General features: G+C 43.5%; 7 protein-coding genes across 11 annotated transcripts; 2 read left to right on the top strand and 5 right to left on the bottom strand.

Moving 5' to 3' along the window:
- Nucleotides 1-23,120: 23,120 nt before the first annotated feature.
- DTD1 (D-aminoacyl-tRNA deacylase 1) lies at nucleotides 23,121-120,004 on the bottom strand. Of its 2 annotated transcripts, XR_013345786.1 has the most exons (7): nucleotides 119,856-120,004; nucleotides 114,707-114,797; nucleotides 111,993-112,228; nucleotides 101,355-101,452; nucleotides 32,996-33,171; nucleotides 27,122-27,162; nucleotides 23,121-23,718 (listed from the first exon to the last, which is right to left on the bottom strand). XR_013345786.1 is itself a non-coding variant. In XM_077814144.1 (6 exons), the coding sequence occupies exons 1-5, from the start codon at nucleotides 119,896-119,898 to the stop codon at nucleotides 33,016-33,018; spliced, it is 624 nt and encodes a 207-aa protein (XP_077670270.1). In that variant the 5' UTR covers nucleotides 119,899-120,004; the 3' UTR covers nucleotides 23,121-23,718; nucleotides 32,996-33,015. The 2 variants fall into 2 exon arrangements, 1 of the variants encoding a protein (XP_077670270.1); XM_077814144.1 differs by lacking the exon at nucleotides 27,122-27,162.
- A 4,444-nt stretch (nucleotides 120,005-124,448) lies between these two features.
- SMIM26 (small integral membrane protein 26) lies at nucleotides 124,449-125,853 on the bottom strand. The gene is made up of 2 exons (XM_077814143.1): nucleotides 125,694-125,853; nucleotides 124,449-124,927 (listed from the first exon to the last, which is right to left on the bottom strand). The coding sequence occupies exons 1-2, from the start codon at nucleotides 125,818-125,820 to the stop codon at nucleotides 124,773-124,775; spliced, it is 282 nt and encodes a 93-aa protein (XP_077670269.1). The 5' UTR covers nucleotides 125,821-125,853; the 3' UTR covers nucleotides 124,449-124,772.
- Nucleotides 125,854-128,045: 2,192 nt separating this feature from the next.
- Nucleotides 128,046-150,461, bottom strand: SEC23B (SEC23 homolog B, COPII component). 2 transcript variants are annotated; one of them, XM_077814141.1, is made up of 20 exons: nucleotides 150,310-150,461; nucleotides 146,540-146,775; nucleotides 144,314-144,371; nucleotides 143,503-143,589; nucleotides 142,330-142,566; nucleotides 141,820-141,905; nucleotides 140,927-141,071; nucleotides 139,855-140,013; nucleotides 138,869-138,984; nucleotides 136,533-136,656; nucleotides 135,412-135,492; nucleotides 134,908-134,997; nucleotides 134,208-134,314; nucleotides 133,867-134,020; nucleotides 132,279-132,356; nucleotides 131,805-131,966; nucleotides 131,221-131,307; nucleotides 130,404-130,559; nucleotides 129,498-129,563; nucleotides 128,046-128,295 (listed from the first exon to the last, which is right to left on the bottom strand). In XM_077814141.1, the coding sequence occupies exons 2-20, from the start codon at nucleotides 146,758-146,760 to the stop codon at nucleotides 128,206-128,208; spliced, it is 2,304 nt and encodes a 767-aa protein (XP_077670267.1). In that variant the 5' UTR covers nucleotides 146,761-146,775; nucleotides 150,310-150,461; the 3' UTR covers nucleotides 128,046-128,205. The 2 variants fall into 2 exon arrangements, with proteins under 2 accessions (XP_077670267.1, XP_077670268.1); XM_077814142.1 differs by having other exon boundaries at nucleotides 150,314-150,398.
- A 4,711-nt stretch (nucleotides 150,462-155,172) lies between these two features.
- Nucleotides 155,173-159,120, top strand: RBBP9 (RB binding protein 9, serine hydrolase). 2 transcript variants are annotated; one of them, XM_077812069.1, is made up of 6 exons: nucleotides 155,183-155,309; nucleotides 155,404-156,365; nucleotides 156,813-156,855; nucleotides 157,680-157,785; nucleotides 158,420-158,505; nucleotides 158,816-159,120. In XM_077812069.1, the coding sequence occupies exons 2-6, from the start codon at nucleotides 156,309-156,311 to the stop codon at nucleotides 159,040-159,042; spliced, it is 519 nt and encodes a 172-aa protein (XP_077668195.1). In that variant the 5' UTR covers nucleotides 155,183-155,309; nucleotides 155,404-156,308; the 3' UTR covers nucleotides 159,043-159,120. The 2 variants fall into 2 exon arrangements, with proteins under 2 accessions (XP_077668194.1, XP_077668195.1); XM_077812068.1 differs by lacking the exon at nucleotides 155,404-156,365 and having other exon boundaries at nucleotides 155,173-155,340.
- Nucleotides 159,121-169,578: 10,458 nt separating this feature from the next.
- Nucleotides 169,579-181,949, bottom strand: POLR3F (RNA polymerase III subunit F). 2 transcript variants are annotated; one of them, XM_077814139.1, is made up of 9 exons: nucleotides 181,793-181,949; nucleotides 181,403-181,520; nucleotides 179,627-179,694; nucleotides 178,533-178,600; nucleotides 177,499-177,611; nucleotides 175,344-175,487; nucleotides 173,466-173,573; nucleotides 171,414-171,605; nucleotides 169,579-170,225 (listed from the first exon to the last, which is right to left on the bottom strand). In XM_077814139.1, exons 1-9 carry the CDS (start codon nucleotides 181,846-181,848, stop codon nucleotides 170,148-170,150), a joined length of 945 nt encoding a protein of 314 aa, XP_077670265.1. In that variant the 5' UTR covers nucleotides 181,849-181,949; the 3' UTR covers nucleotides 169,579-170,147. The 2 variants fall into 2 exon arrangements, with proteins under 2 accessions (XP_077670265.1, XP_077670266.1); XM_077814140.1 differs by lacking the exon at nucleotides 173,466-173,573.
- An 878-nt stretch (nucleotides 181,950-182,827) lies between these two features.
- DZANK1 (double zinc ribbon and ankyrin repeat domains 1) lies at nucleotides 182,828-216,615 on the top strand. Its single transcript, XM_077814137.1, has 21 exons — nucleotides 182,828-182,926; nucleotides 183,782-183,906; nucleotides 184,690-184,843; nucleotides 185,799-185,916; nucleotides 187,140-187,236; nucleotides 188,077-188,201; nucleotides 189,683-189,765; nucleotides 190,213-190,330; nucleotides 195,577-195,690; nucleotides 196,944-197,036; nucleotides 198,499-198,621; nucleotides 199,922-200,086; nucleotides 200,789-201,017; nucleotides 205,964-206,067; nucleotides 208,526-208,600; nucleotides 209,515-209,611; nucleotides 211,981-212,075; nucleotides 213,611-213,691; nucleotides 215,015-215,142; nucleotides 215,668-215,742; nucleotides 216,013-216,615. Exons 1-21 carry the CDS (start codon nucleotides 182,910-182,912, stop codon nucleotides 216,176-216,178), a joined length of 2,382 nt encoding a protein of 793 aa, XP_077670263.1. The 5' UTR covers nucleotides 182,828-182,909; the 3' UTR covers nucleotides 216,179-216,615.
- Nucleotides 216,604-219,572, bottom strand: LOC144263267 (baculoviral IAP repeat-containing protein 5-like). Its single transcript, XM_077814138.1, has 4 exons — nucleotides 219,389-219,572; nucleotides 218,976-219,085; nucleotides 217,193-217,310; nucleotides 216,604-216,970 (listed from the first exon to the last, which is right to left on the bottom strand). Exons 1-4 carry the CDS (start codon nucleotides 219,509-219,511, stop codon nucleotides 216,887-216,889), a joined length of 435 nt encoding a protein of 144 aa, XP_077670264.1. The 5' UTR covers nucleotides 219,512-219,572; the 3' UTR covers nucleotides 216,604-216,886.
- Nucleotides 219,573-234,610: the final 15,038 nt, after the last annotated feature.

Below are 234,610 nucleotides of genomic sequence, written 5' to 3'. Positions count from 1 at the left end.
AAATAAATCTCTAAACTAAATTAGGAAAACACAGACATGCATCCTGTACCCATAAGTCCATATAAATCCTCCAATTAGTTTTGTAAGGATTTATAAAGTCTAGAAGGAAGGGAAGGGGTCAGTCAGGGGAGGGTGAAATAAAAAAAGTCTGGCCAGCATATTCAGTTCTGATCGCTTGAACTCATCCACATCCTGAAAGGTTTCCATGAGACCTAGTTCAGTATTCCAAGTAACAGGGGGCTGCATCTTTCCAAAGCACATGTGGGAAGTTTGCGGATGCTTAGCACTAGCCTAACTCTGCCCCCAGTGAATGGTGAAACTCCCCTAGACCTCAATGGGAGTGGAGTAAGACCAATCCCACCCTACAATAATTCAGACATGGAAGGATTTCACTGCTTTCCATCACAGTTGGAGGGCGAATCTGGAAATGACAACCTCTGTTCTCAAAGGGTAACTTTCACTTGCATCCTCTAAAACGTTCCCTTTCTAAGCGATGAGTCAATTGAAATACACACCTCTGCCCATGCTGGACGGGACCTGGACTTGCAGAGTGATGCAAAAGCCAAAGTTTTCAAACACAGCGACGTAAAGCTAGGCTCCCAAATCCTTATTTAGGTGCCAGAATAAGTCGCTGGAGTTTTCAAAAGTGCTGAGCAGCCAGCTCCCATGGAAGTAAAATCTGGCTGTCAGACACTGACAGCACAAGAGAGAGCGTGGTAATGATCCCCTAGAGTTAATCCCATTACTTCCGACCTTTCTGTTGAGGAGGCTGACAAGGTGAAAAGAATTGGAGACAGTTGAAACTGTATTGGAGGATTCAGCACTGGAAGGAAGGAAGATGTTTCTCTCCTAGAGGTCCATGTCTCTGTAGTCAGGCCCTCCCATTTCCAGCAACAGCCCTTTAATTCTACAGCTCTGATCTGTCGTGCCTTATAAAGTCAACCTAGCCCAGGTAATATGGTTGCCCCTTTTTGACCTGAGCAGCGAGTCAAATTTCAGGGCCGTGGGGATGTTCCAGCTTGAAACAGAAATTGAGGGAGTCTGGTATTTTCTTTAATGCAGTCTTGTTTATTTAAAAGGAATGTATGAAATCCTGCTTCTCCGAACACAGGCGGAACCAAGAACGAAAGGGAACAGTTTCTTAACTCACAGCCCCAAACCTCTTTAGCCAACCCTAACGCTCGCTCCAGATTTTTCCAGGGTCAGGCTGTGCTCACAGGTTGCTACTCAGCTTGCTTCCTCTTCGGGGTTTCTCTTCTGTTCCTCTCAGGTTCTCAGCATTCAACTGGACTTTTTCCATTAAGTTTTGCATTATTGCCAATTTCCCTTCTTTTAACAACCAGGTTAGAATCTCCTCTCTCCTCATACACATTCAACATGGAGCTGGGCTTACAGGGCTCATGGCAATCAACTTCCGTCTTCCTCACTAGTGGTTGTTGCCTCTTCCAGAAAACTGCTGAAAGGAAAGATTCAAGTTCCCTGGCTATTTCCCCAGCCTCTCAGAGTGCTTTTAGGCTCCTTTCTCTGATCTTGATCTGCAAGTCCACATCCAGATAAGCATCTATAAACTGGTCCATCACCAGTTTATCTTGGAAGGCCTCGTTGGTATCTGGGTACACCAGGAATGCAAGCCCCCAGAGGTCCTCTGTCTGTTCAGTTGGGGTTTCTGTTTCCCCTCTATTCTAGGTCTTTGCTGTGCCCTGGCCCACTCAGATTGAGGTCTAGCTCCAAACCACATCAGGGACTTGCACCAGGCCTAGATAACTGAGGCTGTTTTTTGGGGGTAAGTCTACAGCACCGTCAGAGCTGGGCCACTCAACCTGGCTACTAGTAACCCCCTTTCTGTCCATCTTCCCAGCCATTCATTTGAGCTATAATGTTGAATTGAGTCAAATAAGCCTCCTAGGGAGTTTTACCCTGAAAGGTTTTGCATAATTTGGACTGGGACAGCCTGATCTCTCCCTTCTGGGCCTCTGTGGGTCACAAGCAGGGTAGAAAACGGGTATCAATGTCCGGTCTTACCCAAGCCTTCTGGCTGGCTCAATTCCTCATCCAAGAGGCTGCCTTCAGCTGTCTTTCTGTGACCCTTTCATTTCCTTCTGGAGCTGGGTTTCCAGCTCCTTAAGTCCTTGCCGGAACTCATCTTGGTGAGCAAGTTCCAGACTGGCCAAAGCCTGTTTGGTCTCCACTGTTTCATGGAAAATCTCCATGCTGCGGCAGTCAGATTGCTGGTCCTGTCATCAATCTATTTTACCATTCCAGCCTGGGTGTGTTGCAGCTGGATTTCTCAATCTGTCCGGTCACTGTGTCCTTGCTGCTCTAACAGGGATCTCATCTCGATCTGCAGTCCTGTCTAACCCCTTTCTGAAAAACCTCCAGCTCCTATTTTAGATCTTGTTTTAAATCCTGCTGGCCAGTCTTGATTTCTGCAAGCACCTCCAATATTTGCTCTGTCTCGGTTTGACGGGTATACCAGCTCACAATTTCTCTCCTTGGAAACTAGGTCCCACCACTAACACTAGGATTGCTGCTTTTTGACCCGAGTGGCCTAGTCAAACTTTGGGGCCCAGCTGGAAGTAGAAATGGATGGATTCTGGTATTTTCTTAGATGCAATCTTGTTTATTTACACAGTGGTTCTCAAACTCGTGTAGTGGTGACCCCTTTCACACAGCAAGCCCCTGAGTGTGACCCCCCCTTATAAATTATAAACATTTTTTAATATATTTAACACCATTATAAATGCTGGAGGCATAGCGGGGTTTGGGGTGGAGACTGACAGTTCACAACCCTCCATTTAATAACCTCACAATCCCCTGGGGGGTCCCGACCCCCAGTTTGAGAACCCCTGATTTACGAGGAACGTACAAAGTCCTGCTTCTCTGAATGCAGGAGAACCCAAGAACCAGGAGCTGCCCTAGCCATTTTAATGGCGGAGAGAGGGGAAACCATTTTCAGTGCCCCTCTCCAGCCTCACTGCACAGCAGTCCAGCACCCACTGGAAGTTGGGACGCAGGGCAACTGCCCAACTTGCCTGTCCTGCCAAAAACCAAGGGAGCAGTTTCTTAGCTTACAGTCCCAGGCCTCTTTACCCAACACCAGACCTAAAAGCTCTCTCTCTAGCTTTTTCCAGGGGCATACCATGCGTACAGGCTGTTGCTTGGCTTTCTTCCTCCTTTGAGTCTCTCTTCTTTTCCTCTCAGTTTCTGTGTTCCCTCATACACACAGACCTGGTCACAACACCCAGCTGAACCCCCCTGCCCACAGGGTGCTAGTCTCTGAGCGGATTCTATTACGCCTTGTTTTAGGTATGGCCCCTTAAGTGTTACTTACGGCTATCTTATGTGAAGAGGTTTGTGATCCAAGCAGTCCCCAGTACCTCGCACTGTAACAGTTCCTTTCAGTAGGAATTTACATGATGGATCTTTATTCCAAGTTTAAACTGTTACACCTTCTTGGCCTGGAGCAATAGCTTGGAAATAAAGTCGGTCAGAGATCTCATAAAAGCACTCAGTGCTCAGCCAGTGCCCTGTGACAAAGTCTGTCTGGTCAGGATGATCCTATAGTCAGGTGATACTTCATAATCTAATAAACCCAGTAGAGGAACCTAGCAGGGGGTTAATCGTCTTTTAGAAGAACAATTGAAATGAGGCCCCTGTAAAAAACACAGAGACTTATTAGCTACTGCCCTTGTGCCATTGTTAATCTGGAAGCACTTTGTACTCACAACACACACATGTAATTGATTGAGCAAGGTGCCAGGCAGTGGAGAAACTGGCTCGCAGTGAGAGAGTGCCTGTGTTAAGCTGTATGAAATACTGTATCAAATACTGAAGGTCACATCCTCAGGGGGGGTGAATCGGCAGAGCCTCAGTGAAGTCGACTGAATTACAGCAGCTGAGGAGTTGACCCAAGTATTTCCTCCAAAGTGGCGTCTAGCTGGGAATGCAACTGAGACAGTGGTAACATTTTCAAAAACACCTAAGTGACTTAGGAAACCGGCTGGTCAAAATGTTCCATCAAAACTTGTTTTAATGGAAAATTGGGGTTTTCAGGCCCGGATTAACCAATGTGCACTAGATGGACTCGCACAGGGACCCCCATCTCTGTGGGCACCCCAACCACCAGAAAAAAACAAAACCTGAGTAGCTCTGAAATATAGTGTGCCAGGTCACAAGGCGACTCACTCAAATTTGACCCAGCCCCTCTCCCCACTGCTCTGTCATGATGGAGGGGCAGCTGGGCCAAACCTGAGTGAGTGGCATTTCAACATGGTACTTGGTGGACACCCCCCACACAAGCTTCTACCAGAACCATTGAACCATGAGAAAGCTCACTGTACCTCCTGTCCCCCTGGCAGTCTTGCTTCCCACCCTGGTGAGCACCTCTATTCTCAGGGGTAGGATGGGGTGGCATACTGAGGCCTTGCCCAGGGTGGGGGTTGTTTTGTATATCACATGCACTGTCTAGGTTCCATCATGCACAGGGTCCCCCAATTTCCACAGTGTGCAAGGACCCCCATATTCTTTAATCTGGGCTTGGAGGGGTTGAGTAAACAAAAATGTTTGGAGGAAATGTCTGGTTAAAAAACAGTTGAAAATTGGAGGAAAAAACATGTTGGTTTTGGGCGGAAAACAGGGAAACGTTGGGGTTTTCAACAAAAAATCCAACTGTTCTCCTGCGATTTTCAACAGCACCGAGATTTGTCTGGCTTCTGCCAACGTTGCCAGCGAGGGTATCCTATTTCCCAACCAGCTCTACGCGGCCTCCTGAGTCTCACTGGCATTCAGCTGCCTTGTGACTTTCAATGGCCAGGGTACCTCTTCTCTGTGTTTGAGATGGCCACATTGCTGGCTATTGATGAGGCCTTGAGCTCTGGATGCACATAACCCTTTACATTGCGCCCCACTAACAGGTATTTTGTATGGACGTGGGTGCCTCTTCAGGACTAGAGAAGGGCTGAAACTCACCGCAGGTTTACAATCTGCAGCCATTTTGCACCTGCCTAGCACTTCAGGGGAGCACTGCTGCTCTCAAGAGAAGGAATCTCCCATTGGCAGAAGCTGGAAAAAAACTTTCCCTGGGGGCAGGTTATCTCATCGCCACGTTTCGTGGAGTTCTCACACCTTCCCCTGAAACATCTGGTGATGGCCACTGTCAGAGGCAGAATACTGGGCTAGATGGACTGCAAGTCTGATCTGGATTGGGAATGCCTCAGGATGATTAGTAAAAAGGAGAATCCACAGATATAAAAATGAGATCAAAGATGGACAAATAAGGGGGCAGCTTTGTTGGTCCTAACACTGGTGTCCCACCTAATATTGCTGCAGCAGTTATGGGCCACCAGAGCTTAGTGATGAGCTGTCAGACAGGGCAGTACATAGCTGCCTAGACTACCATGTAGTAAAGCAATGTCTGGTTGGCCTTTTTGAATTTCTCTTGTAAGCGTGAGCTATAAAAGGTGATCTGTTCTGAAGCAAATTTCCAGGGGGAATTCATACTCTCTGTAAGTATTACATTGTGCATTCAAATAGCATTTATTCCCCTTTCTTAAAATCCTAGGGGGAAACTGTGCCACAATTTTTTGCGGACGTATATAAACTGTGAGTCTAACGGAGGGCAAGCTACTACTGGAAACCGGAGCTATTCTAATCACAGGTATATTTCTTCTTTCCACAGTTGCTGGGCTGGAAGTTACCTGCTTTATAGTTTCATTCCTATAATAGCTTCAGAGTGAAGAAGTGTATTTCAAGGGGTTTTTCAGTGCCTCTGGTGTGATCTTCATCAGGAAAGGACAGAGGCATTAACCTCTGATTTAAGATGACTCCGAAGGTCCTTTAGTTGGGTTTGAGATTCTGGAGTGAGATCCGCACCACGCACCAGTCCCTTTCTGTCTTGTTAAAGAGCAGGAGAGATGACAAGGGGCCCTAAAAGGCTTGGTTCTGGCTGGGTGGGAGAGGATTCCCCAGGACAAGACGACCCATACAGCTGTCCTCTCAGGACCTCTCATAAGCCCTGGGTTGGAGGATGTCAGGCTTGCAGCATGCAGCGCAGTGGAGATTCTGGGCAGTGCTGCAGCCCATAGGGCAAATCAACGAGCTTAGACACGTCCCCAGGGCTGTCTAGGGGTATGGCGACATTGCAGCGAGCTTTGATCTAGCTAATTCAGGTACCAGAGCAGGGAAGCTGCAGCAGCAAGGGCTGTACAAACCCACCTGGAACTGTGGAATTACTCCCGGGGTAGCCCGTGCTGCCGCAGTTTCATTATGGTAGCCACGCTAGCTAGATTAAAGCTAACTTTGGTTCGGCTACACATGCTGCAAGTGGAACACCGACAGACACCGGTCGGCGGCGGGCAGGATCGAACCTGGGACCTCTGGAGCTTCATGCATGAGCCTCTGCCACATGAGGCTGTAGAGAAGACTCATTTAACCCACACTCACACTCTCTCTCTCTGGCCTCAATGTCACTAGATGGGACAGAACACCACACCCAGGAGGTGTGTGGGTTACACAAGCACACCTCATGCTTGCGTGTAGACATAGCCTAAGGCCTTGTCTACCCTTGTGGTGCCATGTAGGGTACGTGGCGCTGCACACCACTGTGAACAGCAGGCTGCCTCCACACTGCGGTGTGTAGCTACATGCGGGAGTGAAAGGCTCTGGCAGGGGAGCGGGACACCACACTGTTAAAAACAGCCGTCTAGACGTGGGAGGCGCTGCTTGGGTGTGCAGAGAGCCGTGCCAGGTATATAACCTAAAGTTCTGGCCTAACAGGGCAGGGCAGAACTGTTGTATGTAGAGGTGAGGACTAGGCTCTGCACGTGCTAGGAAACTAGCGAAGCAGTTGGATGGGTTTGCAACAGGGCTCAGAAAGCGCCATTCCAGCAGGGGGAGCCGCATTCTGACAGTGAGCAGCCTACCAAATACACAGGGATTAGCTATGAAAGCTCTTTGGAAAATCTGTCAAGGAATAAGAGCTGCAGGAATTAGAGAATAAACACATGGAACGTTCCTTGGCATTTGCATCCCTCCAAACAGCCGTCGGTTCCGGACGCACACACCCTCCTTTAGTTTGGCTTCTGAACTAGCACTTTCTCCCCTGATTCAGCAATTCATCCTTACTGAGCAAAGCCCTTAAGCATGTCCTTAACTTCAGGCATATGCTTAAGATAGGATGTAAGCTTGTGCTTAAAGTTATGCATGTGCTTAAATGCTTTGCTGAATCAGGGCCTTCCACTGGTACTTAGAAGAGGCTTATGTTAGGGAAAGAGTGGAAACTACAATCAATTGCTCTTCCTCTCCAGTTATGATCAACCCTTGGGAAATCGCTCTAACTGAGCATTTCCTGTTCAGGGTCAGGTACGCAAAGGGATGCTGGCAAATGAATAAGCAGTTCTTTAATGAATCAGCCAATCACTGGCTCCACCCCCATCTTCGCTGAAGCTAGCGTTGACATCATGAGGAAGATTAAAGCCTCCTGTCCAATTGACACCACTTGCTTTTCTTTTGTTTGGATGTCCTGGGTAGTTCCCTGTTGTTCAGTCTCCCCTTGGGGGAGATTTTTCATTTGGGGTTGTTAATAGTCTGGTCAGCATCTTTTCCTAATGCACTTTGTTGTTGCTTTGATTCATGCATCGGGCTTGAAGGGATGTGCTTTCTCATAGACTCATAGATATTAAGGTCAGAAGGGACAATTATGATCAGCTAGTCTGATTTCCTGCACAACGCAGGCCACAGAATCTCACCCGCCCACTCCTGCAATAAACCTCTCACCTATGTCTGAGCTATTGAAGTCCTCAAATCATGGTTTAAAGACCAAGGTGCAGAAAATCCTCCAGCAAGTGACCCGTGCCCCATGCTACAGAGGAAGGTGAAAACCCCCCAGAGCCTCTTCCAATCTGCCCTGGAGGAAAATTCCTTTCCAACCCCAAATATGGCAATCAGCTGAACCTTGAGCATGTGGGCAAGATTCACCAGCCCGATACCCAGGAAAGAATTCTCTGTAGTAACTCAGATCCCACCCCATCTGACATCCCATCACAGGCCATTGGGCCTATTTACCACGATCAGTTAATTTCTTCTGCTGTTCCCCCTCCTTTGTCCCCATTACGCTCCTCAGAAATGAGAGACAGAGACAGAAGAGTGGAGATATAAATCAGAGTTTACCTATGGATTCATTCATGCTGCCACAGGGAAACAAAAGCTGTTAAATCTGTGACTCAACCATCTTCTCTCAAACCATTCAATCCCGCTAGTATTTCACTGATGCTAACTTCGCTGCCATATGGAATTTACATTCCAAATTTGATCCTTTGGAGTCTAAATCAGACCCGCTCGCTTTTAAAATGTCATTCTGAGCCATGCATTCTAATGGGAGAGGCGAAAATGAAAGCTCCTGGAGAAGAGAGAGCGGCTGTCAGGTGCAAAATGATGGCACCAAACTCTGTGACTGAGCAACTTGAAAAGGGAAATGTGAATGTAAATGGCATATATCAGAAACTAATGATAACTGAAATGTCATTAAAGCAAATTGTGTGTGCTTGGTGATAGAGGTGAGGAACTCTTTAACTATTTTTTAATTCTGAGGCAGAATTTCATCTTCCATCCACTCCTTTTATAGTATTTTAAAAACCTTTTTAAAGGCAACTCATTTGAAATCTCCCTCTTCCCTGTCTAAATTTATTAGACCCTTTATAGTTTCCTTAGTCTCAAAGTTTGATAGCAAGCAGATTATGAATATGATGGTGCATGGATGACAGTGTGTGACTTCTTAATAAGACATGTCATATTGCCCCAGATGATTATAATTAGTTTTCAGTGAGATTCTTTGATTATTGTGATGATTCTGCTATTTTTATGGGGGAAAAAAAAGTGAGAGGGGAAAAGTTTCCCCTCTTCCCGTGTATTGTGATCTATTGGGGGGAGAAAGAGGGTTAATTTATTTTCTTGAAACAAATCAAACAATGCAGTGACTATGGGGAAGTCAATAAGCACAAATGAACCCTCAGGAATTAACAGCATCAGGAGGGGATAATTCATACCAGCTCTAGGCAGGAAAACAAGTCTGCAGAAGTACAACCCCCTGGGAGGAGACACATAGACTGGCTTTAACTGGGTTCAAGAGGCCCAGCAAACAGAACGCTATCAAGTGGGCAGCCTGATACACAGGAAGTATCTCTCCCACTGGATCCAAGAACTGACATGAGACTGTGACCCAGAGGGACAGGCCCCGCAGCCACGGTCTGAAGGGATAGAAGATAGAGGATGCTTGGTCATACACGCATGTGTCCAAACTGTTGGTTGTTTTTAGGATATTCTTCCTCTACTTTGCTTCATGAAGGCTGACTGGTCGCTGGTAAACCTGCCATTTTGTTTGGGAGAGAGCAGGATGGCAATTGCTGGACTATGCCAGGCTCATTAGAGTGATCACAGTGAATGGCAGGCAGAACTGCCTCCAAACCCTTGTTCTGGAGGAAGAAGATTGTGGGGTCCTGCCCTGAGAAGGCCAATGGCTGAAGGTCCGAGTGGGATGCTCTCCAGGTCACGGAGAGGTCAGAAGTGCCGTTACGCTGGACCTATGCCAAACTGATCACGCAGCAATTCTCTCTCTAAAAATGCATTCATTATGTGTCACGATGCTGGTAGGATATTACAAGATTCTCAGCCTTGGCCTGACTCTGCTCCCATTGGAGTCAGTGGGACTTTTACCGTTGACTTCAAAAGGAGCCGAGTAAGGCCAAGGCCAATGATGGCTTTTGAAAAACCCAGTCCCTGTACTTTGCACTTCTCCCCACCCGTGCTTCTATGCTAAGGGATTTTGCTCATTTTTAGTGTGCCTGGAAATTCGTCTCACCGAGATGTCGTTCAGTCTTTGTATTAGCCCGGGGAATTATTTTGTAATCAGAGGGGCAAATCTATGGAAAATATTAGTGATATTGTGAACAAGGAGAAGAGAAGTTACTAGAAATATCTACAGCATAAGGAAAGATTTGCACTAGTATCCACAACATCCCCACTGGTCCTAGCTAATCAAACACACAAACAGGTTCTGCATAAACTCACCTCTCCAATGGTGAAGGGGGGAAAAATATCTGACCAACTCACAAATCCTCTCTAGGTGGGAGCATACCCAAGCCAAAGAAATGAGATGCGTTAGTCAGCTCCACAGTGCTGACGATCCCCTCTGGTAGTGAAAAAGCAGATCAAAGGGCTGTTAAGAAGGATTGAGAATTGGGACCAATAATGTTCGGATCAGTTGCTTCCAGCCATTCCAGGGTCTGTTGGAAAACAGTGTTAGTCAGAACTATATATTAAATAATGTTAGAGAAATGAATCTTTTATATATATATAAATATATATTTTCCATATGGAAAAAGAAAAGATAAAGGAATTTTTGCTTTTGTCTCCGCTGATGCAGCATTTCAGAACACTGTTGAAACAGCGTCTGGGTGGTGTGAAACCTGGTTTGTCTGTCTTACTTTGTAAAACCTTGCTCTGTGTAAATAGTAAGGTGAAACAGATCGTTGTGAGCGAATTGTTAATTTCAGGTCCCTCGCTCCCTCCCGCCCCCGCCCCCGAGCTAACAAGCAAAAACCCAAGGCCCCAAAACAGACCAGCAAGCTAAAACAACTGGGTGGAGCCAGTGGGATTAACAGCAGAGAACATGTGGTAGAAATAGACAAATATAAGCTTAAGCAGGGTAAGCCAAAATGTGTTAGCCATTGCGATTTATGCCGAACAAGTTTTAGTCAAGGGGTTTAGAATGGGTGGGTTCATAGATGAGGTAACGGAGTAACAGAGTCTGCGTAAAGTTACGGAACAGGGTATAAAAGATCATGATTGACAACAAGAGAGTGGAGAAGACACAAGGCAGAACATAGCAGGACCAGAGATCTGAAAAAAAAAAGTCACCCTGTCCGCAGGAGAGGTAACTTGATCAGTTACTCTTCTTCCGTGATCTGTTTTTGGAACGTATAAGTAATTCATAGGTAATAATTGCACGGTCTTAAAACATACAAAGTAAAGGCTACAAAAAACTGTTTAAACCTAAATTGGAGTGGATCCCATCTGTCACCCAACAGGTCAGATCTTTTCTTTAAAAAAACTCTTAATTTAGAAGACAAGAAAGGCATGTAGTTAAATTGGACTGGGGAACGGGGTCATGGAGTTGTGACTCCCTTGCTGTTCCCACATTGCTAAGTGGGAGAGAGATTTGTGGGGGAGGAGAGAGTCCAAGTATGGAAAAGGTTAACTGGTGTAACCCACACCCCTAATAGGGAAATATCTCTTTAAGCTGTCTAAAGAGAAGCAGGGAGAGGAATTCGTTTTGTCTGGGACCTTGGTGCAGATGCACAATTAGCATTCCGCACCTAGAAGTTTCTAGGAATCGCCCTGTCTGAAGCTCACCCCCAGGAGCAGAAAGCAAGCAGGTTTCTCCTAACTCTGAAGCATTTTGAAGCAGGTTAGGTGACCCAGTTAACGTTCCAACAGGGAAGTACCGGCAGCGTTAGTTATAGAAAGGGGAAATGGGGAGGGAAAACTATTGAGAGCAAACAGTCAGGGCAGCTGCAAAAGGACATGTGACCTGCGCTTTAAGGCCTCTTTAAAGAAGTGGTGGAAAGGGGTCTAAACATCTGTTGAAAAGAAACTATTCTCCCCGCAGTCAAGGAGAGCCGGCTGTTCAGTGCATAGGAACAACTAGAGAAACACACTTTCTTTATGCTATAAAGTTGTCTTGCTTAGCAAGAAAAGATCTGCATATGTTCATGTTCCACCCAAGCTGGACATCACGCAAAGGGGAGCTCCCTTCAGTTCTTAACCACAAACCCTTGAGACAAAATAAACAGTGTTGACTTCTAAAGCCTGGTAGAGCCTTATTTTTTGCCATCCTTTGCCAAATACTGTATGCAAAACACAGTTGATGAGGCAGATGGAGAGAAAGCAACTGACTCAGGAGACCAGTGCCAGGCATATAAAGCAGTTCATTTAGAGGCTCGGCAGTACAGTAAGAATACTGTGAGGAACAAATTGAATTAATGCGCAGCTGAATGAAGAGCTGGGGTCTGAACATCACCCCCTGCAGTGCCATTCAGGTGCAGTTACAAGACCGAGGTCGTTACAGACACACATCTTCTTGAGGCCAAACTGCAGTCATCCTGAATCTTAAATAAGCCCTTATATTAGCTCTGGTAGAGCCGGTGGGGAATTATCCCTTTCCCCTACCCCCTCCAAAGAAACATTTTTGAAGAAAATGAACATTTTTGTGGTTTTTGTCCAAAATTGAACATTTTTCAGATGACACATTCTCGGTTGCCAGAAACTAACCAAAAATGGGTATTTTTGTTTTTTTACTGAAACCTCCAGAAAAGACTGAAAGCAGACACTTCCAATGGGAATTGCCATTTTTGACAAAAAGCCCTTTTCCACTGGAAAAAAAAAAAACATGTTGACAACGTTTTCAGCCAGTTCTATGTCTCAGTGCAGGATGAGTCAGGTTTTCAAAGCACTCAGCATGCCCTAACCCCAAGTGGGAATTTTATCATGAACTTGGAATGGGACCAGCACTAAGGCCCAGATCTTCAACGACATTTAGGTTCCTGACTTCCCTTGAAATCAACCGGAGTTGGATGCCTAAATACCTTTTGAGGATCTGGGTTTGAGTGCTTTTGAAAATTCCACCCAGTGCCTCTCCAAAGAGCATCGCTTCACGTAAGAACAGAGATTTGCATGTGCTAGCTGATCCGCAACATTTCTGTCTCCTGAACAGTATCTTGGGGAGTGAGAGCAGCCAGGACAATCGGCTAACAAGTGAATGTTACATTCAACGTGGGGGAAAAAATGCATTTCTCCTGAGAGGGGACAGACTAGCAGCCCTGCAGAATGAAGCCTTCTGTTCATCCACATAGATATAGCCAGTGGCCAGAGGTTTAACTTCCTCCAACATGGCATTTTCCACCATACTGTGACATTCCCTGTGTGTCATACCCTCCCACTCCTCCCTTCAAATCTACTAGCGCCATCCTAGCCTAAAAATAACCCATCAATGCCACACCCTGGCAGCCAGAAAAATTCAACCTGGAAATAAGAGACACAGAGGGCTGTTAACCATCGGAGCAGCCTTTCCATAGGACATGGCAGATTCTCAATCACTTGCAGTCTTTAAATCAACTCTTTCTAAAAGACGCACTCTAGCTCAACCACAAGTCACTGGGCTTGATGCAGGGATCAAAGTGAGCTTCTCTGGTTTGCATTACCCAGGAGGTCAGATTACATGATAACAGAGGTCACAGCTGGTCTTGAAATTTGATGTTTAACAAAAGCCAAATTTTCCTCCCTTTTTAACCAGCTATAGCGACAACCTCTGTTTCTGAATTAACCTGTTTGTAAAATGTGTCTAACACCAGCTACATACACCATAAACAGGCGTGGAAGGATTAGATTTTTATTGGTAAACGTCAATCTCACTGTACACACAAACCGATGCAAAAATATTTCCATCAAAATTTACAGGTGAGCCCAATAAGAAAAATGCTGTTAGAGAACTCATGAGTTTGATGTAAGGCTATTCGCTTTGCATGTTTTGCATGTGATGTTGACAACGGTTTTAACGGTTATACGGCTTTAAATTCTTGAATCTCTCCATCTGCTGTCATGAAATAATCGTCTTTCCCACGCTGTTGTCTGATTGCCACCCTCTACTTTCCCGCAACTGGGAAAATATAAATCAATAAAAATTGTGTGTGGGGGGGGGTGGAATGCTTAAAGCTAAACATCGATATTTTCTGTCAAAAATATAACAAAATCAAAATCAAATTCTGCCAAACCGAATTATAAGGGATGGTGCAAGCCTTGACAGTGTTTTCAAAGAGTTTCGAGATCGGCAATTAAAGGACAACAGAGAAGTGCCCCGCATTATCAGTAATAATTTGCCCTGTATCTTTAATGACTTCTTTTTGTTCTTGTTGGTCCTAATTTTCAGCATCCTCACCACAGATTAGCAATGAGACCAATCTTGTTTCGTCGTTTCCTTGTATTCCCTTGACAGTCTGTATCCACCTGTTGTCTCTTGTTTTATACTTAGATTGGCATCTCCTGGGGGCAGAGACTGTCTTTTCATTCTGTGTTTGTATAGGGCCTAGCGCACGGGGGTCCTGCTCCATGGTGCTTAGGTGCTATGTCAAAACAACTAAGTCAGTCACAGTTCTGAGGTTGTCAAGCATCTGTAATGCCTTACGAACCCCAGGACACGAACCAGGACCCGGCGTGTCTGGCTTGGGCTAATGATTCAACAGTGAAATATATTTAATATGTTTCTTTGGAAGCCTTCTAAGGAGATTGTCACAATGTACTCGCAGACAAATAGCTACTGGAGCCTGAATTTCCATAATAATACACAGTTCCTTTTCTCTGCTGCCAGGAAACCACATTCTGGCACCCTCTTTAATCCCCCTCCAACCCATGAAGGCCGCTCCTCGCTCCCCTTCCCTTTTTTAGTATAACCCACATTTGCAGGAGGAAACGCTGGTTGCTGATATTTGTGCACGGCTGTCAGTGTCTCTCATTGCCATTCTGGAGGTCAGCCTCCTCAGGGCGAACTGTGAGACACAGTGGGCCACTAAAAACCTAAAAGGAAGAACTTGGCCCCTCTGTGCTGTGCTTTGCCAACCTGCCCGCATCAGAGACAAGCAGCCACTGCTCAGGCATTCCCATGCATTCCCGATTCCTGGGATGTACACGTGCCCCGCTAATACCTACCTGGCAGCGTACACTGGGAGGCGCCCCATGGGCTCTGATCATCTAAAATGAGAATATGCGACGTCAAACTAGCCTTCCCTCTCCCCCAGCTAGAGTGACCAGATGTCCTGATTTATAGGGACAGTCCTGATTTGGGGGGCTTTTTCTTATATAGGCACCTATTACCCCCCCACCCCCGTCCTGATTTTTCACACTTGCTGTCTGTTCACCCTACCCCCAGCACATGCATACAGACCCTGCTAGCAAGGGACCAGTGGACGCAGAGCTTAAAGCAGCGCTGTCCCGCCGGTCCATGGCCTCGTTGGTAGAAATGTCACTGCAGCCACAAGCAGAGCACAAAGAGCTTGCCCCTGTGTCCATGCATGGTCACCTACAATTTATCACATAATGCACTGTGAAATGAAACCTCCCTCAAAATCCCAGTCGCTTCTGATCGGACAGGGCTATAGATCCTTACACTTATTGGCGTCTTTCATGATAAGAGATTCCACTCCAGTTACTTGTATTAGGTGAATTGAAAAATACCCTTTCTTTTGATTTTACAGTGCGAATATTTGTCATCAAAAATAATAATATAAATGAGCACTGTGCACTTTGTATTCTGTGTTGTAACTGAAATCAATATGCTTGAAAATGTGGAACATCCAAAAATACTTCATAAATGTCAATTGGTATTCTAGTGTTTAACAGTGCAATTAACACTGCAATTAATTGTTTTAATGGCGATTATTTTTTAGTTAATTGTGCGAGTTAACTGTGATCGACAGCCCTAGAATAAATCTAATTTACCGAAGCTGGCAGGGCCTGATGAAATTCATCCTAAGGTACTTGTTGGAGCAATTCTCTTCAAGAACTAATGGAGAACAGGTGAGGTCCTAGAAGAATGGAGAAGGACAAACATAGGAGAGCCCAGGGAAATATCGACCAGTCCGGTATCACTTCAATACCAGGAAAGATACTGGAACAAATTATTAAACAATCCATTTGTAAGTACCGTACCTAGAGAATAACAGGGTTATAAGCAACAGCCAACATGGGTTTGTCAAAAACAAATCATGCCAAACCAACCTAATTTCCTTCTTTGACAGGGTTGCTGGTTTTGGGGGAGCAGTAGTTTTCAGTAAGGCTTTTGATACAGTCCCACATGACATTCTCATAAGCACATTAGAGAAATATGATCCAGATGAAATTACTATAAGGCAGGTGGCACAAGTGGTTGAAAAACCCTACTCAAAGAGTCATTATTGATGGTTCTCTGTCAAACTGGAAGGGCGTACTTCGTGAAATTCCATAGGGGTCTGTCCTGGGTCAGGTACTCTCAATATTTTCATTAATGACTTGGATAATGACGTGGAGATTATGCTTACAAAATTGGTGAACACCACTGCACTTGGAGGGGTTGCAAACACTTTGGAGGACAGGATTAGAATTCTAATAAATGACCTTGACAAACTGGAGAACTGGTCAGAAGTCAACAAGATGAAATTCAATAAAGACAAGTGCAAAGTACTACACATAGGAAGGAAAAATCAAATGAACCACTACAAAGTGGCGAATAACTGGCTAGGTAGTAGTACTGCTGAAAAATGGTCTGGGGATTAGAGTGGATCACGAACTGAGTATGAGCCAACAATGTGATGCCATTGAGAAAAAGCCTAATGTTCTCGGGTGTATTAACAGCAGGGTTATATGTAAGATTCAGGCGGTAACTGTCCTGCTCTATTCAGCGCTGGTGAGGCCACAGCTGGAGTACTGGGTCCAGCTCTGGGCACCACACTTTAGGAAAGATGTGGACATATGGAGAGAGCCCAGAGAAGAGCAACAAAAATGATCAAAGGTTTAGAAAACCTGACCTATGAGGAAAGGTTAAAAAACTGGGCATGTTTAGCCTTGAGAAAAGAAGACTGAAGGGGGAACCTGATAACAGTCTTCAAATATATTAAGGGCTGTTGGAAAATGGAGAAAATTCAACACTGTCCATGTCCACTGAAGACAGGGCAAGAAGTAACAAGCTTAATCTGCAGCAGGGGAGATTTAGGTTAGATATTAGGAAAACTTAGCCATAAGGACAGTTAAGATCTGGGGTAGACTGAAGATTTTTAAGAACAGGTTAGACAAACACCTGTCAAGGAAGGTCTAGGTTGACTTGCTGGTGCCTCAGAGCAGGGGACTGGACTAGATGACCTCTCGCGGTCCCTTCCAGCCCTACATTTCTAGATTCTGTGATTTTCAAACTTGGGCTCAGTGAAAGTTGCGTGCACTCAGGCCCTCTGCAGATCAGACCACTTGTATTTAGGTGCCTGCCTTTAGGCACTGAAATTTGAAATTTTTTGCTCTGTGTGTTCAGCCTTAATTTCAGCCATTACTGATTTTTGGACTATGTACATTTGTAACCCTAGAGTTCTATCTGTGTTCAATTTGTGCATGTCTCTCTCTAAATATACTATATATCAAATACAAAGCCAAATTAAACTAGCCAGTAATTTGCTCAGCAGCCATTGACTTAATAAAGTAAGATCAAATGTTACCGGTATTATCCAGCATACCTCAGCAGTATAGATTCCACAACATGACATAACAATACTGCCCTAGGCTACTCTTTTTGCCAGTCCAGATCATAGATTTAATATTTGTCTCAAACACGTGCATGATGCCCAATAAACTTTTTTATTGTTATAATTACAGCCTTACCTGAATATAATCCGCAGTGACAGATTTACTATAAATTGAAAGGACTCATAGCATAATTTCTAGTTATCAAGAAGATATCCTTCCCCACCCCCACCCCTGGTTGAGCAACCAAGAGTAGGATTGGAAGGTGGGGCAATAAAAACACATGGTAAATTGCCTCAGTGGTGGGGTAAATCCCAACAGGATGATTTGCAAATATTCTATTTAGACAAAGAGATGAAGGACATTTGTATTCAGCTTGAAGTTGTGTTCACTCCTCATGGGCATTTCAAGCTGAAAAACAAAAAGAACAAAACGCAGAATTTCTTGCAGTCTGATTTGTTGCATACAAACTTCACAGGACTTTCTTGGGACTCCTGAGGAGAAACATTTCCTAGGACTTTACAGACAGCAGCCACTTTTTCATTGCAATGAGCCCATTTTTAGCGGTGTTTACAGGGCTTGTGGTTTTACAGCAGTAAAAAGCTTATGAGGTGCTTAACTGAACAAGACCACGAACCTCGCCCCATACGGCCCACAATTCAGCGTCAGCAGCCATGTGAGGGTGGGGACCAATCACTCAATGAGCAGGGAATGAAGCAAGGCAGGAAGAGGGTTACAGAGAAATGGACACAGGGTTACTCAACTGAGGTCCCATTTCCATTGTTAAAATGTAATGATTATTTAATCCATGTTTCTGCAATTCAGCATCATGAGGAATGAAGGTCCCAGTATCCCAAAAACATCCTCCTCCGATTCTGACTCCAGAAATGCCAGCGTGAAGGTAGACAACCTCAGGCTGGAGCTTACAGACACCAGGCTTTCTGAGTAAGAAGCAGCTTCATACACAAGCTGATGTTAATTGGCCACTCCCTCCTTTCACACACATCTTCTTCTCACTCCTTTGCACAGCTTCCTCCTCTCCTATGAGCGAGCACAAGTAGATGTCCAGGAGTAGATTGTTCAGGAGTCCAAATCTGCGTAAAGGAAACTAAATGACCACCACCTTATTCATCACTTGTGAATCTGAATATTTGTAAACAGATTAAAAAGGGAAAACTGCCTTTTAGCCAAACAAAGTAATGTTAAATCCCTCCTCCCCGGAACACGCATACATACACGTACATGTCCTTCCATGTCAAAATGTCACACATGCCCCAAAGAGGGAGAGACAGGAGATAAAAGCTGACTGGGTGGGTTGACTCAGATCAAGATTCATTGGATGAAGGAAAGTATTAAACTTTTGTGCACATAGACTCAGACTTTAAGGCCAGAAGGGACCATTCATGATCATCTAGTCTGACCTCCTGCACATTGCAAACCACAGAACCTTGCCCACCCACTCCTGTAATAGGCTGAGTTAATGAAGTCTCACATCATGATTTAAAGACTTCCAGTGACAGAGAATCCACCATTTACACTAATTTAAACATGCAAGTGACCCGTGACCCATGTTGCAGAGGAAGGCAAAAAAAAACCCAGGGTCTCTGCCAATCTGACTTGGGAGGAAATTTCTTCCTGACCCTAAATACGGCTATCAGTTGGATTCTCAGCATGTGGGCAAGACCCAGCAGCCAGACCCCCGGGAAAGAATTCATTGTAGTAACTCAGAGCCCTCCCCATCTAGTGTCCCATCACCGGCCATTGGAGATATTTGCTAATGGCAGTCGCAGATCAGCTAGATGCCACTGTAGCCAAACTCCTCATACTATCCCCTCCGTAAACTTATGAAGCTCAGTCTTGAAACAAGTTAGGGAGCAGTGAGGGCAAAAAAACCTTTGGAAGGCTTGTACCTTGTACCAGAACAACCACACAACAAACAGGTACAAGCTTGGCATTTCTGAAATATTCAATGACATCTGTCACTCTATCTTTTCCAATTGTGTCGGGAAGTACCCTATCAAAGGCAGTGACTCCTGGTTCTTGCACATTAACATTGGATCAGTAAGTCCTTTCTTCCTCCCACTATGTAGCATGCTACCTCCATCCAGAGAACAAAACAATTTAGTAGCTAATGAGAGCTAGATTTCAACAAGAAGTTGTCATCGTTGCTACACAACAAAAACGGGCCAAAGGATCAAGCACAACAGTTACAGTTTAATGCCATAAAAGGCTGTCATGTGGAAACTTGTTTCGGTGTAACACTGCCAGTATCTTGGGCCTCATCAAAATTGAGTAAACAAAACTCTTGACCTCAGCTGCAAACATGACAGCATTAGTCATCTGTAGGCCGACTGTGGCATCATATTTATTGGAGTGGGTTAAGGACAAAAGGCTTGGGTGGGATTAACATCGATGATGTATTTGAAACCATCAGACTTTTTAGCCTTGATGGACACAGTCCATCATATCCAGACAGCATCACGCATCACACAGCAGTCTTGCCTTTCGTTCAGAACTGATGGTTGTTTCAAATCCATTAGCACTTGGAATTATACCTACCCTTAGGTCAACATGATGTTGCTCTTGTAAATGAAAGCTTGTAGGACATTAAAGTTAAGATATTCACAGCTCACAAGAGAAGCCTTAGCTGTGTTAGGGGGATGCAAACATTGTTAACTTCGCCGTATGTGGTCCATTCTCCACGGTCCCACTTGAGGAGCAGAAGTGCATGCTTAACGCTTGGCACATAATTCACTGCTGTCCTGAACAGGACTGCTGTCTTGAAATCAGGGTGCATACTTAAAAAAAATCCTAACTCAAACAGCAACCGTATATTGTATGTGGGGGCTGAACATTGAAAGCCTACTTTCGCTAGGCCTGGCATAGCAGGAAAGCCCCATTGTAAGTCTTCTAATCATGAGGTTTTCTAACTTCTGCCCGGTTAGGGTGGTGCCAAGGTTGCCGATATCCTCACAGCCCAAGACTGTGTTTTGCCATCATGACCGGAATAATTAAAACTAGGAGACATTCTAAAGCTCCATTCAGATTCCTGAGGCATTGTTGCAACATGAAAACAGATTATTTGGTTAGAAACACTCCCATCTCCCCAAACTTTGAGTCTATTGTAAGACCCATAAGATTTCTAGTGTAGAAATGCAGCAGGATTCTATACTGGGATGGAAAGGAGCTAAGAAAACCCATCCAGTGTAAATGGATAGCAAGTAGCTGTGAAGTGAAGACTGTGGGATGTGCATTTGCTGTGGAATCAGGACTCTGGCTCCTGATAATGCCCTTGTGACAGCGAATCCACCGTGTAAGATCTAAATCAATCTTTTTTACACAGTCACATACACAGTGGCATCGGTGCCTGACTACTCCAGAAATCGTGATGTGGTGCAGGGGCGCAGTGGAGGCTAGCTCCCCCGCAATGTAAATACCAGGGAGTGGATCTCGGTTTCCGCCCTCCGGGTGGTTTCCATCCCCATGACTCTTGCAGAGGCGAGAGCAGGCACCAGCTATGTTTCCCCCCACGCACCCGGGGAGGGGGCAGAGACAAGAGCAGAGCGGCAGCAGGGGCTGGAATTGCCACCATGATGCAGGAGATTGGGCCAGCCACTAGGGAGCAGGAGGGACTACCAGCAGAGACATCCACAGTGTGGGAGGGGGCCAGAGCACATGGACCAGCACCCAGGCTGGGGTACCAGCTCCTAGGTGGGTGACAGGGGACGTCACCGAGAGGGAGGGGAAAGCACTGGGCACCAGCTGCCCAGGAATGGCAGTAGAAACTGCCGGGATGCCCCTTCCCTGCCTGAAGCCGGCATTCCCCCCAGTCTCAATAGCTCCCCTCACTCCCTGTCGTAGCTCTCTGTCCCCCAATGTGTTGTACGGGAACTGAGACACAGAGGCTAAGTGATATGCCCAAGGACACACAGGAAGTCTGTGACAAAGCAGGTTATTGACTGAGGGGCTCCTAAATTGCAGGCTAGCCCCCATACCACCAGATCCTCCTTCCTCTCATTTTAATGACAGATCAGGAGAGAAACAACACACTCATCCCCCTAGAATTCCGCTCAAAGTTTGTTTAGTTTCTCTTTCCTTTCTCTTTGGATTTTAAAAGCTGTTCTTTGATTTAATGTCTCCCAATTTACCTTCCCGAATGCAAAAGGGGTGACTTTGTCCATGCCATACTTTCAAGCTACAGGACGGAATGCAAGAATTCAGAAGTGGGCTGTGGCAAGTGTGTGACAGAAGGGCTTAGGTAGGTACAACAGAGGGATCCCAAAGTAAGTGGAGCTGTTGCTTCAAATATAGCATCAGTGTTTCGGATGTCTGGGACTCTGCTACGAAGCTGGTCGGATTCATTCCTCACAACTGATTAAACACCGATCTGATCCAGATTGTCAGGACACTGTTTATATACCAAAAGACTCCAAAGTGACAAGACACGTTAGGAGAGAAATGATCCCCTTCCTCCCAAATTAAAAACAACCACTTATACATGGAGACGCAAGATGCCTTTCGCACCAGGAAATGACTTGATATGGTTTATGGTCTGCGTGGTGGCAAGATTAGGGTCTACAATCAAGTGAACCATTAAAAGCAAGATTAATTGAAACCTTTCAACCAATGTTAGCTACTTACTGCTCTGTTTAGAGTGCCAGGGTTGTGGCCAGCCAAATCTTTGTAAGAATAGCCATACATGGTGAGTTTCTGAATTCTTCCTGTCCTCTGTCAAATGTTTTATTAGACAATAAACTGTGAATTATAAACACAAGCAGAGAGCAGCATTTGGAAATGCTACATGAGCAAAAGACCATGGATGGCTTTATAGTCTTGCAATACAGTAACAATTGGATTCAGAATGACAGGTCATCAGTGAGGTAGCTCAACAATAAGGGATATAACAGTTTTCACATCATAAGGTACAGAGACAGAGTTCAGAGGAAATCTAAGGCTTCAGAAAGTAAATGGTTCATCTTCCAAAAGAATAATCTAGTGACAAAAGCAATTTAGAATCCATCCAGGCATACAAGTAAATTTTTAAAATAAATGCTGAAACACTGAAACCAATGTACGACAAACTTTTGTTGTTGTTGTTAATGAATCACTGCTATTCAGCTATTTAGCAGGAATTATGTTCTTGCCTGGGGTTACCCTGGTAACAATAAGAAAAGGAGTACTTCATCGGATGCTGTAGCTCACGAAAGCTTATGCTCAAATAAATTGGTTAGTCTCCAAGGTGCCACAAGTCCTCCTTTTCTTTTTGCGAATACAGACTAACACGGCTGTTACTCTGAAACCTGGTAACAATAACTCCTTCCTTGACAAATACACTTTATAAAAGTACTACTACATCTAACAAAGAAGCAAACATCACAGCCTTTAATTTCCCCCCTCAGAGGAGTTAAAGGGACAGGACTAAAATTTCCTGGGCTTTCACACAACAGCAGTTTCCGTAGCCTGCTATTTCTCTGCTCTCACTGCACTCTGCCAGTTTTCAAAGGTTATTCTGCCTCTGCATCTGATAGAAATATCACCAAATGCAAGATACTGTAGATGGAGCGGCTGCCTCTAAATTTTGGTGGCCAGTAGAAAGTGTCTAGAAGATCTAGATTGACTATGCCTAAAAGAGTTAAATGTACCAAGGTAGAAACTTTTGTCAATAGAATTTTTTTTAAGGACGAGAGGAATACGATACTCTTCAATTACAAACTTTTCGGACAGATACTTGTGCTCTGCATTAGTTCTATTGTTAAAGTTCATTGCGTCCCCAAGATTACAGCAATCCATATCAAACACCAGCAGGCGATAAGGTAGCGTAATTTGTTTAATAAAGTGTTTTCTTTTTTAAAAAAAAAATTTATAAGACACACGTATTTCACGATAAATGATCAATGATACATGAAAAAAGACTGCACTCCCAAACCTGGTGTTAGACATAGATTGTACAATATATGGTAATGTACACAGATATACACATTGCTATGGAAACGGCCAGCACATGACACCACACAACGAAAATGAAAATTCAAGCTTGCTTTGGGATATCTCCAGAATTAAAGTCAGAATTTGAGGAAAATTGAATTTATTTTTGGAAACTGATCATGTGCTCTGTTATCATATGTTCTGTTACAATCGGCATGAAAACAGTCACCCTTCATTCACTAACCATGTGAAAACAAAAGCAGATACACAGAAAAAAGCTGTGAATCATTTTCACTACTACAAATACATTTTACCTGAAACTCATAACATTCCTTTGGTTGTTTTTAGTACAGAATGATGGAGAGTCACAATTTCTTAGTTCTGTTTTCCTGCTTTTCTTTCTTTTCCAAAGTCTTTTAAGATCGACGCTGAGGATAACGTAAACTGTGAATTCTTAAGGATCCAACATAGCCTTTGTATGACAAACTGTTAAATGCAAAAAGAAATATGAATATCACTAGATACATACAGGAAACTTACAGGCTTCTTTCAAACCACATGAAGAAAAATACCTTTGCTTGCAGTCATGTGAAGTCTCCTCCATGAACGTTTTTCCCTTTGCTACGCACACCCCACTTATCTACACCACTCTAGATCAGAGCTCCATTTAAAAACCAGGATAAAAATACATGGCTGAGTAGCTAAAATAAATAACTAATGGCACCCCACAAAAAGGAACAGCCCCCATCCAGTGGAAGATCTGCAGATTTGTATCTACGCAGTGTAATGGTGAGGCCAAAATTGTTGGGCTATTAACAAGATGTAGCAAAAATTTACTAAGTGCTTCCCCTTCCTCCAATATTAAAACAAGATGTTGCAAACACGACCAGCCTCTGTTGCTCTGAAGTATAGACCATATAATAGTAAGCTCTTAAAGTAACCCTCTCTACCTTCTGGCTTGATTTCAGCAGTTATATGTCACAGAAACCTCATTTGTTTTGATTGCAGTGAAGAGAGACAAATAATTCTCATATGCATAACAAAACTTCTTCGGTAAACAGCACTTAATTAGATCTCATTAGAAATCCTGCATTCTCATCTGGCAAACCCCCTGGCAAACCCCCGCATACATACTGCCATGGGTCAGAGCTCCTTTTGTTTACTAAAGTACATCGTAAATAGTGTCCGCAAAAATACAGTAATGGCAACTGGCCAGTGGAAATATTAGATTTACTGAATGTGTAATATGCCACTCCAGTACTAAAAATGAAGGGATCATCTAGTTTATCAGGAGACGTTTTGAAGAGTGAACTGTAGGCTAGCTGGTGTTAGTAAGCCAGCAGGATGTTAACAGGTAGAGAACATTAACAGAGCTGAGGACTGGAGCATGGGACTGCATACTCTATGATTCCAAGACAAAGAAATGTTTCCACTTAAAGGTTTCTCAAGATCTTCCCTGAACAGACTAAAGCCTTTATAGAGAACCTCCTCGTGCAACTTCATTCATTCATTCGCTTGGATCCAATAGGTATGGGACCTACCATACTGTGGAATTCATCCCTGTAGCCCTATGCACCAAGCGGCATCACAGATCAAAGCAGTTTCTAACCAATACCTGATAAATCATAGTCCAGCCTGAGCTCTATAGCTACAGCATTTGAGAGGAGGGAACAGGTCTAACTTAGTCACTGTGGTAATAAATGAAAACGATTAACCAACTGAGATCTCAAATAGCCATTCAAGGGAAGCACTGCCTTCTTATTAGTAAAGGAGAAAATTTTCAAAGGTGCCCAAGTGATTAAGCAACTATGTCCTATTGATTTTCAGTGGGAAGCAGGCCCATCCCTTGGGCACCTTTGAAAATTCTACCCAGACTAGAAGAAGTGTTCAAAGAAAGGGTGGGAAGCCCTGTCTTAGAGACCTCAACCATGTCCGAGATTACAAGATACTCAGGGACGTGGCAATTAAAGAGGACTACATGTCGGACCAAAACGTCTCGATAGCAGCTGCCAGGATGAATGGAAAGGGCCATTTGTCCAAGTCATCCTCAAAAATATTTAGAAATATTAGGAAGTTAGGGAGTCATAACTGGATGACTCATTTCTGGTCTCTTTTCCACTTTTAGATTGATTCCATAGCAACTCTTGGAGACAATGTTTTCTGGAGATAAATTATGGTGGCCACTGCTTTCACAGAGATGCCTCACTATTAGGGAAAGCTAGGAGGGCAAAATATCTCAGTGCCTCTTAACGCTGAAGAGGACAAAGAATAGGATTTCCAGACAGGCCACCAGAGAGTTTGAGAATAAGAATTTACTAGACTCCAGCTAGAATCAGGTCCAGATTCAGCTAAATCTCTATACACTAGATCTGGATTATGGCAGACATGAGTGGCTGTCAGGAGTTAAGAAGTCTCTCCCAAAGGCATTTATTACCACGCTCAGAACTGTGGGGAATGGATTCTAATAATCCTATCAACTGTCAGGATGTGGGGTATTCTCTCAGCCCCAAAGAGTCACAGCTGTTTTTGTTTTTACAAATAATATTTTTATGACTGTTACCACTGAGTGCATTATTTTCACTTAAGTATATTATAGGCCAAGACAAAGTTCAGGTCTCTTGGGTCAAACTAACAACAAACCCAGCGGGGCTTGCTTCTCATTTACACCAAGGCTATTTTACGCTTCTCTGGCAGAGTAAAGGGGCCTTCAAATGGAAGGAAATTACATTTGTACCCACTCTAATGCCCCCTCTGTGCTGCCATTGTGGTGTAAAACGGCTTGGGTGTAAATGAGAATCAAGCCCAGATGTTTTTAAAGACAAGGGATTTTGAGGAATAAAGCAGCGAACAACATACCAGGAAAGCCTGAGGTGTTGTGTCTGGAAAAGAAGGATGAAAAAGTATAATTGATGATGCAGTTAGTGTACACAATGGATATAAATATGAGAAAGGGCTTTAGCTGGGAGAGAGAGAGAGAGAGAGAGAGAGAGAGAGAGAGAGAGAGAGAGAAAAAACAAATTATTATTACAATTGGTCTGGTAGGTCTTGATTGATGGAACCTGGAGTGTGACAACCCAACAGCTGATTTGTGAATCCACAGTGACAGAATAAGATAAGGTGGGAGCGAGATTAATCTGCTCAGGGCAGGATATTTCTTTCTAGTCACACCAAGGTCAGATCAGAACAAGAGCTGCTGAAAAAAGTATCTTATTCTGCTTAAAGAGTCAGAATATGGAGCTTGACTGTGTCAGAATCTTTTAAAGGAGACACATTACAAACCCTTCTTCACTAGCTGGGACGGGGCTATGGATATAACTGGTATGCTTATCTCTGCTAATGGAAAAGCCCTGCAGGACTTCTGGCTGGCGTGCCTTAAAGCAAGAGGATAAGAAAAACAGAAGCAGCTTTTAGCAGTTTTATGTCATTTGATAAAATAACCAAGTCACATTTCTTCCTGATGAATGCAGAACCGTTGATCGCCTGGGAACTTGAACCGAACTGGAAAGTATCTTTGTATCTTCAAAGGAAATTTTGCACAAGATTGTACAGTCATTCATTTTATTCACTTTCTTAGATCTTTCTTGATATATGTGATGTTAAGGCCTCCAAGGATTTTTCAGCTCTTCAGTGTCAGCTTCCAGTGCAAAGCTATGAGAAATCTGCAGCTCACTTTAGCAGGCTCTGTTGGCTTCCTGAAACAGGAACAGCGTACAGGCAACTGCAGCACCAGCTACAAAACGCTCTACCATCAAGGAGTCCCCTCTTTGTTTTAAATTTTGCTTCACGCACCCGCCACTGGATTTAGTCATTTGAGTGCAGCTGAACTAATGCATGGCAGGCTGGCAAGTCATCAAACTCCACAAAAAGAAATAAAGAACAAGATGCAAACCTGGACAATGGATTCAGGTACACACGGTTCTGATTCTTCAGCTGAAATACAGAGCAGTTTTTTTTAAAAGTACCATCATTTCACCAGGAGCAGGTCTCATAAAAATAAGAGAAATTAAAAATGAAAGAAACATATATGGTAACATAGTTCACTCCTCAGCCTATGACCATCCCCTGCCGTATAACCTTAAGTGCTTTGTCCAATCGAGTTTTGAGTCAGGCACTCACGGGGGTTTTCACCACTACTTTATAAAGCTTGTGTAACACACCTCACTGTCAGGAAACTGTTTTCCAAAAACCCATTTTAGACGAAAGGTACGCCTGACCAGAGATGTGCTGCCAAAATGTTAACAGGGGGCTTCCCTAAAAATGTTAGCCTTAGAGGTTCATGTAATGTCCCCTGAGCAAAAAACCACCCCCAAACCAACAGCCTGCTCACCGACCCAAATCCACCTATTTATTCCCTGCTCTTCCCTAACCCCTTAACAAACCAGAGGCTGGGAGTGGGCAACAGGGCATGGAGCATTTGGGTGATTGCCTGTTCTGTTTATTCCCTCTGGGGCACTTGGCATTGGCCGCTGTGGGAAGACAGGATACTGGGCTAGATGGACCTTGGGTCTGACCCAATCTGGCTGTTCTTAACCATCAATTCCATACTCGTATTTCCCCACAATCCATTAATTACATTCTCCCCCGCAACCATGAATCTTTCAACACCTCCCCTATCCTTGTGCCCTACAGCCCACCATGCTCCTCCTTCCAAGCACATGTCCAATTTCTTCCACATACAAGATTTTTTTTTTTAAGATAGAGTTGACTTTGTCAGAATCTTTTAAAAAGGAGACACCATAAACCAGGCTTCGCTAGCTGGAACAAGGCTGGGGATGGTATGATTTTTGCTGCTAATGGAAAAGTCCTATAAAACCTTCTGGCTCATGTGCATTAAAGCAACAGGATAAGAAAAAGAAAGTAGCTTTTAGCAGTTTTGTGTCCATTTGACAAAATAAGCAAGTCACATTTCTTTCTGATATATATATGCAGAACTTTTGATCGCCTGGGAACACTAACTGAACCTGAAGATATTTTCTTATCTTCAAAGGAAATTTTGCACAAGATTGTACATTTTTTCCATCTCCCAAACCATCAATCCTTCAATCCCACCCCTATTCTTCTACCCTTTAACCCACCATAATACCCCTTCCACATGTCCAATATCTTCCACACAAGCCATCTGAAAATTCTGGCTAAATGAGAGTAAGGAACATCCTACTCCGGAAATCAAGAGAGACATGAAAGCTTCTGTAAATGAAAATGCCACCAATTAAGATGTTTCCACACCACTGACTATTTCATGTATCTCCACAAATACAAGAAAATGATCAACAACTGAGGAAAATACCCACAGAACAAAATTAGTTGAGAATTAAAACATTCCAGACAAAAAGAAAAAAAGCCCACAAGAGCACTGACCCCTCTTGACACCTACATGAGGGTCTGAAAAGCAAAAGTATGGAGCTATGCAGCGACGACAATGAACTACTGTCTAACTGGTCGCTGAAAATTGCAGACAGGTCTTTGGTGACATTGTATAAGCAAAAGTTTGTATCTGATAATTATCATGAACTGAAGAAAGTTCATCTGTGTTGTGAATGAAAAAGACTTTCCTTTTTTTCCTCCAGAAAAGAAGCCTCGCTATTCTTGTTTGTTCAGTTTACACGGAACATGTCCATTTTCTCCACATGCCACTGCTTCTCATTCAGGAAAATGGCAGATGCCAGTCACCTGGTTTCAAGTTTTCAAATACCAAAAGCATGGTCCTGTCAGAATGTTGCATTGCAGATCTGTGACGTCTCCTTTCGTTCAGATGATTTTATTAAATTAAGTGGCATTTTGCATTTCCACCAATGTGGAACATAAGAGCTTTAAAACCTACAAAAAGCTTAAGAATGACATTTACAACACATTAACAAAAGAAGACTTAAACCCAAAAGAGTAAGGTACATTTATTCCACTAATCCCAGGCACAAAAGAATTTACTACTTACATTCCCTTTCCAAAGATCTAGTTTCAAAGATGTATGACAACTCCTATATTATTCCACCTATTTTTAAATCAAGATTGGATGTTTTCCTAAAAAATATGCTCTCGTTCAAAACAGGAACTAATTCAGGAAAGTCCTAAGGCCTGTGCTGTAAAGGAGGTCAGACAAGATGATCACAATGGTTTTATAACCTATGAATCTACTCTTCTTATAGGAAAAGAAGCATTGACATACGGCACCAAACTAGTGGTCCATCTGTTCCAGTATCCCATCGCTGCAAGTGGTCAATTCCAGGTACTAGTTAATGGCCAGTTTCTTCTTCTTTTGTTTGTAATTAAAAAACAAAAAAGATGCCCTAAAACATGAGGGTTTATATCCCTATTTTAAATACCATCCAATGCCAAATGGATGTCCTCATAAACGATATCTATGTCTAATTCTTTTAGACATTTACATAAGTCATACGAATGGGTCATCTGACTCCTACGAAGATCTAGGATTCAATGTTATATTGTGGCAATGCCTATCGCAGGTTAATTATGAGCTGTATGAAAATATTGCCTTTAATACGTTTTAAATGGGTTGTCTTTCTGTTCTTTGAATGCTACTTGTTCTTCTACTATAAGAAAGGATAAATCAGGAGCATCTGATTTACTTTCTGTATACCATTCATTATTATGCATACCTCTACCATATCCTCCTATTCTTCTCCTCTAAATTAACAGTCCCAGTCTTGACAGTCTCTCTTTTTACAGAAGCCTGTCTGTGAACTCCTATTTCTGCCATATCTTTAATGAATGCTGTGTAGTTGTAGTCATGTCGGACTCAGGATATTAGAGAGACAAGGTGGGTGAGGTTATATCTTTTGTTGAACCAACTTCTGTGGGTGAGAAAAACAAGCTTTCAAGCCACACAGTGCTCTTCTTCAGGGATGGGAAAGGAACTTCCAGCATCATCACAAAATACAAGGTGGAACAGATTGTTTAGCATAAGTAGTTAGCACATATTGTAAGGGACCATTCAAGCACCCCTGCAGTCATAGGACAAAAAGATGGGGTTAGTGGGTCACAGGTTGTTGGAATAAGTCATAAATCCAGCGTCTCTGTTCAGTCCATGATTGTTAGTGTCTAGCAGAGTAATAAATTTAAGCTCCCAGGCTCATCTTTGAAAGTGTTGTGCAGATTTCCTTTGAGGACGAGGGCTGATAGGTCAGATCTAGAGTGATCGCTTTGTGAAAAGCGTTCACCCGCAGGTGATAGGGTGTTTTTGTTTTTTATCGTTTTCCTGTGCGAGTTCATTTGAGAGCGTAGTGATATGCTCCGAGGAGGAAGTCCGGGATACACACCTTAACACACACAAAACCACATTCACCGAATATGGGCACTCCACCAGAGAAGTCGTTCACATTGTGGAACAGGACACTCAAATACCCTGAGAGAACCTGCTTCAACACAGAAATAAAACCCTCTCTGAGCATACCCCTAGTTGTCACGTACCACCTCACACTGGAACCCATATGGGATAGCATCAAAGAACTACAGCCCAGACTCTATGGGGACACCATCCTGGAAGAAATCTTTCCTAAACCCCCTCTTCTGGCCTTCAAACACCCCCCACAACCTCTCTAAGCTCCTCATCAGAAGCAAGCTCCCCACAGACCAGGACCCGAAAACAACTCAAAGCATCATCAGACCCTGCCAGAACAACAGATGCCAAACCTGCAGACTTATCTCCACTGCTACAATGATCAACACACATCAAGATCCATGGGTCCTACACATGCCTATCACAAGATGTGGTGTACTTCATCCAGTACACTGAACGCCCCAACAACTATGTGGGTGAAACCGGACAATCTCTACACTCCAACAAACTCTCACAGGAAAATGATAAAAGACAAAAACACCCTATCACCTGCAGGTGAACATGGTTCACAAAATGATCACTCTATATACATATTTGTAGTTTGAAATGCAAAACATACAACTTTAGAGTTCATTTTAATGTTTGAAGTGTCTGGGTTTAAAGAAGCAGGGTATATTGTTTGGAAATAAATGCTTAAGAACTTTGCTACTTGCGTTCATAAAACCCAAAGATATCTTGAAATGCTACGTGTATGTATATAAATATGTGCAGACCCATATTCAACCTTGGGCTGAATTTTTGGGGGAAAGTTTCACCTAAACAAGTTTAGCTGTTTCAGAGAATGAGATTAAGAAAAAAGATGTTTTGTCCATTTAAAAAAAATTGTAACTGTTTTGTTGAGATATTCTAGCTTCTCCCTAGCTTTGCAGCAGGGACTTGAAATTTGGTAAGGGATTCCCCGCCGTATCTGGGGGTGTGCCTTTTGCTGTCCCCAGGAAATCAACCCACATTTGGCCAAGTTATAACTCTCTGAAAATCTCAGTTTTCACGTGAGCAGTAGAAATTTGTTCGAATTTGGCAGCTAAATTCTTTGGAGATCCTGTCTACACTGAGCACGTTACATGCCAGGGCTGCGGTGGCTGAGCCAGATTTTGCCTGCAATTGCTCCGTCTGGCAGCCAGAAATCACTGTAGTGTCAGGCACCATAACTAAGAGTAAGGATTCAGAGTAACAGCCGTGTTAGTCTGTATTCGCAAAAAGAAAAGGAGTCCTTGTGGCACCTTAGAGACTAACCAATTTATTTGAGCATAAGCTTTCGTGAGCTCACGAAAGCTTATGCTCAAATAAATTGGTTAGTCTCTAAGGTGCCACAAGTACTCCTTTTCTTTTTAAGAGTAAGGAGACACTCTCTCCAGTGCTCCCAATGCACCCCATGCTGGTGGTACAAGCAGCAAGCAGGAGGAATCATCCTGAATGGAAGGCAGAGGGTGAGCAGCTGGGAGGGTCCTAGTTTCAGCCCCAAGAGGATTCCGTAACCTAGGCTAATATAAGGGTAGCTTTAGAAAAGATTGTACCTTTTCCTACATAGCCAAGGATTTTTCAGAAGTGTACCTGCCAATAGTCACAACTGCGAGCCAAATTCACACTTGGGCCTTGTCTACAGACAACTCCTACTGGTGCTGCCAACATTTCTGCTGGTAGTCCTGGCGGAAGCCTTAGTATGTGCAAAGTTTTGAGTGATTTCCAGCATTTTAACTGCTAGGGGTGAGATTTCGTGCTGCACCTCTGTGAGGCACAGCGCAGAACTTGCCACCAGCTGGAGAGGAGTTGGGTGAAGGCTATGGTGGCGGTGGCTTTAACCAATTTTGCTCTCTCCTAATCCTGGTCTGCTCTGGGGGCTGGAGAGGCAGCTGGCTTCCCTATGGACTGCGTGTTGCGACTCTGCCTTCAACACACCCCTCCTACCACCAACCCCTGGCACTCCCCCTACACCAGGGCTTGTAGTGGGGTCCTGAGAAGGCAGCCAGAGTTCTTTATTATGGGAGTCCTCTCCTGGCTGGAACCAGGGCTTTCAGACCTTCTTTGCGCTTGGACCCTTTCGCCCAGCATAAACGTGGGGCAGAACGGGGCTGAGGATCTCACTTGGTCATGTACACCACAGTCTGGGTTCCGGGTTAGTAGAGGTGTTAGAATTGCAGCCAATAATAAACGAGAAAAAAGTGACTGTTCAAGAAGCTGAACTGAAGAGGAGATATACTTTTGAATTCTCTAAATCAAAGATGCTGTCATCTCCAAGTTAGCTGTCTCCTTTAGGGCAGGCTGAGGATACCCTTGTTCACAATGAATAAGTACCTCGCCCAACAAATAGCCCCTTAGGCTAGTCACTGCGAACAAGGGTATCACTATTAGGCCTTTAGGCATTTGCAAGGTGACTGTCAGAGTATCTGGGCAAGTGTCAAGGACTCGTACCTGAGGCCTGCTTTTGAGGATCAAGGTTCCCTTTCAGAAGACACATCTCCCTCTGCCCCACTGCTTGCACTGGGGTCCTCCTTATTACGAGGGGCATTTCTTTCTCTACTTGATTCAGAGGGTGCCTTGGTTCTGGTCTTCTCTTTCCTTTGCTGCTGTTTTTCAAGCTTTGCCAGCTATTAACAAAGAGAAAGGAAAAGAAACACTTTAAAAAATACAAACAGAATATTAGACAATAGCACCAAAAACTTCCTGAATTTGAACCTCTCTTCTGCAACTACAATAAAAAGATTTTCAATGGTTCCTAACGTCACAAGAAAAGTGAATAATTTATAAGATGTGATCTCAGTGGATTGGAGGTGAATAGAAGAGCGCTCATCCTCACGCTCTTCTTTTGGGAGTGCAGTACCTGGTCATTTGACAATATGGAAAACTGATTAAAGACCTGGATCAAACAAGGAGGGAGAATTTAATTACAAAGCCCCAGATCCACAAAGGGACTTAGGCCTCACAATGCTGAGCACTTCGGCACCTAACTTTTAGGCATCTAGAAAAATCACAGGAACACCACTGCAGTCCACAAAGCCTAAGTTGGGAGATGGGTGCCTTAGACTGCTATCTGCAAAATCCAGTACACTGGGCAGGGAACCAACGAGGACAGGGCGGGTGTGCTAAAAAACCTCACCCTTTCTCAGAGACAGGCTCTTAAGTCCAGGCTACATGGAGGCACCTATCTCTGCTTAGTGAACCATGAATGGGAACCCACCTGGAGTCAGTCACACTCACTCTCTCTGGCCCAGTGACTATATAAGTATTTATTCACAGTGAAACAGTCATTGGACCAGAGAGACAATGAGAATGACTCTGTAGTCCAGAGGTTAGGGCGGCCACCTGGGAGACCCAGGGTCCAATCAGCCTGCTCCAATCACTCTTTCATTATCTATCCACAGTGGAACAGCTTCAATGGGAGAGAGTGAGGGGGCCACACACCAGGATATCCCATAGCTCAGTGGTCAGAGCACTCTCCTGAGAGGTGGGAGACCCCTGGGGAAATCCTCTCCCGCCTTCTGGCAGAGGGGGGGTGGAACTGAACCTATGTCTTCTACATCCCAGGGGGGTGCTCTAACCACTGGGTTAGAAGTTAAAAAGTGGGCACTACCACCACCTCCTCCTCCTAGATTTGAATAGGATACGATCCGGTAGACGGCCTCTGAGCATGCTTACCAGATCAGACCCCATACTTGGGTTAGGCGGCCAACAAATGTCTTCCCTGGCCTGTGAATCACGCCGGGGCTTCGGCAGGAGAAAGGTGCCTGGACACCTAGAGGGAGGGAGCAGCGCGCATGTCCAGAGGCAGAAACTTAGGCACTAAGGGAAATTTTACCCTGAAAACTTAAGCACCAAGTGAGTTTAGATGCCTACAGAATTTGGCAGGAGTTCTGTGAATTGCGGGGGAGCCAAACCCCAGACATAGGTGCCTACCCCCAAACTTAGTTGTTTAAGTCTGGGGTTTAGATGCCTAAGTCCCTTTTGTGGATCTGGGCCAAAGCTCTTGTAGAATTCCAGTGGAAACTCACCAGCTGTACAGCCTCGTGTTTTAGAGGGGCTTCATAATTTCAGCCATTTCTTATTCTGTAATGTTATGACTAAGGCAGAGCCAGGAACCAAATAAAGACATCCCATGTTCTGAGACCCAGCCTACACGACCATGCTAGAGGGGAATGTTATCTTTACAGAGAAAAACATTTGTATGGTCCAAAGCGAGGAGAACAGAACACCCAATTTCAGCCACATCAGAGAGAAATCTCTGCTAACATTGTAGAGCTAATATTCAAAAGGAAAATAATGAAGAAATCATTTCTCAATGTAGAAGCCTTCAACCCAATGTGAAAAACCAAATTAAGTTGAATGTCGGTGTCACTTTGGCATTTATCTCCCATTTTTCAGAGAAGCAGCCTGCAACACGTTTCAGATATGTTGCTTATCAATAGCTATCCTACTGACTAGAGACACTTCATGATTTTAGTTTATCAGTTGATTTGATTTTCTGTAATCTACTGTAATTTATCAAACTGCTTTTTCCAATTTCTTCTGGGTTAATAATGTGTTAGACGCAAATCATCATTTCAAGGCCATCAGGACTTTTTGGGAATGAAATCAACAGAGAACAAACTGAGCTGGTTTACGTGTTACTATTCAGCAAGCTGAGAAACAGCTTCTTTTTCCTGTCTGAGATGGTATAGTGTAATAGTTTAATTCATGCCATACAGTATATTGATAAGTCATGAGGACAAGTATGTAATATTTCGCCCAATGTATATGTATCACCTATATGTACAACAGTCTAAATCCCATTATATATTATTATAAATTATATAACATGCGCATTATTTTCCCAGCAACACTACAGATAATACAGCAAGTGAATGTTTTAGGTGATAATGGAAAATTGGTACATTTGCATCCCAGGAAATCTACGGTACATTTGCACTGCAAAAACCAACCAAACAAAAAACCACGGCAGCGAGTCTCAGAGCCCATATCAACTGACTTGGGCTTGTGGGGTTCAGAATAGCAGCGAAGATGTTTTCAATTGGGCTGAAGCCCAGGCTTTGAGACCCTGCCCTCTCACTGGGTCTCAGAGCCCAGTCAGTTGACTCAGGCTCGCTGCCGTGGGATTTCTTCTACGGAGTATTTGTACCCCTAAAGTAGAATTGTTATTTTAAGAACCTTTGTAATTTTTGGCTGTTCAGCCTCTCACAAAGCACTGACAGGTGGTACATGCAGTTCATGCTGGTGGTTATTTATGTTGTGGTAATGGTAAACTCCAAAGGCCCAAATCAGAAGCAGAGCCTCATTGAGCTCAGCCCAGTGTAAACACGACTGTCCCTACTGCAAGGAGTTAGCAATCTAATTTAAGAAGCAACACAACAAGTGTGACAAATTGCACAAGGGAAGGAAAAACTGAGGGTGAGGGAACAGAATGGGAACATGCTAACATGAAGAACTCAAACATTCCCAACCAGTTTTAAAAAATGTTATATGTATTTTGATATGTGCAAATAATAAATAAATAAAAACTAACTAAATAAATACCAGCAATCTTCAATCGGTTAGCCCTCAATCTAGCGGTTATCAGTTACATTTATAAATCCGATATTAACCTCCAGCTACACCAATGCAAAGGTGCCATGAGGAGATGGTAGACAAGGCCCACTACGACAAACCTCTGAGAAGTTACTCGTGTTATCAATGTGTTTCCTCGTAGAATTACAATCATTCCCATTACTGAAACACACTTAATCGCAACAATGACCCACCTACCTTAAATAACGGTGGTGGAAACAATCTCTGCTCCAGCCGTGTAACCGTACCTTCCATAACTTTTATTTAATAGTTTGTGATAATGATGTGATGATCTGAACCAGATGAAACCCATTATTTTGCAACCGATGTTCTCCTGCTCCTCATATTATTCAATTGTTTAAAAAACAACATATGGCACCATGAATCAAACAGTCAAATTTTCTCTGAGAACACTGTGAACCAACCTAAGAAATCTAAGTCTGTACTTTCTGAACTTGGAAAGCAGCAGTGTATGCAAATTGTGGAATTTGCATTATGAAGCAGAAAAGCCACAATGTTTATTCTATATTTTTATATTATATATTTGATATGCAAATGGACCAGATATGCTCTTAGGATAACAGTCTTCAAGTTACTGGATAGATGCATGTGAAAACAAAAATACAACTTCGAAAGAAATAGTAAAGACTCATGTATATTTAATGAAATATTTGCAAACGTCATTTTTATCGTTTGAAACAGTTCATATTTCTAAAAATCAAATAGACTAAACCAAGCAGAATAAGGCACTACAGACAGAAAATTAACTAGAGATCTAAAGGCAACTCCAGATCCATCTCAAAGCAGGTCAGGAATCCAGGTGTCAGTATTTGAATAAACCCCTTTCTTAGAGGATGTGGCACCTTTAATAGACAAAAAATGGGAACTGAGATAACCAGGTAATTCAGTCCTGTCCCTGGGTTGCAGTGGTCGAAATGGCAGTATTCTCCCCCCAAAATGGAAAAGATGTAACAAATGGCTTGAAGAAAAAAAGGTACCCACCTTTTTAGTTGCTAAATTAGCCTACAACTTGTGTCAGACATGGGATGTAGTATCTATTACATAATACTTTATTAAAAGATTAAAAAGCAGATTGTTACCCTCAGCAAAAATACAAAGAACTCGTGAATGACATGTATGAGACAACAATCTAACTATGTACTTATATGCTACCATCACCGTACCATTAATCTGTGGGTCAGAGTTCAGATACTTGGGATGTGATCAAATAAGTATTCCTAGTACAAGACTGATTTTGACCTTCGCTTTTCACTTCCTTGCTTTTAAGTGCTTGGGTTTGTTAAAATGATGTGATAAGCAAGTACAATGTTGTCACTATGTTTAAAAAGAGTTAAGTTAGTTCCATTTTTTGGCTTTGGATAGAATATAATCTGAATTGTAAACACTCTGGTCCAACAAATCATGTCTTGCAAGCTTTCAATGTATTACTGAACTTTTTATAAAGATCACAATGTCCTTTGAGATGGTTTTAAAAACAAGCATAAGACATTTTATTGTTACCATCACACTGTGTTTGTTGATTTGTTATTGTTGAGAGACTTCATGTGTGCAAATGCTGTAGTCAATGAAGAGCATTTCCATATTTTCCAAGACATCCTGAGAGGATCACAGACTACATACCTTGTTAAATGAGTATGGGCTGCAAGGGGAGCAATTAAGCCTTCAAACTAATTAGGAAACCATAATTTTCAAATGTAGACCCTGGAAACTCTGACCATCCAATCTACTGATGCAGTGTCCTGGAGCTCATTTGTGTTATCTTTCTGGTCCTCAGCCAGAGAGGGCCAGGGGGAAGGGAGAACACACCATACCAAACCAATCAGTTACACAGAAATAATCCTCCAATTCCACCCATGTGTTCTGAATCAAGAACCCATGGTTATTTCTTTAAATATCAGCTTCAGTTTTGGTTCAACTGCTGACTTCCTGGAGCATGGCAAGAGTCAAATGTGTCTTGAAATATCTCAGGTGTTGTAAGGCTATTTTTCTCCTCATCCCATATAAAAATGCAAAAGCCCTCACTACACAGAAGACAACTTCTTCCATTTAATATTTATATTTTTTTCGTTGTGACTGAGCTGATAATCAAATCATCTGGAACTATGTAAATACACATTTTTTCCACCACTAAAAAAAAAAAGCCCTTAAATAATCAACATGCAGATTAACTGATGTATGCGATAACAATTTTGAAAAAGGTCAACATTTACATCTGGGTTGACAACTTCTGTGCCAAATTCTAGCATTAGGCAATTTAACAGTACATGACAGATCTGAAATCCTAAAACTGGAATTCTTATAATGGAAAGCTTGACAGAACGTTAAGACAGGAGGTTTCATCAACACTGAAATGTCTGCCATTATGTCAGTTGTAGAGTCATATCATGTCACTTTTAAAAATCAGTTTTGCCTTTAATAAAAACACTCTGAAACAAGCTGGCATATCAAGTGAAAGAAAGCGCAGAGTCAAATAAAGTAAAAATCTTAAATGAACCAAACTGTACCATGGAATCTCTTTGGATAGTAATTCCATGCTCTAATAATAAGAATATAGCAGTAGGGATATACTATCGATCACATGACCAGGATGGTGATAGTGACTGTGAAATGCAGAGAGATTAGAGAGGCTATAAAAAACTCAATAATAATGGGGGATTTTAGCTATCCCCATATTGACTGGGTACATGCCACCTGAGGACGGGATGCAGAGACAAAGTTTCTTGATACCTTAAAAAACTGCTTCTTGGAGCAGCTCGTTCTGGAACCCAAGAGGAGAGGCAATTCTTGATTTAGTCCTATGTGCAGCACAGGATCTGGTCCAAGAGGTGAATATAGCAGAACCGCTTGATAATAGTGACCATAAGAATGAAATTTAACATCCCTGGGAGCGGGGAGACACAAAAGCAGCACACTACAGTAGCATTTAATTTCAGAGAGGGGAACTACACAAAAGTAATGCACATTGGAAAACATAATCCCAACTATACATATAAAATGATGGGGTCTAAATTAGCTGTTACCACTCAAGAAAGAAATCTTGGAGTCCTTGTGGGTAGTTCTCTGAAAACATCCACCCAACGTGCAGCTGCAATCAAAAAAGCAAACAGAATGTTGGGAATCATTAAAAAAGGGATAGACAAGAAGACAAAAATATATTGCCTCTATATAACTCCATGGTACGCCCAACATCTTGAATACTGTGTGCAGATCTGGTCGTCCCATTTCAAAAAAGACATATTGGGATTGGAAAAGGTTCAGAAAAGGGCAACAAAAATTATTCAGGGTACGGAACGGCTTCCGTATGAGGAAAGATTAATAAGACTAACCAATTTATTTGAGCATAAGCTTTCGTGAGCTACAGCTCATTTCATCAGATGCATACTGTGGAAAAAAAAGAAGATGTTCTTATACATACAAACCATGAAAAAATGGGTGTTTACCACTACAAAAGGTTTTCTCTCCCCTCACCCCACTCTCCTGCTGGTAATAGCTTATCTAAAGTGATCACTCTCCTTACAATGTGTATGATAATCAAGGTGGGCCATTTCCAGCACAAATCCAGGGTTTAACAAGAACGTCTGGGGGGGGAGGGGTAGGAAAAAACAAGGGGAAATAGGTTACCTTGCATAATGACTTAGCCACTCCCAGTCCCTATTCAAGCCTAAGTTAATTGTATCCAATTTGCAAATGAATTCCAATTCAACAGTCTCTCGCTGGAGTCTGGTTTTGAAGTTTTTCTGTTGTAATATCGCAACTTTCATGTCTGTGATCGCGTGACCAGAGAGATTGAAGTGTTCTCTGACTGGTTTATGAATGTTATAATTCTTGACATCTGATTTGTGTCCATTTATTCTTTTACGTAGAGACTGTCCAGTTTGACCAATGTACATCGCATTGCTGGCACATGATGGCATATATCACATTGGTGGATGTGCAGGTGAACGAGCCTCTGATAGTGTGGCTGATGTTATTAGGCCCTGTGATGGTGTCCCCTGAATAGATATGTGGGCACAGTTGGCAACGGGCTTTGTTGCAAGGATAGGTTCCTGGGTTAGTGGTTCTGTTGTGTGGTATGTGGTTGCTGGTGAGTATTCGCTTCAGGTTGGGGGGCTGTCTGTAGGCAAGGACTGGTCTGTCTCCCAAGATTTGTGAGAGTGTTGGGTCATCCTTCAGGATAGGTTGTAGATCCTTAATAATGCGTTGGAGGGGGTTTAGTTGGGGGCTGAAGGTGATGGCTAGTGGGTTTGTGTGTGTGGAAAGGCGGGGGGGGGAACCTGGATTTGTGCTGGAAATGGCCCACTTTGATAATCATACACATTGTAAGGAGAGTGATCACTTTAGATAAGCTATTACCAACAGGAGAGTGGGTTTGGGGGGGGGGGTTGAAAACCTGGATTTGTGCTGGAAATGGCCCACCTTGATTATCATACACATTGTAAGGAGAGTGATCACTTTAGATAAGCTATTACCAGCAGGAGAGTGGGGTGGGGGGAGAGAAAACCTTTTGTAGTGGTAAACACCCATTTTTTCATGGTTTGTATGTATAAGAACATCTGTATTTTCCACAGTATGCATCCGATGAAGTGAGCTGTAGCTCACGAAAGCTTATGCTCAAATAAATTGGTTAGCCTCTAAGGTGCCACAAGTACTCCTTTTCTTTTTGCGAATATAGACTAACACGGCTGTTACTTTGAAACCTGTCATTAATAAGACTGGGATTTTTCATCTTGGAAAAGAGATGACTAAGGAGGAGATATGGCAGAGGTCTTTAAAATCATGACTAGTGTGGAGAAAGTAAATAAGGAAGTGTTATTTACTCCTTCTCATAACACAAGAACTAGGGGTCACCAAATGAAATTAATAGGCAGCAGATTTAAAATAAACAAAAGTATTTCTTCACACAATGCACAGTCAACCTGTGGAACGCTTTACCAGAGGATATTTTGAAGGCCAAGACTATAACAAGTCTTTTTTGTTGAAGAATTTTTTGTTGAAGAATTGTCACTTTTAAGTCTCTAATCGAGTGACCAGAAAGATTGAAGTGTTCTCTGACTGGTTTTTGAATGTTATAATTTTTGACATCTGATTTGTGTCCATTTATTCTTTCACGTAGAGACTGTCCAGTTTGTCCAATGTACATGGCAGAGGGGCATTGCTGGCACATGATAGCATATATCACATTGGTGGATGTACAGGTGAACGAGCCTCTGATAGTGTGGCTGATGTGATTAGGCCCTATAATGGTGTTCCCTAAATAGGTATGTGGACACAGTTGGCAACAGGCTTTGTTGCAAGGATAGGTTCCTGGGTTAGTGGTTCTGTTGCGTGGTGTGTGGTTGCTGGTGAGTATTTGTTTCAGGTTGGGGGGCTGTCTGTAAGCAAGGACTGGCCTGTCCCCCAAGATCTGTGAGAGTGATGGGTCGTCCTTCAGGATAGGTTGTAGAGTCTTGATGATGCGTTGGAAAGGTTTTAGTTGGGGGCTGAAGGTGATGGCTAGTGGCGTTCTGTTATTTTCTTTGTTGGGCCTGTCCTGTAGTAGGTGACTTCTGGGTACTCTTCTGGCTCTATCAATCTGTTTCTTCACTTCAGCAGGTGGGTATTGTAGTTGTAAGAATGCTTGATAGAGATCTTGTAGGTGTTTGTCTCTGTCTGAGGGGTTGGAGCAAATGCAGTTGTATCGCAGAGCTTGGCTGTAGAGAATGGATCGTGTGGTGTGATCTGGGTGAAAGCTGGAGGCATGTAGGTAGGAATAGCAGTCAGTAGGTTTCCGGTATAGGGTGGTGTTTATGTGACCATTGCTTATTAGCACCATAGTGTGCAGGAAGTGGACCTCTTGTGTGGACTGGTCCAGGCTGAGGTTGATGGGTGGGAAGGAAACTGTTGAAATTGTGGTGGAATTCCTCAAGGGCTTCTTTGTCATGGGTCCAGATGATGAAGATGTCATCAGTGTAGCGCAAGTAGAGTAGGGGCATTAGGGGACGAGAGCTGAGGAAGCGTTGTTCTAAGTCAGCCATAAAAATGTTGGCATACTGTGAGGCCATGTGCGTACCCATAGCAGTGCTGCTGATTTGAAGGTATACATTGTCCCCAAATGTGAAATAGTTATGGGTGAGGACAAAGTCACAAAGTTCAGCCACCAGGTTTGCCGTGACATTATCGGGGATACTGTTCCTGATGGCCTGTAGTCCATCTTTGTGTGGAATGTTGGTGTAGAGGGCTTCTACATCCATAGTGGCCAGGATGGTGTTTTCAGGAATATCACCGATGGATTGTAGTTTCCTCAGGAAGTCAGTGGTGTCTCGAAGATAACTGGGAGTGCTGGTAGCGTAGGGCCTGAGGAGGGAGTCTACATAGCCAGACAATCCTGCTGTCAGGGTGCCAATGCCTGAGATGATGGGGCATCCAGGATTTCCAGGTTTATGGATCTTGGGTAGCAGATAGAATACCCCAGGTCGGGGTTCCAACAAGAACCAGTCCAACAGACTCCAACAAGAGACTGCTGAATTGGAATTAATTTGCAAACTGGATACAATTAACTTAGGCTTGAATAGAGACTGGGAGTGGATGGGTCATTACACAAAGTAAAACTATTTCCCCATGTTTATTTCCCCCCACCCCCCACCCCACTGTTCCTCAGATGTTCTTGTCAACTGCTGGAAATGGCCCACCTTGATTATCACTACAAAAGGTTTTTTCCCCCCCTTCCCCCCCACTCTCCTGCTGGTATTAGCTCATCTTAAGTGATCACTCTCCTTACAGTGTGTATGGTAACACCCATTGTTTCATGTTCTCTGTGTATATAAATCTCCCCACTGTATTTTCCACTGAATGCATCCGATGAAGTGAGCTGTAGCTCATGAAAGCTTATGCTTAAATAAATTGGTTAGTCTCTAAGATGCCACAAGTCCTCCTTTTCCTTTTGCAAATACAGACTAACACGGCTGCTGCTCTGAAACCTAACATTTAGGGTGGTTCTTATTTGCCTTTTGGCATTGGAGCCTTTCACATTCACGTTTTTAAGCTTTCCACTGCAGCCACGAGGGAGATATTTTTTATTTATTTATTAGTATTTTTTAATGAAAGCTGAGAGTCTCATGGAACGGTATGACTGGAACAGATCCTTCAGAGAAATACCAGATATCCTGAGACTCGTGATTCAAATCGTATGAGTTAGCAAGCACTGGCGCTGGAGAAAACAGCAACTGTTAGTGCCAGGGCAGAGGGCTGTGGCTGTTTTTCACATGTGCAATACGCTGTGCGATGGGCTTTATATACCGAGACTGGGGAAGCAGCACAATTAGCTGATCCTGAGAAAAAGCAACGGTTAGGGGATCCTGCCCATACAGCAGAAGAATGGCATCTGCTTTTTGCCTCCGGCAACGTAAATATCCAAATATACACAGATTACATTTGGGATGCCAAAACGTTATTATGCAAAATTAAAAATAAGCCAGCTTTCCCCTGCATTGCTGTAAACCAAGAGCACACAATTTTTATGAAGGGATTTAGATAAGGCACATTTCTAATGAAAAGGGGAAAAAATTATAATTGGATAATGTGGTATTATGGTATCATTCTTAACAGTTATGCAAAGCTGCACAAAGATAAAACAGCTGTCAGATAAACTTCATGATTAGTGCTGAAAAGCCCTTGCATTTTGCTTTAAATTCTACTGCTATTACAAGATGCAAAACAAACTGATGCCACAAACCAAAACCCCACAAAACTTTGTGAATAAAAGAAAGATAGTCTGTCTTTCTCAAATCCTTTATCAGAGAAGCAAAGCAACATGAATTCCACTTCTATTTAACCTTCAGCTCCGATAGATTTTCACAAATAAAATTTGTAAAACAAATGGATTTTAACAAAAAATGGCCAGTCAAAGTGTTTCTCTTGAATCCTGACCAGATTAGGAAGGATTAAGTGGGCAACAGCTTGAACTTTCAACTCTGCAAACCTGTGCAAATCCAACTTCTGGTATTAACCGAAATGAGTTTAGTAGCAAAGGCTGCCTTTGCTCAATTCCTAGTGAACATATTCCACTACTTCTAATTCCTCAATATTAATCACTGTAAGATGAAAAGTATGCAACTGGTATGAATCTTCCACAGGAAGTGCATTACTTCTTGCTAGTACAAGGAGTGGTCCCACCAGGACAGGTTATGGATTACTGCCCAATCCTGACAAAAAGTTAATGATTGACGTCAAAGAGACTACTCATGTGAATGAAGTTATCCACAAACTTCTGTCTTTGCAGGACCAGTCACTATATGAGGTGTTGAGTTAAGAATACTTCCTACACATTGTAAGCTTTCCAACGATGTTTCAGAGATGTTTGTAGATAAAGTTTATTGAACACGGGAAAAAAGTCCCCAAAACAAAATAAAACAAAAATGCTTCAAAGTTTTGTTAATAGCACCTTCTGATAGTTAGGGGTATGTATTCTTAAGAATAAGTTGAGGGCTTTTGCGTGTCCAGACCATTGCAAGTCTTAACAGATTTCTTCTAGTTACTTGTATTAGAGGAAACTCTACAAAACACATTGTCTTCATAAACAATCTAGAAGAAAAAAAACTAGACAACTCATCTAAAAGTAAGAAACCTTGCAAATTAAACAAACCTCATTATTCGTTATTTGTGTTTCGTTAACACCTAGGAGCTCCAATCATAGACCCAGACCCCAACACCGTGTTAGGTGCTGTATCAACACAGAATAAAAAGAGAATCCATTAGATCATTGTTTGTTATGCTTTAAAATAATGTACAGAAGGACAAGATGGCTGAGGGGATTAGCAACAGGATATACAGCTTTTCACTTAGTGATGAGAATCCGGACCACGTCAGCAGTAACCAAAAATAATTACCTGATGTCTGTCTAGAAATCTGTTATATAAGATCAGTGTACAGGGCTATCAGTACAGTTACCAGTGTCCACACCATGAAAAAGCACCACCAAAATTAGCATTAACTGACAATGCTCAGAGCAGTCTTGCCAGACAAGTGAGAATGGGCACTGGCACTGAAATGCACTCCAACCCCGCAAGACAATCCCATCAGGTGCCTTGAACTACACTCCAACCCTGAAAGACGGGCTCGCCAGGTCATATTTCAGCCACATTGGCAGAGCAGTGTGAGGAAGCTTGCATCGCTACTGGTCATGTTGTTCTTGTTCTGTAGAGAGTAAACTTAAGTCTTCAAGTTTGTCAATCCAGCACCTTTGACAGGGACTAAATTCCCACACAAAAGCAGAAGTGTGTTTTGTTGCATTTCTTTAAAGAAAGGGAGCTACTTTACACAATTCAACTTGGTTTTTTTCATTGAGCAAGTTATACATCTACGCACAAATGAACGACGACAAGCACTGGATAGCAACAGGCAAAGCAAAGTCTCATCTAAATGGGCTAACCTCATCCCTGCTGTCAACAGAGTTACACCCAAATTTGGCCCAAAATTCAGACAGGAGCTTGCTTAAAGTCTTGTTCATTGAAGTATATTTTTCATTAGAACAGATCAGTTTTATGTGGCAAGCAAAAATATTACATAAAAGTGAAAGACATCAATTTTATGGTTAATAATGGATCAAGACTTTTTCTATATGATGCATATTGCCTGCTCCTTTTCTTGGGACAATAGCATGCTCCTGAAGCAAGGTCTTGGCTAGCTAATTATCTTCATTTCTGAGACAAACCTGTTAATCAGAGAAGGATAATTTTTTAGTCATTTCCAAACAAAACCATATTAACTGGTCTCAGCAACAAGCATGCAATGACAAGGAGATACAGTCCAGGGCTGACTGGACTTACATTTGAAGTTCAGCTACAAGAAAGTTCCTTATCTACACGACGAAAATTAAACCCTGTAATTCATCATGGTTACAGCTCCACCACATGACATACCATATATAGGGCTCAGATATTTTTACCACATCCTTTGACCCTGCTCAGAGCAGGTCTAGCTGACACAGAAGTAAACATGTCAATGTAATTGTACCGGTGGTAGCAACAGCAGGAAATTTTAAGAAAAAGTGTCTAGGGTAGAAAAGGTCCAAAGAGACAAGCGTCATTTCTTTTTCAAACGTTATCTTGCTCTCATGCAGAGGAACTTGCAAGTCAAATGCCTCAGCCTCAAATATTAAAATATTTAAATTAATGTTTTAAGGCTGGAAATCTCTCTTTCATATAGTCTCTAAGTGAATAGGTCTATGCTTTGTTAAGATATGCTTTTTTATCTTGCTTAATTCATGTATTTCTTTCTAATGTAAATTTCAATTCCTTTGGGTTTCCACGTGAAGAACTGAATACTTGCTTTACAAAACACGGAAGTCAAATAGGAGGGCTAGATTTTCTATGATTATTAGAAGATTTTTTTAACGTTTCTTCCAAAATTTATTTACGTAGCTCTACTTTTGATCAATTCATTTTTCTTTTCTTCTCTTTTTGTCTTTTTAAGTTAATGATAATAAAATGAAGTTAGCATTTTTGTCTTTGAGGGATGAATGTTCGCCCTTCTGTCTTTCACAAGTGTAACTTTATGAAGCAGTTCTTCGGGATTTTCCTGCAGTTCTTCTAGGTTTGAGGAATAAACTGCATATGTATGCAAGGTATTGATCAATCAATCAACTATATTTGTACACAGTCAGTTTTATAACATGTCAAACAGTTGGTTCAACTTTCAGAGTTTCATCTTCCTCTGATTAAATATGGACTAAAACATTTGCAAGACATCGCCATCTACTGGCTATGAAGGGAATGCAATCCAGAAATCTACCAGCCATACATGTCACTAGGTACTTCTCAGACCAACAGGAATGAAGGGTGTTCTCCCATGCCTCTGACAGGCCTCCACAAACCTGAGTAAACCCCTATCAAAGATGCTCTACAACTGAACCCAGCCAGGTTGTTGTAGTTTCACTTCTCCTACAGCCTGTGGTATTCACTGTACATTATCCTCCCGCCCAAAATGGTCCAGCCATTCAATCAGGAAACAGAAACAATTCCACTTGACTATGGTGACCAATCATACCACAGGTAACAAACAACAAATACACTGAAGAGTGTGCAAGTATCCACCCAAACTATCCAACAAATAGTTATAGACAACAAATACATTCTCAGAAATCAGCACTGGTTTGAAAATGTTTTGCAAACAGAAAAAAATATTATGAGCCCAGTGAATAATACTGGCAACAAATAATTCAGCTAACTTTAGTACTAATATACAAATTAACACAACATTATGCACAGGATATGAAATATTAATCCATGGAAAAGGATGAGGTCCAACAAGAACCCTACATAACATTCACTTATTATTGAAATGAATGAAAAAAATTGTTGCAATACAGTGTTGCACTGTTAAATAACTCATCTATCAAGCATTTGATTTTATAGAATGCTAAAAAGCTGAAGAGCAGGGCCACATTTCCAGTTTGAGCCTATGTACTCTTTAAAGGAAAGTTTCTTTTTTCTATGACTCTCTGAAATGTCCCATTACCTAACATTTCAGGAGCTGTTCTTGTGTCTAGTGAAGAGGCTCAAATGTGAATGGGAGGGATTATTCTATTGATTAAGGGTGTCATCATACTGTTAAGAAAAATACGATCCTTTTTAAATATTTCAGTTGTTTTAAATACCATCCTTGTTGAGTGGCCAAGAACAATCAAAATCCCAGCCCAAAGAAATTAAGTTTAAATGACTTACCTCTCACACAAACTTCTGATCAAACAAGGTCCTAATCCCAGTTGCACCGACTGACCAAAATGTCTGACTTTAAACTGAGTATGAAAACAGGGGCAAAAAATTTTTTTTTAAAATGAACCCTTAAGTAAGGCTCCTGAATAAAAGTTTGCCTGATTTTTCATAACTGCTGAGCACCTTCAGCTTCTGCTGATTTCAGGGGGAGCTGAGAGTGGCTCACCATTTTTGGAAAAAAAATCAGGCCAAACTTCTTGAGGATCTCATCTTTAGGCACCCACTTTCAAAACTCATGGCCTGGACTTCCATTTCAGTTTGTCACTGACATGCAAAAGAAATTAATGTTCTCACCTGCCCAGCTTCTTTGTTTCTCTGGCTCTATTCTGCCAGCAATGTACCTATGCTGCAACGGGGAAAGAATGTATCTATGGCTTAAAAATCAATAAATAAATTCTGAATTATTTTCTTGTCAGCCAATAATCTGGAAGCTATATCTTTTGACATGGTGTTTTAGTTTTTTCTTAATGTATTGTGGTAATTTTTTTTCATGGGGATGGGCCATCTTGTCCATTTCACATGTTATTGGATTCAAAGTAAAAGGTTCCAGAAATGAACATTTACCACAATAATCAACTACAGCAGCTGGGTTTATCATTCCCGAATGCATTTTAACAAAGATGCCAAGTCAAGAACTGGCTATTGCTGTGATATTTTTCATTATTTTTAAAATATATGTTCCATTTCTCACTCATAATCACAAGTTTGGAAGCTTGATACTGAAAACTATTTCCCCTACAGCATGTTTCCCCTTCACTACATCTGTGGTACTGTCTGGTCGTAAGAAGAGTTGTAACTACTGGATTGAACTAACTGAATAGTTCACACACACACACACACAAAGCATGGGGTTCGTGTTTTAAAAGAAAAGGTCACGAAACTAAAACCTTGCTCCTGCAAAACCTTCTGCATACCATTAACTTTATCCATGTGAGTAGTGCCAGTGATCACACGAGTGAAGTGAGGCAAAGCCCGTGCAAAAGCATTTTTAGGAACCAGGTCTACGGTAGGTTCCTTAGACAGGAACAAACAATAGGCCAGCGCAGTTTATTTTAGCATGGAAAGCTTCACTTAAGATCATCTAGTCCGAGTTCCTGCCTAACACAGGCCACAGAACTACACCCAGCGATGCTTGGATCAAGCCCATAACTTCTGCCCCTTTCAGAGAGACATCCCATCCTGATTTAGAGACTTCAGATATCATAGAATCCACCACATCCCTTGGTAAGCTCTTCTAGCAGTCAATGGCCCTCACATAAAATTTTGGTCTAGCTTCAGCTTCCAGCCATTATATCTTTTTGTGCCTTTGACTGCTAGGTATAAGAGCCCTCTAGTATCAGAAATCGTCTCCCCATGAAGGTACTTATAGACTGTGCAGGGTTATATTCTGGGAGATTGACAACATTAACCTCTGGGCCCAGCTCCTCCCTCCACCTTTGGGGAGTCTTGAATCCTCCATGGTGCTAGGAGGGAGCAGTTTGCATCCGATGAAGTGAGCTGTAGCTCACGAAAGCTTATGCTCAAATAAATTGGTTAGTCTCTAAGGTGCCACAAGTACTCCTTTTCTTTTTGCAAATACAGACTAAGACGGCTGTTACTCTGAAACATAACAGGACTGGAATTGTACCACCTGCAGGGGCTGGCGCAATAGAGAGGAAGGCTTCTTGGGACCTCCTTCCTTGCACACCTACAGAAGGTCAAACCAGCCTGGCACTTGGCAAGTTTTTCCAACATTTAGACTAATAGTGTAATGTGCTAGATTGTGAATTAGTTGCCCGAAGGCAAGACATTTGAAAACAGACTGGACAAAGTACTAACAAATACTGTAAGTAGCAATACTGCATTGGCAGCAAATGGACTAAATAACCCAAAGGATTTAACTTTTACGATTGTACAAACCAAACCCGCTGAAAGAGTTCCCATCCTTTGAGTTACCCCTCTCTCCTCCCTCTGCTACTCCTCTCCCTTACCACACTGTCTATTGGACATGGAAAATTCTCTCTTCTCACACACACAGGTTGAACTGCACTCAACTGAGGCTGATTTTTGAAGCCCAATTCCATTCAAAATGACTCTCTCACACACACATAATATTACACACATGAAAATGTGAATGAGAAATTTTTTTAGATGTAGTTGCCTCTAGATTTCCCTGGGAAAGGTTATTATTACCATGGAAATTTAGAGGCACCTACAACTAAAAAAAATATGTAAAAGGGACGTGGTGTTTGTTGACTGTGAGAGGATCAAGAGATCTTCCCCTACAGACAAAAATGAAGTTAAAGCACTAAGAATTTTAAGAGCCCTCAGTGCCTAGCTGCTGTGCAAAACACAAAGTCACCCCAAGGAACGAAAAAAAAAAAAAGCTTTATGTAGTATGGCTTACTTAAATTAAGCATAAACCTGAGACAACTAAAGGGGAATGCTGTAAATAGGGCAGAATACAACTCACGGAATATACAGAATGGTTTTAATACTGTTCACAAAACCATATGCAAACATGAAAATGGAGGGTAAGCTTTCCATAAGTTATATAAGCTCTCTGAACAATATAATTATAAGCAGAGCTGGTGGTGATGCCTATCTAAGGTTGGCTAACACTTTCCATGATAAACCCCACTTTCAATCATTTATAACCTGCCAAACCTTAACTCTTCAGACTGGAGTCTTCCTTTCTCACTGTCTCAAGGTGATTTTCTTTTCTTTTTTTACATTTCAACAAATGGCTCAGACATTTTCCTAATGCAGATAGGGGAAAAATAAGTATTTTTGCCAGTGTTAAAAAATGTTTCCAATTATTTCTTTGAAGGGCTCTAGCACTTCCATATCTTTAAAAAGGAACTCAAAATTTGGGTGATACTCCTGAGGTCAGCACCACACCTTTTGCTGTTTAAAGAATGTTAATATTGCTAAATCAACAATTCCTAAATTCGGAAGTGTCAGAATTAGGGGTGCCTATCCAATCTTAATTCAGCCTGCCTGTGCGTATGAATTGATATTGCCTTTAATCACATGACCATGCACTATTTGTTCCAATTTGTTCTACAGGATCCCAGCCTCAGTGTATGGGATGGACAGCAAATGAGTCCAAAGGCAATGAGGAGACGAAAAATGTTCTCTTGTTGTTATGGCACTGGCCTGGGACCCAGGATAGCTGAACTCTACCTCTGGCTTTGCCACAGACTCTATGTGATGTTAGGGGAGGCTATTATAACGCACACAAACAAGAGGGCCCAATTAAGGTTGCATAAAGAAAAACTTTAGCATGGCCATTCCTAGCATTAGAGTGCTTGATTCTGCAATCTTTGGGAGGGTTAATGGAGTTTTCTTGTATATAAAATAAAATAGACCACAAGCGGAGAGAAACCTGATTTTAAAAAACAGATCATACTTTAAATTTCCAAAATTGTTTGAACGGAGGAGAAAAGCACTTTTGACACCTCATTCTTGAAAATCCAAGTTCCATTTTGAAAACAGTTCACACAGAATGTGGCTAGAGTATGTTGTGCTTTTATACCTCCCTTGAACAATGAACTGTGAAAAGCAGTTAGTACAAATATGCTGAAATTGCGCATCATTTTAAAACACTAACCTAGAAATCTGAATGAACACAATTCCAGCAATACCTTCCAGTGCTTTCCTGCTAAACAGGCCTGCTATAAATAAGCCTGTTTCATCACTAATAAATTATGAATGTACTCAACAGGGTTTGTAAAATAGATGTCGATTCTGAACCATTCAATAAAAATGAACCTTCCATAAACAGCAGATTTACTCAACAAGCTAAAAAGCCATAAATTGCTGGTTGATCAATCAATCATGCATTCACAGTGAAGGCTGCCATAAATAGTGTTGCAGCCTGGAAATACTTTTTTAGTATTATTATTTCTGTCATCTTTGTATTACTGGTTTTATTTTATCAGTTTCTGTGCTTTGCAGAAAAAATCATGCTTCATCACCTCTACTAAAAAACCACCCATAGGAAAATTAAATCTCTGTTTTGACATGGCTGATCTAAGCAGTTGCATAATGTGAGTATATATAGAAATTACATCCCAATGTTTAGATCAGAGCACAGAAGTAACAGATATTTAAAAAAAAGAGAGATATCCCATGAAACTGTGGGTGGTTTTATATATGATATCTAGAAGGAAGTAAATCAGCTTACTGTATGTACATGGTTAACATTACTCTTATGCTATTTACATAACAAGCAAAAAAGATTTAAAAATGAGACTGGAAAATGGGAGTAAATGGTGATTTGTCCATTTGTGATACTTTGCCAGTCAACTAACTAAGAGCTGAAATCTGTGCAATCACTTGGCACCCGTCCAATGGAAATCAGAGGGTGCCCCCTCCAATGAACCCTGAAACTAGTGTATATAAAATGGAGGTTACCATGCGCTCAGGGGAGTTGACTGAACCCAACACAAGAAGCTGCAGAATCCTAAATGTAAATAATGCCATGACCAACCATGTGGAAAGGAGTCTCTCCCGTCCCTGGGTTAAGAGGATAAGAAGTGGTGGTGAGATTTCATCTCAAAGGTTGTATTTCCTCTTCTGTTCTTTGATATAAATAACTATAGGTTATCTTGCGGAGTCTACACTCTCTGGTGAGACCTCAAGTAACCATATTTTAGATTTTTACTCCTTTATAAATCCAAGCAAATTGGTCTGAGAGAGACTGAAAAGAATGGTTTTAAGCAATTTCTTTTAACATTCTCAACTTGTCCCTCTTGGATTAATCTAGTCAAAGAGAAATAACCACACTCTTCACAGTGCTTTAAAGACAAGTGCACCATTGGAAGTCTGATAAATGTGGGTTTTTTTTAGAATTGTTGATCATAAATAAATGTAATAAGAAATCCTGGTAATTTGCATTGTTGTTTGATAGAACTACTGACCCTCAACTCTAGTCTGTGATAATTGCTTGCAGGACTGTATTCTGTGCATAATAATAGACAACACTGATTACGTGTATATTTGAGCGCGGAAACGTTGATTATATATTAATGTGGTTCTGGCAGAATAAATAAATTGTGGTTGGTTAAGTATAAGCAAGTGTCCTGATTTGAGACATACTGTTCAAGTTAAAAGCTGAACGTAAGAACAGCCATACTGAGTCATACCAATGGTCCATCCAGACCAGTATCCTGTCTTCTGACAGTGGCCGGTGCCAGATACTTCAGAGGGAATGAACAAAACAGAGCGCTTTATCAAGTGATCCATTCTCTTTCATCCAAGTAGGCTGTACTGCCACCTGGCCGAGAGGAAAACAGAAGGCTGGTGACAGTTTAAAGCTGTCGGTCGAGCTGCCCACTGGATGACCTCTGTGGGCTGGAGCACGTGAGAAAGGGACTAGGAGTTGGTAACAATGTTGTTGTGATGGAAGGCTACACTGGATAATGGTTGGTGAGAGACCTTGTCAAAGGCTTTCTGAAAATCTAAATACACTATATCTACTCTTCATATTATTTTTTGGCCTGCTTAATTACACTTTTACACTTGACTGGCTAGAGTTTATGCTCCTTTCTATTTTCCTCAGTAGGATTTGACTTGACCAGAAAAAACCCAGCATTAAACTAGTACACTAATGCTCCCTGGACTCAATAAAAGAGGTTATCCTATTGGAATCTAATGTTTTGGCAAATTTAGTTTGTTAGATTTCAGCTTTAAAATCTAACTGGCGCCATAGCAAATTCATAAACTGACCACCTTTCAAGCTTAAAGGGGTGAAGCACTCTGCACCAGCCAGCAGACCTAGGCCAGTATGCATGTGTGGGGAAATGCACTCTGCACCCTCTAAAAGGGAAGGAGAAGCAGCCACTGTTCTGGGTGCTTCCCATAGGACCCCCTGTGATTGACTCGGGGCACAATGCCTCTACGGGCTGCAGCTGGTGTTTTGCAACTTTGAACCCTCCCCTACCAGAGCACTGTATTTTAAAAATATAATCCAGCCATAACTGTTTTATGCTACTTTCCTTAATTTTAACTAGGGCTGTCAATTAATCGCAGTTAACTCACGTGATTAACTCCAAAAAATTAATGGGGACTAAAAAAATTAATGGCGATGAATTGCAGTTTTAATCGCACTGTTAAACAATAGACTATCAATTGAAAATTATTAAATATTTTGGATGCTTTTTTACATTTTCATATATATTGTATTCTGCGTTGTAATTCAAATCAAAGTGTATATTATTTTTTTTACAAATATTTGCACTGTAAAAATGATAAACAAAGAAACAGTATTTTTCAATTCACCTCATACAAGTACTATAGTCCAATCTCTTTGTAATGAAAGTTCAACTTACAAATGTAGATTTATTTTTACATAACTGCACTCAAAAACAAAACAATGTAAAACTTCAGAGCCTACAAGTCCACTCAGTCCTTCTTCTTGTTCCGCCAATGGCTAAACAAACGAGTTTGTTTACATTCACAGGAGATAATCCTACCCTCTTCTTATTTACAACATCACCAGAAAGTGAGAACAGGCATTTGCATGGCACTTTTGTAGCTGACATTGCAAGGTATTTACGTCCCACGTTTATTAAACATTCGTATGCCCCTTCAGGCTTCCGCCACCATTCCAGAGGACATGCTTCAATGCTGATGATGCTCATTAAAAAAATAATATGTTAATTAAATTTGTGACTGAACTCCTTGGGGGAGAATTGTATGTCCCCTGCTCTGTTTTACCCGCATTCTGCCATATATTTCATGTTATAGCAGTCTCGGATGATGACCCAGCATGTGTTGTTCATTTTAAGAACACTTTCACTGCAGATATGACAAAATGCAAAGAAGGTACCAATGTGAGATTTCTAAAGATAGCTACAGAACTCGACCCAAGGTTTAAGAATCTGAAGTGCCATCCAAAATCTGAGAGGGACGAGGCATGGAGCTTGCTTTCAGAAGTCTTAAAAGAGCAACACTCCAATATGGAAACTACAGAACCCGAACTACCAAAAAAGAAAATCAACCTTCTGCTGGTGGCATCTGACTCAGATAATGAAAATGAACATGGGTCAGTCCGCAATGCTTTGGATTGTTGTCGAGCAGAACCCATCATCAGCATGGATGCATGTCCCCTGAAATGGTGGTTGAATCATGAATGGACATATGACTCTTTGGTGCAGCTAGCATGTAAATATCTTGCAACGCCAGCTACAACAGTGCCATGAGAATGCCTGTTTTCCCTTTCAGGTGACATTGTAAACAAGAAGCGGGCAGCATTATCTCCTGCAAATGTAAACAAACTTGTTTGTCTGAGTGACTGGATGAACAAGAAGTAGGACTGAGTGGACTTGCAGGCTCTAAAATTTTACATTGTTTTATTTTTGAATGCAGGTTTTTTTGTACATAATTCTACATTTGTAAGTTCAACTTTCATGATAAAGAGATTGCACTACACTACTTGTATTAGGTGAATTGAAAAATACTATTTATTTTATTTTTTTACAGTGCAAACACTTGTAATCAAAAATAAATATAAAGTGAGCACTGTACACTTTGTATTCTGTGTTGTAATTGAAATCAATATATTTGAAAATGTAGAAAACATCCAACAATATTTAAATAAATGGTATTCTATTATTGTTTAACAGTGCGATTAATCACGGTTAATATTTTTAATCACTTGAAAGCCCTAATTTTAACTCTTTGTTACTGTAAAATGGACGTTCCGGGTCATGCTCATACCTTAACTAGTATTGCTCATTTTTTAAAAGTGAATGGAAAATAATTTGAAGATGTATAATAGGTAGATAATTATACATTTCTGCCACAAGCTGACATTTTTCTCTGTAATGTAGAATTGTAATTACATATTGTTTTTTTAAATCTGCAGGCAATTAATCTGTTGCTGATTAGAAAAGTGATACCAGCACTCTTACTCTAGAGCCTGAAAAATAATAAAATGTTCACCAAGGTAATAAAAAGCAGATGATATATAACCACAAGGCATAATGGTTATAACTTGTGTTTAATTATACTGTAACTTACCCTGAGGTATTTAATATGAATCATCCCAACACTATTTACTTTCTTTGCTCCTCCTTCAATTCTAAAATTCTAAGCCTGCTAGATTACAAAGTAAAAAGATTTTGTTCATGAGCATCATTACCAAATCCGAACAGATAAGTTTTGTCTAATAAGCAGACTTGCAGAACAGTAGGTCATGCACTCACTACTCGTTTGCCTGTTGCGCCTTTATAAAAAAAAAAACAACCCACTGTCTATTAGCCTACTAGTTCTCCCCATCCTACACAAATTAATGACACGCACCAAAAACACCCCACAGAACACCAGTCTCCATTGTGTCTCGGAGACAAAATACAAGATTACTTTGCAACCGTGCCATCCCTTTCACAAAGTATGACTCCTGAAAGTTGCAATAAACAGTCCTCTACCCCATAAAAAAGCCAATGACACAACCATGGCTCAGTATACTACAAGTGCCTGATCCCGTGCCATTGAATTCAGTGGAGCTGACTTCAACAGGTACAGAATCATGCCCGAAGAACCACCAGGAACAAGCATTAAGTTATTTCAGTCACCAAGGAGTCAACTTATGAGAACTAAAGACAAAAAGTCACATTTTCACCTATCCGAACAACAGAGAGAGACTGCCAAACAGATTAGTCTCAATACTGAACACTGCAGTATTGCCGACCTCAAGTTCAACATCATGAGACTGGCTTAACAATCATGAGATTTTTTTTTAAATTGACTCTTTACTTGCCTTCTAGTTCCTGAGCCTCTGGAGTGCCCCCCTTTTATGTTTTCAAGCTTGTTGCCACAAAAACTAGAAACTTACTAGAAATTTACTCTGTTTTAATGAAAGCTGAGACTCTCATGAATTCTCCTGATTCTAACAGTTGGGTTTGAAGAATAACACCAATATCATGGGACTGTTTTCAGAACTGAATCTTCTAGAAGTAGCTTCATGTATGGATAAACCTAATCTTAACCTCAAATTGCTGGTTAAGGCAGATATACTACATAAATTAGCTGTTTCTCTGGTTCACAATATGCCAGATAAGGGATGCAATATCTGCACGTAGTAGCTTCTGTCCGTGATATATTCCTTTTGACATGCCAGCATTCAGCATGGAATGCAACAAAATGCAGCAGTCAGCATAGATGGAACTAGATTAAAGTGTAATGAGAAAAAATAAGCAGTCCTCAGCTTTTTATTTATTATTATTTACTGCTTTCTTTATGGTTTAGTTTGAGGCAAGATTTTAAATACACACTAGGGGCTTGCCTTCACTGCACCGGTTTGCTCGAGTTGCTCCGCTTGAGGGCTAGCCTCGCTCCGCAAGAGCAGAGTAAGGGGACAGCTACACAGCAAAAGCTGGACATGGTGTAGCTACCAGTGCTACCTTCAGTTCCAGCCTTGCTAACAACAGCAGGGAGGAGAGTGTAGCCCAGGCTTCAGTGCAGGCTAGCAGGGTCTGGGCCAGGCTTGTACGGAAGCCCACATTGCCCTGTCTTCCCTGCTCTGGTTACCCCCGCTAGCTGGATTCAGGCTACAGCTTTTGCAGCGTAGACGTACCCTGAGAATCACCACACGTCCAAACACTCGAGCTGCACAGAGGGATTGGATTAGCAGCTGATGGGTGATTGCAACTTGAGCTGCTGCATCCGCACTGCATTACTACCTTGAGCTTCAGTAGCACACTAGCTCCAACCCACGCAGGCCCCCACGGGCCAGGTAGCTCAAGCTTAAAGCACCGCTTCACAATGGCATTACGGAAGCTTTGGTGTCCAGGCTATACGGAAAAAACAAACAGGTGGCACGTACTGTAAAGAACAATCACCCATGACGCCAGACATTTTCACTCCTTTCTCTACTAGCTTTATTTGCGTTCATCTGTTTAGCCAGTTATTATCCGCTAATGGTGTACAGATTCCAGCTGGCATACATCTGCTGAGTTATGATAGAAACTCAAAATGCACCCTCTTCTGAGAAAATGTGAGCAAAGACAATATTTTTGTGAACAAGTTAAACGGTTAAGAATTAAAGTGCCAATATAGTTTTCATTTATGCAAGGGAGAAACTAAGGGTTGGTCTACACTGAAAAGTTATATCATCGTAGCTATGTCTCTGAGGGCTGTGAAAAATCCACACCCCGGAGAGACGTAGTTAGGCTGACCCAACTCCTGAAGTAGACAGCGTTAGGCCGACAGCAGAAATCTTCTGTTGACCTAGCTGCTGCTTCCCGGGGAGGTGGATGTCCTATAGTGATGGGAGAACCAGTCCTGTTGCTGTAATAAGCTTTTACACTGAAGCGCTACAGTGATGCACTCTGGCATGTTAAGCGTAGACACAGCCTTATGCATGGGAATAACGTTACACAACTAAGAGCAGGTCTACACTTAAAATGCTGCATCGGCGCTTAAGTGAAGACACTCCTAAGCTGACAAGAGAAAGCTCTCCCGTCGGTGTACAGTAGAACCTCACAGGTACAAACACCAAAGTTACAAGCTGATCGCTCAACCACACACCTCATTTAGAACCGGAGGTACGCAATCAGGCAGCAGCAGAGACACAAAAAAGAAAAGCAAAGAAAGTACTGTACTGTGTTAAATGTAAACTACTAAAAAATAAAGGGAAAGTTTAAAAAAAAAAGATTGGACAAGGGAAGGAAACTGTGTCTGTGCTTATTTCATTTAAATTAAGATGGTTAAAAACAGCATTTTTCTTCTGCATAGTAAAGTTTCAAAGCTGTATTAAGTCAGTGTTCAGTTGTAAAGTTTTGAAAAAACACCCACAATGTTCTGTTCAGAGTTATGAACAACCTCCATTCCCAAGGTGTTTAAAACTCTGAGGTTCTACCGTAGTTAATCCACCTCCCCTAGAGGCGATAGCTATGTTGGTGGGAGAAAATCTCCCACCAACATAGAGCTGCCTACACAGGGGATTAGGTCAGTAGAACTACATTGCTCAGGAGTGTGGATTTTTCACACCCCTGAGCGACACAGTTATACCGATATAGGTCTATAGTGTAGACCAGACCAAAGCAGTTGAATAATGACAACTAACGTTATGTACTTGGGTAAGTGCTTGAGAAACAGGGCAGAAGGTTGTATTAAACATTGCAGAAAAAATTATAGTCTTTTGACTACATATTATTTTACGCTGTGTTTTTCTTCTGAAGCAGCATATACCACCTAATAGTCCTTACAGAACGTAAGTCAAAGGTCAATTCATATGTTTTTCTTAGACCAGATTAGTTATTGATTTCTTCTGAGGCAGTTTATTTTACATTGCTGAAACCTCAGAATTATTATTTTTAAATAGGAAACTCCAACATCAAAAACAATAGAGAGACACACTTTCCGTACAAAGAAAAGGAGGACTTGTGGCACCTTAGAGACTAACCAATTTATCTGAGCATAAGCTTTCGAGAGCTACAGCTCACTTCATCAGATGCATGCAGTGGAAAATACAGTGGGGAGATTTTATATACACAGAGGACATGAAACAGTGGGTGTTACCATACACACTGTAACGAGAGTGATCAGGTAACGTGAGCTATTACCAGCAGGCGAGAAAAAAAACCTTTTATAGTGATTATCAAGGTGGGCCATTTCCAGCAGTTGACAAGAATGTGTGAGGAACAGTGGGGAGGGAAATAAACATGTGGAAATCATTTTACTTTGTGTAATGACACATTTTCAATCACATGAATTTATTATCACTAACCCTCTGGCTCAGATTTCATAGAGCATACTGAGGCACTATACCAAAAACAGACACCAACCAATCTTAGCCTACGTAAAGGATTCTCAATGACATTTCCAAAACAATTGGATGCATTCTGGGTATACCACTTTCTGCTGACACCATTCAGTCATCTGTTTCATAAGGATGATAATGATTTATTGGAGTACGTATTTAAAAACAAAATGAAGTTAAAGAAAAGGGTACTATTGCTTCATTCTCCTCGTGTTCAAACATCAGAATCTCATTAACTAACTGTCATCTATGAAAAAACTAGAAGAACGGAGTATTATCTGAATATTGTTTTTCCTCCATAAAGGAAGAGGAAAATGAGTCTTTTCCAGCAATTAATACATGTCTCACGTATTTCAAATTCTAATTATTAGCCAGAGGTGTAATACTAATAAAGGCATTTAATTCAAACACTCCAGGCTGCCTTTACTGCTCCTGTTTGGCAGCTGTAAAATTATTTTGGGGGTGAGAGAGATAGGCTATTGGCATCTTCTACATCTTGCAAGTTAATCTCTTTAAATATAATGAGTTTAAAGTAGGCAAAAAACCCTCCCGCAAAAATGTATGAAGCTACTGAAGGTCAAAAGAATTAATAACTGGAAAGGATATAAGAAGTTTCACTTTTAACGAACATTAATGAGAGTAAAGACCGGAAAGCAAGAAAGAAAGCAAGAAAGTGCTATACTACAGGGAAGGGAGGGAAGGGTGGAGTCAATAATAGGACCCAAAATCTTGCACTTAATATTTTCATTAGCAATCATGAAAGGTAGCAATTAAGCCATGAGCGAATTTCCCCACCACACTAAAAAGAGAGTGGCAGTAAATACACAGGAAAACAGAAGTAAACTGCAAATAATGTGGCAGACCAGTAGACTGTACACCAAAAGGTAAGATTTGTTATTAACAAATGTACAGGCATATGGCTAAGGAGAGGAAATAAACAGCACAACAGTAAAAAGAAGGCATCTACCTGAAGAGGTGAAAGTCTGGAAAAGACCTGATAGGATCATGGGGTCATTTTAGCAACAACGTAAATAAGTCTGTCTTGTTTTCCACTTTTACACCTAACTACATATTGCCCGGTGACACCATTAGCAAGATTTTGGATAAATCCCAGTACTCATGAGTGTTACTGAATATATTTAAGCAGCAGGGCAAGTTTTATCATTGACTTCAATAGGATCTGACTTACGCCAACGACGAGTGCTTTTGACAATCCCACTCAACGTGTTTTAATCCAACGGCTTTCAACAATTCAGTAACACTCAAGTTACTGTTATGTGCAAAATTTCTTTCAGACTCAGCGATCAAGTGCCAGTGTACAAAGAATGCAGTAACATAAACTACTAGGCCAGAAAAATCTAGCCCTCGTACGCCCCAATTCTCATTCACACTAAGGGTATGTCTACACTACTCGCCGGATCGGCAGGCAGTGATCAATCCAGCAAGAATCGATTTATCGTGTCCAGTCTAGCTGCGATAAATTGACCCCCGAGCGCTCTCCGGTCGACTCCTGTACTCCACAGCCGTGAGAGGTGCAGGCAGAGTCAACTTCATGTAACTGAAGTTGCGTAACTTAGATTGATCCCACCCCCTAATGTAGACCAGGGCTCAGATCCTTATGCCCCTCTGGAAGCATAAAAGAGTCTTAGAGTGAGTGTGAACGTAATTTAGGACACTTTACAGCCCCTTTACACCGTCAAAGAACTGTAAGGAGCCTTAGCCCACTATAAACTTACACTGGTATATCTACGTCGGTCAGGGGTGTGAAAAATCCACCCCTAAACGATGCAGTTATACCGACCTCCCCCTCACCCCCCGCCCCGGTGATGTGGACAGCGCTGTGTCAAAGGAATGCATCTCCCACTGACACAGCTACAGCCTCTCATGGAGGTGGATTAACTCCTGCAACGGGAGACGCTCTCTTTCGGTGTAGTGGTATCTTCCCTGAAGCATTACAGCGGCGCAGCTGCACCGGTGAATCTGTGCCACTGCAGAGTTTGAAGTGTAGACCTGCCTTTAGCTTTTCTTTTCAATAATCAGACCAATAGGGCTGGAGTTGCTTGATTTGGCCTAGCATGAAATCATAGTCTCCAAGGAAACAGAATTAGATTGCCTTGAGGTGGGAATGGATTCCCTATACCATGATCTGTTTGATACCTATAGAGTGATAATCATCTATATACAGTACTTAGGGCTGGTCTGAACAAAGTTATTCCATTGCAAACTGGGGTGTAAATCTACAGCGTTCCAGTACACATGCACTAACTATCCATGTGGACCCTGATGCTGCACACTACAAGTTCCCCAGTATGTTTTGTGTACTGTTGTTTCTGGAAACTGAGCCCCTTTTTGAATGGGAATTATCAACTAGCCGCTGGTGTGGGGTCTGGATCATAGGACTACCTCCACATATTAAACGAACAGAACCATCAGAGCTACACCTCTTTTCATAGAGGACTTTCTGTTAGATAGAGGATCTGATGTTGTGTTTTATTTTCTCCCTCTTGGGTGGGACGGAGAACAGTTTTCTTAGAGGTATATTGAATCACATTTCCAAATACTCATCATCTGAATCGGAATTTAAGGGGAAATGGCTGGGTCTTGTTTGCCACGTGATCCAATTCTCAAATGCCTTGCTTCTTGTGTATTCCCATCTGCTGAATTTGAGTGTAAAGCGGGTGTCCAACTACCATTTCTGATCTGATAACATTTTACAAAGTTCAAAGCAGTGACGAATCAAGCCCCTGAACTCTGAAAAAGTCCAAGTAGTGACTGAACCGCTGACATCATTGCTTGTTTCAAAGCTGCATGGATTAACACCAATCATCTAGACCACAGCTGCCTATCAAGGCTGCTACCATGACTTGCATTGTATTCTGCAGCCTCCAGGAGCTGCTGATAGTCTGTGGCACTGCTTCGTATTGGAGATGACAGTACGCCAGGTAGTGCTGACTATGGGAATCTGAAGTAAGCACCAGATGCTAGTAATTTATGTGGACCTATGGCAACGAATGCAGACTTCACCAGCTTCAACCTGGGGTGCCTTTGTACCTGACATCTAGTATAGCTTTTAGGAAATATAAAATAGAGTAAACATCTCAGCGGCTCTATTTGCAGAACTCGAATATTGTCCCTACAGAAAGGAGGTGAAACTATAAACAAACAAACATGCCAGTTCTCTTTTTTGATTGTTGCTAGACCAAGGGAGGCAAGGAAACTTCCTGTCTTGAAACAGACAGAACTGGGAGAAGTCTATCTAGTGCCATGCTGAAGCTATAGCCAGGCCTCCTTTGCCTGAGGTAATCTGCGTCCCAGAAGAGTAGAAGGCTCTCTACTGGAGGAGCTGGTAAGGCAATCTGCTGACAGTCAGAAGGACAAAGCAGAAGTATGTTACGCCTCCCAGAGCCACGGACAGAGCTGTTGAAAGGAAGAGTCCCCGTTTTTGGAGGTTTATACAGTTCTGCCACATTTACAGCCTAGGAACATTTTTAGTTCCAGCAGACTACACTGGAAACCTATTTACTTCAGTGTCTCCTTTCAGAACGGTTTCTAAACTGAGCACTCCTCTCTCTGAATCCCAAGACAGGTCTTCAGCTCTCTGATAATAGCTCAGGGGTGCATGCAATAAACAGGGAATTAATCTTCCTCAACTGCCTTTAAAAACCAGGGCACTTTTTGATGGGCCACTGAGGGAAGGGCATGAGCTGGGTCCTTTAAAAAAAGTAAGAGAGGAATACTACAGCAAGATCAGACAGGAGGAGAGAGACAAATTATTCAGCAAGCCCAGAGGCAGGAAGGCTTGCATCATATGGAGAATAGTCTAAATTCCTGTTGGCAGCATAGCAGGAAGTTTTTAGGCTCGCTAGTTTTGGAAGCCATACTTCTAGCCTGATAACTGCACAACAAAACCTAGTTTATTTTCTCACCTGTAGGCCCATGAACAGGTGAGAAAGCTTTAGATTTGTCTATCTGTCTCATTCTCCTTTTGGGTCCGTGGTTGTCTCCCCACACACTGTGCAGAATTCGGCCCTTGATCTGTTTTTCTTTTCAGTTGTTTGATTTTTCCTTATTTTCTTATCGGGGCTGCTTGCTGTGACTATCTGTGCGAAAGCCACAACAACAAGCAGAAAGGTCACAGAGGGAGAGGCGCCAATAGGGAGCATCAGAAAGACAGGTTGTCGGTAGCTGTTGCTGCCAGAGGCAATATGAAGAACTCATTCCATCATAACCGGTGAACAGAAGGAGCAGAGTTACGTTTATTTTAATGGCATGCATCCTTGGCCCTAACCTTTAAAGCAATTAATGGGTCACGTCCCAGAGATCACATCTCCATCTACCAACTGCCAGCACAGTTGCATGCCTCTGGGAGAACGCAGATCACAAAGCCCAGAATGAAGCTTGGGAGTGTTGGGAGCAGAGCATTCTAAGTTAGGGGCATCCAGCTACAGCATCAATTTCTAGAGAAGATTAGGTGAATCCAGTGCCTGATCACCTTTCGAAAATGCCACAAAACCTTCCAAGGTGATAAAGCTTTTCCAATATAACCAGAACATTCACAACATCAACCACCTTTCTTTTACCCTTTGCCCCCTCCCCGGCACAAAAACCAGACAAATAAACCTCTGTCTCAGGCAGAACTTTCTGGAACCCCACACGCCTCTCCCGCCAATCTATTTTAGGTGGAAGCCTTGAGATACTACATTAATGTGAAACCCTAAGAAGAGTTCATACTTAGTTTGACCACTGTTGGGTTTTAGTTCAATTTTCCTACTTGGCATTGATCTTTGAGACCGGAACATAAAACCTCCCAGTCTGGACTACTGTTGCAGATTGTGTAATTTTTGGTCTAATACCTGTTTAAAGAAACCATTGAGGACCTGAACCTCATCTCATTTATGCCGATCTAATTGCATGGACTTCAGTAAAGTTACTCCTAATTTACACCAGTGTGCAGGTGGGTCAGAATCATATCCTTAAGGTTTAACAGATTGCTAAGAAATGGCTCAAATATCTTATTGTGCCAGGCTAGGCTTGTTATCTAGCAGCAGATTACGCATTCCAGTGGCAAAGCCAATGTTGGGTTCCAAGCTGTCAGAGACTGTGAACACTGCAGAAGCAACTTTCCCAGTCTGTGGTGGGAGGAGGCATCTCATATCCTTCAAACAATCGCCTATGCTCAGCATTGGGAGCACACTTAATGGACGCCTCTTTCAGTGGAGTCAAGAGGGCCACCATGACGTAATGGTGAGAAAGAAAAATGAAGGGGAGAGTGAACCCAGCAAAGCCCCTCCTTGAAATTTAAAAAAAAAAAAAAAAAAAGAAAGGAAGAAAATGGGATGGGAAGTCCTACAGATACAGGCCTGAAAGTTTTCAGTATATCACCTTGATATGCTGTGATCAATCTCGTGTCAAATTTGTAGGCAGGCAATTTCTTTTTCCCCTTCTCTTCCTTTATTAATAGAACTTCAGCCGCGATTAATGTGCTCCTTACATCCAAGATATCATGTACATGAGCCACCAGAAGGCAAGTAATCAAGATAATTCTGTTTTTAGGTTCGTTTGATGTTATACCATTTTATACCAACTGCCCAACAATAAGCTATTACTCAAATGATTCAGTGTTAACCGCCAACCCTACATAAAATACAATCACCCACCTCTTCTGCTTGTACCCTTGCGGAATCTGAGTGCCTTGAACAAAACCATATTAAAGGACTCTAAACTAAAAATGACAGGAAAATGACAGCATGGAAAGGGCAACACATTTATAATACCAGGTTTCATTTTTCATAGATTTCATAGATTCCAAGGCCAGAAGGGTAATTCCTAGAGCTTATCTTTTAGAAAAACATCAAATCGTGATTTAAAAAATGTCAGTGGTGCACTCAGCAAAGAAATCACTCGCCGGTGCAGAGTTATGGTATTTTTAACAATATAAACAACAGAAAATTTATCTGGAATTTACTTACTGGATTTTCTAGAATCAAGATCATTCTGCCATTAAAAGTGTAACTTAATTAAATCTCACTCTTAAGCAATTCCACCCCCATTCAAAATCCTCTCCACTCAATTCACAGAGGCACTAAATTATTATGATTTATTACTTATAGAGCAGCATAGATGGGTGCAGTGCTTCACAGAACAGATAGCGCCAGATGCAATGACAAAGCCTGTTGCAATGCTCTTGTTCCCCGCTTCTCTCCCACGATAGTGTCCAGTTCCAAAATATGGGTCTAAAATAGAATGTAATTTATTTCCTTCTGGACAGTAATGGAATAAATGGGGAACTTGGAGAGCAATTCAGTCTTCCATTACAGTACATGCATTAAACATTAAAACTGCTATACTCTTTCCTAGTAGAAGTATTAAAAATGCACTGTACATTTCCAATTTAAACTTCCATAATTATGCCTAATGCTTTCAAAGGTTTTTCTTTTTTGATCTGTCACTATGCCGCTGCCGCCCCCACTACCACCATGCCATCCCTTCACCCTAAAACCTCCTAAGACCTCAGCTCTGGCTGGCATCTCCTGCTAGACACATGCTCCTTCAAAAGAATCTTGAAGATTCTTTCTCCCAAGCCTTCCCCAAAACATGACAAACGTGACATAAGTGTTCTATCTGGCTATAATTGTCCTAATCAGTCTTTTGGGGATTACTATGTAAACTAATTTATATATGTCAGCACTGAATAAAGTTTACTGAAACAGCTTTACCTGGTGGCAGTCTCTATATGGATGTGGGTAATACACAACGGTCAACATACAACATTATGTGAGTGCTAACTATGAGACTTGTCTCTATTCTTTAACTGATGGAAGGTATTACAAAAACTTAACATTCTGAGAAGGGTGTTTGAAACACCACTCAGGTCTTTGTTTCTGTAACATATGGCTGGCTTCCATAGGTGAGATAGTACCTATAGGATGAGGCCAGCTCTAGGTATTCTGCTGCTTACAGGGCTGCAGTCTCCAATGCAAGCAATTACTGAATATTGTGTTGCTCCTAGTATTTTACTACTCGAGGTGACCATCTCTTCAGTCCATATCTCAGAGATGGCTCTTTGAACATCCCACAGGTAGTCGCATATTCCAAAGCTACAATAAATAAGTGGTAATATAATAGCAAAAGCAACAATATGATGTTACTACTCAAGATTTTGTTTTAAAGTTTATTTTTTACTGTACATAGGAAGTAACAAATAGAAGACAAGAAAATATTCTCTCTGCCCCTCTGCCCTCCCATCCTATGCAATCTTTTCCCTTTTCTTCCTTCTAGTTCTTTCCTACCCTTTTATCTTCTTCTGCTAATTCCAATCTCCTACAGTGACATTCTTTCCATCTTATCCATTAGGACCAAACCAGTGGTGCATCTAGCACAGTACCCTGTTTCCAACAGTGGCCAGTTCCAGATGTTTCAGACAAAGTTACAAGAAATCTTACCGGAGACAGTTTTGGATTAACTATCCACAAGTAAAGTTTCTATCTAAGCCCCATAAGTCAGTCACTTGCTTATGCCTGGAGGGATCAGTGTTGATTCTAATTGTGACTTTTTTTGTACATGGACACACGTCCAACTTATTTTATTTTTTTTTAATTCTGCTATGCTCTTGGCCTCAAAGATGGCTTGGAGCAGTACGTTCCACAGGCAAATGAAAGAACTTTTCACACAAAGCATTATCAGCTTTAAATTTGTAACTTTCAATTTTGTTGCACATCCTTTTGATTTTGTATCATGAGCAAGCATGAACAGAAAACCCTGATCTACCCTTTCTAGAACATTTATTAATTTGAATGCCTTTGTAAACATGTCTTAAGTGAAACACTGGAACTGTTTTAAAAACCCTTTCCAGGGAAGTTTTTCTATGCGTCAAATCATTTTTGTTGTCTGGATACCCCAACCACCACCACCTACCATTTTGCTACATCCTTTTTCAAGATAGGTTGACCAGGACTGAACACAGTATTCCAGACAATGTGCAAATGATTTATACAGTGGCATTGTAATAATTTATAGTATTATTTTTTCTGTGGTTGTGCACACTATGCACTAAGCACTTTCCAAATTCCCTAAGAATCCTAAAATTTTGTTTGCTTTTTTGATTGGCAATTCATATTGAGCAGCGATCTCCATTGATCTCTCTGCAATGATCCTTGGGTCTCTCTCTCCACCACACACCAAAGTGGTTACAGTTAATTTATATCCTAGTAAGGTGTGCAAGTAGTTCAAATGGTTCCTTCTAATGTGCTTTACCTTGCACTTGTCAACATGTACCTGACATGGTTAAGTCCCTCTGAACTACCTCATCCTCTTCTCTGGTTTTGAGAAAACTGAAATAATTGTCAAATTTTTCCAAATTCTTAAACATATTAAACACCGCTCCTAGTATTGTTTCATCATCCCTCTGTTAACCTCTTGCTCTTATGAAAAAGGGCCTTTTACTCCTATTCTGTTTTCTGTCTCTGAGCCAGTTTCTGATCCATGACAGTACTTCGCCTCTCATCCCATGACTACCTAGTTTTCTCAATAGCCTCTCCTGAGGGACATTTTCAAAAGGTTTTTTTGAAGGTGCAAATAAACTGTCAGTCGGCTCTCCTTTATTTCCTACTCTACTGACATGTCCATAGAATTCTAGTACATCAGTGAGTCATGACTTTTTCTCTGATGATAAAAGCCAGCGGTTAGGCCTTTTCTCTCATGAGCACGTAGGTATTTTCTAATTTTATTTTTTACTTATTGTTTCAACCACGTACTAAATATACCATCCTTCTAACAATATCAGAAAAAGAGACCGGCATTTTACAACTAATAAAGTTATTCTGACGACTGCTTTTTACTAGTGTTTCACCTACAACTGGGCCACTTCCAGCTTCTAATTTTTATTATACAACCTCTCAGGAGACACTTATTGCCCTTAGTTTAATTTTTAACTGATTTATTTATAACAGTGTAGTCCAGAGAAATATGAAGTATACTTAAATAGCCAGAATTAGATTAAATCAGTATTACAGAAGAATTATAACGGTTAGAATTACCATTTATAATCTGAAATAGCCACTCCCTTTTAAAAATTAAGTGACAGTGAAATATACATAAAGACATGAATGAATTACTTCTCAGCAATTGTTTTAATCTCCTTTTGCCCATCTTACAATCACACATTATCGAGCAATTTGTCTCCACTTGTTGAACAGGAAGCAAGAAGCACTAGCCTTTCACTTGCAGTTACAACATTTCCCATGCTACAAACATGCCACCAGACTACATTATAGCAGAGAAGAACACAGTGTTAGGATGTTGAGGGAAGACAAGGGTGACAAACATAAATTACCGGTAATTCTTCCTTATCTAACATCTCTTCACCTCCCCTACAACCAATCCTAAATGACAGCAGATACATCAAACAGTATTATGATGAAGAGAGCCTAAGTGACAGAGGTGACAGTGTCTCTGACAACGTGCGTTGAAATCTCAGTACAAGCAACAGAGGAATTCCCTTTAAACTATATCTGATGGTGAATACCAAGGCTGAACAATGCAAAAATATAGCAAACGCATGCGGATGCTGGGGGGGAAATGGTCACACAAAAGGCACAGAATAAAAACGCTGAGGGTACTGGATACAAACAAACATTATGCCAGCAGAAGTATCCGCTACATACTATTTAAGCTTGTTAGTTTATTTATATAGTTTTAATTCTCATGCATTCTCTTTCCACTGGCTTTAGATGTACATTCTGTTTTAGAGAGATTACTCTGTCCGCTGATAAGCTCTCAGACCTTTTTTAAATTTAAAGTTTACATGTAACAGTTCATTCTTGGAGCAATTTGAAGGAAATTCTGGTACCCTGGAGTAACGTTTGCCTTAACTTTTTACCCCTGGTGAACTATTGATTTTAGAACAAATGTTATCCAAGATTATATGCAAAGAGATTTTATTCAACAAATTCTCTAAATCTGCTAAGGGCTTTAACATGCAATAATGAAAAAGAATAAACTTGGTAAGCATGCCCATTCCTTCTTGGCCTGTCAGCCAAGACTGGCACTCACTGGCACAACTGTGGTAAGTGTCTGCTAACAAGTGTGCGACTTCCTGCCAATTGTGGTAGGTTTTCCACTGTGAACATCTATGCACTAGGACCTGGACGAAGGCCATCAATTCATTTTCAGAGAGGCCATTAAAGAGGTTTCAGATAGTAAATAGTTTTGCTCAGTAGGTGCCCCCAACCTGACCTCAGTTTGAACTAAAAGGAACAGGTTTGGGGCCAAACTGCATCTCGCCATATACAGGTGTGCAAGGGCAATGGGTAGAAGAGGGTGCAAAAAAGCTTTCACCTCTCTCTTGCTACCATTTGATTTTTACAGGCTTTTCTCTGGTGCTCATCATTGCAGTATCTGAGCAACCCAACATGAATTAAGCCTCCCAACACCCCTGTGAGGCAGGGAGGTGGCATTAATTCAATTTTACAGATGGAGAAACTGAGGGACAGAGAAAGGAATGGCCTGATTTTCATAGGTGCTGACCGCTTACAACTCCCACAGACGGTGATGAGAACTGTGGTTGTGCAACACCTCTAAAAAAACCAGGCCATATGCAACTTTCCTGCAGTCACACAGGAAGTCTGTTTTCGGGCTAGGGAGCATATTCAGACTTGTCAATACACAGTCCAATGCCTTAGCCACAAGGCTACCGTTCCACTCACTCATCCATGGGAAGGAACTTGACACAATCTCTGTCCTTGGATTCAGGGAGCACAAGAAGCTTATACAGAGCTGGTCCCGTGTGTGGAGCATGTACTTAACTTTCCAAAGGCTATGGCAGCAACTAATCTTCCTGAGACTGTACATTCATCGGGTACAAGGCCTCTGGGAGGTCACACTGGACTGTTGACTCTTTGCTCACATTCTTGCCACTGGACTGAGGCTTAAAGCTGAAAGCCTTTGTGGTTTCCATTAGTACAGTTCTCAAACGTCTAGAACCTAGGGAAGATTATTCTAAAATATACTCAAGTCTATGCTTTGTTTTGTTTTTCATTTCAACAGTACTGGATAATGGAGAATTTAACCAAACACAACACAGCCGCCTACAGAACTGTTTACCTTATTTCAAAGGCAGGTATTTCATTGACCGACTGTATCTCTAGAAGTGGAGTGAAAGTATAATAAGCTATAAATCCCTCATAAAAAGCAGCTATTATAAAAGCCATAAAAAGCAATTTTGAGAGCAATAATGTGCAGAATTATGAGCCAGGAAATACAAAACAAGATCTTTTTTAAAAACCAAACAAGCAGAGAATTTAGATCATGAAGTTCAGTAATTTACAGCTACTAATGTAACAGTACAGCATGTTTCCCATAGCAACTGTTACCAAGATAGTTGGTCTTTCAAGCCAAAGCCACAGAAAATGTAAATCACAATAGGCTTCAGTGGGTAAAAAATGCTCAATACTCATTCATTCCGGAATCATCCCTGTTTCAAAATAAGTACAGGAGTGGGACTCAGCCCACCTGGGTTCCGTCCCAGTCTCGTCCACTCCATCTCTGGGCCCATTTCCCTGTCAATAAATTGGGGCTGAGCTCTCCCTTGCTCACAAAGGTGTTGACACACTTCACTTCTTAATGTCTGTCAAGCTCTTTGAGAGCATCAGACACGGTATTCATACTGCAGCTGGAGCCATGATACCACTGAGGCTGCAGGGGACAGACTGTCCCCCCACAGATAACCCTGTGCCCCACACAGATCTCATTTAAAGAGGGGGCAAACCCCAGCCAGGCCTGGACACTTTGAGGCAACAGTTCCAGAAACATTCCATGAGGAAAAACTCGGCAAGCTTCCAGACTGTGACACAGGCTACTCCCACATAAAGCATAATCTGGCCCGAGTGCTCAGATGGTCCATATCCACGTATTGTCAGCAAACTTCTAGTCTATGGACCTTGAATTATTAGGTTTACCAGAAAGAAGAAAGTACTTATTCTTAAATGCCTTTATTTGTATTCTTTTATAAATACTATTTTCTGAAATTGCAAAATATCTTGTTACGTAACAGTCCACCTATTAGAGTCATGAAATGTTCCAGTATATATGCAACAAAGACTTTGCAATTAATCATATCTAATCATTGCACTGTTTTTCTTTACAAAACCTAAAAAATTCTAAAACTACTAATCCATCAGACTATAGCTGGGGAACCAACATGTTGAATATTTGCTGTTAAGGTTTTTATTGGTCTTGAAAATGCGTCACTTATTCAGGCTTCCTTCACTAGAAAAAAAATGCAGATGTGACTTATTTCTGGACTACTCCACCTATAAAGCGCTTTTCACACAAGAATCTCAGGGTGGTGAGGAGGCTTGGTAAATACCATTAATGAATACATAAATATTCACTGGCTTCCCCAAGGTCATACAGTCAATCAGCAACACTCAGAAGAAACCCCGAGATGTTCTTACTTCTAGCTCCCTGTACTAATCATTAGCCAACATTCCCCCCCCCCATTCCCCCCACTACCTAGGTCATGTCTACATGAAAAACCCTGCATTGCGTAGTTAATCCACCTCTCTGAAAGGCTGTAGTTAGGTTGGCGGGAGAAGCTCTACCACTGACATAGTGCTGTCTAGACGGGCAGTTAGGTCAGCATAACTACTTTGCTCAGGGGTGTAGATTTTTCACATCCCTGAGCAATGTAGTTATACCAATATAGGTCTGTAGTGTAGACCAGACCTGAGATCCCTACCTAGGCTAAAGACGATCTGTTGACAGTTTTATAAAGGCACTTTAGTACCATCTGTGATGATGAGGGATATCACATTAGCACCTTTCTAGAGAAACACGTTTTAACAAGGCTTTCTAAAATGGTGCTAACGCTTACACATCTCAGAGCTGTTCTACACTGAAAACTTACATCGGTATAGCTTAGGGTGCGGACCTACAGACCCCCCCCCTCCCCCCAGCCTAGGCAGTGCTAGGTCGATGGAAGAATTCTTCCATCAACTTAGCTACCAGCTCTTCGGGAGGTGGACTAGCTGTAGCAATCGGAAAACCCCTTCTGCCTCTGCAGTGTAGTGAGTGTCTACACTGAAGTGCTACAGCGGAGCAGCCACTGTGCTGCTGTAGCATTTTAAGGGTAAACATACCCTCAGTGTAGGCAGGACCTAACTTAACATTAAACAAAAGGGAATTCAATGGAGTATTTTTCCCGACCTTCTTCTCTACTGGAAGCTCATTCCAACGGGCTTGTTTCTTTTCTACGTAATCCAGTAATAAATTTGACCAAATCAGGCATGGGCAGGTATGGTTCTCAATTTTATTTCAGTTCTGAAGAATTGCAAGACAGACAGGCAAAGACATAAAACAGACAAAAGTCAAAAATATTTTAACACCTCTTCCAGCAAACAAGTTAAAGTGTGATGATAAAGCCTACTAAAAGTCAGACAGAAGACAGCTTCAGTACTTTACACTATGTAATAAACAGTACTAGGATACCTTATTGCTCTTATTCTTGGCTATAGGAATTAAGTTAGGAAGAGTGATGCTTTAAAAATTGCATAGCATGGAGTCTACTCAGCCAGAAAAGCAAGCTGAATTTGTGTTGCTCAATATAGCGTAACAGAGTCAAGAAATTATTAAAACAGTTCTTTACTAATCAATTACGTTTATTATGGGAAGGTGTTATATACTCTGTGACATTTCATATTATGTTTTATTAGTCAGATTTCTTTTGTTTTTTAATAAAAGACTTTGGACTGGAGAAGGCAGATTCTAGCATGAACAGGCTACAAAGGAAAGAGAATTCAAATGTGATTAAAATTTAGATTCCAGGGCAAGAACTGCCAAGCTGCAGAAAAATTAATCACAGCAGAAGCATCATAAAGACTTCTATTACAGAAAAATTTATAAATGAACTGGCAGCTTTCCTTTCCTTCTCACTTTCTCTCTCTCTTTTTTTTTTAAAGTGATGGTAAAGACAATACAATTTGTAAATACAAGTGAACCCAAAGAGCAAAAGTTACTGTAAAACTAGGTCTCCTGGATCATTGGCACAGCCTCCACCACCTTGTGGATGAGATTCCCCAGTTGATTTTGGCGGTAACGCAGGAGGTGAACTTGGAACAGCCCATGTCAGACAAGGATTCTGAAATCTACTCAGAGGTTAGATACAACTTTTCAGTACTGATAGGGAGACTAAATGGGAATTCTATATCACCCAACAGAGCAAATAAGTGATTGTCAATTAATGGTGGAGACTTGGGGTTTGGGTAAAGAGAGGATATTGAAGACACCCTCTGTTGACCCAGCTGAGTTGACATGTTGAGATATCGTCAATCCAAGGGATTTGGCCTTGGTGCTCTGCTGAGAGGTTGATCTTGGGCCTTCATCTTAAGGAAGATGTGAATTTTTGAGGGCCATATCAGGATGGCCAGGAGGATTGAATCAGAGTTTGGAAGATTGATCAATCTGGAGCATCAGTGTCCTCAGATTTTTGTAGTAACAAACCAGGAGAAATTAGGAATTATAAATTTAACAGCCAAGCACAAATCAGTTACTAATCTGTCCATATTCCACATGCACTAGTCATGACTCAAGTAAGAGACTGACACCTTCCCCTCTGGACAGTGCTATGCAATGCAGGTCTGGGTTCAATTGTGGGTAAGACTGCCAACTTTGCTTGCATGGGTACTCAGTTTAGCATGCACCTAGAATGGGCAACGGAGAGGAAGTGACTGTGGATTTCCATTTGAGATGTAAGATGCGTGCTGTCCCAAAATTGGCATTTGTTCAAATGTGACATGTCTACTTTGGCTAACCCTCTACATGATATTAACATAGCTGTGGTGGCGTACAGGTCATTCACCCTCTCCCCTGCTACCATTTGGGATCTTGTTGACTCTAGCACTGAGGTAATCAAAATGTACTGTACTTGGTGACTTCCACATTTACATCAATTACCACTAACAACAATGTGGACATTGGTTACAATAGATAAAAGACCAAAAGATACAATAATAGGAGTGTCAGAAAATCCTAGATAAAAAGACCAGTCAACATTTAATGGATAAAGCCTGTTTTGGCCTGTCACAACTCATATATCGTGTACATTGAGAGACAGTCATATAAACTTGTCCAATAAGCAAAAGGGGAAACCACAGATCTGCATTTGCGCCCTCAGATCAAAAAAATTACGTAACTGAGTTTTGGCGCTGCTTGATTAAAGTGCAGTAAATAAATACAATTTGGATTTTCCTCTTACAAATATCAATTCCTAGATACAAATGTGGTGTTTGAAAGGCAGACTAAGCTACTAATCTTGGTGGTATTTACAGCTCTAATTATAATTATATCACAAAAAACTCCCAGTAGGTTCAACAGCCTATTTGCTTAGCAACACCGATTTCCATGAATGTCACCTTGTGTTCTATTCTCTGAAAAGGCTCCTCAATGCATAAAGTTCAGGTCAAGGTCTCTGTTCTGATGTTCCGAACTCTTTATGCCTCCTTCATTCTGGCCCCAAATACCAGAGAAATCATCTCTTTCTCCAGACTAATCTACACTAGAAAGGTAGGCTGATCCAGCTATGCTGCTCAAGGGGTGTGAATTTTTCACACCCCTGAAAGATGTAATCAAGCTAACCTAATAGACAGCACTGCGTTTATGGAAGAACCTTTTCTGCTGCTGTAGTTAATGTCTACACCAGTGGTTCTCAAACTTTAGCAACCTGAGGACCCCCATTTTGATTTAAATTTTTCTCGGATCCTCAATCCAACTTCTAATTTTCTCTGAGGGTGCTCAACCCCCACTCTACCCCTTGCCCCCAAGACCCCACCCCGCCCCACCTCTTCCCACCTCCGCCCCACCTCTTCCCTGCCTCTTTCTGCCCCGTCCCCTGAGCACGCCCCATCTCTGCTCTTCCCCCTACCTCCCAGTGCCTCCTGCAAGCCGCTGAACAGCTGTTCCATGGTGTGCAGGAGGCATGGGAGGGAGGGGAAGGAGTTGATCAGTGGGGCCAGCGGTCCTGGGCATGATCCCCTAGAGCTGGACATGACTTGTAGACTCCATGGAGTACCTTCGTGGACCGCAGTTTGAGAACCCCTGGTCTACACTACAGCAGTGCAGCTGTACTGCTATAGTGTTTCTAGTATAGACAAAGCCTCCATGGCCATGAACTCCTGCAATAATTGCATTTTACCAGAACAATGGAAAAACCATCCACCACCTACAAGGGGGCTTGCAAACAGAGGAGACAGACCTTTTAGAGGAGCTGAAGTGAGGCTATGGAACTCACAACCTCAAGAGATAAGAACCACCATGGACCTTGACACTTCCACAGTTAAATTCAAAACTCATTTCTTTGCCCCAGCTTTCCTTAGTAAATTTCTTCAAAACAGAGATGCTCAGCACACTCACAAACAACAAAGCAAGCACGCAAGCAAAATAACCATATAAAACTCATCAAGCAGAAATTATTGGGTGACATTCTTTGGCCTGCACTATGCAGGAGGTCAGACTAGATTGGGAGGGAAGGAAGGAAAGGAGAAATTATTATTTCTATTTTTAAATATCTGGGAGGAGCTCAGATACCACAGTGATGCAGATGACTGAGTATGCTGGTTCATCAACCATCTATATCATCTATCTATATACATATATATCAAATCATCTATAATAATCAAGATCTGAAGACATAATGTGCCACAATTTATGCTACAACTAGCCTGAACATGGTGTTCCCTTCTACAGCAATACCCTTTGTGCTTTTTAGTTTCAAAACATGCTTCACAGGGGGAAGAAAAAAGTACTCATACTCTAAATAGATGTCATTTATCTTCTGACAGAAACTGTCAAACAAATTGCTTGATTCTGAGCTTATATTTCCTTAGCAATTCTCTGGATTTCAGCAATTGCTACGCAATGTGTTCCTATAACTCAGCAAACTACCATGATGTTAACCAACCTGTTATTTGTCTCACATCCGAATGCCTAGACCAACTGCCTGTTTAAAGTGCTGCTTACCAGACTGTATGTCAAGATGAAAGGATCAGTGCCAAGATATTTCTTCGTGGTAACTTTGGCAAAGCCAAAAAGCTGCCTTAGAAGAAAGCAGAGTAGTTTACTTAAGAATACTAAGTTAACTAGGTGTACAAAAAGTCTACTGTTAAAAGGGAGGTCTTTCCAAAACAAATACTGTTGTTCAAACCGAAGTTATGGGTTTGATACATAAGTCCCTGGGTGAGGATCTTTGGCCTGCACTATGCAGGAGGTCAGATTAGATGATCATAATGGGCACTTCTGGACTTAAATCTATGAAAGTGTGGTTACAGGCAGATAATTGACTATGATACAGAGGGGAGTGAATCTATGGAAAAAGCCCTCGTTTAAAAGATGACCATGGGATGATCTTTCCCTTCCCTATTGCAGCCATACTACCCTCCATGAAAGATCCACACAGTAGAAAGACTCTGCGTGTCTGGGGTCAGGAAGAATAACTGAATTCAAGCTCCCTGCTATCAAGAGCTTCATGCCTTCGACAGTAAAATATAAAGGCTGCTAATGCGGCTTTGAGCCCACTCAGAAGGTGTACTGCTCAGCAGGTTTAAGTGAGATGGTGGCAAAAATACTGGAAGTCGTAAAATCTTTGTCCATCCTAGGGCTCCTATTATTACGTATATTGCAGTAGCGCCCAGTATCCCCAGTGATGCACCAGGCCCCATTGTGCTAGGTGCTGTACACAGAACAAAAAGACTTCCCCTGCACCCAAGAGCTTACAATCAGTGTATCTTAACAGGTGGTAACCCCAATGGGAATTCCCTAGCATAGACCCAGACACAATGAAACGCAAGCCATCAAGCCAACGGCAGCATGGCTGTTGGCCTGGCCACACTGCCGTGACTGAGGGACCTTCCATGCAGCTGTCCAGGATCCTTAGGATTCCACAGTACCCTGGTGTGGTCCTGCCACTGTGAATCCCTTAGACTAGTCGGGGCAGAAGAGACCATGTGCTGATTCTACAGCTATTCAAAAGCCAGACTTTTTGTGTTAGCTTTCTTCCTCCTCCGCGTGTATTTGTTCAGGAGATAAATACCTGGCCCTATTTTAAAATATCACCTTCATAATAAAGGGCTTTGCTCCCTATGAATATTCAGAGTTATAATACAGTCTTACTTTACTGACAAAAATAAACTTAAAAAAAAATACTGAGAATGCTAATGCACCACCACAGCTACAAAAGAGGGAGAGAGCATGCTGGATTCTATTATGGTTTGAACTTTGGCAACAGAACTTTTAACCAGTCCAACTTTCAAATCTCCTAATTCAACCCACAGGGCTAAAGTTAAAAATATAATTTTCTACTTGTTAACAAAAGGATTTAATATGAAAAAATTACCAAGAAAACATACATGGAACCCTATGGTGTTTTTACAAAGTTACTTTTCAAAATATATTTTCCATCAGAGATTTTAGCATTAACTATTGCACTGGAAAAAATAAATGCCAATTTTATTTTCCAGCATGTAATTGCAGTTATTGAACTGAAAGCTTTTCACTTATATTATGAATAAAAAAAAATTACAAGCACTAAAAAGCATCTGAACACTAAGGCATCTTTACTCCCCTTGATGCACATGTAAGCCCTGGTCTACACTAGGAGTTTTGGTTGAATTTAGCAGCGTTAAATCGATGTAAACCTGCACCCGTCCACATGATGAAACCCTTTTTTTCGACTTATTAAAGGGCTCTTAAAATCGATTTCCTTCCTCCACCCCTGACAAGTGGATTAGCGCTTAAATCAGCCTTGTCGGGTCGAATTTGGGGTACTGTGAACGCAATTAGACGGTATTGGCCTCCGGGAGCTACCCCAGAGTGCTCTATTGTGACCGCTCTGGACAGCACTCTCAACTCAGATGCACTGGCCAGGTAGACAGGAAAAGGCCCGCAAACTTTTGAATTTCAATTTCCTGTTTGCATGGTCACCTGCAGCTTGCCATGCTGGCCAGAACTCATCAGCAGAGGTGACCAGCAGAAGTGACCATGATGGAGTCCCAGAATCGCAAAAGAGCTCCAGCATGGACCGAACGGGAGGTACGGGATCTGATCGCTGTATGGGGAGAGGAATCCGTGCTATCAGAACTCCGTTACAGTTTTCAAAATGCCAAAACATTTGTTAAAATCTCCCAGGGCATGAAGGACAGAGGCCATAACAGGGGCCCGAAGCAATGCCGCATAAAACTTAAGGAGCTGAGGCAAGCCTACCAGAAAACCAGAGAGGCAAACGGCCGCTCCGGGTCAGAGCCCCAAACATGCCGCTTCTATGACGAGCTGCATGCCATTTTAGGGAGTTCAGCCACCACACCCCAGCCATGTTGTTTGACTCCTTCAATGGAGATGGAGGCAACACGGAAGCAGGGTTGGGGACGAGGAAGATGATGATGATGAAGTTGTAGATAGCTCACAGCAAACAAGCGGAGAAACCGGTTTTCCTGACAGCCAGGAACTGTTTCTCACTCTGGACCTGGAGCCAGTACCCCCCGAACCCACTCAAGGCTGCCTCCCGGACCTGCCAGGCAGAGAAGGGACCTCTGGTGAGCGTACCTTTTAAAATACTATACATGGTTTAAAAACAAGCATGTTTAATGATTAATTTGCCCTGGCATTTGCAGCTCTCCTGGATGTACTCCCAAAATCTTTGCAAAAGTTTTCTGGGGAGGGCAGCCTTATTCCATCCACCATGGTAGGACACTTTACCACACCAGGCCAGTAGCACGTACTCGGGAATCATTGTAGAACAAAGCATTGCAGTGTATGTTTGCTGGCATTCAAACAACATCCGTTCTTTATCTCTCTGTGTTATCCTCAGGAGAGTGATATCATTCATGGTCACCTGGTTGAAATGGGGTGCTTTTCTTCAGGGGACATTCAGAGGTGCCCGTTCCTGCTGGGCTGTTTGCCTGTGGCTGAACAGAAATGTTCCCCGCTGTTAGCCATGGGGAGGGGGGAGGGCCTAGCCACGTGGTTGCGGGAGGCAAAATGCAACCTTGGAACGACAGCACATGTGCTGTGTATGTAATGTTAACAGCAAGGTTTACCGTGAAAGAGTGTAGCCATTGTTCTCGAAAATGTGTCTTTTTAAATACCACTGTCTCTTTTTTTTTTCTCCACCAGCTGCATGTGTTTCAAGGATCACAGGATCTTCTCCTTCCCAGAAGCTAGTGAAGATTAGAAGGCAAAAAAAACGCACTCGTGATGAAATGTTCTCTGAGCTCATGGTGTCCTCCCACACTGACAGAGCACAGATGAATGCGTGGAGGCAGACAATGTCAGAATGCAGGAAAAGCACAAAATGACCAGGAGGAGAGCTGGCGGGCTGAAGAGAGGGCTGAAGCTGAAAGGTGGCGGCAGCGTGATGAGAGGCGGCAGGATTCAATGCTGAGGCTGCTGGAGGATCAAACCAATGTGCTCCAGCATATGGTTGAGCTGCAGGAAAGGCAGCAGGAGCACAGACCGCTGCTACAGCCCGTGTAACCAACCACCCTCCTCCCCAAGTTCCATAGCCTCCTCACCCAGACGCCCAAGAACACGGTGGGGGGGCCTCCGGCCACCTGGCCACTCCACCCCAGAGGATTGCCCAAGCAACAGAAGGCTGGCATTCAATAAGTTTTAAAGTTTTAAACTTTTAAAGTGCTGTGTGGCCTTGTCCTTCCCTCCTCCACCACCCCTCCTGGTGCTTCTCTCCTCCACCACCCCTCCTGGGCTACGTTGGTAGTTATCCCCCTATTTGTGTGATGAATGAATAAAGAATGCATGAATGTGAAGCAACAATGACTTTATTGCCTCTGCAAGCGGTGATTGAAGGGAGGAGGGGAGGGTGGTTAGCTTACAGGGAAGTAGAGTGAACCAAGGGGCGGGGGGTTTCATCAAGAAGAAACAAACAGAACTTTCACACCGTAGCCTGTCCAGTCATGAAACTGGTTTTCAAAGCTTCTCTGATGCACACCACGCCCTCCTGTGCTCTTCTAACCACCCTGGTGTCTGGCTGTGCGAAACCAGCAGCCAGGCAATTTGCCTCAACCTCCCACCCCGCCATAAACGTCTCCCCCTTAGTCTCACAGATATTGTGGAGCGCACAGCTAGCAGTAATAACAGTGGGAATATTGGTTTAGCTGAGGTCTAACCGAGTCAGTAAACTGCACCAGCGCGCTTTTAAATGTCCAAATGCACATTCTACCACCATTCTGCACTTGCTCAGCCTGTAGTTGAACAGCTCCTGACTACTGTCCAGGCTGCCTGTGTACGGCTTCATGAGCCATGGCATTAAGGGGTAGGCTGGGTCCCCAAGGATACATATAGGCATTTCAACATCCCCAACGGTTATTTTCTGCTCTGAGAATAAAGTCCCTTCTTGCAGCTTTTGAAACAGACCAGAGTTCCTGAAGATGCAAGCATCATGTACCTTTCCCGGCCATCCCATGTTGATGTTGGTGAAACGTCCCTTGTGATCCACCAGTGCTTGCAGCACTATTGAAAAGTACCCCTTGCGGTTTATGTACTTGCCGGCTTGGTGCTCCGGTGCCAAGATAGGGATATGGGTTCCGTCTATGGCTCCACCACAGTTAGGGAATCCCATTGCAGCAAAGCCATCCACTATGACCTGCACATTTCCCAGGGTTGCTACCCTTGATATCAGCAGATCTTTGATTGCGTTGGCTACTTGCATCACAGCAGCCCCCACAGTAGATTTGCCCACTCCAAATTGATTCCCGACTGACCAGTAGCTGTCTGGCGTTGCAAGCTTCCACAGGGCTCTTGCCACTCGCTTCTCAACTGTGAGGGCTGCTCTCATCTTGGTAGTCTTGCGCCTCAGGGCAGGAGAAAGCAAGTCACAAAGTTCCATGAAAGTGCCCTTACGCATGCGAAAGTTTTGCAACCACTGGGAATCGTCCCAGACCTGCAACACTACGCGGTCCCACCAGTCTGTGCTTGTTTCCCAAGCCCAGAATCGGCGTACCACCGCATGAACATGCCCCATTAGCATCATGATGCCCCCATTGCCAGGGCCCGTGCTTTGAGAGAAGTCTGTGTCCATGTTCTCATCACTCACGTCACCGTGCTGACGTCGCCTACTCGCCCGGTATCGCTTTGCTAGGTTCTGGTGCTGCATATACTGCTGGATAATGCGCGTGGTGTTTAATGTGCTCCTAATTGCCAAAGTGATCTGAGCGGGCTCCATGCTTGCCGTGGTATGGCGTCTTCACAGAAAAAAGGCGCGGAACGATTGTCTGCCGTTGCCCTGGCGGAGGGAGGGGCGACTGACGACATGGCTTACAGGGAATTAAAATCAACAAAGGGGGTGGCTTTGGGAGAAACTGAATGGCCCCCTCAAGGATAGAACTCAAAACTGGGTTTAACAGGCCATTGATTTCACAGAGGGAGAGAGGAGAAAATGAATACAAAACAAATCTGGTCTATTTCTTGTTTTGAGCCACTTCATCTATCTTTATACATCTTGCTGGCAGCAGACTGTGCAGTACAACTGCTAGCCGTTATCATCTCCTGGGTGCTCGGCAGAAGACGCTGCAGTATGACGACTAGCCATCATCTTCTGCTAGCTGGAGGTTAAAAGACAGTGCACTGCCGGTAGGACTGAATTGCCACGAGACGAAACAAGGGAAATGACCTGGCTGAGTCACTCCCATGTTTGCCCAGGCACCCAGGACTACGTCGATGACGGCTACCAGTCATACTGCACTGTCTGCTGCCAAAAGGCAATAAACTGTTGCTGTGTAGCAATGCAGTACCGCGTCTGCCAGCACCCAGGAGACATACGGTGACGGATACCTGAGCGGGCTCCATGCTTGCCGTGGTATGGCGTCTGCACAGGTAACTCAAGAAAAAAGGCGCGAAACGATTGTCTGCTGCTGCTTTCACGGAGGGAGGGAGGGAATGGGGGGCCTGACGATATGTACCCAGAACCACCCGTGACAATGTTTTAGCCCCATCAGGCACTGGGATTTCTACCCAGAATTCAAATGGGCAGCGGAGACTGCGGGAACTGTGGGATAGCCACCCACAGTGCAACGCTCCGGAAGTCGATGGTTGCCTCGGTACTGTGGACACACTCTGCCGACTACATGCACTTAGAGCATTTGTGTGGGGACACACACAATCAACTGTATAAAAACGCTTTCTACAAAACCGACTTCTATAAATTCGACCTAATTTTGTTGTGTAGACATACCCTAAATTAAGTCACTGATGTAAATTACAGTCTGAGCTAGTCAGAGAATAGGGATCCCCCTCCACCCCTGTAATTACGAATTTACAATCTTTTTGTAACTAGAGTATGCAAATCCTTGAATTCTGATTTGCTAATGCCCTCACAACTGAATATCCGTATGTCCACAGATATAAACTTGGCTAACTTTTTATCATAGCTTTTCTTTCAGTTCAAAAACATACTTCAACCCAAATTATGTTGCAAAACATATAAGCATAATAATAAAATAATAAAATTTGAGTATCTTTTCTGATAACTTGGTAATAACCTAGTCTAGAGTTAATACCCAGTACACAACTGCAGGGTTGCTTTTTTTTTTTTAAGCTAATAACTAATTTATGTGAATTGGAATTCTGGATGCATTGACAAAGGAACAGATCTCTTTCTCCATTCCTACCCCTCTTTTTGTTCTGTTTTTTTAGGAGTATTAATCCTCCTCTTAAGGGCTCCCATATCACCAAGCTATATCTTAACAAGTTTACAAAAATGTAAACTAAAGTCAGAAAATAACTGTCATCAAAGAGAACAGATGTTTTTAAATGATATGAAATTCACTGGAAAGTATTCACTCCACAAGGGTGTTAGAACACTTTGGAATAACGATATACCTCATGAGCTCCCTGCCATATGCCTTAATATGTATTATTTCTAGCACTACTCTTCTTGTAAATGAAATTTCAAAAGGGTTTCACTAGTATTACAATTGCAGCATGGTTATTAGACTCTCAAACGTCTTTACAAATGAAAGTGTTCAGTACTCCACAAGTCTTGTTTGGGATCTAACAGCCTGTGTTTAATGAGGCCAATTGCATCTCTGCCTCTGGAAAGGTTAGCCTCTGTGCTTGTGGAGGGTCATTGGTTTCTCCCCTAGGATGAAGTGAGGAATCTTGGAAGTTTCGATTCCCTGTTGTTTCAAAGAACACCAGCTGCTGATGAGAAGCAGGCATTGATTTGATGGGCACCAGCTGTTAAAGCCAAATACAAAAGGTAATTGCTGCATTAGAATTGCTTCTTTAATAGAAAGCAACTTCATCTGGATAGGATAGGCCCACGTCAAGGGAACAACAACAGGCCTGCTTTTCTCCTAAAGCTGAAGTATATCATATCATCTCCCTCTCCACCCATCACCTCTACCGGGAGCTCACTCCAATTCTGCATCTTCTTATTTGGTATTCCTTCACACCTGCAGGAAAAGTGAAGGAGCTTAAGCAAACAGGAGCTAGTCAGTATTGCCAAGTTCTGCCTGAAATGGCTCTCTCTTGTCTCAGCAGCCAAGGCCTGTTGAAAAAAATATATATACTATCTTCTGCTCTTCCTGACCCTCTACTCCCTAACACACACTCAAAATTACATTTATTCAGCAATCTGTGATTCCTGGGGAACTCCTCCTTTGCCTACTTTTTTACTATGACAGCCCATTAAACCAGAGGTTTTAGACAGATAATGTCTTAATTTCATCCTCTCCCAGTCTTTATTGAACACCACAGAGGGGTTATTTGTGGGTTCCCACATCACCCAGAATTCAGCCTCCATATCCTTGTTTGCCCAGCCTCAAGCACTAACCACTTGACCTGGAGAATCAGTCACTGTCAGTCTCCTGCCTCTCGTTTAGTGGGTTCTGCCCTCACCCCCAGTAGTCCCCCACCCCCACCCCCCAGTAGTCACAAAGAGTTTAACAGCCCGCCTTGCCAGTCCTTGTCAGGCAAGAGTCCATGTGCCGGATAGCACTATCTGGACAACATGGTTAACAGCTTTGCTGCAGAAGTCAAGAGAGTGCATGTTTAGGAAAAACATCATGTTTTAGGAAAAACAGTCAGTGCATGTTTAGGAAAATAACTAAAAGTACAAATGCTAAAGAAGGTTGATTCTCATTGGTTGGTAACTATTAAAACATGTTGATTTGCAACTAGACTTAGTTGCACATTTAGTTACCACTAAATTTGGTGCTTCTTTTTTGCTAATCAGGAAGATACTCTAGCTATGCATTTATTTAATCCAGGGGTTCCCAAACTTTTTGCCTGCATGACCCCACTTGGAGACTGTTTCTGGTGACCCCATACAGCAACGAAGCAACACAGCGACTAACAAATTTACACATTAAGTATGTTATTTAATGCCTCTAATGTGACACATGGGCTTGCATGTTGCAACACAGCTTCTCGAAGTCCAGCTGTGTGGGAGAAATTACACATCTAATCTCTGATGTGACATCAACGGTAGATCGATACTGAGACTTGATGGACAGAAGGGCGCTGAATCCAGCTTCACACAAATATGTGCTCGCGAATGGTAGCATCAGTTTCAAGGCACGTGTTGAGAGTGCAGGATATTCATTCTTGACATTGAACCAGAACTCCGGGAGAGAAAGTTGAGCACATGTTCCCTGAAAGAATCGATCACATTGACTACAACAGGGTTCAAACAAGAACTAGGTAAGTTCATGGAGAGTAGGTCCATCAATGGCTATTAGCCAAAATGGGCAGGGATGGTGTCCCTAGCCTCTATTTGCCAGAAGCTGGGAATGGGTGACAGGGGATGGATCACTTGAGGATTCCCTGTTCTGTTCATTCCCTCTGGGGCACCTGGCACTGGCCACTGTCAGGAGACAGGACACTGGGCTGGATGGACCTTTGGTTTGACCCAATATGGCCGTTCTTATGTTCTTATGAAATTTCAATGAGCTGTTCAATTTCAGCTGCTGGCAAAACCATGGCCTCAGGCTTGCACTTAAAGGGGCTTTGCACCCAGTTATACTTTGTCATGTCCAAGTCTGGGAAAAAGGATGCAAACTCTTCCTCCATCCAGCTGAGATGCTCAGCCACCACCTGTGTGGGAAGCTAAATAATTTCACTGTCAGCCAGGAACTTGCAAAGCTGTGGGAAGGATTCACAGTTTGCCCTCAATAGATTATTCTTCCAGAAATCAATTTGCTTCATGAATCCTGTGAGTTGATCACTCGCTGAAGGATGTGGATGTTCTTTCCTTGCAGACCTGTATTCAATTCCTTCAGTTTCCCAAACGTGTCCGTGGCACAGACAAGAAGTCACATCTTCCTTTGATCACATAGAAAATCAACAAATTCACTTTTTGCACTCCACTGCATAGGCACACAGCTCATCTCACAGTTCAAAAAGTCATCCCAGTGCTGTTCCTCTTGAAAGCCAACTACATCACTGTGGAACAACACCACATCATTATCGGATCCCATGTCTTCACACAGTTTTGCAAACGAACACTTGCGAAGAGGCTGAGTCTTGTTGAGGTTCGTAATAGATGAGATCTCCTGCAATACTTCACCTAGGTCTGGACTCAGAGTTTCAGTTGCCAGTTGTTCTCTGTGAATCATGCAGTGAGTCCACACAACAGATGGAGCAACTTTCTCTACCAAGGCAGCCTGACCTGCTTTGTGGCCTGCTGTAGACGGAGTTCCATCTGTGCAAAAGCCCACCATGCAATCACATGGGATACTTTTGTCTTGCATGTAGCACACTGAACATTCCTTGGGCAGTCTTGTGCCCAGGAAGAGGGAGTCAGAACAGAATATCTCTGAGAACTGCACCCTCCCATGTGTATTTCAACCAAGAAATGTGCATCATGCCCTCAGTGCTCACATCAACTTGAAGAGCAAAAGTATCCATGTTTTTCAGACCGCTCCACCAGTGTGTTTTCCTAATCTGCCACTATCAACTCAATCCATTGCTTCACTGTGTTGTTGGAGAGTGGTATAGCTTTAAGTTTGTTTGCCTTGGTTTCCCCACACATTACCTTCTGCATATCAATTGAAGCTGGCAAAAACAAAGGGTCTCGAAATGTGGGAGGGCTCTTGGCCTATGCAATGCAGTAACTTACCTCAAATGATGCCTTTTGAGCGTGATCAGAGTCGGACATAGCTCTCTTGAATTGCACTCGTTGTCGCAAACATTCTTTCCGGCGCTGGAAAAATTACCTTGGTTTTCCAATGTGTTCCTTCTGAAGGGGTTCCAAATGTTGTTTAAGTTTATTAGGCATCATGCTTTTACTAGATAAGTCAGTGTGACAGTAGGCATTTTGGCTTTTCTTCGTTCTTGACAAAAACACACTGGTGACGTCATACTCAAAGAAAGCCTCATCATATCTGTGAGCACATTTCTTGCACTCTCGTTTTTGTTCATAACTGCATCATTAGACTCACTGCAGGAGGCTGAAGCACACTCTCTCTATAAAATGAGTCCACTGTGCCTGTTATCACAAATCAGAAAGAGGAATTCAGAGTTAAGCAAATGAAGCCAGGACTTAGGAAGGCCCTTTGTGGTGACATTAAGGCATCACAGGTACAGTGACTTACAATGATTCTTTGTCAAGTGCCAACAGGGTACTCATGGTGGCATAAAACAAGATATGCGCCCTGCCTTAAGGAGCTTCCAAGCCCCTGCAGATTCCTATCGCAGAAAAGGCTAGCACAGGCTCCTACCAGCCCCAACAGAGAGGATGCTCTGTTGATAAGACTGTTGCCCACAGATAAGGATTTTCTGGATTCAAGTCTCTCAACTGGATGCTTGCACCACCGGATGGTGCAAATGACAGAACGGCATCTGCACACCCACCTCCGCTCAGCCAACATGTCCGGATCTGCTCCACAAACACCACTCCAGGAGGCCACCATTTTACAAAATAGCAGCCTCCCCACAACTTGGCCTCACACACCCTGTACATGTGAGGTCACACCACAAAGAGGCTGCCATTTTGATCTACAAAAATGGCATCCCCTGCACACTGTGACCTCGCATGCCCTGCGCATTTTGTAGATTAGATGACATCATCTCTGGGCTGAATCTGGCCTGCTGGACCCACGATCCCATCTGCTGATGGCCTAACCCCATTTGGGGTCAGAAACCAGAGTCTGGGAACTGTTGATTTAAGCAATGATACCGTTTAATTTACACTTATTCACTTTCTTAATTTTTATATTTTTATTATGTTAATTGCATCACTCATCATTTTCTGTTATTTACTAGATTTTTATAGGTGATTTGTGTCAAGCTCTATTTGGATAAAAGGAATACTAGTGGCACCTTAGAGACTAGCCAATTTATTTGAGCATAAGCTTTCGTGAGCTACAGCTCACTTCATCGGATGCATGAGCTGTAGCTCATGAAAGCTTATGCTCAAATAAATTGGTTAGTCTCTAAGGTGCCACTAGTACACCTTTTCTTTTTGCGAATACAGACTAACACGGCTGCTACTCTGAAATCTATTTGGATAAAAATTCAAATTAAATTAACAAGCCACAAAAACAGCATTATTTTTTTGAACAATTTATTAGCTGAATTACTCCTGGGGGAATTCTGCGCCACTGCGCAATGCAGAATTTTGCAGAAATTAATGTTAGAGAATTTTCTTTTTTCCCCCCAACAGAAATGGGCTGAAAAGATGTTGTCCGCCACTAGGGCCTGCTGGACACAGCAGAGCCCAGCTCACATATAGAAGACAAGGCCGGGGGGAGGGGGAGGGAACTGGAGGGTACCTGGCAGCTGCAGTTCCCAGCATGCCCTGAAGGAAGGAGACTGCGGCAGGCAGGAAACTCTGTGCAAGCCCAGGACCCAGCATCAGGCTGTTTCTCACTCTGGATCCCTGGACTTTAGAGGGTAGGGTGTGTGAGTCTCTGGGCGGGGGGAAGCCCTGCAGCTGGCCTCTGAGGGGGGAGGGGGTGTGAGTGTCTGGGATGGAGAGGGCCCCATGGCTGGACTCTGGGGTGCGTGTCTGGGATGGGGGGGGGGCCATGGCTGGGCTCTGGGAGGGAGGGTATATGAATGTCTGGGCCAGGCCCATGGCTGGGCTCTTGGGGGAGAAGAGTTGTGGGTGTCTGGCCTCCTGACTGGGCTCTGGGGAGGAGGCAGAAAGGGGACAGAGAAACAGGAACTGGGTTGCCGTAGGGGTTTCTGTAACTCTCTATTCCTGGGAGAATTTTTGTGTGTGTCTGTATTGTTACAGACATACTTGCTGACAGGTATTTTGAAATAAATTAGCAAAATAACTGAAACTGGCGTGATTATGTAGTGTTATTTTGACAAATAAAATTTGCAGAATTTTAAAATATTGTGCCAGAATTTTTAATTTTTTGGCATGGAATTTTTAATTTTTTGGTGCAGAATTCCCCCAGGAGTGCTGAATAGAACTACCTAAAATGTGCTGGATACATAAGGGAAAAAAGTTCAAAAAATGTATTACAGTATATTTTCCATTTAAAACAAACGTATTAATTCAACGAAGGGAGTTAATTTCAGCCCATTACACTTAGTTGTACCCTAGGGCTCACAGAGAGCATGGGGGAAAGGAAAAGGAACAGCAATCACAAAGAGAAGGGAGAAGGTAAGAAGCAGAGTCGAAATTGCCAGACAGAGGAAGCGGAACTTGAGTAGAAGTCTAGCATTTTTCTAAAGGACAATGATGGAGCAGCGGAGATTTTTAAAGTTGCAAGTGTCTCAATGTGGAGCTGCAATGTATTAGCCCTCTGAAAGGGAACATGTCTGGGTCCTACACACCTAAGTGCTTTTGACAGTGCTTTTAACTTTCAAAGAGTTAAACAATTAGATTAAAACCTCAAAACTAGGGATTTTATTTTTTGACAACTATATAATTTGTATAAAGTAGCTGATTTATGTTTTGTTTTATAAAGTGAAGTCAATGTGCTGGTCTTCGGCTCTGAACTGCTTTCACGAGCTAAGTCAAACAAGCCAGGCGCTGTCAGAGTAAATTCTTCTTTTATATTACTGTGAAAGTGTCTGGTGCCCTTTAAAAAAATAAAAGGCAATTTGACTCAAGATCAAACTCTTCACAAAGGTCTAAAAGGTTAATAGTGTCCCTAGTAATTCTTAAGACATAAGCACAGGTATTAAAAAAAAAAAAATTAAAAGTCACTTGAAAATTGTTTCCCTTTATTTAAAAGCCATAGATTTCCTTTTTACCATTTAAATAGAACACAGCATTGTTTCAATATTTTTAAAAAACAAAGACAAATTTAATAAATGATGTAGTTAAAAAAAGAATGAGCTCCCATGATGCATTTATGAAAAGCAAGGTTCAGGTAAAGATATTAACATCGATTATTTACTGTGGCTCAGATTTAAGCATTCTGAGTACTTCTTTCTGGCTAGCAACATGAAACTTCCAGTCAAAAAGTTTTCTAAGACTGTCCCAGTTTATCTGCTGTGAGGATTTACTCCAGCAAATTAAAAATTGATGTTAAATCTCATTGGGCTTGCCAAAAAGTGAACACAAAATGCATTAAAAAGTTAAACTGCAAAAGGATAAAAACAAAACCTTAACATTTATCAAAAAAGCTGTGAGAATTACACACGCACACCACCATAAAACAAAGTTCTCAAAGATCTGTTGTAATTCACTTCTGCTGACGTGAGAGTATCAGAGTCCCAAGGCACATCAAGTAAGGACAAGGGGAAAACAGGACACTCAGTACAACAACACAGACCTGGGACAGTCAGTAGAATGCAATTCTGCAATTCAAAGGAAAAACATTCTGTTGACTGACAATCTTACTGTTATTAGTCTGTTATAATTTTAAAAGTTTGCACTGTTCAAAAGTATGCACAGGTAAAAAGTAAGACAGTGCTGAAAAGGTTAGTTGCCAGTTAGGGGAAACTGTCTGTCAGCTACATCAGAAATCGACAGAAATTTACAAACACCAAATAGATGGAAAATGCAAAGAGGCTCCTCATCTCCCGCCACATAATGAGTTCAGTGGAAAACTCTGTTGTCTCACAGCACTAGTGATCATTTAAAACTTTTCTAGTGAAATAAGGGATGACGGTATACTGGAATGGAAGCTGCTTGGAGTCTCTGGAGTCCACTTTATACATCATTTGCCAATACAGTGTCCTACTTCAGTCAAATCACACACTTTAAATAGCACCCTGGGATATTTGGTTCTAGCTATGTCTCATTTTGTGGAAGGAATACATTTATACATGAGGGGGAGTCACCCCAGTCTGGGTCAATGCTCAGGAACTATACAGAAGACAGAGGTATGCCTAAAAGACATTGCTGACAATGTGATTCTTCATCATTGGAAGGCAGATGACATTACAGCCTTTGTAGAAACCAGCGTATATGCTCTGGCTTTATTTAATACACGTTCTTTAGAACAAATTGCAAAACTCTGAGAAATCTGTTCATACTATAGCACTGGCTTGGTAGCAAAAAACCCATCATTGAAATTCCAGTGCTAAGTACAGGCAAGTCTTGAGTACTGTGTTCAATTTTGATCACTCCATTTCAAAAAGGATACAGCAGAAATCAACAAAGCCCAGAAAAGTCATGGAGAGACTTCCATATGGAGGAGAGTGTATTTAATTTGGGTAGGTAACAAATAGGTAGCAGCATGCTGGAGCTGAATAAAATAATCAGTCTTTGGAAGATCAGTCAGATACTCCCATTTACCTTGCTGCACAATCCTAGAGCATGGTTTAATGTCATAAAAATGTGGAACTCATTGCCACAAGATATTGAGGCAAAGTACTGAGAATGATTATAAAAAGATGGAAAACATTTATCTGCATACTAACTAAATCGTCTACAGCTACACTAGCTAGGACTAGAATGTGTAAGAGGCACCAGCCCTCATGCTTCAGAACAAAAGCAAACCAATCAGCATATTACTGCATAGCTTCCTTTGAAATATCGCAAGTAGAAAACCTACTGCGTAACGGTAGAGTCAGGATACGTGAGCTAGGTGTGCCATCAATCTGATCCAATATGGAAATTCCACAACTCATAAGGAGAAAGATCAGCATCACCAACTTATTTCATAAGAATGGCCATACTGGGTCAGACCCATGGTCCATCTAGTCCAGCATCCTGTCTTCCGACAGTAGCCAATGCCAGGTACTTCAGAGGGAATGAACAGAACAGGTCATCATCAAGTGACCCATCCCCTGTCGCCCAGACTCAGCTTCTGGCACACAGGTTTTGCATCCCTGCCCATCCTGATTAGTAGCCATTGATGGAGCTATCCTCCATGAACTTATCTAGTTCTTTTTTGAGCCCTGTTATAGTCTTGGCCTTCACAACATCAGCTGACAAAGAGTTCCATAGGTTGATTGTGCGTTGTGTGCAGAAATACTTCCTTTTGTTTGTGTTAAACCTGCTGCCTATTAATTTCATTTGGTGACCTCTAGTTCTTGTGTTATGAGAAGGAGTAAATAACACTTCCTTATTTACTTTCTCCACACCAGCCACGATTTTATAGACCTCTATCATACCCTCACCTTAGTCATCTCTTTTCCAAGCTGAAAAGTCCCAGTCTTATTAATCTCTCCTCCTATGGCAGCCGTTCCATACCCCTTATCATTTTTGTTGCCCTTTTCTGTACCTTTTCCAATTCCAATATATCTTTTTTGAGATGGGGCAAACAGATGTGCATGCAGTATTCAAATGTCCTTATTCCATTTCTGGACATTACTGAGCACTGGCCCAGGACAGGTTACATAGCATTCCCCTATCAACCCACAAACAGCATGATATGGCCCATACGGTTTGGCCCAGAGCATGGCATTAGAATCTGATTCACCTGAAAGTCTGTTTTCAGTGCAGATCTGCCAGTATGCAGCTCACTGAAGCACAAACTAGTTTGGTTCTACAGTACAGTACAACTGTAATACAGATATTTAGACATTGGAATATTCTACCCAAACTATTGGTAGCTTACTTTTTTTTTTAATTTACATTTTAGATAAATAGTGATTACAAAACAATGCTTACTCCTTGTGCAAGTCTATTCTCCAGAGATGTTTGTTTTCAGATATAAAATGGCCCTTTATGTTTTGATATAAAGAATTTAATTTCACTGAAGAGCTAATGCATGTACCATCAACTAGTGTTCAGAAAAACTGAAAAGTCTGCATCACCACCAAAATCAGCTTCTCTCTATTGCAACCATAATGCTGAATGTCTCTTATTAATCTAATTCCACAGAACATTTTATTAAACAGATATTACCATTGTTTCCACTCGTCAAAAAGCTGCTTGGAACTAATAAAATATGACCGACTGTGGAGACTATAAATTGAGATTTCCATGGCTTTGGCTGATAAAAGTGCAAACAGAACTGCAAGGACTTGAGGTTCATAAGTATGGCACAAAGCAGTATTGACACAATATCAATAGCGTGTCATCTGGAAAGATTTTAAAATAAAATATTGGGAATGAAAAACAACAGAAGCATTATATCCTCAGTAGACTGAATCACCAAAGAATCTTTCCAATTGCTCAGTCACAAATATAAGCATGAATCCAGGTACAACTTTCTGCAGCCAATAAACAGGTCTAATTTTTTTAATCAATATTTTGAATGTTTTGGGGGGTTTTAAACAGCCACATGGACAAAACCAGAAAATGCTTATTAAAAGAAAAATGAACATACTGCAATTTCATATAATTTCACGTCTTCTCCCATCAATAGTTATGATTATTTCTTTTTAAGTGGCAACTTAGGAGTAACAGGAGCTTAAGTCTCCAAAATATAGGGCATCTGAGGCTGAAAAATCCAATCATCCACAGTAAATAGGAGCTTTCCCTTTTTAAGTGCCATCAACTTCTGCAGAATCTAGGCTTTCACTTAAAAAAAAAAAAAAAAAGAGATTTCATCCCGTATGGTTCCAGTAATCTTGCCGATAAAACCTTAGCGTCTTCTTACGTCTGTACACACCTCCGGTGCTTCTGCTGCAGCAGAGGAAAAACAGAACGGTCGGGTCCGTTTTTAGTGCTGCTGTTCGAACCTCATGAGCAGCAGTGAAACCAACCAGATTCGAGACAGCTGCATCCTTCTGCAACTTGGGAAAGTTCTGAGCAACCGGTGAGGTAGGAACTTGGGCTATATGGGGATGGGGGGAGGGGGACCCACAATGGAGGCTGGGAGAAGGATGAATTAGTAGAGATCCTCCCTTGTAGAAGCCAGGAGCCTGCACAATGTGAGAGGGGAGGAGAGAGCATGTGAACATTCAATATCCCGTCCAGCAACCAGAGACAGATGATGTAGATGTTTGAAGCTTGTAGTCTGAGGCTACAAAAGAGGGAGCCACTGAAAAGGGTCCAAGGACAGCATCCTTGCAGGAATCCCAACAGCTACCCTTTCCTTGCAGGTGAGTGGGGGAAGGGCTTGATTTCTGAATTGGGCATTGCCTCTGGAGTGTGGCTCATCTTAGTGCCTACTGGGTGTTTGGCAAAGTTTTCAAGTCTCACATTTGAGCAGCAGAAAGAGAAAGAAAATAAAGAAGTCAGAGAAGGGGTGAAGCAGGTTGGTCCATCCTGGCCTGCCCAGAATGCAGGGTGGAGAGGAGGGGCAGGGTCACCCCCATGAAAGATTGACAGTGGCTGTTGGCAAATGGCATCCCTCTGTTAAGGAAGCTGCTATTGCTTAGTGCCCAGCACTTCTTCCAGGAGCTGGGATTAGCTAGTCAACAAGGAAGCCACAGGCGGAGTGTTCCTCGTTTTGATCCAGTCTCCACAGCTGCAAAAGGGTCTGTGGTCTTTGCCAAGCCTGGGAATACTGCAGGCTCATTAGGAGGCCCAGTTAGAGCACAGAAAATGGGGAACTGAGGCCTGCCCCTCCTCATCCCCTTCACCGCTGCCAGGACAGGTTGTTTTTAGAAGAGCTCCTGTATTACGGTTCAACAAAGCTGCAGCCAAAAAATACTATTTGTCTGTCCTCACTGCCTCCCTGCCATTCGCAAGCAACATTTTACATGTTTTATTAAAAGGGAAAGTTGTTCTGACAGTACGGTACTAATTAACACAGCACATGACTCTTTCATTCCATCCGAGTGCTGGGGGCAAGGCTGCACAGGTATTTCTCATCGTGTCTGGTATTAATGGCCAACGAAGATTAATTATCTCATACCCAATTTTTAACGACAGGCTAGACACTATCTGAGGTACAGTCAGAAAGATTTGATTTCCCCAACCTATGGTCCCCAGGGAGTGGCTATTTTCCTCAGCTGGTCTCGCTCAAGTGTATGGTTGCCAGATGCTATTTCCTACTCATTAAACTGGAATCAACACCACACCAAGGTCTGCCAGGATGCTGGCAGACAGATCTGTGACACTTCAGAAGTCAAGTGCTCTGAAAAGTTCAAAGAAAATATAACACTACACCACACATCTGGAAATCTAAGGCTCACTACATCAAGCACACCTCAAAAGTTGAGATGCCAAGATTAATAATGAAACTACAGCGTAATAGGCTGACCTGTGTTCTCATTTACATCAGTTGAACCCCAGCAAAACCACTCTAACCAAGGGTAGAAGTTAGCTGAATACCTTTAGATTTTAAGTTCTTCGGGACAGAAGTTTTGCTTTATGGTATTTATATTTTTGGTTGGGTTTTTTTTTTTTTTTTTTTTTTAAAAACCCACTGTGTACATCTATCAGCCTGTGTAAGTAACTTATTTCCCCTTTTCCCAGCTCCAAACTAGCCATTCTGGTCCATGCATTTGTAAGCTCCAGGTCCCACAATCTTAATGTACTGTACCTAGGAATGCGGACACCAGCCCTGAAAAGAGATTCCATTTAGTTCAGAATGCAGCCCCCCTCCTTAACGATACAGGTTAGTCAACCTCTCTCCTTGGGAGCTCACTTGCTTCACTAACTCCCCAGGGAAGGGGAGGAAGAGTCACATTTAAGATTTCAGTCCTGATGTTCAAGGCCCTCCATGGAGATGGGCACCTCTCTCCGCTGCAGTCATGACCTCCCACAACAGCAACATACCTCAGAAGCAATGAAACAGCCTACCTTGCAATGGCAGGTGAAATAACTTGGTAACCAACTGCGGAACTTGCTTCTGCAAGAGATCAGAATGGCCACAGACCTTGCCACATTCAAAACAAACATCTCATGGCTTCAGTGTCATTTCCCCACAACAAAGCAAACCAAAAGGATGGAGTAGAGAGGGGGAGAGGGAGAAAAACAGAAATGTATTCAATCTAACTTTTAGAAGTTGTAATGCACTCAGGTACTATGGTGATAGGCACAGTTTAAATGCCTAGAATAAGAGAGAATAGAATAATGGTCCATGTGCAACCCCAACTTGGATACTTTTTAATTAGTGCACGGAAGGCAGACAAAGATGTGATTTTAGATGTTATCCATTGTACACTGGTAGTTCCCTATCCTTCCGTGCTTGTCTTGATAGACACTGGCACTGGCCACACAAAATGAACAAAGTCAACCAGATATTGCATTAGGCAAGGACTGTTCTGTTTAGATGTGCAGACGAGCTCTCAAATTAGCTACTGTAACTTGAACAAGCCATCAGGAGAAAGGTTTCCTCTGGAATTCCTCATGGAATTACTGACAGATTTCTTTAATGTAAGATTTGGTCCCCAGATCTAGTAAACAACAGCTTCAGTTCTCTAAACCTCAGTGTCCTATTACAGCAGCAAACCCCAAATTATTTCCTTCCCAAATATCACAAATATCTGGAAAAGTCAGGACATTTATTTCCATGCATTTGAAATAAGAACTTTGTCATTCTGTCCTCCGAACTGGAACAGCTACTTATTTGAATTTATGGGACTGATTTTGGATCTCTTACGGTTCTAATGCTCAGGGCTCATATGTTGTGTCATCAGGTATTGTTTCAACTATTGAAGAAAGATTTCACACATGTGCTTTACAGCATTAGAGAATCTCCTTAGGACGGAAAAAACTAAAGCTGCGCTTCTATGATTAAAATGGAAGAAAAACAACACACTTTCATGCTAAATACTCAAAAGAGTTCTGGCAAATGCCTCAATATGTTGTATTAATAACAATAAAAACAAGAAGGGTGTGTAACAAGTTAGGGATGAAAGGGCTACTAAAAAGCTTTGACCTTATGCAATTTCCATAAGGGCACTCCAATTTTAGCTCTGTGCACCGAGAAATCCCCGCTTGGCCTCAAGAGTGAGCATCTTATAATCTCATATTCACATTTCATAAATTATACATCAACTTCAAGCCATGAAAACCTCTTCCCAAATAAGAAGAATCTATTTTTTCTTTATTATTCTCTGACTTTTATAAATTGATATGCATCATCTGGGACACAGATTTTTTCAGCTTTCCTAACAATATATTTATAAACAAAACAAATGTGAAATGTGTTTACTGATCACATTTTTGTTTTAGTACTTTAATTTATTTTTATGTTCATTAAAAAACCCAGATACTCTAGGAAGTGGACTTTGCACCATGTAGACTGCAGTACTCAATCCACAGACCTGGGTTAGTCTGGAAATGGTGGTAGTGTGACCTTCCTCACACTGTCTGGCTATCGTACCTGAATCTGATCTAACAGGGGCTAACTAGAAGGATTAGGGGGAAGTTCAGCCTCTAAGCTTTTTCCATCCTTGACCACTCTGCTGTAAGTACCAAATCAGAAAATGTAAGTGTCAACTGTGGTATTGACTTTATTTACATGCCATACCGCAATCTCAAACAAACACCAAGGCCAGGTCTACATGACAAAGTTCAACATAGCTGTGCCAACAGAAGCGTAGTAGTAACTACCGTAATAATATAGCATTAGTATGGTGTTATTATACTGACAGAAAAACCCCTTCGATCAGCATAAGATGTGTCTACATTAGAGGCCTCTGCTGGGATTGGTATACAGGCAAAGCAATTTTATGTAGACAAGGCCTGGCTAAAGATATAATCTACTATGGCTAAATCAGAGGAGAATGACAAGCAAGTCCCAATACAGCATGGTTCTCCATGGGGACTACTCACATGTTTAAGTATCTTTCTGCATCGGGGCTACAGAGCTGGGGGTCATCAGCACGCTGACGACACAACAACCCACATATCCTCACTAACCCCTCCCGGCGGCCTTATATGCATGTGAAAGAAAAGGGGAGACAAGATGGAACTGTGAAGAACCACGTGAGAGCCAGCACTCCATTTTGAAACGGCTTAGCAAAAACAGCCACCTTGTGTTAATGGTACCAAAGGCAGCTAATAACTGTTCAACTTAACTCTATAGGTAGGCTTAGTCAAATTCAATTTTATTTATTTATTTTTATCATTTCAACAGACACTGATAGTTACATTTAAGCATTTTTTTTGGCTATTTTTATCCATTTAAATTTTCACAGTTGTGGAAAGATATGGGAGGCTCAGACTATGAGCGCATTGGACAATAATTATTTAATGACAGTAGATGCTGAGATTCAAAAAGTTAAAGCTTTGTGAGCATTCAAACACAAATTGCCAACATATATGTCAAAATATACACAGCAAATAGCCTTAAATCAAATTCTAATAAGTTCTCTCAAGCAGCATTTTTCTTACCTGGCCTATCATGAATTTCGATTATTATTGATGGAAATATTTTTTCTTTGTGCGTGTTCGGTGAAATCGATGTTCATTGACATTTATCAATAAAAATCTCATTCTTCCAAGCCTATCTATAGGTTTTATATTACACACTTTTCAATGTTATGTAAAAGTCCATCCCTTTTCCCTTCCTAGACATGGCCATATTCTTGACATGTCAAGAATTATGTTTGCATTGTACAAATAAATTGAAAGATAAAAGTTTCTACCTAGAAAAAAAAATCTTATAAGTAAAGACAATTGCTAATAAGTATTAAAATACATTTAAATATAAACATGCTACTGCAGTACCAAATTATTTTGAACTGGGAAGAAGAGAGTTGGAAAAATATGCTCCAAACAACAATACAATATTTGAATCTATAAATCTAAAAGTGCTATTGAATGAAATACTGAAAGTCATATTACTGGAAACATTTTACCCAGCTCATCATGAACTAAAAGCCTGCCGCTTGCCTTTTGCAGGTCAAGTCTGTAATGCTGGAAAATCAGCCTGTGTGTTAAAAAACAGACTAAACATGCACTGTCTCATTAATGCTCTGAAGTGTAGAACAGTTTTAGTACAACAGATGTTTTGTTCAGCATTACAATCCAGGTTGGAGATTAGAAATGTTTTATGGTTCAACACAAAGATTAAAATGAGTCTCTGAGAGAGATGCAGATTAGGAATAAGCCTAAAAGGCTGGAGGTAAGGAGGGGGCACACTCACCACATTTAATTTATGAGTAGTTCCAAGAACATGGAACAAAATCTTTCAGTTTTGCAATTTCAGTAACACAGGCTGTACAGTTAGAGAGGTAAAGTGGGGGACGATAAATCAGGACTTCATGCTGTGCACCAGGCTCAAATTAACTCTTGCACTTCCTGGAAATGGTTCTTTTACCTTGGTAATGCAATTATCAGATAGCAATCACAAGGGAGGCAAATTACAATACCTGTGTTTAAAACAGCGACCCCTATTGCTCCTCTTTGGTGGGGGAGAACTACCCACTCTTCAGTTAACCACTGGCCCTGCAGGCTTTTCACACTTTCCGAAAAGGAGAATAGCTGATGATGCTTAGATATAATGGGCAGTTGAATTAACATTCAATTACAACATGGCCCAATGTCATTCCATAGATACAAAAAGGAGGAGTGTCAGGTTTGGCAGTGAACTCGGAAGTATCTTTTCCCTACAGGTGTCCCAAAGTGGCGACTCCTTTGGTCTACAGGTATTAGTGCAGCAACACACCCATAAAAGTTCTGAGCAACCCTAATTGAAGAGAAATGGGAACCTGTATGCAAGAGAGACTAAAGTGATTCAGAAATAAATACCAAATACTCTACATGTTAATCTATCACTAGAGTAGCTTGTATTTATTTTTATCTGATGTTCCTCATTAAACTTCTACCTTCACCTTCCTAATCAAAGCAGTCATCACATTTGCCTACAGCAAAGTCAGCTCTCAAGATAAATTATTTCTCAAGACAAGGTCACTTTATTCAGTTTATGATAGGAATTTGTATTGATTAAACCTTTAATATAGTTGAGTTACCATCTCCAAACTCCAGCACAGCTTATCCTGTACATATAAAAATATAGTAATTTAGGAAGGTAGACAGGCTTGCCATTACATACCCCTGTGTAGCCACAAAGACTCACCCAATGCAGGGGCAAATGAAGGAAGCTTATTAATCACCAGAATTATTCAGTTATCATCTCTCTGCTTCCTTTGGGGCTCTTGTGTCCAATTTAGACACCTTCTTTTTTTCTGATTAGCATTGTTTAAAGTGCTATTGTGCAATTTTAAAGGAATTATATGCAAGAGATTCTACTGCGGATAAGACTCCTCATAGGGTTTTACCATTCTCCCTTTTCTTTAAGGCCCCCAATAACATTTGAAGACTATCCAAGGATATCTAGAATTTCTGATTTACCTACTCTGATATTTGTTTAAAAAACTGTATATAAACACAATCTCTGAAGTAATGTAACTCTACTGACACCTAGTGTTACGTGTGCTCTTCCAGGAATAAAGAATGTGCTTTTTAAAAAGAAAACGTATTGAAGAAAGACTGAGCAATCCTCAGTCTCCAATTCCAGAAGCAGTCTCCATTATTGCAAAAAGACTGCCCATAAAAAGGAGATACAGGCAAGATCAACACCTGGAAAATGTACAACTTGCCTTGGGTAAAACCCTGTATGAACTCAAGTCCATCACGGTTTGTCTTATGCTATTATGCATTGAGATATGTTTTTGGTTATCATGCTAAAACAGTGCTGCTTTATCATGCCAATTTTTACGAACAGTCAAAGAGTCATCATGGTGATAAGGGAGAGAATTATATAAGTATACAGTAGTAAAAAAGCATCAGGGATTACAGCCACCATTTGTATTCCAGAGACGTTAGACCGTGTCAGTTCCATGATACAAGAGGACCGATATGAATATGCAACAGCAATTGTCGTTCTAGAATGAAACGGAAAACCCCAACATAACTCCACGAATAATTACCTTTACCCTAGAGGGTAGGGAATCCTCGTCACCTGAGAGGAACTAAGTTCTCAGAGTTCTCTAGTCGGATCCAGTGCATCACAGCAGTGCTGTTCCTACTTCTCATTAGCCTCCCACGCTGCTCAGGGTTTAATCTGGCAGCACTCTAGTTCCTCAGAAAAACCAGTTTGCCTGTTGATCACCCCATGCACCCACCCATGTACAAGAGCCCCAAAATGTCAAAAGTCTTGATTGTAAAATAAAAAGCAAATACATTAAAAAAAAAAAAGATCTATGACTCATAATTAAAAGGCAGCCTTAATGAAGAATGTACTATAAATGCAGCTCCACATGACACACATACGTGACCTTTAGCAAGACAGTAGGCAGCTTCCAAGGAGCCAGGGGACTGAAGAAAAATTATTTAACTTTGCAGGGGCAATTCAGAAAGCATTAAGACCTTATGACAAAAGTCAGCTGTACCGTGTGATACAGAACAAAGTAAAGCCCCAAGCCACCCAACTGTCAGCAGGCCACATCCACCCTGAGAACTGTACAAGTGTCTCCCCTCGCTCTGAATTAGAGCCTTCTAATGGCTTACCTGCTTCGGGTCCGTCGTGGCAGCAGGGGATTCCAGTTCTATAGTCACAGGACCATCATTCTGGATGTTTACTTGCATGTAGGCTCCAAACTTGCCATCTGAAAATGAAAAGAAAAAAAAATGTCAGAGAACTCTTGAAAGAAGGCTGCGCCCTGAGGGATCACACTATGGAAAAAGTGGGATCGACATTTTTTTTAAATGGCTTTTTATGTTAGGCCTTTATTCCTATATGTAGGTGCCTAGATAAATGGCCTGACTTTCAAGAGTGTTGAGCACCCAGCAACTTCCTAGAATGAAATGCTTATAAATAAATTAAGCAGAAATAAACACTCATGCTTTCATCTAATAAAAATGTAATGCAATGTAATTTGGGGAAGGGACCATTTTTTTGTTCTGTGTTTGAATGGAGTTCTTGTCCATTACTAGGGGTCCAAGGCACTATGATAATACAATAAATAATAGCTTCATAGCCTGTTTTGGTAAATGGGGGCTCTCTGAAGCCTGTCGCCTCTGATATACACATTGCATGAAGTGGGAAAAGGTAGGGATGTGGTTTACGATCGAGGGGGTCTGCTAGTCACACAGCTGAGTGAATGCTGAAAGTATAACAGAGCTCTAAGGTGCCACAAGTACTCCTTTTCTTTCTGCGAATACAGACTAACACGGCTGTTACTCTGAAACCAGAGCTTCCAATACAGAAAGAGAAACTCGATGGGTAGACTGAGCTCTTAGTTCATGCTAGAATGGCACACAAGAGACAGTGCTCTTTCGGTCAGAGAATAAAGATGCAGCATGTGTTTGTGTTTTTGAAACCATGCCAGGAAGTCAGGGTGGTAGAGGGCCATGTTTCTGGTCTGTATTTGGAGGATAAGAGGCAAGAACACAGTATTTAACGATAATAAGCAGATAAAATGGAGGGTGGCACACAGGCTTTATGGGGTGGCTGGATAAAGGTTCATCGCTCATATTGGAAAGATATAGGAGGCAGTGGGGGGGGAGAGGGAGGGACGGTTGGGGGTAGACTTCATGAAGTGAGCTGTAGCTCACAAAAGCTTATGCTCAAATAAATTTGTTAGTCTCTAAGGTGCCACAAGTCCTCCTTTTCTTTTATCTATTTACAGTATTTTTTCCTAGGGTGCCCTACACCATGGATTAGTGCCTGGGCACTCCACTTCCCACCAAACTTGGTCTCAAAAAGAATCATAGAATATCAGGGTTGGAAGGGACCTCAGGAGGTCATCTAGTTTAACCCCCTGCTCAAAGCAGGACCAATCCCCAATTAAATCATCCCAGCCAGGGCTTTGTCAAGCCTGACCTTAAAAACTTCTAAGGAAGGAGATTCTACCACGTCCCTAGGTAACGCATTCCAGTGTTTCACCACCCTCCTAGTGAAAAAGTTTTTCCTAATATCCAACCTAAACCTCCCCCACTGCAACTTGAGACCATTACTCCTTGTCCTGTCCTCTTCTACCACTGAGAATAGTCTAGAACCATCCTCTCTGGAACCACCTCTCAGGTAGTTGAAAGCAGCTATCAAATCCCCCCTCATTCTTCTCTTCTGCAGACTAAACAATCCCAGTTCCCTCAACCTCTCCTCATAAGTCATGTGTTCCAGACCCCTAATCATTTTTGTTGCCCTTCGCTGGACTCTCTCCAATTTATCCACATCCTTCTTGTAGTGTGGGGCCCAAAACTGGACACAGTACTCCAGATGAGGCCTCACCAATGTCGAATAGAGGGGGACGATCATGTCCCTCGAGCTGCTCGCTATGCCCCTACTTATACTGCCCAAAATGCCATTGGTCTTCTTGGCAACAAGGGCACACTGTTGACTCATATCCAGCTTCTCGTCCACTGTCACCCCTAGGTCCTTTTCCGCAGAACTGCTGCCTAGCCATTCGGTCCCTAGTTGGTAGCGGTGCATTGGGTTCTTCCGTCCTAAGTGCAGGACCCTGCACTTATCCTTATTGAACCTCATCAGATTTCTTTTGGCCCAGTCCTCCAATTTGTCTAGGTCCCTCTGTATCCTATCCCTGCCCTCCAGCGTATCTACCACTCCTCCTAGTTTAGTATCATCTGCAAATTTGCTGAGAGTGCAATCCACACCATCCTCCAGATCATTTTTGAAGATATTGAACAAAACCGGCTCCAGGACCGACCCCTGGGGCACTCCACTTGACACCGGCTGCCAAATAGACATGGAGCCATTGATCACTACCCGTTGAGCCCGACAATCTAGCCAACTTTCTACCCACCTTATAGTGCATTCATCCAGCCCATACTTCGCTGCAGTCTCGGGTTTTTCTCTGTACAAGTTTTCTCCTGTCCTTTTCTGCCTGTTCCTTTTCCTTCTCGTCCCTCCTTTATTTCTCCTGCAGCTCTTTACATTTCTTCAGCTTCCTCCATCCCAAGTTTGTCCCCCTGCCCTCCGTGCTCTCCTTGTCTCCCTTTCTTCCTATGCAGTTCAGACTGCTCCTATGCTAGACCCAACACATTCCCTCTCCCGACGCATGAGCTTCAGTCTCCTTTTTAGGCCTGCCGTAGAGACAGGAGGTGGCAACACAGAGAGAAAAACTGTGTGTAATGCCTCATGGGAGAGGGAAGAGGATACCAGACAGATAGAGAGGAACAGTTACCCAGAGGCTCCTTTACCACTGAACACGGGTAGCTGGAAACCCCTTAAGTAGCCTGGAGCACCCCTAGGCTGGGACAGATCACTGACGCGCTGCCTTATGGCAATGCTACCAGAGCTTAATTGTTTTGGTGAAGAACATCTGCAAAAACGTTGTGCTATTTTGGATAATGCTTGAAAAGGATTTTCAGCAGATAGGAAATAGCCACATGTCAAAATTTGCTACTCCAAGTTTTTGTGGATGCTGAGCCAGTCTCTGATGGAACTTCTGATTCCGAGCAAGCGCCTCCTCAAAATTACGGACTAAAATGAGTTAAAGCTCCCCAAGCACAAGGGCTTCTTCCATTCTTCAAAGCAAAGTGGTGAAAAACCCCGGGGGAAAATATTTCCCCTGACCTTGGATTAGTGTTCCCAGCACAGATGTGCATTAAGCCACGTCTAATAGATCAGACGTTAGCGGACAGTAGAGGTGATGTGGGAAAGCCCCATTTCTGACTGTATAACATACCTGAAGAAATGTTCTGAGACCCATTTTCTGTTTGCCAGATACAAGCTGAGTTTTGCTACGAATATGAATCCCAACAGGCCCATTGCAGGTGCATACGTTCGGAATCTCAGCAGAAATACCATGTTTCTGTTGCTCAGCAGGCCACCCCGCAAACAGTCCATCCAGGGGTACCGCGCGGCCCTGTGTCATGTAGATCCCAGCTCCAAGGCAGCTCTCCGGGAAAGTGCAAGGGGCTGCGCGTGAGGCAGAGGAGTGGCATGGTTTGGCCACAGCAGGTCCCACCCTGCGTGCGCATGGGAAGAGAGGGTCTTCAGAACACAACTGCCTATACTGTACATTCTGTGGCAGTGGCTGAAGCCAGCCTGCACAGCGCTTCACACCCTCCCTTCAGGCCGAGAGGCTGAAGATTACTCTCGCCCTCCCAAACTCCCATGTTGTTCCCCAGTCCTTTGCTTGGGCTCTGAACTGCAGGTGGGGGGTTGACCAAATCTTTCCACACAGATGGGAGCAACTTGCTTTGAACAACGGTAACCAGATCAGTACCAAAGCTGCTAGTTTCTTTCTGATAATCAAAGATGTAACAACGCACTGCTGCTCTTTGGGGGCTAGAAGTCACAACGTTCCAAAACACAAAGCAAAATGAGATTTCTTGCAATGGAAACTCACTAATGACTTCCCTAAGGACTGACAATGATGAAGAATTACTGCTTTAAAAAAAGCTATGACAAACCTGATTTTCCATTCAAAAAAAGATACCATGAAATATTCACTATCCTGAGGAAATGCCATTCTATTCTCAATTGCTAACTAGCTACGCAGCAAAAATACCAAGTAATAATGGAAAATAAAACAAATTTATGAGACTGAATTGCTACCAAGCAAGCAAAAAACAGACCTGATCTCCCTTGTACTGCCTCTTTCTCAATTTGCAAACTTGCAGGAGACTGGAACATGAAAGGGGACCCCCACAGGGAGATGACGTCAGAGCAATCAAAAAGCCACAGTCATTATAATTCTTTTGCACATTTCTTAAACTCTTTGCCACCCACAACAGATTAAAACCCACAGAGAAACCCCAGATCGTTTTTCTATATTTGTGGCCCAGAGGTTTGCTGGTGAATCACATGGGCAAATGTTTTCTGGGACTATTATAAATGATTCCCAGCTGAAAAATAAGTTTCAGAACTCTGAATTTAACAATGGTTAACCAATAGCCATGTTCACAGACCTAAAGTCTAAATACCTATTCAAATGTTTAGGGAAAATCTCTTTGCATTTATATCGATTATGGCACAGTACATCTTACAGGTTTGGTTCCCACTCGGAGGGAGAGGTTCCTGTTTCTGATAAACACATTAAATCTGGAACTCTAGCATTAAACATAGGCTAGCAGGGATGGTCCACACCAATACCCAAAAAAGTATGCAAAGTGGTTACATGTTTACAATAGCTTCTCCAGGAAGGGACTATAAACCCTGGATGAACTTGTACCAAAAAGGTGATTATTATTTGTATGTTACATATGCCCATATTACGCAGATGGCACCAGGTTTATAGCCCCATAGTTAAAATTGGATGAATTGTTTTGATTCAAACAACATTCACCTCAGGCAGACGCCAAACTTCTCAAATTTCAGTCCAAAAGATAAACAGAATTAGAAAAGATAAGAGCTACTGAAAACATCATCTTAAAATGGAAACACTTGCTGCTAATGCTCTGGCTCCTTATACTTAAGGCTTGGTCTACACTAGAGCTTACTTCGGTATGACTCACACCGTGTGAATAATCCACACCCCTGAGTGACGTAAGTGACACTGACCTAAGCGCGGGTGTGGACAGTGCTACATCGGTGGGAGAGCTTCTCCCATTGGCATGGTGTGTCTTCACCAGACGTGCTGCACTGCTGTAACGCTGCTGATGTAGACGCGCCCTGTCTATATCTCCCTGCCCTGGAGCCTTTGTTTCTACAAAGGTCAAAGCAGAGTGGTACTTCAAAATGGCATAATAATGAAAGGAAAGCCAGCTTTCGTTCTATGCAGCTTCACTCTCTCATGGGATCTCACAGACAAAGTGAGGAGGAAGACCACCTTAGCTAGAAAGTCTCCAGAGAGTCTGTCATCCCTCCCGGGGGCAGTTGCTAGCAGTTATTTGGCTTGCGAGTCAGCTTTCCAAGTACTCGGTCACAGACCATGCTCTGGCGGCTGCACTGGATAGCATGGTGCTTCAGACGGGATGGGATTTCTATCACTTCTTTGCACCTCATCAATACTGTTCTGGAAGAGCAAGTGAAAGATGATGGAACTACAAGTTCTCTACAGCCTTCATAGACAGGCTCGTTTTGGTCTCTCTACCTGTTTCTAAGGCATGTATTCTCCTTCAGCAGGAGTCACCATTTTCTTCATACATGTGGCAACTGCTGCCTCTATTTTGGGTACCTGTACCAGAAGTTGCTCCTTTTAGCAAAAGCTGAGAGACTTCCTTACCTGTCAGTTCAGACATCCTCTCTTAGCGGGCGCTTCTCATTCAGATGTAATGATTCCTGAAGGCATGAGTTGAGAGGCAAGCCTGGCCCCACCTAACTGCAGGAGGGAAAAATACTTGCCTGACAGCAGTACCTCTCTCCATCTTGCCTAGCTGTTGGCATAACATGGTACCAACACACCTGGACACAGTGCCAAGCTAGACAACGGAGAACAGACTGTTCTCTGACCCTGCATATGACTTCTTGAGTTCTGATCATTCCTTTCTTCCTTTGACAAGGGAAGGAAGCATAAGATTCTGTGGAAGAGTCCAAATCCCTGCGATGCTTCCTGGATTTCTTTTATATTTTTGGTGGACTTCCTGTATTGTCCATAGAAGACATGGAGACAAGACCATCTAGGTGCTATTTCTTGGACAAGGCCTTTCTAGGGGGAGGCAGTTCCCTCGGTCTTCTGAAGTGTTGTGAAGCACCAAGGGATTGCTGGGTAATAATCCTGACCAGGGCTTGGGAAAGGATAGCTGTGGAGTGGCCACAGCTAGAGGTAGAAAACTAGCTTGTCTGCTCAGAGTCAGCATAACCCACCTTAGCACTTTGGGGCTGCACCAGGAATGAAGGAAGCGGGAGTTGTGAAGGCAGTGCCTAGCTTCCCTTGTGCTCTCAGGTCTGCCTGTTGAGATAGCTGACGAGGTAACAAGATTTTTAGTCCAGACGGAACCATGATGACCATCTAATCTGACCTCCTACGTAACACAGGCCACATCCAGTGATTCCTGCATCAAACACGAAAACTTGTAGCTGAGCTCGTGAATGTTTTAGGGCAGTGTTTCCCAAACTAGGGACGCCGCTTGTGCAGGGAAAGTCCCTGGCAGGCCCGGGCGGTTTGTTTACCTGCCGCGTCCGCAGGTTCAGTCGATCACGGCTCCCACCGGCCGCGGTTCGCTGTGCCCAGCCAACGGGGGCTGTGGAAAGCGGCGGCCAGTACGTCTCTCGGCTCGCGCCGCTTCCCACAGCTCCCATTGGCCTGCAGCGGCGAACCACGGCCGGGGGGAGCCATGATCGGCCGAACCTGCGGACGCGGCAGGTAAACAAACCGGCCTGGCCCACCAGGGGCTTTCCCTGAACAAGCGGCATCCCTAGTTTGGGAAACACTGTTTTAGAAAAACAGCCAGTCTTGATTTACAGACTCCAAGTCATGTAGAGTGTACTGCATCCCTTGGCAAGCTACTCCAATGGTTAATTTCCTTTCCTGTAACAAATACACATCTATTTCTTTTTGAATATTTTTACGTCAACTTCCAGCCATTGGATCTTGGTATGCCTATATCTATTAGATTTAGGAGCCCTCTCATCAAATACCTTCTCCCTGCCTATGCTCTTATCAATTGACCAAAATACCTTTCAACTTTCTCTTTGATACAATACGCTTATAGGCATTACTCTATGTGTAAAAATTTAATTAAAATCACAAGTTCATTTTTGCTTACATCATCACCCTCTTAATTTTTTAAAATCCTTTTCCTTTAGAGGTTTCTGTGTGTGGTACCTCCAGGGCCACAGAATTTTTTTTTCTTTTCTGTATTTAAGGTGAAACAAACAAGACATTTCTGAGATATGAGACTTTAAAAATAGAAGTAATTTGCTTTTAGAATATTCTTTGGACACATCTCTCAGACAGCATGGCCTAGAAACTTCATATTTGTTTTATTCATAAATCTATCTAAGGATATGTCTGCACTGCGCAATTAAACCCAAGCTCTCATCCAGGTTTTGGCCTTAACTCCCCTACTGTCCACACAAAGACCTCTGACCTGGGTTTGGAGGTGTTTTAAGCCCAGGTTTGCTGGCTCAGCTGGGGATGTGGGCTAGAGCCTGGGTTCCAGTTTGACTTTGGCTGTAACCTTCAGGCTAAATCATTCAAGTGCTAATAGTCCTCCAATACCCTTCCCACAATTCTCTCCCTCCCAAAGGACAGACATGTTCTCTTGGAATTGACACAAACAGCTGAAAAAGAATCTTAGAGCTTCTCAAAGAACCATAGGCTATGCCCCCAGACGGGAGAAGTGCAGAAATAGTGAGGCCACAGTAACTCAAGCATTGCTTTGCAGTGGGCACACTCATATCTGGGCTAGGCTAACCTGGATTCCAATCACATGGGTTAATTGGGTAGTGTAGACATAGTCTTAGATAATTATCTCCTCCCCTGGCCCTCATTTCCATAATATATTCGAGGAACTGAACCTGGGTCCCCAACTAGTTCTCTGGCCAGTAGACCATTCCTCCCATTATCCCTCATAAAATCTAATGCACAGAATAATTTCTGGCAATGTAGGCTGTTGACTTTTGGAAGTTTTCAGTACAGATGTCAGGATATTTGAATGGTCCATCACGTCCTAGACTGGTTATTACAACTTTGCCAAAGGTCTGGTGAGCTCCACAAGCCCCACTGGTGTATCTCTTCACTGAATATGAAAGCTCCATTAGCTACAGTGCTCCAGCTCAGCAAGATTATTACAGTTTGCGACTGCCATCAGCCAAACTACCGGGTGTACCAGGAAGAGAGCCTGAGAATAAGCCCTTGCATCAGAGGTCTGGTATGAGACAGGACCTGCTCACAGAATCTAGCAAAAACAGGGCTAATATTGCAGAAATACACATTCCTAAGAAGTGCTAAGGACAGAGCACTCACGCAAACATACCCCTATATCAAGTGGTACCAAAACATCCCAATATCGAGGATGGTACAAAAACATTCCCCAAGGATAACAGGAACACACTGACCTCCTAAAAGATAAGGTCAGGATGACAGTACGTAATAGAAATGTTTCGATCGAACCAACATGTACAAGGTGGTGGGTGATAACTAGCCATGTCTGGAGGCAATAACTATGTCAGAGGCAGCACATAATTTGTTTGTATCAGGGTATAAAGATGTATCTCAGAGGGAGTATCTTTGTCCAGCCAAGGGGGGAATGGAAAGTCCCACCATTCACTGAGCTACGTCCGTTGTTACAAGCATACATGTCTTAGTATCCTCGTAGAGTCTGCCAGGTGCTATTACCGTGCTTTGTTGACAATAAACCTGGCCTGGTGCCTTCGTACCTTAACGGATCTTTTGGTCATTGGGTGGTTCACTCAATGTCTGTGATGCCGGCTGTCTGCACAGAGCTGGGGCAGCACACAGACTGTTTACAAACTTCAGAAAGTTTACAAATATTCTGGCAAAGGCATAGCACTCTGTAAGCCACAAATTGCTGGAGGAGATTTTAATATCCATCAGCAGAATTAGACTCAATAGGACACAGACTGGAACAGCTTCCAGAAAGTATAAATTAGTAGATGGTTCTTTTAACTGAGCTAGTTTGAAATGTGTATTACCTGGCACAGTAGTGAGGACAGCAATTCCCGACCCATCACACAACACTATTACAGACAGTGTGCATTTTTAAACATACAATTGCAGCAAGACAGAGCAGAAATCAAAGCTATTTTTAAAGTAAAAGCAGACATTCAAGAGGCAGTGGTGATTACTATTTTATTTCAAGTGCACAACTATTATGTTACTTGGGGACAGGGGGGAGAGAAAGAGAGAGCATTTAAAAGATTGCTGTCAAAATATAAGAAGCCTCAAAGTGAAGCGCTGTGGTATGAGAGTTCAGAAACAATGAAACAGAATATTCCACAAAGCCAGAAGACAAAGCTAGATATGCCAAACCTTCTATATTTCATTCTTTGGGGGAAAACACACCTATGGTTTTCAGTTTAATTTCACTGAGAGATGAGGATTCAACCAAGCAAAGTCAATACTGGACCAGATTCTGGTCTCGTTGACTTCAAGGGAAGTTTTGTTACTGCCTTCAGTGAGCACAAAAACAGGCCCCTTACTTAGTAATAACTTGACATACACATAAAAAGAAATATGTGATTTAGGCTTTAACGATGGTGGATAAGAAGCAGTCTGAAAGCTAGAGTTTAAAATTTCAAGACGCAAGAACGCTGTGATTTCATCAGATTTAGGTTTCCTATATTATGTGTCAAAACTGAAGCGTCTATCAGAACAACATTACTTAGATCATTATCAGCATATTAACTGCAAAAAATATTATACTAAGACACTGGAAAGCTGACACGAGACTGACATTTTAGGAATGGATTTCATCACTAGCAGACACGATCTCTTTTGAAAGTCCATATGATACACAGGTATCTGGGATAATTATGGTTCATATACTGTCAATCAGGAGATTAACCCTTAAACCTTTCCCTATCTACCATTCTTCTCCTTACTTTTCTGCTTTCCTCTTAAGCAGGATGAAGCAGACCTGTACAATACGAGTTATATTTTTATACTTCAATCTACCCTATTAGCGATAGCAAAATTAACACCAATGTTCTTGCTGTATACACTTGTTTGCTATACAGTTATACTAAAAATTCAATACAAATTAGGAGAGGACCATAGGAAGCAGAGAGAAAAGATGAACAGAGGCCTGAGAGCAAGGAAGAATGGCATCCACCATGTTTCCTTTAGCCAAGAGAAGACTGCTGTTTAGTAACTATGAATGGAGCAGAGAACAGAATGACTAGATAATATCCTAGTATCAGCAACATATAGCATATCCTATTACCATCATCAACATGTGACATGGTGGGAAATGAAGGAGTAAAAAGTGAAAGTCATAATGTTCACTACCCCATTCACTTTTAAGTGCAACTAGCAGAAAAACATTAAGGAGAGAAGATTCTGGTTTGGTCTAGCTGTCTGGGGTAGTAGCATGGCCACACCTGGAAGAAAGACTGAGGCATCGTCTATGGAGCAAAGCATCAATGTTACGAAGTGGCAAAGAGAAGATGGCAACTCTTAGGGAGCTGTCTATGTAAGCAGCTTTTGCTGGGGACATTAAAGACTGGAGCTTAAACCCCAGAAAGGACTCAGTTCTACCCTAAATGGGAAAGACAAAAGTCACCCACAACATTTTTAAAGTACCCCTTTTTCAAACATATCGGGTCTACCTTACCTTTAATAAGCTCTGGTTTGTAGGCTTTTTTAAGTTGTTCTAGGAAGTTGTTGTAGAAAGACTCTGCTTGCTCTGCAGGCATAGCCATGTGATAGTCTGGTTTGTTTCCTTTCAGGATGCACTGCAGAGTAAACTGGCTGACACAAAGCACCTCATACTGTTTATCCATCACGCTTTTAGACCAGTGTTTCCCGCTTTCGTCTTCAAACACACGCAAGTTTAAAATCTTGCGAACCCTGTGAGGAGAAACAGAACAAAGAAGGCTACTTGCATGACCTCGGCTCGTTCCTAATCATCATGTGTAAGGTTAACAGATGTGAATGGCGCACAGGTATCAAGATATATATTATAATATATCTGTACAGGTATTTGATCACAAATGGCAAAGTTACAAGCCATTCATTCATCCCTTCCCCTAAAAAAGGGGGATCTTATCAATATCACACATACAGAGCCATAGGCATGAAAGCCCTTACAAACTCATCACACTATTTGTATAAAAGCCTTCTCTTAAACATCCTGCTAGAGAATGTGGGATTGGGATGGGAATAAAACAACAACAGGCCAGAGAGTACCACGAGAAAACCCCAAATTCTGAAAGCTTGCCTTTCACTGGCTAAATCAAGACAGGACTGTCTGGTTTAAGATGTAAACAGGCATTGAGGACTATGATCCTCTCACTGCGTGGAGAAATTAGACTTATTACAAGAAAATTTAGATTAGAAAAGGAAGATCTCAAAAGTCAGGAAATGGCCACACACAACGTGAGCTCTGTCCCCTTGCACAGGCGCAGTGAGTCCCTGGGAGGACAACAAGTCATCTGGGGTCAGGGCTTCGCTAACATAGCAAGGAGGAAGGAAGGGAGCAGGGAGTACTGTGCTTTGCACAGGAAGGGAGCAGGGAGAGAGGAGCGGGTAAGCTGGAAGGCTCAGAGTCCATGAAAGCAGCAGAAACAGGGGCAGTGGAGTTAGGGGAGGGCAAAATTATTTGGGGAGTCAAATTGGCAATTTGGGGCTAAATAATTTGAATGAGAATTAATTGACTGGGGAGGACAATTATTTATTTGAGGGGTTAAAACTGATTTAGAAAACAGAACCAACTGCCTAGACTGGGCACACAAATGGGCCACAGGGCAACTATAAACTGGGCCCAACAATAGTCGTACGCAGAGATGCAATTGCTCCCTCTATATATATGCATTGTTGATTCACTTCTAGTGTTCAATCAATAATAATAGTCCATTCCCATCCATCTTGATTCTTTTAAGTTCTTCCTTTAACTTTTCCTCTGTTTCATCACTTGCAGCACCTAGTAATGAGTCCTGCGAGTTTAAGTTTGTCTGGAGGAGTACATCCAGGGAAAAACACTACAGTCATCACTTTAAATTGATCATTTTGTTCCACATTGAAGAGGATGTTATTAGCCTAAACTTGGAATGCACTTATCATCAAGCGTAAGTCTTTGCCTTTCAGCTGTTTTTATGGCACAGTCATATATTGATGTTCAAGAATCTCTGGGTGTCAAAGAAACAGAAACTGCTCCTGAATCGAGCTGCTGATTAAAGGCTGCAGGCCTGCGGCAGGGACTTAAATCATCATCATCACTGCTGCACTTTGCAGATGATGACAGCATTGAAATTGTCTCGTTTGCAGGAGCAACAGAGAAAGTTTCATTCAATGGCACTTGAAGAAACTGGTTAAACCAGTGTGTCATTTTTTCTCCTTAGCAATTCTGGACCATGTTTATATTTTATTTAAGAATAATTCTCTCTCTTCAATAGCTCAGTCCATTCAATTGTTTATTTCCTGACTCTTTATTCAACTTCATATATGTTGAGTCAGATAAATTAATCCCTTGGAGTTTGGGTATCTCTACATTCTAATCACCTATGTGCAGTATTGATCACCAGCTTTCACAGGTACTAAAGCAAGTATGAGATACAGTGACTCAGTGAATTGAACACACTGTGAAGATCGGAAAAGTGAGATAAGATAGCCCAGCTTTACACAGAAGCACATTTTCAAATTTCTTGCCCATCTTCTAAGAAGTTTGGATTCTAACAAGTCAAGCCCCGGTACAGTTCACACTCCACGCACCGTCTCTCTTCAGCATCTAATTACAATTGATTCACCCATTCTCCACTCTTCTCTCTAATCACCAATCAATAATCACTCCAGCTATTTCATTCCCCTTCCCTCTCTAGACATGTCTTTAGTTTTCTTACTCTGTCTTGTCGACTTAACAAAAACCTTGATGGTCCCCTCACGTCCCTTTTAACTTTTCAGAAGCGCTAAAGTTTTCATGTGCAGATTGAAAAGAGATCCTAAGATTTCTAGTATCACAAAACCTTTCAAATATGTTCTATGTTAATGTAAACAGTTTATAGTGACACAGATAGAAATTTTTAAAACACCCAGAAAAAACGCCCAGAAAAAAAAAACAATGGGAGGTTATTTTCTGGGAAAAACATGTAGCGGTTGGTTTATTTATTTTGGGGAGACTTTTCCACAGTGCTGCATAAAATGAAGCTAAACTATAACTAGGAGGCCCACACACAAAGTGTAACATAAAAAAAAGAACATAGAGAAGCTCACATTTTCCTACAGCAAGAGGCCCCGCTTTCTGAAGATAGCTCTGATATTACTGATATGGAGTGAGTAGCATATGAATGAACAGGAATTACAAGGAAACATTCAATGCATGTCATGACTTACATGTGTTCCAGCTCTTTGTGCGTATCTTCCAAAGAAATACCCAGCAACACACAGATGCCTCGTCCAATGGAACTTATTTGTTCCCCACCCACTGCAGGACAACAACAAAAAGAGAGCGAAATTAAACACCCTATCTGGTTTTATGCCACATCCAAGCATCAATTCCAACAGGCAATGGTACAATAAACACTTTCTGGAAACGTCACTTGAACTTAAAGAATTAACTAGCTGTCCACAGCATGTTGGCTCAGGTACACCAATTCAATTTTACAGAGAGGACTGAAAGTCATTTCTGTGAAAGGAGAATTACCTTACAAGTAATTTTAGCATCTTGCAATGCTGTAAGAAAAATCAGAACATGTACACATGCCATACCAGCATTCCAAATGTTTACTCCCTATGTTTACATTTCTAGCATCCCTTGAAAGGCAATATATAGTGGCACCCTTGGGGGTTTTTTGTGAGTTACAAAATATCAGCCCCTTGCCTCTCGTGAAATTGATTTGCTAAATGAAGAGGCGATCTGGCAGCTCAATATGCTTGCTCCAGCATTTCAAAACATTGCATGAAGAGTTTTAGTACTGCAATTCTCATTAGAGTCAATACGAATTACTTGGTGAAGAACGTGAAATAATTCTTTGAAAATTTACCCAACTGTATGAAATCAATAAACTCATTTGATTTCTGCATTGCAGAAGTCCCTAAAAAAATTAACATTTTTTAAAGATTGATTTTTTTTTGGTACTTTCCACCCTGCAAAAAATAAGTTGCATTCAATATTTTGTTTTTTCAAGATTTGCAAAGAGACACACATTATGATGCAGTGGCTAAGGCCCTAAGCTGAGACCAAGTAGACCTACGTTCTCTACAGCTCTCAGGTTGGCTAAGCAGGCTACGGGGAGACTGCAGTTTCCCCTGGAGGCATGGGTTCATATCCCAGTCATGTTAACATGTCGAGCTTTTTGAGTGTTTTTCTAAACGTAATGCTCTAACACAAGCACAGCTATTGAACTCGAAGCAGGAACGAACACAGGGACACCCTGTGACCTTGTTATGTAGCAAGTCAGATGAGATGACCACAACGGTCCCTTCTGGCCTTCGAATCTGTCTACGAAAACGGATCTTGGTATAAATGGGCCAATTCTATCCAACCACATGAAAACAAATATCAGTTTCATGAAATCTAAAATAAAATACGTCCCTCTAGGCCCACTGTAATATGCTGAAAGAGATAAAAAGTGATTTTAATGAGAACCCATGGCCATGGCTAGGATTATTTTATTTAGATTTATACAACATCTAAAAAAATCCCACTGAGATAAGCACATTTTAATATTTGTTAAAAAACACAACCATACATGTACGAACAAGAAAAAAAGCCAGCGGCCACCCACAAAACAGAATATAAACTGCCATGAAAGATGAGAGTCAAAGCCGTGAACAGAACCTTACCCACCCTCCAGCATGCCCTCGCTCAAAACCCTACAACAAGTGATTGGCTGCGTAGCACACCTGAGGGGTCAAAAGATTTGGACAATTTCCAATGAGGGTTTGGAAGGAGCAAATTATAGAGCTGAAGGGTCTTCATGGAGACTATCTTGTCCCCAGCCATCTCTGATTGATACTGAGAGGTCACCAGTAAAGCACCTCTGCTTATCTCAACTATATTTCCCTCAGACAGGCATGTCCCAAGCCACTTAGGGCTTTATGGGTCAAAGCCAACACCTTAAATCCCATCCACAAATCAGCACGTCATCAGCGTGGATTGCAGAGCACTGGTGCCATGCTCAACGTAAGATACTCCGATTAATAAGTGGGCTGCTGTATTGACGGTCTGCTTCAGTTTCCAGGTGGATTTAAGGGGAGCCCCAAATTGAATGTATTGCACTATTATTGTTATCTGTCCTGAGGGAGCACCTAGGATCCCTAGTCATGTACCACTGCCCTGCTGTCATAGGTGCTGTACAAACACAGAACAAAAAGTGATAAAGGCATGGATCACAGTAGTGAGGTCTGCATCCAGAAGAGATAGCTGCAACCTCTTGGCCAGGTGCAGATCAGCAAAGCCCTACTACCATCAATAACAGTCAGCAGTTAATCCAACATGCAATTACAGTCATGTTATTATAATTGATTTATGCAGCAATATTCCCTTGTATCAGTGAATAACAGTAAAGACACAAAAGACAGAAGTGTGTTGAACAACTAAGACTGAAAGTAAACAGAAAATAATTAATTTGCAGAGGGAGTTCCACCAAATAGAAGACAGACAGACAGACAACCTGCCCTCTGGACTATGCAAACCGAAAGAGATAGGTTATGAGCAGGTCAAGTCAAATCAAACGTAGCAGGCATGCTGGAAGTACACATCAATCAGTTCCTTCTCTGAAAGGGGCCTTTTAACCATCTACACCAATGACAAAATTTGAACTTAATTGGGAGGCTCCCAAACAGCAAGCGTAGCCGAACGTAGCAATGGGAGAATAATGATAATATATATAACGCTTTTCATCAGTAGATCTCAAAGCACTATACACAGGAGTTACAAATCATTATCTCCGTTTTACAGACGGAGAAACTGAGGCATGTAGAAGTGAAATAACTTGCCCAGGGTCACCCAGCAACCCAGGGGCAGAGCTAGGAATAGAACCCAGGACTCACAAGTCCCTGTCCAGTGCTCTCTCCACTACTCATCCTTGTCTTCAAGTCCTTCTCCCCAGTGAATAGCTATAGTGCCTGCTCCCACAGCTGCTCTGCGATTACCCAACTGCAACACAATGGTTTGCACTTTAGTGCTGTGAGCTCCGTGGCTGTCCAAAGGTCCTAAACATCAGCAGAGAGAACCAAGGGGGCCCTGGTCTGTTCTCTTTGTGGCACAACTGAGCAAAGCACTGAGCAGCAGCAGAGGCGCTGGGGCTGGCTGCAGGCTCAGGAAGGCAGCACTAACATTTAGAAGGGCTTTTGTTTTGTTTTTAATCTTGAAGGAGATTTTGAATGAAAGCTTTGACTCAGCACAAGGTGATGGGGCTCTTCTGGGAAAGCTTCATAGTGGTTTACTCAAGGTTTAGTAAAGAGAATGGGTGGGGAGAACAGTTGGGTGGCATGGATTGTAGATGCATAATGGAGTGGGAGGGTGGGCTGTGGGTACGTGGGCGGAGGGGACCAGTAGGTGGGATGAATGGTGGGTACAGGGAATGTGGGAATGGGTATGTGGGTGAGAAGGACAGTGGGAGAGGGTAGGACGGTGGGTGAAGGGGCAGGAGGAACACTGGGTGCATGGATAGGTGGGTACTGGGGAGTGTGGGTGGGTCAGGGATGGAACAGTGTGTGGGAATGCAGGGGCAGCATTTGCAGGTATGTGGATGGGAAGGTCAGTGGATGCATAGAAAGGTGGGGGCCAAAGGCAGCATGTGGGTGGAAAAGCGGATGCAGGGGGTGGGAAGGACACAAGGTGCCAGGAGTGAGGGTGCTGTGGCGGGTGGGAAGGACACCTGGGGAGGGCAGGGTGCAAGGGGAGAGATAAGGACAGGACATGCAGGGGGAGAAGGAAGGCCAGGGGTGCAGGTGTCGGGGGTGCAAGGGGAGTGGGGAGGACAGGGGGTGCAAGGGGAGGGGGAAGGGCTGGGGGTGCAGGGGAAGGAGGGGGAACGGCGGGGGTGCAAAGGGAGGGGGATGCAGGGGAATGATGGGGTACAAGGGGAAGGACGGGGGAGAAGGGTCTGGGGGAGGAAGGACAGGGGGGCAGGGGGAGGACGGGGGGAAGGGGTGCAAGGGAAGGACGGGGGGAGAGCGTCCGGGGGGGGGAGGAAGGACAGGGGGAGGGGGGTGCAAGGGAAGGTCGGGGGGAAGGAAGGACGGGGGGGTCCGGGGTGCAGGGGGAGGGGGATCCGGGGGGAGGAAGGAAAGGGGGGTCCGGGGTGCAGGGGAAGGACGGGGGGGTCCGGGGGGGGAAGGAAGGACGGGGGAGGCGGGGTCCGGGGGGGTAGGAAGGACGGGGAGGTCCGGGGTGCAGGGGGAGGGGGGTCCGGGGGGAGGAAGGACGGAGGAAGGGGGGTCCGGGGGGGTAGGAAGGACGGGGAGGTCCGGGGTGCAGGGGGAGGGGGGTCCGGGGGGAGGAAGGACGGAGGAGGGGGGGTCCGGGGGGGGAAGGAAGGACGGGGGGGTCCGGGGTGCAGGGGAGGGGGATCCGGGGGGGGAGGAAGGGGTGGTCCGGGGTGCAGGGGAAGGACGGGGGGGGTCTGGGGGGGAGGAAGGACGGGGGAGGGGGGGCCGGGGGGTAGGAAGGACGGGGGGGTCCGGGGTGCAGGGGAGGGGGATCCGGGGGGGAGGAAGGGGGGGTCTGGGGTACAGGGCGAGGACGGGGGGGATCCAGGGGGGCAGAAAGGACGGGGGAGGGGGGGTCTGGGGGGGAGGAAGGACGGGGGGGTCCGGGGTGCAGGGGAGGGGGATCCGGGGGGGGAGGAAGGGGGTTCTGGGGTACAGGGCGAGGACGGGGGCGGATCCGGGGGGGCAGAAAGGACGGGGGAAGGGGGTCCGGGGGGGGAAGGAAGGGGGGGTCCGGGGTGCAGGGGAAGGACGGGGGGGTCCCGGGGGGGGGAAGGAAGGACAGGGGAGGGGGGGTCCGGGGGGGTAGGAAGGACGGGGAGGTCCGGGGTGCAGGGGAAGGACGGGGGGAGTCCGGGGGGGAGGAAGGAAGGGGGAGGGGGAGCCCAGGGGGGTAGGAAGGACGGGGGGGTCCGGGGTGCAGGGGGAGGGGGATCGGGGGGGAGGAAGGGGGGGGTCTGGGGTACAGGGCGAGGACGGGGGGGGATCCAGGGGGGCAGAAAGGACGGGGGAGGGGGGGCCCGGGGGGGTAGGAAGGACGGGGGGTCCGGGGTGCAGGGGAGGGGGATCCGGGGGAGGAGGAAGGGGTGGTCCGGGGTGCAGGGGAAGGACGGGGGGGGTCCGGGGGGGAGGAAGGACGGGGGGGTCCGGGGTGCAGGGGAGGGGGATCCGGGGGGGGAGGAAGGGGGTTCTGGGGTACAGGGCGAGGACGGGGGGGGATCCGGGGGGGCAGAAAGGACGGGGGAAGGGGGTCCGGGGGAGGTCCCCGAGGGCCGGGGGCCAGAGGGGTGATGCCCGTGGGCCGGAGGCCGGGCCCGGCGCTGACCTGTCACGCTGGCCTGGGTGACCCGCTGGATTATCGCCTTCATGGTGCCGCGGTGGCGGAGCCAGGCCCGGCCGGGGATCGGCGGCGGCGGCGCGGACAGCGCCGGGATCCGGGAATCAGCGGCCGCGGCCGCCCCCTCCAGGCCCCGGCGGGCACTGCAGCCTCCCGGCCGGGAGCCGTCGCGGGGGGCGCCCGCAGGGGGTCGGGCTGAGCTCTGCCCCTGGTGCAGGGAGGGGAACGGGACCGCCCCTCTGGAGAGAACGGGGGGCATTCCCCTAGGGGAGGGACAGTCCCGGGTGGGGTGCAGCAGCCCCTATAGACAGAGGGATAGAAGGGGACAGGCCAGATAGGGGAGGAATCAGAGCAGACCCCATGGAGAGAATGGGGGACTCTCCCCAAAGGAGTGGGAAATGGGGGACACTCCCTGTGGGAGTGGGAAATACTACTGTCTTCCTTGAAAATGAAAATCAGGATGTTTGCTCAGGTACAAGGGTGGGCAGAGGATCTTCTTCAGGGCTACCAAGCCGGTCTTGGACCCAAGCGAGCAGGTGCTGATGCTCTGACAGTCAGCAGAAAGGCTGCTACACATCCTGGCTGTTTCTAATGGCAGGGAAATCTATGCAGGCGAGAGGTCCTGGTTTTAGCTTTGTGATTGGTTTTCCTCACATTTATGTTACCACCACTCAAGTGACCACGTTAAACAGCGCTCCGTGCAAGCCGCTATTCTGTTGCCACAGAAATGGCCACTTTCAGCACAAAATTCCTAAGAGTCATTTTGTCGCCACTTCCCTGTGGCCTTTAGCTTACCCACTTGACAGTATACGCTAAGGGTGGTTTTAAAGACAGAGGAGAAGGCATTGAGGTGGTGAGCCTTTTCAAGTTCAGCACAGCAGTGAACTTTTAAGGGTGATACGAAGCGTGCCACCTAGCCCCACAGTGGACCTGCCCTCTGAGAAATTGGGATGGTCTTCTCTGACTTTGGCCAGATTCTGGAATACAAAATGTTAGCCAAAAAAGAATGCGACTACCCTATCATAAGCCATCGTAGTTCAAGCCCACCGTTAACTGAGCCATCCTTGGGCCCTGTAAAGCTGAATCTCAGCTTTGTTAAACAAAAGAGACATGATTTTTCCCACGAGAAGTCAGCCTTGAAAACATGAACCCACTATGTTAAGGAAAGGAAGTAAGGTTTAAAGGACCTAAAGTACCCACCCACCCAATTAGTCATGATTGGAGAGTATCCTAAAGAATAATTTTACTACCCACCCCAGATCAGCAGACCTGCCATGTGTAAAGTAGTGGGATAATCACAGAATCTGGGTAAATTTGGGAAAGGAAAAGCAATAAAAAAATTATTCACGATCTACCCAAACGGCCAAGGCCAGCTCTGCTTGTTAGTGGTCAACCCTCTCTAGAAAGCAGTCACAACTGCCCGAGGAAGTCCCTTCTTGCATTCCTCACCAGTGCCACTAGGTGTGTATTAGGGAGACACGAGATAGTTCTTGTAAGCCCCACACCTCACCCCACTCTAATAGCACCATATGGAGACAGAATCAAGATGCTGCTACAGTAAGTAGGAATCCTCTCACTACTGCCTCCTGGCTTCCTCCCTGCTGTACCTGCCCAGCTCCATACTAACGCCATTCCCACCACCCGGGAGGAAACCTGCTCTCCCATCTTCCTGGAGAGACCTCCCCACCTTAAAAACCAAGAAAACTCATTCTCCAGCTGACCACCTAGTCCACCACCAGAAGGACCCATCTTCTACCCAACCAAAGACTGCATAACATTGGTGCTGGTACCACCACTAAAGCAAGGAACAACTGACAGGCAAGGGAGTCACTCTGAAGAGTCCCAAGTGTTGAGAAGGGAGGAAGTATGAGGTGCTAGAAATATTAACTAATTAATTCTTGGTGGTGGATTGAGTAGGTAGGGGCAGGGCCTGGGAAATAGCATTGAACTAATGAAGTGTGTGTGATCAAAAGATGGGGAATAATTTCTTCAAGGGAAAGTCATATCTAACCTTCACTGAGCCTGCTGCAAATTGGTTTGGCAAGCTCCACATCCGGTAAGACGACAATGACAACTGAGGTAGAAAATTGGAAGGAAAGCTGTGGTAAAGCTTTGCCATCACACTTCTATCTGAAAAATGTCTTGTGCTTTTGATAGCACTTTGTCTACTGGGAATGGGAAACAGGAGATGGATCACTTGATGATTACCTGTTCTGTTCATTTCCTCTGGGGAACCTGGCATTGGCCACTGTTGGAAGACAGGATACTGGGCTAGATGGACCTTTGGTCTGACCCAGTATGACTGTCCTTACGTTCAGTTTCCCTTGTTCACATGGTTTTTCAGGCAGCTAACGGAGAGGGAGAAACCATGTACAAATAGGAAAAAAATATATCACCCTGCAAAAACTGACAGCTGAATTCAGGGTCAGGTGGTGTACCTGAAACTACCTCTAATTCTTTTTTAAATGACTAGATTTCAAGTTGATTGTGTTCATTTTAAAGAAAAAAAAAAAGTGAAGAGAGACTTGACCTGATTTATAATTTAAAGAAAGAAGATCCATTTGATTAGCAGGCTAAATAGAAAGACCCATTTCCCCTCCACAATTACTCCCTGACTAGGCCTACATACTTTTTAAAATACAGACTTCAATTTAAAATGTGTTTATGGAAATCTGCCTTTGGTTGCAAAATAAGATTCTTTAACTCAGTAAACTACACCTCCACCCTCTTACTAAAAGCTTTCTTTGGCTGTTCATTCACCATTTCACAGAGAAGCAGACACTCCTTTCAAAGTAAATGCAAATATCTCCACTGATGGACTTATCCCTTACCTACACTACATACTAGCAGCTGTCGATGGTCACATATAAAGCTTCTGTTTTATGGAGTTTGACTATCCTGAAGGTAGTACACACTTAGCTGTTTTTTGTTTTAAAGTCCTTGGAAATACCTCAAGCAGGAGTTTCTTTTCCTAAACAAAGTTGATTTTTGTGTCTTGTTTTTCAAATACTGCTCAATTCACGGCTTTTCTTGTAGTTTTTTTAAATCTACTTCACTTTAAACAATGCCTAACTGTAATAAAAATGCATTACTTGTGGATTAGCATCACTACTGTCAACATGGATTTGGGAATACTGATTAGTTACTTAATACTATAAATCCAGCAGAGAAAGCACCAAACATCTCTTAAGCGCCTGCCTTTTAAAATTTTCTAGTTTTGTGATTAATCCAGATGATGTTCTCTCCCCTCCACCCATTATAATTTTAAGATTTTTTAAGTCCTGCAAAACAATCAAGATTTAAGAGATTAAAGATTTTACTGTGTTCCCAATCTGAAGTTATTCTAAAGATAGCATTTCATATTTACTGCTCCATGATTTCCACATCATGTGTGTTCAGTTAATAAATTAAAAAAAAAAATTGCTTCCATAGCTGCTACTACTATAAAATCCTGCTGAGCTCTGAAAATCAAACTATGTTATTTCCAGTTTACTGATCTTCCCTAACCCTAACCCAGATGAGATGTAATATAGTGGTAGTGAAGGTGTATAATTATGGCAAACACCTCATTGGTAAAGATTCTGTAAATGGTACTTTGTAAAAAGACATGATCAACTTTAAGTCTAACCTAAGTAACTTCAGGTACACCTGCCCCATGTTTGCAGATAGTGTGCATCTCTCCTCCACTGCTGTATGAAAGAGCAACATAAGGAAAACTGTCAAAGCACTAGATGAGCAAACTGAAAACAGAGGTATTTCTATACTCTTTTCAGTTAGCGATCTCAGATGTTACTTGTAATACAAGAAGGCTAGTCAATGTTTGCACAGTACTTTGAATATGGCGAGTGCCAGGCAAGTGTTACATATCAGTAATAAATAAATGTTCAGGCATAACTTTGATTTTTATAGTAGTGCTTCTTAACAATTCTCTTGCTGAAGTTCCAGCCAGAAAACAGACCAACTCAGACTCCCATATCTGTTGTCTCTGCAATGCTAAGATAAAATACATTTACCAGTACAGTAACTCTGTATACACACAGAGATGACTCTGAATACACATAGTGAACTGATCTGTGGAGTAAAGTAGTGCCATTTTCACCGAGGTGTTCTTCAGATGGGAGCCACACTTTTAAGTTGTTGCTAATGCAACTTTACACATAAAAATTGCTTCAGGAAAGTGACCTGGTAGAACAGTTGAGTCATGAAAATGGACACAGCTGTTGGTGAGAGTGCAGTTAATACTGGGCACTATTTACACCTTTAACTTCACTCCTTTAGGAAAAGAGATGAAACAGATGAGTTACTCCTAGTGAGTGGTGTACACTTGAGTCACTTAATTTTGTTTTTGGGAATGGAAGTAAATAACATGAGGACTCTCTCAAAATCCAACAAAGTAAAATATAATTCACTTTACTGGAAGAGCAGTTGGTGTCCAAGACTGGCTCACATTCACAATCCCTAAACTGACTCTGTGCAATTTCTTATTACCTGATCAAAGCTAAAGCTCTAGTGGAGGCAATTATGTTAATTTAGTAGACACTACATGGTGTGCAATATCATTAAAATAAACTTCAAACTACATAGATTTAATTATAGGAAGTTTAATCATTTGTAATTTATTTAATATTTCAGCCCTCCAAGAGTTTCTGGGAAAACCCTGCCTTTAACAGAGTTGAAAAGGTTTATTAGGCTTTGCAAATTATTCTGCGGTTTGTTTGTTTGTTTTTGGGGGGGGGGGGGAGGAGAGAGTGTGTGTGTTTGCATGGGGGTGAGGGGGGGTGGTTTTTTTTAAATTGAAATAGAATGAAACCTGCACTTCAACTAAAGACTTTTCATGTCCAAGCAAGCCATCGTGATGAAAGTCATTTCTCTTCTATATGTATCAAATTCCTAATTTCCAGGATGTTACTCTTCTGGACCAGGGCCATCACTGGTTGCAAAGATGGATTTCACAAAATCATGCAGTCCACCTGTAGGATGTACAGCATTCTGTTTATATGTTATTGTTGATGTGAAAAAGACATCTGCTGGTGTCTCCCTTGGAGGAGTTTTCTCTTCACCTAATTAAAAAAAAATGGGGGGGTCATTCTTCAGCACTCTTTTGTTTCCCTGCTTATGGCTGCCAACACAGTTGTATCCAGATACTGCAAGAACTATATTTTTTAGTCAGTTTTTGTAGCAAACAGGAAACGTTTTTGAAACAAAACTGTCAAGACTTCTTAACATATCATCCAGCAGCAAATATGGGTGCAAGCTTCCCTCCATCTTATGCCCTTTGTAGATCACCTTCAAGTTACAAGTCAAGGGCAACTCACCAATTGAACTAGGGCCTAAATATTGACTGAGCCTTCACTGGACCCCTCTCATGTTGCAGGCACCGTTACACACAAGCACAATTAAATGTGGGTGCAAAACTGGAGGCCCACCACCCATGTGAGCACGGGCTCTGCACGTTTCTGAACGCCAGCACTTCCAGCCTCCCCTGATCTCTCCGACGTTCAATTGGGGACACACAAACCAGGCACCCGAAACAGGGAGCGCCCTGAGGCCTTCGCGCCCGCCGGGGGGACGCCCTGGGTCAGTCGCCCGGCACCGAGCCTCACGCACAGCGCGGGGCAACGCCAGGGCAGGAGAAGCCCTTGCCCAGGAGGCGGCAGGGACGGGCCAGGGGAAGGTCGCCAAGCTGCGTCCAAGGCCCCCAGGATCAACCCCCGCACACCCAGGGGGCGGGCCTAGCCCCGCACACCCAGAGACACCTCCGGCCCCGGCAGGCGCGGCGGGGGCGGGGCCCGGCTGTGCGAGGCCTCAGGCGGGCCCTGCCCGTACCGGGCGGCAGCTGCTCCGGGCTGTCGCGCCAGTAGTAGTAGAAGACGCAGCCCAGGAGGCTCCACGTGCCCACGGCGTACAGGGCGGCAAAGCGGGCCTTCCAGCGCAACGCCTGCTGCGAGAACATCGTCCGGCCCCCGCGCGCCGCCAGCCAGCAACGCCCGCTCCTATTGGCTGCGCGCCGCGCGGCCGACCAGCAACGCCCGCTCCTATTGGCTGCGCGCCGCGCCGGCGGCCAGCAACGCCCGCTCCTATTGGCTGCGTGCAGCGAACCCAGCGGGTGCGGCCCCTGCGCTGGGCGCGGCCTCACCCCAAGGCTGTGAGAGTGCGTGATGGGGAGGCTGGGTCTTTCCGGGAGCAAACGCGGACTCGCGCAGGCGCACTGCCCTGGCGGCTGGGGCGGGGCGGCGGTAGCCCCGCCCCGCGGCCGGTCCTTTTCAGAGACCCCGCTCCCGTGCGCGGTGGGGGCCCCGGCTCAAGGGGGGGGCCCTGCAAAACTAAACCCCCGGGGCGGGGGGCAGGTGGCTCCACGGGCCGGTTCGAGCGAGGGGGGCGCAGGGAGACCTGCTGCCCCCTCCCCGCAGGGACAGGCCCGCGGCGGGTCGCCTCCGGGCGCAGCGTGGGGCCACGGCAGGCAGCCTGAGCCCCGCTGCGCCGCCCGGCCGGAGCTTCCGCCCCGCACCCCTGCCCCGGCACAGAGCCCCCTCCTGCCCCCAAACTCCCTCCCAGACCCTGCCCCCCATGCCCCTGCCCCGGCTCAGAGCCCCCTCCTGCCCCCAAACTCCCTCCCAGACCCTGCCCCCCATGCCCCTGCCCCGGCTCAGAGCCCCCTCCTGCCCCAGCTCAGAGCCTCCTACTGCCCCCAAACTCCCTCCCAGACCCTGCCCCGGCTCAGAGCCCCCTCCTGCCCCCAAACTCCCTCCCAGACCCTGCCCCCCACGCTCCTGCCCCGGCTCAGAGCCCCCTCCTGCCCCCAAACTCCCTCCCAGACCCTGCCCCCCATGCCCCTGCCCTGGCTCAGAGCCCCCTCCTGCCCCCAAACTCCCTCCCAGACCCTGCCCCCCACGCTCCTGCCCCGGCTCAGAGCCCCCTCCTGCCCCCAAACTCCCTCCCAGACCCTGCCCCAGCTCAGAGCCTCCCCCTGCCCCTGCCCCAGCTCAGAGCCTCCTACTGCCCCCAAACTCCCTCCCAGACCCAGCCCCCCTGCCCCAGCTCAGAGCCCCCTTCTGCCCCCAAACCCTGCACCCCTCTGAATCCCTGGGTTCTGGGGCAAAAAGGATGTGGGTATCTCAGCAAAACCGGGGGCACACATAGGTTCAGGGGGGAGAGAGTGTGGGTATCTGGGCCAGGAGGGCCCTGTGGCTCGGCTCTGGGAGGGAAGGGGGTACGGGTGTATTGGCTGGGGGGCATCAGGGCTGGGCTCTGTGGGGGAGGGATTGTAGGGGTCTGCAGACTGCATTTCAAAGGTGTGGCATGTGTTAAAATTAGATTTTACACACACAGCTATATAAAGCATCTTACCATTAGCGACACACTTGATGTGAAATCTAGCTCTAGACATTCTTCATTCTTGGCTCATATCAGTGGTTTTGAAGAGGGTAAATGAAATGCAGAAAATCTTGTATTAACAAGTCTGGAAAAAAACCCTCAAATTCTGTGACAATTATGGGCAAGAAATGTTATTTTTGGTCTATATAAAATAAGTGTTACATTCAACAAAGCCAATATTAAAATTCTTGTAATTACAAGTCAATGCAAGTCAATTTAGTGAAATCAATGCAAATCAACAGAGCTGGAAATTAATAAAGGTAATTTAGATCGAGTCCTTATGTTTTTCATCAACATAACCCTATATACAGGAGCAGGTCTGAGCCATAACATAATGAAGTAACAAGATGAAGCATTCTAAGATTTCAAGAACAAAGAAAAAGTTCAAGTTCATAGTGTACTTTATTGTGTGATAAAGTCAACCTCTCAGCGTAGACAGGTAGACAGACACACACACACACACACAAGTTCAGTCCAGCACTAAATGCTCTCCTCCTCCACTTTTATTTTTCATCAGTATAGTCCCCCTGATGAAGCTGCTGAAAGGCAAGTTACTGTTTTTTAATTATTTTACACACAGGCCATTAAAATTAATCTAAAAATGTATTAATATCTATATCAGCTAAAACATCCTTGGGCTGCAATGTATGAAAAAAATAAAGATCAGAGAGATCACATAAAAAAGGAATACAAATAAATTAAAAACTAAAAGAACTAAGTACAAAACTCTCCTTGAATATTCATTTTGTGTAATATTTAAAAGCCTTGATCTCAAAGAGGGAAAGGAATGTAGTACATAGAACTAAGTACAAAACTCTCCTTGAATATTCATTTTGTGTAATATTTAAAAGCCTTGATCTCAAAGAGGGAAAGGAATGTAGTACATTTTTCCACACTAATTGTCACCATGATCCCAGTAATTCTTCGCTTTTTTTTTTTTGGTCACTTCCTTGTTAAGTCAAAGTTATGATGCACTTGACACTGCCAACTTTTTCAAATGATCCATGAACACCTGGAGACTAACATCATCCGTTAGGATTGGAGATCCTGATTCCTACAATAATATAAAATAAATTAGTAAATAACTGTAAGAACAAAGCAAACACAGTTACCACTAGGACTGTTCTGAAAGGATGTCAGGCTTCGGTGCTCTACCCTAATTGCCTGCTAAATCAATTGCATAAGGATATATTGGGAAGAAGTTGCTTGGTAACAAAAGCAACAACATTCCATATTGTGGATTCCCAAAAGAATACATAGTGAAATATTTATTATTCAAGGAGCAACCTGTGTATCCCTGCCCCGGAAAGTTTACATAGACAACATAAAGGTAGAGGAAGAATGAACAGACACAAAAACAAGCACATTGTATATTCAGATGCAGTACACTTATACCTGGTGGGTTGATTCATTTATTATTAATATTTTTACTCTATAGTACCAGAGTACTAATGTAAACCAGCTGTGATCTAATGGTATCAGACCAGTTAGTGAAGGGTAGATCAAGATGATATTGTGGCCAACATTTTCAAACCTGACTGCCTGAAACTTTGGAAGTGCAGCCTAAATCAAAGTAGCTTGGTTTTCAGAGTTGCTGAGCTCTGGCAGCTCCCACTGAAGTCAGCAAAAGCTGTTTAGGTGCTCAGGACCCAACAAGCAGATTACTGTTCCCACTAATTATCATGTTACCTTTATTTAGGATCTTAATTTTAAAAAAAAATTAGGAGCTTAACATTAGACATCCAGGTTTGAAAATGTTATCCTGAATGTGCAAGTTATTTTTGTTCATCTAATTGTTCCCTGTTCATCTAGTTTAGCTAGTATATCCTAATCAGTTGATATTTACTGTAATGAACACACAATGTATGTCTAGGTTATAAAGAAAATCTGGCTCCTCAGAATTGAGTTGTACATTTCTCCGTTTTTAAATACTGTGACTATCAGAGCCAACACACAGAAGTTCCATTCTTAGCTCCATTGTTACAGGGAGATGTTTTCTCCCCTCACAAAACATGACAGAATTTCAAATCATCAAATCTTCAAGGCATCAATGTCTGTGAAAGTTGCTAGCCAGGGGAGAAGCATGAGAGGTCTAAAGCAACCCACAGGAACTAAGCAAGCCATTGTTCATAGCCTAATGCTATGTGATTAGAAAGCAAATAGAATGGGGAAGGAAAATATAAATTTAAAAATGTGTATCTTATATATGCATGCTTCTATCCTTCCTCCAACAGCAGTAACTCCTCCATAACTCACCTGTCCCCACGCATAGAGGTTATTGTGAGTCTGAGAGGGGTTCACTTTAGACAAGAGGAAGCGGGCCTGTAAAAAACAAACAAAATATTACAAAAATAATAAAATAAAGAACATCAACTCCTTCAGGACTTATCACCACACCTCAGGTCACCACAGCAGTCTGGCTAGCCTTTGCTTTCAGGCCCTTGTCTAGAGAATATTTTTTTCTCATTTAACTTGAACTGATGTCCCACTAAAGTTCCAATGCAATAGTTATTATGGATATCACTATGGTAACCACATGATGCAATGGTTTTCATCTCTTGATCACTGTAATAGCTAAACATTTGACCAATATTTTTGGACATCAGTTACTGCTGCTAACTGATGTGGCAGTTATGCTGCTTTTATAGAGGGTGTGATAAGCAGAGAAGGGAATAAGAGGAAGATAAAGCTAAATAGCTTCTTATTACCAGAGGCATATGGACTATACCAATTTTTGTTGGTACAAGTGTTCCCACTTGTTGCTAGTTATGAATGCTGCCATAGGCTTCGGAAGAGAGAATGCCAGGACTAGGCTTCTAATCCAGCGTGACTCATAAACAAAGTTGCACTGAATGTATTACCTAAGCAAGATACGTTTTGATATGTAACTATCATTTATTCTCCATGCAGTATGTCATCTGACCATTTTCTTTTTTGCACCCTTTTATTTCAAAGGCCTGTCCCATGAACAATTTCTAAACTACGCTTTTAAAACAGGCTATTAGGGTAAGGGCTCACAAGGAAAGATATATAGGCTGTACACTTTGAGGGTTGAATTACTGCAAAGTTATTTAGTCTACAGAATCAGCTTATTACTAAACCTATGAACTTGCTTCAATCAAAAGTAATAGACACGTGCTCCTGGATAAGGCTTTGCCGTACCTGACTGCCTCCATGTTCAGTGTTAATATAACGCGGCATTGGGAATCTAGTCTGCAATATTTCCTGGGCATCGTCCAATGGGGCTTGCAGTAAATGCTTGAAGTTTTCATATTCAGGCATGTCTTGGTAGCCAGCTTTCCGCCACTGTGCAATCGTCTATTGGAGGAAAAGAGAGAAAGTAGGAGAGAAGTCTCCATGTTACCCCTCACTTTGTAACTTTTGTGTCTCTGCTTTAAAACAGTAAAATGTTATAGGAAACACATTTTTATTATTTAGTCAATTACTTAGTATTTGTCTAATCCTGAATTCAAATAAAGAACATGCTAACAAGATGAGAAACTCAGCCAAATATCTACATTTATTTCTGTAGAGCTGCAAGAGCAATTTGTTGAAAATAACCAATAGTTTAAAGTTCATCAAAATATACATTTATGAGGGATATGCACAGCATTGTTAAAAATTGCTATTTCCCGCAACAGATTTCACCAACAACCAGCTGATTGGCTCAAACTTGCAAGCTTACAGGAGAGCCTGACAACCTGCTTCCACTCACGATACAAACATTCCCCCTTCCCGCAACAGATTTCACCAAACAGCTGATTGCTCATACTGCATCATACAGAGCGGAGACCAAATCTCTTCAAAAAACAGGAAGCAGATAACTGAGCCATTGCAAACTGACATGCCTTTAGAGGCAATATTGCAGGGGAATTAACATTGGTGTCATTACACTAGCCCAAGCTTTTCAAACGGCTCGTTTTACACACACAGTAATGGTGCAGGGTAACAAGAGAAAGACACATGATTTGCACTGTACCTCACCAAGGTAGATTACAATCTGGAAGAAAGTATCCATCAGCAGAATTCTGTCAGCAAGAATGCTGCTGCTGTCCAAAAGCACAGGCTGGGAAAGATAAAATGAGAAGTCAGTCACCATGATGCCCTCAGAACTGTATTAAACTTCAAGTTCAGTGCAATAGATCACTGTTCTACAGCAGTACACAACAGAATCAATTGAGTGCCAATCAGTCTGAATAAGCAAATTTCAGACTGTAGCCAATGACACAAGTATCGCGGAACGAATCATCAAGGTTTCTGCAGGAAATATAATGTGTAGAAAAGCTATTTTTCAACTACATGAGTTTGATTTGAAATGATCTTGGACAAGAATCTCTCATCAAAAGAATATTATGTTTACTGTATGTTCACAACTTTAGAATTTTAAAAGACTATACTTGTCTTTGAAATACAAATATTTTTCTGAATAATTATCTTAATTAAAGGCAGACCATACTACAAGCTGGACCATTTGTATAAAACAGTACCATTTTGACGACTGACTAGACATTATTAAGGATTGTTCCAAAGCTCTCTGCTCAACATAGCAAGTCAGTGACTTACCTCAGGTGGTCCAGAGAAAGAATAGGAATAAAGGATGGGCTGGATCATGATGAGGGACTGGGTCAGATCTTGTCTGGCAAAGTGATGACGGTAATAGGAAGATTCATCCGGGCTGTTATTAAACACTTGAAGAAATGGAGATCGTCGCAAGTGGAACATAAACTACATTTAAATAGAAAGATGAGTGAGAAAAGAAAAAAGAAAAAAAAAAATGGAATTTTTTTTTTTAACCTCCCTATTCACAAGTCCAGTCTGAATGTACAATAAGTTACTGCCAAAGTCTTTCCTCTAATTAACTCTTTGGAAGCTTCATCTACCAATCGTTTACAGCATTTAACTGCATGCCAGGGTGCTGACTTGCATCACAACAAATTTAAAAATCATCAGACAATCATAATTGTGTGTTTTATTGACATTTCTGCCTGTAACTGCCTTTTTCCACATCTCCATGTCTATGCAAAGTGGAGTCCTTACCTGGGGATACAGAGAAAATGAATCTGACAGTCTGAAGGAATTCGGATCATCCTTGTTATATTGTCCAAACTTCTGACACTGTTGGAAGGAATGCGTATTACCAATGGGTAATACAGAGAAACGTTACACAATGTGGTGTCTCAACATCTCACTGCTAGTAGCTGGGACTGGATGACACAGGATGGATCACTTGATAATTAACCTGTTCTGTTCATTCCCTCAGAAGCACCTGGCATTGGCCACTGTTGGAAGACAGGATACTGAGCTAGATGGACTCTGATCTGACAGAGTATGGCTGTTCTTATATTCTTTTCACATTATTAATTAAGTCACTAATATGCGGGGCTGTTTCTGGAATAATGATTGGACTCCATCTTCACTTATCATATTTTAGCATGTAAATACATATCATAAGCTTAGTACAAAGGTCAGATTAAAAATAACTAAAGGGGAAAAAAATTGCTTCCACGAAATTAATGTTTTTTATTGGATCAGTTATGATCTGATAGCTGGCTCTCATTTAATGCTTTGTATATCACATCACTTAGGCTTCATTATTGCCAAGGTGTTTTGTATGCTACGAAACACTGGCTGGCCCAACGTTCCTTGGCTCTGCAACAGCAGACTGGAAATTCTGCAGCAGCGTCATTGAAAATCGACGGTTTTAATGACTGAAATATGCAAATGAACACTGCAAATAAGAGCAGTAGCCAGCCCCTCGCATTTGTTTAGTATTCAATTCACTTTTATTTTACACTGACCCCACATTTTCAGAACTGGACATGCCACAGGCTTTTGTACGAACACAACATAGCAGCATTGTAGGCTATGTCTACACTGAAAATGCCACAGCAGCACGGCTTCAGTACTGTTGCTGGACTGCTGTAGCACTTCAGGATGGACACTTACTCGAGTGACAGGAGGGGTTCTCCCATTGCTGTAGTTAATCTACCTCCCCAGGAGGCGGTAGCTAGATCGAAAGAATAATTCTTCCGTCAACCTAACACCACCTATGCCAGGGACTTAGGTCGGCTTAACTCCATCACTCCAGGTGTAGGTTTTTCATACCCATGAGCGATGTAGCTGGGTCAATTTAATTTGTTAGCACAGACCAGCCCTAAAAGCCGTTGGGGCATAGCTGGAGATTTCGGCAGCTGGGACTTTTGGCACCTGTAGAAAAGTTGGAGGCAGTCTGGCGTTGTAATATAATCACGTCAGCTGGAGGATTCTGCTGAAATGATCAGTAGTGGACTAGCTGATGTTTATGGGCTGGTCTACACTGGAAACTTACATTGGCACAGCTATGTCTCTCAGGGGTGTGAAAAAAATCTATATCCCTGAGAGTTGTAGCTGTGGCTAACCCCCAGTGTACACAGCACTAAGCTGATGGAAGAATTCTTCTGTTGATCTAAGTACTACGTCTCGGGGCGGTGGAGAACTACAGCAATAGCCTCCCCTCCCGTCGCTGCAGTGAGTGTCTACACTGAAGAGCTACAGCAGCGCAGCTGTAGCGTTTTAGGTGTAGACAGAGCCTAGTAGTTTACACAGTTTCAGATTTAACCCAACAAGATTCGCCCATCACACTTACCAATCTGATTAGCTGCCTGTCTAGCCATCGCAGTACATCAGGTCCCTCTTCCGACTCAGCTCTGTAGACTCCCAGACGAGCCATTAGCACTGCAGCTGCTTCCTGGTCAAACGCCGCTTCTATATGTTGGAGCTGACTCTGCGCATCTGCCCAACTGATAATAGCAAAGTTAGTGCTACATACACTCATCTTTACCAAGTACAAAAACTGGATCACGCTGTACAGGCAAAACACCCTGTGTCCAATCCACCCAGACCACTGGAAAAATTCAGAAATACAGATTATACTAACGCTTCTGCCATCAAAGAACAATACAGTAGGGACTGGCCTATGGAGCTCACTTTCTGGCAATGGTGGTTATTCGAATGCGTCTCTGTGTACTGGAGTGCTGATACTGAGTGACAAACTGCACGGCGCCTCTGCCACCCTGAGGTATTGGTGCATTGTGCTGCAAAACAGAGGAATAAAGTGTTACTCTCATGAAGCGTTTCTAGCGTAGAGTTACAGAACAGCAAAAGAACTGCAATGCATTATACGTCAGGCCTGAGTATAATTGCAAGCTTCAGTCCCGCTGCTCAAGGTGGTCACTTTTCAGCGCTGCTGGAAAATATAAGGAGTATTAAGCAACCCCAGAGTAAGAATGGGGGTGGCAAGTTAATTAGATACTTTGCTAACAGGCTCTACATCAGTTGGGCAATAAAGGATGGGAGCAGTTTCTCATCCCTACAACAGTGGAAAAATAGCACATGGAATAAGTATAACAGGTAGGGAAGAGAAAAGAGAAACAACAGCGTCACTGTGCAAGGTAAAAACATTTATCACTTAGCTCTTATCATGCTTTTCATCAGCAGAGCAAGTCGGAGCATGAATGCAGTCTGTGTGAGACTGTTTTTTCTAGATATGACACTTGTTAATTGGTATCTCATACGTTACAAAGGGACCATTGTAATTACTCTTCGGGGATCTGCTAGGGAGGTGATGGCTACTATAGACAACAGTATTCTGTAACTCTACATGAATGAGGAAAAAAACTGGACTGACCTGATTCACCACTTCAAAATATATGGCAAGAGTTGAGCTGGGATCCAGGCTACAGATTTTCCACTGACATGTACTTCCAATACCAAGTTCCTGGAGAAGGTTCAAAGGAAAAAAAAGAAAGTGGTGATCTTTTCTCTAGTGCAGGATAAGTTAAGATCACTTTAAATTCTGACCAAAGGTAAGACTCAGCACGTGCCTTCTACTGCATCTCACACCTAGATACACGTTAAAGTCCAAAAGTGAACTTGAAAACAAATAATTAAATGAAAGCTTTACTGTTTAACAGCTGAAGCCAGATTCAGCTGTCTTCTCCAAGGACACCAGTCATCTTTTTCCACTGGTCAGCCATCCGTGGAACACATTAAAAGCAGCCCTGCAGGAGACCCCACCCCTCATTCAAAGACCAAGCATGTCACCTCCACAATGCACCCAATTTACTTCTAGCCTGGGCTTTGCACTGTTTATTTACTTCTTTATGAAAGATTTTCCATGTTGGTAACTTACGTTTTCAGAGACGCATGGTCCTTTAGCGTTTAGTGATACGCATGGTCCGATAGCCCCTGAGATTTTCAGCTCCCTAGAAGTCTAAAATAGGGTCAGAAAAGTCCAAAAATCAAATCAGTCAAACAAAGTACACAGCCGCTCAGCTTTAATCAGAAAAGACATTGATGATCAGAGGTTCCCAAACTGCTCTGCAGAAACCTGGCAGGTCACATGGAGCTGCCTTCTCCTCCTCCTTTCCAGCTGCTAAGTTACATTAGAAGACAGTTAAACCACATCCACTAATTTTCCACGGCAGCTATTGTTGCAGTTGCCACAGGGATGTTGTGCAATCGTGAAGGGGAGGAAATGTAGCCCACGTGACTGTATCTCTGAACGCCACACCACGATTAGAGTTTGAGAACCTCTGATCTACATAATCAGATTTCAGACAAAAACCACAAGCCCACAATTGCCTGTGGGAGTAGGAAATTGTCCTTGACAAGTTAGGGCAAGTAGGGCCAAGTCATTCATCTCTGCAAAGATTAAGCTTTCCCTAAGGAAAAACACCCCAAAAAAATCCATTGTCTGTGAAAGTGACAAAAATCTGGTCAATTTCTTTCTCCTGCTGCCTGGCTGCAATAGCCTGGGCAGGCACTGGAGCTATTCAGTGTGGGGAGGACACCACCAAAAACGGAGGCAGGGGAAGGGGAGAGCAGCAGAGCCCAAGCCACTCACTATTCAACAGGCTCCAAGATGGGACCAGAGAGAAAGCTCCTCCCTTCCAGCAGCCCAAAGGACATGGATGCTTCAAGTCAGTGGGGCTCAGCACCAAGTGCAGTGATTTGCCTGCATGGAACAGCTTGGAAGGCTGAGGAGTTAGGTTAGATATGAAGTGTCAGGATCTTAGTATTTCCTCCAAACAGGCTTGGTTTCAAAACATACACTCTCTCTGGCTGCTGCTTCCATCACTAAGAGCCACTGGAAATTTAAAATAACTCACTAAAATGTTGCATGTTGCAAAGTAAGCTTAAGTATTTCATTGTTTGCATCCTAGACAGAACCAACTATTTAACAATCTGTTATATCGGAGTGCTCTTTACTGATTTATCTGTTCATTCTGTTTAATGCGCCCTATCTCTCACCTTCACTTCTAACGTAGCACCAAACGCCATACGGAATTCTCCATTGAAGTCTTTGCTAAACACCCGCTGGAATGTCTGCTTGAAGAGAGAAGTGTTGAAAGAGTCTCCCATCACCATGTGACCCCTGGGAAAGAAAAATAACAAGGGAACTAAACAACAAGTAATTGGAACGGAATTGCAAAAGATGTCCCTCTCCTACCCTTCTCCCACCACACAGACAGACAGACTTTTTAAAAGTTTCCACAGCGAATTGCAAAGTAAGGAACTAGCTACAGGAAGGATGCATTCCAATCCTCAAATCTGAACATGCTGGCACCACCCCCAGGAGCAGGGCACAAAGGAGCAAGTTCTGGGTTAACACAAAAATGGAAAGTACAGTAAGTGTTTATGAAAGGGGTTAGATTGACAGCCAGGGAGTTGTCCGTTTGGCCACAGAACAGTTCTTGCAATGGCAGTGCAGTCTTCCCCATCTGTGTGCTAGAATGGAGATTGGGGAAACCTAATTCTAGGGCTGGAGGGTAGTTCTGTCTTTATCTGTTTATTTTCCAATGCATGCAGTGCACCTAACTCATAAACTACTTGATGCCCTAGCAGTGATGATGCTTGACACATTACGGAACTCCCCAACCCCCAAACAACCACCAACTAAATCCTCTTCTAATTAACTCACCTCCTCAGAAAAAGCCCGAGTAAATGGATAGGGCCTAATAGCACAGACTGAAGGTCTATCACACCAAGAAAGGGAAGGCAATTCTAGAGCTAAGAGTCTTCTATCGAAAACACCTTGCCTCCAGCAAGACGAGCATAGGGACTTTCCAGATAACTGGCCCAGTAGATCTCAACTGGCAGATTAAAGAGACAGACAGTCCCTACAATAATCCATGTAGTGGTTGGCACCTCTGCAAATGCCACCAGCAAGGGTAAGGAGTACTTGTGGCACCTTAGAGACTAACCAATTTATTTGAGCATGAGCTTTCATGAGCTACAGCTCACTTCATCGGATGCATACTGTGGAAAGTGTAGAAGATCTTTTTATACACACAAAGCATGAAAAAATACCTCCCCCCACCCCACTCTCCTGCTTATCTAAAGTGATCACTCTCCTTACAATGTGTATGATAATCAAGTTGGGCCATTTCCAGCACAAATTCAGGGTTTAACAAGAACGTCTGGGATGGGGGGCGGGGGGGGGGGGGGAAAACAAGGGGAAATAGGTTACCTTGCATAATGACTTAGCCACTCCCAGTCTCTATTCAAGCCTAAGTTAATTGTATCCAATTTGCAAATAAAAAAAAAGTCATTATGCAAGGTAACCTATTTCCCCTTGTTCTCCCCCTCTCCCCCCCCCCCCCCCACGTTCTTGTTAAACCCTGGATTTGTGCTGGAAATGGCCCACCTTGATTATCACACACATTGTAAGGAGAGTGATCACTTTAGATAAGCTATTACCAGCAGGAGAGTGGGGTGGGAGGAGGTATTTTTTCATGCTTTGTGTGTATAAAAAGATCTTCTACACTTTCCACGGAATGCATCCAATGAAGTGAGCTGTAGCTCACGGAAGCTTATGCTCAAATAAATTGGTTAGTCTCTAAGGTGCCACAAGTACTCCTTTTCTTTTTGCGAATACAGACTAACACGGCTGTTACTCTGACACCAGCAAGGGTGCTACTCAGTGCAAATGATGATGGTTGGACTGGGGATACATGCCCACTAGGGACTGAAATGACTCTTGGCACTGGCTTCTTGACTCCAGAGAGGCCTAGCATCCATAAGAAATTATAATTCTGCTACTACCCTGAACCAAATTCAATCCAGTGCCTTAGCACCAAGCCCATAACCAAGCCCTCCTGGTCCCTGCAGAAAATTTCATTTTGCATGACACTGTGCAGGATTAACAAGCACTTAACATTATGCTCATAATGCCACTGCTCATCATGTCACTGCTTAATCTGTTTTTCAGCTCTCCTCTCTGGAAGTGTCCTTGCTAAGTCTCAGTGAAATAAAACGTGTTTGTAGAAAAAGACCGCATCCAGGGTTTAGGAGTTGGTTAAAACATTAAATCACCCTTCTCTAAACAGGACATCTGCTTTGCCACTGACTGCATCAAAATTCATCCCATACAAGCTGCCCTGAAGTACGACCCTGCGCTACTGAAGTCAATGGCAGCTTTGCCATTGAATACAACAGACAAGATCTGACTGCTAATGCTTAGAATCAGAGAAATGACAATAATTTTCACCTCCATACATTTATATCAAACTAATCATTTCCTATCCCACTCTTCCCCCGCAAAAGACAGGGCCATGCTTGCTCACTGCTCAGGGCTGAGGACATACCCAGTAAGGTTTGTACAACATTTCATCTCCAAAAGGCCAGTCTGATCAAGAGCACAGGCGTAGATATCAATGCAGTGGCCGTTGGCTGCTGTGCGATTAGCTAGAATCTCGTAGTGCTGTGGAGACAAAGGGCACGCAGAGTTTTTAAAACATTCCAATAGGCAGGTAAGGATTTCCTTGGGTTCTACAGCTGGGGCCAAAGCAGGAATTTGCCCCTTGGGAAAGCATGTTCTATTTTAATGGTGACATACCACCCCTAAAGTAAGGGCCCCAAATCCCAGAGCCACAATACACAATGAGCACTGCATTAGAGCTTGCGTTTCACTTCTATGACCTTTGTTATCATCTCCAAACTGCACTGTACATTCAGAGTAAATACAGCACATTTTAACCACTTAGCTATGTGTCAAGAAGACCCAGGAGGCATTTGGAGATTGACTGGTTCTCAGCAGGAGATGCAAATGCGCTCTCTTGCCAGGAAAAGAAGAGGGGTTAGGATACTCCTGGAACTGAGGGTCGAATCCTTCTGCCCTCCGAACGGCTGAGGAAGAGAGGCTAAAATACCTTCTTGCTCTCTGGAGAAAGACCTGTGCTGGATGCAGACTAGGACTGAGAGACTTAGCCTTGTTTGAGACTTGGTGGAACAGAACCCGGCCTTATACCTTGACCTAGGTAATAAAAACAGCATCTGTATCTGAGGGAGACCCAGGTCCATGTTTGGGCATACAGGCCTCAGGGCCACGAAGAAGCAGCGTGCTTGTCACTAGTAAAGTTGCACAAAGGGGTTAGTAGGGTGAAGTGCAGCTCACCAATACAGACCTAGGATTAGCTATTGGTTCCCTAGGGGTGGCTTAGAGCCATGAGCTGGCACAACTATGTTGCCACCACATACACCGTAACACCCAAACCAGTTATACCCAGCAGGTCCACGACATCGTTTGTGCAGCAGAAGCAGTGTCTTTGCTTTAGCAGACAGCAAGACCTACCTTTGTGGCCTTTTTCATGTACCGTGCATTGTCCTTCTCTATGTCATGCCAGGAACGAATGGGGGTTTTCAGTTCGTCTCCTACCACCATGCCAGGCCCTTGTGTCGGTGGCCCGCCTGTAAACAACATTATTCTGGCCCCTGTGTTTGGAAATGTGCCCTAAAATAAAATTAAAGCCTTATTTTAGAGATTAAAGGACAGCAATACTTTTAATATACTTTTTGGGGCAAGGTCTGTCTACCTCTGTGTACAGCACCTAGCACATCAGGGGGCTGATTATGATGGGGGTGTTTGGGTGCTCCCTTAAAAAATAATTCCTGCCTTCTTGACATGGAATAGTGAGGACTGATGCACCGCTGTCAATTTCTAAACAAGGGGAGGTCAGATTTCATGCTCCCACCCCAGATTTCTGCTCCCATCTTCCCCCCTATGCCTCAGGTGATCTATCCACAAAACCAGTGTATGATTCCACGGAGATCCAGTGAGGCTCTGATGCATCTGAAAGCCAAATATTGTTTGTAAATATCTCTGAGATTCCTGAATGCCCTCATACAAAGTATCTTTCAAATATTATTTAAGCGTAACTATCCCTGACATCACACCCCAGGAGGAGTCAAGTAGGGTCATTTTCCCATAACAAAGTTGAGTAGGTATTTCAAAAGTTAAGGGATGTGACAAACTACACTCACATCTGATATGTGAGGCTCTACCAAATTCATGGCCGTAAAAAACACGTTCTCTCCTCTCTGGCTGTGAAGTAAGGGTGGCAATCCCACGACCCCCCGACAATAGCCTTGCGACCCACCCCCACCCTGACCACCTTTTGGGAGAGGACCCCCATGGTTACGCCACCATGAAATTTCAGATGTAAATATCTGAAAACATGAAATTAACTAATTTTAAAATCCTCTAGCCATGAAATTGACCAAAATGGACCATGAACCCTATTGATACACAATCAGGCCACAGACCAAGTCTTTCAAATACTGAGACATACTGGCCAAGCACAGCATAATCCCACAAGATTTTAATTTTACCAGGTAATCTCATATTAAGAGTGAATTAGGATTACCTCCAATAAACCAACAGCAATTGACAAAGCTACTCCAGTTGATCGCAAGGGTCGCTTTCCCTGAGTCACTGGCCATGGGTCCCTTTGTAGTTCCCCAAGAAGATCTGTCAGGTTCATGTCAATCTTCTGTACAGGCTGCAGAAACCTGCAAGAATTCAAAATGAACAATTATAAATCCTATTGGTTTGGTCTTTGCTGCCAAAAACTGTATCAAAGTAATGCACCTCTTACACCTGAAGTTTTCAAAACAGGCACAAGGAACAGATACACAATTTGATCAGAGCAAGATACAAAGAGCACATAGCATGAGGACTTGGAAAAGCTACTCCACCAAAATGCACCAGAGAACTGGCCACGGAACGAGAGCTTTATGAGTGAGTGAGTGACAGAGAGCACATGAGCTAGGACCCAACACAGGGAAAAACCGTTTAATCTGGAAACAAACTCCCGCTGTTTTCTAATAATTCATTATTCTGCTCGACTTTTACAATATTATTATTTGTATTTCATTAGTGCCTAGGAATCCCAGTCACAGACCAAGGTCCCATTGTGCTAGGCACTGTACAAACACAGAATAAAAAGGCAGTCTCTGCTTACACTTTAAGTAATAAGTTTTCAAATGCTGGCTCCATATAGAAATCCAGCGTGGATGGCACTATTTTTGGAGTCTGTAAGAAACAGACACTATGAAAGCACTATAGGCTGCTCAAATAAACCTCATCAATATAGATCTACAATTGTAAACAAGTTATTGCAATGAGAGAACTCAAGCCATCTTACAAAGGATTGTCTTTAAGAAACCCGCATTTAGGGGCTTGGGTCCTACAAGTCATAATGTGAACATGGGCTCTGTCCTGCCCTTCTGGGATAGTGTGTTTCACTGAGCCACTTACCTGCTTGAAATAGGTGGCTGTTCCTGAGGCTGAAGAGGTCTTCCCTGCTGAACGGGTACCACAGGCCTTGTAAGACCCAGCATATCCTACAAGACAGAGGGAAGCGGTGGGAAGGATAAACTTGATTACTTAAACATCAGATCTATTATTTACTATCTAGCTACCGATCCGAGGTACTTATCTAGCCCCTCTTCCCCTAGTATCTAGCTGCTTCACATTCTTTAATGTATTTATCCTCATACGCCTCTGTGAGTTTGCTATTCTCCCCATTTAACAGACACGGGAAACCAAGGCACAGACAGGTTAAGTGACTTGCCCAAGGTCACACAGGAAGTCTACAGCAGAGCAAGAAATTGAACCCAGGTCTCCCTAAGGTTAGTGCCCTAAACACTAGACCATCCTTCCTATTTGCTCTCTACAAGCCAAGAGTTTGAAAAGGGGGGAACGTGATAAGAGACCTAAATGGAATTACATGTTAGATTAAGTGTAGGAAGAGAAGGCAGAACACACCTGTATTTGCTTAGCTGTCAGGTCCTTGGTCCCTCTGAAAACATAGCTCTTGGAAATTCCTTCGCAGCTCAGTTCATGAACCTGGACCATTCTGCCAAATGTGATCAGCCCCACCAGTGCATCTGGAGGCAGCAGACTCAAGGACATCTGCAGGGATTCCTTCAATGCTTGCAAGTCTTCCTCTTCCAGACACGTGTCAACAACGTAAAGGAAGATCAGTGGGGTTGGGGCACCTCTCTGTTGTGGAAAAAAAAAGGTTTACTATGAATCTGTATATGCTCTCAGTGACACATACTGCCCACCCTCCTTGGGCTGGGAATTCTCATAATGAAACACAATATTTTAATCACAATGGTTACAGAAATAAGAAAACTCTTATGTCTTTCACTCACAAATATCCATTAAAAGTCAGCAAGTTAAAATATCTTGTTTCGGGAATATCACAGCACTCCTCCTGAACGATAGAGAACAGCTAAAACAGATCCGCAACTGGATCAGCAAAAGATGGTCACCTTTTCTCATGACTGGAGGCATCGAGAACAAAGCACAATGCAGGCAGGACAAAGACCTGGGAGACACTTATCTCTCCACTGACTTATTTGAACTATGAAACTGGTTTTAGAGACCCACTGCTCAGTGGGTTGGCAGGATTGGGCCACAGTCTATAACAACAAGACTAAGGGCTTGTCTACACACAGATTAATTCTGAAATGGGTTAAACTAAACCAGAACAAGGCACTCTTGTCCTGGAATAAGGATGTCTGCACATGGAGTTATTCAGGAACAGCTACTGCAGAATAGCTATTCCGGTCAATTTCCAAGTGTAGACAAATGCTTAGAATACGGCTTGTTTGGCTTCTATTTAATTAAAATAGAGAATCTGGATGCTAAACGTAAGAAACTGCATCCATTTCCACTCTCCAGTCTTCACATGAAAATTGTATACACAGATTTTGAGAGGAAACCTATTTAAATTAAAAAGCTAAAAAGAATGGCTTAACCCAAGAGATCAGACAAACAGCAGGGAGTTTAAACTGTGCTTAATTAACCTAAAGTCCAACTGCACTTTGCTCATGAAAACACTTTATTCAAGTTATCTTAAATAATCTTACAGCATACATATGTGTTTCAAATGTTTTCTGAGAATCCCAAGCTTGACCATGATGCACTTACCTGCACTATGTATTCGATTGTGGAAAACTGAGGCATAAGTTCTGCTGGCTGATTTATTTCGGATATGCCTGCATACGCTGGAGGGAACTGAAAATGAGAAGCAAGGATTAGAAAAAGCAAGTTAACTGTGCAGGTTATTTGAAGAAATGTACAACAGCAGGTATATCTCCTGCATTATGAAGGCTGGATGACGTACAAGGGAGGAAAGCTTTCGAATTCAAGTACGTGTTGCTCAATTGCTTATTTCCTGATACAGCAGCAAACTCTTTTACCTGAATAAAATGCAGCATTGGTTCTTCACTGCTTTTCATTATGAATGGATAGCAGTGGTGGTTAGCAGCATGTGTATAGGTCTGAAGCATAATTCAATTAGAAAGCAACTGAGAATCGTTTAGTCAGATGACACACAGTGTTTCTGACAGCAGACATCCACTTACAGCACAGCAAGTTTCATACTCAGAAGAACAAAAGACAATGATGAGCCCTGGCCTCAACATGCACAAAGAATATGATGAAAATGTAAGGCACAAAAATAACTACAGATCAGCTGCCTGTAGCACATGTGCTGGCAAACAGCCACTGGCAAAACTGAACCAAGACTAGAAGAGATGAGATTCCACTGCTTTCACATCACACTGAGTAAAAAGAAATGCTGAACTGGGTGCACCAAGAGAAAGAGGCCATGGGGAAGGGTCTCATTAGCAGAAATTTCTACCCTTCGCTAGAGAACGCTATCAATTGAATACTCAATGAAGAGAGCATGAAGGTGATAGAGAAGATAATGAGAAAGTGAAGCACTTTCCCAACCTACCTGGTTTCTCTGAAAACAGAAGTTACAGGCCCAGAGCTTGGCACGATAATCAACTTGGCTAGAAGAAAGGAAAGGTGGGACATTTAGTACAAAGGTATCGATTTTATAGCCAAACACCTACCAGGCTTTACAGTTGAGATGAAAGAAAATAAAAACACTCAATATATTTTCTTAATTTTAATGACCGAGTTAAAGGACCTCAGAAACACAGATTTTAAAGCCAGAAGGAACCAGTAGATCTAGTCCGACTTTCTGTAGAACACAGGCCACAGCATGTCATCCAGTTACCCCTATATTGAGCTCAATAACTTGTTTCAGAGTAACAGCCGTGTTAGTCTGTATTCGCAAAAAGAAAAGGAGTACTTGTGGCACCTTAGAGACTAACCAATTTATTTGAGCGTGAGCTTTCGTGAGCTACAGCTCACTGCATCCGATGAAGTGAGCTGTAGCTCACGAAAGCTCATGCTCAAATAAATTGGTTAGTCTCTAAGGTGCCACAAGTACTCCTTTTCTTTTTTCAATAACTTGTGTCTGACTACCACCATATCTGCCAGAAAGACATCAAGGTTTGATCTGAAGACATCAAGAGAACATAACGCATCTAGTTCAGAAAGGCATCACCATTTCGCCCAGCAGTTTGTTCCAATGGTTAACCACTTTCACTGTTAAAAATCTGTGCCTTACTTCTAATTTGAATTTGTCTGACTTCGGGTTCCTGTTCTGCCTTTCTCCACTAGGTTGAAGAGCCTTTTAGTACCCAGTATTTTCTCCCTGGGAAGGTCTTTACACCGGAATAAAGTCACCTCTCAATTTTCAGCCTGTGTTTTGGGGTTGGTGTTTTTGCTCCCAACGCGTAACTAGCTGATAGTTAACAGATGCCACAAGTCAGTGGAATATTACTGTTATTTATTATTTGTATTGCAGTAGGATCCACAGTCTTGGAGCAGGACCCTAATGTGCAAGGGATGTACAAACAAAATGATGGTTCCCTGCTCCAAAAAGCTTGGCCCCCTTAGCCCCTGTAATTTTATAGTGTGAAGACTAGTGCAGTAACACTTGGATGTACTCTCCTTCCTCTAGCTCAGGGGTCGGCAACCTTTCAGAAGTGGTGTGCCGAGTCTTCATTTATTCACTCTAATTTGTTTCGCGTGCCAGTAATACATTTCAACGTTTTTAGAAGGTCTCTTTCTATAAGTCTATAATATATAACTAAACGATTGTTGTATGTAAAGTAAATAAGATTTTTAAAATGTTTAAGAAGCTTCATTTAAAATTAAATTAAAATGCAGAGCCCCCCCAGACCAGTGGCCAGGACCCAGGCATTGTGAGTGCCACTGAAAATTAGCTCACATGCCGCCTTTGGCACCCATGCCATAGGTTGCCTACCCCTTCTCTAGCCTTCCTTTACAATCACACTTCCTGTTGATCTCATTGGCAACACCTTCTTCCCAATACTCGTCAGAAGACACGCATGTCCATAAGATCATCATGGGAGTTTGAGAACACAGAAAGTGCTTCCTCCCCTAAAATAAAAGCACACGCACAAACAAAACCTTTCTACTTACATCAAACCTCACCTACATCCAGGAGGACTACAGCGTTGATTCAAATTCCCACTTTGCCACCAAAAGCACAGAGACCAGTCTCTTCAGACATTCCTGGCCCTAATTAATATGTAGAGCCCTGCAAATCCACAGATAACTGCTTTATATCCGCAGATGTGGATATCCATGGACCACTTTTGTGGCTTGTGGGTTGGATGCAGAGACCAATTTTGTATCTGCGCAGGGCTCGACTAATACGCCCATCACTGCAGCCTCTAGGCGCTAGGCATGCTTTTCATTCAGTTTAAGGTGCACAGCATACTAACATTACACAAGGGCAACGTCTCAGTGATTAGATATACGTAGCTATTTGCACATCAGTGCTGGCTTCCCTTGAATCGCTGACCCCCGAGCTCGGATAACCATTTGCCTCTCCACCCCATTTCTGCTTCCTTCTCATTCTGGCAGCCCGGACTAGCAGACTGGCATTCTTTACTTATCACTACGTGTGCAAGTGTTTGAAAAATTTCAGGACACCTAATCTGAAGGGTCTCTTGGGACAGGCCCTGGCCTGAGAGACGGGGAAGGAAAGGGATGCAGATCAGGGAAAACAGATTGCGATAAGCTCTATTTCCATCCAATGTTAACATTCAGAGGTTAGAGTTAAGTCAGAAATTCATACCAAAGCGGGTTGAGCACGGCTTTGCAAGTCTGCCTGCTGCAAAGCACTGGTTCATATTGTACAGGCGGCAGGTCTAGACGTTCTTTCAGGGGAGTCAGTAGACAGGCCAAGGGTACGACCATTCTTGTAGCCTCCAACCTGCTGGAAGGCCACACGTTCCAGCTGAAACGCACTCCGTCTCGCTCTTCATTTTGCTGAATGAACTCCAGATATGTCGCCATGGAATCTTCAAGGTTCTGAAAGAAAGGACAACCGATATGACACATGTTCATTCAGGAACCACTCACTTGAGCAACAGCACGACAAGGGAGTTATCACTTGGCAGATAAACACAAGATGATGAGATTCCAGCCCTAAAGAGAATACCATCAAAAGTCGGAAATTCTGCAAAGATGGACACCCATCAGTGGGACTACTCACACGAGTAAGTTACAGTCATACACAAGCCACTGCAGGATCAGGCCCTACATGATGAAATTAGCCAATCCCACAATAAAATGAGCCAGTATGAGTACATCCACATCTATTAAGCTCTCACCCAGTGCTCTGGCCAAGCTACCAACATTTAAGAGCCAACTGAAATCAGCAGATCCCAAATGCTGCAGGTAGACCTCTCCGTCACACAAGATTACTCCCCATTAAGCATGAGCATCTCTTTGCGGTAAACACCCCAGTTCCCCAACTCTGTTGCTGACCTCAGCCTCACAGCTTCCAGATCAGTGGTTCTCAACCTATTTACTACTGTGGGCCACGTATGCAGCTCTGTATGTGTTATGTGGGCTGCATTCACACAGTATATATACTACCTGTATGACCCTGAGAATGTCACGTGGGCTGCAGCTGTGTGCTGACTGGGCTGCAGGCTACCCCATGGAAGGCTTGGAGAAAACTGGTCAGGCTTCCAATACAGCCTGAAAGTCACCAAATGAGAATGTGTGTGGACCAAAGGAAGAAGCAAGTTGTAGAACGCAGGACCTTTCACAGAGGATATCTTGCTGCCAGCCCTCCCCTGTTTGTAGCAGGAAAGGAAACTGTTAGCCTGAACACTTCAGATGATCTCTGCTCTGTGGCAGCAAGAGACAAAAAGACCCCAAACTATTTAGGGCTTTCAAGGTAGAAATGTAAGGTGCTGTTTCACCTGGAAATCACTGGTTGCCATGCAGATCATGGAGCATCGTGTAACGTGGTCCCTATGTGACATCCCTACGTGAGATTCTGCACTGGCTGCAATTTCTAAAGGGTTGCAAGGAGAAGACCCATTTAAAGTGCATTGCAATAATCGATCCTACAGGTGACACAAGCATGGCTAATCAGGCCAAAGTCTGTATCCAAAAGGAAAAGGACACAACATCCTCACCAAGGGCAGGTAGGAAATACATTTGACCACCACTGCCGTCTGGGACTCCAGTAGCAGTGGAGATAAAAAGATCCTCAGGTGCACTTACAAACCAACCACAGACACAAACATTAAGCAGAGATGCAGACAGAAGAAATGTCTCCCTCATACCCAGTGTAAGCATTCTCTCAGTCACAGCTGGGTTGCGTGTCAGTCACCCTAATGTGAAGCCATGTCCCAATCTCCGTCAGAGAATAATTTGCCTGATGACGTCTTACAGAAGACATGGCATGGAAAGAGAGCTGAGTTCCTTTAGCATACTGAAGAAATCATCATTCCTGCTGCCTTACCAAACTGTGTACCAGCACCACATACACACTGGACAAGACAAGACAAGATGAAATCCTGGGGAACCCCATATGAGAGCACCTTCACAACACATAAGAAACTGCCCACCATCCTTGAGGCATGCCAGAAAATACAGACCCGCTCAAAAGCAAGACCATATCAGTCCCTGTTAGGATCCATATGCATGTTAATGGTCAACAGCCAACACTGTAGCATTTAATTTCAGAAAGGGGAATTACACAAAAATAAGGTTAGTTAACCAGAAATTAAAAGGTACAGTACCAAAAGTAAAATCCCTGCAAGCCGCATGGAAACTTTTTAAAGACACCATAATAGAGGCTCAACTTAAATGTATGCCCCAAATTAAAAACATAGTAAGAGAACCAAAAAAGAGCCACCATGGCTAAACAACAAAGTAAAAGAAGCAGTGAGAGGCAAAAAGGCATCCTTAAAAAGTGGAAGTTAAATCTTAATGAGGAAAATAGAAAGGAGCGTAAACTCTAGCTAATGAAGTGTACAAATATAATTAGGAAGGCCAAAAAATTTTGAAGAACAGCTAGCCAAAGACTCAAAAAATAATAGCAAAAAAAAAAAAAAAAGTAAGTAAATCAGAAGCAGGAAGCCTGCTAAACAACCAGTGGGGCCACTGGACGATCGAGATGCTAAAGGAGCATTCAAGGATGATAAGGCAATTGCGGAGAAACTAAATAAATTCTTTGCATCGGTCTTACGGTTGAGGATGTGAGGAGGAATCCTCAAACCCTCTACACAGTACTTCTTCCTCTAAGTGCTCCACACACAACCCCATCCCCAGGGTTCAGAGCTCTCTCCCGTGAGCCACTCAGCTGCATCTAAACATCATGACACCCTCACCAGGGTCCCTGTGCTGAGCAGAGCCTGTGAGTCAGATAGGCAGGCTGACAGCATCACAAAACAGGAGCTGACGGAATTGACTAATCCTGACGTAAAGAAGTTAGCTAATCCTGGGTTAATAGAGGAACGTCTTGCCTCTTTAGTTTTAAATGGGGCTTGTATCCAAGATGTTCTCAGAAGGTCTTTGTGAAGTTTGTTGAACTGCGGGTGTTAGTTAGAGAGTGAGGAGATCAGGGCAACATTTTTAAAAAAGGAGAAATTTTAGCTGTTTCCTCTGTGAAAGAGAGTAAAGGTTTACCAAAAATTACACAGAAAATGCCATAATGAGGCAGGGCCCCTCATGCCAACCCCATACTGGGGGAGACTCCCCCATCCCACTCCAACAGCAACACAGTGGCCTCACACCAACCTCCACCCAGAGTGGGGGAATCAGTGATGTGGGGGTCCTTGTCCCTCCTTCACTGCCCACAACAGAGGCCCAGGGGATCCTCCCCCCGTTCTCTGAGCCCTAGGGTTGCCACCTCCAAAGTACGAAACCCGCACAATATTCAGGATGATCCTGAGCACATCAAGCTGGGCAGCGAGCACCGAACACCCCGACAGATTGCCGGGGCAGTGACCTCAGAAACGGGACAATACTGGGGAACCTGGACAGGTCTAGCAGCCCTACTCAAGTCCCAAATCGTAGAGGAGGCGGCCCCAAAAGCAACAGTGGGGCCCTTTCCCCTCCTACAGTGGCCTGGGGAAACTGACCCCACCCCCCACTGGGGGACCCCTTCACCCCATCCACCGACTGGCAGGACTCCCTCCCCTGACCCACGAGACTCTCTTGCCCCATCGCCCACTTGGGGGACCTCCTCCCCTGACCCAGGGGACCTTCCTCGCCCCCACACCCCATCCCCCACTGGGAGAATCCCCTCCCCTGACCCACAGGACCCCCGCACCCTTTCCCCCACTGGGAGACCTTCGCACCCCATCCCCCACTGGAAAGGAACCCCCTCCCCTGACCCGGGGGACCCCCTTCGCCCCATCCCCCACCCCTCCCCGACCCAGGGGTCCCCCCTCCCCTGGCACCTTCCCCACTGGCCCGGGGGAGCCGTCGCCCCCTCCCCTCACCCGGGGAACCCTCCCGCCCTGGCGGACCCCCCCCTCCCCAGCCTCAGCACCGGGGGCCCTGCCGAGACCTGCCCTCCCGCCGCCCCCGAACACCCACCTGCCCGCGGTGCTGTCGCTCTGCCGGCTCCGCTTCGCAGCGCCCGACGATCCGTGTCCCGGCAGCGCCCGCGCCCGAAAGGCCAGCTCAGCGGCGGGGCTGCCCGACAGCGAGATGGCGGCGCGGGCGCCTCGCCGGCTACATTGCCCTTGCCCAAGATGGCGGCACCATTGCGCGGCTGCTGTCGCCATCTCAGCGGAGGGCACCCGCGCCTCGTTACGGGCTTCCGCCCGCATCCAGTATGGCGGGCGGCTCCATGAGGCTCCCGGTCGTGGGCGGGGCCTTGCAGGGTTAGCGCTGACTCGCCCTTCCAGTGGGCGCTGGCGGATGGGGGTGGAAGCGGGGAGGGCAGCTGTGAGTCCTGGTGATGTGGGCATCCCCCAGCCAGCCAGCTCTCTGTGCCCTGAGGTTCCCTCACCAAGCCGCCTCTCCCTTCGCCCCCCTGAGGTGGAGGCCACACGGCAAACGTGCTCACCTCGCCACCCCGCCGTGCCAGCCCCGAGGGTGCCCACCTCCTGGCACAAACATCACCCCGACTCCGAGAGCAGTGACACCCAACAGTCACATCAAAGCCTCGCCGCCCCGTGCCGCTTAAAAGCCTCCTTCGCCCTTGGCCCTGTCGCGTTAAACAAGCCGCGCGTTCAAAGGCCCCTTTCTCACGTCAAAACGTGTGTCCCCATCTTGTACCAAAGCATCCTTACGTGGCAACAAAATGTCACCCCACAAATTGCCCCAGGCCCTGACACTGAACAGAGGATCCAGGCAATGTGGGGTGGCCCAGACAAAGTCAGCACAAACACCAAGACAAATGGGAAACCTGTGGGGTGGAATAGATATTCTGACACCATCTCAATTGATGCTATAGAGATGGCTATAAAACAACGGCGAAGTCATGTTTAACAAAACACACGCAGTGATGGTGGGTATCTGCAGGAAGACTGAGGGCCAAGCTCACAACTGGTATAAGGGACTGAACCCAGTTTTGGAGACTCAAGACCTGATGTAGGAGGGGAATTTTTCACTCTTTTAGAGATACTATTTAATGGACTATGTGACCACTAAATAATCCCAGTACTGTTTGTATACAAAGGGCTAAGGCCCTCTGTAGTGCTGGTAAACCAGGTGCCAGCTCTTGCCAAGGTCATATGCATTAGCTAAGAACTGACAAAACTCATAGCTGGAAACCTAGCCAGCTCATCTGTGTTAGTTGTGTTCAGAATAGGTATTAGTCTCATAAGAATGTATTTAGTGTTTAGACTCTATTAAATGCTTGTAAATTTCTGCATGCATTAACCTCGCTTGTCTTTATTCCTTCCTACAAGGTAAAATATAAATTTGTTTTATAATTATAAAAATGCCTGACTTGTGAACTCAGTCTCTCCCCCACACACACCCACACCCACCCAGCAGGACTATCAAAAATTAAGTGGGCCATCATAGGACAAAAGCTTTGTTAATTGCCCTACCCACAGATGGAGAAGTAGTGCAGAAGGCCTCATCCCATCCGTTTGGATGCTGGAAGAGGGATATAAAAATAATGGACATGGATTTTTTTCATCTCTCACAAGGGCTGGAGCTAAGAAACAAAAAGCAGAGATCCCCAGGCTCGACCTGGGTTAAGCCCTAAAAAGACATTTAGTGGCATGCTAACAGATTGCTATAGCTCTGTCACCTTTTGAATCCCAGTCTGAAATTCATCTGTGTATGTGCTTGCTTGCTTTAACCTATGAATGACTCATTTCTTTTTCCCAGTTAATAAACCTTTGGTTAGTTTGTTACAGGATTGGTTACAGGCATTGTCTTTGGTGAGAGATCTAAGGTACAAATTGATCTGGGGTAAGTGACTGGTCTCTTGCAACTAGAAGCAACCTGAATATTTTGTGATTTTTGGTGCAAGTGACCATTTATCACTAAGTTCAGCTTGCCTGGGTGGCATGAAAGTCTGGAGAGCCCAAGGGGACTGTCTTGAATTCCATGGTAAGACTGTTACCGTGATTTAGTTCACATTTGTTACTGGGTTGGTGAAATCTAATTATAGAACATACCACCAGCTTGGGGTATCTGCCCTGCTTTTGACAGTCTGCTCCGAGGTTAGCACTCTCAGTCGTGAGCCATTCCAGACAGCGTGACACTCTCCATGACCAGTCTATACTAAGGGCTTGGCTACACTTGCGAGTTACAGTGCAATAAAGGAGCCCTAGGCACACTAGTTCACTACCCATCCACACTGGCAAGGCACACAGAGCACTCTGACTCCGCGGCTACAGGGCTGCTGGTACTCCACCTCGGCGAGTGGAAGAATGTTTGCTGCGCCCTCGCTGGAGCCCCGCAGCGCCAGTGTGAACGAGGTGTTGCTTTACTGCGCTCTGATCAGCCTCCGGAAACGTCCCATAATCCCCTTAAATCAACTGGCCACTCTTGTCATTGTTTGGCATTGGCTGTAGGAATGAGGAAATGCCCTTTGAAAGCTCCATTTCTGACAGCTGCTTATCTGCTCCAAGACAAAGCAACCGTTACTGTGGAATGCTGTGTGTGAGAGAGAGGGGGGGGGGGTGAGGGGGGTCTGCTGCTATCTGAACTTACAAGACAGCATGCTGACATGCTCTCTCCCCCCACATACACACAACACACTCCCTGTCACACGCCACCCCACCCGCATTTGAAAAGCACGTTGCAGCCACTTGCATGCTGGGATAGCTGCCCATAATGCACCACTCCCAATGGGGCTGCAAGTGCTGCAAATGTGGCCACACCAGTGCGCTTGAAGCTGTCAGTGTGGACAGACTGCAGCTCTTTCCCTACTGTGCTCTACGAAGGCTGGTTTAACTCAAAGCGCTCTACATCTGCAAGTGTAGCCATGCCCTAAGATTTTTTCCCAGCCATTACTACCATCAGTGGCAGCAACATTGGGAGCCACAGCGTAGACAAGGCAGTGGTGTCTGGTGGTACTTTAAACATTGTGTCATGTAGCCTTGACATGAGCAGAGTTAGATTGCACAGGGCTTAGAGCATTAGTCCTGTTGACAAATTGTATAGTCAATTACTTGACCACACTTTGGTTCGTTATGAAATGTATTCAAGTGACCAAATAACCAACATCAATAAGTTTTATTGCTATAAGCCAAAAAGAATACAGTACAGGAAAAAGTCCTATATGATAACAGTCTCCAGGAAGCCGTCTCATGCAACATTCTTACATTCATGTTGTAGCAGCAGATGTGCTCCCAAGTTACACCCCTAAAGCCATCTTTTTGTACCCTATTTACAAGTAAAAGGTACTGTGTACATCATCTGAAACTAGGTTAAACAATCAGCTTTCTACCTTGTTTTTCTGGTTCCAGGGTGTACTGCTTACCTCTTTGTTCTGAACACATGCATTCCATGTACCAAGGGCATATGAAGGTACCTCCTAGGTTTGTACCAGGGTAAAATAGTCATATGTCTTGTCTTCTTCCTTTGGAACATTCCAGAACTGGCCTGTGAGAATAACTCCCATTCTGGTGCTGTGGTAAAGGATTCATTAATCCTGATTTTGACAGCTTCCGTTGCTTCAGCATAAGTAAATAAGGTTATATAAAAAGCATAGGCCAATGTTAGCTATATAATTGCTATTATATTTGTGCTTAATACTATTTATGCTTAATGCATATAAAATACATATATATGGTGCAGATAATACATATTATTGCTTCCACAAGTGGAGCTGAAACAATGGCCGCAACAAAGGGAAAGTGGACTAACACGCCCAGTGTAGATATGTCTTCAGGGGCTATGGTAGTGTATTTGAAACATTGCGGTACTGTTCCTTATAGTCACTCCCACACTAAAATCTTTAACATAAAGTTGCTCAATTGTATTTCCTCACATCAATGCAAACACTATAAAGCGAGAAACACATATGTTAAAGCAACATTCACACCTGTACAATAACAATCTGCCCACTGCCACCAATGGTCTAGGTAGCTATACCATGAGGCTAACACCATCTCTAACACATTCAATTCAACTCAGTGCTCTTATCAAAGAACTCAGAATTACACTACAATTTGCAACCTTAACTTTGACATTCCAACCTACTTTATTTAATCATCTAAAGACAATTATAATCATTAAGACAATATTAGCACCTTCACATACAGTACACCAGACAGAGACCCCAAAGGCTGATCACATTCTCAAATGTTCTTACCTTATCAAAAATATAAGCCTGTACTATATAATATATTTACACTACGTCTTTCAAAAATTATATCAGCCATCCAATACACACTGCTAAACAAAACCATACACAAACCTTATTGAAATTTATGCTTAGGTATATTGATAATATTCTCTACTGAAAATAATAATTAATAGTAATTTGCATTGCATTAGTGTCTGCAGACCCCCAATTGTGGACCAGGACGGGCCCCATTATGCTAGACACTGTACAAACATCCAAAAAAAAGATGGAAATAACAAAATTAACAAGAAGAAGAACTCTGTGTAGCTTGAAAGTTTGTCTCTCTTGCCAGCAGAAGTTGGTCCAGTAAGAGGTGTTACGTCACCCACCTTGTCTCTCTAATACCCTGGGAGTTGGGACCAACATGACTACAACACTGCAAACAAAATTGACAAGTAGCAGGTAAGGCGCTAGCTCCCATTGTGATTTTCAAGTCTTTGACGTGTTGCTTTTGTCTCATTAACTTGTGCTTTGGGGTTTCTAAATTAGCTTATTTCAGAGAGCAACAAATGACAGCAAGGACCACACTGTGAATAATTTTCTACCGAGAAAACTTCAACTCCCAAGATGCCTCCTTTCTGCCTCCATTTCCCAGCCATCCCAGGATCCCCTCTTCTTGGCTTCAGAGTGATTGCCCTGTTAGTTTGTATCAGCAAAAGCATCTGCTCCTCCTGCTGCAGTGCGGCAGCAGCATGTTCCAGGTGCGGCAGAAGCTTCCTGCCACTAAAGCTGTTATCGTACCTGGGAACGGGTCAGGCGATATCGAGCAATCCAACTGGTACAGATGGGTGTGGGAAAGACTAGAGGAGGTGAGACGTGGTGATGACACGAGGTTTGATCTGACTGCATTTATTTACTCTTCTCCCCACCAGGTGTTTGGAACACCCTGGATCAGGCACCTGGCTTCTTTTCCTCGTCAAGCTGTGTGCCCCAGTCTCTGCTTCCCTTTTGTGAGGTTTAGCATCTATGTTCCCTTTCTTTAAATCCACAGCTGGCAAGCAGGAGGGGGACTGGGGAAGGGTCTAGGCCAGTGGTTCTCAAACTTTTTTTTTTCGCCGACCACTTGAAAATTGCTGAGGGTCTCAGCAGACCACTTAATGATCTTTCCAAATGTTGTTTGTACTGTTAGCTAACTATTGTAATGCGCTTTGCATAGAAGTGCTATATATAAAAAACCTTAATAATAATAATAAACGTTGTTTGTTCTACAAATAAAAGCACACAACTCATATTTTAATATCAGTAGTCTTACCTTTCTAATGCGATGGATGTGCCCTCTCTCCCGCACCAGGATAGCCCCCCAAGCTGGGGCTGGGAAGGAGGGGGGGTGTTTCTCCCCGGCAGCCACAGCCCTGCATGTTCCAAATTCCCCCCAGCTGCCTTCTCACCCTACTGCCCCCTCCCACCTACCCCCTGCCTGTGCAGCTCCACTAAATAGGTGGGTGACCCTTCATTCTCTCATGTGTGGCTGCCCAGGTGTGCACCTTAGGGGGAACTGTCTGGGGACCACCTGAATGGAGCTTGGTCCGCGGACCACAGTTTGAGAATCTCTGGTCTAGGCAGAACTTCTGCAGTGAATCAGAGAGCGAGAGAGAGAGATCATATAGTTTTTCTTACTCTAATAAAGTTCCTTGTTCAGCATTAGAAGTAAGTGACTTTCTCTGTGATTCTTGTCTTTGTCATATAACATCCCCCCCTCCCCTCAGGCTTGTTCAAAGCTCCCTTTTGGGGGAAGATCCAGCACGCTGGTTTGAATGATGCATGAAGGATACAGTATATGATGCTTTATTGCTCCTCTCGGGACTCTCACCTGGTTCCCTGTAATTCCACTCAGGTATTTCTGTTATGACGTTCAGCCACTTGACATCATATGGAGGAGAAAGTTAGCACAGAAATAAGGGATCGCTCTTAGTGAGTTGCAAGCACAAGAGTGCAGTGATTGGTCCCCCAAGGGAGAACCCCAAAAGGTATGTTTGAGAGAGATTGCTGGTAATTCAAATGAGGAGTATTTGTAAAATCAGCAATCTCCCTCCACCCAGGGTATAATAATTTGCAGTGTGTACAGTGCTTTACGTTTTCAAAGGACTAGGTAAATACTAGCTACTCACTCTTCTCCGTGTTCCCCAGTCCACCTCAAGCGTTCAACCTTTCAACCTGACACACTGTAGCAAGGCCCGTCTTTGAAGACCCTCTGGAGGAAAGTGAGCAATCCAGTAGTTGTCTAACTTTGCTTGCTAAGAGACAACTTTTGACAGTGCAATCATTGGTATTCTCCACACAGATACCTGGTTTCCAGTGTATACTTCGAAATATGCCTGACCCAAGTAAGTCTGTTTTTTCTTGTCCCCTTATTTTGCCTTATCCCATGCTCAATATTTCCAGAAAATGAATATGAGCCTTCACTATCTCAGTGGCTGTCTTCATGCTTGGGGAGTTGGTGCACCCGCAGCCCACAAGGAGATCCATAGTGCATAGCCTGCTCACATGCTTTAATCGGGAGAGGGCTTGGGATGCTCATCTGAATGTTACGTGCACATACTGTGATGCAAAACATTGCTCGTGCACGGACAATACATGCTTGACTAAGACCTGCAAGCCCCAGAGATTCCACGGGGCCCTGGATGAGCTGGAGCAAACTGGGGAGCTCGGTGGGGAAGTGTTCATGAAGGCTGACATTCCAGATCGCTCTTTCTGCCAGTAGTTCTAGACAAATAGTCTCTGTCTCAGCCCAGTTTCCAGCAGACCGGTGTCCACAACACCACCACCACCATCAGGACTGGTGTCTTTGTTGGCAATCTCAGCCAAGAGGCCAAAGACTGAGCCGTGAAGGTTAAACTACACACTGACCCTTACACCTGGCACCTCCAGCTCCATGTGGAAGCGCTTTTTGGTGGGGTAGCATGGTTGGAATTTGCACAGCTGCAGTGTACACTTGATGCATAGTGGGGATAAACAGAGGCCTTTGGTTTCCAGGGCTGCTAACCTAACCCCTTTCCCAAGCAATAAGTACACGGAGAATTAAATAGAGAGAAAATCCCTGAAAGAGGTGCACACAGAGCATGCCAGCCGGGGTGGGGAGGAGGGGAAGAGTTCATTCTTTGCCAGATAAGGAAGCACAAAGCAATTGAATCGCTTCTCTAAAAATCAGTTACAGCTCGAGAGAGAATCTGGCTGCCATTCATGGAATCAGAACTCCATTGCGATGAGCAGACTATCATTATTGGACACAGTTCTGGTGCGGCTGCTGCCATGAGGTACAGTACAGGGGACATTGCACAGAGCTTCATGTTTCACACTGTAATGTGATCAGGCCAATTTAAGCTAATGATCCCAGTTCTGCTTGACTTGAGATCAATGGCAAAACTACCCCCTGACATCAGTGTGAGTAGAATCCTTTTAATGGGATTAGAACCATGCATAAGGGATTCAGGATTGGCTCTGTATTGGGCCTCTGATCTGCCATTGAAGAACTGGATGTGTAACAATGGGGACGGAATGCCACGATAAAACACCCCCACCTCAATCGAATGTAATAGTTTGGGTGCCATAGCATTACATGATCCATCTGAAAATCCTTGGGTGACTTGCCTGTAGCTGTAACCTGTCCAAATCTTTTACATGAACTTCACCCCATCTTTGCAGAAAGGACATTGTAGAGCCCTGCTGTCAGATTCAGTCAGTTATTCTGTCTTGACTTCTGCTGTTCCCTGCTTCTTGTTCTCCTTTAAATGTAAAAACAATCTAGATTTTTTTCATGTTCTTAAATGATAGATTAGAAGGTAAAAACCATCTCCCAAAGGTGCAAACTGCTTAAAATGACAGGAACTATGTATTGTGTACGAGAATGATGTACAGCCGGCTTAGTCACCTGGCTCCTTTTTTTCTCAGGTTTGCAGAAACTCACAAGGTGTATGCAGTTATTTTAGTGTCTGCTTACGTTTCCGACTTGGGAGATGAGAATGAAAGAGAGAGCGGTAAGTTGATCTCATCTGATCTACGTGTGGCATTCTCTTGAACCAATAAAATTACTAGCATGACATTCCCTAATAATTTGAAAGGAGAGTCCTGTCCTTTCACATATGCCTGCTTATCCACAAACCGGAGACTGATTGCTTGACACTGGGCAGTCAGAAATCTTTTAAATCCGTGACTGCTCCCAGTTTGCATCTGGTCCCAAGAAGAAATTTATTTGCACTGGAAATTTACAAGGAAGTAAACAGGACATTGAAGATACCACAGAGAGGTTAGATTCAGTTCCATAATGATTGTTTTTGTGCCCTTCAGGATACTTTAACCGACCTTGGCAATGGGAGAAGATCAAGGCTAACTGCAATCGCATTGTGCAGTTTGCTTCCACAGATGATCCTTTTCTTCCCTGGAGTGAGCAGCAGGCAGTGGCCAATGAGCTCAACGCAGAGCTTTACAAGTTCACAGACAGGGGCCATTTTCAGAGCAGTGAATTCAATGAGCTAATCAGTGTGGTCCAGGGAATACTCAACAGGGCTGCTTAAAGCAGGGCCTGTTCATTGTGTAAAAAGAAAAGGAGGACTTGTGGCACCTTAGAGACTAACAAATTTATTTGAGCATAATGCGCCAATAAATTTGTTAGTCTCTAAGGTGCCACAAGTCCTCCTTTTCTTTTTGCGGATACAGACTAACATGGCTGCTACTCTGAAACTGGTTCATTATGTATTTCCTTACCTTGGGGGCAGGAGGTGCAGGCTGTATTTTCTTCTGAGCAATTTGACAGCAAAGATCTAGAGCAGTGGCTTTCAAACTTTTTTTTTCTGGGGACCCAGTTGAAGAAAATTGTTGATGCCCGCAACCCAACGGAGTTGGGGATGAGGGGTTTGGGGCGTGGGAGGGGCTCAGGGCTGGGGCAGAGGTACAGGGATGAGGGCTGTGGGGTGTGGCTGGGGATGAGGGGTTCAGGGTGTGGGAGGGGGCTGTGGGCTGGGGGTGCAGGCTCTGGGGTGGGGCTGGGGATGAGAGCTTTGGGGTACAGGAAGTGGTTCCAGGTTTGGGGGGGCTTAGGACTGGGGCAGGGGATTGGGGTGCAGGGTTGGGGTGCGGACTCGCCTGAGGTGGCTCCCGGTCAGCAGCGCAGCTGGGGTGCAAAGGCAGGCTTCCCGCCTGTCCTGGCACCGTGGACCACGCTGCGCCGCGGAAGTGGCCAGCAGAAGGGCCAGCTCCTAGGCGGAGGTGCGCAAGTGGCTTCACGTGACTCTCGCCTCCAGGCACCGCCGTTCCCGTTGGCTGGTTCCCAGCCAATGGGAGTGCGGAGCTGGTGCTCAGGGCAGGGGCAGCGCGCGGAGCCCCGTGGCCCCCCGTCTAGAAGCTGGACCCGCTGCTGGCTGCTTCCAGGGCACAGCGTGGTGTCGAAACAGGTAGGCGCTAGCCTGCCTCAGCTGGGCAGCTCCACCAATGGGACTTTTAGCGTCCTGGTCCGCAGTGCTGACAGAGCAACCTGGTGCCTGACATGCCGCGACCCAAAGTTTGAAAAACGCTGATCTAGAGCACTCGCAGTCACAAAGCACGATTAAGACCATGTACCATGTGAGCAAAGCTTGAATCATCAGCTTGCCTGTTCTCTGGCAGCAGGCTCAGCCCCCACACTGCCAGGAACTAAGAAAGAATTGACTGTTCATGTAAAGGTTACAGATGGATGGAATGTGTAAGGGAATACAGTGGGAAGAAAATGAAATCTGAAAGAGAACAGCTAATCCAAGGGCTGGATGGGCACTGTTTGGGAAGTCCTCACTTTGCTTTAAGGACCAGAGCCAATAGCCATTGAACTCAATGACAGGGTTCAGAGTAGCAGCCGTGTTAGTCTGTATTCGCAAAAAGAAAAAGAGGACTTGTGGCACCTTAGAGACTAACAAATTTATTTGAGCATAAGCTTTCGTGAGCTACAGCTCACTTCATCAGATGCCAATGCACCAGGTATTTTCCACTGAATGCATCCGATGAAGTGAGCTGTAGCTCACGAAAGCTTATGCTCAGATAAATTTGTTGAACTCAATGGGCGCCTTTCCATTAATGCCAAGGGGCTTTGAATAAGGACCTCCTATAGCGTTGTGATCATACTTCCATGTGTTCTCTTTCCCAGTTCAGTTTTGCTGTGCAGCTTGTAGGACATGCCAATTCTTTCGCCCTGTCTTCTTGCGCTGATTAGATTCACGGTTTCGAGGGTGATGATGATTTTTGCTTACTTAAAAAAAAAAATCAAAGCCTTTGCAATCTCACAATAACATGGCTTTTGTTACACAAAATATGTATTGTTTCTTTTAAGGAGTTTAGGCTGTTATGTGAGTCTATTCCAATACCTGCGGCTCAAGGCATGGAGATAGAGCCACAGATTTTAACATCAGAAGGGACCTCTGGTGGAACACAGGCCAAAGAACCTCATCCCCTAACACCCTGTGATGGTGTGCTTTAAAGCGACATCTTCTGCATTATTGCTGTCAGGCTGTTCTTTAATATTATTGTTTCCAATAAAATACTGACAGGTTGGTCTGAAAATTGGCAATGTAACTAAGTAGCTGCCACTCCATTAAAGTCAGTGAAGTTACATCAGTCACAAAGAGCTATTACTCCAGACCAGACAACTAATATTGGTAATTAACACGATAGCATAGGCATGGATATTTTGGGGGGAAAAATCAGTGGCTGTGCAAGAAAAAGGGCATGGGATAAAAATCTCAGATATTGCTTTGTACTTCAGATAGTCTCCTTTTCTATTTGCTATGCAAACCTGACATAGTGCAGCAATAAAAGGTCCCTCTTGCATTAGAGAAGTACATTCCTCCCCTGGTGTTTTGGGAAGATCAGTTAGAGTTGTGAGGGCATTCTTTCCGGTTACCAATTTACTACTCTTCCAGCTCCACATGAATCGGGATGTGGGTTCAGGGTGTTGTTGCCAGGGAGACGGTTTGTCTTGCTGCATACGGGACAATGCAAACTTTTATTAAATGCTTTAAAAGAAAAAAAAATACATTAAACATTTTACATAAAAATGATCAAATTAATCTGTGTATCACTGTGTGTAATTCCCTCTTCACTATATGTGCGTGTGTACAGGCCTGCATGCACACATAGGCCCAAGCATATGCCTCTAAACTTTAGAGTCTGAAGTTTTTCAAAGAGAATAACTGTTGCTTGACAGTTTCTCAGAGGCTGTCAATTATCCTTGGTGAGGAAGTATCATTTTGAGGTGTTAGCTCTCAGGCCCTGATGTTAAACTCTCGTGGTGAATCCTCTCAAAACAGGATAAACACACACAGTTACGGAGAGCGTAAGCTTTTGGGGTACGTCTACACTGGGGCTTGGGCTGTGGGACTAAAAATTGGTCTGTAGACTTTGGGCTCAGGCTGGAGCCCAGGCTCTGGGACCATCCCCACCCCCTCATGGGATCCCAGAGCTCGAGGGAGCCCTAATGTCTTGACCAGGGCCAGCTGCGGGTGTTTAATTGCTATGGAGACATACCCTTTGAAGCCGGGGCTGTCCTTTCGTTCTGTGTTTGTACAGTGCCTAGCACAACAATGGGGTCCTGGGGTGCAGTACATAGAATTAACAACAGGGGAGGGATAAAAGAAGTGCAGTAAATGCTGCTTTGTCTCCTGCCTGGGTGGCAGTTCAGTTGCTGGAAAGCTACAAACAAAGTACATGCCCCAAGACTCCGTCCAACACCCCGGGATCTGGCTTTACTCCTCCGCTCTGCGAAGTGTCTGGCTGATCTACATTTAATTTCCTCTGGCCAATCTGGGGGAGACCAATCTTTTTCGCTGAGGTTGGGCTGCCCAGGACAGCTTTTTGCTTGGAGAACTGGCCCCAAAGCCTTGCAAGGTTAGAGCTGTGCTGGCAAAAAGACAAGATGTAAGGAAGAAGGAATAAGACAGAGGGTGCAAACTCTCATGCTGGGAGGGGGTGACAAGAACCTTCATACAGGGCATCACCATGGCACTGGTGATGTCATTTGCTTGCCTTTTTGTCTGAACCAATCATAATATCCATTTCAGGGTCAGCAAGAAAGGCAACAGGTAAAGCCCCATGTCCCAGCATGGGTGGCCGTAGTGATGACCACAGTGAAGAGAACGGCCCCTGTGAGACTGATGCCGCTGCCCCACTGCGTTATGTGCATTGCCCAGCACTCCCCAGAAGTGCACAGCAGGGTTAGGAAGCTGGTCTCATCTAAATGACCCAATCAAAGCACATTTTTGATGGTCCACGTACAAACTTTCCCTCATCTTGCAACGATTTGCCTGTTAGCTTGGGTAGCCTCACGAGCTGCCTGAGCCCTGTAGTCAGTGGATCTTTTAGTTCAAACTCCCTTTGCGTCACATCATTTCTTTGTCTCCCTTCTGGGCGTCCTTTCAACGAGAATTGTAACATCCCAGCTACCCAGCTAGTCACACCGGCTTGCTTCCCGCTTTTCACGCCCTTTGAGATGTCAGCTCAGGGGAGGGCTCAGCACAGCAGAGGGTTTTATGGATCTCCTGTCACTCATTGAGGTGCCCCTCTGCCATTCTACTGTGTGTGCCTGGTGTCGAGCAGAAACAACAAGGCGCTGTGTCTGTAGTGGGGACGAGCCCTCTGCAGAAGCACTCTTCGTTAGACTGAGCACCGTCTCACTGTCATAATGGAGACTCCCAGTGCAGACTCCACGGGGACAATATTTTGATTTGCAGATTGGTCCAGCACATGACAGTCATTTTACACACACACACCCCCGCCCCTATGCAGGCTCTGGCCTAAGGCAGCCTGAATTGCCAGGGAGCAGCCTCTTCAAATAAGGATGGGGCTTTTCTTTTAAGAGCTTCCTGTCTTGCTCATGCTGCAGAAGTCACGGCTATGCCAAACCTCTGCCCCCGCTGGTAATGGAATGGACGGAAATAGACCTTGCAGTAGAAAAGGGGGAAACGATGTTGTTGTTTTTAAATCATTTTGAAGGCTACAGCTTAGCACAATGCGTTCACGGTCCATGACTGGGGCTTCAAGGCACTATGATAATACAATTAATAATCTTCTTCAGACTGGATGCTAAAGACCCACCCTATTCTCCAAAGGGAAGATATTGGATACAAATGCAGAACTACTCAGAATAGGCAGCAGATGGTGCTCGAGGAGCAGCAGATAAACCTAACTAGCCCTTCACTATTTCCAGTCAAATGTAACAATGAAAAGAGCCTGAGAGTCACAGGGCAAGTGGTTTCTCTATCAAAGATCCTGGTATATCATTATTGACACAGTCTGTAACCTTTGGACTTTTCTGTGGAAAGGTAGCTCTGGTAGGCATTGTTAAAGAGCACCTGTTAGCTCTGTGCTATCAGTATATGACACGCAACCTGGCTACTGGAGTTAATTTTTTCTACCAGGAACTAAAGCAGATCTTGTGTCTGATTTCCCAGATAAGAACAGTATTTGGGTGTGACTATCATCAGCTTGCATTTGGACTGTTAGTTTCAGATCCCCAGCCTGCTTTATAGGGCCTTCTGGCCAATGAATTTCTGATGTTTGAACGGTCTCTTGAGGGTTTGAATGCTAGTGAACCTCTCCAGGTCTACTTTAGTTAAGGTTTAGACCAGCATTCTCCTTAAAGCTTGACTCTTCTAACTGCTCTAAAATCAGCACGGGTTTTACTCGGCTAGATAAAGGATTCAGAAACACAGTCTGCTCAGACATTCTTTCTTTGGAGGCGAAGTTGAAATCCAGTCATAAATTCTAGATTTAAAGGTCAGCAGGCACCTCTGTGATCATCAGGTCTGACCTCCTCAAAAGGTCTGACCTCCTTAAAGCTGCTCAAAGATCTAAAGTTTATATGAATAAGATATTCCATTTTCAGTACAAAATCCAGAATCGTGGTTCCCTCTAAACCAGTGTCTCTCAACCTTTCCAAACTACTGTACCCCTTTTCAGGAGTCTGATTTGTGTTGTGTACCCCCAAGTTACACCTCACTTAAAGACTATTTTCTTACAAAATCAGACATAAAAATACAAAAAAGTGTCACCGCTCACTGTTTTTCAGTTTCTCATTTTTACCATATAATTATAAACCACTAGTGAATGTAAGCACAGCCATACACTGCCACACTGGAGTCCATCTTCTCAGTCAGACCAAGGAAACTGAAGGAGGGATAGCTCAGTGGTTTGAGCATTGGTGTGCTAAACCCAGGGTTCAGAGTTCAATCCTTGAGGGGGTCATTTAGGGATTGGGGCAAAAATTGGGGATTGATCCTGCTTTGAGCAGGGGGTTGGACTAGATGAACTCCTGAGGTCCCTTCCAACCGTGATATTCTATGATTCTAATTTGAAAAAGAAAACTGACTGTGTTTATTCTGAGTTTGCCGTCCCTCCTGAGAGGGACAGTGGAGACAACATAAACCAAGTTCAGAAAGGCCCAAATGATAGAAAGCTTGTTCTTTATTTACTGAAACACATTTTTGCTACACCCAGCAGGAGTTTGATTTCAGAGACAGTGAAATAAAATTAGTAGCACCCCAGGGTTCCCATGAGAATTCAGGGCCCCATTGTGCAAGGCACTTTAGAGACACAGGTAGACAGATGCCAACTTGAACTGCTTAATAAACCAGTTCTTCATTGGTGATGTGCTCTAAGACTTCCAAAATACATTCACATAGCAGGAGGTCTCTCTCATTTCCAGTGCCATCCATCCATAATATTGCGCACATAACAAGGATATGCTGAAATTTCAGCTTCTGGTACTTGTTATTTCTTGGCAAATCAGTTTCTAGCTCTAGTTTGAAAAAAACTTCATTGCAGGAGGCCCAGTCTCAGACCAGGACCCCATTGGTCATTCACAATCTACCTTGGACAGTTAACCTGAGTAGACAAGACAAAGGGTACAGAGAGGTGAAATAACTTGCACAAGCGTACATAGCAGAAATGGCAAGCTGGAAGTCATGAGACTCCAGTCTTATGATTCCCCTTTCATTGCCCTACTCACTAGACCCCATTGTGCTAGGTGCTGCACAAACACAGAACAAAAGTCTCTCCCTTGTACTTTAATGCTAATTATCTTTCTGTGAGTAGACAATGGATCCTCAAGCAAGGATTAGAGTAGCTCAGGTTTCCTGAATCAGCATTCCTGTTATCCTCTCAACACCCTGAGGTGAGGACTAATTAGTCTGAAAGATAAGTATCCCTCCACTATGTCACAGCTCATCTGCCTGGAAACTTGCTCCTCTTGAAATTACTATTAAAAGATGTAGCGCTGCAACTGTGATCTGGTCTACTCTTAAAAATTAGATCAACCTTGTTACATTGCTCAGGGCCTGCACTGAAGCAAGGCTAAGTATTATCTAGACCAACCCTGACAGGTGTTTGTCTAACCTGCTCTTAAAAACCTCCAGTGATGGAGATTCCACAACCTCCCTGGGCAATTTATTCCACAGCTTAACCACCCTGACAATTAGGAAGTTTTTCCTAATGTCCAACCTAAACCATCCTTTGTGCAATTTAAGCCTACTGCCTATCCTCAGTGAATACGGAGAACAATTTGTCACCCTCCTCTTTATAACAACCTTTACATATTTGAAGATTGTTACGTTCCCCTCTCCCCCACCCCCCACTCAGTCTTCTCTTCTCCAGATTAAACAACCCAGTTTTTTTAATCTTTATTGTCCTAGGTCACATTTTCTCCAGCAGAGGCCTTGTCAGTGCAGAGTAGAGTGGAAGAATTGCTTCCCGTGTCTTGCTTACACTCCTGCTAATACAGCCCAGAACGATGATTTTTTTTTTTTTTTGCAAGCGTTTTACACTGTTGACTCATATTTAGTTTGTGATCCACTCTAACCTCCAGATCCCTTTCCGCCGTACTCCTTTCTAGGTAGTCATTTCCCGTGTTGTATTTGTGCAATTGATTGTTCCTTCCTAAATACTTTGCATTTGTCCTTATTGAATTTCGTCTTATTTATTTCAGACCATTTCTCTCGTTTGTCAAGATCATTTTGAATTCTAGTCCTGTCGTCCAAAGCACCTCTAACCCCTCTCAGTTTGGTATCATCCACAAACTTTATAAAAGCATACTGTTTATGCCATTATTTAAATCATTTATGAAGATCTTGAAAGAAACAGATTTAGGACAGATCCCTGTGGGATCCCAGTCAATATGCCCTTCCAGGTGGACTGTGAACCATTGAGAACTGCTCTCGGAGCACAGGTTTTCATTTGGTTGTGCACCCACCTGATAGCAGGTTTGTCTAGGCAGGCTATATTTCCATAGTTTGCTTATGAGAAGGTCATGTGAGACAGCATCAAAAGCCTTACAAAAACAGATATCACATCCACTGCTTCCCCTGCCTCCATAAGGCTTGTTACCCTGTCAAAGAATGTGGTTAGGTTGGTTTGTTATGATTTGTTCTTCACTGTTACTTATCACCCTATTATCTTATAGGTGCTTACAAATTGATTGATGGAGCAAATAATTAATTATCTTTCCGGGTACCCAATGTAAGAGGACTGATCTATAATTCCCTAGGTTGTCCTTATTCCCTTTTTTATAGATAGGAAGGAACTATATTTGCCTTTTTTCCAGTCCTCTGGAATCTCTCCCATCCTCCATAAGTTCTCAAAGATAATTGTTAGTGGCTTAGTGATCCCTTCAGACAATCCCCTAAGTATTCTAGGATGTATTTTATCAGGCCCTGCTGACTCGAAGACGTCTAACTAAATTCTTGTTCTTTTCCTATGTTAGCCTCAAATCCTACCCCATTTATACTCATGTATGTTCACTGTGTTAGTCTGAGCAAATTCACTGCTAACCTTTTTGGTGGGGAAAATAAAAAAGCAAACACACACACCCCTCTCCCCCCAAGGAATTTAACACTTTGGCCATTGCTTCTTTTCAGTTATTATCTCTCTCTTGCCCCTGAATAATGGGTCCACCCTCCCTAGTCTTCCTCTTGTTTCTAATGTATTTGTAAAATGTTTTCTTGTTACCCTTTGTGTACCTAGCATGTTTAATCTCCTTTTATGGTTGGCCTTTCTAATTTTGTCCCTATTTGCATGTGTTATCTTTTTATATCCATCCTTTGTAATTTGACCTAGCGTCCACTTTTTGTATGACTTTTGAGTTTTGGGTCATTGAAGATCTCCTGGCTAAGCCAGGTGGCCTCTTACCATACTTCCTATCTTTCCTACACTTTGGGATAGCTTGCTCATGCCCTTAGTAACATCTCTTTAAAAAACTGCCAACTCTCCTGACCTCGTTTTCCCCCTTAGACTTGCTTTCCACAGGAACTTACCTACCAATTCTGAGTTTGCTAAAGTCTGCCCTCTTGAAGTCCATTGTCTTTACTTTGCTGTTTTCCCTCTTACCATTCCTTAGAATCATGAACTCATCATTTTATGATCACTTTCACCCATGCTGCCTTCCACTTTCAAATTCTCAACCAGTTCCTCCCTATTTGTCAGAATCAAATCTAGAACAGCCTCTCCCCTACTCGCTTTCTCCACCTTCTGTAATAAAAAATGAACTTGTTGGATAATCTGTGCCCTGCTGTATTGTTTTCCCAACAGAGGTCTGGGTAGTTGAAGTCCCCCATCATCACCAAGTCCTGTGCTTTAAATGATTGTTAGTTTAATAAAAGCCTCGTCCACCTCTTCTTCCTGCTTAGGTGGTCTATAGTAGACCCCTACAATGACATCACCCTTGTTTTTTACCCCCTTTGGTCATGATCCAGACTTTCAATAGGTCTGCCTCCCACTTCTGTCTCGGCCTCAGGGCAAATGCCTTGTATACCTTTAAGTACCTTTTATCCCCTGCCTATCCTTCCTCAACAAGCTGTACCCTTCTAGACCAATATTCCAGTCATGTAAATTATGCCAGCAAATCTCTGATGCCAACTATGTCATAATTGTGATTATTCACTAGTATTTCTAGTTCTTCCTGTTTAATCCCCTTACTTCTTGCATTAGTATACAGACCTTTAAGATGTTCATTAGATTTCCCCTCTATATTCCCTCTAGACTCTCCTTTGTCCCAGCTTTGATTGCCCATGTTCCCCAGATTCCAATCCTTCACCCAGGTCTCCATGTTACAGACTCACCTGTGGGCTTTTGTCTGCTGCCCCACTAGATTAGCAGATCTGCATCTAAAGATACTCTTCCCTTTCCTTGATAGGTGGACTCCATCTTTGTTAAGTAGTCCTTCTCAGAACAGCATCCTGCGGTCAAGGAAGCCAGTCATCCTGGCAACACCATCTGTGGAGCTATGTGTTCACCACCAGGGTGTGAATGTCTGTGCCTGGGCCCCTCCCCTTGGCCAAAAGGATCGATGAGAACACCATCTGCACCCCCATCTCCCTTGCCCCTATGTAAAGATCAGAAACAAAGCCATCATGACAACATCTCTAAAGAAGTTAGAAAAGTTTCTTTACTGAATAGCTGGCCAATTGTGAGTATTCCATGGCTCTCTCAATCTTCGGTTCGTGATTTGGGTGAAGAGCTGGATCATTTGCAATGGGTGTCATTGGCGAAGGAAAAGATCTTATCTTATTTCTAGTTCTGTCCCAATCCCTCAGAGAAGCCTTTGCTAAAGGATGTGTGTAAATTTCTGGAGGATGTGATTTTACATTAATCCATGGTAACCCAGCGATGTGAAACACTCTCCTACCTGTAAGACTAGATGGTGGAGATTTTTTAAAATCTCACTGTTATTCTATTCAAAGACTTTGCCTTATCTCTCAGTTATGTGATTTTAATCCCCAGAATGCACTAACAAAGATTACAATCTATCTCTCTGGCTGTTCGTTGAGTGAAATGAAAATCTTAAATGACCCTCAATCCTGGGTACCCACAGCCAGGTTCTACTATAGAATCATAGGGCTAGAAGGGACCACAAGAGTCATCTAGTCTAACCCACAGTCAAGATGCATGATTTGGTGTGCCTAAATCATCCGAGACAGATGGCGATCCAGCCTCCTTTTGAAAACCTCCAGTGAAGAAGCTTCCACAACCTCCCGAGGCAGTCTGTTCCATTGTCCTACTGTAATAGAAGTAATGGAGACAACAAAGACCAAATATACCTGTTGATATTAAAATAGCGTTTTATTTATAACACTAGAGGAGGAGAAGGAAGAATCAATGAGTGATGCTTTCCAATGTCCTCGAGCCTTTGTTATGCAACACTTGTCTCCAACCAGACTTTTGTTACCACTGGGGTAAGGTGCTGCCTTTAGGACTGCGCTCTCTGCTCAGTATTACCACTTTGAACATCAGAGTTCTTTGTAAAGATCAGAGCTAGCGACTTCTTTTCTCATGTTCAAAATATGTAGCTCAGTACAGAGCTATACATAACTCTAAGATTTTCTATTACATCCCACTCCTGTTGTCATGTTTGTCAAGTCACTATGCCTTTTTGGTGCGAGAATGAGGATAGGTTGCCATCAATGACCTGACCTCAAGTAGTGCATCACTTTTGGTCCATTATCAGGACTGCTAACAAACCAATGTGTTGCTTCTCTGCATGTAATTAAAAAAAATTAACGTCATGTCCTGAAGTCGCTCACAAAAAAACCCGAGTCCACGATTAAAAAGCCAATTGGTTCATCAAGGTAGGCTGCAAAGAGTGGTACAATCCATGGTTCTTATCTTGCCATCAAAATTCTAGCCACTCTGCCATATAAATGCAGTTTGATGGAGAAATCTCACCACCTTCATGGCAGTCATCAAAGACCTGTGGTAAAATGAAACCAGGTGTAAGACTTCCTTACATGCGGTGAGCACAACACAATTGGAAGTAAAAAACTGAACTGTTTGCTCCATGGAGGAGTAAAATGAACACAAGACTGGGATCCAGGAGATCATCTAATCCCAACCCTGATAGAGATTATTATTTATATTACACTAGCACCAGAGGCCCTCACTCAGGATCAGGGCCCCACTGTCCTAGGGACTGTACACACAGTGATTGACTGTCCCGGCCTTGGACAGTTTATAAATTAGCAGACAAGACAAAGGGTTACAAAGAGGTGAAATAACTTGCCCAAGGGCATACAACAGGGGAACAGCGCTGGGATTAGAACCCGTTTTATGACTCCCCATTCAGTTCCGTATCCACTAGACAAGGCCACAGTGCCATCGCAAAGAACAGGAATAATCAACAGCTATGCTGGGGCTTTGATGTGCAAGAAATCATTACATCAATACAAACAGCCCATTGTAAAAACTCCATTCACACATTATACTAATAAATGAGTTGGATGAGGGTAAAGATGTTAAAAATGAGAGAGGGGATTGAAAAAAGCTAAATGGACATTGTCCGGTTAAAACCCTGGTTTGAAAACATTTCCTACTCACGTTTTCAACGCCTTTGATTATTACAGCTAAAGAATGTTAGAACCATTTAGTGTTTATTTCTGCTTTCTTATTGCAAGGCTTTTTGTATTTCTGATCTTGGACAATGAAAATAAACCAGGTAGTATCTCTTTTTGGTTCCCATGCATTATAACAATGCAACAATGTTTGGGCTGTCACTCAGCTGGGACATGTGCTTGTATAAGCTTCCCATTGAAATTAAAAATCCAACAAAACAAAAAATTATTAAAACAGTTTCTACTGGTCTTAGATCTCCCAGACATTTGTTTATAAAAAGACTACATTTTGGAGCATGTTTGACTTAAGTGTCCTTTTACCATGCGATCAAGGGATGAGATGCAGTGTTTAAATAGGAAACATCATGGCCTAAATAAAAGTATCGGTCTTTTATTTACTCCATAGCCAAGGCATTTGTGACCTCCACTGACTTTTTGAAGTCAATGGGACTATTCCTGTGTGTAACGTTAAGCATGTGACTAAGTGTTTGCCGGACCTGGGTCTACATTAGTAAGTACTTCTTCCTCCACATACACAATCAGCAACTTACTGGGCAGAGTCCACAGGGTGTTCGGATTAACCCAGTGGGTTGGATGATAGGATTGACAGATCTGTACAATTTCATGTGTCCATCCACACTGCCAACTGTCCCTTCTTTTGCAGCAATGATGGTCATCTCCACCTTTCCATCGTATATTAGTGTGTTTAAAATAGTTTCGATATCCTCCATTGACAATTCGACCTAAAGGCAATTTTGTAAAAATATAACAAAAGATATTGGTAACAACTAGAGAAAAGGTGTAGCAATAACTCCTGCAAAAAGGAAAATAAACTCTTATTTATGAATGATGACATTCATCCCTCATTCCTAAGGCTTTAGAGGTCTGGTGTAGCCTTGATACAGGCACAGAATTCACTGAATCATGGATACTGAATGGCAGTTATGCGGAAAAGGGGAGAGCAAAGAGAGTGAGGTTTTCACTGTTTTTCTTACAGTTCTTTTAAAATAATGCTGGGCTTTCAGATACATTTGCCAAGTGGAATTCACCCATACTCCTCAAGTGTCTGCAACAATTCAGATACAATGCAATAACCCTCTGATGATTTGGGATATCTAACCACAGGTTATGAATTCTGTTTGAGATTATGAACTAATGTTCAATCATAATGTTTAAGCCCTTACGATTATCATTGTGATGTTCGTGCCTCTAAGGAAACAGGGAGGAGTGCCAAGTCTCTATTGCTGACTAGGATGGCTTTTAGAGACCATCAACACCTGAATATAATCTTGCCCAAACAGAACAGGATGGCTGTATCCTCAGAGAAACAATTTTTCTCACTTGTCTGCATACAGTTAAGGTTTCAAGGAGCGGAAAATCCCCGGAAAGGGGACAAAGAGAGGTATCAGGGCAGAAGCTTAAAAACACAAGGGTGAGAAGTTGAAGGAGGACTTAGAGGGAGACAGAGGAATAAAGGGCCAGGTGTCATAAGCTAGAGGGAATATTGTTGACTGTCAGATCAGCTGGAGCTGAAGGACACTGATTGAAGGGGAGAGAGAGAAACACACACACCATGGTTTAGAGAAGCCTTGAGCTGGAGGATTGCAGTTCAACAGAGAGCACTTGGACCCTGAAGAGACACTGATCCAAATCCCATAGAACTCTCAAGAGTGGTGAGGAAACTGAGGCAGGGAATGGCACACAGGCATTTGTTGTTGTTATGGGTCTGTATATTCCATGCTATCTAAAGCAGAACGACTGTTTTTAGAAGTCCTTTTACAAAGTCTGTGTCTAGTCGCTTCAACTATCATGTGTCCCTGAAGGTGACACCTGTAAACTAGAGTGTTCACAAAGCAAAAGCTCTGGGAATGGGCATGCTAAAGCAACTGAGATATCTCGGGGGTCAGCACCGGTCCTAGGGCCAGGACAGCAGGGCCCTGGGGTCCCACTTCCAGAAAGGGCACCAGACAGAGTCTGCAGCCAGGAAGGGTGCCAGAGAGGCCACAGCCAGAGAGCGCGGCTAAACCAGAGCCTACCCAGTGAGCAATGGGAGCTTTAGAGCACATAGATCCAGCATGAGTCCGAACACAGCAGCCTGGTGAGTGGCCAGCAGGGGAAGCTTGACCAGGGCTGTGCCAGATCTTCACTTAACAGGGAACCCATGGCTGTTTTCTTGCTCTTACATATTATGATGGAGCTTTTCGAAGGCAGCTAGGAATTTGTTACACATCTCCCATTAAAACTGTGTGGCTAAATTCCTAGCTGACTTCAAGAATCTCAGTTTATGTTCATAGGGAAATTCCAACAGAGCAATTATAAAATTCCCTATGGCTGGGATTGCCAAAAGAAAATGGGTCCCAACTCGCATTGACTGGGCACTGGATGCCTAACTCCCTTAGGTGCCTTTGGAAATCCCAGACTATATTGGCTCTGGGCTGTAATGCAGCACAAACCCCCTAATTCATACACACTGCAATATAAGACCCCAATGTGCAAACTTGGATGCATCAAGTCAGGCACCAAAATTAGGACTTAGGGCCCAATTCCAAATGCTAGCCATTCGGCACCAACTTGAAAGGTGGTAAGTTAAACGCCATTCTGACCTTACTGATGCCCAGCTCGCAAATGTATTTCCACACCTCATGGGATGATGCAAACGAACTGTTTCTCTGTATCATAGGGTTCTGTTTGCTGTCGCGAGCTGCTTCTGCCTGGGGAAGCATGGAGGGGAGAGTGTGACAAACGCAGTCAGTGCTCCCTGTGAAGAGAATGTCTCTAGGTATACAACAAGCTGCTTTTAAACCATTGTAGAGGCAATTTCCAGACAATCTCTCCCAAGTTTTAAGCCAGGGTGGGAATCTGGCCCCCTGCTTAATTTCATCCAGCCCGTGGCAAGTCTTGGCGCCATGGGCAAGAAACCCTGAGCCTCCACACTGCCCCGCGGGGCTGGAGCTGCGAGCACCGGCTCACCCCGCTGCGGGGGGAAACTAGGGTTGCCAGGCCATTAAAAGTCCAGTCAGTGGCACAGCAGGGCTAAGGCAGGCTTCCCGCCGGTCCTGGCTCCGCACATCTATTGAAGCGGACGGCATGTCCCTGCGGCCCCTAGGCGCAGGGGTGATCAGGGAAGCTCCGTGTGCTGCCCCCACCCCCAGTGCTGGCTCCGCAGCTCCCATTGGCCAGGAACCGTGGCCAGCGGGAGCTGCGGGGTTACTGCCTGCAGTGCACACTGCACAGAGCCACCTGGCTGCGCCTCTGTCTAGGGGCTGGACACAGCAGCTGCTTCCAGGAGCAGCGCGGAGCCAGGACAGGCAGGGGGCCTGCCTTAGGCCCGCTGCGCTGCCGACCAGGAGCTGCCTGAAGCAAGCACTGCCTGACTGGAGCCCGCGCCCCAAACCCCTGCCCCAACGCTGAGCCCGCTCCTGCACTCCAAACCACCTGTCCCCATCCCAGAGCCCCCTCTCACACCCTGAACCCCTCATTTCTGGCCCAACCCCAGAGCCCGCACCTCCAGCTGGAGACCTCACCCCCACCCGCATTCCAATCCCCTACCCCAGCCCAGTGAAAATGAGTGAGGGTGGAGGAGAGTGAGCAACTGAGGGAGGGGGGCTTCAGTGAGTGTAGGGCGGGGTCTAAAAGAAGTGCGGGGGGTGTTCGGTTTTGTGCAATTAAGAAAGTTGGCAACCCTAGGGGAAGCCCAGAGCCTCTGCGCCCACCTTCCCCACCACCGGCGGGGCTGTGTGTGGCCCACAATTGATTTTTTCTGGGGATCAATGGCCCCTGATAGGAAAAAGGTTCCCCACTGCTGTTTTAAGCAGGTGATTATCAACAAATGGAATAATCCTAGATATATATTGCACAATGAACAGTAAGTGGCAAATTACAAGTTAACACTATATACAGTAACACGAAACACCATATTGACATGAAGAGTTAGAACGTAGGCATCATCATTCTGAGTTTCCCGACTATGGAAAAACCTCAGCCATAGCCAGTGGCCTGTAATGTATATTTTGGAGGGAAAGGGAAATTGACACGATCTGACTAGGACTCAGAGGATGGAGGTTGGGCTTTCCCTGTAGCATGGATAGGGAGTAACACTTTCTAGGCACAGTCCACAATAATCAGGGCCGACAACCTTTTTTGCACAGCTGAAGTAGTATGGGAAAGCTGACCTTTCCTCATTTGTTCCTACATTCTTCAATACTCAGTTTGAGATATGAATCTGGGGGAATGATGCTTCTTTTCTTTTAAAAGTACAAATTATGGGTTTATTAAGGTGAATGATCCATTGCATGCATTTGCAGCGACAATTAAATTAGAAAAATGCCAATAAAGAATTATGGTCCAGCAACTACATAACAAAGTCCACCTATTTTTATATTAACAACCGTATACAAACTTTTCTTCCACCAGTTTTTAAAGGAAAAGCAATTACTTGTAAAAACAAATTAAAGATGGGTTAATCTGTAGCAATCCCTCACCTTAGTCTGTAAGAATTTACAACACTGTTGGTTCAACACCTCCACAAATTCAGATTCAAAGTCTTGGTCGCTGTACCAGGCCCCACCAGTCACGGACCGGTCAGGCTGCAGGTTATATAACATGTACACCTTCTTCTTTGAGGCCTATTGAACAATACACACTTTTTTTTAATAGCTGAAGATCTTCCATGAAAGGAAAATTTCATTTAAACAAGCATAGGAACGATCCATGTAGTGCCATGTGCCCCGAAAGATGGGAAGTGCATAGCTGCAGCAAACCATTAGAAGCACTATCTGCACTCCAAGAATACCGGGGTTAAAGAGGAGGTCGTATTTTTGGATTCTGACTCTCAGACTTGTTTTATGGAGCAAGGTTGGAAAAGGGAAACAAAACTACACAAAGATAAAGGGCTTTAAAGAAAATGGGACAGATTCAGGCTCGGGTGCGAATCGCTACAGCTTCATTTCAATGAAGCTGCAAAAGATCTGAATTTAGCCTGTTATCTGATGTCCTTCCAACTTCTGAGCCTGGTTTTGGCCCTCCTTCAGGTCAGAATGTGGTTCAGCTATCCCTCCTATAACAGTATGATGATTAAGCATGCCTGATGACCTAGTCTAAAGGGGATGAGAAACCGCTTTTAAAATTGTTTAATGCAGAACTAGTCCTAGACATAGCCAAAATGCCCGCTATAAACATTTCCCAGTTAAATCAGCTTCCATTTTAAAATCACTTCTGAGAGTTTACTCTTTGTGGAAAGGACACTCATTATTCTGCTTTTTGACTCATGGCAGCTACAACAGGACATTGTCTGAGATGAAATACAGAATCAGGTGACTTTACACATACAATACAGTGGGGCTATGAAACTTCAGAGGGTTAACTTCTGAAGTTATACAATGGCATCTTTAAATTAGAGAAGTTAATCTTAAGATTTTTAAATATAAACGTGTATCTTTAGCCGTAAATTATAAATCTTGCTCTGGTAATTCCAGAGCGATGTATTATGCTGTAGGCAATAAGCGGTACCCAAGCTTTTGCACAGGATGGTGAACATGAATTCAGTACTATGAACAGGAAAAGGGTTTTATTACATTAAACAAGTTAGAAAGACAAGGTAGGTTAGGTAATATATTTTACTGGACTAACTTCTGGTGGCGAGAGAGAGAAGCTTTCAAGCTACACAGAGCTCTGCTTCAGTCACAGACCTCACGTAGAGCTCTGTGTAGCTTGAAAGCGTCTCTCTCTCTCTCTCTCACCAACAAAAGTTGGTCCAGTAAAATGTATTACCTAACCCACCTTGTCTCTCTAATATCCTGGGACTGACACGAAGGCTGTAGCAACACTGCACTAAAACACAAGTGCCTAATGAACACATTTGGAAGTGAGCCTTTCTGAGGCTTCATTAACTATGGCGAGAGATGAAAAAAGCTCAGAACATGCAGCAGCCCCCCAATAAAGCCCCTGGATTCTGCAATAAATGAAGGATGAAGACACTTCACAAAGCCATCTCATAAATGGCTTACATATTCCAAATCAAGTATTTATAAACTGGGTTAGATGCTTTTTCAACTCCATTGAAGTCATGTTATTAGTATAGGCTTTGATTCAGGAAAGCACTTAAGCATGTCTTTTAAGTTTGTCCTGAATAGGAATGTTTTCCTGAATCACAGTTATCATAATCAGCAGGTTAAAAACTCTCCCCCACTTAAGAGAAATTACGTCCAAAGAAAATTCTGGCTGTGGGATAGTCTGGAAAGAGCAAAGCACAGAAGTTTTAATTTGGCCTAAGCAGTTCACTCCTAATAGCAGAAGAGACAATTGTGATAAGGGTTATTATGATTCCTACTGTTTTGAATAAAGGATACCAGCAACTCTTTGCTAAAGTTATTGCACCTCTACCCTTCTCTAATATTTGCACTTAGATAGTGCCTTATGTCTGAGACCATCAGTGCTTTACAATGTAGTTAAAGTATTGGCTCCATTTTATAGAGGAGCAAACTGAGGTACAGAGAAGTTAAGTGATCTTCTCAAGGTGCCAGAGAGTCAGTGACATAGCTGGGAGAATAAGTTTCTTGACTGCCAGTCACCTGCTCTAACAAACATGCTTTGCAGTATATACAGTATTTCAAGTATTTAAAACTATAGATTACTCACTGCCACAGACTTAACAGCTTTAATAAGTTTCTTGCTCTCCAAGTTTTTCAGTATCTTGTTGATCTCTGTTAAAGGTAGATTACTTTTGTATCTAATATCCCTGCTCCAAATACCTGTTTAAAATGAAAAAAGGAAAGCTGAATTCAAATGAATATGAACAGAGCATGACAAGTCTCAGGCACATTACATTTGTTCTTATGTTCCAAGCCAAGTCTCGAGCTGTTCCTTTCCGATTCAGAATTCGCATCACAATGTTGCTTGAGCGCTACCTAAATAGAATGCACATACTTAACATAGTATATACATACTTAAGCCAAAAATTTCAGATTGTGCATACACACTAAAGATCCCAAACCTCCTGCCAAGTGCCAAGCGCCGTCAACTCCCAGTTAATTCAGGGGGATTTAAGGGCACTCACTGTATCACTACCACAGTTAGCACCATGTACAACATGCAACACGTCTGTATTATTCCAACATCTCCCTACAGTTGTTATAACACAAACTTGCCTGCTCTGAGAGCTCATACAGGTGAGTTCTCTTTTGTCAACAGACTTGGCCAAAAAATGGGGAAAACATTTTTTCTGAGGGCCCCTTGGTTCTGGAACTCTCATCCCTTCACTCCTCAGTCTGACAGAATCCCAGTTTCTTGGCCTTCATATGCTGCAAGGCTCATCTGATTTCCTAGGCTCTCTCAGAGAGTTTGGGATATGAAACAGTCCGGCAGGGGAGGGTATTTTATAGGGAATTTGTACTTTTTAGTCACAGAAGGAGCTGGGAGAGGAATTGACTCAAGTCCTAATGTGGATACAGATACTTTACTTGTTTATTTTTAGTGATTAGTTAAGCATGTAATACCTCAAACAGATGCTTTTAAAACAACTATAGTAAAGAAGCTAGAGTTAATAATGCTTTGGTAGTTTATTACCATGCCTTTAATTCTTGAGTATTGAGAAATAGTACACACTGTTTTCCCCAAATACATGCTAAGCAACGAGTCATGAATAAAATTATAATAGCCCTTGAATAAGTCACCTTTGTTGGCTGCATCCTCTATAATTTGATAGACCAGCTTCTCTTGATTGTCAGATCCCTTCATTTTACTGTAAAGGACAGATTACAAAAGGGAAAGGAGTTAGTTATTGTGAATGTCCAGCAGGTTGGATAGAAGTAAACTAGATTTGTTTTAAACTGTGGAAAGCAAAACTATAAAATGAATTCAATTACACAAAAAGAAAGCAGCTGGCACTAGCTGGTTACTGCAGTTCCTTGTTATTACAGACAGCTTTTATCATTTCTTACATGTCATGGCAAGTCAGCCAAAGTAACTGTCAGCATTTTGTTGGTGCAGTACTCCAGTTTCCCCACCACTACCATGACCACCAATTGCTCACCTACAACTGCAGTAGCTCAATCCTGAATAAAATCTTACCCAAAATAAGCAGCCCCTGGATGGAACGGAACATCTGGGAAGGTGCAGCAAAGTGCTCTCAGCTCTGAAGTTTGCTTTCCCCACTGGTCTAAGACAGCCTGATTCTGCCAAGCTCCAGGCCACAGTGGGAGGTTCATCTCTTTTTTGAAGCATTTGAGAGTGGTGGTGGAGGAGTGGGGAGGACTGTTAGGTTTGGGGGATTTTCCTTCTTTGAAGCAAACAGAGTATGTCTTTACTCAGTTTTGTACAGGCACATTTTATGAACCAAATAAAACTTCCATTTAGTATACAGAGTAATATACTTGGGGTTGGATGACTGTTACAAATATAGGGCCTGATCCTGCACTCTGCTCCATCTAGGCAGACCCCTGGACCCACAGCAGAGCTCCACTGATTTCAGTGGGACTCCACTTGGGCATACAGGTCTGCCTGCATGGATCAGATCACCTGATGGGGGGCTTTACTACCAGCAATAGTGCTTCCCACACCATGTAATCCCACTTCAATGCAACTACTCACAGTGGGAAGCATGACCTCCAAGAGCATTTACAAGATGAGGCCCAAAGTAAGTAAATGTGCCATCTTGGAATGAATGGGTGAATAACACTTGATGATTACTACCATCACCATGATTGCACTGGGAGAGTGCATGAGAACTATGATCAAATGACTGTCCCTTCAACAAAATAAAGCTTACCCAGCATTTTGAGACTCTTTGATCCTGTAGAGAAGGCCAGTGTTGCTCCTGAGAAGGTCTAGCTGTCCCTGAAAGAGACAGGCATAAATACTATTATTAAGAGCTTGACACTTACCTTTTAAACATGAAATCTCATTTAATTTTGCCTAAATAAAAAACAGACCAAAATACATTTTCATCCTTTGGAAACACTAGGACATTTTAGACAGCTCTGCTCAGGAAATATTCTGTTCATTTATCATCGAGCTGCTAGAGGTTATTGACATTGCTCCTGGTCTCTTTCTGCAACACGTGTCATTAACTAAAATGTAGAAATCTACTCTTTCATCTTCCAACACGGCACAAAAGATGTAAAGCTCCAGCATGCACCTCTCTCAGCCTGCAGTAACATGTCCATTGAATCATTTTTTTAATTGCTCATTTACATAGTCAAGTTAGCTTGAAAACATAAGTCAACGTAAAAAAAAATTACTTTGGCTCAGCTCAGGTAAGATGGAGGTGATACATATGGTATGAGAAAGCATTCTAAACTGCAGTAAAAATTGTGACAGTTCCTTCAGTTGAGTGAATTTACCCACCTACTGTCAGAATAATTCACATTCTCAGGATGCTGCTAGATTCTCCTCCTTATCATTCCCAGACTCCCACATAACAACTGTGAGTAAGAACACATTCTTTCATCTTCAGCTGGCCAAGAGATGGTGGCAGGCTTTGCCATGATTACCTATGTCTGTTACCTCTAGGCAGGAAAAGTGCAACATGGTCTAACTTGGACTAACTTTGAAGATCTACCTTTTTAGATAGGGCAAACTGACAGAAGCATACTATGCCAGTGCATAATTTTCTACATTGCCTGCCAATTAATTTACAGGTGGAAACCCTAAATACTCTATGCTCCCAGTTATCTCAAAGAATGCTCTTCCCATGTACCACATAACTGTGCTCAGAGGGAACACTTGCTATCTATGCCAAGCGTGAAAAATGTGAGAGATGAGTGCAGAGTATTCTCAGTGGTTGCTTCTTGCATCTGGAGTTCAATTCTGACACATACATCTATATCAGGACTCAGGTCTGGTCACTTTTAGAATAAGATTCAAGATGTCTTGTTATTAAGGCTTTAACTATAACAGCAAGGCTTGGACTTTCCTGATGGTCTGCTAAATTGTTAAACACCACTTCAAATCCTTACAGGGAAGCTGAGTATGCTACTGTAGAGAAATGCAGGAAACATTGTCGCCATTTTGGACAATATGTTGGTTGGTTCCATGCTTGCATATGAATGGCACTCAGTTATATTGGTTACATGTGTCTTATAATAATAAGTGCAACTAAAACTACAGTAAGTCAAAAGGTATGAGATAATCCCAGACACTTTGACCTAAAAGCTGGAATCTAATAAACATTGGGTGAAATCCTGGCCCCACTGTAGTCAATGGCAAAACTTCCTTTGACTTCCATGGGACCAGGATGTCACCCTCCCTCTAAAAGCAGATACCAACAGGATTCAATAATGGTAGGTAAATCTATGGCTCTTTCAGGTTATCCCTATATTACATAACAATACCAATGAGGTTTGAGATGCAGTTACAGTCGTTAACAGAAACGCACTCATATTGCTTTGCTAGATCGCAGAAGATTAATACACAAGGCCCAACTCTGCAGCTGCTCTATGTTGGTAATGGCTGATGAAGTCCATGGCGTGCATGCATATGAAAGGGCGGTGCGATCCCTCCGGCACCGCAGAACGGGCTGTACTGATGGGGAGGTGAACCCTACCACGGAAAGCAGCCTGTTGATAGCCATGGCCCGCTGCTGGGGTTCCATGTGGGGCATGTCATTCTGGATCACTTGGTCGGTGATGCCGTGAGGGAACTGGTGGCAGAGCTCGATGATCCTGGAGGCGAGGAGAAGAGGAGCAGAGTCAGATCACAACACACAGACACAGCCCCACCACGACCCCTCTCAGGCCTAACCCTAACCCCAACCCCAACCCCAGCTGCGCTCCAGCCCTGCCCCCATCTCAGCCCACCCCGCTACCGTCCCCGCCCCTCAGCTCTGTCCCAGGCCACTCCCCAGGCGCTGGGGGCCCGCACCCCACCCAGCACCGCTCACCCCCACCCAGACAGACCGGCCCCGGCCGCCCCGGCCCCTGCCCCTCAGCCGCACCTGTTCTCTATCTCCAGCGGGTCCGGGACCTCCGGCTTCACCTTCACCTCGGCCATGGCAGCCGGGACCCGGGCGGAGGGGGGGGGCAGCCCGCAGTGACGCGGGGCAATACCCTGCCCCAGCGGCGCAAACCCCAGCCAGGTCCCCCAACGCCGGGGCGCGGGGAGATGACGTCACATAGGGGACCCGGTTGCCATGGAGCAGCCGGAGGCGGGCCAATCCGGGGCCGCCTTCTTGCCGGTGTTACAGCGTCTCTAGTGACGGGGACGGGTGAGTAACGGGGAGGGAGCCGCGTGGGGGGTGACTGGAGTCTGGGGTGGGAGCCAGGGTCCGGAGCCGGGGTGACGAGCCCGGAGTGGGGCGGGAGCAGCCTCATGGGGGCGGGGTCCAGAGCCTGGAGTGGGGCAGGAGCCTGATGCGGGGGGGCATCCAGAGCCCGGGGCGGGGCGGGCGCAGTTTGGGGGGGGTCCGGAGCCTGGGGAACCTGATGCGGGGCGGGGCGGGCGCAGTTTGGGGGGGGGTCCGGAGCCCGGGGAACCTGATGCGGGGCGGGGCGGGCGCAGTTTGGGGGGGGGGGGTCCGGAGCCCGGGGAACCTGATGCGGGGCGGGGCGGGCGCAGTTTGGGGGGGGTCCGGAGCCCGCGGAACCTGATGCGGGGCGGGGGGATCCAGAGCCCGGGGAACCTGATGCGGGGCGTGGGGAGCCGTGTAGAACAACCAGAGCCAGCGGCTGCGGGTGGCTGCCCGGCTTTGGCATTTATTCTGAATGCGGTAAAATAACCTACTCGGTGCACCAACAGAATTACCATTTTTGGTTCTGCCTCCCGCAGGTGCATAAGAGCCATCCAGCTTCTCAAATAAACCGGCGTGGTCAGCTGGCCCCCTGAGGGTGGTAGAAAACCAATCGGAATGGTTCTGCCATCTGTTAATCCTGCGCTCGGGGTGGCAGATTCTGGCAAATGTGCTGCACCAGGGCGTATCTGGTGGGAGGAGTAAAGGCACTGCTGGAAATTGCTCTCACAGTGCTTGCTGTCTGTACAGGCAATACAGAAGTTCAGACTGACACTATAGTTACCCTTGATCAGAACAAGTGCAATCCCAGCGTTCTCATGAATGAATGCCTGTCTCTGCAGAGTGGGTAGTAGGTTTTATGTGTGACATGTTACAGACATGTTGGGGGGTTGGGAAGTTGATTGTAAAACCAGAACTTGCTAGTGTAGACAAGGCCTTTGGCTGTGAACATAACCACCCAAGACCTACATTAGGGGCTTGTCTATATTATACACTTTTATCATCTCTAAGCACAGTTGTTCACAATTAAGTTCATTGACACAGTGCTGGCCATTGTAAACCAGGACAAAATCATGTTCAGCATCATTTGTCCTAATATACTGCAGGCAAGACACCACTCAGGAATACCAGAGAGTGCCTTATTTTAGTCCTGTTCAGCAAATAATCTTGGGTTCCATGTAGGCACTCATATAGACATAGTGAAATAAGTAGCTGATTTCTCTTACATGAGATATTAGATGGATGGAGCCACATCTATTATAAACAAGGCCAACACTCTTCATGATGATCTCATGAACTGTCACTCAGATCCAGCATGTATCACTGACACCTCATGGACAGGGCTGACCTTGGCAAAGCTGGTTTCAGCTGTGTATGCAGAGATCAATTAAACTCGTGCAATGAAGATCAGATTGGAATGAAAGTAGTGGTACTTTTCTCACACTCTGTCCAAAATTGCAGAGTTGCAGAACTGGTCAAAATTTTGATTAGCTTTTAGCATGCTCAGATGGGTTCAATAGGAAAAAATGTTCAATGGACAGCAAAACAAATAAGAATGTTATTGTTATAAGGATTAACAATTTACTGCATCTCATGTTCTCTTTTTTCAGGGAGGTGGAATAGGGGTGTGAAATTGCATGAAGATTCATTTCTGCTTTACTCTTACATTTTAAAAGAAACATTTGCTATTTTTTTCAGATCACTACAAAGAAAAATGACTGCTGGTTCAGTGTCAGTGCCTCAAATTATACCACTTCGACTCCCTCTGCCAGGGAAGGCTAAACATGAAATAGACACAAATACACATGTAGAAATAAAATCAGGTATAAACAACAGCTTTAAATCTGTTCTATAAACCCTGTTCTTTTTATTTTGTCATTTGACTCTCACTTTTTGATACTGTGTTTGCGTTCACATTTTATCGTGATTTTGATGAGACTCTATTTTCATAAATACCTTGCATAAATTAATCCTTTACATCTCTATCCTGCAAACGTGCACATGCTTAATTTCGTTCATGTGACTAGTCCCGTTGAAGCTAATAGGGCTACTCGTGTGTAACGTAACTCAAATTTTTCAGTGTTTGCAGGATCTGGGCCTTATATTTCTGTGCTATTGTGTCTGTTCCATAGTCACAATGAAATATGAAAACCTTAGAATTTGATAATTTTGTGTTTTGTGATTTTGCAAAACTGGTACTTGAAAATAGCATGGGTCCGTTTCACTGAAAAGGCCCTATCTGTTAGCAAGAGTCTCAGTTTTGAAATTCCAACTTTTATATTTCAACCATGATCATTTTTCATATCCGAACATGCCACATGTAGAACCTGTGCATATTTTCACATACCCTTTTTGCAACTCTTTTGTGAGAAGATGACTGGCCTGTAATGAAATTGTGATTATTTTGTCACCAAATTTTGTGAGGAGAGAGGGAAAGGGAAAAAACCAAAACACACATTATGGCCCTAATCTTGCAATCCCTTACTCACATCCTTATGTTGCTCATGTGAGTAAATTAAGCATGTGTGTAAGCATTTACAGGAGTGAGGCTTATTTTTGAACAGCTCTAATACAATTTTGGTAATTATCTTATTCATGTCTTTCAGATACTCCTGATGTCACTATATATTACACTTTAGATGGAAGTAAACCAGAACTCGTTAGGAGACCTGGCTATGGAGAACATAACACTTTTAAGTATAAGGGACCTATCAGATTACCTGATGGGAAAATAACAGTAAAAGCTTTGGCAGTCACCAAGTAAGTAGCAACTGTCTATATTGCATTATAATTATGGTAATTTATTTGCATTACTGTAGTGCCTAGGAGTCCCCGTCATGGGCCAGAACCCCATTGTGTTAGGTGCTGTATAAACACAGAACAAAAAGACAGCCCGTACTCCAAAGAACTTACAGTCTAATTAATATTCATGTATTCCTCTGTATGGACATCAGTATCTTCTATGCCAGAACATTTATTATTATTATTATTATATAGTAATTACTTGTATTGCAGTGGTGCTTAGGGCCCCAACCATGGATCAGGGACAAACTGCCTTTGCTCATACTTGCCCTGGAGTGAAACTACCGTGCATTCCCTGGGCAAGGACTTGCAGAATCAAGGCTTATATATAGTTCTTGGTATCGCTGTCCAGACCATACATTATTTTTTATTGTTGTGATTGTGAAAAGACACATTCTCAGCTCTTCATCCCCTGCTAAATGAATGGCATGGACAGTGAATGTGTGTGGTATCAAATGTCAGCAATGACATATAATGAATGGTATGGAATGGCAAGCTGAATGTGGTTCAGCTTTGGAGGTAAGGGCTCCCATTCCATGTGGCATTATGTATAATGTGGAGCATATCACCTTTTCGCCCCCACAAGGGAGTTGTACAGTAACAAGGACAGAAAGAGGACATGGATTAAGGTATATCAGGAATATCTTATATGAAAGGGAACCAGGTATTAAAATTATCCATATTTTCATCATTTTAAACTGGTAATTTTTTATCATACATAGAATTCCTGTCGTTTTTTAAAAGCACTGATTGATTGGGAGTATGAAGGGATCATGGCAGCTTGCTGAAATAGTAATCTGGCTAGCAGGAGGAGTTTCAATAAATGACCCATTTTCACCACTGATTTCCTTTCTAATAATACCCATAATTTTGTGCTCTAGCTATCTGTATCCTTTTGATTATTAACTTTCAGAGACTGCAGGGAGAGTGCCATTGTAACAAAGGTATTTCTGGTAGAATATGAGCCACCAAACATACTCTTTGCTGATGAAGATAATGATGAGAATTTTCTGAAAGACCTCTCCAACCAGGCAAGTTACAGCAACGGTGAATCCCTGTTTGACCATAACATTTTGTATGCTATTACAGAGAGACAAAATCCAGGTAGCTGTAGAGTTTCATTACTTTTATTTCTTTATCTGCCCATCTTTGTTGTTTTCAATCTTTTCTGGTACTGAAATCTATGAAAGTTCAAATGGTTGGTTCTTTATTGGGACAACCAATTAAAACTATTGTGATACATCTCTTTTACTTATGAGCCACTGACATTATGCAAGAATGGTTTTGTTTCAGTTTCTAGTAACTTACAACATTTACCATTCATCGTGCTCAGGGAATGTTGTGTTTAACTGAAAGGTTTATACAGAGACTTCGTTTGGAAATAACACTTCAACGTGTCCTGTAATGTTTTCTCTGGGATTGTTCTGATCTCATTAGAAAAATTAACCATCTGAAAACGAGAAGTCCAGAAAGGGCCAAATCTTGAAATTCTTACTCAGAGCCTGGTTGTGCCCTGCTGCTTGGGTGTGCAAGGGGGGAATGTGCACAAGAAATCTGGTCCCACTTGTACACCACCACCACCAAGTGCAACTGCCTGGCACCACTATAGTTCTTGCACTCCACCACATGCTGAGATTGCACCCACTTTCTATCTCCACGGGGTACAAATCTCATTGGTTAAGAAGAAATTTATACTATGAGGGTGGTCTGGCAGTGCAGTGACAATCCTCCTCCTTCCATACTTTTCCTTTCCCAACCCAAAGACCTGGACACCTCATAAGTCCCTTCAGGGGAGTTTCCATGTAGTTAGGGTAAGGGAAGGATGATCATTTTAGCATCTGTGTTTTAGGCTATGTCTACACAGTTTTGTTGGTAAAACTTTTGTCGGTCATGGGTGTGAAAAAAACACCTCCTGACTGACAGAAGTTTCCCTGACAAAAGCTGTCGGCGGGACACGTTCTCTCGCTAACATAGCTAGCGCCACTTTTTGGGGGTGGTTTAATTAAGCCGACTGGAGACCTCTCTCCCATCAGCATAGAGCAGCTACATGAGAGACCTTACAATAGCGCTGTAGTGTAGACATACCCTAAGGCATACTGGAGGGAAATGATATTGTTATCAGGGAAGCCGAAGGAGATGAGGCAACAGTAATTGAGGCGAGTGATGACTAGACTGAGCACAGGCATGTGTTTGAATTCAGTGTTCTACGGAGTGTGCATGTGTGACTATAGACAGGTAATCTTTGTATTCGTAGGAGCTGGAAGGTGGACTGTCTGTCACAAAATTAAAAAAGAAAGGAGTGAAAGTGAAAAGCAAATCCAGCTGGAATGATACAGCCCAAGAGTTTCAAGGTATGACTGCATTAAAGCCAAATTGGACCTTAACCCCACTGAAAGTAGTTGGTAGGAGTGTATTTTTCTGTTCTCTGCAGGAAACTGCAGATAATCTCACAGATATCTCAGAGACTGAGCATTCTCTGTGAGTTCCCATGTGCTGTAGAACCCCTTATGCTTAACAATCTGTCCCAATTTGTATTTAGCTTAAACACTCTGGTTACCTTCCCCAGACCTGAAGAAGAACTCTTTGAAGCTTGAAAGTTTGTACCGTCCACCAACAGAAGTTGGTCCAATGATAGTTATCACCTCACCTGTCTTGTCTCGTACCGTCTCATATCCTGGGACCAACACAGCCACAACAACACTACAAACATTTAAGTTAATGGGAGTTTCAGATGTCTTAGACACAATTGTGTCGAGGGCCTTCAGAGTTTTGCCTGCATAAGGAGTGCAGGATTATACCACAAGGCAAAAATGAAAACTTAGCTCAGATTTTGATTCATGCTATAAATAAAGCTGATTGTTCCATAGCTATGATAAATGAGCCTGCTTAAGAGCATGAGATCCTAATACCATCGCTCACTAATTTACTTTTGGGTGGAGGTTTTAGGAGAGGAGAAAATCTTAATTTTGGGGAAAATGCAAAAGGAAACCCTTCATTAGTGAGGAACTTGTGATAGATTTCCACTACCAGAAAACTGTTTGCCAAATAACCTTTTCGAAAACGGCGAGAACTGTTCTTAGATGTTGGGATGTGATCCTGGGATTACATGTGTCATAATGTTAATCAAATCTCATGTTTTTCTGAAGTGCATGATAGAGGAATGATGGGATGAAATTTGCCTGTAATTTTAGACTTGGAGTTAGAGAGAAGAACTGTCCACAAGTCTTTGAAAGGGCCACGGTTCGTGAATGGTCATTTGGAAACACAAGGTTATGGAGAAAAGTCCATCTCATCACCACCAACACACCTGTCCCAGGTAAGTTAAACAGTTACTGGGGGAAACAATAAGGGCCAGGCTGAGAGTTGACTCTCAGCCCAGTGTGAGGGAATAGCTCCAGAAAGGAGCTGTGAGTCAGAGAGAGGCCTATGAATCACATTTCCTCCAGCGCTCCTGCCTTGCACCCAGTTGGAGGCAGGGGAATTTGGTTGGGTTGGCCCATTTCCAGAACCAGCATGGTTGCTGGCTGGTGTATAAAGGGTGCAGGTTGAGGGCCCTTCCCGCTCCCCATGCACTAGCTTGGTGGGGTCAATATCAGGTCTATGGGCTTTACTGTTCCGCCAGATCATGATTTATGATGAGTGAGTCCTGCAGGGTGGTCTGAGATCCCTTTACTCTCCTGCACAACCATGCAGGACTGGATGAGAACTGAGCCCTAAACAATTAAAAATATTTGAAGCTTTCGTGGTCATCCTCATTCCTTTTTCCATCTAGTTCACTTCTCTGCCTATACTGTACAGTACTGATTTAAACAAGCTGGTGGTGACAGGCCTGTAATACATAATTCAAGGAACGTCCAAAGTAGAACTCAGCCATCAGTAAAGACTGATGAGGCAGAGCAAATAATTGATGACTGACTCTTACTGTTTCTCTTTCTAACTCGTTAGTGATTGATAGACCTGCAGCAATAGTAGTTTCTGTTTGTTAAATACAGGTGAAATTGTTAAAATGTAGGATCTGATCCTGCTCTCATTAAAGTAAATAGTAAGACTCACATTTATTTTATCAGGAGCTGGAGGTCCTTATTGTGGATCACAGATGAAATTCACTGGTTTAGCAGGCCTTACCTGAAGCCTCTGAATTGCAGTGAGATTTACCTTGAACAATAAGCATTCATATGGGGATGTAGCTGGGTCAACCTAACTTTTCAGTGTAGACCAGCCCTTGTTCTACACTGAAAAGTTAGGTGGACATAGCTACATGGTCAGGGGTGTGGAAAAGACATACTCCTCAGACATAGCTATGCTAACCTATACTCAAGCGCAGACTCAGCTATGTCAATGGAAAAATACCTCCATCAACATACTTAATTTAGTTCAGGGAGGTGGACTTCCTACACTGATGCGGAAAAAACCCCTTCATTGGAGTAGGCTGCATCTACACTTTGGGGTTATGCTGGCATAGTCTCTAAACTGTAAATGTACTTGGAGACTAATGCAGCGTACACACAGCCTGGACTGAGAGAAGGGGTTTTTCTGTCAGTGTCGGAACGCCACCTCCCCAAACGAAGTCAGCTGTGTTGACAGCTCTCTTCCACTGCCATAGCTGCATCTATTCTGCGGGTTAGGTTGGCTTAGCTACAGTGGTCAGGGGTGTAGTTTCTTACATCCCTTGCCAAAGTAGCTATGCCAATCTAACTTTTCAGTGTAGATCAGCCTATAGGTAATAAGTCATTTATAATCAAATTAATATTTTTACCGTGCATGTTTCACTATCTTAAAGAACCATCTTTATTTCAGTTCATTAGTTCCGCAGTGTCTAGCAGGAAAAGTCTAACAAGCACCCAGACAATGAGAATCCAGAGGGAAACAGACTTCTTCAAGTAAGGTGTTTTTTTCCCCCGTGCTGTTTGTGGCAGGGGAATCACAGAGAAATTGCTTTAACAATTGAAGGGACAATGCTGTTAAATTAAACTAAAATGAGGAAGTAAGTGTGGACATTGGTTAATAAAAGGGGACTGCTGTTGTCATATTGTTTTAATGTTACAGTATCTTACTGATAATGTCTTATTATAGTGAGATGTCAACTTAATTAGTGATCTGACATCCCAAAGAATGGGGAGGGGGAGGAATTGGGTTTAAAATTCCAGTATGTAGCCCTTTCTCGTGTTGGTGAGCATTTGCCCAGGAGTAGTCCCAGACAGTGAGTGTGAATAAGTGCTCACCAGTCTAGGCTCTTTGATTCCCTGCGCTGGGTTTCACTACAGGAGGTTGCAGGATTTAGCAGCACAAATTGAGAACACGTTCAACCAGTTTGCTGTTATTTCTAGGTGTGCACATTGCTTAGCTCCTCGCCCATCTGATCCCTTTGCTCGCTTCTGTCAAGAATGTGGTTCTCCTATCCTGCCAGTGCCAGGGTATCACCTTCCACCCCCTGAAGGAGCTCAGGTCAGCAAAAAAATTGTAACCAACTCCCTCCTATTTCAAGAATCAGCCTCCACAAATTATATAAGTTACTGCTGAGGGAACTGTGTTTTCAACACACTTTCCGTTGGAAAATCCTGCTCTCTGCAATTCTTCATATCGGTCAGTAACTTTGACAGGAGGGACAATAATAATTCTTTCTGGTTTGTTTTGCCTGTGGCTTTCAGCTGACCAGGGCAAGTTTCTAATGGGATCTGTTCTTGTAAGCATATTCTGGAAAAATAAATTATTTTCTCTTCATCTGTGCCAGAAAAGAGCAAAAATATAGATTCCCATTAGAGCTGCAGTGACCAACAAATCTTCAGAAACTGTAAAGTTACGAATACTTACATTTCTACTGGCTTCACTGAGAGCAGTGTCAGGCTCTGATTGGAAAATAAATTGCTTTTGCAACTAACACTTTTGCTCCTTCTGTCTCATACAGGAGGCAGTATCCAATCATGAGCTGGTCAGGCCAACAAACAATGTAACTTCCACAAGAACGTATCTGCACCCAGGATTGTACTCTTGGGTTCTGCAGAAATCTGACTGAATTAGCAAAACCAATTTCAGATTTTGCTTATTCATGAGTTTTTTTGCCTCAGTGAGCAATGTATAGGGTTAAATACCATGGGAAGAGTAGGTCTTGTTTATTTCAGCTCCATAAATGGCTCCTACTTGAAAAGCAAATGCAATTACTAGAGTCCACACATAAATCTATCAGCAACCTGATGCTGAAAGGGGAATGGTATAGGATCAGTTGTAACCCTTCCCTTGTGCTCATGATGGGGAACAAGAGTCAGTGGGACTGGACAAGGGAGTGTGACTTAACTAGAGAGCAACGGATCTTCATCACGCTCCCGCTATGCCCAAGAAACCCCTCTTCAGGTAGAATCATAGAATCATAGAATATCAGGGTTGGAAGGGACCCCAGAAGGTCATCTAGTCCAACCCCCTGCTCGAAGCAGGACCAATTCCCAGTTAAATCTGTCTTGGGTTTTGACCTCTGCAGGTCTCAAGGTAATATATCAGGCAGGAGGAGCTAAAATGGAGGATCAGCTACTGTACAGTTCCCACTGAGCCCAGCGGATTTCTTAGGATAAATAAACCTGGGAGTTAATGCTGATCCATTTTAATACAATACAAAATACAGTGTGATACAAAGTATAGTGTAGCCCCCTTCCTTTAGAATTTTGTGAGCTTGTTATTTTTTTTAAAATGTTATTAAAAATGGACCAAACATGCGCATGCTGTTAGGTGGTTATAACTCAGCCAGGGTCACTGAGTTGCAAGAATAATGTTATCATGGCAAAAGTGTATTTTTTTTACTCTTTTAGTTCTCAGAACTGTTGCTTAACTTTCTGCCTTCAGGCAGAGACGGGATCTGGACAATTTCAGCCTGAAAAGTGAAAGTTTGAGACAGTTGTCAGTAATTAAGGAACAGCCTTTAAAATGGAACTACTTCGGTAACTTTAACTATAGCTGGAGCACACCCCGTTAGCGATAGTTAGGTTTTGACATTGCTGCAGTATCATTAATGTTGAACTTGTTGCAGTTGGAAATGAATATTATTCTTTTGATGGACTGCATGTATAGTTTAATTATTTCTCTGATGGGGCACACACTTCTCCCATCCTCTTTGCTTTGCATAAGCTGCTCAGAGAGTCATAAGATAGGCCATACTGGGAGAGACCAAAGGTCCATCTAGCCCAGTATCCTGTCTTCTGACAGTAGCCATTGCCAGGTGCCCCAGAAGGAATGAACAGAACAGGTAATCATCAAGTGATCCATCCCCTGTCGCCCATTCCCAGCTTCTGGCAAACAGAGGTGAGGGACACCATGTAGATACCACCGTACAGTTCATTTATAGTGTTTTACTCCACCACCTTCTGTATACTAGTGCAGTCACAGTATTTTATGTTATCCAGCTTTACTAGCCCTGTTACAAAGGGTAGGGGAGAAGTTGTCTCCCTCCTCCCAGAGGACTCCTCCTTCTGCACTCTTCCTCTCCTTCTCTTTCTTGCTTTGCTTTTTCCTTTGCTTCCTTTCTGCGCTCTTTTATCCAGTCTCCGTAATGTGCTAATTAGCTCATTAGCTCTGCAGCCCCAATCAGAACATCAGGAACTCCTCTTCTTAATCCCCTAGGCCTAATTGATTAAACAGTGACCATAGTGCTTCAATAGGTGCTGATTCCTAGCACTCTGTCACAGTTTTAGGATTTTGCTCACACATATAATAGTCACAATAACACAATGAGGCTGATTTAGATGCACAATTCCCATTGGAATTAATGGGAATTGTGTGTCTAAATCCACTAGGTGGCTTTGAAAATCTTAGCCTAGAGCTCTGTATAGCTCTATTTCTTATCTATTAAGCATAATCAGGATGTTTGATCCTGTACAAAACACAGAGATAGTCATTGCCACAAGTAATAGTCTAAGTCTCTGATCCTGAAAACACTTGAGTAATTTCACACATGTAAGCAGTCCCATTGATTTCAATGAGACTGGTCACATACTTAAAGCTACTTAGGTGTGTGTTTGCAATATTGAGGCCATAAATGCAGACACATGCCAGATGACGGACAAAGTGTAGATTTCATTTTCTTTTAAATGTTACATTAAACACTTAGCATGAACTCCTGGCCCCACTGAGATCAGTGAGAGTTTGGCCATTGACTTCAATGGGGCCAGGATTTGACCCTTATTACTTTGTGGTGGAGATGATTTGATGAAGAAGAGGGAGTTCCAAGCACAAGGGGAAGCATAGAAGACAGTGCAAAGACAAAGGTGTGAGGACATACAGGGACATTTTGTGGGAGATAAGAGTAGAGATGTAGGCAGTGCCCAGCTTGAATGAAGGGAAAGATGCGAAGTTTGAATCTGACATGAATGCCAGTGGAAAGCCAGTGAAAGGGGTGGTATGGTCAGAGTGACAGGAGAAGAACAAGTTTGGCAGTGGCATTTTGAATAGACTGTAGGGGTTGAAATAAGAAACAGTGAGAACAGGAAATAGGAGGTTATATCAGATGAGAGCTGACCAAGGCCTGGACAAGAGTTACAGTAGTAGGAAAGAGAAGATCTTTAGGGACCTTGAATAATATGGTATATCTATGGAATAAGTACACCATAATTACATGGGTAACATTGATTCTGCTGTGTTAAGACTGCATGGATCAAAATAGGTAATGTTGTGGGATTCAAATCACTTGTCCCATTATCCTAAAAAATGATTCATAGCAGGGTAATGCTGAATGACAGACACAGAAAAGCAACAGGTATTTTCTGGTAAGAACCCATCCTGTAATCTCTGAGATCACATATGAGGAGAAAGAGATTGTTTGAAACAAATGAGAATATTCTCCCTCAAATACTGTCTTACATGTCAGTACAGTACTCGTGTTGGACTTGTTTTCCTCTAATAATAGTAAATAAACACCAGGCCTTCAGAACAGCAGCAGCCTCCTTATTTAATCTGCTGAGCTGGGTATCTAGATGAGAATGTGGATTGACTTGTTTTTGAACGGCAGCATTACTCTGGAATTAACTCTTATAATGGCAACATTAGAGGTCATCATTAATTCCAATGAAACCACTATTTTGAGGGGGTTAAAATTTAGCTCTAAAATGTGTATAAATGGGTTGACAAATGAAGTTACAAATTTCCACTCAGGCATCTATTTTTTGAGCAAAACTTACCTTGTATGAGTTTGTCCTTTGTTTTTGTTTTCTTAGTTTTACGGGACTCTGAAAAACCGTCCCTGCCCTGGTTTCCAGTCTCTACTTTGTCTCCCCTTTCCCCCAGCTAAAGTAACAGTAATCTTTATTATTTGCATTGCAGTGGTGCCAGAGGGCTTGATCAGGACTTTGTGCTAGGTGCTTTGTGCTAGGCATAGGAAGACCAGCCTCTGCCCCAAGGAGCTTAGAATCCACTTTTTAGCAGAGCACTTGTCTAATGGGAATAGTTCCTTTTGACAGCTATAGTTCATGACACTTTTTGGTATTCACTGTGTATTATACACTGGTTATTTTGATTATTGAGGAAAATCTTGCCCCATCTATTGCATGGCTGTAGAAAGTTCTGGAACTCGCATGGTTCCTTGTATGGTGGGTGGATTGCAGCAGATCCTGTTTGGCACAGGGCCCATTCCTACGAGGTTCATGGGGGAGGTGTAATTTATGGGCATGGCAAGAGCAGCTGATGTGTGGAAGTATGCACATACAACTGTTATTCTCCTTGTGCAAGTGGCCCTTGGGCACATATCATCTCCCTGGCCTACTGGAACCTTAAAGCAGCAATAAGTGCTGCAGAATGGCACTCTGCAGCCTGGAGGGAAGATTCTTTTCCCTTCTCCTGAAGCACCCATAGATGTCCTGGGTATACCCCTGTGCAATGTAAACTCCAGCTGGGGCCGGGGGGGGGCGGCTTAAGTGAGGGTGAGGTCAGAGGTCCCTGATGTTCCCTTCCTCCTCCCTTTCCCCACCGTGTTACTGTTGCAGCCATAAGAGCAGCTGTGAAGCTTCCCTACAAAGGCAGGATGTTGTCAGGGGAAAGGAATCCTTCCCCACCACAACCACGAGGGCTACTCCAAGCATAGCCTAAGGTTTATCTACTCAGGGCATAGCCCAGGATTTAGGTGTTTAGGAAGCAATTGCCAGAAGTTGGGAATGGGCGACCGGGGATGGATCACTTGATGATTCCCTGTTCCGTTCATTCTCTCTGGGGCACCTGGCACTGGCCACTGTCGGGAGACAGGATACTGGGCTAGATGGACCATTGGTCTGAACCAGTGTGGTCGTTCTTTTGTTCTTAATTTCATTCCACTTTCCTGCAGTGTGAATTGCCATAGATATTTCATTGTAATGCTCCGTGTGCTGCAGTGTGTACTTTCCTTAGCATTCCCTGACACCCTATCTCAGAGGAAAGGAGCCAGTCCTTTGTGAGTGTGTTATGACTCAATGCTGAGTAAATGTCCCACTGGAATCAGTGTGAGGCTTTTTTCCTGAGTAGAGACTAAGGATTACAGGATTTGTCTTATAAAGAACCCTAGTAATGACAACATCTTACCGTTTGTAGCAGGAATAATATATAGGGTAGGTGCTTCCTAATATCAGGTCCCTGTGCCTACTGCTTTACCCTCTGCTAAGTGATAATATTGTAAAGTCTGATATTAACTTTCGTGATAGTGTAATTTTCCATTATAAAGAAACATCATGTTGTCTTTTGTACAGATGGGACTATGTGTAGAATGCAGAACTATGGTACCAATGAACACACCAACTTGTATTGTATGTGAGGCCCCTATAGCTCCACAGCTGCAGCCCCAGGCCAGCATCTGCTTAAAGGTAATGAAGAATCAATGTAACCAATAAGTAAATTACCTAGAGCTTTGTATGTTTCCTATAGACGATTTTTTGTCACAGATGTTTTGATTCCATTTGGCTTTGGGTCTTTACCTTGCCGCAACTTTGAGTTAGTAGGATTTAAAATATTTATTGAACAGTAGCTGTCATTAAAGATAGATCTCAGTAGCATGATAAAGCATGTTGTACAAGAGCACAATATGTCAGTAATATCTATTTGAGTGAGGTAGGGATACATTTCTTCTGCACAGTATAGAGTATGTTAATTTGATCTGTCTAGGCATTTATACCTTACTCATAGCTATTTTAACTCTAATAAATCTGTCCTCACAATTCTATTTGCCTCTTTTGATTGTGAAATATTACTTATTCTATGAGAATGGCACAGCTGGAGCAGTTACTGGAGATGGGGTGAGGGGGAGACAGGTTCCGGGGGGTTCCTGTGGGATGTAGAATGCAGTCTCAGCTGGTGATTCTCAGCTAGCTTGTTATCATGGGGTATGATGGGCTGGGGAGGCATTTCTGGGAAAGGGAGGAGGCTGCTGAAGGAAGAACTGTGGGAATGGGGATTGTCAGAAAGTGAACTGAGGATGTTCACTGGCTGAGGACTCCTCGTTGTTGTTTCTAAATTTGTCATAGACATCAGCCCACGCTTTAAATGGTTTAGAGCAGCCCTAATGTAGGTAGAGAGCGGCAATCCTAAACCAGTTGAGCGTGGCTAGTGTGGACACGCTTGTCGACACTAGAATTTGTCATACTCATAATTCCTAGCACTGGTGGAAACTCACACTCCGTAGCAGTAACCAGGGCTGACCAGTGAGATCTCCCCAGGAAGAGTAGCCCAAAGGTAAAGGTGGCTTTCTTTTGATTTTCCCTGCAAATAATAGACTCTTTGCAAGGAACTGTGTGTATAACTAAGCAAATTGGCACTAGTGTATAAACAGCCTGAAGGGAACACTGATGTTGGAGCCCCTGAGGCAAATGTATTGCCAATTCAACAACACTGCCATCAGCTGCAGATCTGCATGGCAGCTGGGCATGGTAGCTTAACTTTATTAAGGAGTTATTTGAGCACTGTGTGTGCACACTTGAGGGAGTTCCTCCATCTGTAGGACTAAGCTACTCGTACCTCTGCAGGCTCAAATCCCTGTTGAGCAGATGGTTTATCCTTACCATTCTGTTGGCTGCAATTTAAAATTATCCGGTGATTAGTCTGTTTTTTCTGTATTTTAAAGGGCAGAGTAATCTGTCGGGTGTGTGGCACAGGAAATCCTATTCACATAAAACACTGTGTGACCTGTGAAAGCAGACTGCCTGAAATACAGACGGTAAGGTTCATGTACAAAACAGTCACACTTGGTTACATGAGATCAGTGAATGAAATTAGTTTTCTTATTCTTGAAAACATGGGGCCAAATCTGGTCCTGTGCTGGGGACTGTGCTTTCTCTTGCATAGCCTAGGACAGAATTCTGGCACCGAGCAGCTCTCCCTTTGAAATATCCTGCTCTGAGCTCTGCAAGAATACTGGAAATCCCATCACACACCTTCTTGTTTCTCTTGCGGGAGCCGCAATTGTACAGTGCTGCTGTTTCTGCCAAAAGGTGCTTTGAAAATGTCTGTTAAAGGTGATGGTCTTGACTCAAAGTTTCCTTAATTTAGTGAAGCTTGTGTATGTTCAGTTCTCTTTTAAATTGCAATTAAAAACTATAAATCTTGACAACAATGATGGGTATTTGCAGCAGGAAAGACCACTCATATCAATTTAAAATTTTGTGTGTATTCGTGATCTTTTAATTATTTTTATTATGTCCACTTCCTGCATTCCCTATCAGCGTACAACTACTATGCTTGTTTTTGGCAGTGACTCTGTCCAGAGGTGAGAGAAACAACAGTGAATTTTCCGACTAAGATTGCTGTCTGTGTCATCTTCCAGTTTAGCTGTGTTCATTTGGCTGTGTGGAGTAGTTTTTAATTTCTACCCCTTAGGCAAAATCTCTTCTAAATGCCCGAGGAGAGATACAGAGATGAGAGAAGACAGTAATAATTTGGATCTCATTGCCTACTGGTCACTATGACAACAATGCTAGATCTTAGCTAAAACTACCAGGACCTGGGTGTAGAGGTTTCCTGGACAATCCCTGTAATCTTGAAACTTCAGTGGGACTACTCACAAGCTTTAAATTAAGCACATTGTGCACTCTCACTGGTTCATTGTAGTAGGGTTACACTGAGGAGCTGGCTTGCTGGCAGTGAAACAACTATAGAAGATGAGGGCTCAAAATAAATGTGAAACAAGTGATCTAATCCCCCCAGCCCTCCACTCACGCCAACATTTTAAGATGTACATGAATCTTGCAAACAAATAAGAAAAATATTGGTCAAATTTTCTATTGTGGAATGTAGTTTTTTCAACATAGCCTGTTTTAATTTCAGATTTTCCTTATGCCGCCATGTTTCTAGGTAAATAAATTGCACTATTAAGAAAGGACAAAATATGTTAGGAAATAAGGTTTTGTGGTCAGATTTCTCAGAGGATGAATAATGGAAAGTTAGAAGCACAAAAAACTATTTAAAAACATATTTTATTGTATCCTTTTAATGAGAAAATTCCACATTAGATCAGAGTAAACCCAGTGTTAATTCACTGCTGAAGAATAGCTTTAGTCTGAGCATTCCCTTAGATTGAACATTGCTTTGTGCTTTCAAATTGGCTTGCTTTCGCACTCCCCTTATTTCCTGTTTGGTTTTCTTTTACTGTAGCCTATGAAATTCTTGTTTTGCTTTACTAGCCTGCACTCAGTGGAGATACACCCCCACCTTTATCTAGTCATCTAGGGAGAACAATATCCTGCTCAAAATGTGGCCGTGATAACCACTGTGATGCTCGTTTCTGTGACTGGTGTGGAGCCAAGGTATGCTTTTAGGCTCAGGCTTCTTTAAAGACTGTTTTCTCTTTCTGTTTCATTGGCATTTGGTGTTTGTGTTGACAAGCCTGGTTTTACTCATCTGTGACCTGAAGCAATTACATAGCTCCATTCCCAAAAATCTTGTGGGTTAGGGCATGTTTTTATATTGTTATTATTTAATGTTTGTATAAAGTGCTATAGGTGTGCAGAGCTCAGTAAAGAGAAATTAAAGACATAGGATGAAATTGTGATCCCATTAAAGTTAATGGCCAAACTCCCATTGCCTTCCAGAGGGCCAGAATTTCACCCATGTTCCCTGACCAGAGGAGTTTTTACCTAAAATAGTCAATGTAAAGATGTCCCCATGTAATGTATTTCTGCAACCATATTTCTATGTATTTCTACAACTTCTTGTGCTAGATTCACCCCCACCAGGATAGGGAAGTTCAAACTGTATCTTCTAGGGCCACATACAAATTAGACAGGTTTCAGAGTGGTAGCCGTGTTAGTCTGTATCAGCAAAAACAACGAGGAGTCCTTGTGGCACCTTAGAGACTAACACATTTATTTGGGCACAAGCTTACACAAGCTTATGCCCAAATAAATGTGTTAGTCTCTAAGGTGCCACAAGGACTCCTTGTTGTTTTTTTATAAAAATTAGAAACTTTGCTATATATGCCAGTGAAATCATGCTTCAGAGGGGTAGCTGTGTTAGTCTGGATCTGTAAAAGCGGCAAAGAGTCCTGTGGCACCTTATAGACTAACAGACGTATTGGAGCATGAGCTTTCGTGGGTGAGTACCCACTTCGTCGGATGCAAGGTGAAAGTGAAATCATGGGTCTTCATAGAGAGAGGGCCTGGGGAGGAATACCATTGAACAGAATATTAACTGAGATGCTTTGACGTTCCAGAGCTCCACAGTACTGATGACAGGGTTTCCAAGAGGAGAATAATATTTTAAAAGTGCATTTGATATCAATAATTTAAGGTTGGTAGGCCTAAAAATTAACCTATGTAGTTGCTGATTCCATTTGCAAAACCCTACCTCTGCATGGCCTGGTTCAGCCACAGTTGACGGTGATGAGCTGTATATTTGGTCTGGCTTTTGTCAGGGTGTGAGCCTGGTTTAGAACTGGCAACCAAGTCACCAGTCTAACAGTTGTAACCACTATTTCTCTAGTTTCTCTAAATTCATACTGGTTGGTCTGATTGGTAGTTTATTTCTGGGAGTACAAGAAGATAGATCTCCATTGTGCTATATATTTATGTGCTCCTATGGTGACAACAGTTCCATTGTACTTTTCAGCCAGGTCCTCCTCCAAGCTACTTTACTTGCTTCAAGTGTGGTGCAAGCAACCACCCATATGCTAGATTCTGTGGATCTTGTGGTGTTTATATTGAGCCTCCATCAAGACTGGGCTCTCAGAATAGCATGCTATTGGGTGCTGGAGATACCTTTGTGTTTTCTGAGGTAAGTCACATAACGTCACAAACGAGGCTGAGACCACAGTAGAGAGACTGGTATCCTCAGCTGGTATAAATTGGTGTAACTCCATAGACTTCTTCCATCTGAGGATACCATGTTCTGCTTGCAAGCATTCTGTGAGCAGAAAAAGAGTTTACATACGTTCATTGAGGGAATTGTTTGCTGTGGATATTTATTCATCCCTAATCATTATTACGTATAGCAAAATGAGAAGCAATCCATCTCTTCTTAAAGTGTTTGCTCTTTAAGTACTTTTATCTGGTTCTGACATAATCACTCACAAATTATATCTGGCTAATTTAAGGTTTTCTTTGATTAATGCATATGCCACGTTGTTTTAAAAAAATATATTTTAAGAGAAGACCGTAATACTTAGCAAGCACAAATGTAAGGTATTAGAACATAAGTCAATTTCTATTTACAAGAAATAGGTTGCATGGATTTTTCTGAGTATTTGTGATATGTGAGGGTGGCATTTTTCCCAAATGTTAACTGTAATTGGGCATTATTAAAATTCTTCCTTTAAACAATTTGCATCTCTAATTACTTTTTTTCATTCTAGGGTTGTTTTTACAGACATAGTTTCTTTCCTTTTTTTGTGATTTATTTTTCTTGTATAAAGTTATATAACTATTAATTACATTTTATTATCACTTTTGTCATCCGGGCACTGATCGTTCCCAATAGGATAAAGGATTACAGACTCGAGCTGCCTGGAAGCCTCTGGTTGTTTCATTACCAAAGTCAAGACTAGATATAACAGAAAGAAAAGACAAAGGAACCCAGACCATTGGTCTGTTCTACCCATCCAGCACACTCTTGGAGAAGAAGGAACTTGAGCTGATTTCTCAAAAAGAAAAACAGGATAAGATGAGTGATCGCAAGCCCCTGACAACAGCCATTAGTCCTGGAAGAGGTTAGAAATAGTTCATGATTGCACATGGTCAGCAAGGAAAACTTCCTCTGGTTCTGAAACAAAACTACAGTACTTTACCTTGTATTGTTTTAAAACGGGTCCTCTGTGGAATAATCCCTTGAAAAGCCACTCTTTTACATCATTACTCTGGTCTCTCTTCCCACTAATAACTGTATACCCTGTGTCTGGTGCTTTGATCTGAGACCGCAGCCATTCTCTAAAGCACAGCAAGCCTTCACAGAATACACGAGAATTATATTATAAGGCCTTTGTGCAGCCTTACCATTTGACTGTGATGTCATCAAATCTCACAAGCGAAGTGTCAGACTTTGTGTCAGTATTTGGATTGGAGACTACCAAGGAAAACTCAGGTTTTGTCTGAAAGTGATGTTCACATAATCAGTGTTCTTATTCTTTCTGGCAATAGTGGCATTTAGTGCTGCTGGAGGCGCTGTCTTTTGGAAAATATATAAGGGCTTGTCTGCACAGGAGCATTGACCTGAATAGCTATTGCAGAATAAACTGTAGAAACAAATTAAACGAAAAAGGCACTGTTATTCCAGAATAAAGTGTCCACACAGGGAGCTCTTCTGGAATAACTATTGCAGAATAGATTATTAGATTATTAGATTATTCCAGAATAAAGTGTCCACACAGGGAGCTGTTCTGGAATAACTATTGCAGAATAGATTATTCTGCAATAACTATTCTGGTCAATTTCCCTGTATAGACAAGCTTAAACCCAACATCTTGACTGTTTGTGGTCATTAAAAATCCTTTACTGTTAGGGATCGTAGCCCCAGTGTCCTGGCAAAATTCCAGTTTAGGGCCAAAAGAAGCCTTAAGATAGACTCCTATAGCTATATTTGAGCACCTAAATAAGTGGCTTAATTTTCAAAAGTGCTGAGCACCCAGCAGCTCCCACTGACCTCATTAATATCATGATGTGTTCCAGTCTGTCAGCCCAGAGGATATTTTAACTTTTAAAGAGCTAGAGCCTCAATACAACTAATTGTATTGTTGTATTGTAGGGCAGTGGTTCGGTGGGTTGATTTTTGACCCAGCTGGCTCACCCATCTGTAGCTATTCTCCCATTCAGTAGAGTACCTAACTCTTAGAACACTGGTGTTTTTCAGTGTGCCAGCCAAAGGACTGGTTAGAATGATGTATATGTCTGTAGTGTAAAAAAAGGGGTTAATGCATCTTTCAGGCCTTCCTAAATTTTTTGTAAACATCTAGGTGAGGCTTTTTTATTTTTAACCTATTACAGTACTTGGGGAATAACTCTTTACACTGCCTTGCAGTGAGGAATCTCCTCATAGTTCCATCACTGCAGTGAATAGAGTACTTGACTCAACATGTGAAAGAAGTTATCAGATAAAGGTAAGGGATTGGCCCAAAATAGGGCTGAGAAAATATTTAACTCTAAAGACTTTTGTGTCTGTGCACCGGAAGTGCAGCTTTCACCATGTGAAAGAGAACTCCGTTCACAGGGGCAAGTTGAGGAGAAGCTTTGAATTGCTTTGTATTACAGTTGAACCTCATCAGCTGACATAGAGTTAGAGTCCCCAGAGGCCTTTGCTGAATATAGAGTAGGGGTGGCTGGCAGGTCGTTCTCCATTAGAATCCCCTAGGCTTTGTCCCACACATCCATAACTGTTTGTTTGTTTGTTAGCCCACAGGACTCACCTTCAACATCATCACCCTTGCTCCATGCTAAGCTACGTAGGCCAGAGACACTTGTACTAACCACAGCCATTCAGTGACACCCAGACCACATACATACATCATTTCTTCAATGCAACTGTATTTGATTTATGACATTATTGCTAAATTAAAAAGCCAAATAATTAAGGTAATTGTTTCCTCCCTAAACAAATAAGCCTCCTGCACTAAATAGACAATCATGCTTCCAGGGGAAAAATGTACAAGTATAGGACAATTTAGAGAGAGAGAAATAACAAAACAGAAGTTTCAGTTTTCTGATCTGAACTCTGTTTTTTCTGTTGTATTTTCAGTTGGTTTTGAACAGGAGCCAAAAGCATTTGCAAAGTAAATATCACAGAGAAGCCATCCCTTTATTTACTGTAATATACAGAGAAGCCATCCCTTTATTTACTGTAATATACAGTAAATCGGTCCGATCTAGGTGTAACCGGTTAATGACAACATGAGTTCAGATATTCAGTCAAGGCTGCCAGAAATCCTTTAAGATACATAACGAACATAAGTAGCGTGAAGCCAAGCACGCACAAGTGTATTTCTGGCGTCCTGGTTTTACATCTTGATTTTTATGTCATGGGCTCCTGGCCCAATTTAACCCTGGCTTTACCTAGTGCAACTATCACTGACTTCACTGGGCATTGCATCCACAAAGTAGTAGCCCAGTTGTAACGTTTAATTGTTACTTTAAATTAGTATTTATTGCAGTCTGTGATTTAGTTTAAAGCAAAATGCCTCTGCTTTGGAAGCCATTAGGGGAACAATTTTGGGTCCTGTAGAGATGAGTACCCCCTCTTAGTTTGTTTCTTTAAAGCTTATCTTGATGATCAATACCCTAGAAGTCTGTCTTTTTGCTTTACCATAGTTTCTACATGGCCAACCTTTGAACTTGTTGATTTTTCTTCTAAGCTTCCTTACCTTGATTTCCTCAAGGGCAAAGATGTTTAGAGAATCATTTCTTTGTTTATACTTTGTTATTTTATTATATATATATATATATATATATATAAAAGGTCATTTATATGGCAGTAGTGTGCAGAGGCCCCCGTTGGGTTGGGCCCCATTGTACATCCGGATATTAAATCAGGGACAACTGTTTTTTATCTAAGTATATAACAGCTTATTTTACTCTCTGTACTCTCCACAGTTTATTTACTCTCTGTACTTTCTATAAGTGCACTCTACAGTAAAGTTGGCTGGATCCTAATACACAGCCACTTAAGGTTTAAAAGAAGTCCTTCCATCCTTTTGTCCACTAAACACAGAATATTGCCTTGGAATTAATGGATTCAGATTGCAAAAGAATTTAAAATAAATCCTACTCTGACTTCTTATTAATTATTTAGATTGTGGCGGCACCCAGAATGTGCTAGATGTTGTTCACCCCTACCTCAAAGAGCTTGTAGTCTGATAGACGAAGAGCAGACAGAAAGAGATACAGTATACCAGGGGTGGCTAACCTGAGCCTGAGAAGGAGCCAGAATTTACCAATGTACATTGCCAAAGAGCCACAGTAATAGGTCAGCAGTCCTCCATCAGCTCCCCCACCGCTCCCAGTGCCTCCTGGGGGAGGGGGTGGAAAGGGGTGGAGTGGGGGCAGGGCCTGTGGCAGAGCCAGGGGTTGAGCAGTGAGTACCCCCCAGCACATTGGAAAGTTGGCACCTGTAGCTCCAGCCCCGGAGTCAGTATGCTGGGGGGTGCTCACTGCTCAATCCCCTGAGCCTGCCGTGCCCTCGCTTCTCCCCCCTCCCCTCCAGAGCCTGCCGTGCCCTCGCTTCTCCCCCCTCCCCTCCAGAGCCTGCTGCACACCATGAAACAGCTGATCGGGAGGTGCAGGGAGGTGCTGATCAGCAGGGCTGCTGGTGGGCAGGAGGCACTGGGAGCAGGGTGGGGGAGCTGATGCGGGACTGCTGATGTATTACTGTGGCTCTTTGGCAATGTACATTGGTAAATGCTGGCTCCTTCTCAGGCTCAGGTTAGCCACCCCTGGTATACTGTATCTCTTTCCCCAGTTTTCTGTCTGCTCTTCGTCTATCAGACTACAAGCTTTTTGAGGTAGGGATGAATAATATCTAGCGCTGGAGGGGAGGGGGGAGAAGCGAGGGCACAGCAGGCTCAGGGGAGGGGGTGGAAAGGGGTGGAGTGGGGGCAGGGCCTGTGGCAGAGCCAGGGATTGAGCAGTGAGCACCCCCCAGCACACTGGAAAGTTGGCACCTGTAGCTCCAGCCCCGGAGTCGGTGCCTGGACAAGGAGCCGCATATAAACTTCTGAAGAGCCACATGTGGCTCCGGAGCCCCAGGTTGGCCACCCCTGCAATATACAAGCAGAGAGATCAGTGTTAGGACTGGAACATCTAATGGCAGCTCCACACTATATGCATAAACTGTCTCCAGTTACCCCCTAGATGCTACCTAGCAATTGGCTAATGTCTCGTAGGTGTTGTCTCAGAAGTGGGTCTGGAAAAAGGCTCTGAAAGATGAGAAGGCAATTGTCAGTTGTATCAGCTCAGTCCATTTCAAGTGGAGGGGCCCCTATGGAAGGAAATACAGAGACAGTTCTTCTGGAGTTAATGAGCCAATATTGATTTGTTAGAACTCCTCCCATTCCCAACAAATTGCATGTCAAAACTCATCCTTATCTGTACTTCCTTCTGTTTATGCCTTAAAATATACTTTGTCTTTAGAAATTATAAAGTATTTGTCCAATAATACAGTTTATAATACAAACTGGAAACCCTTATACGCTGTTACAGTGTATGCAGTTTTCAGACCTGGCTTCATTTTTACTCTCTGTGAGATCTACAAAGCAAGCCAAATTTCCTGAAAATCAGTTCAGTCATGCCTGATAACTCCGGCTTAATATTGCACTAATGCAAACTTTTTTTCCCCTAAAATTGTTTTACATTCTCTGTCACACAGGGCTAACGTGAGTCTTTAGACTCAACACTGAATATGGGCCAGCACATAGCTTTTCCATCCCAAGAGGAGCATTGGGAAGGAATGACTCAGTGCTCCACTTTTGATCTGAGAGGAAGTGTATTATTTCACCCCTTTATGGGGTGCAGCTTGCTTCTCTTCCTCCTCCGTGGTAAACTGGATTTGCTACAGAAAAACGCAGTGTTCTTTGTCCTGGTCAAAATCTACAATTCTTTACTTACTCCACCACATCAGTGGAAGCGTTATTGATGACAATTACAGGGTATTTTCATAACTCCTACTTTTTAGGGTACTGGAGAAAACAGTTAGATCATGTCTGCGCTCACCTTAGAAGCTATGCTCAGAACAACCCAGAGTTCAGGGCTTTGATTGGAGAGCCTCGAATGGGAAAGGTAAGAAATAGCTTGTGCACCTAACATTTTTCTTGTGATTGAACAATTGAAGAGCAAATAAATCTTATCAAAATACTTTTTTATTTTCTAGAAAATTAGCCCCTTAGGCCATGTCTACACTAGGAGCGCTTTACCAGTATAGGAATACCAGTGCACTATACCAGCACAGTGCTCCTAGTGTGGATGCAGCCATACCAACAAAGCAGCGCTTTGTACGGGTATAGTAAAACCACCCCCATGAATGAAACAAGCGACGCTGGTTAAAGTGCAGCTTTGCTAGTGGAGCTACATCTGCCTTAGGGGGTTCTGCTGGCATAGCTGTGTTGTTCAGGGATCAGACACCTCTTCCTGCCCTGACTGACATAGCTACGCAGCAGAAGTCTGTAGTATAGACCTGGCCTAAATAACTGTGCCAATTATTGTCTTGATTCATCTACCTGTGTTTTATTTCTGTCCTACTTTTTTTCCTGCTTGCTCTTTCTAATCCCATTTTGTTCTCTCTTTCTCACTTCTTTCACTCTATTGCGGTTTTTTCTTCTTAGTTTGCTGTTGAGCTCTTTCTGCTTTCTCTCTAGTTATAATTTCCTTCCTTCTCTCACATATTCTCTTTGCAACCACCCCTGAAGTTAGGGGAGATGGTCACAACAACCTTAAATGCCTTGCTGACCTATCAGAGCAGAGGTGTTATTCAAGTGATTTTATTATAGCCCAGAGCAGATGTTCACCCCTGTGCCTTGGGTCAGCACAAGGCCAATGCACTATTTAAGTCCTACTTATAAGTAGTGCATTTGCCTTGGGCTGGCCCTCTGCACAGGGATGAATTTCCCCAGTAGACAGCAGCAGGTCACTTTGTGTCATACACCTTATTTCTGCCACAAACTATGCCATTATTGGAACAATGTGTTTTTACCTCAGGCACTTGGCTTGTGCATATTAGGGATATTAGCTGACTTAATGTCACCAGCCAACACTAAAAAATGGTTAGCTGTGGCTGTATTGATGGCTAAAATGGTCATACTGGGGAGATGGAAATTTGAGGTTCTTTCTACGTGCTGTGACTGCTCTCAATGGCACAAATGCAAAAATCATACCAAACAGAAACAGTTGAAAATGCAGGTGGCTGGCAGCAGGAATGGCGTAGCCATATGCCACTCTTTGGAGGTGTGGCATCCCAACACGTCCTTATTACCTCTCTGACATTGCGCAGGGTCCTGCATGTGAGTGGTGTCTATTTTAAAGCCTTTTTACACTGCCAGAAGGTGTAAAGTGACTTTAGTGAAATGAGAATCAGGCCTATTGCAATTTGTTTTCTTTGAGAGAAGGTTCAGGCATATGCAGTTTGGAAAGATATGGAAAACATCTCCAGGAGGGATATTTCCTGCAATTTCTAGGCCTCTATCATCCTACTGTAATGAAACCTCTGCCAAGAAAAGTATCAGTGTTGATTCAAGGCAAATGCCAATATTTGGTCTTTATTAATGCTTTTTCATGTTTCATGAAGAATATATCTAGAGATATAGATAAAGTTCTTAGCCTGCAGTGATGCCAACCTGCATTGTAATCTTATCAGCTTTCATAAGCCAACCAGCTATGTGCCACTTGTCTAAAGTCTCAAATTTATAAATAACACCATTTCTCCTCTTGAAATCACTTTCATAGAGTGTTTATATGGTGTGGCTGCCACAGAATGGTGCCGTTTCCTCTCCACAGCAGGCTGCATTTCAGTAGCGGGTGACGTTAGCCCCCCTGTATATACAGCACTCTGCTCATGTGCTGGCACAAACTGGCACCACCCAGGTGGCAATTGTCCGATGGTGATAAGTCTTCCTGGAGCAGGGTGGCACAAGCTGCCCATAACTCATGCTCCACTGCGGCTCTGTAGCCATATGGTGCAGCCCAAAAGTAAGTGGGGGAGAGGCCAGGTCAGCTGAGAAATATGCTTACTTAGCACCAGCCCTCCTTCATGGTAAAGCATCTCTATTTATCATATCCGTTGCATCTACTGTATGGAGCACTGTGCACCGTAGTATTTGCCAATAGCTGCCCCTCTGGGTGCAGGGTGTGTGTGTGTAAATGCCATCCCTCTGCAGCCCTGGGTGTGAATCTGTTTCATGGCATGTACAACATTTTGGGATAAGAGTGTGAGGAATCATTAATATCATTTTTAGACATTTGGCATTTTCAGTCATTCAGGTTTCTCTACTTATCTCAAAATATCACCTGTTATAAATTCTTACCCCTTCACTCAGTTACAGTGGAAAGATTATTAGTTAATGTGCGTACAGTGCTGTAAAGAAGTAAAGTGTGAATTATTAATTATTATTATTACTGTATTTATGAATGTACTGCTTCAGTTGATAAATACTTTCAGCCCACATCAGGACTACTTAGCATTACTGAAACTGTCTTCCTGTACTTTTATAAGAAGAGATGCTAACTTGTGCTTTTTTCCTTATAGATTATTTCTGCTACAGTCCATGAGGATGGTTATGAAGTCAGTCTCAGATTAAATTATACTCTTTCCATAAACAAGGTCAGTTTAGGGGACTAGGCTAATCATTGGAGAAGTTGACCTACTGAGCCAATAGCCATTGGTTGACAGCTCAGCACTAATATGTATCTCTAACCCTATTCCAGAATGTCTCTTGTTGGGAGGGTGTTATTCCTTTCTAAAGTGAAAGTCTTTTCTTTTTCTGTTTGAGCTAAGTAAACAGGAATCCCTATTGATCAAACCAGACTTCATGGTCATATTGCTGTTATCTTGTATTCATTGCCAAGGCATCTTATAAAGTATGCTATTCATATTAACATTCTTCTTTCAACTGAGAAGATTTTTAATAGCCTTAATACCACCTTCCTCCTGCTCTCAAATCTTCCTACTCTCCAGACTGCAACTGGTTGTCTTGTGGCACAGGTTTTCTAATTCCAAATACAGGTCAGAGGCAGCACATGCCAGAGCTTTTTCTAATTTTGCTCTGAGGCTCTGCGTGTTCCTGCAATATTACCTTGTTTACCCACATTCCCAATCCTTCCAAGGAATCCAGCTCAACTCAGAGATTATGTCTTTTGGAGGGCACCCTGATGAAAGGTGTTTCAGAAGGTGTATCATTTGGCTTCTTAGTGCTGTATCTCATTTGACAAGCAATATGTTAAGAGGTTTTCTTAATCGATATATATATATATATAATGGTTTTCCTTGGATGTGTGTCTTCATTTCACAATATTGAGGTGGTGATCAAATTTTTGCATTAAAACAAGTCTTGAATAGTGAGGTGCTTTAAAAACTTGTTTCCTTTGCCTGTGTTGAAACAGGATTAACTAAGATTGAAGAGTTTAAATAGCTGTATATCTTTTCTCATATATAACTTCCTCCCATTTCATGCCACTGAGGATATTACTGAATTATGTGATCATCTGATTAAATGTCCACATGTTATGATTCCCCAGGATATTCTCACTGGTAAACCAATGAAGTTTGACAATCATTATCTGAGCACTGTGACAGAAGGCAGAGATGGATGGTATGATAGTCAGGCTAGTTTGGGTGAGTTTTCCTATATCTTTATAATCTGACCTAACTACAGCAGTCAAGAATAGGAATCTGTCTCCTATGAATAACATATTAGATGCTCAAACAGGGAAATTTATCACTGTGCAGACAGCCTGCAACATTTAAAACCTCAAAATAGGGTGTAAGTGGGATTTAGAGGTGGGATGCACAGAGGGACTTAAGCATTGCGGCACCTACTTCTTAGGTGCCTAGAAAAATCAAAAGAACAACAACGGACTCCCTAAAGCCTAGTTAGGTGCCTAGGAATGGGAAGAGAGCAGTGTCTTAGAATGCAATCCACAAAATCCAGCATGAAGCAGGGAGCCAATGGGAGATGCCAACGAGAGGGGGCTGTGCTAAATTCCATCCCTCTCAAAGATGTAGGCACCTAAATCCGGGCTGCAGAGAATCGCCTGTCTTTACTTAGTGGTGCACGACCAGGAACCTCTTTCCTGGAGTCAGGTGGCTTAGGCTCCTGAAGCTTTTCTTGAGGGAATGAGTTAGGCCTGCCTTTCTCCACACAAAATAGCTGGAGAAGGAGGTGGTGCTGCTGGTACCCACCGTATAATTTTTATCCCAATGATTAGAGCACTCCGGTGAGATGTGGGAGACCCAAGTTCAATTCCCGCCTCTCACAGGAATGCTATAATCCCTGAGCTCTCACGTTGGAGCTGTTCCACTGTGGATAAATACTTAAATAGCCACTGGGCCACAGAGGGAATGACTCTGTGGTCCAGTGGTTAGGGCATCCACCTGGGAGGTGTGTTACCCAGAGTCCAGCCTCCGTGCTCCACTCACTCTTTCATTATTTATTCCCAGAGGAAGAGCTTCAGCAGGACAGACTGAGGGACCCTACCCTCCTCAGAATAGCCACAGCTCAGTGGTTAGCGCACTCTCCTGAGAGGTGGGAGACCTTTGTTCAAATCCTCTTTCCCCCATCCCAGGCAAGCTCTTTGACCTCTGGACTAAAATTTATAAGGCAGGCACCACTCCCACCCACCCTAGTTTTTGAATGGGACCTGATCCAGTCAGGGGCCTCCGAGTATGCCTACTGGATTGAGCCCTGCATGCAGGTCAGGCATCCATACCCCTATCTTGTGACTCACTCTAGGGCTTAAGTGGAGAGACAGGAGTCTGAACACCTAACAGGATGCAGCAGTGTGCATGCCCAGAGGGTGAAACATCGGCACCAAACAAGTCTGGGGTTTAGGTGCTTCAGTATCTTTGTGGATCTGGGCCTAAGTGGTTTATAGACATTGTGCAGGCTGTGTTGAGTGCTCACAGACACTGAATTGCATCGTCAGAGAATAGCTGAAAAGCTCATGTAAGTGCAGCTGAAGCTCAGGGTTTTGAATCCTAGTTGTAAAATCCGTGCCCAGTGACACTGTATGGCTCTAATCAGGCAGTAATAGAATCAGAGAAATGGAGGGCTGGAAGGGACCTCAAGTGGTCATCAAGTCCCAGCCCCTGCACTGAGGCAGGACTAAGTATACCTAGACCATCCCTGACAGGTGTTTGTTTAATATCTGAAGGCCACAACTTCTAGGTTTTTGAGCTGTTTGCAGGGTTTTGGTTTTGCTACATTTGACAAATGAAACAGAAATGATTACATGTATAATCCTAGGGCTCAGTTTTCCAAGGTGCTGAGCACTCGTACCACCCATGGGCTTCAGTAGGAGGTGTGAACACTCAACACGTGAAAATCAGGCCACCTGTTATTGGACTCTGGCTTTATTGCCATTTACTATCAACACTGCTCTTATAAATGCACATGCATGTGAATTATCATGGTGCCTTATTTATTTCTGAATGCTTTTATATATACCTAGAGAGACAAGATGGGTGAGGTAATATAATTTATTGGACCAGCTTCTGTTGGTAGGAGAGACAAGCTTTCAAGCGTGCACCTGAAGAAGAGCTCTGTGTAAACTCGAAAGCTTCTCTCTCTCAGCGACAGAAGTTGGTCTAGTAAAAGATGTTACCTCACCCACCTTGTCTCTCTAATATCCTGGGACCAACACGATTACAACAACACTGCATTTACACATTCCTGTCAGTTTTCCTTATTAGAGCTGTTGTATACCAAGTCACTTGAGATTTGGGATGTGGCATGGTCTGTGGAGTTAACCCATTTTCAATGCTATTCAAATCCGAAACACTCCAATTGAAGTTCATTTCCAGTGCAAATGGCCAGTACAAGGGGCCACTTAAATGGGGTGTAGGCTTCATGCTGGTGCTCTGGATAGGGGTTGATTTCACGCTGCTACAACAATGTATGAATGTATGTACCACATATGGCTCCTGAGTTCTTGCTACACCACTAATATGACTTTTAGTTTTAACTCTGGATTCTCCCATTTTAGTGTGTGAAGAGGGTCACAGCATCACAAGCCCCAGAGAAAAAGTAAAAAGAACAAAGAAGACAAGAAAATTGTTAGAAAAAGAAGATAAGTTATCTGTATGTATATGTACAATCTGTGAGTGTAGGAAGGATAGTGGGACTGCCAAAGTGCTAATGCTAATCGACACATCCAATGGAAAAACTGGGCTGCTTTATTTTTTAACACCTTCTAAATGCATTGGTCTAGGAGAACATTTTGGAAGGGAAAGGTGGAACATAGTCAAATTTGGTTTAAAAAATGGCTCTCTTTCTAAATAGGCATGGTTGGTTGGCATGTGTATATTTTTGTAGAAGTTGGATTTAACCAAATTTTCCCCTACTCCCTGAAAAAGTTTTTTTTTAACTAGATAGCTTTCATTTTTTAACGAAAGCATTACTGTCTGGACAGTATGCAAGTAGCTTAATTAAAGTATTTTGGACCCATTCTTCTCCCTTTGAAGTGAATGGTAGCACTCCCATTAGAACAGGATCAGGTCCAGAATCTTTGTCACTGTTACTAATTGGGAGCGTTAATGCTACAGAAAATGTGTTATGGAAACCTTTAAAGGCAACCTACCATGGACGTCGTTACATCATTTATCCAGTGGGGACAAGAGGAGACTTGCCATGTTACATTGTAAGAAATATAACATGAGTACCTGAATTTTCATGGCTTTTAAAAAAATAAACAAAAAACCAGATAACTGATTTTCAGTGCAAAAATAAAAACACTTCCAGTGAATTACACCCCAAATAAAAGATCACATTTCTGCAAGCCATACTTCACGAGAACCTCTGTGTGGCAATGTGATGGGGCCACTGTATGCGTTTTACATGCTGAAGTGCTTCCCTCACTCCTTGCTATTTTATAGTCTCTCCTGGGCTTAGCACATATTTAGGCTCAGCCGAAAGCCACGGGGCCATAGATCTAGGGAACTGTGGGGTGAAAATGTTTGTATAGGCTAATCCCGCCATTGGCTCGAGTTTGCATGCCATAGAGTGACTCTGAGGCCTGGTAGGATTTCCCACCTCTTTCTGTTCTCGTGTCACCCATGTGCAGCCCAGATTTTCAGGCTGGATGCTGGAGTTTGGCTTAAGTGAACAAACACAATTAAAAAGCAAGGCTAGCAAATCACAAAGTGTATTTTGTTAAAGTGCTTTGGCAATTGGAGTTTAGTTTTATTTGATAAAACTTCATAGTATGCTAGTAAATATTATGCAGTGTATTTTGTAAAAACAGGAAGTCGAAGGCCCTGAATTGTCAAAGATATGTATGTGCTTAACCTTATTATCTTGTGTTTTATTTTATTTCAATAGGATTACTCATGGTAGTAATGTTAAGCTCGTGTATAAGTGATTACAGGATTGGGACCTTAGTAATATGACCGTTGACGATAGCATCCTGCTGTTCAATATTTGCTCAGAAGTAGGGTGAGACAGCCTTTTTTTGTAGAAATTGTGTGTGGATTAGTGAAGTTCAAATGCCTAACATACATAAGACCAAATTCTGCCCTCAGCTACATTTACGCTACTCTGCCAGTGTGAGTTCCCTATGATCATATTTCTACTCTGTGAAATGTTATCGAGTGTTGTTGATTTCTGTATTTTCACAGCCTGAGGCTAGACAGCTCCTGAAAGAAGTGGGTCCAGAAGGGGAAGGAAAAATTTCATTGGTAGAACAATTGCTTGATGAAGTAAGTTCATGAAGTAAATGGGCCTGGATCTGTGTCTTGAAAACCTGAACTAGAAATTACTCTTTTTTAAAACTTTAGTCCTGCCTTCTTGACTTCTAATAAGAAAAATAATAAACATAACCCAACACGATTGTTCCCAGGGCAATCGCTGCAGTAGAGCTTTTAGGCCTAGATCCTCAAAAGTACTTAGGCTTCTAACTTCCACTGATTTCAATGGAAATTAAGAGCCTAAGGGAACCTCTACACTAGAAATGCTACAGCAGCTGTGCCACTGTAGCATAGGCACTTACGACAGCCACGGAAGGGGTTCTTCTGTCAGTGTAGTGAATCCACCTCTCCAGGACGCTGTCACTAAGACGACAGATTAATTCTTCCATCATCCAAGCAGTGATACACTGGGGTTTAGAGCAGCTTAATTACATTACACATGGCATGATGTTTTACACAGCCCTGAACGATGTAGTTAAGTCAGCCTAACTGTGTACTGTAGACCAGCCCTAAATATTTTTGAGGCTCTGGGCCTTGCTGCCCCCAGTATTAAAGAAAATGAAGTTTAAATAAAAAGAAACAGGAAAATCTATTTGCATATATCCTAGTTCAATCCTTGAGGGGGCCATTTAGGGATCTGGGGCAAAAATTGGGGTTTGGTCCTGCTTTGAGCAGGGGGTTGGACTAGATGACCTGCTGAGGTCCCTTCCATCCCTGATATTCTATGATTCTTCGAAAATTGATAATGAACAGATACATGAGAAGTTTGCCCCGCTTCCACCAACAGCATGGTAGTAAGGAAAAAAGTAACCTTTTCTGTAACCATTTTATGGGTTAAGGTCAAATCCTTAGAAGAACTGCCACAAGCCTGCCCTAAAGTGGGGCATACATCTTAACTGCATGGTGATATACTGCACAGTAGAACGCAAGAAGAGCGAGAGCTCTGAGGTGAAAGCAGGTTGGGGAGTCCTCCATTGGCCAAATCCATCATCACAACACTACCGCCACCTCTGCCTGGAGTTGTGGCCACAAAGCAGCTGCAATGTCTCTCCTCCAAATGGGTGGGGAAGCCTTTGACCCTCTCTCCCTCCCATGTGATTACTCTGGTTTTGTGCTAGGCACAACTACAAGGGCTTGACCGAAAAAAGACAAATACATGAAAGTTGAATTTTCCAGGTTTGGCTGTTTCTTTAGTGTTTTGAATGTTAAAGCAGATTTGAGAGAGACTGTGACAGTACATGTGACAACTAAAGCTGAATTTGTTATATTAAATCAGGGAGGCGAGTTGAAACATGTATAGCTTGTAATAAGCTAGTCCTTTTCTGCACATTCCAGGGAGCTGACCCAAACTGCACCAATAGTGAAGACCGACCTGCTTTAACAGTTGCTGTCCTAAACAGACATGATGAAGTGGTTCCAGTTCTTGTCCAGAAAGGTGCTGATATTGACCAGCAGTCAGGACCGTAAGTGAGCAATTTCTAACAAGAATCCTCTATAGAGTTTGACCAGCAGGGGGACTTGAGACTTATATTTCACCAAAAGGGACTAAAATCTCCTAAAGTGACCATGAATCAAATTTTCAAAACCAAACACACACACACCCACAGCTGCAAACTGGTCAATCAACAGACAACTACCCCTTTTATTGCTTCACTTTAATTGGCCAGCTTTAAAAATGTGGCCCCATATTTTAGCTCTACAAAACCTCAATCCTCCTCCTAAACCCTTCCCCTCAATCTTCCCATCACTGGTACCTTCCTTGTTCCCCTCCCCCCCCCAATCTTCTCCTCTCCTACACCATTTCTCCCTATCAAAAAGGAGAAGATAGCCACCTCACTGGAGACTACATTTGTTGGTCCTTGATTTTCCCACCTAGTTTGAGGCAGTTGATATACTAGTAGAGATAAAACATTCCTTTAAATAAAGTCATGACTTTCTTTTTAAATAATATAAATTATTTGAGTACACCCTGTTTTCCACCTATACAGGCATAACACCACTGCTCTTCATGAGGCAGCTTTGCTTGGATTAGAGGGAAAGAAATGCATCAAAGTCTTGTTAGGGTAAGTTCTGCTGTTGTGGCATCCAGTGCAACTCTGGGCTACATGTAATCAGTAACAGGTATGGGCTTCATCCAGCAAGGAGCTGAGTGCCCGCAACTTAATATTGTGCTGTACATGTACAACAGGACCCAGGGCCAAACTCAGATATCATCACTTACATTGTAACACGAGTAAGCATCAGAATCTGACTCTGATTTACTTTTGAGTTGTAGTGAATTGAAACAGATTCCTTTTCTAAATTAGCTTAAGCAGCCTGTTCTTTATTTACAGCTGTAATGCAAACATTAAAAAGAAGAATGGAAAAGGCTTATCAGCATATGACTTGGCACTGAAGACTGGGAATGAGGAAATAATTTCATTGTTTGCTAGTAAACTTGGACAGGGAATGCTGGACAAACTGACCAAGCCCAAGAATATCAGTCTGGCCATGGCTTGATTGGAGCTTTCTTATCTAAGGCAGAGCTGGATGCTGTGTGTATGTGAGGAAGAAAGTGGGTTTTTTTGGTTTTTAAAAGACAGCACGCCTTGGCGATGCATTTTTTTTTTTAAACTGACTAAGGGACTTTGAATCAAGCAAGTAGCTGACACCTTTTCATAGCAAAATCATAAGTAATCTTCTTATACTTGTAAGAACTACAGGATTGAGCCCAAGGAGAGTAATTGTGCCTTAAAGATTAGGGTGCTGTTGGAAATATCTTAAATGGATCATTCACCACTTTTGCAGTGGTGCCCTTAAGACAGCAGTTACTGTGATTAACTTACATTTTAAAATAAAAAGAATGTATGTGAACTATTCTAATAGAGATTGATACACTTCACTAGAGAATACTCAGTTTGAGCAGTTAAATAAATCATTGTGCGTTGTTTCCTTGAGACATTTATTTCTGTGTCAACATGAGACAAAATAATTTCAAAGGAGGTTTGCAGAGTCATGTAAGAGATTTAGGAACACAAACGTCAATGGTAGTTGCAGTCCTAAATGCCTTAGATGATTTTGAAAATCTCCCCCTTTGTTTCTAAGTATACACCCCTTTGATCCTTGCATGAAAGGGACGTGAACTACGACCACCACGCAGGCACAAAGAGGCAACTCTAGAGAACATATATACAAGTCAAACACTGCACACAGGCAAGTCGCAGGGGCCTAGGAGACCAGCTTCTCAATATCACGACGTGCACGCTCTGATTCTTCCTTAAACTCCGTCACTTTCTGAGAGATTTGCTTTTTCTGGAAAGATCAAAAATAAAATTCCTTCAGCTTAGTACAGGCAGTATCACACTCAGCTTGGTGGAAAAGGACAAGGTACTGCAGCTCAGCACTCCCCCCAGGGCAAAGGGAGGGAACTTCAAGGTGACATGCTGGCTGACCCAACAGGTCCTAGGACTGGAGGCTACCTTAGCCTTTTGGAATAGAGGCCTAACACACACCCCAATTCTGAGCTGTACGTACAATCACGTTTCTTGTTCGTTCCTTGTCCAGTTTCAGGAACTCCTGCAGTGTCAGGTCAACAGGGTTCTTACGGAGGGAGAGAAAAGCGCAGCCAGAGGAGTGTTTCCTGTGCTCATCCCTAGGAAAGGGAGACCAGGCTCATGTTAAAGGCACAAATAGTTACTTGCTTTCACCCCATCCTCCACCACAAGAGTTCTCAAATTGGGGTCCTTAGAGACTGCACATGGGCTCCACAAAATGTTATGAGCAGAGGCGATGTCCGGGGGGGCCATGTGGGGTCCTGCTTGTGGAGTCAGTGGTGTGGGGCAACCCCTTCTGATGGCAGGGGGAGCCATCAAAATGTTCATGGGCCCAGGGAGGGAGTGCCACCTTCACCTCACCTGTCACGCAACTAAAAATTGCAGTGTGTCGCTGCAGAAGAGAGATCTCCCCCTGCCATCAGAAGGAGTTGCCTCACAACTACTGACTGCATGAGCAGGCAGCAGCTAGCCAAGGAGAGACACCACTGTTCGGCCCTGCTACATCAGCTCTTCAGGTAGCAGGGCCAAAAGGAAGACAGAAATCTGGCAGGGCACATCTGCGTGCACACACACATCCATTGCCTCTGGATAGAGGCTGCAGAAAGAAGCAGGCACACCCATCTCACAGATATCTTACACTCTTTTTCTTAAAGCATTACTAACAGTACATGTTTATATGAAGTATACATACTTTTGTCAATCAGTTTGTCAGTTGGGAGTTTGTGATTAACATTACATTTGAAAAGGGGTCTGTCAACAAAAAGTTTGAGAACCTCTGCTCTACCATATGTCCACTAGTCACAGAGCCACAAGTGAGTCACTCCCCGCAATACTGAGAAGATACCAAGTTACTGGTATTTTGCTAAAACACTCCACCATTGAGGTTCAGCTGGCATTTCAATCCTAAAGTACTTTCCTCACTCTCAGCCACTTCAGTCTCCTCAGGGCTCAGTCCCAAACCCATAGTAGCAACTGGGCTGTGGGTTCAGGGAACTATTTAAAGGATCCTAGTCCTCTGTTCTGATTGCTATTAGTTAAGAAAAGTAGAACGTAACCATGTCTCACTTGGCATGAGTGAAGAACAAGGTCCTAGAGGAGGCTAAAGACAGGAGTGTTCCAGTTGCTGCTCAGCGATGTGCTGTCTTGCACAAATAAATTGGTTAGTCTCTAAGGTGCCACAAGTCCTCCTTTTCTTTTTGCGAATACAGACTAACACGGCTGTTACTCTGAAACCTGTCTTGCATAGTATGGTACTCTGGCTTCACTCCCATATTTAGCGGACCTCTGTGTTTGTGACTTTCACACGCCCCCAGAGGGGGAAAGCTACCGTGGTTCCTACAGTGGAACTTCTTCTATGGAGGTCCAATAGACTGGCTCCACTCTTGAGTAAAAATTCAAGTTACTTACTGAGGACACACACAGGACATTCGTTTTCCTTGTGATACTTAGGAGAACGTTGGGCCCAGCTACCAAAGCAGGCCTGGGGCAGCAGAGGCGCCTTGTTCTCCTCTGAGGAGCATAAACCCAATACATAAGCCTGTAGTCCTGCAATAATCAGGAGACAACTCCACCCAAGAGGCAGATGCTGGGTAGCTTCAGGGATGCGTAATTAGACAACGTGCCACATGGCCAAGAAAACGAATGCTGCCATGGGACCTTTCGGCACCCTGGTTTGCAGGGGTCTCGTCTCCCCTGTTACGGGCAGCTTCTCTCTGTGGGCAGAGCGCAGGGCGATGGTGGCCCCCGTGGACGGGGATACTTACATGGGGTCATCCTCAGGCTCCCAGCCTTCCAGCTCCTTGAAGCAGAAGAAGCACTGAACCACATCAGGCCCATTCTCGCTGGGGCAGTGGACGAATCCGGCTTCTGCCATCTGGGGGGAGAGAGAGAGGAGAAAGCCGGATCAGCAAGACCACCGCGCTCCTTCCCGACAGGTGGGACCGACCCCCCCGCCCCGCCCCGCGGGGGCTGGCGGCGGGCACAGCAGGGGCCCGCGGGAGAGGCCGGAGATCCCCGCTCCGGAGGGCGGGGCCCCAGTCCCGCAGGCTCCGGGGTCCTGCAGTCGCCGCCGCCCGCAGCCGCGGCCAGCCCCCGGGGCCGGGGAACGGGGCCAGCCCCCGGGCCGCTCGCAGCGCGGCGGGCGTGGGGGAGGGAGGGCCCCGGCTCCCAGCCTCACCCGCTCCGGGGTGCAGGCGCAGCCCTCGGTGAAGGGCCAGCTGCGGTAGGTGGCCAGGCGGGCCTCGCTCAGGTAGAGCTGCCACTCGGCGGGCAGGAGCGCGGCGGCCGCGGGGCACTTCATCTTCAAATCCCGGCGGCGGCGGGGGCTGCCGGGACGGGGCGCGGCCGCGCGCGCGGGGCACCCTGGGAGCTGTAGTTTGGGCGGGGGAGGGGTTATGCGGGGCGGGCCGTTATAGCGGTTGCACCCTCGTGCGTGGATAGCGCGTCACAGAGAGACGGGGCGGGGCCTGGGGGTGTTGATGCGGGGGGGGGGTGAGTGAGTGAGTGAGGGGGTTGATGTGAGGGAGGGGCTGTGGGGACATCGGGGCCATGGGGGTTGTGGGGGTGTCAAGGCTTTGGGGGTGTTTAGATGAGAGCGGGACCGTGGGGGGATGTTGGCCTGAGGGAGGGGCCATGGGGAGGGCATCGGGGCCATGCGCAGATGTGGGGGTGTCAGGGCTGTGGGGGGGTTGACCTGAGGGGGGGATGTGGGGGGTGTCAGGGCTGTGGAAATCTTGAGCTGAGGGAGGGGCTGTGGGGGGACATGGGGGACATGGGGGGTATTAGGGCTGTGGGATTGTTGACCTGTGGGGGGGCACTGGGGCCAAGGGGGGATGTTAGGGGTGTCAGGGTTGCGGGGGTGTTGATATGTGTCAGGGCTGTGGGGGATGTCGGCGTGTCAGGGCAGGGGCTGAGGCACTCTGCCCTGAGTGGTGGTGTGGCCCTTCTTTGCCCCAGCTCAGCTGCTTGGTAGTTTGGGGAGCAGGACAGAGCTCACCCCATCCTGGGAACAGGGCACGAGCAGTGACACAGGTGGTGAATCTGAAGAAGTGGTGTTTTACCCATGAAAGCTTATGCCCAAATAAATCTGTTAGTCCTTAAGGTGCCACCAGACTCCTTGTTGTTTTTGTGGGTACAGACTAACACGGCTACCCCCTAATACTTGAGGTGGTGAATCGCAACCCCTACCCGTCAGTCTGAGCCTGTAGCCAGAAAAGGAAAGGCTGGAATGAGAGGATGACTTTGGGTCTGTGCTGGGAGCAGAGATTGGGCCCTTATAGGGAACGGACACAAACAGGTGCAAGCTCAGTTGATTCAGGTTTCATTGCTTCTTGGATTTAAATGAGCACTATTATTATTTCTTTTACCGTCATGCCTAGGAGCCCTTTACAAACCAGGACCTCATTATGTTTGGCACTGTACAAACAGAAAAAATGACAGTCCCCACCCCAAGAGGCTTATGATCTAAGCATGAAAGCCAGTTTTGTTTACTGCTACCTAAAGATGAAATTTTTATATTATAATTGAGGTGGGAGTGAAACCCTTGTAGTTGCTAGTCTCCCTCTTCTATACAGTCCAGGGAGCTAATCCCAACTGCACCAACAATAAAGACTGACCTCAGACCACAGAACTTGGGGTTGGAGGGGGTGGAGAATTGTGGCCCGTTTGGGGAAAGGTTGCTGATAGGCTGGCATCCCGACTGAGGCTTGATTAATATTCTGAGGTATATGATGGTTGTGCTAAAGAGGAGGTGTGTCTTTGAGTGGAGGAGGTTGGGGTATATATTTCTGATAGTCTTAACTTATTTCCTTCTGTTAGATATGCTATGTACAGAGCAACCTTATCTGATGCACAACGTGGTGCTTTTGTATATTAATTCATATATGCTGGCTCCCACAGAATAACACTACGAAAGATGGTGGTGTTGCTACTGGTTTGAAAAAGAACAATACAAGCTGTAGCTGTCTAAGTGTAATAACTGCCTGCTAAGATCAGTACTGAGTTTGCATAGTAAATTAGCTCTTACTGGTATGTTCTGCTTAACTCCTTATTTAATGTGAAAAGCAAGCTTTTATGGAAAATATGCTGTAACTTTAATAACAGGTACTGTGGGGCACTCAACCCCTTAGGCTAATCCTTAACAACCTAGTCCAAAGGGAGTTCTGTTTTGTGAATGTTTGCCACAATTGGCAGATGAATAACAGCCCTGTGTGGGTGTCTGTAATTCACAAGAAATCAAAGGTTATGCTGTCGCTTTTTTTCAGGGAGTTAGTCAAACCCTGTTTCTCAGTTCCACTGAAACTCATTATAAATACACCTAGCTATTACACAACTATCTTGACGAAAACTTTCAATGTCATTTACATGATGTTTGTTCTGGATCATCTCAGAATTTTATGGCTGCCATCACATGTCATGTAGACAGTTGCCATCTTTACTCATAGTGTTGGACACGCTCAAGTCAGGGTGAAATCCTGGCCCCTTTGAAATCAATGGCAAAACTCCCATTGCCTTCATAAGGCCAATATTTCACTCCTGGTGTTTGGCTCCAGCCTGAAAGCTGAGCAGGAAAATATTATTTCTTTGTCATGGGCTGACCATTGTCTTCTTTATTCTGTCAGGGCAATGACCCTTTTTTGCTGGTTCTGTTTCCAGACCGCCATGAGAGAGAATATTGTTAAGCAGAATGGCTGCTCTATCAGTGGTGTGGTAAGATTTTATAGTGATCTTTTGTCTTCTGCTATTGGTATGGTGGGCTTCAGACACTTTCTATACTAGCTTCATCTTCATAGGTCACAATGGTAAACTGATTCCCTGCAACAGTGGAGAGAGAATATTCCTGGTGGAAGTCTTGTGGCCAGTCTGACTGCTCTGCAGAATAAAGAGCTTTTGATGTTCAAAACTCTATGGTTGCAGGTTACCACACCAGATGGGACTATTGTGATCATCTAATCAAACGGGTTGGCAATTTGCGGCACGCATGCCAAATGCAGCACGCGAGCTGATTTTTAGTGGCACTCTGCTAACGGCCAGGTTCCTGGCCGCTGGCCCCGCTCAGCCCGCTGTCGGCCTGGATGGACGGAACCCTGGGCCGGCAGCGGGCTGAGCGGGGCCGGCGGCCGGGAACCTGGCTGGCAAGGGCCGGCAGATGGAACCCCAGACCGGCAGCGGGCTTAGCAGCTCAGCGTGCTGCCGGTCTGGGGTTCCTGCCGCCGGCCCCTGCCAGCTGGGGTCCTGGCCGCCGGCACTGCTCAACCTGCTGCCAGTCTGGGGTTCTGTCGGGGGGCTCCTGTAAATGTAAAATTTATTACTGGCACGCGAAACCTTAAATTAATGAAGACTTGGCATGCCACTTCTCAAAGGTTGTTGACCCCTGAAATCTGACCAGCTGCATAACACAGGCCTTAATTAACTGCCACTGGATCTTGTTATGGTGAAGTTGAAGGAAGGCATCTTTTTTCCCATTATAGTGTCCACAGTTACACACTGCAGAACTCTTCCAGGTAATTAAAAGGTTGGTTAATCATTTATATGATTTGATATGGGGGATAGAATTTTTCCCACTGGGAAAAATATTCATGTTACACTGCAGATAATAGCTCACAGTGGATCTGAGAGATATCTCCTGCTGCTGAAACAGAGCAGTGTCTCAGGGGGATAAATGCCAAATAGTGTGTCCATTTTAGCTAGAGCTGCTCATTGATGCTGTGGAGGTGCTGGGGGGCCTTGAGGCAGATGCACAAGGGAGCACTGTTGCTCAGCCTTTGGAATTTTTGAGTACTTGATTATTTGACCTTTAAATTGTATTATTGATTCCTAAATTACCATTTTTCTGAGCAGGTACCCAGGTTGTGCCTTCTGTTACTGGGTACACATTTTTACCTATGGACTTTGAGTCTTCGTGTTTAAAAACTTGTTCCATAGTGTGTGCATAATTCATAGTGCACTGAACTTGCAAATTAATATTATAGCCAGGTAGTACCCAGGTAGTAGCCCTTGATGTTTCTCCTTAAGTAAGTGGAATATCTGGCATCCAGCCCAAATTTTTAGAAATATTCACTAATTTTAGGTGCCTCAATTTTTGGGTACCCAACTTGAGACCCAAGGGCCAGGATTTTTGGAGGTGTAACACCACTGGCTTCAGATGGAGCTGTGGGCATGTTTAGCGCCTCTGAAAATCAGACTATAGGTGTCTCAAAACATGTATCGAAAATCAGAGCTTACTGCTGCAAATGTAGGCCTTAAGTTTCAATAAAATTGTTATATATTTCTGCAAAGAAATCAAAACTGCTTTGTCCTCATCCCTGTGTCAGAAAGAATATGTCTCTAATTCAGATTCTCAACATTATTTCCTGTGAATGGAAATAGATCTACTTTAAAGCAGGCTGCACTGTTTTTGAACTCAGATGCCAATCACAAGGAAGAAACTACCTTGTTTGTCATGAGTGGATGATGGCACAATCAAGGTTTGGAATTATTCTACTTATCAGCCGGCCATTCTGCTGCTGCGGAGGAGGGGATCCTCTGGTATACCATTACTTGGATAATGCACTGGTATTTGGGGCACGTTGTGCTCTTGGCACAGAACCCATTGCAGTAACTGTGGATATTTCCTCATATATAAAGAAAAGCTTCAGCAGCTCTTCACTGCAGAGTTAGCCCAGGTGATCAGCAGCTGGCTTAGCCTGGCCGATGCGTGAGTTGCCACACCTCAAAGCCATACCCCAGATACCGCACCCTCACTGGTGCTACGCTCACCCATGTGTGTGGCTAGAACTGCTGGGGACTGACTGTCCATGGTTCTTTGTGCTGCAGTAAGGTCAGCTGCTCTTTTATTATTTCCCAGTGAATTGTGTGAGAACTTGTCTGTCCTTTTGAGAACATGGGGGGCGTGTGGGAAGGCATTGGAGAACTGTCTGCATAAAAGTGGTTTACCTGTGTCCTCACTTCAAAGTGGGCTGGTTGCCAACCCAAGTGAAAGTGGAACCCGGCCTTTGATTCACATCCCCAGCTGTGTCAGACTGAAAGTATAACTAAATTTGTATGAGAAGTTTCTGTGTGGTCGGGAAAGGGGTTAGAGAGGCAACACCAAGTAAGAGCCTGAACTAATTCTGCAGTGAAGACATAGGCCCTTTGAGGGTGGTCGCTGAGTCTTTCCTCCTTCAGCCTTCAGCTTTTGTGCTGATTATGCAGGCCTCATATTTTTCCCATATAAACTTGATTTCCAGCTTCAGAAACAGCAAAGATGGAGAAGTTCTTCAAGGGCAGCTCCAATCTTAAAAGCAACTCTGTAAAAATGGTGCTATCTTACTTAAAAACATGGTCCCATTTGTAGTCAAAGCTGCTGACCTTACTATCAATAAGTTTGTGCTGCTTTTTATTCCTGTAAACACTCCAGAGACAAGAGAGTAAGCTGGATTGTATTTTTGTTTGTGCATCATCAGTAGAACAATTAGCTAAATTTTGATTGCAGAATTTTTATGGTTGGTAATACATGAGCCAGAAAAAAAATCCTTGAGTTTTAGATGCCAGGCTGAGTCTGCAGGACTGGCAGTTAAAAATCCATTGTTTTACTTGTAAACTGAACAAGTTTGGTCAGGAAATCATGAAGACATATCAGACATAGAACCTCCCCAGTGTGGTTATTACGATGTCACTTCCACAATAGTCACACTCTAGGAAAGCCTGCTCTCTAGGGTGGGATTATGGCGGGGTGCTAGGATTGTTGGCCCTTCTTGATGTTATGGGAAAAATTATATAAGAGCTGGTGTACTCATGATGAAAGCGTGGTGAAGTTCAGTGGGCAACAGCCAGGCACACAAGAACGTTGAAGTTTCTTAGTTCTCTTGAAAGGACAAGGGAAGCCTGGTGGGGTATAGTGGTCACATTGTGAGGCCTGGTTGATATTGATACAGCCCCACATACCCCTGTTCTGTGGACTATTTCTGTTGCTGGCATGAATACTCTCTACGGGTATGGGTGCGTGCTTAATACCACAAAGACAGCATTCAGGGATGCCTACTGTCAATTAAGCCCAAAATGTGACCATTTAACTTTGTATTTAAAGTGTTTTTTTAAAAAATCATGAACAGGGCTCAGTCACAGAACTTTCTGATTGGCCATCCAAGATTTTATACTTATCAGTCATCAAGATATAAGTGTAATCTGAGTCAACAGCATGTGTAAAAAGAAAAGGAGTACTTGTGGCACCTTAGAGACTAACCAATTTATTTGAGCATGAGCTTTCGTGAGCTACAGCTCACTTCATCAGATGCATACCGTGGAAACTGCAGCAGACTTTATGTGTTTCAATACATGTGGAAAGGTTTCTTTTGGAATACCATGATAAATCCCATGCCTTACAACTGAATAAAAAGATCTCCTATTAGATTATAGTACTTCAGTAGCAAGAACCCACAATAATTGAGAACGATTACTGTGATCACACTATAAGGGTCTGAATAGAACTGTGTAACTTAAAAGTCTCCTAAAGAGGTGTTTTTTTCCTGTCCACTTCAAATAGATGCAATGATCTGAGGACAGTACAAAACTTGAACATGTTTCTTTTAACATCCCTTACAAACTAGACATTAACAATCTGTAACTGTATTCTCAGGGGAGATGAAGAAGTCTCCTGCCAACTGTATTTACCTCTAGGCTAGGCAATAAACTGGCTGGGAACATTGTTTTGTTACTAGGTGAGAATCTGGCTTACTCAGTTAGGAATAGATGAGTTCCTGTAAACATTGTTCTTATGAATACATTATATATCACAGAAAATATTATAAAGGAAAATAGGCATTAAAAAAATGTAGGACAAATCCTATCGAGGCAGTGTTATCTGGTGGGTGGAGCAGTGAACTCCATTACTTAAACCAGTACAACTTCTAAATGTGACTTCTATGTGAAAACAATTGTATGTGCAACTATAAAAGTGAGCTGTAGCTCACGAAAGCTTATGCTCAAATAAATTGGTTAGTCTCTAAGGTGCCACAAGTACTCCTTTTCTTTTTGCGAATACAGACTAACACGGCTGCTACTCTGAAACCAGTCTTATTTTGCAAAAAGAAAAGGAGTACTTGTGGCACCTTAGAGACTAACCAATTTATTTGAGCATAAGCTTTCAGGAGCTACAGCTCACTTCATCGGATGCATACTGTGGAAACTGCAGAAGACATTATATACACAGAGACCATGAAACAATACCTCCTCCCATCCCACTCGCCTGCTGGTAATAACTTATCTAAAGTGATCACTCTCCTTACCATGTGTATGATAATCAAGTTGGGCCATTTCCAGCACAAATCCAGGTTTTCTCACCCCCCCCCAAAACACACACAAACTCACTCTCCTGCTGGTAATAGTTCATCCAAAGTGACCACTCTCCCTACAATGTGCATGATAATCAAGGTGGGCCATTTCCAGCACAAATCCAGGTTTTCTCACCCTCCCCCACAAACTCACTCTCCTGCTGGTAATGGCTCATCCAAACTGACCACCCTCCTTACAATTACTATTACCAGCTATTACAATTACAATTACTGCTATTACCAGCAGGAGAGTGAGTTTGTATGTGTGTGTTTTTTTGGGGGGGGGGTGAGAAAACCTGGATTTGTGCTGGAAATGGCCCACCTTGATTTTCATACACATTGTAAGGAGAGTGGTCACTTTGGATAAGCTATTACCAGCAGGAGAGTGAGTTTGTGTGGGTGGGGGCGGAGGGTGAGAAAACCTGGATTTGTGCTGGAAATGGCCCAACTTGATTATCATACACATTGTAAGGAGAGTGATCACTTTAGATAAGCTATTACCAGCAGGAGAGTGGGGTGGGAGGAGGTATTGTTTCATGGTCTCTGTGTATATAATGTCTTCTGCAGTTTCCACAGTATGCATCCGATGAAGTGAGCTGTAGCTCACGAAAGCTCATGCTCAAATAAATTGGTTAGTCTCTAAGGTGCCACAAGTCCTCCTTTTCTTTTTGCGAATACAGACTAACACAGCTGTTACTCTGAAACCAGTCTTATTTTGGTTAGCTTCAGTCAATTAGTAATTGACTGAAGCCATACCAAAATAAGAGTGTCCACAAGGACTTTTGCACTGGTTTAACTAAGTTGATTTAACATCACATTTTTAATTAAACTGGTGCAACACTGTGTACAGACAAGTCCTAAGTGTTTTGACAGAGCCCAGCATAATGGGACTGCAGTCTCAGCTGGGGCCTCTAAATGCTACTGCAATAGAAATAATATCAAACCCAGAAATAACACGGACTATTAAAAGCATATTTAGGGCAAAGTTTAACATTTTTGAATGAATGTAACAAGAAGAAAAAGAAGAGTTTAAAACAGCTGGGTTGAAGAACTTTTTACAGCACTTTGCACAATTGTATGCTTATCTCCATGGGGAAAGCTAATTAATTACTCTTATTCAATACAACAAGACATAGTGCTTGTACCAGCAGCCATTGCTGCAGGTCAAGTTGCAAAGCACTTCCTGTGTAACTCAAAATGCAGCCAAAAGTTGGAAAATACAAATGTTAGGGTTAATCGTGCTACTTGTGTGTATGATCAAATTAGCCTTTAAATACACGCCCATACGTTATTTTAGATTTGTGCGTGTATGTAAGGCTGTAAGGAAAATGGTATTTGAAATCCTGTGTGCTCACATGACTAAAAATCCCATTATAAATGCTTGCATGTAAAATGATAGAATGAAAGTTGCGTGTTAAACCTTAACTTTCTCATTTCCTGACTTTGGAGTGCTTCTTTGTGGAACCTTAACTATACATTAACTTAGTGTTTTACACCAAGGTTGAAATGTTCAAAGCCGACTGGGGCATTTAGCCACATAACTCAATGGTATTTGTGTGGCAAAATCACCTAATTGGCTTTGAAAATCTGGCTCTGATTACACAACGATAGGTGCACTGTACAGGCCAAATCATGCAAGCCCTTTCTCCCATGAGTACGGATTAGTGAATAAGAATTTTGTGGCTCAAGTCCTAAGGCCTTATCTATACAATAACATCTCATGGAATTTGTAGCCAGTTAATGGTATGGCTGGCTCTAAACATGATTTTTGTGACAGCACAGAACATGGCTAACGTTCTGTGTAGCCCTCAAGTGCTCATGGTGTTTTGCTCCTGTCACAGGCCTTGGCTACCATATGGTTGTCTCTGTAACCAGTTCAGCATGCTGCTTTTGTGCGATATGGACAGGTCCCCTAACTGCCTGAGTAATGGGTTTGGACAGTCATCCTTCTTTGCCCCAGCTCTTTGTAGTAGGGCATCCCACAGCATGTTACTTTACATGTTGTTTGTGATGCTCTGTTTTTGTCCTTAGGCCATTCAGTGCTTCCTACAGCTGAACGAAAACAGGTACAAATCCAGTTTTGTGGGGAAAGGAGGAAACATTTTTTTGTGTCAGGTTGATATTTTTTTAAATGACAGCTATTAGGAGCTGCTCATTGGTCTGGAATATTCTTAGTCTTGGTGGAGAGGGATGAGTGACCATGGTGCACGTGAGATGGGTGATGGCAATTTATCCTGTTAGTCTGCAAACAGTCAGAACGCTCCACCATGTATGTTTGTAGTTGTGTAAAGTACACGTACACACAAGAGATTGAGACACCTTAGAGACTAACCAATTTATTTGAGCATAAGCTTTCGTGAGCTACAGCTCACTTCATCGGATGCATACTGTGGATGCTCACGAAAGCTTATGCTCAAATAAATTGGTTAGTCTCTAAGGTGCCACAAGTCCTCCTTTTCTTTTTGCGAATACAGACTAACACGGCTGTTACTCTGACACAAGAGACTGTAGCATTATATCAGGGGTTCTCAAACTGGGGGTTCTGAGGTTATTACATAGGAGGTCGCAAGCTGTCAGCCTCTACCCCAAACCCCACTTTGCCTCCAGCATTTATAATGGTGTTAAATATATTGAAAAGTGTTTTTAATTTATAAGGGGAGGTCGTACTCAGAGGCTTGCTATGTGAAAGGGGTCACCAATACAGGAGTTTGAGAACCACTGCAGTATCTGTACCAGACTTTGCCAGTTCCCAGCCTTGTTTGTCCGAAGAGTAATTAGATTCCTCTGTCAAGGTGAAGTGCCAAGCATGATTTTGCCCAAATTATTTAGTGCTCAGATAATTATAAAACAATCTCTTTTGCCTATCCTGCTCATCTTATGTTGCAGATCTAGATGCAAGATGACCCCAATGAAATTCGGGTTTCAGAGTATCAGCTGTGTTAGTCTGTATTCGCAAAAAGAAAAGAAGGACTTGTGGCACCTTAGAGATTAACAAATTTATTTGAGCATAAGCTTTCGTGAGCTACAGCTCACTTCGTCAGATGCATTCAGTGGAAAATACAGTGGGGAGATTTATATAGATCGAGAACATGAAACAATGGGTGTTACCATACACACTGTAAGGAGAGTGTTCACTTAAGGTGAGCTATTACCAGCAGGGGGGAGGGGGAACCTTTTGTAGTGATAATCAAGGTGGGCCATTTCCAGCAGTTGACAAGAATGTCTGAGAAACAGTGGGGGATGGGGGGGGCGGAATAAACAAGGGGAAATAGTTTTACTTTGTTTAGGTTTCAGAGTAACAGCCGTGTTAGTCTGTATTCGCAAAAAGAAAAGGAGGACTTGTGGCACCTTAGAGACTAACCAATTTATTTGAGCATGAGCTTTCGTGAGCTACAGCTCACTTCATCAGATGCATACCGTGGAAACTGCAGCAGACTTTATATATACACAGAGAATATGAAACAATACCTCCTCCCACCTCACTGTCCTGCTGGTAATAGCTTATCTAAAGTGAGCATCAGGTTAGGCCATTTCCAGCACAAATCCAGGTTTTCTCACCCTCCACCCCCCCACACAAATTCACTCTCCTGCTGGTGATAGCCCATCCAAAGTGACAACTCTTTACACAATGTGCATGATAATGAAGTTAGGCCATTTCCTGCACAAATCCAGGTTCTCTCACTCCCTCACCCCCCTCCAAAAACCCACCCCCATACACACACAGACTCACTCTCCTGCTGGTAATAGCTTGTCCAAACTGACCACTCTCCAAGTTTAAATCCAAGTTAAACCAGAACATCTGGGGGGGGGGAGGAAAAAACAAGAGGAAATAGGCTACCTTGCATAATGACTTAGCCACTCCCAGTCTCTATTTAAGCCTAAATTAATAGTATCCAATTTGCAAATGAATTCCAATTCAGCAGTTTCTCGCTGGAGTCTGGATTTGAAGTTTCTTTGTTTTAAGATAGCGACCTTCATGTCTGTGATTGCGTGACCAGAGAGATTGAAGTTTTCTCTGACTGGTTTATGAATGTTATAATTCTTGACATCTGATTTGTGTCCATTTATTCTTTTACGTAGAGACTGTCCAGTTTGACCAATGTACATGGCAGAGGGGCATTGCTGGCACATGATGGCATAAATCACATTGGTGGATGCGCAGGTGAACGAGCCTCTGATAGTGTGGCTGATGTTATTAGGCCCTGTGATGGTGTCCCCTGAATAGATATGTGGGCACAACTGGCAACGGGCTTTGTTGCAAGGATAAGTTCCTGGGTTAGTGGTTCTGTTGTGTGGTATGTGGTTGTTGGTGAGTATTTGCTTCAGGTTGCGGGGCTGTCTGTAGGCAAGGACTGGCCTGTCTCCCAAGATTTGTGAGAGTGTTGGGTCATCCTTTAGGATAGGTTGTAGATCCTTAATAATGCGTTGGAGGGGTTTTAGTTGGGGGCTGAAGGTGACGGCTAGTGGAGTTCTGTTATTTTCTTTGTTAGGCCTGTCCTGTAGTAGGTAACTTCTGGGAACTCTTCTGGCTCTATCAATCTGTTTCTTTACTTCCGCAGGTGGGTATTGTAGTTGTAAGAAAGCTTGACAGAGATCTTGTAGGTGTTTGTCTCTGTCTGAGGGGTTGGAGCAAATGCGGTTGTATCGCAGAGCTTGGCTGTAGACGATGGATCGTGTGGTGTGGTCAGGGTGAAAGCTGGAGGCATGCAGGTAGGAATAGCGGTCAGTAGGTTTCCGGTATAGGGTGGTGTTTATGTGACCATTGTTTATTAGCACTGTAGTGTCCAGGAAGTGGATCTCTTGTGTGGACTGGACCAGGCTGAGGTTGGTGGTGGGATGGAAATTGTTGAAATCATGGTGGAATTCTTCAAGGGCTTCTTTTCCATGGGTCCAGATGATGAAGATGTCATCAATATAGCGCAAGTAGAGTAGGGGCTTTAGGGGACGAGAGCTGAGGAAGCGTTGTTCTAAATCAGCCATAAAAATGTTGGCATACTGTGGGGCCATGCGGGTACCCATAGCAGTGCCACTGATCTGAAGGTATACATTGTCCCCAAATGTGAAATAGTTATGGGTAAGGACAAAGTCACAAAGTTCAGCCACCAGGTTAGCCGTGACATTATCGGGGATAACCAGACTCCAGCAAGAAACTGCTGAATTGGAATTCATTTGCAAATTGGATACTATTAATTTAGGCTTAAATAGAGACTGGGAGTGGCTAAGTCATTATGCAAGGTAGCCTATTTCCTCTTGTTTTTTCCTACCCCCCCCCAGATGTTCTGGTTTAACTTAACTTGGAGAGTGGTCAGTTTGGATGAGCAGCAGGAGAGTGAGTCTGTGTGTGTATGGGGGTGGGTTTTTGGAGGGGGGTGAGGGAGTGAGAGAACCTGGATTTGTGCAGGAAATGGCCTAACTTCATTATCATGCACATTGTGTAAAGAGTTGTCACTTTGGATGGGCTATCACCAGCAGGAGAGTTAATTTGTGTGGGGGGGTGGAGGGTGAGAAAACCTGGATTTGTGCTGGAAATGGCCTAACCTGATGCTCACTTTAGATAAGCTATTACCAGCAGGACAGTGGGGTGGGAGGAGGTATTGTTTCATATTCTCTGTGTATATATAAAGTCTGCTGCAGTTTCCACGGTATGCATCTGATGAAGTGAGCTGTAGCTCACGAAAGCTCATGCTCAAATAAATTGGTTAGTCTCTAAGGTGCCACAAGGACTCTTTTTCTTTTTACTTTGTTTAATGACACATCCACTCCCAGTCTCTACTCAAGCCTAAGTTAATTGTATCCAGTTTGCAAATTAATTCCAATTAAGCAGTCTCTCCTTGGAGTCTGTTTTTGAAGTTTTTTTGTTGAAGAATTGCAACTTTTAGGTCTGTAATCGAGTGACCAGAGAGATTGAAGTGTTCTCTGACTGGTTTTTGAATGTTATAATTCTTGACGTCTGATTTGTGTCCATTTATTCTTTTACGTAGAGACTGTCCAGTTTGACCAATGTACATGGCAGAGGGGCATTGCTGGCACAGGCAGCTTCCCTATCACGTAATATTAACCTACACAGGTAAGGCCACTTAGATGGATTTTTGTCCCGTAGGAGGAAGGTGAAATTCAGTTATTAGTCACAAAGGTAAGATTGCTCAGCTGAATTTGGCTGTGCCAAGGTGCTGATTTAGCAATTGGAATTGCACAGTCACTGTACAGCTCAGTGGAGCTGCAACATAATTCAAGTTGATGGGGTGTTGTTTTTTTAATCAGTGATAAGATTGCTTGGCAGTCAAATGGCTGAGGCGGAAAGGAAAGGAAAGGAAAGCTCAGTAGTGAATAGCATGCTCTACTTACACTCTACCAGAGGGCTCTAGCTATTCCAGAGAAAGCCAGCTGCCCCATGGAGATTTGTGTGTGCGCTTGTTTTCATATTAGTGGCCTTGAACGGCAAAGAGCCATTTGGAAGTTCAGAGTTCTGGGTCCCTTTTCCATTTACGTAAGGCCTTTTCTACACAACAAAGTTTTGTCAGCAAAAGCTGCCTTTTGCCAACAAAACAGGGGAGGTGTACACGCTACAAAGCTACTTTAGCGGTCAAAAATCTGCTGTTTTCCCGACAAAAGTAAAACTACCTCCATGAGAGGCATAGAGCTTTTTATAGCAAAATTAAAGCAACAAAGCATCAGTGTAGACACTGCTGTTTGTATTGTTGACATAACTGGCTTCCACCAGTATCCCACAATGCTTGCGGTGACCGCTCTGCTCACTGTTTTGATCTCTGCTGCCCTGCAGGTATGCGACCCTCTCCTTCAAAACTCTGGAAAGTATCTGATAGCTGAGCCTGCTGCTCCCTTGGGGGAACAAAGAGCAAATCGTTAGCGGGGAATGCTGCTGTTCTGCCCTGCACTGGGAACACAGGGGCAGGCAGACTGCTGCTGCAGGGAGCGGGGGTGGGGGAGGATGGGAGAGGGGACTGCTGGGCTGCTTTGACATTCCTCAGCACGGAGCTGCTCAGGATGGGGCTGTGGGAGAACTCAGCAGGAATCCCAGAACCATAGGTACGCAGACAGGCAGAGCGGGTTGTTTCGGGAGAGGCTGCTGTGCCAAGCAGAGCTGGGGGATGACTTGGGAGGGTGTACCCCTCACCTTGCCGCATGGTAGGTCGGTCAGTCCGCCTGTCTCCCGCACCCCAGACACACTGCTCTCCTCTCCCTCCCCCATCACACTTCAGTTGAAAAGTGGCTGACAAGGATGGGATTGAGAAACCTGCCCCATGTGATGCTGTACCTGCCCAATGAGGCATGGCAAACCCTTCCCAAAGCACCCTGCGGCCAGTTGCACGGTGGGATAGGTACCACAGTGCTCTGCTCTCTGGGTCTGATGCAAGAGTTGTTAGTGTGGATGTGCTCTGCCGCCACAAGGAGCTAGGGTGGACATGCAACAGTGGCTTTAATTAAGGCAACATAACTTTTATGGACAAAACTTTATAGTATAGACAAGGCCTAAGATAGATTCAACACGTGAGAGGAAAGGAGACTGGAGTCACCCCATAGTACAATCATAGCTGGTGGTTGGGAAGACAAACGGTTAATATTCTGGGATGTAAAACTGCCTTTTTACCTCTTCAGGTGGGTCCTCTGAGGACAAAAAATTCCCTCATTGGACTCCCACCCCCTCAAATGCCTCATGGTGTGGTGACTGTCTAATGGGGAAAGGCTGTGCACAGCTCCCTTGGAACCCATCAAAACTGCACCATAGAGAAGGAAGTGCTTCCCCAGGACTGGACATGCTGCCTCCTCAATACTACCAGCCTAAGGACCTGACCCTGATCTCTCATAGTGGGGACGACCCAGCCCATCATCTCTAAAGGAAACATCAGTTTAATGAGCTTTTCTGCATTCTGCCTGGTTAGCTGATAAAATAGAAGCAGCTGAATTTTGAGACACTATAGCAGTTTGAGTCACAAGTGAAAACAAACTCCATATCCTATAGAGCCATCAATCCAAACCCACCCTGGACAGGTAAAACACGAGAAGCATAGCCCCACCCACGTACTTCAGATTCAACTCGGAAGGACTTTCATGGGGCTCAAGGGTGCTTT

The sequence above is a fragment of the Eretmochelys imbricata genome, chromosome 3 (assembly GCF_965152235.1).
Source record: "Eretmochelys imbricata isolate rEreImb1 chromosome 3, rEreImb1.hap1, whole genome shotgun sequence".
Classification (NCBI taxonomy): domain Eukaryota; kingdom Metazoa; phylum Chordata; order Testudines; family Cheloniidae; genus Eretmochelys; species Eretmochelys imbricata.
Note: the sequence above shows the minus strand (reverse complement) of the source record. Positions and strands in the feature narration are given on the sequence as shown.

What these genes read in the sequence shown, in the direction of transcription:
- POLR3F (XM_077814139.1), bottom strand. Translation starts at nt 181,848, where the DNA reads ATGGCCGAGGTGAAGGTGAAGCCGGAGGTCCCGGACCCGCTGGAGATA. An exon ending in AGAGGATGCAGCCAACAAAG is followed by an intron (nt 177,612 to 178,532) that starts GTGACTTATTCA and finishes CATTTTAAACAG; the next exon opens with GTATTTGGAGCAGGGATATT. An exon ending in GTAAATTCTTACAGACTAAG is followed by an intron (nt 173,574 to 175,343) that starts GTGAGGGATTGC and finishes ATGCTTCCCCAG; the next exon opens with GCAGAAGCAGCTCGCGACAG.
- DTD1 (XM_077814144.1), bottom strand. Translation starts at nt 119,898, where the DNA reads ATGAAGGCGATAATCCAGCGGGTCACCCAGGCCAGCGTGACAG. An exon ending in CACCCAGGCCAGCGTGACAG is followed by an intron (nt 114,798 to 119,855) that starts GTCAGCGCCGGG and finishes GTTGTCCTGCAG; the next exon opens with TGGGTGGGGAACAAATAAGT. An exon ending in CCACGACGGACCCGAAGCAG is followed by an intron (nt 33,172 to 101,354) that starts GTAAGCCATTAG and finishes CTTTGTTAATAG; the next exon opens with CTGGCAAAGCTTGAAAAACA.
- RBBP9 (XM_077812068.1), top strand. Translation starts at nt 155,224, where the DNA reads ATGTTCCAGGTGCGGCAGAAGCTTCCTGCCACTAAAGCTGTTATCGTA. An exon ending in TCGAAATATGCCTGACCCAA is followed by an intron (nt 156,856 to 157,679) that starts GTAAGTCTGTTT and finishes TCTAAAAATCAG; the next exon opens with TTACAGCTCGAGAGAGAATC. An exon ending in TGAGAATGAAAGAGAGAGCG is followed by an intron (nt 158,506 to 158,815) that starts GTAAGTTGATCT and finishes TGTGCCCTTCAG; the next exon opens with GATACTTTAACCGACCTTGG.
- SMIM26 (XM_077814143.1), bottom strand. Translation starts at nt 125,820, where the DNA reads ATGTTCTCGCAGCAGGCGTTGCGCTGGAAGGCCCGCTTTGCCGCCCTG. An exon ending in CCCGGAGCAGCTGCCGCCCG is followed by an intron (nt 124,928 to 125,693) that starts GTACGGGCAGGG and finishes TTTTTTAATTAG; the next exon opens with GTGAAGAGAAAACTCCTCCA.
- SEC23B (XM_077814141.1), bottom strand. Translation starts at nt 146,760, where the DNA reads ATGGCGACATATCTGGAGTTCATTCAGCAAAATGAAGAGCGAGACGGA. An exon ending in ACATGAAAAAGGCCACAAAG is followed by an intron (nt 138,985 to 139,854) that starts GTAGGTCTTGCT and finishes TTGTCTCCACAG; the next exon opens with CACTACGAGATTCTAGCTAA. An exon ending in TGTTGTACAAACCTTACTGG is followed by an intron (nt 136,657 to 138,868) that starts GTATGTCCTCAG and finishes TTTCTTTCCCAG; the next exon opens with GGGTCACATGGTGATGGGAG.
- DZANK1 (XM_077814137.1), top strand. An exon ending in AGGCCAGCATCTGCTTAAAG is followed by an intron (nt 195,691 to 196,943) that starts GTAATGAAGAAT and finishes TGTATTTTAAAG; the next exon opens with GGCAGAGTAATCTGTCGGGT. An exon ending in ATACCTTTGTGTTTTCTGAG is followed by an intron (nt 200,087 to 200,788) that starts GTAAGTCACATA and finishes CGTTCCCAATAG; the next exon opens with GATAAAGGATTACAGACTCG.
- LOC144263267 (XM_077814138.1), bottom strand. Translation starts at nt 219,511, where the DNA reads ATGAAGTGCCCCGCGGCCGCCGCGCTCCTGCCCGCCGAGTGGCAGCTC. An exon ending in GCGCCTGCACCCCGGAGCGG is followed by an intron (nt 219,086 to 219,388) that starts GTGAGGCTGGGA and finishes CTCTCCCCCCAG; the next exon opens with ATGGCAGAAGCCGGATTCGT. An exon ending in GAGCCTGAGGATGACCCCAT is followed by an intron (nt 217,311 to 218,975) that starts GTAAGTATCCCC and finishes TCCCTTTCCTAG; the next exon opens with GGATGAGCACAGGAAACACT.